We start from the raw sequence: 275,618 nt of genomic DNA on the forward strand, positions 1-275,618 counted from the left end.
GGAAGTGCCCCCCCCAGCACATCCCCGCGGCGCTGAGCTCTCCGCGCCCATCACCGCGGCGTCGGGCGCCCCCCGCTCCAGCTGCCCCGGGCGCAATTCGGCCCCACGCGCGTCCGACCTGCGCGGCAGCCCCCGCGGCCCGGCTCCCCGGCGCAGCCCCCGCTCCGCCGCAACGGGACCGCACCTGGGGGGGAGCCCGGTCCCGGGACGGGCTGGGGGCTGCAGGGGCGGCGGGGCCCCCTGCTCCCTCCTGCCGGAGGCGCGCCAGCCACGAGCCGGGCTCGGAGGCGCTGGGCAGCCCGGCGCGGGGAGCGGCCGGGCACCCTGGGAGCTGTAGTGTCCCTGCGGGTACCCGCGGGGCCCGCGGCAGGGAGGGGACTACATCTCCCAGCAGCCAGCGGGCGGGGACCGAGCGGCCAGCTGGCCGGGGCGCCGGAGAGAGGGGCCCGAGCCCGGCCTGCCACGCCTGGGGTCAGCCTCGGCCGCCGCGGGGCCGCCCTGCTCCCTTTCTCCCCGCCTGGGGGCAGCCCGGCCCTCTGCCTCGCTAGCCCCATGTGCCGGGGGTGTTGGAGCGGGGGTCCCGGGAGACAAGGGGGCAGAGGTCATGTCTTCTGCTGGGCCGGCTTCGGGGGTGGGACAGACCCGCTTTCCAGCCAGGCCGAGCTCTTTTTCGGCCGCGGGAAAGGGGCTCTGAGCGGAACCGAAACGCAGGGCTGTTTGGTGTAAGTCTTGCCAGGGCCCGTGCAAGGTGGAGATAAACCCTCTGCCGCCATAGGGCAAACAGCGGTCACTTCCCCCACGCTCTGCGAGACCCGTGTACGACGCTTAGCCCGCTGGGGGCCTAGCCAGGACCCCACAGTGGAGACACTCCCCCCCGGGGGAAGGGCGGCGAGCACAGGACTGGGGGCTCTGTCACCCTTGTGCAACGGGGAAAATGCCCCGATTCAATCATTGGCCTAACTAGCCAGAGCAGCACTGCCCACCGACGCCAGGGCAGAGCCACCCCGGGTCTGGGGATTGACCCTGTGTCCCTTTGTCATCTCTGTCCCTGAGCCAGTGGCAGGCGGCTCCGTAGTGCCATGCTGGCTGCCCGGATCAGGTCCCCTTTTGCGACAGGACTCCTGACTGTCTGAGGTATTTTCTCTGTGGTCTCCCTCCTAGCTCGGACACTGCAGCCTAGCGCCTCTGTCACGCTGGCTCTCCTCCCTGCGTCCGGGCCGTGCTTTGCGCCTCCCGATTTCTAGCTCTAGTCTGGTCAGTGACTCGGCGCTTGGCAAGAGGCTGCCTTAGTTCCTACTTCAGGGTGGTGAGGGGCGGCCGTGGCCCCGCCTTGCAGAGCGGCTGGGTGGATGTTGGTAAATGGCTGTAAGGCAGGCCCGGCTCTGGCAAGGCTGCCCTGGCGTCCTGTCCCCTCCAGGACCTAGCTACACTGCTCTGCCCTTCTGGGGGAGCCTCTTGGGGAATCGAGGTGTCTCCCCCTCCTGGGCTCTCATGCACTAGCCCAGTTCTGCTGTGGTTTGGTGGCAAATGCACCAGGGGAATGTTTTTGGCTAAACTCCCTTTTCCATGGCACTTCAGACCGTTCCTGGAACAGTTCTATTCGCCATGGGCTTTGGGGAAGGCTTCTTTTTCACACCCTAAACAGCGAGCTAAATTTTCCCAGGCAGGGTCCCTTCCATGTTAGCCCAGAGCTGGGCAGGGGCACAGCCTGGTGTTGGCAATGCCCACTGCAGAAGCTCAGCAGCGGAGGGAGTGATTCCGGCATGGCTGGAGGGAGGACAGAGATCATGCCTAATCCTTAGCGGTAGCTTACCGGCCCCTGGACATGCCATTGGCCACAGCTGTTCTCTGGCTGTAGCCAGCTCAGCCTGTGCTGTGACTCGGAGGCAGCCAGCTCCAGGGCAGGTTAGTACCTGGGGGAGCTCCCCAAGGAGCACCGAGGGGCCCTCAGAATTGGTGCTGGGGACTCAAGATGGGGGAAGCAATGTGCTGGGTGGTGCTGCCTTTTGGATGAGACCCAGACGGCACCAGGATCACGTTCAAAATCAGGAGTCAGATCCTCCCAGATCAGGAGATGGTAAAAAGAAAAAAAAAGCATGTTGTTTGGTCTGTCTTGTGTGTTTTGAACTCCTGCTGCCTCCCTGGGTGTGTATGACAGAGAGAGAGAAGGAGAACTGGTGTTGCCACTAGCTAGTGAGAAATATGGCAGGCCTGGAGGGAGTGGAGCTGCCCTGCGCTGCTGGGCTCTTTCTGCTCCCTACTTCCCCCACTCCCCATGAGAGCAGTGTCAGCTGTTCCCTCTCCCCCTCCCCTACCCCAAAACTCTTCCTGGCTGGCGAAGGGGGGGAGAGTGTGCTGTGTGTCTCTGCAGCAGTCCTGATTGGCTGCTCTTCGCAGGGAAGTGGGGAAGGCAGCCAATCACAGAGAGGTTCCCTACCCCAGGCCATCGGAAAGGCATGAATGGGGGAGTTTCTGGCCGCACTGGGGCATTGGATCCAGCGGGGGCTGACTTTGCGTCACCTGCCGTCAATGCACAAGAGTTAGCCACACAGAATGTGCGCTGCTCGGGACTGATGGGAACACTGAGCCTTGGGATGGCTCTGGGGGATTAGATTGTTGCTTTGGTGGGTTCTGCATGAAAACTCTGGGGCATGGGTGGGAGGGGGTGGGCATGTGGGTGTGTGAGATGGGAACAGGGAATGGGGGTAAGAAAATTGGAATCATGTTTTGCTAAAGGGGGAAATGGGAACAGGGAATGGGAGTAAGGAAGTTGGAATCATGTTTGGCTAAGGGTAGGAATGGGAACAGGGACACAGGCGTAAGGCTCTGTGGTGTCAGAGCTGGGAAGGAGGATACTAAGGAAGGAAACTGGAATCATGCTTGCTGGAAGTTCACCCCAATAAACATCGAATTGTTTGCACCTTTGGACTTCGGGTATTGTTGCTCTCTGTTCATGCGAGAAGGACCAGGGAAGTAAGTGGGTGAAGGAATAAGCCCCCTAACAGGGGCGGACTCTGCGTACCCTCTGCTCTCCCTGGAGGGGCGGGGTGGATTCCATCCCTTCCTGTCCCGTTCCCCGCACCCCCAACTAGACAGGACAGGCAGCATTCCCACTCCCACTGCGTGCCCCCTGCACTGGCTCCTATCCCCCGCCTACACCCGGCATTCACTTATCCCCCATACTCCCCTCCTTTCCCCTCACATCTGCCCTTTCTGCCACGCCACGTTCCCCCGCAATCGCACGCTGTCTTCTCCCATCCCCCTTTCCTGCTTCCCACCTCCCCCGGGCACCCCAGATATCCCTGTCCTACCAACTTCCGCACTGTGGGGGTGAGTCTCCAAATCCTTGGGTGTGTCTCTTAATGCCCCAGCCCCTGGACTCAGGTGAGTTTCGTGAGAATCTCAGCTTTCGTAGGGGGGGGGAAGGGAATGTACTGGCCCTCTTGGCTGTGGAGAAAAGCTGGGGAGCGTGACCCGAGTTCCCCCTGCAGACTCTCACAACAGAGGGCCCAGCACCACGTTCATCATTTTTGAAGAATCTCATGATTTCGGGGGCCTGACTCATGGTTTTAGAACACTGGGGTTGGTGAGACCATGAACCCATCATCCTCCCTGCTGCCCCCACAGTCTTGTTCCCAACACTTCCCTGTTCCCTGGCCAGCCCCTCCTATGGCCACATCTTCCCTGACAGCGATATGGCATCTGCTTGGGAACAACAGGACGCGGTGCCCAGTGGTGCTGCGGGCTGTCTCATTGTAATGCATGAAGCTCAAATGGATGTGGTGTGACGAAGTGGGACTGTTCTTAATGTTTCCTTTGAATAGTGTGGGGGTGCCTCAGTTTCCCCTATGCAGTTCGTAAGTATCTAGGGGGTGGGGTAAGGGTGTATGATAATTGCAGAGCCCTAGAGGGCAGGTGTGTGCAGGGGTCTGAACACAGAGAATGGCCGACACCCTGTTTCCTGGCAACTGATGGCCTGGGCCCTTCCCCCCTGCAAGGTGAGAGCTAAAGGGTTGGAGAACAAAGGAATCAGGTGACCTCCTGGCCTAGGAAAGGGACAAAGCCCAGAGGAGGAGGGGCTGGAGGGAGTTTCAGTTTGGGGCTGGCTGGAGACATGGAGTGAAGTACAGACGTGGTTGTCTGGCTCACTGCCCCCCAAAATGGACCCAGCTGAGGGGTCCGGTTCTCTGCCCTACAAGCTCTGTGTTAGACAATGTCATCGTCAGTTCCTGTCGTCTAATAAACCTTCTGTTTTACTGGCTGGCTGAGAGTCACGTCTGACTATGAAGTTGGGGGGCAGGACCCTCTGGCTTCCCCAGGACCCCGCCTGAGTGGACTCGCTGTGGGAAAAGCACGGAGGGTCAGAGGATACTGAATGCTCTGAGGTCAGACCCAAGAAGGTGGAAGCTGGGTGAGCTGTGTGTCTTGCAGACAGGCTGCTCACAGGAAGGCGACTGCCCCAGAGTCCTGACTGGCTTCATGGGGAGCAGTTCCAGAGCATCGCCCAGGGACTCTGTGACAACTGGTGGTAGAGGTGGGATCTACTGCACCCCATGGACGGCGCTTCCTGCAGTAAGTGACTGGGGAGCAGTAAAACGAAGGGGGATTGACGGGGACTAGGCGTGCTGAAGATTCAGAGAGAGACGGTTTCAGGGGGCGGTTAACCCCTAGGATTGTGTGACCACAGAAAAGGACTTTTGCAGTAACAGGGTCCCCCGGGGCACTGCAGCGAGTGGTCCCAGGGGCGGAGGAGTCTGCTGCTCAACTCTGGCAAAGAGGTGGTGACCTCGAGAAGGACTGGCACACTAGGGGTTCTCCCTGGAAACCGTGGGGAGCTGAGAGCACACAGGCCTGTGAGTCCACAACAACTTGGGAAGAGCGGAGTGATGGTCTGTCACCGTCTCCTTAAGAAGGACATTGTAACCCTGTGCAGAAAGAGAGGGTTGAGCATTGGAAAGTTCACCAAAGCACAGTTAATTGTAAAGCTGGAGGAGGATGACCGCTCTAAGGAACAGATTCCTGACCCCAGATGGAGCTATAGCAGGATCTGGGAGCAGCTGGAGTGGGAGCCAGGCATCCCCAAGACTCCTGTCCCCGACCAGATGGGGGTCTTCACGATTGGGTTCCCCATCCGGGGATCGGAGACGGACGGGATTGGAGCTGAGTCCGAGAGAGCAAGAGGACTGTGAGAGACAGCAAGAGCCCGAGAAAGAGCTGCAGAAGCAGCAGCAGCAGCATGAACTGGCGGTGGTGGGGCGGAGAGGCATGGGGGACCCCCCTGGGTGAGTGGGGATAGACCCCAGGGGGCCAGTTCCGCAGGGAACCTCAAGACTAAATTGCTGCCCCTGGTTAAGGGGGGGGATGTGGATGCCCACCTCACTGCCTTTGAGCAGGCTGGCGATTTGAACCAGGGGGACCCTACGGAAAAGCCTCGGTGTCTAGCTCCCTTGCTGGGTCCCAAGGCCATAGACTCCATCAGCCCAATGGGTGGGGAGGTGGACGGGCTCCCGCTCCTGACCCCAACCTATATGTCTGTGTGGAGTTTCCTGGGGCCAGGCCCCTCGGACCTCCAGTGGGAGCGGAAGGTGATGGTCAATGGGGAGACATTCCTGGGGTGGCGAGATCCTGGGACAGAGAGAACTGGTGTCAGGCCCCGGGTGGTGCAGCCTCAGATGCTGAGGGGTTGTATGAGCTGGGTGAGGGTCCCAGGGACGAAGCCCCTCGCCCTGCCTATGGCCCAGATCCCTGTGCAGACCCAGGAGGGGTCGGGCTGGCTGGCCATTGGGGTGCTCCAGGACACCAGCTGCGAGACCCTGTTGTGGGGTGACTGTGTCTCTTTGGGACAGGATCCAGGCCTTGCTCCGGTAACTGCCAAGGGTTTGCAAAAAGAAAAGGAGGACTTGTGGCACCTTAGAGACTAACCAATTTATTTGAGAATGAGCTTTCGTGAGCTACAGCTCACTTCATCGGATGCATACCGTGGAAACTGCAGCAGACTTTATATACACACAGCGAATATGAAACAATACCTCCTCCCACCCCACTGTCCTGCTGGTAATAGCTTATCTAAAGTGATCATCAAGTTGGGCCATTTCCAGCACAAATCCAGGTTTTCTCACCCTCCACCCCCCCACAAACAAACTCACTCTCCTGCTGGTAATAGCCCATCCAAAGTGACCACTCTCTACACAATAAGAAAAGGAGTACTTGTGGCACCTTAGAGACTACAGTTTCCACAGTATGCATCCGATGAAGTAAGCTGTCGCTCACGAAAGCTCATGCTCAAATAAATTGGTTAGTCTCTAAGGTGCCACAAGTCCTCCTTTTCTTTTTGCGAATACAGACTAACACGGCTGCTACTCTGAAATCTCTACACAATGTGTATGATAATCAAGGTGGGCCATTTCCTGCACAAATCCAGGTTCTCTCACCCCCTCACCCCCACTCCAAAAACCACACACATAAACTCACTATCCTGCTGGTAATAGCTCATCCAAAGTGACCACTCTCCCTACAATGTGCATGATAATCAAGGTGGGCCATTTCCAGCACAAATCCAGGTTCTCTCACCACCACCCCCCACCTCCATACACACACAAACTCACTCTCCTGCTTGAATTTGAATCCAGGGAACCAATCAGTGGAGAGGGAAATGGTCAGTGAAAATGCAGATGACCTGGCAAGCAGAAGGGAGGAGCGGCTAGGCTCAGGCTACCTGCCTGCCTGTAACCAGACCAATGGGGCTCCCCGCTCCCCTTGCACACCAGAGAGGGGGGCTCAGGGGGCTCACGCTGGCTCTGATGCTGTGAGGAAAGCAGCGAGCTCGCTGCCTACCCCCACTGGGACAGCAAGGGCAGCGCTGAGCACAGTGGGAGCTGAGACCCCAGCTGAGTGTGGGGAGACACAGGCAGGGCAAGGGATCTGTGGGGAGTGGCAAGGTGCTTGGTAAGGAAAGTCTGGATGAGCCTAGGCAGCCTTGTGAGCTGATGGCTTTGTCTAGTCAGCAGTGTGGGAAGGCGAGGAGGGTGGAAGATGAGTGTCCCTGGCCCTTACCTGTTAGCTGGGTGGAGAATTGTGACAGGGAAGGAAATGTGCTCCTTTCTGTCAGGGGTATTGACTTGCCTATGGAAGGAGCTACTCTGATCTCCAAGCAGTTGTCTGTGACCAGCCTTGTGTGCTGGGACCAGGGGAATGAGATCCCAAGCTGTGTGTCCGGGAAAGGAGAAAGTGTGTGTGACGAAGTGGGCCTGTTCTTAATGTTTCCTCTGAATAGTGTGGGGGTGCCTCAGTTTCCCCTATGCAGTTCTTAAGTATCTAGGTGGTGGGGTAAGGGTGTATGATCATTGCAGAGCCCTAGAGGGCAGGTGTGTGCAGGGATCTGGACACAGAGAATGGCCGACACCCTGTTTCCTGGCAACTGATGGCCTGGGCCCTTCCCCCCCTGCAAGGTGAGAGCTGAAGGGTTGGAGAACAAAGGAATCAGGTGACCACTGGCCCGGGAAAGGAACAAAGCCCAGAGGAGGAGGGGCTGGAGGGGTTTTCAGTTTGGGGCTGGCTGGGACATGGAGTGAAGTGCAGACGTGGTTGTCTGGCTCACTGCCCCCCAAAATGGACCCAGCTGAGGGGTCCCGTTCTCTGCACCTGCAAGCTCTGTTTTAGACCATGTTCCTGTCGTCTAATAAACCTTCTGTTTTACTGGCTGGCTGAGAGTCACGTCTGACTGCGAAGTTGGGGTGCAGGACCCTCTGGCTTCCCCAGGAGCCCCGCCTGAGCGGACTCGCTGTGGGAAGCGCACGGAGGGGCAGAGGATGCTGAATGCTCCGAGGTCAGACCCAGGAAGGTGGAAGCTGTGTGAGCTGCGTGTCCTGAAGACAGGCTGCTCACAGAAAGGCGACTGCCCCAGAGTCCTGACTGGCTTCATGGGGAGCAGTTCCAGAGCATCGCCCAGGGACTCCGTGACAGTGTGTCCGGCTCTTCTTTGTCTGTGGAGCAGACAGAAGGGGCCTTTCAGCCTGTGATGGTTGAGGGTCGTGCAGTTGTCTCAGAGCTGGTTCTGGATTCAGCTAAAGCACAGGAAGGGAAGGGTCCTAAGTTTGTGTCTGCTCGGGAGAATGGCCCTGTAACTAGGTCGCATCCAGTTAGTGTCTATGTAAAATCCCAGAGGCCAGACAATTCTGGTGCTTGTATTTTGCCTGTTGCTAGTGTGTTGTTGGGAAAGGGTGTCGCAACTCTGTCTAATCAGGGTGAGATCCTAGCCAGGGCACAAGGAGAGCAGAAAGGTGATTTGATCCTGTTACCTACTGAGGGTGTGGAAACCTGTAGCAAGAAGGAAAAGATTCCTGAACTTGTGTGTGGCAAAGGGAAGGAGAATGCTTTAGCCTTTTATCTAGGAAGTCTGTAAGTTTGCCTGAAAGGGGATTGTGTAGGAATCCGCCGGATGGGCCAGAGGTAATTGTGGATGTAAGGGAGACCCAGAAAGAGTCTGTTGTTGCTCAGGAAAGTGTTCCTCTAGAGCAAGCCCTCAGTGAAGAGGGTAAGAGCAGAATTTCTGTGAGGGGTGAATTGTTGCATAGAAAAGCCCCTAGGGAAAGGAATCCTCATGGAGTCTTTGCAAGCAGTTTACTGCAACTGAAGGGTGTGAAAGTGATTTAATCAAGAAAGTTTCAGTTCCTAACAGCCAGAAATGTTCTGTTGTGAATGGATCCACTGACTTTCCTATTGAAAGATCCAGTGTGGATAGCTTCGAGAAGATCTCAGATGGAGTGAAAGCAGTTAAGAAAGTTAAACAGTCCTATAACCAAGTGGCTGTGTTTGGCCAGCTTGTTGGGGAGAAGACCCACTCCCAGTTTGACCCCCTGGGGTTTTGGGGTGGCCAAAGGGCACGGGCCACATAAACCTTCCGACATGCGGCCTGCGAGTGCTATCGACCACCCCCAACCTAAGGGAGGGCGCGAAACTGGAAGGGCCTGGTGTAACTCCTACCAAGGAATGGGAGAGATGCTGGGGCATCCATGGGAACACTGGTGGCTTCGAACTTCCCTAGGTCACCGGCTAAAGTGACCCCGCTCAGTTCAATCTCGAAGGGGTGAGAGATGTGACGAAGTGGGACTGTTCTTAATGTTTCCTCTGAATCGTGTGGGGGTGCCTCAGTTTCCCCTGTGCAGTTCTTAAGTATCTAGGGGGTGGGGTAAGGGTGTATGATTATTGCAGAGCCCTAGAGGGCAGGTGTGTGCAGGGGTCTGAACACAGAGAATGGCCAACACCCTGTTTCCTGGCAACTGATGGCCTGGGCCCTTCTCCCCTGCAAGGTGAGAGCTAAAAGGTTGGAGAATAAAGGAATCAGGTGACCTCCTGGCCCGGGAAAGGGATAAAGCCCAGAGGAGGAGGGGCTGGAGGGAGTTTCAGTTTGGGGCTGGCTGGAGACATGAAGTACAGACAGGGTTGTCTGGCTCACTGCCCCCCAAAATGGACGCAGCTGAGGGGTCCTGTTCTCTGCACCTACAAGCTCTGTGTTAGACCATGTTCCTGTCGTCTAATAAACCTCTGTGTTACTGGCTGGCTGAGAGTCCCGTCTGACTGCGGAGTTGGGGGACAGGACTCTCTGGCTTCCCCAGGACCCCGCCTGGGCGGACTCGCTGTGGGACGCGCACGGAGGGGCAGAGGAGGCTGAATGCTCCGAGGTCAGACCCAGGAAGGTGGAAGCCGGGTGAGCTGTGTGTCCTGAAGACAGGCTGCTCACAGGAAGGCGACTGCCCCAGAGTTCTGACTGGCTTCATGGGGAGCAGTTCCAGAGCATCGCCCAGGGACTCCGTGACACGTGGTGCCCAGCGGTGCTGAGGGCCGTCTGTGGCTTCTGCTGCCATTTTGGGGAAGGGCCAGACTTGGGGAGGTGAAAGCAGAAATCAGAAATTCACGAGAACCCTTAAAAAAACTCCCAACGAGCCGAGAGTGAGCCCCCTGACAGAGAGTGAGCCCCCTGATAGCAGCGTGAGAGCTGGCAATGCTGGGCCGTAGGGGGGTGTGCAGCCCCCGCACCACGGGGCCCAATCTGCGAGTGGGACCTCTGGGTGCTGCTGCAACGCAGACAACAAATCACAGCAACCGTTTGCCCGCCTTTGCATTGTGAGGGGTGAGTGAAAGTTATCAGCCATGGCTGGGCCCTGGGAAGCAGAGAATAGCCAGAGTGTAGCGTGCTCCAGCCACTTGCCCTCTCTGCATCTCACCCACCTCCTTCTGCCCATCGCCTGCCCAAAGTTGCCACCTGGCTGGATTTAAGCAGCCTGGCTGGTTAGCAGATTTCCTGGGCTGGCTTGGTTCCCTCGGGTCACCGCCCCACAGCTTGGCCTGCCACGCCGTGCCGGGACAGAGTAAGGAAAGTGATGAAAGAATGTAAAAATGCACAGACTGCCATGTGTGTTTGGGTGGCCGGCGGCCGGGTTTTGCCGGGGGTGGGGGTGGCAGGCGGCTGGTTTTTGGTTGGGGTGGGGATGGCTGGTGTGACGAAGTGGGACTATTCTTAATGTTTCCTCTGAATAGTGTGGGGGTGCCTCAGTTTCCCCTAGGCAGTTCTTAAGTATCTAGGGGGTGGGGTAAGGGTGTATGATCATTGCAGAGCCCTAGAGGGCAGGTGTGTGCAGGGGTCTGGACACAGAGAATGGCCGACACCCTGTTTCCTGGCAACTAATGGCCTGGGCCCTTCCCCCCCCTGCAAGGTGAGAGCTAAAGGGTTGGAGAACAAAGGAATCAGGTGACCTCCTGGCCCAGGAAAGGAACAAAGCCCAGAGGAGGAGGGGCTGGAGGGGGTTTCAGTTTGGGGCTGGCTGGGACATGGAGTGAAGTGCAGACGTGGTTATCTGGCTCACTGCCCCCCAGAATGGACCCAGCTGAGGGGTCCCGTTCTCTGCACCTGCAAGCTCTGTTTTAGACCATGTTCCTGTCGTCTAATAAACCTTCTGTTTTACTGGCTGGCTGAGAGTCACGTCTGACTGCGAAGTTGGGGTGCAGGACCCTCTGGCTTCCCCAGGAGCACCGCCTGAGCGGACTCGCTGGGGGAAGCACACGGAGAGGCAGAGGATGCTGAATGCTCCGAGGTCAGACCCAGGAAGGTGGAAGCTGTGTGAGCTGTGTGTCCTGAAGACAGTCTGCTCACAGAAAGGCGACTACCCCAGAGTCCTGACTGGCTTCATGGGGAGCAGTTCCAGAGCATCGCCCAGGGACTCCGTGACAGCTGGCAGCCAGGTTTTGGCAGCGGGGGGAGGGGGGACAGCAGCCAGGTTTTGTTGGTGTGGGGTGGCAAGTAGCCCGTTTGCCTCCATCTGGGAGGAGGCCACCCTAGGGCTGGAAGCAGGACCAGCGCAGGGCCCTGAAGGCAGTTCTGCACCCCCTGGGAGGCTGGCGGGGATGCCAGGGGGTCTCAGCAAGCCACGTCAACCCACTGAACGCGCCCAGAGGGGCCTTACTGAGAATCAGGCCCTGGCGGGTCGCTAGGCAGTGGGAGAGAATACAACCATGCCCAGCCGCCCCGGGATGATGGGGAGGGACAGACTGCGGAGAGGCAGGAAGGGGGCTAGGCTGTGGGAAGACACGGGGAGGTGAGCAGGGTTGGGGGACCCATATGCTCCCCAGTTAATAGGGCTACACAGGGCTATACGGAGACTACTCAGGCAGGGCAAGGAGCAGACACATCTCTCTGCAGGGCCCTAGCAGCGCCTGGTGCTTTGCAGTCTCTCCCTGTCCTGAATTGCTTCCAGTCTCAGCTAATACGCCAGGCACTGAGGATGGGGCCTGGGTGGACACTAGGGAGACTGCCCCCAGGAGGGAATTACTTACTAGATGCTGCCGGACTGGAGCTGGCCTGGCCTCTGCCCAGCTCAATGTCCCATCTCCTGCTAGGGCCAGGACTAGCTGCTGAAGAGGAAGATGGGGGCAAATCTGGGCTAGCCAGCCCCTCGGGGAGCTCCTGGGGGAGCCCAGGATTGAGGGGCGGCAGCAGAGCTGTGGGTGGGAGCCCAACTCTGGACTAGTCCGCGGCTGGTGGCCGGCACTGAGGGATCTTACCAGAGCAGTACTTTTCTGGGGAGCCGTCCCTTCTGGGGTGAGCCCTGTGCGACCCAGACCCTGCCTGGGGGCGTGGTGAGCTTGGTCTGCCTGGAGGCACTCACTGTGCTTTGATTCTGTCCTTACCCTCTCCCCCTGCCCCAGAAGTCTGACCCTCTCCCTTCCCTTCACTGAGTGAGGGGGCTGCAGGGGGGCAAAGCCCTGCTCTGGCCTCGTACATTCTTTGTGGGGATGAGCCAGAGCCCAGGACGTGAGGATAAGGCAGATCCGGGTCTGGGACGGGCGGCTGAAGGGGAAGCCAGCGGGGGCCGAGATTCCAGCCCAGCAGCTGGGAAATCCCCAGGCCACATCCTAGTTACACACACGAGCCCCTGTTCTGGGCAGGCAACATCCTGGAGAGCCCGCACGCCAGCACCGGCCCTCCCAGCTGCTGCTCCCCCACCCTGCCCACGAGGGGGGAGGTGGCACAGAGCTCTGCTTTCAGGGGCCTGCCCGCCTCCCCAAAGCCCCCAGGGGTGTCCTTCCCTGGGAAGCAGCTCTGTCTGGTGGTTAGAATAGGGGGCTGGGTCCCAGGACCCCTGGGTGCTCTCTGTGGTGCCAGGAAGGGAGTGGGATCTGGTGGGTAGAATAGGGGCTGGGCGTCAGGACTCCTGGGTTCTCTCCATGCTCCCAGGAAGAGAGTGGGCTCTGGGGGTTGGAATAGGGGCTGGGCGTCAGGACACCTGGGTTCTCTCTGTGGTCCTGGGAAGGGAGTGGGCTCTGGTAGGTAGAATAGGGCACTGGGTGTCCTGTTGGCAGGTGGCTGATCACTGTGTGACCTTGGCGGAGTCTCTGCCCTCCTGTGCCTTGATTTCCCTAAGTGGGAGGTGGGACCCCTGTACTTCCCCGGGGGCTGGGGAGCTCCCTGTTTGCAAAGGGGGTTGTGCACGTGTCCCCTGCTCCACACACGCTAATTGCAACGGGCTCTTGTTATCCTGGCTGGGCCCCAGGCCCCTCGCTCAGAAGCTACCGAGGTGCAGCTTTGCATGCTGGGACTCGTAGTCTCTGTGGCCCACATAGCCCAGGACCTGTGGCCATGGCAGGTTACAGCTGAGGCCCAGGGAGGCTGCAGGCCACGAGCAGGGAGAACTGGAGCCGTTAGCGACGGGAGAACGGCCTAGGTCCAGCTGGCTCCTCTGCCAAGCCCAGGGCATGGCTGGTCCCTGCACCCTTCCCTGGGGCCGCGCCCGGTGACTGTCACGCACGGGGCCCCCATCCCACCCTGGAGACAGTTGGCTGGGATCACTCTGGGGGCTCAGGCCATCCCATTCCTCGTTTCTGTTCCCCCTGGAGCTCCCCTGGACCGTTCCCTCCCCCCTCGGGGGTCACACTCTTTAGGCAGCTCCCGGCCGGCCGTCACCAGTGAGTTCAGATGCCCCCTGCCCAGAGACACGCAGCGCACAGGGCTCCGTACCCGCCGGCCAGGCCTTGGCTCATCCCCCCAAGTGTGTCCTGTGAAGTGTGGGCTGGAAAGACCCCGGCCCCCTGTGGCCGAGGGGAAGGTGGGGGTGGGGGGTTTCCGTCTGAGTGGGCAGAGCGAATCCACGCCGCAGCAGCTGTGTTTCCCGGGGAATTCTCCAATCCAGGCTCCTGCGATGGCTCCGAGTCCGGTTAAACGGACAGGATATAAAGCCCTCCCTCCGGGCTGCTGCTGCCCCAGTCCAGAAGGGAAGAGCCACCCAGAGATGTGGCCCTAGGTGCAGGGAGCTGCTGCGGGGAAGGCAGACCCAGGCGAGAGCGCTGGGGCTTTGGGACTCCAGGAGACTCAGGTAAGGGGGTTTCAGGTGCGCGAGGGTCCTGCGGGCTCGGAGCAGTTAAGGGTGGAAAATCCCGGGGAGACTCCTGCCCAGCTCCCACCCCAAAGCCTCTGAAGCGAGGTGTGCAAGATCCCCACGCTGCAGCCCCCACTCTCATCCTGCCCAGCGTGGCTGTGGGCATCCAGTGTACTTCCTACCCCGGTATGAGCGTGGGGCAGAGCAGAGGGATCTGCCTGTCTCGGACCGCTGGTCAGAGGAAGCTGCAAAACACCGTGTGGCGGACAGTACTGAACTAGCCAGCCCCTAGATGAAGCTGCCTCCCCATAGCAGTTAGGGGTTGGCAGGAGGGTTTCTAGCCTTTCTAAATTCTTGTGCTATCTAACATAGCTGTGGATGTTATTCACATGAGTGTCTAGTCAAATCCTTCTTTGAACCCACCAAAGCTCTTGGCTTCAGAACAATCTTGTGGCAGTGGGTTCCAAAGGTTAACTATTGTCACGGAGTCCTGGGGCGATGCTCTGGAACTGCTCCTTACGAAGCCAGGCAGGACTCTGGGGAAGTCTCCTTTCTGGGAGCAGCCTGTCTGCAGGACACACAGCTCACCCGGCTTCTACCTTCCTGGGTCTGACCTCGGAGCATTCAGCCTCCTCTGCCCCTCCGTGCGCTTCCCACAGCGAGTCCGCCCAGGCGGGGTCCTGGGGAAGCCAGAGGGTCCTGCCCCCCAGCTCCGCAGTCAGACGGGACTCTCAGCCAGCCAGTAAAACAGAAGGTTTATTAGACGACAGGAACATGGTCTAACACAGAGCTTGCAGGTGCAGAGAATGGGACCCCTCAGCTGGGTCCATTTTGGGGGGCAGTGAGCCAGACAACCATGTCTGCCCTTCACTCCATGTCCCCAGCCAGCCCCAAACTGAAACTCCCTCCAGCCCCCCCTTCTCTAGGCTTTGTCCCTTTCCTGGGCCAGGAGGTCACCGGATCCCTTTGTTCTCCAACCCTTTAGCTCTCACCTTGCAGGCGGGGAGGGCCAGGCCATCAGTTGCCAGGAAACAGGGTGTCGGCCATTCTCTGTGTCCAGACCCCTGCCCACACCTGCCCTCTAGGGCTCTGCAATGATCATACACCCTTATCCCACCCCCTAGATACTTAAGAACTGGATAGGGGAAACTGAGGCACCCCCACAATATTCAGAGAAAACATTAAGACCAGTCCCGCTTCGTCACAACTATATCTGGTGTCTCTAGAAAAGCCAATGTTTCCATATCCCATGCTGTGCTGTCAGGGAAAGTCCCAGTCTGGAGCCCCTCTAGGGAGGGGAATATTCTCCACTGCTGGGTGGGAGCCAGCGGGGACTGTGCCAGTCTGGGCCTCCCGCAGTAAAGGGGGGCTGACCCCTGTCACACCTTGGGGCCCGGTGGAGGGGGCAGCTCTGCGATGGGCAGCGAGGTGCGGGATCAAGGTGCTAGCTGGCTGGCTGAGACATGCGTGTGAGCACGCTGCACACGCTGGTGTGGGCGTGTGATTCCCAGCTTGGGCGGGCTCCCATGCTAGCTCTGCTCGAGTACGTGCCCACGGGGTCAGGCGGGGCGGCTGGCCTGACCCCTTACCGTGCCGCCGCTCCACGCGGCTGTTCTTAGCTCTCTCGCTCCAGCCCAGCGAGCGCCTCTGACCCCCGGGGATTGGCACCTCCCAGCTGGTGCACAGACGTCCCCCATGGGACCCTCGCCAGCGCTGGGCAAAGCCAGCCCCAGGGGAACCGCTGGGGTCCGTAGGGCTCCCCCCGCCTGCTCCTACTGAGCGGGGCTGTCTGTGTCGTGAGAACGGCCACAGCAGGTGAACGCCCCCGGCGGCTGCGGGGCGAACGGTGGCCATGCGGGGCGAAGGTTTGCTGGCCATCTGGCCGCTCTTTGGTGCTTTCTTCCATTTGGAAAAGCCTCAGCTGCAGTCAAGGAGCAAAACACTCCTGTGACCAGCCTCACCCCACGGATAGCCGAGAATAGCTCTGACGGGCCGTGCTGAAATGCCTTGGTGTGAAGGGCTGGACCAACCCGGAGTAACAAACCCACCCGGGAGAGCCCTGGGCCGCTCCCAACCCTGGCTTGGGGGGTCTGAGCTCCGGGAGAGCCGTGGGCCGCTCCCAGCCCTGGCTCGGGGGGTCTGACACCCCCCGGGAGAGCCCTGGGCCTCTCCCAACCCTGGCTTGGGGGGTCTCAGCTCCGGGAGAGCCGTGGGCCACTCCCAACCCTGGCTTGGGGGGTCTCAGCTCCGGGAGAGCCGTGGGCCGCTCCCAGCCCTGGCTCGGGGGGTCTGAGCTCCGGGAGAGCCCTGGGCCGCTCCCAGCCCTGGCTCGGGGGGTCTGAGCTCCGGGAGAGCCCTGGGCCGCTCCCCGTGGAGCTCGGGGGGGTCTCGGCTGGACGGTTCGCTGTGAACAGTGGCCCAGCTGGCCCTAGCAGAGTGCGGAGGTCTGAGCTCCCCCCGCTCCCGGTGAGCCTTTCTGTCTCGGCAGGCGGCACTCGGCGACGGTGAGGTTGGCTGCGGGCCATGCCGGGCACAGCACGGGGCCGGGGCCTTTGCCCTCCCACCGGGGAGCTGATGGGGACCCTGGTCTGGCTCTCGCTCTGGGTGACGGTGGCGCTGTCTGAGGGGTAAGGACGTGTCTCCCGCTTTGGGTTCTTCCAGGAGCATCCAGCCCCGGGCTCCTACCGGAGCTGTTGCACCCCCTACCCCCCAGGCCCTGCACCAGGAGGGCCCCAGGACGGAGGGGAGCAGAGCTGCGCCCCAGGGCGTGGGGATGTGAACCCCCAGGTGGCCCTGCAGCCACAGGGCTCTGCTCTGCGCTCTGCCTGCCCGTGGTCCCCGGGCCGGTCCCCGCAGGTCCGCACTGCGCTGGGGTCAGTGGGGGGACGGGAAAAGCCTGAGTCCACTCGCATCCCTCAGGACAGAGGGGTGAGGCAGTGCCGGGGGCAGGGTAAGGGTTAGTTTAGGGGCCCCCACTCTCCCCCTAGGCTGGGCTCCTCACCCCCCAACTCCAGCCAGTCCCAATGCCTCACAGCCCCCGCATGGCTTCACCCTCCGCTGCTCGAGCAGGGGCCGGGCAGTCCGGTAACCCCATGGCAGCCCTCCCCCTTGTGACTCCAGTGAGAGTGCGGGGGGGTGGGAGAGGGCTGGGAAGCCAGATCCCCACACAGCTGGGACGGGGGAGCCAGGCTCAGCACAGGCCTGGGCTGCACAGGGGGGCTCCGGATCCGAGTGCTGAGGGTTTGGTGCTGGGACTCCTGGCTGGGATGATTTAACTGGGAATTGGTCCTGCTTCGAGCGGGGGGTTGGACTAGATGACCTTCTGGGGTCCCTTCCAACCCTGATATTCTATGATTCTCTGATTCTATGACTCCTGGCCAGGCTTGGCCGGTTCAGGGCCGGGATTGCAATCTGGGGGGAGGGGTGGGAAAGGCTGGGTCCAGCGTCCTGGTTTAGGGGTCTGGGTCCAGGGCTCTGGTTGGGGGGAGCTGGGTCCAGGGCTCCATTTTGGAGGTCCAGGGTTGTGGTTTGGGGGTCCAGGGCTCCGGTTGGGGGGAGCTGGGTCCAGGGCTCCGGTTGGGGGGGGCTGGGTCCAGGGCTCCGGTTTGGAGGTCCAGGGTTGTGGTTTGGGGGTCCAGGGCTCCGGTTGGGGGGGCTGGGTCCAGGGCTCGGTTGGGGGGGCTGGGCCCGTTCCTCGTGCGGATGCCGGTGCGGTTGCAGGCGCTGGTGCGAGAGGACGGAGCAGGTGACGGAGGAGGAGGTGGTGAGCCCCCGGCGCGAGCAGGCAGTGCCCTGCCCGGACGTGTACCAGTACAACCTGGCGGGCTGGCGCATCGACCAGCACAGGATGCGCCAGGCCTACGGTGGGGACCAGGCCATTGCCCACTTCCATGCCCAGGCCGGGCCCACCGCCCCCCTGTGCTACATCTACAAGTGAGTGGGCCGGGAGAGCGGGGGGGTGTCACGGAGTCCCTGGGCGATGCTCTGGAACTGCTCCCCATGAAGCCAGGCAGGACTCTGGGGCAGTCGCCTTCCTGTGAGCAGCCTGTCTGCAGGACACACAGCTCACCCGGCTTCCACCTTCCTGGGTCTGACCTCAGAGCCTTCAGCCTCCTCTGCCCCTCCGTGCACTTCCCCCAGCGAGTCCACCCAGGCGGGGTCCTGGGGAAGCCAGAGGGTCCTGCCCCCCAACTTCGCAGTCAGACGGGACTCTCAGCCAGCCGGGAACACAGAAGGTTTATTAGACGACAGGAACATGGTCTAACACAGAGCTTGTAGATGCAGAGAACAGGACCCCTCAGCTGCGTCCATTTTGGGGGGCAGTGAGCCAGACAACCCTGTCTGTACTTCATGTCTCCAGCCAACCCCAAACTGAAAACTCCCTCCAGCCCCTCCTCCTCTGGGCTTTCCCCTTTCCGGGGCCAGGAGGCCACCTGATTCCTTTGTTCTCCAACCCTTTAGCTCTCACCTTGCAGGGGGGAAGGGCCCAGGCCATCAGTTGCCAGGAAACAGGGTGTCGGCCATTCTCTGTGTCCAGACCCCTGCCCACACCTGCCCTCTAGGGCTCTGCAACGATCATACCCCCTTACCCCACCCCCTAGAGACTTAAGAACTGCCTTGGGGAAACTGAGGCACCCCACACGATTCAGAGGAAACGTTAAGAACAGTCCCACTTCATCACAGGGGGCATCCAGGCCAAGCCGGGGCCACCAGCAGGGGCAGAGCAGGGGATGCTGGGGGGAGGTGGGATCGGGGCGGCCAACAGGGAACCAAGGGAGATTCAGCCCAGGCGTGAATCCCTCAACTTGACCCCTCTCTGTGCCACCGCCCTCTCTGTGCCCCCATCCCATGTCTGTGCCCCACCCCGCCATGTCCCCATCCCCTCTCTGTGCCCCCACCCCATGTCTGTGCCCCATCCCCGCCGTGCCCCCGTCCCCTCTCTGTGCCCCCATCCCCGCTCTGTGTACCCCCACCCCTGTCCTTGCCCCCCATCTCCTTTCTGTACCCCCATTCCCGCTCTATGTACCCCCACCCCTGCCCTGTGCCCCCACCCCCTCCCTGTGCCCCACCCCGCCGTGCCCCCGTCCCCTCTCTGTGCCCCTTTCCTGTGCCCCCCATGTCTGTGCCTCCACCCCTCTCTGTCCCCTCATCCATCACTGTGCCTCTCCCCTGCCCGGCAGGCCCCCGGACACGAGGCCCGTGGTGTGGAACCGCACGGTGAGAGCCTGCTGCGAGGGCTGGAGCGGGCCCCACTGCACCCAGGGTGAGGAGCCTGCCGGAGCCAGGCCCAGGGCATCGGGCTGGGGCAGGCGGGGGCTGGGTTTGGGAGGGCGGGGGTGAGCCGGGCACCGGGCGTCGGGCTGGGGCAGGTGGGGGCCGGGTTTGGGAGGGCGGGGGTGAGCCAGGCACAGGGTGTCGGGCTGGGGCAGGCGGGGGCTGGGTTTGGGAGGGCGGGGGTGAGCCAGGCACAGGGTGTTGGGCTGGGGCAGGCGGGGGCTGGGTTTGGGGGGGCGGGGGTGAGCCGGGCACGGGACGTCGGGCTGGGGCAGGCGGGGGCCGGGTTTGTGGGGGGAGCCAAGCACGGGGCGTCAGGCTGGGGCAGGCGGGGGCCGGGTTTGTGGGGGGAGCCGAGCACGGGGCGTCGGGCTGGGGCAGGCGGGGGCCGGGTTTGCGGGGGGAGCCGAGCACGGGGCGTCGGGCTGGGGCAGGCGGGGGCCGGGTTTGCGGGGGGAGCCGGGCACGGGGCGTCGGGTTGGGGCAGGCGGGGGGCCAGGTTCAGGGTTAGGGAGCCATACATTGGGCTGCCCTGCACCCTCGGGAACGGGCCCAGGCCAACGCCATTGTGTTTAGCCCCCGTCCACACGGCCTCACCCCCAAAGGGAGTCCCGAGGCCACGCCGGGTGCCACGGGCAGGGGGAGCTTCCGCGGGCTCTGAGGTCTCTGTGGCCACCGGAGTTCTTTGGACACGTAGGAAGGCTCAGGGGTCGTTGGGGGCACAGCGGGGCCCCGATGGAGCATGACCCAGGGCCTGGCCTCGTTCTCCCCTGACCAGTGTCTGTCGCTCTCTCCCAGGCGAGGGCTTCCTGGGACTCTGCTTCTCTACATGGCAGTGCCAGGCCGGCCTGGGCACCTGGAACCTGTCCCTGCTGAGCATGGCCGAGTGCTGCGGGCGGCCCTGGGGCCGCAGCTGGAAGAACACCTCCTCCGAGGTCTGCCTCAGCTGCTCCGCCCTGCCCCTGCCAGGCGAGTGCTGGCTCCGGGGGCAAGGGGCACTGCCCTGCGTGCTGCTCCCAGTGCCAAGCCCTGCTGCATTCCCCCTGGGGCAGCGCCCCGGCCACCCAGCCAGTCCCACGCCGCAGCACCATGGAGCCGCGGCCCCGGGAGATGGCAGCTCCCAGCATGCCGTGCTCCCTGCATCGTGCTCTCCGGCACAGCCGCGGGGGTGCTGAGGAGCGAGACCCTCCCGCCCCCAGGCAGCCGCGACCCTCAGGAGAGACCCCAGGGTGGCCCTGGCATGGTCGATCGCCCAGCCCTGGGCAGCTGAGCTCTGACTAACCCTCCCAGGGGGGCGAGTCGGAGCCCCCCACGCCAGGTCTCCCAGAGGCCAGTTACTGGGTGCCTCCCAGCCCATGCTGCCTCTCCTCGCCCCCACGGCGGCTCACAGCAGGTCCCGGTTCTGGAGTTCTGTGGGTGTCACCGGACCGTGACGTGCCCGCTAGCTGATCAGTCCCCTTGTTCTTCCGCAGGGGACCTGCCGGCCCCCTTCCTCCTCCGGCCCTTGCCCTCCACGGCCCTGCTGGGCCTGCCCAGGCCTCGCCACCGCCTCTTTGCCACCTGCGTCACCTGGGCCGGCTTCCACTACCGCAGCTTTGATGGGAAACATTTCCACTTCCACGGGGACTGCACCTACAGCCTAGCTGCTGCCTCCGATGGCACCTGGGCCGTGGACATCTCGGGCAGCGGGACCTGTGCACCATCACACTGCCACCGGGTACGGGGTCTCACCGGGGTCTTCCGCGACCAGCCAGGGCCTTGGTTGTTGGGGGAGGGGGGAGACAGGAAGAAAGGGAGAGGGGGGTGAGAAAAGAGCAAGGGAGAGTGTGACGGGTTTGGTCACAGAGACCCCTTTGGGACTGTCACCTGATGTACTGAAGTTACCTCTGAGCCCGTTTTCCCTGCCAGCCTGGGACTCCAGAACCCTGCCTTGTTGAGCCAGACACGCCGCAACACAGACCCAGGTCTGGTCCATGCCCCAAAGCTACAGGCTTTAACTGAAAACCACTCAGCAGGTTCCCTGTCTCCAGCACCCAGACACCCAGCTCCCAATGCGATCCAAACCCCAAATAAATCCGTTTTACTCTGTATAAAGCTTATACAGGGTAAACTCATAAATTGTCCACCCTCTATATCACTGAGAGAGAGAGATATGCACAGCTGTTTGCTCCCCCAGGTATTAATCACTTACTCTGGGTTAATTAACAAACAACAGTGATTTTATTAAGTATAAGAAGTAGGATTTAAGTGGTGTCAAGTAATAACAGACAGAACAAAGTTACCAAGCAAAATAAAACCTAGCACGCAAGTCTAAGCCTAATACATTAAGAAACTGAATACAGGTAAATCTCACCCCCAGAGATGTTCCAATAAGCTTCTTTCACAGACTGAAAGAAAAGGAGGACTCGTGGCACCCTAGAGACTAACCAATTTATTTGAACATGAGCTTTCGTGAGCTACAGCTCACTTCATCGGATGCATACCGTGGAAACTGCAGAAGACATTATATAGCTCATGCTCAAATAAATTGGTTAGTCTCTAAGGTGCCACAAGTCCTCCTTTTCTTTTTGTGGATACAGACTAACACGGCTGCTACTCTGAAACCTTCCACAGACTAGACTCCTTCCTAGTCTGGGCCCAATCCTTTCCCCTGGTGCAGTCCTTGTTAGTTCCAGCTCAGGTGGTAACTAGGGGATTTCTCATGACTGGCAACCCCCTTTGTTCTGTTCCACCCCCTTCTATAACTTTGGCCCAAGGTGGGAATCTTTTCTCTCTCTGGGTCCCCACCCCTCCTTCTAAATGGAAAAATACCAGATTTAAGATGGATTCCAGCATCATGTGACATGGTCCATTCTTCCTGGGCTGGAACACAGGGAGGCTGCAAGTGAACAGAGCCACTGACAGCCAATTGTCCTAGTCAGTGGGGGCCATCAAGATTCCAAACCACCATCCATGGCCCACACTTTGCATAATTACAGTAGGACCCCAGAGTTATACTTTATATTTCTAGCTTCAGATACAAGAATGATACATGCATACAAATAGGAGGAATATATTCAGTAGGTTATAACCTTTGTTACGATACCTTACAAGAGACCTGTTGCAGAAAGCATATTCCAGTTGCATCATATTTACCCTAATAAGCATATTTCCATAAATCATATGGAGTGCAATGTCCTAGAGAGCGAGCCAGAGGATGGGGTAAAGACACACCAAGAGCAGGCTGGGTGTGAAGGGGGCTGCCAGGGAGAGCCCAGGGGGCAGACTGGCTGAGGAGGGGCCGGTGGAGGTCACCTACCCCGCTGCTCCGGAGAGCTTCGGGCCAGAAGGACCTCCCAGGGCACAGGCCGTGAACTTCAGCCAGTTCTGCCTGGCTTGAGCCCTGTGGTTTGTGTCTGGCTACAGTGTCTCTCGGGGAAGTAGCCAGTCTGCTAGGGGAGCCAGCAAGGGATGGAGACTCCACACTGGCCGGGGAAGCAGGTCCCAGTGGCTCACCCCCGTGCTGTTAAAGCCATGGGCCATGTTCTGCCGCCCCCCTCTAGCTCCGCGGGCCCCTGAGCTGCCATCTCGCTCACTCCCTGCCCTGCCTTCCCCGCAGGTGCTGCGCATGCTCTTCGGGCTGGACCTGGTCGTGGCTCGGGGCCGAAACGTCTCCGTGAACGGGGTCGTGGTGCCGGAGGGGGAGCCGCTCCTGCAGGACGGTGAGGAGGACAGAGAGCTCTGTGGGGCAAAGCCACAGGACCAGCACGCGGCACACAGGGGCTTCTGATCTGCCCATCTGCCTGGCAGAGCCGCGGGGTGTCCCCGTGTCCTGGGCTGCCTGGGGTCTCCCCAGGCCTGTTTGTCTCCAGGCACTTGGTGCTTAGGTCCCCTGACACCCACTGGGTCCACCCATGCCCATCGCCTGGGCAGAGCTGGTGGGAGGAGAGGTCTAGCCTGGGACCGGCCTGCACGGGCCCCGGGGAGGGACTGCTGGGGCCATAGGGGCGAGCTAGGAGGAATGGGGTGGAATTAAGGGACACACAGAGCACCTAGGCCGTGCCCAGGCGGGAGCAGGCCGACAATCCGTCACCCAGGGCTCTGCCCAGCCCAGCCTGGGGCTCCCAGCCCCTCCTGGAGACGATCCCACTGCTGGATCCATCTCCCTGGCAGGGAGGCCCCGACGTGCAGCCCATGCGCCCGTTGCTCAGTCCCGGCCCGTCTCTCTGGGCCCTGGTTGGCAGCCGGGCACGTGGCTCTGCTGAGCTGCCCACCGCTCTCCCTCCACAGGGATCAGCGTCCGGTGGCTCGGTGACTTCGTCTTCGTGGAGAGCGGCCTGGGCGTGCGGGTCAAGTCTGACGGGCGCCACACGGTGTATGTGACGGTCAGCGGGGAGCAGCGGGGCACCACGCGCGGGCTCTGCGGGCTCTACAATGACGACTCTGCCGGTGAGCACAGCCCTGCGGGGGCAACCCGCCTTGCTCACCGCGTGGGGCCGGGCCCCCTGCCGACACTGCTCTGCCCCCAACCCGCCCTGCTCACCGCGTGGGGCCGGGCCCCCTGCCGACACTGCTCTGCCCCCAACCCGCCCTGCTCACCGCGTGGGGCCGGGCCCCCTGCCGACACTGCTCTGCCCCCAACCCGCCCTGCTCACCGCGTGGGGCCGGGCCCCCTGCCGACACTGCTCTGCCCCCGACCCGCCCTGCTCACCGCGTGGGGCCGGGTCCCCTGCCGACACTGCTCTGCCCCCGACCCGCCCTGCTCACCGCGTGGTGCCGGGCCCCCTGCCGACACTGCTCTGCCCCCAACCCGCCCTGCTCACCGCGTGGGGCCGGGCCCCCTGCCGACACTGCTCTGCCCCCAACCCGCCCTGCTCACCGCGTGGGGCCGGGCCCCCTGCCGACACTGCTCTGCCCCCGACCCGCCCTGCTCACCGCGTGGGGCCGGGTCCCCTGCCGACAGGGCTCTGCCCCCAACCCGCCCTGCTCACCGCGTGGGGCCGGGCCCCCTGCCGACAGGGCTCTGCCCCCGACCCGCCCTGCTCACCGCGTGGGGCCGGGTCCCCTGCCGACAGGGCTCTGCCCTCAACCCGCCCTGCTCACCGCGTGGGGCCGGGTCCCCTGCCGACAGGGCTCTGCCCTCAACCCGCCCTGCTCACCGCGTGGGGCCGGGTCCCCTGCCGACACTGCTCTGCCCCCAACCCGCCCTGCTCACCGCGTGGGGCCGGGCCCCCTGCCGACACTGCTCTGCCCCCAACCCGTCCTGCTCACCGCGTGGGGCCGGGCCCCCTGCCGACACTGCTCTGCCCCCGACCCGCCCTGCTCACCGCGTGGGGCCGGGTCCCCTGCCGACAGGGCTCTGCCCCCGACCCGCCCTGCTCACCGCGTGGGGCCGGGTTCCCTGCCGACAGGGCTCTGCCCCCAACCCGCCCTGCTCACCGCGTGGGGCCGGGCCCCCTGCCGACACTGCTCTGCCCCCAACCCGCCCTGCTCACCGCGTGGTGCCGGGCCCCCTGCCGACAGTGCTCTGCCCCCAACCCGCCCTGCTCACCGCGTGGGGCCTGGCCCCCTGCCGACACTGCTCTGCCCCCAACCCGCCCTGCTCACCGCGTGGGGCCGGGCCCCCTGCCGACACTGCTCTGCCCCCGACCCGCCCTGCTCACCACGTGGGGCCGGGTCCCCTGCCGACAGGGCTCTGCCCCCAACCCGCCCTGCTCACCGCGTGGTGCCGGGCCCCCTGCCGACACTGCTCTGCCCCCAACCCGCCCTGCTCACCGCGTGGGGCCGGGCCCCCTGCCGACAGGGCTCTGCCCCCAACCCGCCCTGCTCACCGCGTGGGGCCGGGTCCCCTGCCGACAGGGCTCTGCCCCCAACCCGCCCTGCTCACCGCGTGGTGCCGGGCCCCCTGCCGACAGTGCTCTGCCCCCAACCCGCCCTGCTCACCACGTGGTGCCGGGCCCCCTGCCGACACGGCTCTGCCCCCAACCCGCCCTGCTCACCGCGTGGGGCCGGGTCCCCTGCCGACAGGGCTCTGCCCCCAACCCGCCCTGCTCACCGCGTGGGGCCGGGCCCCCTGCCGACAGGGCTCTGCCCTCAACCCGCCCTGCTCACCGCGTGGGGCCGGGTCCCCTGCCGACAGGGCTCTGCCCCCAACCCGCCCTGCTCACCGCGTGGTGCCGGGCCCCCTGCCGACACTGCTCTGCCCCCAACCCGCCCTGCTCACCGCGTGGGGCCGGGCCCCCTGCCGACAGGGCTCTGCCCCCAACCCGCCCTGCTCACCGCGTGGGGCCGGGTTCCCTGCCGACAGGGCTCTGCCCCCAACCCGCCCTGCTCACCGCGTGGGGCTGGGCCCCCTGCCGACAGGGCTCTGCCCCCAACCCGCCCTGCTCACCACGTGGTGCCGGGCCCCCTGCCGACACTGCTCTGCCCCCAACCCGCCCTGGTCACCGCGTGGGGCCGGGCCCCCTGCTGACACTGCTCTGCCCCCGACCCGCCCTGCTCACCGCGTGGGGCCGGGTCCCCTGCCGACAGGGCTCTGCCCCCAACCCGCCCTGCTCACCGCGTGGTGCCGGGCCCCCTGCCGACACTGCTCTGCCCCCAACCCGCCCTGCTCACCGCGTGGGGCTGGGCCCCCTGCTGACAGGGCTCTGCCCCCAACCCGCCCTGCTCACCGCGTGGGGCCGGGCCCCCTGCCGACACTGCTCTGCCCCCACCCGCCCTGCTCACCGCGTGGGGCCGGGCCCCCTGCCGACACTACTCTGCCCCCAACCCGCCCTGCTCACCGCGTGGGGCCGGGCCCCCTGCCGACACTGCTCTGCCCCCGACCCGCCCTGCTCACCGCGTGGGGCCGGGCCCCCTGCCGACACTGCTCTGCCCCCAACCCGCCCTGCTCACCGCGTGGGGCTGGGCCCCCTGCTGACAGGGCTCTGCCCCCAACCCGCCCTGCTCACCGCGTGGGGCCGGGCCCCCTGCCGACACTGCTCTGCCCCCACCCGCCCTGCTCACCGCGTGGGGCCGGGCCCCCTGCCGACACTGCTCTGCCCCCGACCCGCCCTGCTCACCGCGTGGGGCCGGGCCCCCTGCCGACAGCGCCCTGCCCTGGGGACCCGAGACAGCTTCATCTCCACCAGCCCTGCTGGGAACGTCTCTCCCTCGCAGCACTCCCACCTGCTAGGGAATGGGACAGTCCCACCTCCTGCATCCCCGTGCCGGGGGCACCTGCCCTGGTGCAGCAGGATCCAACCTGCCGTCCTCCGGTCCTGCTGGGTGAGGGCCCCCAGCTCGCTCCAGGGGCTCTTCTCTCCTGGGCCTGCCTGTGTCTTGGTGACAGTGCCCCCAGAACAAGCCCTCCCACTGTCCATGCCTTTCCCCTGGGGCGGAGCAGGGAACAGACACCAGGGCCTGTTCCTGGCGTGAGCTGGTGAGCGTGGAGTGAGAGCTGAGGCTGGAGATCTGGCAGCGGGGGGTGTCCCCCTTCCCAGCCCCCACCTGCCAGCAGGGGCGGTTTCCTCTCCCCACATCCCCAGCGCCTGTTTTGCTTGCAGATGACTTCCTGCGTGTAGGAGGGGATGTGGCCACGTTCGCCGCCAGCTTCGGGAATTCCTGGAGGGTCCCAGATGCCAGCCCAGAGGTAGTGGGGAGGGCCCCTGCTGCAGTCCTCTCCCATGGCTCAGAGGGAGGGGGAAGGCGTGACACCGCCCTGGGGCTGCGCTGGTGCCCAGAGCCCTTCGCCCCCGTGCAGCGTATTCCTGACCCTGCGGGGAGCAGCTGGAGCTGGGGTGTTGGTGGCAGCTGGTGGAGATGATTCTCCCGCACAGGAGCAGTGCGTGCTCAGAAGGGGGAGCGCCCGGGGGCTGCATGGGGTGAGGTGGGGGTGCTCCCCCGTGCGGCTCTGGGGGGCTCCGGGCTGACGGCTGGGGGTGCTCCCCCTGTGCGGCTCTGGGGGCGCAGGGCTGACGGCTGGAGGTGCCCCCCCGTGAGGCTCTGGGAGCGCCGGGCTGACGGCTGGGGGTGCTCCCCCGTGCGGCTCTGGGGGGTGCCGGGCTGACGACTGGGGGTGCTCCCCCTGTGCGGCTCTGGGAGCGCCGGGCTGACGGCTGGGGGTGCTCCCCCGTGCGGCTCTGGGAGCGCCGGGCTGACGGCTGGGGGTGCTCCCCCGTGCGGCTCTGGGGGGTGCCGGGCTGATGGCTGGAGGTGCCCCCCCGTGCGGCTCTGGGAGCGCCGGGCTGACGGCTGGGGGTGCTCCCCCGTGCGGCTCTGGGGGGCGCCGGGCTGACGGCTGGGGGTGCTCCCCCGTGCGGCTCTGGGGGGCTCCGGGCTGACGGCTGGGGGTGCTCCCCCGTGCGGCTCTGGGGGCACGGGGCTGACGGCTGGGGGTGCTCTGGCACTGACGTGGGTTCTGCTCTGCCCAGGTGCAGCTCCCGTGCCAAGACGTGGCGGAGGCGGGAGACAGCTGTGACGATGCGGAGGCCAGCGCCGTGAGGCAGGAGGCCGAGGCCGTGTGCCGGAAGTTGCTGGCCAGCCCCTTCAGCCGGTGCCACTCCAAGGTCGGGGAACGGCGGTACCCACCCCCTGGGAGCAGCCGGGGCAGCCCTCCCCCCCCCCCCCCACCCCGGCGCTTGCTGACGCGGCGTCTCTCCCTGCAGGTGGACCCGGGCGGATTCTACGACGCCTGCATGTCCGCGTCCTGCTGGCAGGGGGGCACGGGGGCCGGGCAGCGGGAGGCCGTGTGCGCCACCTTTGCCAGCTATGCCCGCGAATGCGCCCAGGAGCTCGTCTACCTCGACTGGAGGAGGCCCGGGTTCTGCGGTAGGGGCCAGTGCGCTCCCCCAGCGGGCAGCTCCACAGCCGGGCCCGCTCCGGCAGCACAGACCCCTTCCCCCTGGCGCTGCCCCCCGCCCCCACGCCCTCCCCTCGCACCTGTCTCCCATCCAGCCCTGGCCCCCACATACACCCACCCTCACGCCCCGGTTCACCCCCTGCACGCTCAGGAGATGCTCAGCCCGCTGGGCCGCCTGCCCGTGAATGCCCCTGGCTGGAAGGGCCTGGTGCATGTTGTCACGGAGTCCCTTGGCGATGCTCTGGAACTGCTCCCCATGAAGCCAGTCAGGACTCTGGGGTAGTCGCCTTTCTGTGAGCAGCCTGTCTTCAGGACACACAGCTCACACAGCTTCCACCTTCCTGGGTCTGACCTTGGAGCATTCAGCATCCTCTGCCTCTCCGTGCGCTTCCCACAGCGAGTCCGCTCAGGCGGTGCTCCTGGGGAAGCCAGAGGGTCCTGCACCCCAACTTCGCAGTCAGACGTGACTCTCAGCCAGCCAGTAAAACAGAAGGTTTATTAGACGACAGGAACATGGTCTAAAACAGAGCTTGCAGGTGCAGAGAATGGGACCCCTCAGCTGGGTCCATTCTGGGGGGCAGTGAGCCAGACAACCACGTCTGCACTTCACTCCATGTCCCAGCCAGCCCCAAACTGAAACTCCCTCCAGCCCCTCCTCCTCTGGGCTTTGTTCCTTTCCCGGGCCAGGTGGTCACCTGATTCCTTTGTTCTCCAACCCTTCAGCTCTCACCTTGCAGGGGGGGAAGGGCCCAGGCCATCAGTTGCCAGGAAACAGGGTGTCGGCCATTCTCTGTGTCCAGACTCCTGCACACACATGCCCTCTAGGGCTCTGCAATGATCATACACCCTTACTCCACCCCCTAGATACTTAAGAACTGCCTGGGGGAAACTGAGGCACCCCCACACTATTCAGAGGAAACATTAAGAACAGTCCCACTTCGTCACATCTCTCCCCCCTTCGAGATCGAACTGAGCGGGGTCACTTTAGCCGGTGACCTGGGGAAGTTCGAAGCCACCAACATTCCCATGGATGCCCCAGCATCTCTCCCATTCCTTGGTAGGAGTTACACCAGGCCCTTCCAGTTTCACGCCCTCCCTTAGGTCAGGGGTGGTCGATAGCACTCGCAGGCCGCATGTGGGAAGGTTTATGCAGCCCATGCCCTTTGGCCACCCCAAGAATGTCTCCCCATTGACCATCACCTTCTGCTCCCACTGGAGGTCCGGGGGGCCTGGCCCCAGGAAACTCCACACAGACATATAGGTTGGGGTCAGGAGTGGGAGCCTGTCCACATCCCCAACCATCTGGCTGACGGAGTCTAAGGCCTTGGGACCCAGCAAGGGAGCTAGACACCGGGGCTTTTCCGCAGGGTCCCCTTGGTTCAAATCGCCAGCCTGCTCAAAGGCAGTGAGGTGGGCATCCAAACCCCCCCCCTTAACCAGGGGCAGCAATTTAGTCTCGAGGTTCCCTGCGGAACTGGCCCCCCGGGGTCTATCCCCACTCACCCCTGAGGGGTCCCCTAGGCCTCTCCGCTCCCCCACCGCCAGTTCATGCTGCTGCTGCTTCTGCAGCTCTTTCTCGGGCTCTCGCTGTCTCTCACAGTCCTCTTGCTCTCTCAGACTCAGCTCCAATCCCGTCCGTCTCGATCCCCCGATGGGGAACCCGATCGTGAAGACCCTCGTCTGGTCGGGGACAGGAGTCTTGGCGATGCCTGGCTCCCGCTTCAGCTGCTCCCAGATCCTGCTATAGCCCCAGTTGGGGTCAGGAATCTGTTCCTTAGAGCGGTCATCCTCCTCCAGCTGCACGATTAACTCTGCTTTGGTGCACTTTCCAACGCTCAACCCTCTCTTTTTGCACAGGGTTACAATGTCCTTCTTAAGGAGACGGTGACAGGCCATCACTCCGCTCCTCCCAAGTTGTTGTGGACTCACAGGCCCGTGTGTTCTCAGCTCCCCACGGTTTCCAGGGAGAACCCCTAGTGTGCCAGCCCTTCTCGAGGTCACCACCTCTTTGCCAGGGTCGAGCTGCAGACTCCTCCGCCCCTTGGACTGCTTGCTGCAATCCCCAGGGGAACCCTGCTACTGCACAGTCCTTCTCGCTGGTCACACACTCCCAGGGGTTAACCGCCCCCCGAAACCGCTCCTCTCTGAGCCTTCAGCAGGCCTAGTCCTCGGCAATCCCCCTTCGTGTTACTGCTCCCCAGTCACTTACTGCAGGAAGCGCCATCCACGGGGTGCAGTACATCCCACCGCTGCCACCAGTTGTCACGGAGTCCCTTGGCGATGCTCTGGAACTGCTCCCCATGAAGCCAGTCAGGACTCTGGGGTAGTCGCCTTTCTGTGAGCAGCCTGTCTTCAGGACACACAGCTCACACAGCTTCCACCTTCCTGGGTCTGACCTTGGAGCATTCAGCATCCTCTGCCTCTCCGTGCGCTTCCCACAGCGAGTCCGCTCAGGCGGTGCTCCTGGGGAAGCCAGAGGGTCCTGCACCCCAACTTCGCAGTCAGACGTGACTCTCAGCCAGCCAGTAAAACAGAAGGTTTATTAGACGACAGGAACATGGTCTAAAACAGAGCTTGCAGGTGCAGAGAATGGGACCCCTCAGCTGGGTCCATTCTGGGGGGCAGTGAGCCAGACAACCACGTCTGCACTTCACTCCATGTCCCAGCCAGCCCCAAACTGAAACTCCCTCCAGCCCCTCCTCCTCTGGGCTTTGTTCCTTTCCCGGGCCAGGTGGTCACCTGATTCCTTTGTTCTCCAACCCTTCAGCTCTCACCTTGCAGGGGGGGAAGGGCCCAGGCCATCAGTTGCCAGGAAACAGGGTGTCGGCCATTCTCTGTGTCCAGACTCCTGCACACACATGCCCTCTAGGGCTCTGCAATGATCATACACCCTTACTCCACCCCCTAGATACTTAAGAACTGCCTGGGGGAAACTGAGGCACCCCCACACTATTCAGAGGAAACATTAAGAACAGTCCCACTTCGTCACACATGTGTCGGAGACAGGGAGTGGGGCTGCCCGCTCGTGGCGAGGGCCATGGGTAAGAGACCCGCTACCGCTGTCAGCGGGGAGGAGCTCCTCTCACTCCGGCACCGCAGGCTGCGTGTGGGGAGCAGCAGCCCCCGCGGCTCTCGTGGCGTCGCCCCGCATGTGCTCCTCGGACGTGGGCGGGGCGACCGGGCAGACGTGCTCCCTGGGAGCCCGCGCCCGGCTGCCTGGCAGAGGGGGCGCTGCCAGCCCGGGCCTGAGGCGCCGTGTGTCTGCCCCGCAGAGAAGCAGTGCGGCCAGGGGAAGCAGTACTCGGACTGCGTGTCCTCGTGCCCGGCCAGCTGTGCCGCCGTGGGCACCGGCGAGGAGGGGCACTGCCGGGACGAGTGTGTGAGTGGCTGCGAGTGCCCGCCGGGCCTCTACCTGGAGGGGGGGGCCTGCGTCCCTGAGGGCGACTGCCCCTGCTACCACCGTCGCCAGAAGTACGCCCCGGGGCAGAGCATCCAGCAGCGGTGCAACCAATGGTGAGGAAAGCCCCCATCGGCCCTGCCCGCCGGGCACTGGTGTGGGCAGCAGGGAGGGGCAGCCCCTAAGGTAACCCCTCCCCGGTGCCCACACCCGCACGGCCGAGCTGGACTCGTCTCTGCTGTCCCTCGGGCAGCTGGTGGCGCAGTGCCGTGCCAGGCTGGGGCGTGGCGATCCGCGGGGACGGTCTGGGCTCCGCGGGCCCCTCAGTGACGGAGCGGGGCAGAGTCCCCGTCTCACAGCTCTGCCACCCCACGGTCCCGCCCCACCTGAGGGGAGGACAGCATTGTGTGGGGAGCCCCCTGCCTCCTGGGGAATCCCTGGGGGCCCTTCTCCCTCGCTCAGGCTGCTGCACCCCACTTTCCCCGGGGTACATCCCCAGCTCCTGTGGGGTACCTCCCTTGAATTGCAGAGGAGACCCACGAAGGATCGGGCCCGGTGGGGCGGGGGCAGGGCAGCTGCTGAGCAAAGGTACTTGAGTGGAACCAGACAGACAGGTGGCAGCTGGGATGCGACGCCCCGGGAGCTGCTGGGGACCCCTGGGTGGGAGCCCCAGGCTGGGCCTCCCCAGGCTGGAGGGGTCCCTCCTGGAGATGCCCCCCACCGTGTCCTGGGGGCCCCGGCACCAGCAGCAGTGCCTGCCGCGGCCCGGCGTACGGCAGGGGGCTCAGCGAGCCCTGGCGACCCTGTGCCCCGCTCTCGCCCCTGTCCCTGCAGCACATGCCAGGGTGGGCGCTGGTACTGCTCGCAGGACAAGTGCTCGGCCGAGTGTGCCGTGATCGGGGACCCGCACTACGTGACCTTCGACCAGAAGCGCTACTCCTTCCACGGCGTCTGCGAGTACATCCTGGTGCAGGTGAGGGGGGTCTGGGGCCCTGGGAGCTGCCGTGGGGCTTGGGGGGCCAGGCTGCTGGCGAGAGAGGGGTCTGGAGCCCTGGGAGCTGCCATAGGGCTGGGGTGCCAGGGGAGGGGGGATCTGGTGCCCTGGGAGCTGCCATGGGGCCAGGGGAGGGGGGTCTGGGGCCCTGGGAGCTGCCGTGGGGCTTGGGGGGCCAGGCTGCTGGCGAGAGAGGGGTCTGGAGCCCTGGGAGCTGCCATAGGGCTGGGGTGCCAGGGGAGGGGGGTCTGGTGCCCTGGGAGCTGCCGTTGGGTCTGGGGGACCAGGAGAAGGGGCGAACTGGAGCCCTGGGAGCTGCCATGGGGCTGGGGAGCCAGGGGGAGGGGGGATCTGGTGCCCTGGGAGCTGCCATGGGGCCAGGGGAAGGGGGGATTGGGTGCCCTGGGAGCTGCCACGGGCCTGGGGGGCCAGGCTGCTGGGGAGAGGGGTGTCTGGTGCCCTGGGAGCTGCCACGGGGCCTGGGGGGCCAGGCTGCTGGGGGGAGGGGTGTCTGGTGCCCTGGGCAGGAAGGGAACCCCACGGCATGGGGGTTGGGGGGCATGCTGTGCCCAAGCAGCACCTCGAGGAGCCTGGCCACTCAGTGCTGGTGCAGCTCCGGAGAGCCCCTCCACGAACAAACCAGTGCAGAGCCCCGCGGGGCCCCCAGCCCAGCCCGCACAGTGCCCTCGAGAGCGGCCGGCAGGTCCCGTCCCCTGGGCCGGGGCGCGCGGCAGGGAACGGCTGGGGAGCCGTCCTGGGCCGCGTCTCCGGCCCTCACAGGCTGGGGCACCGTTGCCTGGCAGGACTTTGTGGACTGGAAGCTGCTGATCACGGTGGAGAAGGTGGCGTGTGGGAGCAAAGGGGCCGTGAGCTGCCTCCGGGCCCTGACGGTGACTGCGCACAGGACCTCCGCCCGGCTCCACATCACAGGTCAGCTGGGCTTCGCCGCGGGGGAGTGCCTGGCAGCCCCTTGCAGAGACGGGCAGCCTGGGGGCATCAAGGGATTGCAGGAAGCGGGGCTGGCTGGCTTGGGGCTGGCTCTGATCTGCCCAGGGCAGAGGCCCAGCTGGCAGGTGGTGGGTCAGGGAGTGGGGTCGGGGCCTCTCTCTCTGTGCGGTTCTCCCTTGCCCTCCTCCTCTCCCATCTCCTCTCTGGCCCTTCCCTGCTGCAGGGGACGTGGCCGTGAACGGGCAGGAGGTGGCCCTGCCCTTTGCCAGCGCTGACCTGAGCATCCGACGGGCCTCGTCCTCCTTCCTGCTGCTCCAGGCCTTCGGCGCCCACGTGCTGTGGGGGCTGGAGTTCCCTGCCGCCTACATCACCCTGCAGCCCGGCTTCGCGGGCAAGGTGAGGCCCAGCGTGCTCCTGGTGCCCCCCGGGAGGGCCCTCGCAGCGGGGCGTTGCCCGCAGGGCCCGAGGGGAGAGGAACCCAGCTGTGGGCGTGGGCCGAATGGCCGGCTCTGAGTACCGGGAGCGGGGCCCGGAGCCTCCCAGGCCCGTATGGCGGGTGCCAGGTCTCTCGCGACTTGCATCGCAGACCCCGGGGTGAGGGAGCTGGTGGGTCTTCGCCCCGTGCCTGGCAGAGCAAGAGTCCGCGTCCCCCGCAGCCCCCGCAGGCCTGGCACCCGCTGGCCTCCCTGCGGCGTGTGGGGAGGGGGAGCTCCCCGGCTGCCCCCTCACCCCCTCCCCTGGCAGGTGCGAGGTCTGTGCGGCACCTACACCTGGAACCAGCAGGACGAGTTCACCACCCCCGCCGGGGACGTGGAGCCCAGCGTCGCCGCCTTCGCCAACAAGTTCCGGGCGTCCAGCGAGTGCCCCGCGCTCGGCTCCTTCGCCTTCGACCCCTGCAGCACCTTCGCCCAGCGCCGGGAGTTCGCCGAGGCCGCCTGCGGCACCCTCCACGGCCCGGCCTTCCAGGTACCCGCCCCGGCGGAGCCCCCAGGGGGCTGGGACCAGAGGCCACAGCGAGGGGCACCGGATCTGTGTGTGCGCGTGCCGGGGAGGGGGGCAGATCCAGGAGCGTTTGCTGTGTGCCCCTGGCACGGGTGTGGGCCTGTCTGGACGTCCCCGGCGTGTGTCTGCCCTGAGGGGTCCCGGTCGCCCCATGTCTGTGTCACGCGTGTCGGATGGTCACGGGACTGGCCCCCTCCACGTGCGGCTGTTCGCACATGTGCTGTCCGTGTGCCCATGCGTCTGTGGGGCTGGTTTCTGACGTGCCCCCCGGTGCTGTGCTCCCAGCAGAGGCCCCCGCAAGGGAAGGGCCTGGAGCCCGGGCGGCTGCTCCGAGCCCCTGGGTGACGCGCCCCCTGCCCTGTCCCACAGCCCTGCCACGACCTGGTGGAGCGGGACCCCTACTATCAGCTCTGCCTCTACGACGTGTGCGGCTGCTCGGCCGGCGGGGACTGTCTGTGCCGCGCCCTGGCCGCCTACGCCAGGCAGTGTGCCCAGGAGGGGGCGCCCGTGCCCTGGAGGAACCAGACCTTCTGCGGTGGGTGGCTGCCTAGGCTGGGCCCCACTGGGCATGTCCGGGGAGGGGAGCCCTGCCTGGCTGGGTGGGGCAGCCAGAGGATGGCTCTGGAGAAGGGGTGGAGAGGGTGTGGGATGGGCTCTGGAGAAAGGGCAGAGAAGGCGATGGGTGCTGGAGAAGGGGTGGGGGAGGGGATGGGCACCAGAGAAGGGGCGGGGGGGATGGGCGGGGGTTGGGCTCTGGGGAAGGGGAGGGGGTGGGCACTGGAGAGGGGGGATGGGTGCTGGAGAAGGGGTGGGGGAGGGGATGGGTGCTGGAGAAGGGGCGGGGGGATGGGCGGGGGTTGGGCTCTGGGGAAGGGGAGGGGGTGGGCACTGGACCGGGGGGAAGGGCGCTGGAGAAGGGGTGGGGGAGGGGATGGGCAGGGGATGGGCTCTGGGGAAGGGGAGGGGGTGGGCGCTGGAGAGGGGGGATGGGTGCTGGAGAAGGGGCGGGGGAGGGGATGGGCTCTGGGGAAGGGGAGGGGGTGGGCGCTGGAGAGGGGGGATGGGCACTGGAGAAGGGGCGGGGGAGGGGATGGGCTCTGGGGAAGGGGATGGGGTGGGCGCTGGAGAGGGGGGATGGGTGCTGGAGAAGGGGTGGGGGAGGGGATGGGCGGGGGGTGGGCTATGGGGAGGGGGAGGGGGTGGGCACTGGAGAGGGGGGATGGGCGCTGGAGAAGGGGCGGGGGAGGGGATGGGCTCTGGGGAAGGGGAGGGGGTGGGCGCTGGAGAGGGGGGATGGGCGCTGGAGAAGGGGCGGGGGAGGGGATGGGCTCTGGGTAAGGGGAGGGGGTGGGCACTGGAGAGGGGGGATGGGTGCTGGAGAAGGGGTGGGGGAGGGGATGGGTGCTGGAGAAGGGGCGGGGGGAATGGGCGGGGGTTGGGCTCTGGGGAAGGGGAGGGGGTGGGCGCTGGAGAGGGGGGATGGGCGCTGGAGAAGGGGCGGGGGAGGGGATGGGCTCTGGGGAAGGGGAGGGGGTGGGCGCTGGAGAGGGGGGAAGGGCGCTGGAGAAGGGGCGGGGGAGGGGATGGGCTCTGGGGAAGGGGAGGGGGTGGGCGCTGGAGAGGGGGGATGGGTGCTGGAGAAGGGGTGGGGAGGGGATGGGTGCTGGAGAAGGGGCGGGGAGAAGATGGGCGGGGGGCGGGCTCTGGGGAGGGGGAGGGCTGGGCGCTGGAGAAGGCGGGGCATGGGCCCTGGAGCCGGGGGGTTGGGGCACGAGGCAGGTCTCTGCTCTCGGCGAGGAAGCTGGGGGTGCCTGTGCTAAGGCCCCCTGCCCCCCTCTCCCTCTCCCCACAGCGGTGCCGTGCAGCGGGGGGCAGGTCTACCAGGAGTGCAGCGCCCCCTGCGGGAAGAGCTGTGCCGATCTGCGCATGGGGGCGGCCAGCTCCTGCCAGGCCCTGGCCGTGTGCGTGGCCGGCTGTAACTGCCCCGAGGGACTGGTGCTGGACGACAGCGGGCAGTGCGTCCCGCCGGGCATGTGCCCCTGCGAGCACGGGGGTGAGACCTACCCGCCCAGCAGCAAGGTCCACAGGAGCTGCAACGCCTGGTGCGTAGCCCTGCCCCGCTCCCCGCTGCGCTGGGCATAGAGAGGGTCGCACTGCAGAGCCTCCTGCACCAGCACCTCCCGCCGAGCTGGTGGGGCAGGCTGTGGGCCCAGCTCCCCAGCACAGCCCTTGGCTCTGCGTCACGGAGTTAGTGCCAGGCCTGGCCTGGGCAGGGGAGAGAGGGCATTGCAGCTGCCAGCCGCCCAGTCCCACCAGCACCCAGCCCAGAAAGGGACGTGGAGACTGGCTGGCACAGGGGGGCAGGGAATGGGGCATGGGGCTTTTCCCCGCTAGGGGGTGCTGGTTCCCATCCAGCTGCAGAGCAGGGACTGGCTGGCACAGGGGGGCAGGGAAAGGGGCATGGGGCTTTTCCCCGCTAGGGGGTGCTGGTTCCCATCCAGCTGCAGAGCAGGGACTGGCTGGCACAGGGGGGCAGGGAATGGGGCATGGGGCTTTTCCCCGCTACGGGGCGCTGGTTCCCATCCAGCTGCAGAGCAGGGACTGGCTGGCACAGGGGGGCAGGGAATGGGGCACGGGACTTTTCCCCGCTAGGGAGTGCTAGTTCCCATCCAGCCGCAGAGCAGGGACTGGCTGGCACAGGGGGGCAGGGAATGGGGCACGGGGCCAGATCAGACTGTAACTTGCTGTCCGGTGGTCCCTGCGTGAAAACCCCCCAGCACAGCAGGCTCGAACTGCCCCAGCAGAGAGCACAGGCAGACTGGGCCAAGGGCCTGCCCTTCCCTCTGCTCCTAGAGGGGACCCCAGGGGCAGGGCTGCCGCTGGTGCTCAGGGATTGGGGGAGAGGAACCCAAGCTGCCTGCAGCTGCTATTGCAACGAGCCATGCTGGTACCTCTGGGGCCCAATCCTTCCCCCTCAGGATAGGAGTAACTCCTGCTGTTGTTCCCGGGGGCTGCTTGTATCCTGCCGTGGGAGAATCTGGCCCCTGCGGGCTATTCATAGTGTGTGCACATGCGGAACTCACTGCCACAGGATCCTGCGAAGGGCAAGGACTATTCAGAGCTGGGTTAGAGCCTGCGGAGAGAGAGGCCTGCAGGGCTGCGCTGGGGCAGTGTTCCCAGGGCGGCCAGCCCTCACGTGTCAGGGCAGGAGCTGATCCCCAGCTGGGGGGAGGAAGGAATGGCCCCCATGGACCGTGTGGGGAGAGGAGGGCAGGGAGAGCGGTGTTTGGGAGGGGCGCCCAGCTCTCTCCCCTCAGATGGGGTGAGGTGGTGGTAGGAGATGTCTGATGAAATCACCCTATGGCCTGTTTCTGATGGCACCACAGGATAGGTGGATTTCATTGAATGTCTCTGCCACATGACGCCGGCTCCCGCCCCGCGCGTGGCCTGAGCCGCGGACCGTCCACCACGCGCCGGGAGAGCCAGGAGGCTCTGGGGGGGTCCTGGCCCGGGGGAAGCACACGCAGCAAGGAACCCCAGCCCCTGGCAGGGGAATCCAGGCAGATGGCAACAGCCTGGCTGAGCCCCTCTGCCAGCACGTGCCCCGGGATCTCACGAGCTAAGCAGGGTAGAGCCAGGTCACGATGGGATGGGAGCTGCAGGGAGGGGCGCTGTCCCCTGAGTCGGTGCTGACCCCAATGTGGTGCTGGGGAGCAGGGCGGGGGCTGGGCAGGGGGCCCGGGCTGGGGCTGCGGGGAGTGTAGGGGGGGCTCAGCAGGAGGCAGGGGCTGCGGGGCGGGGGCTCAGCAGGGGGCGCTGGGCTGCGGGGAGCGGGGTGGGGGCTCGGCAGGAGGTGGGGGCTGCGGGGAGCGGGGTGGGGGCTCGGCAGGGGGCGGGGGCTGCGGGGAGCGGGGCGGGAGCTGTGGGGAGCGGGGCGGGGGCTCGGCAGGGGGCGGGGGCTGCGGGGAGCGGGCCGGGGGCTCAGCAGGGGGCGGGGGCTGCGGGGAGCGGGGCGGGGGCTCGGCAGGGGGCGGGGGCTGCGGGGAGCGGGGCGGGGGCTCGGCAGGGGGTGGGGAGCGGGGCGGGGGCTCGGCAGGGGGCGGGGAGCGGGGTGGGGGCTCGGCAGGGGGCGGGGGCTGCGGGGAGCGGGGCGGGGGCTCGGCAGGGGGTGGGGAGCGGGGCGGGGGCTCGGCAGGGGGCGGGGGCTGCGGGGAGCGGGGCGGGGGCTCGGCGGGGGCGGGGGCTGCGGGGAGCGGGCCGGGGGCTCAGCAGGGGGCGGGGGCTGCGGGGAGCGGGGCGGGGGCTCGGCAGGGGGCGGGGGCTGCGGGGAGCGGGGCGGGGGCTCGGCAGGGGGCGGGGGCTGCAGGGAGCGGGCCGGGGGCTCGGCAGGGGGCGGGGGCTGCGGGGAGCGGGCCGGGGGCTCAGTGCGGGGCGCTCTCCCCTCCGTCAGTGCTGCCCCGTGCTCTGCTGGGGCTCCGTGCTGCCGTGAGGGATCCCCAGCCCTTTCCGGGACAGGGCCAGGGCCAGGACCGGCTGGCTCCCAGGAGCGCTGGGCAGAGGGGGCCCCGTTGCCTGACCTGGGTCAGGGTATGAAGGGTGACCCCTGGTCCCGGGGCAGGGCCGGGCTGCCCTGGCTCCGGTGACACCGTGTAGAGGCTGCGAAGGGCGGGGGGACCCCAGCGGCTGCGAGGTGCCCATGGGCTGCTTTGCCGGGACTCCGGGGTCGTGGGCTGCACCGCTCCTGAACCAGGGCTTGGGCAAGTGCCCCGTTCCAGAGCGGCGCTGAATCATGGAATATCAGGGTTGGAAGGGACCTCAGGAGGTATCTAGTCCCACCCCCATGAGTCTCGGGGGACCTGGGCTGGATTTGTGCAGGGCGCCGCGTGCTCTGGCTGGGAACCTGGGGGGACGCCCAGGACCATGCGGGGGCACAAGCAGAGAGCTGGGTTTCGCGTAGGAGCCGCCGGAGCGCATCAGCCCGGGGTCCTGTACCGAGCGTGGCCAGTCCCAGCTGTGTCCGGGGAAGGCGCGAGGACCCTGCAGTGGGCCGGGATGGGCTGGGGGTGAGGAAAGCTTCCCCCTAAAGCCTCCATCTGACATGGAGGGTTTGATCCCTTCCCTTCGTCCGGGGCGGGCTGGTCGCTGCGGGCGTTCCCCTTACCCGTGGCCCTGCCTTGCAGCGTCTGTGTGAACGGGCTGTGGAACTGCACCGACGACAGCTGCCCCGAAGCCGCCTTCTGCCCCGGGGAGCTGGTCTACGCCTACGGGTCCTGCCTGCGCACCTGCGCCACTGCCGAGGGCAACCTGAGCTGCCCGGGCCTCTCCGACGGCTGCGTCTGCCCGCCAGGCACCGTCTTCCTCGTGAGTCTCCCGTTCCCTCCCCTGGCTCTGCCCCAGTCTGGGAGCGTCTGGGGAGCCTGGCCCGGCACGGAGACACTAGCCCTGGCAGCTTGTCTAGCGGTGGGCCGGGCATGGGGGGCGGTGTGAGCCTGTCACGGACCCATAGGGTCGGGGCTGCGCCCCCAGCTTTGGAACAGTCTCTGGGAGGCCCCTTCACTGTGCCAGCCCCCCTGGGGGTCCCACTCTTCCTCCAGGGTGAGCCACACGGCCTCACTGCCCCATAGATTGGCCTTGTGGGCCTGCAGCCCCCACTCCCCATGAGCTCCGGACCACGAGTCCCCCGGAGACAGCCCCTGAGGGAGACTCGGCTGCTCTGCAGGGATCAGGACTCTGGAGAGGCACTCCCAGCACGGGCACAGCCGGGTTCAGTCGTTAGCTGGTGCCCAGCCTAGGGGCCCTTAGGGCAGCCCGGGGCAATGAAAGGTGAAGCAGGGTCCATCCTGGCCAGCCCCAAGCCCAGCCCGGCTGTGGGGAACCCTCGGGTCCAGCTCTGTCTGGGTGGCCTCCTTGGTCAGACTCTAGGTGGGAGCCCCGACTCCTTCCAGCCCCCAACTCTTGTCTCCACCTCCCTGCTCCCAGCCCTGTGTTCTCCAGCCGGGGATCCTTGTCCAGCCCCCCCTGCAGAGACAGGGCGGCGGGGGAGCCCATCTCTCCCTGGGTCTTCGTTGCTAGGTGTCAATATCCTGGCATCTGGATTTGCCATTGTCTTCTCAGGAGCTCCACTGAGATGGGGACTAGGCCCAGCCACCTCGGGACACCCACACCCATGTCTCAGCCTGCCCTGAGAGCAAGTGCCCCCCCGCCACCCACTGGTAACAAAGCAGCACTCAGGGGAAACTGAGGCACACACAGGCTCTCAAAAACATGACAAAGCATTCCCATGTTGTGGCAGAGCCGGGAGCATTCCCAGCCCTTCCACGCAGAGGCTGAGCCCCTTGGGCAGGGGAGGGGAGATCTTTCACCTCCAGACACCTAGGTTGATCCCCGGCTTGGGCTGGATCCCTCTCCCGGGGGAGCCTTGCAGACCTGCCCAACGCAGAGCGGTCTGGGCCACCCCCGCCCTGCCCTGGTCTCTTGGGAGCTCTGGGGCCACGAGACCATTGTCACGCTCCCCTTCCTCCCCCCAGAACGAGCGCTGCGTCTCCCCGGACGAGTGTCCCTGCCACCATAACGGCAGGCTGTACCAGCCCAACGACACCATCGCCAAGGACTGCAACACCTGGTAAGGGCGCCCAGGGATCCGAAAGCCCTGAGCGAGGATTGCCACGTGGAGGGAGCAGGCCGTGGCGGTGGGCTGGTGTGGAGGGCAGGGCTGAGCTGGCATAGTGCTAAGGAGCCAAGTGGGATGTGCCGGTGCTGTGCCCGGGGCTGGGGGGGCTGGCAGTGCCCGGGGTTGGGGGGCTGGCAGTGCCTGGGGCTGGGGGGGCTGGCAGGCCCCAGAATGGTGTCAGGGCCCAGGGCCAGGGGTGCTGGCAGTGCCCAGGCCTGGGGCTGCTGGCAGAGCTGGGGGTGCTGGTGAGGCCTGGGGCAGGGGTGCTGGCAGTACCCAGGCCTGGGGGTGCCTCGGGCCGGGGGGCTGGCGGTGGCTGGGGTGCTGGTGGTGCCCAGGGCTGGGGATGCCCGGGTCTGCAGTGTGGCTGAGCCCCATGTCACGGAGTCCCTGGGCGATGCTCTGGAGCTGCTCCCCACGAAGCCAGGCAGGAGTGTGGGGCAGTCGCCTTTCTGTGAGCAGCCTGTCTGCAGGACACACAGCTCACCCGGCTTCCCCCTTCCTGGGTCTGACCTCGGAGCCTTCAGCCTCCTCTGCCCCTCCGTGCGCTTCCCACAGCGAGTCCGCCCAGGTGGGGTCCTGGGGAAGCCAGAGGGTCCTGCCCCCCAACTCCTCAGTCAGACGGGACTCTCAGCCAGCCAGTAAAACAGAAGGTTTATTAGACGAAAGGAACATGGTCTAAAACAGAGCTTGTAGGTGCAGAGAACAGGACCCCTCAGCTGGGTCCATTCTGGGGGGCAGTGAGCCAGCCAACCCCGTCTGCCCTTCACTCCATGTCCCAGCCAGCCCCAAACTGACTCCCCCTCCAGCCCCTCCCCCTCTGGGCTTTGTCCCTTTCCCGCGCCAGGAGGTCACCTGATTCCTTTGTTCTCCAACCCTTCGGCTCTCACCTTGCAGGGGGGAAGGGCCCAGGCCATCAGTCGGCAGGAGACAGAGTGTTGGACATTTATGTACCCTGGCCCTTTGCTCTGCAACAGTGACACCCCCTTATCCCGCCCCCTAGAGTCTTAAGAAGTGCGTAGGGGAAACAGGCACCCCCGCACTATTCGGAGGAAACATTAAGAACAGCCCCCCTTCGTCACACCCCGACACCCCTCTCCCTTCCTGTGCAGCGAGTGCCGGAGCCGTCGCTGGCAGTGCAGCACCCAGCACTGCGTGGGCACCTGCGTGGCCACGGGAGACCCGCACTACGTCTCCTTCGACGGGCGGGCCTTCTCCTTCCTGGGGGACTGCGAGTACGTCCTGGCACGCGAGGGCAGCGGCCTCTTCACCGTCACCTCCGAGAACGTGCCCTGCGGCACCAGCGGCGTGACCTGCACCAAGTCTGTGGTGGTGGTGATCGGGAACGCCGTCGTCCACCTCCTGAGAGGTGGGGGGCCGTGGGGGGAGAGGGGGCAGAGCACTAGGGGTTCCCGGCTGGCCCCTGGGCAGGCCAGGCCAGAGCCAGGCTCTCCAGGCCAGTCTGTCCCCCAAGAAGGGGCTTGCGGGTTCCCAGGCCAGGCTGAGTTCGTGTCTCTCATCGGGGCCCCTCTGCGCGGGCTCCCTGCCCAGCCGCTGCTGCTCCCGCACAAGCCCCGCGCGGACCTGCACCCGCTGGCTGGCAGCCCCAGCCCGCGCCCCACGCGGCTCTGCAGACGGCTCTGCTTCTCTGCCTCCAGCCGTGCGGGCGCTGCTTCCAACCGCCTCCTGGCCTGGCTCAAATCAGCACCCTGCCCCCCGGCCTGGCCAGGAGCAAGGGGGTGTGCGCTGAGGAGGGAGGGGAGGGGCGTTGTAAGTTCCCTGGTTAGCAGAGCCATCGCAGTTGAAGTGGGTGGGGTTGCATTTCATTGCATTGCAGGCTGGCAGCATTGCGGTGTGGTGCATTACAGTGAGTTGCATCTCCGCGCGGGGCGTGGGGTATGGATTGCAGTGCGGCGTGGTCCATCGCAGTCCGATGCGGTGCATTCCTTTGCATCACAGTGGGGTGTGCGGCATGAGGTGGAACCGCCGTGCGGTGCATTGCATTCTGTCGCGGTGTGGTGCGTTACGTGGTATTGCATCCCGGGGCGGGGCGTTGCGCTGCATCGCAGGGCAGTGCCATGTGGCGAGATGCAGCATAGAACGGTGCAGTATATTGAATCGCAGGGAGCTGCGTTGCATCCCGGGTTGGTGCCTTACGTTGCATTGCACTGCGTTGCATTGCAGGGCGTTGCGTTGCATTGCACTGCAGGGTGCTGTCTTGCGTTGCATTGCATTGCATGGCACGGCGTTGCGTTGCGTTGCATCACAGAGCGGTCCGGTGCATTGCATCGTGGGGTGGCGGGGTGCCGCGGTCGTTCTGCACTGTGCTGTGTTTCCCAGGCTGTGCGGGGCCCTGCGGCTGGGGAGGGGAGCTCCCCAGACACTGACTGTCCCTCTACGCTCTGATTTTTCTACCTGTGGCCAGGAAAGGACGTGACAGTGAACGGAGTCTCAGTGCGGCCCCCAAAGACCTACAGCGGGAATGGCCTGACCCTGGAGCGAGCTGGCGTCTTCCTCATCCTCATCTCCCAGCTGGGGCTGAGCGTGCTCTGGGACGGAGGTGAGGCCCTGCCAGGCCGAGGGGGCGGGGCCCTGCCAGGCCGCAAAGGGCGGGGCCCTGTCTGGCCCAGGGGGCGGGGCCTTGCCAGGTGGGACATGGGAAGCACATGGCTTGTTTCCCTGATGGCCTCATGGGCTGTCACCTGGGCCCTGCTGCCCTTCTGTGACTCCTGGAAATCAGTGAGAAGATCCATCTGATCTGCCCTGTGGCCCGGGGCAGGGTCGCTCCCTATAGTCTGTGCTCCAGGGCTTTGCCCAGCTGAGTCAGAAACCTCCCTAGCCATGGGGCTGCCCCCTGCCCTGTTGTGTCCAGTGCTTCTCTCTGCCAGGGACTGATCCTTATGCTTGCCGTACAGGCTGGGGCACCCAGCCGTTCCCCCGCTGCAGTAAGATTCTGGTGGTACACTACGGTTAGGCTGAATTTCCCCCAGAGCCTGGTGCGGGAGTGGGGGGGCCCTGGAGGGGGTGGGGCTCCCCCCATATGGAGCTCCTGGGAATGGAGAGCTCCCATCCCTCCCCCCAGCAGAACCCCGAGCCCACTGCCCTCTGCCCCCACAGGCACCCGGGTGTACGTGAAACTGGATCCCCGGTACCAGGGCCGCGTGGCAGGGCTGTGCGGGAATTTCGACGGGGACACGGAGAATGACTTCACCAGCCGGCAGGGTGTCGTGGAGCCCACATCCGACCTGTTCGGCAACTCCTGGCGCGTCAGCCTCCTGTGCCCCGAGGTCAACAACGAGGACTTTGAGCACCCCTGCACCGTACGTCCCCAGGCAGGGGAGAGGAAACCCACGCCCATAAGAGAGGGGAATGGGGCGGGTGCTGTGCCGAGTGGAGGCTGGGGCGCAGTCCCGGAGTCCCCGGGCGATGCTCTGGAACTGCTTCCCATGAAGCCAGTCAGGACTCTGGGGAAGTCTCCGCTCTGGGAGCAGCCTCTCTGCAGGACACACAGCTCACACAGCTTCCACCTTCCTGGGTCTGACCTCGGAGCATTCAGCCTCCTCTGCCCCTCCGTGCGCTACCCACAGCGAGTCCGCCCAGGCGGGGTTCTGGGGAAGCCAGAGGGTCCTGCCCCTCAACTCTGCAGTCAGACGGGACTGTCAGTCAGCCAGTAACACAGAGGTTTATTAGACGACAGGAACATGGTCTAACACAGAGCTTGTAGGTGCAGAGAACGGGACCCCTCAGCTGGGTCCATTTTGGGGGGCCGTGAGCCTGACAACCACGTCTGTACTTCATTCCATGTCCCAGCCAGCCCCAAACTGAAGCTCCCTCCAGCCCCTCCTCCTCTGGGCTTTGTCCCTTTCCCGGGCCAGGAGGCCACCTGATTCCTTTGTTCTCCAACCCTTCAGCTCTCACCTTGCAGGGGGGAAGGGCCCAGGCCATCAGTGGCCAGGAAACAGGGTGTTGGCCATTCTCTGTCTCAAGACCCCTGCACATACCTGCCCTCTAGGGCTCTGCAATGATCCTACACCCTTACCCCACCCCCTAGAGACTTAAGAACTGCATAGTGGAAACTGAGGCACCCCCACAATGTTCAGAGGAAACATTAAGAACAGTCCCACTTCGTCACATCTCTCCCCCCTTCGAGATCGAACTGAGCGGGGTCACTTTAGCCGGTGACCTGGGGAAGTTCGAAGCCACCAGCGTTCCCATGGATGCCCCAGCATCTCTCCCATTCCTTGGTAGGAGTTACACCAGGCCCTTCCAGTTTCACGCCTTCCCTTAGGTAGGGGGTGGTCAATAGCACTCGCAGGCCGCATGTGGGAAGGTTTATGCGGCCTGTGCCCTTTGGCCACCCCAAAACCCCAGGGGGTCAAACTGGGATTGGGTCTTCTCCCCAACAAGCTGGCCAAACACAGCCACTTGGTTATAGGACTGTTTAACTTTCTTAACTGCTTTCACTCCATCTGAGACCTTCTCAAAGCTCTCCACACTGGATCTTTCAACAGGAAAGTCAGCGGATCCATTCAAAGCAGAGATTTTCTGACTGTTAGGAACTGAAACTTTCTTGATTAAATCACTTTCACACCCTTCAGTTGCAGTAAACTGCTTGCAAAGACTCCATGAGGATTCCTTTCCCTAGGGGCTTTTCTATGCAACAATTCACCCCTCACAAAAATTCTGCTCTTACCCTCTTTACCAAGGGCTTGCTCTAGAGGAACACTTTCCTGAGCAACAACAGATTCTTTCTGGGTCTCCCTTACATCCAGAATTACCTCTGGCCCATCTGGCGGATTCCTACACAATCCCTTTTCAGGCAAACTTACAGACTTCCTAGATAAAAGGTCAGAAGCATTCTCCTTCCCTTTGCCACACACAAGTTCAGGAATCTTTTCCTTCTTGCTACAGGTTTCCACACCCTCAGTAGGTAACACAATCACATCACCTTCATGCTCTCCTTGTGCCCTGGCTAGGATCTCACCCTGATTAGACAGAGTTGCGACACCCTTTCCCAACAACACACTAGCAACAGGCAAAATACAAGCACCAGAATTGTCTGGGCTCTGGGATTTTACATAGACACTAACTGGATGCGACCTAGTTACCGGGCCATCCTCCCGAGCAGACACAAACTTAGGACCCTTCCCTTCCTGGGCTTTAGCTGAATCCAGAACCAACTCTGAGACAACTGCACGACCCTCAACCATCACAGGCTGAAAGGCCCCTTCTGTCTGCTCCACAGACAAAGTGCCGGACACACTTTCTCCTTTACCAGACACACAGCTTGGGATCTCTTTCCCCTTGTCCCAGCACACAGGGCTGGTCACAGACAGCTGGTTGGAGATCAGGGTAGCTCCCTCCATAGGCAAGTCAATGACAGACACAGGCACGTTTCCTTCCCTGTCACACTTCTCCACCCAGGTAACAGGTAAGGTCCAGACCACTCATCTTCCACTCTCCTCGCCTTCCCACCCTGCTGACTAGACAAAGCCATCAGCTCACAAGGCTGCCTACGCTCATCCAGACTTTCCTTACCAAGCACCTTGCCACTCCCAACAGATCCCCTGCCCTGCCTGTGTCTCCCCCCACTCAGCTGGGGTCTCAGCTCCCACTGTGCTCAGCGCTGCCCTTGCTGTCCCAGTGGGGGTAGGCAGCGAGCTCGCTGCTTTCCTCACTGCATCAGAGCCAGCGTGAGCCCCCTCTCCGGTGTGCAAGGGGGCGGGGAGCATCTCTCTGTCCCACCCAGCCCCAGAGGGCTGGTTACAGGAAGGAGGTAGCCTGAGCCTAGCCGCTCCTCCCCGCTGCCAGCCAGGTCATCTGCATTTTCACTGACCATTTCCCTCTCCACCGATTGGTTCCCTGGATTCAAATTCAAACCCTTGGCCATTACAGGAGCAGGGCCTGGATCCTGTCCCAAAGCGACACAGTCACCCCACAAGAGGGTCTCGCAGCCAATGTCCTGGAGCACCCCAACGACCAGCCAGCCCGACCCCTCCTGGGTCTGCACAGAGATCTGGGCCATAGGCAGGGCGAGGGGCTTCGTCCCTGGGACCCTCACCCAGCTCACACAGCCCCTCAGCATCTGAGGCTGCACCACCCAGGGCCTGACACCAGTTCTCTCTGTCCCAGGATCTCGCCACCCCAGGAATGTCTCCCCATTGACCATCACCTTCTGCTCCCACTGGAGGTCCGAGGGGCCCGACCCCAGGAGACTCCACACAGACATAGGTTGGGGTCAGGAGTGGGAGCCTGTCCACCTCCCCACCCATCTGGCTGACGGAGTCTATGGCCTTGGGACCCAGCAAGGGAGCTAGACACCGGGGCTTTTCCACAGGGTCCCCCTGGTTCAAATCGCCATCCTGCTCAAAGGCAGTGAGGTGGGCATTCACATCCCCACCCCACCCCCCGTTAACCAGGGGCAGCAATTTAGTCTTGAGGTTCCCTGCGGAACTGGCCCCCCGGGGTCTATCCCCATTCACCCCGGGGGATCCCCTAGGCCGCTCCGCTCCCCCACCGCCAGTTCATGCATCTCGGGCTCTCGCTGTCTCTCACAGCCCTCTTGCTCTCTCGCACTCAGCTCCAATCCCGTCCATCTCCGATCCCCCGATGGGGAACCCGATCGTGAAGACCCCTGTCTGGTTGGGGACAGGAGTTTTGGGGATGCCTGGCTCCCACTCCAGCTGCTCCCAGATCCTGCCATAGCCCCATTTGGGGTCAGGAATCTGTTCCTTAGAGCGGTCATCCTCCTCCAGCTGCACGATTAACTCTGCTTTGGTGAACTTTCCAATGCTCAACCCTCTCTTTTTGCACAGGGTTACAATGTCCTTCTTCAGGAGACGGTGACAGGCCATCACTCCGCTCCTCCCAAGTTGTTGTGGACTCACAGGCCTGTGTGCTCTTAGCTCCCCATGGTTTCCAGGGAGAACTCCTGGTGTGCCAGCCCTTCTCGAGGTCACCACCTCTTTGCCAGGGTCGAGCTGCAGACTTCTCCGCCCCTGGGACCGCTCGCTGCAATCCCCCGGGGGACCCTGTTACTGCAAAAGTCCTTCTCTCTGGTCACACACTCCCAGGGTTTAACCACCCCCTTAAACTGTCTCTCTCTGAATCTTCAGCACGCCTGGTCCCTGTCAATCCCTCTTTGTTTTACTGCTCCCCAGTCACTTACTGCAGGAAGCGCCATCCGCGGGGTGCAGTAGATCCCACCACTACCACCAGTTGTCACGGTGTCTGTCACGGAGTCCCTGGGCGATGCTCTGGAACTGCTCCCCATGAAGCCAGTCAGGACTCTGGGGCAGTCGCCTTTCTGTGAGCAGCCTGTCTTCAGGACACGCAGCTCACACAGCTTCCACCTTCCTGGGTCTGATCTCGGAGCATTCAGCATCCTCTGCCCCTCCGTGCGCTTCCCACAGCGAGTCCGCTCAGGCGGGGCTCCTGGGGAAGCCAGAGGGTCCTGCACCCCAACTTCGCAGTCAGACGTGACTCTCAGCCAGCCAGTAAAACAGAAGGTTTATTAGACGACAGGAACATGGTCTAACACAGAGCTTGCAGGTGCAGAGAATGGGACCCCTCAGCTGGGTCCATTTTGGGGGGCAGTGAGCCAGACAACCACGTCTGCACTTCACTCCATGTCCCAGCCAGCCCCAAACTGAAACCCCCACACTATTCAGAGGAAACATTAAGAACAGTCCCACTTCGTCACAGTGTCCCCGGGCGATGCTCTGGAACTGCTCCCCATGATGCCAGTCAGGACTCTGGGGAAGTCTCTTCTCTGGGAGCAGCCTGTCTTCAGGACACACAGCTCACACAGCTTCCACCTTCCTGGGTCTGACCTCGGAGCATTCAGCCTCCTCTGCCCCTCCCTGCGCTTCCCACAGCGAGTCTGCTCAGGCGAGGTCCTGGGGAAGCCAGAGGGTCCTGCCCCCCAACTTCGTAGTCAGATGTGACTCTCAGCCAGCCAGTAAAACAGAGGTTTATTAGACGACAGGAACATGGTCTAACACAGAGCTTGTAGGTGCAGAGAACAGGACCCCTCAGCTGGGTCCATTTTGGGGGGCACTGAGCCAGACAACCCCGTCTGCCCTTCACTCCATGTCCCAGCCAACCCCAAACTGAAAACTCCCTCCAGCCCCTCCTCCTCTGGGCTTTCCCCTTTCCGGGGCCAGGAGGCCACCTGATTCCTTTGTTCTCCAACCCTTCAGCTCTCACCTTGCAGGGGGGAAGGGCCCAGGCCATCAGTTGCCAGGAAACAGGGTGTCGGCCATTCTCTGTGTCCAGACCCCTGCACACACCTGCCCTCTAGGGCGCTGCAAGGATCGTTCACCCTTATCCCACCACCTAGATACTTAAAAAGAAAAGGAGGACTTGTGGCACCTTAGAGACTAACCAATTTATTTGAACATAAGCATGATGCATCCGATGAAGTGAGCTGTAGCTCACGAAACCTTATGCTCAAATAAATTGGTTAGACTCTAAGGTGCCACAAGTACTCCTTTTCTTTTTGCGAATACAGACTAACACGGCTGCTACTCTGAAACTAGATACTTAAGAGCTGCATAGGGGAAACTGAGGCACCCCCACACTATTTAGAGGAAACATTAAGAACAGTCCCACTTTGTCACAGGCGCTGATGGCTGGAGTGTGGTGGGGGTAGACGGGAGGCTGGGATGTTGCTGCAGCGGGGGTGCAGGGGTCTTGCAGTGGCTGGGAATTCGGGGTGCTGGGATGCAGGGGTGTTGCAGTGGCTGGGGATTCGGGGTGCAGAGGTGTTGCAGTGGCTGGGGATTCGGGGTGCTCACATTCCTGTCTCTGGTTCCCAGGTGAATGCTCACCGTGGGACCTGGGCCCGGAAGCGCTGCAGCATCATGATGCAGCATCTCTTTGCCCCGTGCCATGAGGAGGTGCCCTGCCAGCAGTTCTACGACTGGTGTGTCTTCGATGCCTGCGGGTAGGTGCCAGGGGCTGGGCTGGGCAGGGCGGCTGGCTCTGGGGCCTGGGCGCTGAGCGCTGGTGAGGGGTGGTGTCATGAACCCAGAGGCCCGGTACTATTGCACGGTGTGGAGCAGTCCCTGGGAGGACCCCTCTGTGTGTCAGCCCCCTCAGGGTCGCACTCTCACAGGGATCCGCCCCTCAGCTTCCCCACCTCCCGGGACCGAACCTCAGAGCCGTCAGCCCCCCTGCTTCACGCCCGGCGCTCCCCTCAGCGAGTCCACTGGGTTGGACCCAGGAGGGAGACTTGCACTCCCAAAAGGAGCAACGCACCCCGACATCCTGACTCCGCAGTGACTCTCGGCCAGCGTGTGACTGCAGGAGGGACGTCTGAGCACAGCACAGAAAATCCTTGGTTACCATAGAGAAGAGAAAGTTACGGCATGGTCCATCGGGGTCGGTCCCAGAGCTGTGACCCCTCTTTGGACCCAGTCCAGAAGCTTCTCCCCTGACTCAGCAGCCCACACTTAATAGCCGCACCTGGCTCCTCCCCAGCCCTTTGTCCTCCAGCTGGACACAGGGACACACACAAACAGGGCCTCTGTCTACGGTCATTTGTTGCTAGGTGCCAAATGTCCGGGCAATTGCAATGGTCATTGTCTTCTGGGACTGTCCAGGGGTGTGGGCCCCAGGCAGCTTGGCCCTCTGGGGCTCTGCAAAGAGTAAACAACCCTTTCCCCCACCCAGTTACCCAAGTACCACATAGGGGAAACCCACATAGGGGAAACTGAGGCACGCACACTATTCATACATTCTGAGCAATTCCCACTCCGTCACAGGCGGCAGGGCTGCAAGGCTGCCCCATGCCGTTCCCTGCAGCCAGTGGTCTGTGCAGGCTTTGGTGTGAGAGCCGGGCAGTGGGTGCTGGCCTCCCCTGGCTCTGCTCACCATTACAGCTGGCCCCGACAGCCCTGGGGATCGCCTCGCTGGGGAGAGGGTGTTTCGTGAGGGGCTCAGGGCTGGCGTGAGGGATGCTAGGGAGGGAGCAAGAGCCCCCCCAGGGCGAGTGGCGCCAGCCTGGCCTCTAGAGAAGGGGTAGGAGGCTGAATTTGTGTGTCCCTGGGGGGGTCGGTGCATCGGGGGGGGGGTCGGTGCACAGGGGGAGCTCGGGGCTGAAGGGGCCCAGGCTGGCTTCCCCCTGCCCTTGGGGAGCCCCGGTCTGAGCATGGAGCCCGGGTTCCCTCCCCTCCCACGGTCAGTAGGGAAGCACGCTGGACAGGGAGATGAATCCCCCACTGCAGGTCACATCTGGCTTGTGGGCGGTGCCCGCCCGGCCCTCGGCTGCCCCTCCCCGGCTGCCGGCGGCTGATGCGGCGCTGTGTGTGGGCAGGTGCGACGCCGGGGGGGACTGCGAGTGTCTGTGCACAGCCATCGCCGCCTACGCCGAGGAGTGTAACAAGCGCGGGGTGTACGTCCGCTGGAGGAGCCAGGAGCTGTGCCGTAAGTGCCCCCCCGCCCCCAGGGCCCCGCAGCAACAGCCCTGGGCTGAGCCTGGAGAGGGGCTGGGGCTGGCAGTCGTGGGCAGAGCTCCTGTGTGGGCCAGGAGGCCTCCTTGGGCCGGGGGCTCCCCCTAGGGCTGTCTGCTCCCCTGCCACAGCTGCGGGGTCCATCGCAGAGCGTGACCAGCCGCGGGAATCCGGCTAGCTGTCCGGGGCTGGAGGGGCGGGACGGAGTTGGAGGGGGGCAGGACACAGAGCCCAGGCCCTGTGGGTTTGCCCTCTCCCCCCCATCCCTGCCCCAGCTGGCGGCAGCTGCAGGTTTCCAGGCCAGGCTGGAGGCGGGAGGGCTCTGTTTCCCCGGGCTGGGGCCGTTAGCGGCGTGTAGCCCCCACACCTGGCTCCCAGGCCTCCTCAGCCCCCGGAGAGCCAGCGCCTGGCCGGTGGCAGTGACCCCCGCTTCCCTGCCTCCCTGCCAGCCATGCAGTGCGATAACGGGCTGGAGTACGAAGCCTGCGGCCCCGCCTGCCCCCAGACCTGCAAGAACTTCGGCCTGGAGCCCGCCGAGCACTGTGATGCTATCTCCTGCGTGGAGGGCTGCTTCTGCCCCGACGGCAGGGTCCTGCATGGTGAGCTGCTGGGGGCTGGGCGGTGACGGGGGCGCTGGGGTGACTGGAGGCTGGGGGCAGGGCGGTGACGCTGGGGTCAGGGACAGGGGGCGTTGGGGGGCGGGACGGGGGCGCTAGGGCCAGGACGGGGGCGCTGGGGGCAGGGCGGGGACTGGGCGCTGGGGGCAGGGCAGTGAAGGGGTTGCTGGGGGCAGGGACAGGGGGCGCTGGGGTGCGGGGCCGGGGCGCTGGGGGGCGGGACGGGAATGCTGCGGGCGGGACGGGGGCGCTGGGGGCGGGGACGGGGCGCTGGGGGCAGGGCGGGGACAGGGGCGCTGGGGGCAGGACGGGGGTGCTGGGGGCTGGGACGAGACACTGGGGCCGGGACGGGGGCGCTGGGGGCGGGAAGGGGGTGCCACGGCTGCCTCCGTTTCCAGCAGGTCTCCGGCCCCTGCGCCCCGTGCTGGAGTGTGGGGAGACGGAGCCTGTCCCAGGTGTGACTCGGGGCCTGGGATGGGCCACACTGAGCATGCCCCACTCAGGGCAGGCTGCCAGAAATGGGGAGACAACCCCCAAAAGTGGTGGTTTATTCCGGGGTTAGAGTCACCGGGCCAGTAACAAAAAGCAACTCGCTCTTGTGTCACCACGTTGGTTCACAAGCAGCCCAAACCACAGTCCCCCTTCAGCGTCCCAGCCCCTGGCTCCCTGCCAGGCTTTTGCAAGTGCCCAGAGCAGGAAGGGCCCAGCTGCGATGTCACAGCCCAATGCAGGGGAAGTCACTGGCCCGCGATGGAGTCCAGGGTCGCGTGAGCACGGACAGTTACTGGTAAAAGATGGAGTCTTAGGTCACATGTCCTTGTGTGGTTTGCTGGCTGACGGGCGCTCGCTGACCCCAGGCTGTCTGAGGCATCCACAGGAAAGGCCAGCGGGGCGGGATGAGTTTCTCCGATGGCCCGTTGTGAGGGTGGAGTGTCCTTAATGGGCCATCAACACCTCGCTGGCTAGCCCCATGTCAGTCTCTCTGGGGGTGTCGCCCAGGAACAAACAGGGGTTTGCAATATCCATGCACGGCCAATAGTCCTGCCTTCCCTGACACCCCCGATACATGCAGCGCTCAGCAAATCGTAACTTTTCATAGACTCAGAGAAGATCAGGGTGGAAGGGACCTCAGGAGGTTCTAGTCCAACCCCCTGCTCAAAGCAGGACCGATCCCCGACTGAATCCGGTGATGCCTTATGTGATACACTTTGTACAAGATCTGAGTGACAGAGTGTCACGGAGTCCCTGGAACTCTGGAACGGCTCCCCATGAAGCCAGGCAGGACTCTGGGGAAGTCTCCTCTCTGCGAGCAGCCTGTCTGCAGGACACACAGCTCCCCCGGCTCCACCTTCCTGGGTCTGACCTCGGAGCCTTCAGCCTCCTCTGCCATTCCACGCGCTTCCCACAGCGAGTCCCCCCAGGCGGGGTCCTGGGGAAGCCAGGGGGTCCTGCCCCCCAGCTCCGCAGTCAGACGGGACTCTCAGCCAGCCAGGAAAACAGAAGGTTTATTAGACGACAGGAACATGGTCTAACACAGAGCTTGTAGGTACAGAGAACAGGACCCCTCAGCCGGGTCCATTTTGGGGGGCAGTGAGCCAGACAACCATGTCTGCACTTCACTCTATGACCCAGCCAGCCCCAAACTGCCTCTGGCTCCAGCCCCTCCTCCTCTGGGCTTTGTCCCTTTCCGGGGCCAGGAGGTCACCTGATTCCTTTGTTCTCCAACCCTTCAGCTCTCACCTTGCAGGGGGGAAGGGCCCAGGCCATCAGTTGCCAGGAAACGGGGTGTCGGCCATTCTCTGTGTCCAGACCCCTGCACACACCTGCCCTCTAGGGCTCTGCAATGATCATACACCCTTACCCCACCACTTAGATACGTAAGAACTGCCTAGGGGAAACTGCTCCCCACAATATTCAGAGGAAACATTAAGAACAGTCCCGCTTCCTGCAGACAGTCTGCTCACAGAAAGGTGACTTCCCCAGAGTCCTGACTGGCTTCGTAGGCAGCAGTTCCAGACCATGGCCCGGGACTCCGTGACATAGAGGTGGTCACCTTTCTCATACACAGCATCCCGGCAGGTCTGAGGGATGCTGCCTCTCACCACCGGTGCCCCTCGGTGCCACACTGTGCCGGCCCTGGAGCCAGGATGCCCCTCACTCCACCCTAGTTCAGAAGCAGGCTGTGGGTGAGAGCGTGGAGACACCGCTGCTCGCTCGAAGTGCGCTGGGGATAGGCTCTCACCCGCCAGAACTGGCTGCTCGGGAACAGGGTGGGGGGAAGGCTGTCCCTCCCAGTGCTCCCCTGCAGCCCTCCCGGCTGGGTGTGGGGCCCTGAGTCCCCGAGGCCCTGGGGTAAAGTGGGGGATCTCCAGGGCCTGGACAGCATCGCTCTCCCGCTTGCCCCGGCAGATGGCAGCTGCATCGACCCCGCCGAGTGCCCCTGTTACTGGGAGGGCATCTCGTTCCCGGCGGGTGCCGTGGTGAAGCAGGAGTGCAAGAACTGGTGAGTTCAGGCTAGTGCCCTGCGAGCTGTCTCCCCTGTGCTAGCTCCCTCCCACCCATCTTCCGGCCCTGCCTCCGCCGAGCGCCCTCGGAGCTCCCCTCGAGGCGCGTGCTCTGCCCAGCCGGGGGGCTTTCCCACAGCCCAGGGGGCTCCCTGCCAGCCCCATGCCCTGAGGTGACAGCCAGGAGAGGCTAAGGGGAGCTTGCCCAGGGGTAGGTGAAGGGCGGCCATACCCTCCTGCCAGCTGGGAGCTGTGCCCTGTGTCGAGTCGCCCCCGCCGGTGGAGCTGCGGCGCGGGGATGGCCAGGTCCCAGCAGATCCCAAAGAGCCCTCCCCGGGCTAGAGTGGACTCTCTGGGCGCTGCCTTCCCCAACCCGCGGCATCCCCCCTCCCGGGGAGGCAGCTCCCCCAACAGACAGACGGGCAGACAGACATTTTCAGGAGCTTTGCTTTGCTTCCGCTCCGTGGCGTCCCTGCCCGGCGAGGCCCTGACGCCCGCTCTCCCGTGGCCCGCAGCACGTGCGAGGCGGGGCTGTGGCAGTGTGATGCCCCCGCAGAACCCTGCGTGGCCCCAGCCCGCTGCCCCGAGGCGCAGTTCGCCTGCCGCACGGGCGGGCGCTGCGTGCCCAGCGCCTGGGTCTGCGACAACGAGGACGACTGCGGGGACGGCTCGGACGAGTTCTGCGCGCCCAGCTGTGCCCCGCACCAGTTCCAGTGCACCAGCGGGCAGTGCGTGGCCTGGGGGTACCGCTGCGACGGCACCGACGACTGCCTGGACCACTCGGACGAGCGCGACTGCCCGGCGCCCGGCTGCGCCCAGCAGGAGTTCCGCTGCGCCAATGGGCGCTGCATCCCCCGGGCGCACGTCTGCGATGGGGAGCTGGACTGTGGCTTCGCCGACGAGTCCGATGAGGCTGGTGAGTGACGGGCCATGGGCGGCAGGGCTAGCGAGGGGCCGGGCAGGGCCACCCACCTGGCCAATGGGCTACCGAGCCAGCCCTAGAGCCTGTGTGATGGTGCCGGCCGTGTACTGGGGCCTACGAGGTGAGGTGACACCCCGGCTGAGCCCCTCTGGAGATCCCCAGGCAGAGATCCCAGCCCTGCCCCCTATGCACGCGTGGCTCAGAGTACGGGGCCCTGGCGGGCGATTCACTGTGGGGCTCCCGGAGCGGAAGGCGGAGCAGGCCCTGCATGCTGAGTGACGGGATGATCCCGCGGCAGAGCGTGGGGCCTGCACCCTCCTGTTGGTGCCACCGGCTCCTGGTAGCTGAGTGCCCGCTCCCTGTGGAGACCCCCCGGGGGAGCTTGGGCCCTTCTCCCGGTAGCCGAGTGCCAGGTTGCTGGACATGGGCCGTTCCCCGAGGAGCCTGGGGGGGATGTGGACCATGCCTCGCCCACGCTGCCGGGGCTGCCCGGTGGGAGGAGAGTCTGACCCCGGCTGGCCCCGGCAGGCTGCGGCCCCTCCTGCGGGGCCGGGGAGTTCAGCTGTGCAGCAGGGCGGTGCCTACCCTACCTGCATCGCTGCGATGGGCACGACGACTGCGGGGACTTCAGCGACGAGCGGGAGTGCGTGTGCCCCCCCGGCGACTTCCAGTGCCCGGACGCGCTGTGCCTCCCGCCGGCCCTGGTGTGCGATGGGAAGAGGGACTGCCCGGCTGGCACCGATGAGGCCTTCTGCCCAGGTGAGCTGCTGGTCCACCACCCCGCGTGGCTCCTCTCCCCCCACGCTGGCTTCCCCCTCTGCTGTGCTGGGGCCACCCACCACCCAGGGGCGACCACCCCCTTGCCAGGCCTGGCCTCGCCCCGCCACCCCGCCAGGACCGTCCTCCACGGCCAGCCACCCCTTCGCCACAGCCGGGATGGCCACCCGCCTCCTCCCCTCAGAGCCCCGCCATGCCGCCGGACAGGCCCTGGAACGAATGCCGTGCTCCTGAGGGGGCCAGGCTGACGGCCCAGGAGCCTGGTGTCACGGAGTCCCCGGGCGATGCTCTGGAACTGCTCCCCATGAAGCCAGTCAGGACTCTGGGGCAGTCGCCTTTCTGTGAGCAGCCTGTCTGCAGGACACGCAGCTCACACAGCTTCCACCTTCCTGGGTCTGACCTCGGAGCATTCAGCATCCTCTGCCCCTCCGTGCGCTTCCCACAGCGAGTCCGCTCAGGCGGGGCTCCTGGGGAAGCCAGAGGGTCCTGCACCCCAACTTCGCAGTCAGACGTGACTCTCAGCCAGCCAGTAAAACAGAAGGTTTATTAGACGACAGGAACATGGTCTAAAACAGAGCTTGCAGGTGCAGAGAACGGGACCCCTCAGCTGGGTCCATTTTGGGGGGCAGTGAGCCAGACAACCACGTCTGCACTTCACTCCATGTCCCAGCCAGCCCCAAACTGAAAACCCCCTCCAGCCCCTCCTCCTCTGGGCTTTGTTCCTTTCCCGGGCCAGGAGGTCACCTGATTCCTTTGTTCTCCAACCCTTCAGCTCTCACCTTGCAGGGGGGAAGGGCCCAGGCCATCAGTTGCCAGGAAACAGGGTGTCGGCCATTCTCTGTGTCCAGACTCCTGCACACACATGCCCTCTAGGGCACTGCAATGATCATACACCCTTACCCCACCACCTAGATACTTAAGAACTGCCTAGGGGAAACTGAGGCACCCCCACACTATTCAGAGGAAACATTAAGAACAGTCCCACTTCGTCACATCTCTCCCCCCTTCGAGATCGAACTGAGCGGGGTCACTTTAGCCGGTGACCTGGGGAAGTTCGAAGCCACCAACGTTCCCATGGATGCCCCAGCATCTCTCCCATTCCTTGGTAGGAGTTACACCAGGCCCTTCCAGTTTCACGCCCTCCCTTAGGTCAGGGGTGGTCGATAGCACTAGCAGGCTGCATGTGGGAAGGTTTCTGCAGCCCATGCCCTTTGGCCACCCCAAAACCCCAGGGGGTCAAACTGGGATTGGGTTTTCTCCCAGAGCTCCAGTCTGGAGGGCTGCAATTCGGGCTCTCTTGGTTAAGGGCCCCCATCTTGACCTGGGCCACATACTGTTCACTTACAGAACTAGCATGGAGACATCCCTTTCCCAACAACCTTGTCTCCCCAACAAGCTGGCCAAACACAGCCACTTGGTTATAGGACGGTATACCTTTCTTAATAGCTTTCACTCCATCTGAGACCTTCTCAAAGCTCTCCACACTGGATCTTTCAACAGGAAAGTCAGTGGATCCATTCACAACAGAAAATTTCTGGCTGTTAGGAACTGAAACTTTCTTGATTAAATCACTTTCACACCCTTCAGTGGCAGTAAACTGCTTGCAAAGACTCCATGAGGATTCCTTTCCCGAGGGCTTTTCTATGCAACAATTCACCCCCTCCCAGAAATTCTGCTCTTACCCTCTTTACCTAGGGCTTGCTCTAGGGGAACACTTTCCTGAGCAACTACAGACTCTTTCTGGGTCTCCCTTACATCCAGAATCACCTCTGGCCCATCAGGCGGATTCCTACACAATCCCCTTTCAGGCAAACTTACAGGCTTCCTAGATAACAGGTCAGAAGCATTCTCCTTCCCTTTGCCACACACAAGTTCAGGAATCTTTTCCTTCTTGCTACAGGTTTCCACACCCTCAGTAGGTTCCACAATCACATCACCTTCCTGCTCTCCTTGTGCCCTGGCTAGGATCTCACCCTGATTAGACAGAGTTGCTACACCCTTTCCAACAACACACTAGCAACAGGCAAAATACAAGCACCAGAATTGTCTGGTCTCGGGGATTTTACATAGACCCTAACTGGATGCGACCTAGTTACAGGGCCATTCTCCCGAGCAGACAGAAACTTAGGACCCTTCCCTTCCTGGGCTTTAGCTGAATCCAGAACCAGCTCTGAGACAACTGCATGACCCTCAACCATCACAGGCTGAAAGGCCCCTTCTGTCTGCTCCACAGACCAAGAAGAGCCGGACACACTTTCTCCTTTACCAGACACACAGGTTGGGATCTCATTCCCTTTGTCCCAGCACACAAGGCTGGTCACAGACAACTGCTTGGAGATCAGGGTAGCTCCCTCCATAGGCAAGTCAATACCCCTGACAGAGAGACCCATTTCCTTCACTGTCCCAATTCTCCACTCAGCTAACAGGTAAGGTCCAGGGACTCTCATCTTCCACTCTCCTCGCCTTCCCACCCTGCTGACTGGACACAGCCATCGGCTCACAAGGCTGCCTAGGCTCATCCAAACTTCCCTTACCAAGCACCTTGCCACTCCCCACAGATCCCCTGCCCTGCCTGTGTCTCCCCCCACTCAGCTGGGGTCTCAGCTCCCACTGTGCTCAGCACTGCCCTTGCTGTCCCAGTGGGGGCAGGCCACTGCTTTCCTCACTGCATCAGAGCCAGCGAGAGTCCCCAGTCTGGTGTGCAAGGGGGCAGGGAGCATCTCTCTGTCCCACCGAGTCCCAGGGGTCTGGTTACAGGCAGACAGGTAGCCTGAGCCTAGCGGCTCCTCCCTGCTGCCAGCCAGGTCATCTGCATTTTCACTGACCATTTCCCTCTCCACCGATTGGTTCCCTGGATTCAAATTCAAACCCTCGGCAGTTACAGGAGAAGGGGCCTGGATCCTGTCCCAAAGAGACACAGTCACCCCACAACAGGGTCTCGCAGCTGGTGTCCTGGGGCACCCCAACGGCCAGCCAGCCCCACCCCTCCTGGGTCTGCACAGGGATCTGGGCCATAGGCAGGGCGAGGGGCTTCGTCCCTGGGACCCTCACCCAGCTCACACAGGCCCTCAGCCTCTGAGGCTGCACCACCCAGGGTCTGACACCAGTTCTCTCTGTCCCAGGATCTCGCCACCCCAGGAATGTCTCCCCATTGACCATCCCCTTCCGCTCCCACTGGGGGTCCGAGGGGCCTGACCCCAGGGAACTCCACACAGACATATAGGTTGGGGTCAGGAGTGGGAGCCTGTCCACCTCCCCACCCATCTGGCTGATGGAGTCTGTGGCCTTGTGTCACGGAGTCCCTGGGCGATGATCTGGAACTGCTCCCCATGAAGCCAGTCAGGACTCTGGGGTAGTCGCCTTTCTGTGAGCAGCCTGTCTGCAGGACACACAGCTCACACAGCTTCCACCTTCCTGGGTCTGACCTCGGAGCATTCAGCATCCTCTGCCCCTCCGTGCGCTTCCCCCCAGCGAGTCCGCTCAGGCGGGGCTCCTAGGGAAGCCAGAGGGTCCTGCACCCCAACTTTGCAGTCAGACGTGACTCTCAGCCAGCCAGTAAAACAGAAGGTTTATTAGACGACAGGAACATGGTCTAAAACAGAGCTTGCAGGTGCAGAGAACGGGACCCCTCAGCTGGGTCCATTTTGGGGGGCAGTGAGCCAGACAACCCCGTCTGCACTTCACTCCATGTCCCAGCCAGCCCCAAACTGAAACTCCCTCCAGCCCCTCCTCCTCTGGGCTTTGTTCCTTTCCCGGGCCAGGTGGTCACCTGATTCCTTTGTTCTCCAGCCCTTCAGCTCTCACCTTGCAGGGGGGGAAGGGCCCAGGCCATCAGTTGCCAGGAAACAGGGTGTCGGCCATTCTCTGTGTCCAGACTCCTGCACACACCTGCCCTCTAGGGCTCTGCAATGATCATACACCCTTATCCCAACCCCTAGATACTTAAGAACTGCCTAGGGGAAACTGAGGCACCCCCACACTATTCAGAGGAAACATTAAGAACAGTCCCACTTCATCACACCTTGGGACCCAGCAAGGGAGCTAGACACCGGGGCTTTTCCGCAGGGTCCCCCTGGTTCAGATCTCCAGCCTGCTCAAAGGCAGTGAGGTGGGCATCCACACCCCCCCCCCCTTAACTAGGGGCAGCAATTTAGTCCCGAGGTTCCCTGCGGAACTGGCCCCCCGGGATCTATCCCCACTCACCCCGGGGAGGTCCCCTCGGCCTCTCCGCCCCACCACCGCCAGTTCATCCTGCTGCTGCTTCTGCAGCTCTTTCTCGGGCTCTCGCTGTCTCCCACGGTCCTCTTGCTCTCTCAGACTCCGCTCCAATCCCGTCTGTCTCGATCCCCCGATGGGGAACCCGATCGTGAAGACCCCCGTCTGGTCGGGGACAGGAGTCTTGGCGATGCCTGGCTCCCGCTCCAGCTGCTCCCAGATCCTGCTATAGCCCCAGTTGGGGTCAGGAATCTGTTCCTTAGAGCGATCATCCTCCTCCAGCTGCACGATTAACTCTGCTTTGGTGAACTTTCCAACGCTCAACCCTCTCTTTCTGCACAGGGTTACAATGTCCTTCTTAAGGAGACGGTGACAGGCCATCACTCCGCTCCTCCCAAGTTGTTGTGGACTCACAGGCCCGTGTGTTCTCAGCTCCCCACGGTTTCCAGGGAGAACCCCTAGTGTGCCAGCCCTTCTCGAGGTCACCACCTCTTTGCCAGGGTCGAGCTGCAGACTCCTCCGCCCCTTGGACTGCTCGCTGCAATCCCCAGGGGAACCCTGTTACTGCACAGTCCTTCTCGCTGGTCACACACTCCCAGGGGTTAACCGCCCCCCGAAACCGCTCCTCTCTGAGCCTTCAGCAGGCCTGGTCCTCGGCAATCCCCCTTCGTGTTACTGCTCCCCAGTCACTTACTGCAGGAAGCACCATCCACGGGGTGCAGTACATCCCACCGCTGCCACCAGTTGTCACGGAGTCCCCGGGCGATGCTCTGGAACTGCTCCCCATGAAGCCAGTCAGGACTCTGGGGCAGTCGCCTTTCTGTGAGCAGCCTGTCTGCAGGACACGCAGCTCACACAGCTTCCACCTTCCTGGGTCTGACCTCGGAGCATTCAGCATCCTCTGCCCCTCCGTGCGCTTCCCACAGCGAGTCCGCTCAGGCGGGGCTCCTGGGGAAGCCAGAGGGTCCTGCACCCCAACTTCGCAGTCAGACGTGACTCTCAGCCAGCCAGTAAAACAGAAGGTTTATTAGACGACAGGAACATGGTCTAAAACAGAGCTTGCAGGTGCAGAGAACGGGACCCCTCAGCTGGGTCCATTTTGGGGGGCAGTGAGCCAGACAACCACGTCTGCACTTCACTCCATGTCCCAGCCAGCCCCAAACTGAAAACCCCCTCCAGCCCCTCCTCCTCTGGGCTTTGTTCCTTTCCCCGGCCAGGTGGTCACCTGATTCCTTTGTTCTCCAACCCTTCTGCTCTCACCTTGCAGGGGGGAAGGGCCCAGGCCATCAGTTGCCAGGAAACAGGGTGTCGGCCATTCTCTGTGTCCAGACTCCTGCACACACATGCCCTCTAGGGCACTGCAATGATCATACACCCTTACCCCACCACCTAGATACTTAAGAACTGCCTAGGGGAAACTGAGGCACCCGATGTGACGAAGTGGGACTGTTCTTAATGTTTCCTCTGAATAGTGTGGGGGTGCCTCAGTTTCCCCTAGGCAGTTCTTAAGTATCTAGGGGGTGGAGTAAGGGTGTATGATCATTGCAGAGCCCTAGAGGGCATGTGTGTGCAGGGGTCTGGACACAGAGAATGGCCGACACCCTGTTTCCTGGCAACTGATGGCCTGGGCCCTTCCCCCCCTGCAAGGTGAGAGCTGAAGGGTTGGAGAACAAAGGAATCAGGTGACCACCTGGCCCGGGAAAGGAACAAAGTCCAGAGGAGGAGGGGCTGGAGGGGGGTTTTCAGTTTGGGGCTGGCTGGGACATGGAGTGAAGTGCAGACGTGGTTGTCTGGCTCACTGCCCCCCAAAATGGACCCAGCTGAGGGGTCCCGTTCTCTGCACCTGCAAGCTCTGTGTTAGACCATGTTCCTGTCGTCTAATAAACCTTCTGTTTTACTGGCTGGCTGAGAGTCACGTCTGACTGCGAAGTTGGGGTGCAGGACCCTCTGGCTTCCCCAGGAGCCCCGCCTGAGCGGACTCGCTGTGGGAAGCGCACGGAGGGGCAGAGGATGCTGAATGCTCCGAGGTCAGACCCAGGAAGGTGGAAGCTGTGTGAGCTGCGTGTCCTGAAGACAGGCTGCTCACAGAAAGGCGACTGCCCCAGAGTCCTGACTGGCTTCATGGGGAGCAGTTCCAGAGCATCGCCCAGGGACTCCGTGACAACTGGTGGCAGCGGTGGGATGTACTGCACCCCGTGGATGGTGCTTCCTGCAGTAAGTGACTGGGGAGCAGTAACACGAAGGGGGATTGCTGAGGACCAGGCCTGCTGAAGACTCAGAGAGGAGCGGTTTCGGGGGGCGGTTAACCCCTGGGAGTGTGTGACCAGCGAGAAGGACTGTGCAGTAACAGGGTTCCCCTGGGGATTGCAGCGAGCAGTCCAAGGGGCGGAGGAGTCTGCAGCTCGACCCTGGCAAAGAGGGGGTGACCTCGAGAAGGGCTGGCACACTAGGGGTTCTCCCTGGAAACCGTGGGGAGCTGAGAACACACGGGCCTGTGAGTCCACAACAACTTGGGAAGAGCGGAGTGACGGCCTGTCACTGTCTCCTTAAGAAGGACATTGTAACCCTGTGCAAAAAGAGAGGGTTGAGCGTTGGAAAGTTCACCAAAGCAGAGTTAATCGTGCAGCTGGAGGAGGATGACCGCTCTAAGGAACAGATTCCTGACCCCAACTGGGGCTATAGCAGGATCTGGGAGCAGCTGAAGCGGGAGCCAGGCATCGCCAAGACTCCTGTCCCCGACCAGACGGGGGTCTTCACGATCGGGCCCCATCGGGGGATCGAGACGGACGGGATTGGAGCTGAGTCTGAGAGAGCAAGAGGACCGTGGGAGACAGCGAGAGCCCGAGAAAGAGCTGCAGAAGCAGCAGCAGCATGAACTGGCGGTGGGGGAGCGGAGAGGCCTAGGGGACCTCCCCGGGGTGAGTGGGGATAGATCCCGGGGGGCCAGTTCCGCAGGGAACCTCGAGACTAAATTGCTGCCCCTGGTTAAGGAGGGGGGGGTGTGGATGCCCACCTCACTGCCTTTGAGCAGGCTGGCGATTTGAACCAAGGGGACCCTGCGGAAAAGCCCCGGTGTCTAGCTCCCTTGCTGGGTCCCAAGGCCATAGACTCCGTCAGCCAGATGGGTGGGGATGTGGACAGGCTCCCACTCCTGACCCCAACCTATATGTCTGTGTGGAGTTTCCTGGGGCCAGGCCCCCCAGACCTCCAGTGGGAGCAGAAGGTGATGGTCAATGGGGAGACATTCTTGGGGTGGCCAAAGGGCATGGGCTGCATAAACCTTCCCACATGCGGCCTGCGAGTGCTATCGACCACCCCTGACCTAAGGGAGGGCGTGAAACTGGAAGGGCCTGGTGTAACTCCTATCAAGGAATGGGAGAGATGCTGGGTCATCCATGGGAACGTTGGTGGCTTCGAACTTCCCCAGGTCACCAGCTAAAGTGACCCCGCTCAGTTCGATCTCGAAGGGGGGAGAGATGTGACGAAGTGGGACTGTTCTTAATGTTTCCTCTGAATAGTGTGGGGGTGCCTCAGTTTCCCCTAGGCAGTTCTTAAGTATCTAGGGGGTGGAGTAAGGGTGTATGATCATTGCAGAGCCCTAGAGGGCATGTGTGTGCAGGGGTCTGGACACAGAGAATGGCCGACACCCTGTTTCCTGGCAACTGATGGCCTGGGCCCTTCCCCCCCTGCAAGGTGAGAGCTGAAGGGTTGGAGAACAAAGGAATCAGGTGACCACCTGGCCCGGGAAAGGAACAAAGCCCAGAGGAGGAGGGGCTGGAGGGGGGTTTTCAGTTTGGGGCTGGCTGGGACATGGAGTGAAGTGCAGACGTGGTTGTCTGGCTCACTGCCCCCCAAAATGGACCCAGCTGAGGGGTCCCGTTCTCTGCACCTGCAAGCTCTGTGTTAGACCATGTTCCTGTCGTCTAATAAACCTTCTGTTTTACTGGCTGGCTGAGAGTCACGTCTGACTGCGAAGTTGGGGTGCAGGACCCTCTGGCTTCCCCAGGAGCCCCGCCTGAGCGGACTCGCTGTGGGAAGCGCACGGAGGGGCAGAGGATGCTGAATGCTCCGAGGTCAGACCCAGGAAGGTGGAAGCTGTGTGAGCTGCGTGTCCTGAAGACAGGCTGCTCACAGAAAGGCGACTGCCCCAGAGTCCTGACTGGCTTCATGGGGAGCAGTTCCAGAGCATCGCCCAGGGACTCCGTGACACCCCCACACTATTCAGAGGAAACATTAAGAACAGTCCCACTTCGTCACACCTGGATGCCCCTGGGGAGCCGAGCGCGGGCAGCAGCGAGAGCTGCCAACCCGCCCACCAATGCGCCTCCCCCTGCCCTGGGGCCTGAGCTGGGAGCTGCCCTCGGCTGGGTGGCAGCGTGTGGCCGGGCAGCCCATCTCTGAATTCTCCCCCTTCAGGCCGGGTGACCTGTGCCCCGGGGCAGCTGCCATGCCCGGACGGTTCCTGCGTCAGCCGGATGCGGGTGTGCGACGGAGCCTGGGACTGCAGGGACGGCTCTGACGAGAGCCCAGCTCGGTGCCCCCTGCCCGTCACCCTGCCCACGGCGCTGCCCGCGACTCGCCTGCCGCCGGCCAACCGCACCGCCGGTGAGTGGCCAGGGGCCGCTGCGGGGGGGCTGCGGCTTCCACACTCTGGCCAGACAGCAGCAGCGGGGCACAGCTCCTCCCCGCTCCCCACTGTGCCCCCTGCCGGGAGCCCCCCCACAGCCGGCACCCCACCCTGCTCCCCACAGCGCCCCCTGCCGGGAGCCCCCCCACAGCCGGCACCCCACCCTGCTCCCCACAGCGCCCCCTGCCGGGAGCTCCCCCCACAGCCGGCACCCCACCCTGCTCCCCACAGCGCCCCCTGCCGGGAGCCCCCCCACAGCCGGCACCCCACCCTGCTCCCCACAGCGCCCCCTGCCGGGAGCCCCCCCACAGCCGGCACCCCACCCTGCTCCCCACAGCGACCCCTGCCGGGAGCCCCCCTACAGCCGGCACCCCACCCTGCTCCCCACAGCGCCCCCTGCCGGGAGCCCCCCCACAGCCGGCACCCCACCCTGCTCCCCACAGCGCCCCCTGCCGGGAGTCCCCCCACAGCCGGCACCCCACCCTGCTCCCCACAGCGCCCCCTGCCGGGAGGGGCCAAGACTGGAATAACTGGGAGCCCCTCACCAACCAGCGCCCCCTGCTGGGAGCTCCCCCCACAGCCGGCACCCCGCCCCCTCCCCACAGCGCCCCCTGCTGGGATCGAGGCGTTGGAGCTGTCATGTGCAGCGAGCAGGGGACGAGGCTGCCGCTGGGTCCTCTCCCCCGGGGCTCCCGGTAGGAAGCCCCCCCCCCCCCCCGCAGGACCGAGCCCTGAGGGCTCCCTCGGTCTCCCCTCACAGCGCCCCTGTGTGGCCGCTATGAGTTCCGCTGCGGCAGCGGGGAGTGCACGCCACGCGGCTGGGTGTGCGACGACGAGGCCGACTGCCTGGACGGCAGCGACGAGCTGGTGTGCAACCGGACCTGCGGCCTGGACCAGCACACGTGCGCCGTCAGCGCCGAGTGCATCCCCTACGGGCAGCTGTGCGACGGCATCCCCCAGTGCCGGGACCGGTCCGACGAGAGCACCGACAACTGCGGTGAGCCCAGCGCCGGCTCCAGCCCCGCCCGACCCAGCCCGCGCCTCCCGGGGCCTTTCCTCCTCTGCTCCTTGTCCCTACTAGCCTCCCCGCCCCGGGGCCCCTGTGACCCCCTGCAGGATTGCTCCCCCTGTCCAGCCCCCGACCCCAGCTGCACAGCTCCCCCGTTCGGTCCCTCAGGTGAGTGGCCAGGGTGTGGCCGGGAGTGTGCTGTGGCTTTCGCACCCTGGCCAGTCAGCGCCAGTGGGGCAGGACGTTTCAGTCCCTCTGCTCTGAGCCCCTCCGTCAGGGGTGACAGGGCCCCACGGAGCCGGCGCAAAGTGCCCTGCTCTGTGCTGGCTGCTGACCCATGCCCAGCCCGGTGCCGGCTACTCAGAGCTGCACTCGGAGACGGTGGGGCTCTCCGGGGCAGACGAGGCCGCGGGGGGTCCCCTCTGCCAGAGCCCCGCTGACCACGGACCCCGCGCCTGGCGAACGTGCAGAGTGAGCTGAGGGCACGTGGTGAGTCCTCAGTGCGGGCCAGCCACACCTATGCCTTGGGGTCCCTGGTGTAACCCTCCAGAACCAGCCGGCTTTGGGCCCCTCCCGCCCCCCTCCCTGAGCCGGGCTCCGATTCGGGCACAGAGCCAAGCCCGCTGAGTGGGCAAAAGGCTCTGTTCGCTGCCCTGGGCCCTGCCCAGCCCACTCGCCTTTCCACTCTGGCCGCGGGGCCCCACACGGTGACATCGACAGGCCCTGGCTTCGGTTCCCACTGACGACCCAGCCAGGGGCTGGTCATGCAGGCAACCCCCCCCCCAGCCCCAGGCAGGAGCAGACACCGCACCCGCCTGCACCCTTGGTGCCGCCTTCCCCCCCGTGCCCCAGAGCAGGGTCACTGATCTCCCTTCCTTCCCTGGCAGGATCCACCGAGATCCCACCCTGCCCAGGGCTCTTCGTCTGCAACAACCGCATGTGCGTGAACGTCTCCCGGGTGTGCGACGGCTTGCAGGACTGCCCCCAGAGCGAGGACGAGCTGGCCTGCGGTGAGGGTGGCCGCGGGGGGCGGGGGGCATCGCACAGGCCTGGGGCGCTCCCAGCAGCACATCTGTTGGGATGGGGGGCTGCTCCAAGCCCTGCACAGGCTGAACACATGGGGGGGTGAATGGCAGGGTGACCGGACGATTGGTCTGAGCCAGCACAGGGGGGCCATGGGGCTACATAGGCACATTGATCAGAGCTTGTACTGCAGGGAGGCAACGATGCCAAACTACAGGGGCCCATGGTTGTGACGGGCACAGGGGGAGCGGGCGGAGGGCCGAGGCCGTGATGGGCACGGGGGGAGCGGGCGGAGGGCCGAGGCCGTGGTGGGCACGGAGGGAGCGGGCGGAGGGCTGTGGCCATCGTGGGCACGGGGGGAGCGGGCATGGGTCTGTGGCCATGACGGGCACAGGGGGGAGGGCCGAGGCCGTGATGGGCACGGGGGGAGCAGGCAGAGGGCTGTGGCCATCATGGGCACGGGGGGAGCGGGCATGGGGCTGTGGCCATGACGGGCACGGGGGGGAGCGGGCAGAGGGCCGTGGCTTTGATGGGCAGATCCCCTGGACCTCTCACTGCCCCCCATCGGCCCCCCTGCAGACCATCACGTCCCACCCGGCGAGAGGAACCAGACGGTGGGGCCCTGCACCGAGTACTCGTGTGCTGAAGGCAAATGCATCCCCTTTAAGCAGGTATGGCTGGGGCTGGGGGCTGAGGGGGGCAGTGCCCCTGTTGGGGGCTCCAAGACGTTGTTGTGTGTGGCTGCTGGCCCAGCCCTGCCCCGGCTCCACTCCCCTGCCTGCGGGGCTGAGAGGTGCTGGCCAATCGGGTCTGGACAGGTCTGCATGGCAGAGCTCCCCTCTGGCTAGCGTCCAGGGAGGAGGAAGGGGCAGTGCCCCTGGGTGAGCTGGGCCCAGTGTGCATAGACTCCCCGCTTCAGCCCTGTGCCCTAGCCCGAGACATGCGAGCTCCCTGGAAGCACTGCTTAGGCTGCCCCCTCCTGTCCCCTATGCCTGCCTCAGTGCTCCCCCCCGCCTCTGTCTCCACCGCCCTCCCCTGGCCAAGGGTCGTCTCTCTGCCCCCTCTCGCCATGCTCCCCTCGCCGATGCATCACACCCCTGGCACCCGGCAGCCTCATCCTCAACCACTGAGAGAGCCTGGGGGCTGCTGCGCCAACCTCCTCTGCCCCCCGCCAGCCTGCCAGGCATGCCTAGCCCTCATCTCCCTTCCCGGCTCTTCCTTCCCTGCCTGCCACTCCCCGGCAGGGCAGAGCCGGCTGGATCCTAACAGCATCGGACAGCTGCGCCACCCAGCCCTTGCCTCCTGGTGCCAGTCCAGAGTGCCCCCTCGCGCCCGCTGCTCTGTCCTGTCTGCACTCGGCTCATAGGGTCCTTCTTACACCGGCTGGTCTCTGCTTCCCTCACCTGCCCATACTGCCTGCCCTGCCCTCCCCCTGTCCCCTGTCCCCTTCCCTGGTCTCTACTTCCCTCACCTGCCCATACTACTTGCCCTTCCCTGCCTTCCCCTGCCCTGCCCTGTCCCCTTCCTTCCCCTGCCCTGTCCCCTGCTGTCACAGAGTGTGGGGGAGTCAGGGCCCTGCACCCCCCACTTCCTGCGATTCCCCGGGACTCTCAGCCAGCCAGTAACACAGAGGTTTATTAGATGACAGGAACACGGTCCAAACCAGAGCTTGTAGGTACAGAGAACACAACCCCTCAGTCAGGTCCATCTTGGGGGGTGGGGAGCCCAGACCTCGGTTCTGGGCCTCCCTCCATTTCCCCAGCCAGCTCCAAATAGAAACCCCCTCCAGCCGTCTCCCCCAGCCACAGCCCCCAGCTCCTCCTCTAGCCTTTGTCTAGTCTCGGGGCAGAAGGTGTCACCTGGCCCCAGCCCCCTCCTGGGCTCAGGTTACAGGCTCAGGTATCGTTCCTCAGTCAAGTCACCCCCTTATTTCCCAGCACTATCTAGTATCGATGCAGACAGTAAACTAGTAAAACTCCCATGCAACATTCCCAGGTAAATACTCCCTGCTCCTCCGCACCGCACCCTTTAATGCTCTCTGCTTCCCTCACCCACCCAGACTGCCTGCCTTCCCCTGCCCTGCCCTCTCCCTGTCCCCTGCTCCCTTCCCTCATCTCTGCTTCCCTCTCCCACCCATACTGCCTGCCTTCCCCTGCCCTGCCCTCTCCCTGTCCCCTGCTCCCTTCCCTCATCTCTGCTTCCCTCTCCCACCCATACTGCCTGCCTTCCCCTGCCCTGCCCTCTCCCTGTCCCCTGCTCCCTTCCCTCATCTCTGCTTCCCTCACCCACCCATACTGCCTGCCTTCCCCTGCCCTGCCCTGCCCTGCCCTCTCCCTGTCCCCTGCTCCCTTCCCTCATCTCTGCTTCCCTCACCCACCCAGACTGCCTGCCTTCCCCTGCCCTGCCCTCTCCCTGTCCCCTGCTCCCTTCCCTCATCTCTGCTTCCCTCTCCCACCCATACTGCCTGCCTTCCCCTGCCCTGCCCTGCCCTGCCCTCTCCCTGTCCCCTGCTCCCTTCCCTCATCTCTGCTTCCCTCTCCCACCCATACTGCCTGCCTTCCCCTGCCCTGCCCTGCCCTGCCCTCTCCCTGTCCCCTGCTCCCTTCCCTCATCTCTGCTTCCCTCTCCCACCCATACTGCCTGCCTTCCCCTGCCTTCCCCTGCCCTGCCCTCTCCCTGTCCCCTGCTCCCTTCCCTCATCTCTGCTTCCCTCACCCACCCATACTGCCTGCCTTCCCCTGCCCTGCCCTCTCCCTGTCCCCTGCTCCCTTCCCTCATCTCTGCTTCCCTCTCCCACCCATACTGCCTGCCTTCCCCTGCCCTGCCCTCTCCCTGTCCCCTGCTCCCTTCCCTCATCTCTGCTTCCCTCTCCCACCCATACTGCCTGCCTTCCCCTGCCCTGCCCTCTCCCTGTCCCCTGCTCCCTTCCCTCATCTCTGCTTCCCTCTCCCACCCATACTGCCTGCCTTCCCCTGCCCTGCCCTGCCCTGCCCTCTCCCTGTCCCCTGCTCCCTTCCCTCATCTCTGCTTCCCTCACCCACCCATACTGCCTGCCTTCCCCTGCCCTGCCCTGCCCTGCCCTCTCCCTGTCCCCTGCTCCCTTCCCTCATCTCTGCTTCCCTCTCCCACCCATACTGCCTGCCTTCCCCTGCCCTGCCCTGCCCTGCCCTCTCCCTGTCCCCTGCTCCCTTCCCTCATCTCTGCTTCCCTCACCCACCCATACTGCCTGCCTTCCCCTGCCCTGCCCTCTCCCTGTCCCCTGCTCCCTTCCCTCATCTCTGCTTCCCTCTCCCACCCATACTGCCTGCCTTCCCCTGCCCTGCCCTCTCCCTGTCCCCTGCTCCCTTCCCTCATCTCTGCTTCCCTCTCCCACCCATACTGCCTGCCTTCCCCTGCCCTGCCCTGCCCTGCCCTCTCCCTGTCCCCTGCTCCCTTCCCTCATCTCTGCTTCCCTCTCCCACCCATACTGCCTGCCTTCCCCTGCCCTGCCCTGCCCTGCCCTCTCCCTGTCCCCTGCTCCCTTCCCTCATCTCTGCTTCCCTCACCCACCCATACTGCCTGCCTTCCCCTGCCCTGCCCTCTCCCTGTCCCCTGCTCCCTTCCCTCATCTCTGCTTCCCTCACCCACCCAGACTGCCTGCCTTCCCCTGCCCTGCCCTCTCCCTGTCCCCTGCTCCCTTCCCTCATCTCTGCTTCCCTCATCCACCCATACTGCCTGCCTTCCCCTGCCCTGCCCTCTCCCTGTCCCCTGCTCCCTTCCCTCATCTCTGCTTCCCTCACCCACCCAGACTGCCTGCCTTCCCCTGCCCTGCCCTCTCCCTGTCCCCTGCTCCCTTCCCTCATCTCTGCTTCCCTCATCCACCCATACTGCCTGCCCTGCCCTGCCCTCTCCCTGTCCCCTGCTCCCTTCCCTCATCTCTGCTTCCCTCTCCCACCCATACTGCCTGCCTTCCCCTGCCCTGCCCTCTCCCTGTCCCCTGCTCCCTTCGCTGGTCTCTGCCTCCCCTCGGCCTTTCCTGGCCCCGTCACTGTCGCCCCCCATCTCTGTGCGTCTCTGCCTCTCCCAGGGCGGCTCAGTGTGTCTCCCTGCAGGTGTGTAACGGGCTGGCGGATTGCGCTGATGGCAGCGAGGCCTCGGGATGGCTGCCCTCCGACGAGCGGGACTGCGGGCTCTGGAGCCCCTGGGCCCCGTGGAGCACCTGCAGCCGGTCCTGTGGGACGGGCTTGCAGATCCGCAGGCGGGTCTGCACCAGGCGGGCCAACGACGTTCTACGCCAATGCCACGGCGAGGAGACGCAGGCCCAGCAGTGCTTCGCCGTGGCCTGCCCAGGTGAGACGGGCTGGGGGGGTGTACAGCCGGGCGCTGGGCAGACAGAGGGGTGTGTACAGCCGGGCGCTGGGCAGACAGAGGGGTGTGTACAGCCGGGCGCTGGGCAGACAGAGGGGTGTGTGTACAGCCGGGCGCGGAGCAGACAGAGGGGTGTGTACAGCCGGGCGCGGGGCAGACAGAGGGGTGTGCACAGCCGGGCGCGGGGCAGACAGAGGGGTGTGCACAGCCGGGCGCGGGGCAGACAGAGGGGGGTGTGTACAGCCGGCTGCGGGGCAGACAGAGGGGTGTGCACAGCCGGGCGCAGGCAGACAGAGGGGTTTGTGTACAGCCAGGCACGGGGCAGACAGAGGGGTGTGTGTACAGCCGGGCGCTGGGCAGACAGAGGGGTGTGTGTACAGCCGGGCGCGGGGCAGACAGAGGGGTGTGTGTACAGCCGGGCGCTGGGCAGACAGAGGGGTGTGTGTACAGCCGGGCACGGGGCAGACAGAGGGGTGTGTGTACAGCCGGGCACGGGGCAGACAGAGGGGTGTGTGCACAGCCGGACGCGGGACAGACAGAGGGGTGTGTACAGCCGGGCGCTGGGCAGACAGAGGGGTGTGTGCACAGCCGGGCGCAGGCAGACCGAGGGGTGTGTACAGCCGGGCACTGGGCAGACCGAGGGGTGTGTACAGCCGGGCGCGGGGCAGACAGAGGGGTGTGTGTACAGCTGGGCGCGGGGCAGACAGAGGGGTGTGTACAGCCGGGCACTGGGCAGACCGAGGGGTGTGTACAGCCGGGCGCGGGGCAGACAGAGGGGTGTGTGTACAGCCGGGCGCGGGGCAGACAGAGGGGTGTGTGTACAGCCGGGCGCGGGGCAGACAGAGGGGGGTGTGCACAGCCGGGCGCGGGGCAGACAGAGGGGGGTGTACAGCCGGGCGCTGGGCAGACAGAGGGGTGTGTACAGCCGGGCGCGGGGCAGACAGAGGGGTGTGTACAGCCGGGCACTGGGCAGACAGAGGGGTGTGTGCACAGCCGGGCGCGGGGCAGACAGAGGGGTGTGTGAACAGCCGGGCGCGGGGCAGACAGAGGGTTGTGTACAGCCGGGCGCGGGGCAGACAGAGGGTTGTGTACAGCCGGGCGCGGGGCAGACAGAGGGGTGTGTGTACAGCCGGGCGCGGGGCAGACAGAGGGGTGTGTACAGCCGGGCACTGGGCAGACCGAGGGGTGTGTACAGCCGGGCGCGGGGCAGACAGAGGGGTGTGTGTACAGCCGGGCGCGGGGCAGACAGAGGGGTGTGTGTACAGCCGGGCGCGGGGCAGACAGAGGGGGGTGTGCACAGCCGGGCGCGGGGCAGACAGAGGGGGGTGTACAGCCGGGCGCTGGGCAGACAGAGGGGTGTGTACAGCCGGGCGCGGGGCAGACAGAGGGGTGTGTACAGCCGGGCACTGGGCAGACAGAGGGGTGTGTGCACAGCCGGGCGCGGGGCAGACAGAGGGGTGTGTGCACAGCCGGGCGCGGGGCAGACAGAGGGTTGTGTACAGCCGGGCGCGGGGCAGACAGAGGGTTGTGTACAGCCGGGCGCGGGGCAGACAGAGGGGTGTGTGTACAGCCGGGCGCGGGGCAGACAGAGGGGTGTGTACAGCCGGGCGCTGGGCAGACAGAGGGGTGTGTACAGCCGGGCACGGGGCAGACAGAGGGGTGTGTACAGCCGGGCGCTGGGCAGACAGAGGGGTGTGTGCACAGCCGGGCGCGGGGCAGACAGAGGGGTGTGTACAGCCGGGCGCTGGGCAGACAGAGGGGTGTGTGCACAGCCGGGCGCGGGGCAGACAGAGGGGTGTGTACAGCCGGGCGCGGGGCAGACAGAGGGGTGTGTACAGCCGGGCACTGGGCAGACAGAGGGGTGTGTGCACAGCCGGGCGCGGGGCAGACAGAGGGGTGTGCACAGCCGGGCGCTGGGCAGACAGAGGGGTGTGTACAGCTGGGCGCTGGGCAGACAGAGGGGTGTGTGTACAGCCGGGCGCGGGGAAGACAGAGGGGTGTGCACAGCCGGGCGCGGGGCAGACAGAGGGGTGTGTGTACAGCCGGGCGCAGGGCAGACAGAGGGGTGTGTACAGCCGGGCGCGGGGCAGACAGAGGGGTGTGTGTACAGCCCCATGTGAGGCAGACAGAGGGGTGTCCGTACAGCTGGCTGTGGGGCAGAGGAGTGTCCATACATCAGGGCATGGGGTGGACAGAGGGGTGTCCGTGCGGCCCCGTGTGAGGCAGACAGAGGGGTGTCCGTATGGCTGGGCGTGGGGCAGACAGGGGTGTCCGTATGGCTGGGCGTGGGGCAGACAGGGGTGTCCATACAGCCGGGTGCTGTATGGACCGAAGGGGATGTGTCAGGAATCACTGCAGCCCCACATAGGCGATGGGGTCGCTGCAGCCCCACGCGGGCGATAGGGGGGGTACTCCAGCCTGGTGCAGTGCGTGGGTGGGGCCGGTCCCACCAGCCCTCTCCCCTCTCTGCCCTGCAGTGGACGGTGCCTGGAGCGAGTGGGCAACGTGGGCGAACTGCACCCAGGACTGCCGCGGGGTGGTGGTGCGGCATCGGGAGTGCATCGCGCCCCGGAACGGGGGCCGGCACTGCACCGAGCTGCCCGGAGCCTCGCCCAGCACGCTGGAGATCAGTGAGTCCGTGGGGCTGCGGCTGGGGTTCCCTGCTCTGGGCACGGCCGGCATCCACACTGGGGAGCAGCTCTATGGGGCAGAGCAGCTCCCCGTTCTTCCCCGCTGCCTGGCACTCGGCTGAGCCCACAGATGCCGTCTGTCTTAGATCCTGCTGGCCAGGCTACCCTGCCCATGAGTGGGGATCAGGGGCCCTCGGCCCCCCAGAGCCGCTGTGCGTTGCTGTTGGCCCCGGAGCTCCCTCTGCTGGGGGGGTTGCTACGATGCTGCCACCATGGCCCAGAACAGCTGCTCCTGGCGGCCGGCTCCCGAGAGGGTCGAGCCCAGCCTGGCACCTCTGCCTCATCCCTGGAGCTCCCAGGGCTGGGCCGCGGGTGGTGGGGGCTGGTGGGCCTGGGCTTGGTGCTGGGGCAGCCCTGAGTGAACTAACCGCACTCCCTGGTCTCTCTCTGCAGAGGCCTGCCAGCTGGAAGGCTGCCTCAACGCCACCGCCTGCCCCGCAGGCCTGGTGCGCAGGCCATGCGCCCCGTGCCCCATGGCCTGCGCCGATCTGGCCAGCAAGGGCAAGTGCAAGAGGGACAGGCCCTGCAGCCCAGGTAGGGCCATGTGGGGGACTAGGTGGGAGGGCCAAGAGGGGCGGGAGCCAGGTTGGAGGTGTCACGGAGTCCCCAGGCAATGCTCTGGAACTGCTCCCTACGAAGCCAGTCAGGACTCTGGGGAAGTCTCCGCTTTGGGAGCAGCCTGTCTGCAGGACACACAGCTCACACAGCTTCCACCTTCCTGGGTCTGACCTCGGAGCATTCAGCATCCTCTGCCCCTCCGTGCGCTTCCCACAGCGAGTCCGCCCAGGCGGGGTCCTGGGGAAGCCAGAGGGTCCTGCCCCCCAGCTCCGCAGTCAGACGTGACTCTCAGCCAGCCAGTAACACAGAAGGTTTATTAGACAGGAACATGGTCTAACACAGAGCTTGTAGGTGCAGAGAACAGGACCCCTCAGCTAGGCCCATTTTGGGGGACAGTGAGCCAGACAACCCCGTCTGCCCTTCACTCCATGTCCCAGCCAGCCCCAAACTGAAACTCCCTCCAGCCCCTCATCCTCCTCTGGGCTTTGTCCCTTTCCCGGGCCAGGAGGTCACCTGATTCCTTTGTTCTCCAACCCTTTAGCTCTCACCTTGCAGAGGGGAAGGGCCCAGGCCATCAGTGGCCAGGAAACAGGGTGTCGGCCATTCTCTGTGTCCAGACCCCTGCACACACCTGCCCTCTAGGGCTCTGCAATGATCATACACCCTTACCCCACCACCCAGACACTGAAGAACTGTATAGGGGAAACTGAGGCACCCCCGCACTATTCAGAGGAAACATTAAGAACAGTCCCGCTTCGTCACAGGCTGAGGGAGCGTGTGCCCTCACCCGCCCTCTGTGCTGCCCCCCGCAGGCTGCTGGTGCCCGGAGGGGCTGGTGCTGGACAGTGAGCAGCAGTGCGTGCGCCCCCGGGAGTGCCCGTGCCTGGTGGAGGGCGTGCGCCACTGGCCCGGCCAGCTGGTGAAGGTGAACTGCCGCATCTGCGCCTGCCAGGACGGGCAGATGAAGCGGTGCCGGCAGAACCCCGAGTGCACTGGTAGGTGGGGCTGGGCCCCGGGCTCCCCGCCCCCCCCATTCCTGAGCCTGCGGGTGCTGGTTCCTGGCTGCCTGCTTCCCGCTGCCTCTGGCTGCCGGGGCTGGGCGGGGTCAGCAGCGCGGGAGGCTGTGGGGGCTCATCTCACGCCCCCTCCTTGTGTCTGTCTCTAGTTAACTGCGGCTGGTCGGCCTGGTCTCCCTGGGGCGAGTGCCTGGGCCCCTGCGGCGTGCAGAGCATCCAGTGGTCCTTCCGCAGCCCCAACAACCCCAGCAAACATGGCAACGGGCACCAGTGCCGGGGCATCTACCGCAAGGCCCGCCGGTGAGCGGAGGGCGGCTCCTGCCCCCTGCACGGGGGCTTCGGCGGGGGCGGGGAGGAGTTTTGCCATTTTGAGGGGCTCCACCAGGGCAGCTGCCATGTCAGGTCCAGCCCCTCTCTGGAGGGTCTCGGCCTGGGCTGGGTTAGTTCAAAGGAGCCTCTGAGCATCAACCCTGGGCGGTGGGCATGGGACAGGGGCCCGGCAGTGGGTAAGTGTTACCCGCACACTCCAGGGCACCCCCTTGGGTTCCTAGGGCTCAGGGCGCAACCCGGCTGATTTAGGCACCCCCACCCTGACCCAGTTCCTGGGGCTCCGGGCGAACTCCTCTGCGGGTTTGCAGGGCCTTTTACCAGAGAAAGAGCCTTACACAGTAATATCCTTCTCCCGTTTATTAACGCTCACCAGCCAGAATGCACACACTGCACACACAGTGCCATGCTTGCCCGGCCCCATCAGGCAGGGGGACTTTCCCAGCTGGCCAGGCAAGGTCAGTCTCGTCTGGGTCGTGCCGAGGATTCTTAGGCTGTGTCTGGGGGGTGAATTTCTTCTTCCAGGTCTTTCCTTCTTCTTCTCCTTCTCTTCCCTTTGCCTTTCTTTTTCCTTCCCAGCTCGTCTCCTTCTTGGACCCCAGTTTATATAGTGAGACTTGAGTCCTGCTTCGCTGCACCTTCACCAATCATTTCACTAAAGTACTGCAAAATCATTCTCTGACCAATCCTAACATACAGCAAAATCATTCGTTACCCCATCAGACCCCACCCCCTTGATTGATTTAAATCTTGTAAAATTAATTATGCAACAGACAGAAACAATCAAAGAACCAGATACAGACCAGACAGATAAACCATAGAGAAGTGGGGACCATAAAGGCAAAACAATAAAGAAGCAGGGATTTCGCACTGCAACTGTTGATAAGTGATTCCTTGCCAGACAGACTGCTGCCACAGGAAGTTTTCTTGAACCATCATAAGAGGCTCCTTGCTTATCTGGTGGTGGTGGGTGCTGTTAGGAGGCACCTTCTTCACAGCCCGCCATGACATGGGTTTGGTACAATTCAGATGGAATGTGGGGCTGTGACTTTCTGCTTCTTGGCTCATGGCAGCTTCTCTCCTAATATGGCTGCAGACAAAGGCCTCAGACCTTACATATGGGGACTGAGGGCTGGGTACTGTGCAGTGGGCTCTGGGTATGGGGCTGAGTTTGGGCACTGGGCTCTGGGCATGGGGGCTGGAGTGGGCACAGGGTGCTGAGTATGGAGTTGGGGGTGGGCAGTGGGCTCTGGGTAGGGGGCTGGAATGGGCACTAGGCAAGGGCTTCTGGGTAGGGGGCTGGGGTAGGAGCTGTGCAGTGGGCTCTGGGTAGGGGGCTGGGCACTGGGCAGTGCACTCTGGGTCAGGGGCTGTGGTGGGCAGTGGGATCTGGGTAGGGGGCTGGGGTGGGCACTGGGCAGTGGAATTTCGGGGTGGGAACTGGGCTGTGGGTAGGGGCTGGGGTGGGCACCGGGCAGTGGGCTCTGGTAGGGGGTTGGGGTGAGCTCTGGGGGTGGCCACCGGGCAGTGGACTCTGGTAGAGGGCTGAGGTGGGCTCTGGGGGTGGGCACCGGGCAGTGGGCTCTGGTAGAGGGCTGAGGTGGGCTCTGGGGGTGGGCACCGGGCAGTGGGCTCTGGTAGAGGGCTGAGGTGGGCTCTGGGGGTGGGCACCGGGCAGTGGGCTCTGGGTAGGGGGCTGGGGGAGGGCTTTGGGCTCTGGGTAGGGGTTGGGGTGGGCACCGGGCAGTGGGCTCTGGTAGAGGGCTGAGGTGGGCTCTGGGGGTGGGCACCAGGCAGTGGGCATTAGGTGCCAGGCGCTCTAATCAGGGGACTGGACTTTAAGCCTCAGTCCTTCCCCGCTGGTGCTGAGCCACAGCCAGCTCTAACCGTGCCCCTCTGCCTGCCCCTCCCCGCGCAGGTGCCAGACGGATCCGTGCGAGGAGTGTGAGCACCACGGCCGGTCGCACGCCATTGGCGACCGCTGGCGATCGGGGCAGTGCCAGGTGTGCCAATGCCTGCCCAGCCTGACGGTGCAGTGCTCCCAGTACTGCCCGTACAGCACCGTGGGGTGCCCAGAGGTGAGCCCGGCACCCAGCCCTGCCCTCTGAGCTGGGGGAGGGAGGCCCGGTCAGCCCCGGGGGTGCAGCCCCAGCCGGTGGGAGCTGGCGTTGCTGGAGAAGGGCCTCTGGCCCCGGCTAGGAACCCTTTGGCAGGGGATAGCACGGTGGGTTGGGGGGGCAGGGCGAGGCTGGGGGGTTCATGGGGATTTAATGGGTTGTCACGGAGTCCCCGGGCGATGCTCTGGAGCTGCTCCCCACGAAGCCAGGCAGGACTCTGGGGAAGTCTCCTCTCTGAGCAGCCTGTCTGCAGGACACACAGCTCCCCCGGCTCCACCTTCCTGGGTCTGACCTCGGAGCATTCAGCCTCCTCTGCCCCTCTGTGCACTTCCCACAGCGAGTCCCCCCAGGCGGGGTCCTGGGGAAGCCAGAGGGTCCTGCCCCCCAGCTCCGCAGTCAGACGGGGCTCTCAGCCAGCCAGTAAAACAGAAGGTTTAATAGACAAAAGGAACATGGTCTAACACAGAGCTTGTAGGTGCAGGGAACAGGACCCCTCAGCCAGGTACATTTTGGGGGGCAGGGATCCAGACAACCATGTCTGCCCTTCACTCCATGTCCCAGCCAGCCCCAAACTGAAACTCCCTCCAGCCCCTCCTCCTCTAGGCTTTGTCCCTTTCCCGGGCCAGGAGGTCACCGGATTCCTTTGTTCTCCAACCCTTTAGCTCTCACCTTGCAGGGGGGAAGGGCCCAGGCCATCAGGTGCCAGGAAACAGGGTGTTGGCCATTCTCTGTGTCCAGACCCCTGCCCACACCTGCCCTCTAGGGCTCTGCAATGATCATACACCCTTATCCCACCACCTAGATACTTAAGAACTGCCTAGGGGAAACTGAGGCACCCCCACACTATTCAGAGGTAACATTAAGAACAGTCCCACTTCATCACACGTGTCTGGGCGTGAACCTCCCATGACGTCTCCAGCTCAGTGCAGAGCTGGTTGGAGCCCACAAGTCTTTGTGCCCCACTGGGGGCTGGGAGACTCAGCAAGGGGCTGCCCAAACCCGCCCCCTCCCCTGCAGCTCCCCCCGCAGGGGCTGTCATGGAGCCCGGCTGGCCCTGCAGCATGGGCACTGGTCTGGCACCCCGGAGAGCTGCGGTTAGTCCCTGGCTCCGGGGCTCAGGCTGGTTCCAACCGTCTCTCTCCACAGGGGCGGGCGCTGGTGGAGGGCAGGGGTGCGTCCTGCTGCTACTGCACTGAAGCGGGTGAGTCCTGCGCTGGGGGGATCCGGGGGGTGCTTAGGCCATGGCGCGGGTCACAGGAGGGGAGGGACTCTCACAACACATGCCCCAGCCAGTCCTGGCAATGCCCCTCCATCCCAACCTGGAGCCCCCCCATGCCGATGCCCCTCAGACCTGACCCGCAGCCCCCCAGTAGCCTGTGCTGGTCCGGGCAGAGTGTGGGCTGTCCCCAGAGTGGGGCCGGCCATGGGGCGGGTTCTCCAGCCCCCCCGGGGCTCTCCTGGGATGTGCCGCCCCTTTCCCCTGGGATTGAAGGCAGCAGGGAGCCCAGCCCCTGGAGGGCAAAGGGAGGTACATGGGGGACTCCTGCCCCCAGGGCTGTGTGGGGACGGCCGGTGTGGGGGAGCTGGGAGGGGATCTCCTGAGCACGCACGGCTCCAGGGCAGGGCCCGCGGTGTGTCTGGCACAGAATCGAAGGGACCGAGGCAGAAATCCTGTCGCCCTGCTCAGGTGAGAACCGGACCAGCGCGCCTGCTGTCCAGACGGCCAGGCCCCCGGGCCCCACCCTGGCCAGCCCGGCTGCCTCCACCAGCCCTCCTCTCGTCACCTTCCCGCTGCCCCCTCTCGGAGGTAAGTCCTGACTCCATGGGCCCCCAGGAGCGCCCCCCGGGCAGTGTGGGGGGGTCACTTGGACAGAGGCCGGAAAGGCCCCTGGGATGGACTCGGTGTGGCCGGGTCAGTCTCTGATTCCCAGCACAGGGCAGGGGCATCTCCTGAGTCGGGCTCTGCTGCCAAGCCCCCTCTGCCCGGCCCGCCTGCCTCTGGCCCAGCGTGCACAGCGGCGCCCGTGACCCCCGTCTCTGTCCGCCAGACCGGTGCTACGGCCCCCTGGGTTTGGCCTCCTTACCGGACAGCTGCTTCACAGCCTCCTCCCAGCAGCCGGAGAACCCTGCCCACGCCGGGCGCCTCAACTACGTGCTGCCAGGCTCGGACCTGCAGGGCTGGGGGCCCCAGGCAGAGGTGTACCAGGAGCTGGTCTCCAAGCCGCCCTACCTGCAGGTGGATCTGCTGGAGCCCAGGAACCTCACAGGTAGGTGCCTGGCCTGGGCCGCTCGTGCAGTGAACATGCTCCAGCCCCCGGCCTTCCTTGGCTTCCGGGGGGTGCAGGAGACGCCAGAGCCCCAGGGCAGTGCTGGGGGGCGGGTGCCATGCTGCCCATCCTCCGCTGCTCGGTGCCCTGCGCTGGCTCTCCACACTCTGGGCTGGGCAAAGTGCGGTGCCTCTTCAGAGCCCTCAGCAGCCCAGGACCCGGTTACCTCCTGGGCCACCTGTATCCCTAAGAAGACATGGGTCACCCGGACCTTCCCGAGCCGGGGCATCATCCTCAGCCCTGGGCTGTTGGCTGTGGGACTCCCTGCCACTGGACAAGAGGCTGAGCCATATGGCAGGCCAGTCCAGGCCTGGCAACGCTGGCTCATGCTCTTCAAGTGAGCGGGCTGGGGACGATCCTTGGAGCCGTCTCCACACGATCCTTAGCGATCCCGACAGACCGACCATGTGGCGCTCTGCAGCCGGGGTGCCAGGCCCTGCCGGGCTGGCGTCAAACCCGCCCCGCCACAGCCCTGCTGCCGAGGGGCAGCTCTCAGCTCACAGGCTGGTGCTGATTCCTGGGGCTCCCCGGCCCATACCCCGGAGAGCCCCGTGTCCCTGCAGGGGCCCTGAGCTGTGCTGTGTTCTCCTCCCCCAGGGGTGGTGGTGCAGGGGGCAGGCTCCTCGGACGCCTACGTTACCAGCTTCCTCCTGCAGTTCAGCATGGACGGGCTGAGGTGGCACAAGTACCGGGAGGTCTCTGCGGACGCCCAGCCGGAGCCCAAGGTACCTCCCCGAACCAGCCCCCCAGCAGCCGTGTGGTGGTGTGCGGTGGGAGGTTGGTTTGGACGCTGTCACAGATCCACCGGCCCAGTGCTCCCGCGCGGCTCTGGAGCGGTGCCTGGGAGGACCCTGTTAGAGTGTTAGCCCCCTTAGGGTCATGCTCCCTCGCTGGCGTAAGCCCCTGGACACCCCCCTTCCCCCGCCTCCTGGAACCGCACTTCTGAGCCTTCAGCCCCCTGCTTCCCACCATGAGTGCACTCGAATCGCACCCCTGGGAGGCTTGCACCCCCACAGGGAGCAATGACCCTGACCTCTTCAGACTCTTGGCCAGCGGGGTAAGAGCAGGAAGCTTATTCGACGTCTGGACGCCACCTGTCCTAGACCTTTCGTGGTTAGCACAGAGAAGGGGAACGGTCCAGCAGGGTCCAGCGGGGTATGTCCAGAACCCAGGTGGGCTCAGACCCCTCTGTAGAGTCCCCAACCCCCAGTCCAGAAGTGTGTGTCTCCAGCTGTCCATAACCCAAGGTCACCCCCCCCTATGTCCTCAGTCTTTGTTCCTCTTCTTCCCCGACAAGCAGGGCTACCCGGTCTCCTCCTGACTCACTCTTGTTCCCTGGCTTCCTGCAGAGGACCAGGGTCGTCAGTAGCTAGGTAACAAATTGATGGGCCATTGTCTGGATCCAGGCCCCACCTGGATCTCTGGATTCTTCTGCAAAGCAAACACCTATCACCCCTCTCCTCCCCACCTAGTTACTCATGCCGCGCATAGGGGAAACTGAGGCACGCACAATATGCATACAAAATATTCTGGAAAAATTCCCCTTCATCTCAGAGGTCTGCACCCCTGGGGGCGTATGTGAGGTGGTGGCTGTGTGAGCCCGTGGATACGCCGGAAGTTCTGTGCGTGCGTGCATTTGTGTGTGTGTGTGCTTGGGGTGTGCGCGTGTGTGTGTGTTTGGGGGGGGTGCATCTCATAGAATCATAGGACTGGAAGGGACCTCGAGAGAGCATCTCGTCCAGTCCCCTGCACTCATGGCAGGACTAAGTGTTATCTAGACCATCCCTGACAGGGGTTTGTCCAACCTGCTCTTAAAAATCTCCAGTGAGAGGGACTCCACCACCTCCCTGGGCAATTTATTCCCGTGCCTAACCACCCTGACAGGTCGGAGGTTTTTCCTAATGTCCAACCTAAACCACCCTGGCTGCAATTTAAGCCCATTGCATCTTGTCCTGTCCTCAGAGGTTAAGAAGAACAATTTTTCTCCCTCCTTTTTGTAACAACCTTTTATGTACTTGAAAACTGTTCTCATGTTCCCTCTCAGTCTTCTCTGCTGCAGACTAAACAAACCCAATTCTTTCAATCTTTCCTCATAGCTCATGTTTTCTAGACCTTTACTCAATTTTGTTGCTCTTTTCTGGACTTTCTCCACATGCATGTGCATATATTTGGCATGTGTGTGTGTTTGGGGCGTATGCATGTATGTTTGGGGCATGTGCATGTGTTTGGGGCATGTGCATGTGGTCGGAGGTGTGTAAGTGTGTGTTTGGGGCATGTGAATGTGTTGGGAGGTGTTTGGGGTGTGCGTGTGTGTTTGGTGTGTGTGTGTGTTTGGGGCATGTGCTTGTGTTCAGGGCGTGTGTGTGTGTGTGATCGGGGTGTGTGCGTGTGTGTTTGTGGCATATGCGTGTCTTGGGAGGTGTTTGGGGCATGTGCATGTGTGTGTTTCGGGTGTGTGCATGTGTTGGGAGGTGTTTGGGGTGTGCATGAGTGTGTTTTGGATGTGTGTGTCTACGTGTGTTTGGGGCGTGTGCATTTGGGTGTTCGGGGTGTGTGCATGTGTGTTTGGGGCATGTGCGTGTGTTTGGGATGTGTGTGTATGTGTGTGTTTGGGGCGTGTGTGTGTGTGTTTGGGGCGTGTGCGTGTGTTGGGAGGTGTTTGGGGTGTGTGTGTGTTTGGGGCATATGTATGTGTTGGGAAGTGTTTGGGACTTGGGCATGTGTGGGAGGTGTGGGAGGTGTTTGGGGCATGAGCGTGTGTGGGAGGTGTTTGGGGTGTGTGCGTGTGTGGGAGGTATTCTGAGGTGTTTATGCGTGTGTTTCGGGTATGTGCATGTGTTGGGAGGTGTTTGGGACGTGTGTGTGTGTGTTTGGGGTGTGTGGGAGGTGTTTGCGGCATGAGCGTGGGCGTGTTTGGGGTGTGTGCGTGTGTGGGAGATGTTTGGGGCGTGGGCGTGGGCGTGTTTGGGGAGTGTGCGTGTGCGGGGCGTGAGCGTGTGTGGGAGGTGTTTGGGGCGTGGGCGTGTGTGGGGCGTGGGCGTGTGTGGGGTGTGGGTGTGTTTGGGAGGTCTTTGGGGCGTGGGCGTGGGCGTGTGTGGGGCATGGGCGTGTTTGGGGTGTGGGCGTGTGTGGGAGGTCTTGGGGCGTGGGTGTGGGCGTGTTTGGGGCGTGGGCGTGTGTGGGGCATGCGCGTGGGCGTGTGTGGGGCGTGGGCATGTTTGGGGCATGCGCGTGGGCGTGTGTGGGGCGTGGGCGTGTGTGGGGCGTGGGCATGTTTGGGGCATGGGTGTGGGCGTGTTTGGGGCGTCGGCATGTTTGGGGCGTGCGCGTGGGCGTGTTTGGGGTGTGGGCGTGTGTGGGAGGTCTTTGGGGCGTGGGCGTGTGTGGGGCGTGGGCGTGGGCGTGTGTGGGGCGTGGGCGTGTTTGGGGAATGGGCGTGGGCGTGTTTGGGGCGTTGGCGTGTTTGGGGCGTGCGTGTGGGCGTGTTTGGGGTGTGGGCGTGTGTGGGAGGTCCTTGGGGCGTGGGCGTGGGCGTGTGTGGGGCGTGGGCGTGGGCGTGTGTGGGGCGTGGGCGTGTGTGGGGCGTGGGCGTGGGCGTGGGTGGGAGGTGTGTGGGGCGTGGGCGTGGGCGGGGCGTGGGCGTGGCGTGTGGGGCTGAGCCGGCCGTTCGCTGCCCCTGCAGCTGTTCCTGGGGAACGCCGACGACTCCACGCCGGTGGTGAGGACGTTCCAGCGCATGGTCCGTGCCCGGCACGTCCGCATCCTCCCCCACGACTTCCACCACGGGATCTTCCTGCGGGCCGAGCTGCTGGGCTGCGAGAGAGGTACCGCGCCCTGGCCCCTCGCGGGCGGCGGGGGCGGGGAGGTGGGGGGGGGGCAGGTGCGGTGAGGGCGCCCCCTGGGGTTGGGGGCTTGGTTTCTCAGGGCGGGCGCGTCTCCTGGGACTGACCTGGAATTGCCTCACCCCCCCGACCTGCTCTTCCGCCTTCCCTGCCCCCCAGTGCCCCCTGTGCCACCTGGGGCACCGACGGCACCAGCGGGCCGGAGGCCCTGCCGGGCCGGTGAGTTCCAATGCCGCAACGGACGCTGTGTCCCCGCCGGGCCCCGCGGCGCCGTGTGCAACGGAGTCGACGATTGTGGAGACTTCTCGGACGAGCTGCGCTGCGGTGAGCGGGGGGGCCCAGCCCGGGGGGCAGGGCGGGGCCGGGGCCAACCCTGCAGGGCTCAGGGAGTGTCCTGCCTGGGGACTCAGCCTCGGCAGTTGCACCGTCCCACGCTGGCTGGGCAGTGGCTGTGGCTGTTGAACAGCTGCTGCGGGCCTCCCCGGAGGGGGCAGCATCTTCGTGCTGGGGCAGCGAGCTTTGCAAACCACCCCCGAGGCAGCTCAGGTCTGGGCCTTCGAGTCCCATCCGATCAGCCGCTGCCTCCCTGCCCAGAGGGGGCTGCCTTTCTGTGGTGGCAGAGCAGTGCCCACAGGCAGTTCGCACGGTCGGTTCAGACCAGGCGCTCGGAGCTGCAGCCACATGCTAGAGCGGGAGGGCCGGGGCTAGGGCTGCCAGGCACAGGAAATGTCTCCCCAGGCCTTGGTCTGGAGCCTGGGAAAGGCTGAGCCCGGCTGGGCTGTGCAGCCTCTGCTCCCGTGCCTCGGAGAGCTGCCCCGGCCTGCTTACCAGCCCTGCCTCCGTGCCCCCTCACAGGGACAGCCCCATCCGTGGGGCCCTCCGCCCCCTGGCGCTGCCCCCTCTCCCACTTCCACTGCGCGCTGTCTGACGGCTGCATCGACGCCTCCCGGCGGTGCGATGGCATCGCCGACTGTCCGGACGGCACCGACGAGGCCGGCTGCGGCGCCCTGCCCGGGAGCACAGTGCCCCCTGCCAGCACAGCCAGGTACCGCATGGGGCAGAGGTGGGGGGGTTGCCTGGACCCCTATGACGAGGCCTGTCGGAGACAGGGATGTGTCACGGAGACAGCTGGCGGGCGTACAGCGAGGGGAGCAGGGCAAGTCCTGTCGGCCCATCCTGGGGTCAGCGTGGGAGCGAACCCTGCTGCCTGCCCCCAGGCCTGGGCTGTGGGGCACCAGCCCTGCCGCTGGGAGGAGATTCTCCAACTGGATCCATCCCAATACCCCATCCAGGGACCCAGCCCCCCAGTTCCAGCCCCCGTGACCCCTGGTATACCCTACCACTCCCCAGGCCCTGCTGGCCAGCATGGGTGTGTTGCCCTGTGCATCCCTGGCTCTGCAGGGCTCTCCCTGCGGGGCTGGTCTGATGCCCCCTCCTGGGAGCCATGCCCTGGAGCTGAGCGGGCAGGCCTGGGGCGGGGGTTCCCCCAGTGCAGTGGAGAGGGGCTGCCCCATGACCTGGGATGGGAGGCCCCCGGCGGCAGCTTTCCAGCGGGGGCAACACTAATTCATCCCTTTGCTCTGGTTCTTTCAGCAGCTGGGCCCCCGGGCAGCCCTCGCCACCCACCCAGGAGGTGAGAGAGCCTGCAGCGGGGCAGGGAGGGGAGGGGGAATCTTGCAGCTGCCCTGTTAGTGTGTTAATGACCTGTCCCCATGTCCCCCCAAGCCCTGCCTGGCTGGGCTGCCACCGAGCTGGGGACCTGTGCAGAAGGGCAGGACCCTGTGTAACGATGCTGGTTCTGGCGGGACCCAACGGAGAGTGCCCATACAGGACAAATTGCTTCAAGCCGGGCAGTTGCAGCCCAAGGCTGGGGTTTCTGTGGACACCAAGGCAAACCAGCCAGCCAGAGAAGACTTCGGTCTCACCCCACTGGCTAACCACAAGTCACACAAGCGATTCCCTCAGACACTCCAGTTTCCCAGTTGTCACGGAGTGTGGGGGAGTCCAGGCCCTGCACCCCTCTTCCTGGGATTCACTGAAACTCTCAGCCAGCCAGTAGAACAGAAGGTTTATTGGACAACAGGAACACAGTGCAAAACAGAGCTTGTGGGTACAACCAGGACCCCTCAGTCAAGTTCTTCTGGGGGAGCAGGGAGCTTAGACCCCAGCCTTGGGGTTCCCTGTGTTCCTCCACCCAGCCCCAAACTGAAAACTAACACACACACACACACACACACCCCCGCCCCAGCAGCCTCACACCCCCGCCCCAGCAGCCTCTCTCCTGCAGCCTGTCTTCACATTCCTGGGCAGAGGTGTCACCTCCCCCTCCCCCTCCTGGCTCAGGTGACAGGCTCTCAGGTCTCCCATCCCCAGGGCACATTCCCAGGTCAACACTCCCCCCTCCCTGCTGAGTCACAGGCTCTCAGGTCTCCCATCCGCAGGGCACATTCCCAGGTCAACACTCCCCCCTCCCTGCTGAGTCACATCGTCACACCAGTATCACCACCAGGGCCACTCGTTATGGGGACGAATGGTTATGAAAACCAACACCCTAGTAAAAAAAAAAGGTTCCCTCCATCCCAAAGGACCAAGCCCCAGACCCAGGTCAATGTACAAATCAGATCTTACCCACAAATCACACTGTTGCTAATCCTTTGGAATCTAAAATCTAAAGGTTTATTCATAAAAGGGAAAAGATAGAGATGAGAGCTAGAATGGGTTCAATGGAATCAATGACACACAGCAATGGCAAAGTTCTTGGTTCAGGCTTGTAGCAGTCATGGAATAAACTGCGGGTTCAAATCAGGTCTCTGGAGAACATCCCCAGCTGGGATGGGTCTTTCAGTCCTTGGTTCAAAGCTTCAGCATAGCAAAGTCCCTCCAGAGGCAGGAAGCAGGACTGAAGACAAGATGGAGATGAGGCATCAGCCTTTTATAGACTTTTCCAGGAGTAAGAACCCCTCTGTGTTCTTACTGTGGAAAATTACAGCAGAATGGAGCTTGGAGTCACATGGGCAAGTCCCTGCACACTTTGCTGAATCGCAAGGCGTGTCTGCCTTCTCGCAATGGGTCAATGGTATCGCTGATGATTCTTAATGGGCCGTCCAGCAGGCTGGGCAGAGCTGACACCAACTTGTCTGGGGTGTCACCCAGAAGCACAGCACACATTTGAACTACAGACAGTATAGAGCCAATATTCATAACTTTAACTACAAACGATACACAAATATAGACAGCATCATCCTAACCAGCCCACCATCACCTTGTCTGAGACACCCCTTTATACAAGATTTGGTGCCACTACAGGACCTTGGTTGCAACAATGATCTATACGGTCCCAGATTACGTCAATTACGTCACAGCCCCAACACAAAAGTGATGCAGGAAGGGATGGCACAAACATCTCTGACTGCATCCCAAGAGCTCCCCATCCTGGGTTCTGTCTTACTACAGCTAGTATTGGGTTCGAAGCCGTACCAGTGTAGAACAGAAATGGTTTGCCAAAGTCATGGTCAATAACATGATTGAATCTCTTTACAAACCCAAGGTAAAACTTGGTTAGAACAATAGTGGATTGGATCTGCTCTTGCATCGTGGTTCCTGTAGGTCTCGTGATCTTGCCAAGAGCTAAAGAACGTAGCTACTTTATCCATACAAGCTCTGGCAAATGTGTGGAACCCAATTAACATCAAGTCAATGTAGATATTAATGTTGTCCATAGTACAGGAACCTTGGCAGTTAGCCGTGAAAGCAATATGGTAATGTGCCTCAGTTTCCCCTTTTCATACAGCACATCAGGTCTGGAATGTCTTTTTCCCTGTGAAAAGTTCCAATACTGTTTACAGGCATTAACTGTGAAACGTCAGTATAACAAGGCCTTTTATCACAAAGTGTGTTCTCATGTATTCCTTTTAATATGTTCAAGGGTTTTTTCAAAAGATTAGGCACATTGGACATTTTTACAGTTCTTGGTAATAGCAACACATTAGTTACAAGAATTACCATGAGCAACAACAACAGATTTGTTGCACGTGTCCATTTACAATCAGTTTTGTCATGCCACACCTTTGGCTCAACACTATTGGGGTTTGGGCCTTTTAGAGTCAGCCTGTGGCTTCCCTTTGCAGAATTAAGGTCTCTCTCTTTCCTTCCCTTCCTGAAGGATCAAACCCAGATTTCTCTGGCGTAACCGAATTCACTGGCTGATTGAGCGTGCTCTCTGTGCTAACAGCTATTAGCGAGTCCTCCTTCTCCCTGCCAGCCAAGTAATTTGCATTACCACAGGCAGGAGCCAGTTCCCCAGTTCTCAGATCCTTAACTGCTACCAATTCCAAGGCTAGACTCTGTCTTAAAGAGAAACCATCCATTTTCACTGACAAGCCAGACTCAAAGCTCTGTTGTCCTTCCCTCACCAACCTCTGCTTCCACCTGGAATCAGATGTTAAGTTCACTGAGAGACTACCAGTCATATCCAAAGTGTCCGGAGAGGAGAGTAAACCTGCCCTCCCCTGCATTCTCCAGAGATCAGCTGCCCAGCTGTTCTGCTCTGCAGACTCCGCTCCCCATCCTTCCCTCTGAACCTGGGACAGCTCATTTGACCCCCTTTGTACAAGATTTGGTGCCACTACAGGACCTTGGTTGCAACAATGATCTATACGGTCCCAGATTATGTCGATAACGTCACACCCTGTGCGGGGAGGGGGAGTGGATGGCTGCAGGGTTGGGGGAGGGGGAAATGAATGGCTGGAAGGGGAGGGGAGGGAAGTGGATGGCAGCAGGGCTGGGGGAGTGGCTGTCGGTGGGGAGGGTCCCAATCTCTTGGTGCCCAAGGCTGCAGGTGGGTCACAGGCTGGTACCTGACTGGCCAGACAGGGGGAGGAGCGGCCGGACAGAGGGGCTGGTGGCAGGAGGGGTAACGGCTCTTTCCCTGTGTTGCAGGTGTCCCAGGGCACAGAGGGCTGGCTATTCCCTGGAGACGTCCTCCCCACCCCCACAGGTACTGCCTTCCCCCACTCATGGGGGGCTGTCACGGAGTCCCGGGGCGATGCTCTGGAACTGCTCCCCATGAAGCCAGGCAGGACTCTGGGGCAGTCTCCTTTCTGGGAGCAGCCTGTCTGCAGGACACACAGCTCACCCGGCTTCCACCTTCCTGGGTCTGACCTCGGAGCATTCAGCCTCCTCTGCCCCTCCGTGCGTGTCCCACAGCGAGTCCCCCCAGGCGGGGTCCTGGGGAAGCCAGAGGGTCCTGCCCCCCAACTCCACAGTCAGACGGGACTCTCAGCCAGCCAGTAAAACAGAAGGTTTATTAGATGACAGGAACATGGTCTAACACAGAGCTTGTAGGTGCAGAGAACAGGACCCCTCAGCCGGGCCCATTTTGGGGGGCAGTGAGCCAGACAACCACTTCTGCCCTTCACTCCATGTCCCCAGCCAGCCCCAAACTGAAACTCCCTCCAGTCCCCCCTCCTCTGGGCTTTGTCCCTTTCCCGGGCCACGAGGGCACCTGATCCCTTTGTTCTCCAGTCCTTCAGCTCTCACCTGGCAGGGGGGAAGGGCCAGGCCATCAGTGGCCAGGAAACAGGGTGTCGGCCATTCTCTGTGTCCAGACCCCTGCCCACACCTGCTCTCTAGGGCTCTGCAATGATCATACACCCTTATCCCACCACCTAGAGACTTAAGAACTGTGTAGGGGAAACTGAGGCACCCCCACACTATTCAGAGGAAACATTAAGAACAGTCCCACTTTGTCACAGGGGCCCTCCTGGGGTTACCCGCTGTGGGGGAGGGGACACAGGGGCGCATGGGGGGCACGGCTGCTCTGAGCTGCCCCATCTCCCTGCAGGTCCCTGCAGCGAGCCGCTGGGCCTGGACGACGGCAGGATCCGCTACCAGCAGCTGAGCGCCTCCTCCCACCGGGACAGCAACCCCCCGGATGCCGGGCGCCTCAACATGGTGCCCAACATGTGAGCAGCCCCCTGCCGCGTGACCAGCCCCTCCTGCCAGGGCCTGGGGGTGGGAATGGGGGGGAGGGCCCCTCCTGCCAGCGGACACAGGTCCCCCCCAGTGGCTGGAAGGAGATGGGCACGGTCAGGCTGGCAGGAGGGGAACTGACCCTGGGACGTGGTGGATTCTCCGTCCCCGAAAGGCTCTGCCCAGCCAGCGCCTGGACCAGCGGCAGGGGTTAGCTCAGGGTGGTCCGAGCCGATCGCAGGGGTCCATCTCAGGTGACGTCTGTGGCACGAGCGAGGGCTGGGGTCCCCGCTCGTCCAGCCGGGCTCACACCAGCCCGTGTCGAGCTCACGCCAGCCGGAACAGCTGTGCAGCCGCGGCAGCAGGGCGAGTGCATCCCACGGCTCCAGCTCGGCCCGGCTCTGCCAGGGCCCCCAGTCACACCCTGACCGGCGAGCAGGGACTCACCGCTGGGCGGGAACGGATGGGAGGGTCTCAGCCCCTGGGAGGAGGTTTCCAGGCTGCCTCGGGGCCAGTTTCCCTGCCTGTGGAGTGGGGCTCGGATCTGTGGGTTGGGGTCTGTCCCCGCAGCATCTAAGGTGAGGGGCCGGCGGGCGACCAAGGTCCCTGTGCTCTGGGTCACGTATGGGTTCCAGGAGCTGCGACCAGCCCCCTTTCCTGCTGGCGGGAGGGGAGCGGGTGCCCTGGGGGGGTCATGCCCCGTGGGAGCTGCTGAGCCCCCTGAGGGAGGGAGCTGTCAGGTGGCAGGGCCCTGGCACCGATGGATCTCGGTGGGCGACTCCCCACCCCAGGGTGCCTGGGCCCTCTCGGTCAGGGCTGGTGCTGGGCCTGCCCCATCGCTTCCCCTCTGCCCCTCCCAGACTGAACATCGAGCCAGGCTGGAGCCCCCTGGAGACCGACGGCAGCCCGTACTTCCAGGTGGACTTCCTGCAGCCCACCTTTGTGAGCGCACTGGTCACGCAGGGCGGGCCGACGGCCGGGGGCTACATCACCAGGTATCGTCTGCAGTACAGCCACGACGGGGTGCACTACCGTGACTACACGGGGGCAGCACGCGGCGCCGTGCCCCCCCAGCCGGCTCAGGTACCTGGCCGTGCCCCCCGGGACTCGGCCCGCTCCCCCCACCCCAGGCCACTGGGCCGTATGCGCGGCACGGGTGGCCTGAGGCAGCCCACGAGCTCTGCAGCGTGCCCTCATCTCCAGTGCCCGGCATGCCACCGTGCGTGCCCTGCCCAGTCGGTGCCCAGGGCCAGGGCCCTGCGGGTCGGCATTCAGGGTCTCTCCGGCCAGGCTGCTCCGGTCACGATGGAGCACTGCGTGCTGGGAGCCGTGGTCTCCAGGGGCTGCTGTATGATGCCACAGAGGTGCCACCCTCAGGGGCCTGGCAAGTCACCAGCGTGGCCCTCGGCTGAAGCCTGAGATCTGGGTGCAGCTCAGACCCAGACCCCCGCCTCGGTCAGCCCCCGAGCCTGCCCCTCCCGTCCCACGCCAGCCGGCAGTGGGGACAGAGCCTCTCCCCTGCCCGCTCTCCAGCCCTGGGCTGACCGCTCCCTCCGGGTCCCTCGGCCAGGTACTGGAGGGAAACTTCGACAGTCACACGCCGGTGCAGAGGGAGCTGCGCCCCCTGATCCTTGCCCGCTACCTGCGGCTGGTGCCTGTGGAGTATCACCGGAGCATCCACCTGCGCATGGAGGCGCTGGGCTGCCCCTGGAGTGAGTGCTGCTCCCCCCGAGATTGGGGGTGGGGGGCTCTGTGACCCTGCGGGGCTGGGACAGGGGGGCCTGTGACCCTGCGGGGCTGGGACAGGGAGCAGGGGGGCCTGTGACCCTGTGGGGCCGGGCTGGGGAGCATGAGGGGGGCCTGTGACCCAGCAGGGTGGGGACAGGGAGCAGGGGGGCCTGTGACCTGGCAGGGCTGGAGAGCATGAGGGGGCCTGTGACCCTGCGGGGCGGGGACCTGGAGCGGGGTGTCTGTGACCCTGCAGGGCTGAGCTGGGTCCCTGGTACCCCCGGCCGTTGCTCTAGCCTCTCACCCTGGGCTGCTCTCCCCGTCCTCCGGAGCACCTTTCTCTGGATCCTGCACAGGCTGGTGCCCCCCACTCTGGGCTCTGGCCCCTGGGGGCACCTTGCAGGCCCTGCCAGGGGAGGGGTGGGTAGTGCCAGGCCTCGGCCTTGCCCTCCCCCATGGGGCAACAGAGCAGGCAGCCCAGCTCCACCTGGGCCCAGCCTTGCGCTGAGTTTATTTGGGGCTGAGCTGAGCTGCACCTGCTCCGTCCCCTGCTCGGGGGTCCCTCCCTGCATCTGCCCAGCCCCAACCGGTGCCAGGCTGCAGGGCAGAGTCCCGGGCTCTGGGGAGAAAAAGGCCCCGTGATTGCCTAGCCCGTCACTGCCAATGGCCTGAGCTGCTGGTGCTGGGCGAACCACGTGCAGGGAGGTGCCGGGCCTGGGGCAGGGGGCAAGTGCCCGGGGGTCAGTCAGGGCACCGCAGGAAGGGACAGTTGGGCCGAGTCCCCAGGGAAACATCCCATTAGTCAGGGAATCCTTGCCGGGGGGGCGGGGGGCCGGAGAGAGTCTGGAGCAGAGAGAACCAGAACTGCCCTGGCGGCTGGGCATGGGCAGGCGAGGGGCCACCGGCGGCCTGCCCCGGGCTCTGCCCACGCAGGTGTGAGTGACTCAGACCCTGAGGAGAGGATCCCCCGCGGGAGGTTCCCCCATGGCCCAGCTCCGTCGCCCGTTCCCAGGCACGCCCTGATAGCCATTCCCTCGCCCCCGGGGGATGCGCCCTAGAGACCAGCAGGCACTTGTTCCCCCCACCCCCACCCTATGGAGGCTTCTCTGAGCCCTTTCCATCTCCCCAGCCCCCGCCATGTCTCCTGCTCTCCCCTGAGCCCCATTTCCCAGCACTGCCAGCTGCGGGCACCTCTCCCATAGGGCCAGGCACCCTGGGCACGACAGGTGGGGCCTGGAGCCTTCCCCGCTGAGCTGTCTCGTCTCTGCCCCCGAGTCCAGCCTCTGCCCTGGGGAGACCGGAGTGCACGACTCTGCCTGGGGTCGGGGTCCCCGGGACTGGGGCGTGCTGCTGGTGGGGGATGGTGGGGGCCTCGGGGCGCTGTGTGAAGCCCCTGCGGCCCCCTGTGATGGCAGGGCCGGCTGCAGGGCCTTCCTGGGCGAGCAGGGATGTGCTAGGTGGGGGGGGGCAGGATGGGGAGGCTTAGGGGGCAGGACGTGGGAATCTAGGGGGCAGGAGGGGGGACCCAGAGCAGCTCAGCCAGCACCATGGCCCTCCCACTGATCAGTTCCTTCTCCCTCTCCCCAAGGTGCTGCTCCACTGGGGCCCAGGCCCACCTCTGAGCAGCCCCTGCTCCCCACGGCGACTCTGGTCCCAGGATCCAGGATTCCCAGCACAGTCAATGAGAGCCGTGAGGCCAAACCCACGGGCCAGCCAGTGAAGCCACCGGGCACCATGGCAGCAGGTGAGACTGGGCCGGGAGCAGGGCAAAGAGACGTGGCACCGGGTGCTGGGTCCCCATTAGAGAGCAGGAGTGTGCGAGTCACTGGGAATGGACAGGCCCGTCCCTTCCTGCCAGCAGCCCCACAGTCCCCAAACCAGCCCTGCGCCTGCTGCCCCAGGGGGTGGTGTCACGGATCCCCAGCGTCGGGGCTACAGCTGTGTCCAGGAGGAGCCCCCTCGCAATGTCAGACCCCAAGGGGTCCTGGGGGAGCCTCTTCTGCTCCACAGGGACCGATAGGCCTGGCCCGGACCTGCAGCAACCCTCCGGCAGCCTGGGAAGCCCGGAGCTGAGCCCTGGATGGTCAGAGCACCCTCTCTCCTGGCCAGCCCAGAGCCCAGCCCTGCTGTCAGGACCCCCACTGATGATGCTGCCTGTCTCTGTCTGACCCCCTGGGTCAGACCCCAAGGTAGGGAGCCTCAACTCCTTCCCGCAGCCAGCTTCTCTCATCCCCCTGCACTTCCCAGCCCTTAGCTCTCCAGTCGGGTCTGTGCCCAGCTTCCCTGTGCCCAGGTCCAGGGGCTGGGGCTGCCATTGTCTGTTTGGGTTTTCCATTGATCTGGGGCAGCCTCAGCCAGTCCTTCCTGACGGCCTGTCCAGTTGGCTCAGCCAGCTTGGCGACCCCCACATACCTCCGTGTCTCAGGCGGGGAGGGGGGAGGCAGGTGGTGCTGAGGCAGGAGGAAGGTGGGGCTGCGGGGAGGAAGGTGGGGCCCGGTGGGAGGCTGGCGGGGCTGGGGGAGGAAGGTGGGGCTGGGTGGGAGGCTGGCGGGGCAAAGGCAGGGGGGGCTGGGGGAGGCAGGCGGGGCTGCAGGAGGCAGCCAGGGCTGAGGTGAAGACAGGTGGGTCTGGGGGTAGGCAGGCAGGGATGCGGGGAGGAAGGTGGAGCTGGGTGGGAGGCTGGCAGGGCTGGGGCGAAGGCAGGTGGGGCTGGGGGAGGCAGGCGGGGCTGAGGTGAAGACAGGTGGGTCTGGGGGGAGGCAGGCGGGGCTGCGGGGAGGAAGGTGGGGCTGGGTGGGAGGCTGGCAGGGCTGGGGCGAAGGCAGGCGGGGCTGGGGGAGGCAGGCGGGGCTGAGGTGAAGACAGGTGGGTCTGGGGGGAGGCAGGCGGGGCTGCAGGGAGGAAGGTGGGGCTGGGTGAGAGGCTGGCAGGGCTGGGGCGAAGGCAGGCGGGGCTGGGTGGGAGGCTGGCAGGGCTGGGGCGAAGGCAGGCGGGGCTGGGGGAGGCAGGCGGGGTTGGGCGAAGATAGGTGGGTCTGGGGGGAGGCAGGCGGGGCTGCAGGGAGGAAGATGGGGCTGGGTGGGAGGCTGGTGGGGTTGGGCGAAGACAGGTGGGTCTGGGCGGAGGCAGGTGGGGCTGGGGGAGGCAGGCGGGGCTGAGGTGAAGACAGGTGGGTCTGGGGGGAAGCAGGCGGGGCTGCAGGGAGGAAGGTGGGGCTGGGTGGGAGGCTGGCAGGGCTGGGGCGAAGGCAGGCGGGGCTGGATGGGAGGCAGGCGGGGCTGGGTGGGAGGCTGGCAGGGCTGGGGCGAAGGCAGGCGGGGTTGGGCGAAGACAGGTGGGTCTGGGGGGAGGCAGGCGGGCCTGTGGGGAGGAAGGAGGGGCTGGGTGGGAGGCTGGTGGGGTTGGGCGAAGACAGGTGGGTCTGGGCGGAGGCAGGTGGGGCTGAGGTGAAGACAGGTGGGTCTGGGGGGAGGCAGGCGGGGCTGCAGGGAGGAAGGTGGAGCTGGGTGGGAGGCTGGCAGGGCTGGGGCGAAGGCAGGCGGGGCTGGGTGGGAGGCAGGCGGGGCTGGGTGGGAGGCTGGCAGGGCTGGGGCGAAGGCAGGCGGGGTTGGGCGAAGACAGGTGGGTCTGGGGGGAGGAAGGGGGGGCTGGGTGGGAGGCTGGTGGGGTTGGGCGAAGACAGGTGGGTCTGGGCGGAGGCAGGCGGGGCTGTGGGGGAGGCAGGTGGGTCTGGCCGAAGTCAGGGTGACTGGCCCAGCCCGTCACTGACACGTTTTCTCTTTCTGGCTCACCCAGGGAAGGAGCCGGGCACCATGCCAACGCTGGGGACGACAGGGCCTGCAGGGGACATGCGCAGCCCTGGAGCAGCTGGCCCCGAGGTGCCCCACCTGAGCACAGCTCGGCCTTGGTGGGGCACTGGGACGCCTGGCCTTGTGGAGGAATCCAGGCGCTCCAGAGCTCCCGGCGTGGCAAGCCCAGAGCCCGGGCGCCCGGGGGAGATGCCCACTGCCTGGTCCCCAGGGACTCCTGGGCTCTTCTGGGCAGGGACAACCTCTCCGGGGAGCCCACGCCTGCTGGGCCCCACCCTGCCGGGCATGGCGGCTGTGACTGTGTCGGCAGCCGGTCCTGGGCCTGGCACCACGGGGCTGCCTGGGCTGCACACTGGCCCCTCCCAGCCTGGCAGGCCTGGGCTGGCCACCACTCTGGCTGGTAAGCAGGGGGCCGGTGCTGGGGGGAGGGCAGGGCCGTGGATGGGCCGTGGCAGAGCCGTGGCCGGGAGCTTGCCAGCTGAGTAGGGATGGGCGCGGGGTGACCCCCAAGGAGAACCCAGCCATTGCAGGGAGCGGAACTGCTGACCCCTGTGGGGGAGCTGCCCTGCGAAACCCTGCCCATTAAACAGCTGCTGGCCTCTCTAAGGTGGGCCTTACCCATGTGCCCCGGCCTGGGCACCTTCTCCCACCGTTCCGAGTTCCCCTGGACCCTGCCTGGCTCCGCGACTCTGCAGATAGTCTGTGCCCTCCAGGGGAGCAGCCCTGGGCCTGCCAAGATCCAGCCCCGTGCAGTGGGGCAGAGCTGCGACCCTGTCCCCTAAGGATGCCACGCGTGAGGGGCTACTGGGGACAGGATAGCTCTGCGCTGGGCACCCGGCAGGGGGTTCAGTGCCAGCCCCCCAGCCCGTGTGTTCTTCCAGCAGGGCTGCCCTTCCCCCGGCTCCTCTGCACCCAGGGCCAGTTTGCCTGCGAGGTGCTGGGCTGCGTGGAGGCCGCCTTCGTGTGCGACGGGCAGGAGGACTGCCTGGACGGGTCGGACGAGTGGCACTGCGGTGAGTGGGGAGAGGGATGGGGCCAGACCCTCATAGCCACCCCACAATGGAGCTGGACACCCTGGATTTGACCTGGGGGCTCGCCTGGCGCCAGATCCTCCCAGCACCCTGGCCCCCGTCACAGACCCACAGGAGCGGGGCTATGGCCCCAGCTTTGGAACGGTCTTTGGGAGGCCCCTCAGTGTGCCAGACCTGGCTCCTGCTCCGTCCCCCACCCCTTTTTGTTTGTGTTCCCAGGCCTGGCCCTCAAGGCTCCTCCTCGCTATTTGTTCCCCAGCTGGTGGGCGGGGGTTAGTTGCTAGGTACCAAATGTCCCGGTGGTTGGCTTTGCCATTGTCTTCAGGGACCCTCCATTGACCTGGCCCCCAACCCCAGACAGCCAGGTGTGAGCCACATCTGCCTCCCTGGGCCTCTGGGAAGAGCCACCAGCCCTTTCCCTTTCCAACCGCCTGGGGGAAACTGAGGCACCCACCATGTTCATACAAAACGTTACAGAAAATTACCACCCCCTAAGGCCCTGCTTGGGGGCCTCTGTGGAGTAAGTGGGACTGTCAGCCCCGCTCCTGGGGCCTGTGGGGTTCAGCATTGAGCCCCCTTCGCGGACTGCCAGTGTGGGGCTAGGGCCCACTCCTGATGTGGGCAGGAATTAGACCAGGACCAGCCCAGCGGGTCACACATGGGCAAAGGCTGGCGAGGCTGGCCTAGGAGCTGCCAGGCTGGGCTCCCAGGGGCTGGAGGCGGGCGGCTCCTCGCTGAGCGAATGGGGCTTGGTGCCTGCGGGCTGGGGGCGCTGGGCCAGGCCCACGGGTCGGTGTTAGCCCTGGCAGGTGGTAGCTGAGGGCCGGGCCAGACGCTCCCCTCACTTCTCTCCTGTGGGCGGCTGCCTGTCTCTGCAGGAGGCCCCACCGCCTCGGCCGTCCCCATCGCCACCCTGGCCTCCCCGACCGGGCGGCCCAGCGTCTGCTCTGCCAAGCAGCTGTCCTGTGGTAGCGGGGAGTGCCTGGCCCTGGAGAAGCGCTGCGACCTGCACCCGGACTGCCAGGACGGCTCTGACGAGAGCAGCTGTGGTACGTGCCGGGCTCCTGCTCCGGGCGCTCGGCCCTGGGCCTGTCCCCCTGGAACCTCCCAGCGACGCTTGGGGAGCTGCCTGAACCTCGGAGCAGGGAGCCAGGCCTGCCCAACCTCCAACAGCCGCCCCCTGCCCTCCCACTGGCTCCATCTCCAGCAGGCACAGCCATGGCCACTGCGGTCCAGGGGCCAGGCTCTGGAGCTGTCCGGTTCCGGCAGATCCTGGCCATGGGAGCCCTGGCGGCCCTGGGGCCAGCACCACGAGCCCCAGCCTGCATGGCCCCCGGCTGGGGCCCGGACTAGACAAGGCTAGGCTGGATCCCAGGGTGCTGGGTCCGGCTGGGGAACTGTCCCAGGGTGCGGCGGGGCTGGCCGGAGCCCTTGGCACCCCCATCTCTAAGGCCTGTCTCCTGCCCCGCCAGTGGACTGCATCCTGTCTCCCTGGAGCGGCTGGAGCGAGTGCAGCCGGTCGTGCGGGCTGGGCGTCACCTTCCGCCAGCGGGACCTGCTCCGGAACGCCCTGCCCGGGGGCCAGTGCGAACGCAACGAGTTCGACAGCCGCTCCTGCTTCCTCCGGGCCTGCCCAGGTGAGCCCCCAACCTGCCCCCTGGGGAGCAGAGACCCCTGCCCCGCCCGCCAAGACCCCCGCCCGCTGCGCCCCCTGGGGAGCAGAGACCCCTGCCCCGCCTGCCACGCCCCCCTGGGGAGCAGAGACCCCTGCCCACCCGCTTTGCCCCTTGGGGAGCAGAGATCCCCACCCGCCATGCCCCCCTGGGAAGCAGAAACCCCTGCTGTGCCCACTGCGCCCCCTGGGGAGCAGGGACCCCGCCCCACCTGCCTGCTGTCACGGAGTCCCTGGGCGATGCTCTGGAACTGCTCCCCATGAAGTCAGTCAGGACTCTGGGGCAGTCGCCTTTCTGTGAGCACCCTGTCTGCAGGACACACAGCTCACACAGCTTCCACCTTCCTGGGTCTGACCTCGGAGCATTCAGCATCCTCTGCCCCTCCGTGCGCTTCCCACAGCGAGTCCGCTCAGGCGGGGCTCCTGGGGAAGCCAGAGGGTCCTGCACCCCAACTTCGCAGTCAGACGTGACTCTCAGCCAGCCAGTAAAACAGAAGGTTTATTAGACGACAGGAACATGGTCTAAAACAGAGCTTGCAGGTGCAGAGAACGGGACCCCTCAGCTGGGTCCATTTTGGGGGGCAGTGAGCCAGACAACCACGTCTGCACTTCACTCCATGTCCCAGCCAGCCCCAAACTGAAACTCCCTCCAGCCCCTCCTCCTCTGGGCTTTGTTCCTTTCCCCGGCCAGGTGGTCACCTGATTCCTTTGTTCTCCAACCCTTCAGCTCTCACCTTGCAGGGGGGGAAGGGCCCAGGCCATCAGTTGCCAGGAAACAGGGTGTCGGCCATTCTCTGTGTCCAGACCCCTGCACACACCTGCCCTCTAGGGCTCTGCAATGATCATACACCCTTACCCCACCACCTAGAGACTCAAGAACTGCATAGGGGAAACCGAGGCACCCCCGCAATGCTCGGAGGAAACATCAAGAACAGGCCCACTTCGTCACATCTCTCCCCCCTTCGAGATTGAACTGAGCGGGGTCACTTTACCCGGTGACCTGGGGAAGTTCGAAGCCACCAATGTTCCCATGGATGCCCCAGCATCTCTCCCATTCCTTGGTAGGAGTTACACCAGGCCCTTCCAGTTTCACGCCCTCCCTTAGGTCGGGGGTGGTCAATAGCACTAGCAGGCTGCATGTGGGAAGGTTTCTGCAGCCCATGCCCTTTGGCCACCCCAAAAACCCCAGGGGGTCAAACTGGGATTGGGTTTTCTCCCAGAGCTCCAGTCTGGAGGGCTGCAATTCGGGCTCTCTTGGTTAAGGGCCCCCATCTTGACCTGGGCCACATACTGTTCACTTACAGAACTAGCATGGAGACATCCCTTTCTCCACAACCTTGTCTCCCCAACAAGCTGGCCAAACACAGCCACTTGGTTATAGGACGGTATACCTTTCTTAATAGCTTTCACTCCATCTGAGACCTTCTCAAAGCTCTCCACACTGGATCTTTCAACAGGAAAGTCAGTGGACCCATTCACAACAGAACATTTCTGGCTGTTAGGAACTGAAACTTTCTTGATTAAATCATTTTCACACCCTTCAGTGGCAGTAAACTGCTTGCAAAGACTCCATGAGGATTCCTTTCCCAAGGGCTTTTCTATGCAACAATTCACCCCTCCCAGAAATTCTGCTCTTACCCTCTTTACCTAGGGCTTGCTCTAGGGGAACACTTTCCTGAGCAACTACAGACTCTTTCTGGGTCTCCCTTACATCCAGAATCACCTCTGGCCCATCAGGCGGATTCCTACACAATCCCCTTTCAGGCAAACTTACAGGCTTCCTAGATAACAGGTCAGAAGCATTCTCCTTCCCTTTGCCACACACAAGTTCAGGAATCTTTTCCTTCTTGCTACAGGTTTCCACACCCTCAGTAGGTAACACAATCACATCACCTTCATGCTCTCCTTGTGCCCTGGCTAGGATCTCACCCTGATTAGACAGAGTTGCTACACCCTTTCCCAACAACACACTAGCAACAGGCAAAATACAAGCACCAGAATTGTCTGGTCTCGGGGATTTTACATAGACCCTAACTGGATGCGACCTAGTTACAGGGCCATTCTCCCGAGCAGGAGACCCTTCCCTTCCTGGGCTTTAGCTGAATCCAGAACCAGCTCTGAGACAACTGCACGACCCTCAACCATCACAGGCTGAAAGGCCCCTTCTGTCTGCTCCACAGACCAAGAAGAGCCGGACACACTTTCTCCTTTACCAGACACACAGGTTGGGATCTCATTCCCTTTGTCCCAGCACACAAGGCTGGTCACAGACAACTGCTTGGAGATCAGGGTAGCTCCCTCCAAGTCAATACCCCTGACAGACAGAGACCCATTTCCTTCACTGTCCCAATTCTCCACCCAGCTAACAGGTAAGGTCCAGGGACTCTCATCTTCCACTCTCCTCGCCTTCCCACCCTGCTGACTGGACACAGCCATCAGCTCACAAGGCTGCCTAGGCTCATCCAAACTTCCCTTACCAAGCACCTTGCCACTCCCCACAGATCCCCTGCCCTGCCTGTGTCTCCCCCCACTCAGCTGGGGTCTCAGCTCCCACTGTGCTCAGCGCTGCCCTTGCTGTCCCAGTGGGGGCAGGCCACTGCTTTCCTCAATGCATCAGAGCCAGCGAGAGTCCCCAGTCTGGTGTGCAAGGGGGCAGGGAGCATCTCTCTGTCCCACCCAGCCCCAGGGGTCTGGTTACAGGCAGGCAGGTAGCCTGAGCCTAGCGGCTCCTCCCTGCTGCCAGCCAGGTCATCTGCATTTTCACTGACCATTTCCCTCTCCACCGATTGGTTCCCTGGATTCAAATTCAAACCCTTGGCAGTTACAGGAACAGGGCCTGGATCCTGTCCCAAAGAGACACAGTCACCCCACAACAGGGTCTCGCAGCTGGTGTCCTGGAGCACCCCAACGACCAGCCAGCCCCACCCCTCCTGGGTCTGCACGGGGATCTGGGCCATAGGCAGGGCGAGGGGCTTCGTCCCTGGGACCCTCACCCAGCTCACACAGCCCCTCAGCATCTGAGGCTGCACCACCCGGGGCCTGACACCAGTTCTCTCTGTCCCAGGATCTCGCCACCCCAGGAATGTCTCCCCATTGACCATCCCCTTCCGCTCCCACTGGGGGTCCGAGGGGCCTGGCCCCAGGAAACTCCACACAGACATATAGGTCAGGAGTGGGAGCGTGTCCACCTCCCCACCCATCTGGCTGATGGAGTCTGTGGCCTTGGGACCCAGCAAGGGAGCTAGACACCGGGGCTTTTCCGCAGGGTCCCCCTGGTTCAAATCGCCAGCCTGCTCAAAGGCAGTGAGGTGGGCATCCACACACCCCCCCTCCTTAACTAGGGGCAGCAATTTAGTCTCGAGGTTCCCTGCGGAACTGGCCCCCCGGGGTCTATCCCCACTCACCCTGGGGAGGTCCCCTAGGCCTCTCCGCTCCCCCACCGCCAGTTCATGCTGCTGCTGCTTCTGCAGCTCTTTCTCGGGCTCTCGCTGTCTCCCACGGTCCTCTTGCTCTCTCGGACTCAGCTCCAATCCCGTCCCTCTCGATCCCCCGATGGGGAACCCGATCGTGAAGACCCTCGTCTGGTCAGGGACAGGAGTCTTGGGGATGCCTGGCTCCCACTCCAGCTGCTCCCAGATCCTGCTATAGCCCCAGTTGGGGTCAGGAATCTGTTCCTTAGAGCGGTCATCCTCCTCCAGCTGCACGATTAACTCTGCTTTGGTGAACTTTCCAAAGTCAACCCTCTCTTTCTGCACAGGGTTACAATGTCCTTCTTAAGGAGACAGTGACAGGCCGTCACTCCGCTCTTCCCAAGTTGTTGTGGACTCACAGGCCCGTGTGTTCTCAGCTCCCCACGGTTTCCAGGGAGAACCCCTAGTGTGCCAGCCCTTCTCAAGGTCACCACCTCTTTGCCAGGGTCGAGCTGCAGACTCCTCCGCCCCTTGGACTGCTCGCTGCAATCCCCAGGGGAACCCTGTTACTGCAAAAGTCCTTCTCTCTCCCCGGGCCAAGCTGCAGGCTCCTCCGCCCCTGAGACTGCTCACTGCAGTCCCCAGGGGGACCCCATTACTGCACAGTCCTTCTCGCTGGTCACACACTCCCAGGGGTTAACCGCCCCCCGAAACCGCTCCTCTCTGAGCCTTCAGCACGTCTGGTCCTCGTCAATCCCCCTGCGTGTTACTGCTCCCCAGTCACTTACTGCAGGAAGCGCCGTCCACGGGGTACAGTACATCCCACCGCTGCCACCAGTTGTCACGGAGTCCCTGGGCGATGCTCTGGAACTGCTCCCCATGAAGTCAGTCAGGACTCTGGGGCAGTCGCCTTTCTGTGAGCACCCTGTCTGCAGGACACACAGCTCACACAGCCACCTTCCTGGGTCTGACCTCGGAGCATTCAGCATCCTCTGCCCCTCCGTGCGCTTCCCACAGCGAGTCCGCTCAGGCGGGGCTCCTGGGGAAGCCAGAGGGTCCTGCACCCCAACTTCGCAGTCAGACGTGACTCTCAGCCAGCCAGTAAAACAGAAGGTTTATTAGACGACAGGAACATGGTCTAAAACAGAGCTTGCAGGTGCAGAGAACGGGACCCCTCAGCTGGGTCCATTTTGGGGGGCAGTGAGCCAGACAACCACGTCTGCACTTCACTCCATGTCCCAGCCAGCCCCAAACTGAAACTCCCTCCAGCCCCTCCTCCTCTGGGCTTTGTTCCTTTCCCGGGCCAGGTGGTCACCTGATTCCTTTGTTCTCCAACCCTTCAGCTCTCACCTTGCAGGGGGGGAAGGGCCCAGGCCATCAGTTGCCAGGAAACAGGGTGTCGGCCATTCTCTGTGTCCAGACCCCTGCACACACCTGCCCTCTAGGGCTCTGCAATGATCATACACCCTTACCCCACCACCTAGAGACTCAAGAACTGCATAGGGGAAACCGAGGCACCCCCGCAATGCTCGGAGGAAACATCAAGAACAGGCCCACTTCGTCACACCTGCTCCCTCTGCACAGCCCCTCATAGCTGGGGATGGAGGCTCAGCCCCCTCCTCAGCACATGGCCCCCATCTACTGAGCCCCATGGCCCAGCCCTGCCGCTCAGGCAAGGGCTGGGCTGCCAGGGTCTGGGCCCCACTCCTGCCCTGCTGGACCCAGCCAGCCGCCCTTCCCGGCCTCTGCACTTTGCCTAGCTGCTGTTGGAGGCATCCGGGGAACGTGGACCACCCCCCCCGGCAGTGGACCTCACTGTGTGGGACTGTCCCACGGGGAGCTGCCCCCAGCCTTGCGAGCATCGCTGGCGGCCGGTGGCAGGGTGCTGGGCCCTCGCCTGTCGCAAGGTCGGGCGGGGGGAGGGGAATCCGGCGTGGCATGGGGCCAGGCCAGCGGGGCTGAGAGCAGGCCAGGGCTCTCCAGCTCTGTGCTCAGCCCGTCCCTGCCCCTTCTCTGGGTCAGTGAATGGCACCTGGGCCCCCTGGGGCGAGTGGTCGGACTGCGACGCCGAGTGCCGGGGCGGAGTGCGGAGCCGCACGAGGAGCTGCGCTGACCCCCCGCCCAAGAACGGGGGCCAGCCCTGCCCCGGCGACGCCGTGCAGACAGAGCCCTGTAACCTGCAGCCCTGCGGGGATGCCCGCGGTAAGCAAAGAGCGGCAAAGGCGGGGAAGGGCTATGGGGGGGGGTGAGGGCCCATGGGTCTGCGTGGGGAATGCTGGGGGAGGACGTGGAGTGACCGGGGGGAGGGATTGAGTGGGAATGGGGGGCACTGGGAGGGGTGGGGGGGGCAGCTGGAGGGTCTGGGCCTGAGTGCCGTGCGCCCCTCCAGACTGTGGCCCCGAGATGGTGCACGTGCAGGCAGGGGACTGCGAGAGGGGCCTGGTGGCGCCATGCCCCCAGTCTTGCCGGGAGCTGAACGCCGAGAGGAGCTGCCACAGCCGCTGTGTGGAGGGTGAGCGGCGCAGGGGGGCGCTGGGGGGCAGGGGAGGGGCGGCAGGGCATCAGCGAGAGCGCAGGGGCCCTGGCCAATGGCGCCGTCCTTCACATCCCCGGCTGTCGCCCGGCCTGGCCCCGGCGGCCCCCTCCCCATCCACCCCGGCCTCTCAGCCGGCCGGGACTGAGTCTCCCCCAGGCCTGGGAGGCGATGGCCTCGGGTGCCCTCCGTGTACCGGCGCCCAGCCCACGGCCCCGCTGCCTGGAGTCCTGGGGCTTCTCTCTGGCGGGTGACTCTGGGTCCCTGCTGGGTGACCCGATCCCTGGGCGCCGAGCGTCCACCAGGCCCGCGCCCCCCGGCCTCACTGCGTCCGGCTGGCGTTGGCAGGCTGCCGGTGCCCGCCGGGGCTCTACCTGCAGGAGGGCGGCTGCGTGAACGTCAGCCAGTGCCACTGTGACTTCAGCCAGGAGCGGCGCCTCCCCGGGGAGATGTTCCTGCATGACAACTGCAGCCAGTGGTGAGTGCCGGGGGGCTGGGCTCTGGGGCCCCCGGACGGCCCCTCGCGGGCGTCGGCCCTGCCTGCGCTGCCCCCCGCCTGCCCGTGCGCCCTGCTGCCCCCAGGCTCTGCCCGCCCTGACGGGGCCTGGGCTCCTCCCCCTCGGCTTGCTCCGCACGCCCTGCCCCTGGCCTGCCCTGGGCACTGTGCCCACAGCAGCCCTCCGGCCCCCAGCATGTTGCACCCACCAGACACACCCCTGGGTGCTCCCCGACAGCCCTGTGTGGCGCTCCCTGGCACTGTCCCCTGGTCTCTGGCTCAGCGCGGGGCCGGCCCTGCCGAGTGCCGGGCAGCAGCATCTGTGCCCAGGGCTGCTGGAGTGCGGGTCAGTGCTAGGCCTCATGGCAGCCCCGGCCGGCCGATGGCCCTGCGGCCCCCACTGAGTGCGCCACACGTGCGGCAGGGAGCCCTGGGCCCAGGCCCCCTGACCCTGCGTCTCCTCTCCCCAGCGTGTGCCTGGACGGGGTGGTGACATGCGACGACCTGGCCTGCCCCGTTAACTGCGGCTGGTCGGCCTGGTCCCCGTGGACACCCTGCGACCGCAGCTGCGGAGTCGGCATGCGGGAGAGATTCAGGTGCAGAGGGGGAAGTGCCTGGACCCCGCCGCGTGGGCACCGCCCTGGGACCCTCCCACAGCAGGAGACCCCCAAGAAAACCAGACACTGCGGGGCTGGGAGTAGGGACTCAGTAGGGCCCACGCTGGGAGCGCTGGCCTGAGTGCCATGCTAGGGGTGCCGTCCTGCAGGGGCTCGGCAGGGGCTGTCTCCTGTCACAAGCAGTGCTGGGATGGGGGGCGCGAGGGAGCAGGGCGGGGGCTTGGTGGGGGCGCTGGGCAGCAGGGAGCGGGGCGGGGCTCAGTAGGGGGTGCTGTGTGTAGGGGGGGCTCAGTAGGGGGCGCTCTCCCCTCAGTCAGTGCTGACCCCAGTGCAGCACTAGGGGGCGCTGTGCTCTGGGGTGTGCCGGCTTTCAGGGGGGATTTCAAACTCAGCGGTGACCCCTCGGTCCCCTCCGGTCTGCCCCGTCCGTGTCGCCCGAATTCTCTCGTTGGCCCCGTGTCCTGGCACGGGGGCAGCGATTCCTGCGGGCAGCACGGGGTCCTCGACATGCCCGCTCAGCCTCCCCGCTGCCAGGAAGCAGGATCCTGCAGGAGGAGAATCAGGGTCCCCCCTCGCTGTGGCGTTGCCGGGGGGCCGTGGGCTGCAGCGCCCTGGCACCCGTGGCAGGTGTTGCCGTGGTGCAGCACCCAGCTGTGCTGCCCCCTGGCGATCGCTCTCCCTAACTACCTGCCCCCGCCTCCCCAGATCCCCCACCAACCCGGCACCTGCCAACGGCGGAGCCCCGTGCGAGGGGGACGCACAGCAAGTCCGCGAGTGCCACACGGCCTGTGTCTCCGGTACGTACACCGCGCCTGGCCCCGGGGCAGCCTGCGGGGAGGGGACAGGGTCCCTCTGTCCTGGCACGTGTTGCCCTGGGTCGTAGGGCAGCACTCCTTCTGGGGTAGTGCAGAGCAACCTGGGCGTGGAACCCAGGCGTCCGGGCAGCTCTGCCAGCTGGCGTTGGAGATGACAACTGGCCCAATCCTCCCATTGTGCCACCAGCTGAGAACAGAACATGCCCCGCCTGGCCCCCCGCCCTGGCCTGGGGCACCGCTGCCCTCCCTGTCCTCGGGCGCCAGAGCCTGAGCCCGGGGGCCTGTCCCTGGGGTTTGTCCATAGCCCCCCTGATGTCACAGCCGGGCAGTGCTGATCAGCCCTGTCCCCCACCCCATCCCCCCGTGGTCCCCAGAGCCCACCGGCCCCTGGAGCGACTGGACGCCCTGGTCCCCCTGCTCCAAGACCTGCTTCTACGATGTGGACCATGTCGGCGTGAGGAAGCGGTTCCGTCACTGCAACGACACCGGGGAGGGTGCTGGGCGATGCCAGGGGGCACCCGTGCAGGAGGAGCAGTGTGACACGCCGCCCTGCCCCGGTGAGAGCCCAGCTGGAGGGAGGGACGGACGGGAGACAAAGGGCCATAGCAGTGTCTAAGGGGGCTTGTGGGGGCAGCCCTCGAGGAGGGTGGGGGATCCATGGTCGGGGTTCTAGGCTCTGAGGAAGGAGGGGGATCCATGGGCGGGGTTCTAGACCACAAGGATGGAGGGGCTGCTTTGGTGGGGGCAGCCCGTGAGGAGGGACGGGGATCCATGGGTGGGGTTCTAGTGTGTGTGATGAGGAGGGAGGGTTATGTCGGTGGGGGGGCACCCCCCAAGGATGGCCGGGGTTCCCCAGTTGGGGGTGGCATCCAGGCTGACTCCCACGAGGCCCCTGGCAGGGCTGGGGCAACAGGTGCCAGGACAGGGCTAGGAGCGGCAGCTGGGAGGTTCCCAGTGGGTTTGGCAGAGCCCCTCTTCTGGGGGAGCGGCATGGTGCTGAGGGGACCCCCCAGACCCGGCTCCTGGCCTGCTGAGCTCGTCAGGCCATGCCCTCTGATGTCCCCTGGCAGTGGGAGGCGTCTGGACCCCCTGGACGGCCTGGTCCCGATGCTCCGCTACCTGCGACTCCGGCGTCCAGACCCGCAGCCGCACCTGCTCCAACCCGGCCTACGGAGGGCCCGAGTGCACGGGGCCCCTTGTCCAGACCCGGGACTGCGACAGCCAGCCCTGCCGAGGTACGGGGGGGGCCTCCCCCAAGGGGCTGGGCACAGGGCCCTGCCGAGGTACGGGGGGGGCCTCACCCCAGGGGCTGGGCACGGGGCCCTGCCGAGGTACGGGGGGGGCCTCACCCCAGGGGCTGGGCACGGGGCCCTGCCGAGGTACGGGGGGGGCCTCACCCCAGGGGCTGGGCACGGGGCCCTGCCGAGGTACCGGGCATGGGGCTTATGCCAGTGGGCCAGGACACTAGGCTCTGAAAAGGGGCAGAGCGGGGGGCTCACTCTGATTGGTCCAGGGCATGGCGTGCTGCCGAGCGATGGGGTGCGAGAGCCCTGCCACGGGACAGGATGGTGATGGGGGGGGCTGATGTGACGAAGTGGGACTGTTCTTAATGTTTCCTCTGAATAGTGTGGGGGTGCCTCAGTTTCCCCTCTGCAGTTCTTAAGTATCTAGGGGGTGGGGTAAGGGTGTATGATCATTGTAGAGCCCTAGAGGGCAGGTGTGTGCAGGGGGTCTGGAAACAGAGAATGGCCAACACCCCGTTTCCTGGCAAATGATGTCTTGGGCCCTTCCCCCCTGCAAGGTGAGAGCTAAAGGGCTGGAGAACAAAGGAATCAGGTGCCTTCCTGGCCCGGGAAAGGGACAAAGCCCAGAGGAGGAGGGGCTGGAGAGAGTTTCAGTTTGGGGCTGGCTGGGGACATGGAGTGAAGGGCAGACGTTATTGTCTGGCTCACTGCCCCCCAAAATGGACCCGGCTGAGGGGTCCGGTTCTCTACACCTACAAGCTCTGTGTTAGACCATGTTCCTGTCGTCTAATAAAACTTCTGTGTTACTGGCTGGCTGAGAGTCACGTCTGTCTGTGAAGTTGGGGGGCAGGACCCTCTGGCTTCCCCAGGACCCTGCCTGAGCGGACTCGCTGTGGGAAGCGCACGGAGGGGCAGAGGATGCTGAATGCTCCGAGGTCAGACCCAGGAAGGTGGGAGCCGGGTGAGCTGCGTGTCCTGCAGACAGGCTGCTCGCAGAAAGGAGACTTCCCCAGAGTCCTGCCTGGCTTCGTAGGGAGCAGTTCCAGAGCATCGCCCGGGGACTCCGTGACAGCTGACCCCAATGGGGCTGTTACCTGGGGGTCTCTCTCCTGCCCGCCACCCCGGCTGCCTGCCAGGGCCCACCACCTGCCACCCCGTGGCGAGAGCCCCTGGGGCCCCGCCACGGCTCTGTCTCACCCCCTCTCTCCTCGCAGCACTGTGCCCCGCGCCCATGATCTACCAGACGGCTGAGGAGTGCCGACGAGCAGGGGGCGCCTGCCCGCGGCTCTGCATGGACCAGGGTGCCGGTGTGGAGTGTGCCTCCCGCTGCTACCAGGGCTGTTACTGCCCCGACGGCCTCTTCCTGCAGAACGACAGCTGTGTGCCGCAGAGCCGGTGCCCGTGCTACCACCGGGGGGCGCTCTACCAGCCGGGCGACACCGCCCCCCGCGACGCCTGCAACAACTGGTACGGCGCCGGCGTCCGGGAGGCCAGGCCCTGCTGCTCAGGGCAGCCGCTCCCCACACTGGGCACAAGCCCTGCGCCTGCTCCGGGGTCCCTCCCGCAGCCAGCCTGCCAGGGGCGCCCCGGGGCCTGCTGCGGCTGGGTCTGGGGCGGGCTCTGCGGGTCGCCACCCTGAGCCTCTCCCTGTCTCCCTTGCAGCACCTGCGTGGCCGGGGAGATGGTGTGCGACACGGAGCCCTGCCCAGGTAACGCGGCCCCGCCAGGCCCTGCCCACGCTGGCTCTGCGAGCACCAGAGCCCGGCGGGACAGGGGCTGGGTGGGGCACAGGCTATGGCCAGGCCTGCCCGCAGCCCCGGGGAAAGGAGGGCGGGTCTCAGGCCCGTCCCCAGCAGGCAGGGCCCCTCACAGACCTGCTCCCAGAGTGGGCAGCGACTGAGACTGAGGGACGCTAGGGGCTCTGCGGGGTGGGCCGGGGCGGGAGGGTCCCCACCAGCCCGGGATAAGGGTAGGGATGGGGTCCCCAGGGCTTTGCGTGGGCAGGGCTGCGGTGCCCACGGGGGCCTAACCCTGCCGTCTCCCCAGTGCACTGCGGCTGGAGCGGCTGGACCGAGTGGAGCTCCTGCAGCCGCAGCTGCAACGTGGGCACCCGGCGGCGTTACCGCTCTGGTTCCGATCCGCCTGCCGCCTTCGGGGGCCGCGACTGCCAGGGCCCCGGCGTGGAGATCGAGTTCTGCAGCCTGCAGCCCTGCAGGGGTGAGTCGGCCAGTGGCTCCCCGCCCCCGGCCCGGGGCCGGAAGGGACTTCCCCAGGGCAGGGGGCTGGGGTGCTCCGCTGCAGCTGTCTGGGCACAGCCCTGCTCTGGGGGCCTGTGCCTGGGGGGGCCCCGGGGCTGGAGCCACAGCGAGGGCCGTGGCACAGGGTGGTGCCCACCCCGGAGCCTGGCAGCCCGCGAAGCCTCCCCACTTCGCCTGCCCTAGGAGGGCTCAGGGTCACTGGGGCCTGGGGGCTCCTGGGGTCGGTGACACTGTGGAGCCTGGGGGCACTCCTGGGTCATTGGGCCTGTGAGGTGGGGTCTCTCAGGCAGTCGGGAGTCTCCAGGGGTCTCTGGCCCTGTGGGGCTGGGTCTCTGGGACAGGGGATGTCTCCTAGGGTCTCTGGCCCTGGGAGATTGGGTCTCTGGGGCAGGGGATGGCTCCTGGGGTCTCTGGCCCTGGGAAATCGGGTCTCTGGGGCAGGGGATGGCTCCTGGGATCTCTGGCCCTGTGGGGCAGGGGGGTATCCCCTGGGGTCTCAGACCCTGTGGGATGGGGTCTCTGGGGCAGGGGATGGCTCCTGCAGTCTCTGTCCCTGTTGGTGGGGTCTCTGGGGCAGGGAATGGCTCCTGGGGTCTCTGTCCCTGTGGGATGGGGTCTCTGGAGCAGGGGATGGCTCCTGGGGTCTCAGGCCCTGTGGGGTGAGGTCTCTGCCGCTCCTGGGTCACTGGCCCTGGGGGGTGGGGTCTCTGGGGCAGGGGTTAGCTCCTGGGTCACTGGCCCTGTGGGGCGGGGTCTCTGAGGCAGGGGGTGGCTCCTGGGAGTCTCTAGCCCTGTGGGATGGGGTCTCTGGGGCAGGGGATGGCTCCTGGGGTCTCCGGCCCTCTGGGGCAGGGGATGGCTCCTGGGGTCTCTGGCCCTGTGGGGCGGGGTCTCTGGGGTCGGGAGGTCTCGGGTGTGTGTGCCTGAGCTGCCCCCTCTCTCCAGCAGGCTCCGGGGCAGAGTGGGGTCCCTGGTCGGAGTGCTCCGTGCCCTGCGGGGGCGGCTATCAGAACCGCACACGGGGCAGCACCGTCCTGCACCGGATCGAGTTCACCACCTGCAACCTCCACCCCTGCGCCGGTGAGACACTGTCCGTCCGGCCAGCCGGCCCGCAGGCTCCCTGGGCATGGGGCTGCAGCCTGAGCTAAGGAGGGCTGTCCAGCCCCGGGCCCACGTCCTCTGGGGCCGGGCTCCCCGCTCCCGCCCTGATGGCCGTACACAGAGCTGCAGCCAGAGCGCCCTGGGACCATACGGCTGGACAGACTGAGTCAGCCCGGGGGCCCCGCAGCCCCGCCCCGGCCCTGCCAGGGGCCAGAGGGAGGTGTAAGAACCCCCTGATAGCGGATGGGGATAATCGCACCCCTGTCTGTGATAGCTAGAGATTGGCTGCAGCGTGAAGCAGCAGGTTTCATTTCCCTTCCCCAAAGCGTGTTATCATTGCAATAACCCTGACTGTTTTTGTTATCCATCACAATGGCCAGCCCCTCCCGAATCTGGCTAAGCTCTCGGCCTCGGGGATTTCATGTGGCAATGAGTTCCACAGGCTAATCATGTGTTGCGGAAAAAAGCATTTCCTCTGATCAGTTCTGAATTTCATGTAATGGGATGTCCCCTGTTCCTGTGCTAGGAGTCAGGGGGAACAGACGCCCCCAGGCAGCCCTCCCTAGCTGAGCTGCTGTTTTATATGCAGTGTTGGGGTAGCCGGGTGAGTCCCAGGCTCTGAGAGAGACAAGGTGGGGCAGGTAACAGCTTTTACTGGCCCAGCTTCTGCTGGTGAGAGACAAGCTTTGGAGCCCCACCCAGAGCTGTGTGTGGCTGGAAGACTCTCCCCGACCGAAGCTGGTGCAGTAAGAGATCCTACCTCCCCGACCTTTTTGCTCTTCATTGTACAGATTTGTCTCATGGCCCCTCTGCTCCATCCCCTCCGCCGTCGCTCCAGTCTCCCCTCGCGGAGTTTTCCAGGCCCGTGAGCGTTCTCGTCGCCTTTCGCTGGTTCCTGCCAGCTGGGCCCTGGTCTCTGGGACGGGGTGCCCGGGGCGGCCCAGGGGACAGACAAGGCAGTGCACCTCCCAGCCCTTGGCTCTGCCACGGGGCGGGGAATCCTCCTCGCTCTGGCCGCTGGGTGCCCACGTCCGGGGGCTGGGGCTGCCGTTGTCTGCTCGGGTTTTCCATTGGTCTGGGTCGGCCTCGGCCAGTCCTTTGTCAGGGCTCGTCCAGTCGGCTCTGCCTGCTCGGCGACCGCCCCCCATCTCTTAGCCTGCCCTGTGTCACGGACTCCCAGGACTTGTGTTGTCTCTCGGCTCCGTACGGTCCTGGGGGGAGCCCCCTTCAGTGCGACAGCCCTTCTCAAAAGGCCACCCTCTCTCGCGGGTTAAGCTGCAGACCCCTCTGCCTCCTGGAACTGCACCTCTGAGCCTCCAGCCCACCCGTCTCTTGCCGTGGGCCCCCTCAGGGAGTCCACTCGCCCTGGACCCCCGGGGCCTCCCTCCCAGAGGGAGCAATCCCCCCGATCTCTAGACTGGAGAGACTCTCAGCCAGCGTAACACAGGAGGGTTTATTGAGCATCTGAACCCAGCCCAGGAAACTCTCTGGGCCTCAGGCCTGGCCTCCCTCAGCACAGCACATCTAGGTCTGTCCCTCATCCAGGGGGGCCCTAGCTGCTCTCCCCTCCCAGCCCAGAGCCCCCACTTCCAGATGGGCATCTGATATCACCTGCCCCCAAGCCCCACCTCGGTCCTTTGCCTTCTGTCCCAGGCCAACAGGCTGCCTGGGTCTCCTCTCTGCCTCTCCTCCCTCCGGCTGAAACCGGCTGGGCAGGTCACCAGGGGGCAGGTCACCAGGGTCCTCTCTCTGCAGCCCTTTGTCCCTGCACTGGCCAGACCCAGCTGTGACTCCTGAGCTGGGCCTCCCGGTCACCAGGTCACCAGTCGCTGGGCTACCCATTCTCCAGGCCATTCGCTGGCCCTCTGTAACCACAAACTCCCTCTCCCACCACCTCGTTAAACCAGTAACACCCAGGGAAACTGAGTCCCACCCCCTCTGCATGCAAACCACTGAAAACAAGAAAACCCCCTGCTTCGTCATACCCTGGCAGCAAACGTCGTCCTTTTCCCCCCGCTGGGCAGCCGGGCACAGTATAGGGGAAACCGAGGCACACATGGGATTAATATAAAATATTACAAAAAAATCCCGCTTCATCCCAGTGCTCTCTCTGGGTCAGACGAGATGCTCATAACAGTCCCTTCCGGCCACAGAGTTTATGATCCAGTGCAGCACAGGATGACAGGCTGGAAACGGGCAGGGGCGGCTCTGGTTAGTTCTGGGGTGGGAGACCTCCCACGGGCACCAGCTGCTACAGGGATGGGGGGCTGGTGGAGGGCACCAAGGAAACCAGCTGATGGGGGGGACCAAGGGACCTGGCTGATAGAAGGAGTCGGTAGGCGGCACCAAGGAACCAGCTGCTGCGGGGGGGTTCAGTGGGGGGTGCTCTCCCCTCAGGCAGTGCTGACCCCGGGGCCAGGGGCCGGTGGGCTCCCCGCTCTCCCTGCTGTGCCTCTCTGCCTCTACCTCCCGCTGTCGCCCTGTGCCCAGGTGAGGTGCCCGGCGTCTGCCCAGAGGGGAAGCTGTGGCAGGAATGCGCTGACGCGCCGGCCTCCTGCGCGGAGCTGGGCACGGAGCCCCCTGCTGACAGGCCCTGCCACGCTGGCTGTTACTGCCCCCCCAGCACCGTCCTGCTGGTGAGTGAGAGCCCCCCGCACCCCAGCTCCGCCTCCCCAGGCCTGCCCAGCTGCGGGCACCTGGCCCTGCACAGAGCTGGGGGGGCCCGGACAGGCCGTGGACTCCTGCCCCAAGAGCGGCTCCCACGGGGCAAGGCAGGGTGAGGGGAAGCTGGCGCTCCCTGCTCCGTGGATAGGCCAGACACTGCCAGCGTGACACCTTCCCCTGCCAGGAAAGGCCCCTGGAGGGACCGGAGTGGAATGGAGCCGGGGAGGGGGGAGTGTTGGGACCAGGGTTACCTGTCAGGGCTGGGAGCTGTGGGGCCCCCGGCCCTGGCTGGCACTGGGGCTCTTCGAAGGAGCCTAGAAATGTCGGGCTGAAAGTAGGGGTGTGTGCCGAAATTTAACTGTGACGCCTTGTGGGGTTCGGGGGGCCATGTTCTGTGCCCTGTCCTGGCTCCGGCAGGAGCTCGCTCTCCTCCCCGCGGCCCTGGGGCTGCAGGAGTTCCATGCCTGACAATTATTGGGGGGCCCATGCCCAAGCTTGCCCACCCCTGCCTGGAAGGGACCTCAAGAGGTCACCACGTCCAGCCCCTTGCACTGGGGCAGGACCAAGTAAGCCCAGCCCAGCCCTGACGGGAGCGTCCAGCCTGTTCTTGAACACCTCCAGTGACGGGGATCCCACATCCTCCCTTGGGTGCCTGGTCCAGAGCCGAGCTCCCCTGAGAGCTAGAACGATTCGCCAGCGTGGAGCCCAACTCCCCCTTGCTGCAGATGGACCCATTGCTGCTTGTCCTGCCTCCAGCAGGCAGGGGAACCATCCTCTTTGTAACCAACCCCCCTTCCTGCCTCCCCCCGCCACCCCAGGCTCTGATCAGCTTCCCCCTCAGGCTTCTGTTCCCAGGACTTGACCCCTCACAGCTCAGGTTTGCTAAACCTTCAATCAGTGTTGTCCTCTCCTCTCAACTCTGCAATTTGGCCACATCTTTCCTGACCTGCGGTGTCTAGAATGGGACCCATGACCTCCCGTGTCACATACCACACTCCTGTGCATACACCCGGAGTGAGATTAGCCCGGTTCACACCTGGGTCGCACTGGTGAGCCACTCTAGCCCCCAGCTCCTCTCCAGCAGCATGGACACCCATGGGATAGCTGTGGATTTTAACTTTTCTTTCCTAGGTGCAGTAATTTGCACTTGTCTTTATTGAATTTCAGTTTGTTGATCTCAGACCAATTCTCTATTTGGTCAAGATCACTTTGAATTCTAACCCTGTCCTCTGGAGCGGCTGCGGCCCCTCCCAGCCGGGCGTCATCCGGACATGGTATAGCATCCTCTCCTCTCCCTTATCCAAGTCACTAATGAGAGTATTGTCTGGTCCTGGTCCCAGGACTGACCCCTGCGCCCTCCCTGTGTGACCCTGAACCTTTGCTAGCTGCTCTCAGGCCGGTCTCTCAACTAGCTGTGCGCCCGTCGTCCCAGCCGCGTGTCCCGTTTCGGTCTGAGCATGCCTGTGGGAGCTCTCACAAGCCGTACTGAAAGCAAGCTCTGTGCTGTGCCGTCTGCTTCCAGAATAACCTGTGCGTGGCGGAGTCGGAGTGCCCCTGTGCCGAGGGCGGAGTGCTCTACGCCCCGGGAGACGTGGTGCCCAAGGGCTGTGAGAACTGGTCAGTGCCCTTCTGCAACGCTGCCCCTTTCCCGGGCCGCTTCCTCGGTGCTTCGGCTCTAACCGCTTCCTCTCTCCCCTGCCCAGCTCCTGTGAGGCCGGCCGGATCTCCAACTGCTCCCGGGTGGCCTGTGGGGACGGTGAGAGCTGGCGCGAGGGCTGGGGAGCGCAGCGCTGGCCGCTGACCCGGCCCCTGGCCAGGGAAACCAGTCAAAGAGGCGGGAACCGGACCTGCCCCGTGAGGCCCCACCCCAGCGTCCAGCTGACAGCCTGAGCCATCTCCTGAGTGACACCAGAACGCCCCTTGCCCCGATCCTCCCGCGAGCCCTGCTGAGCCCCTGGCCTGCCGGTCCCTGCCGCGCTGAGGCCCACTGGGCTCCCGCATGGAGACCCTGACAGTCCCGGTGACAGTGGGGATGGGTGGCACGTTGCCTGTTGGCGTCTCACCCAGAGCCCCCAGCCCCTCCACGTCATGGAGCGGTGGGTGGCTGGAGCCCATAATGGCATGAGACCACCGAGGGGCTGGCCCCATTCCCAGCGCTGCTCCCCATGGCCGGCAGCTCAAGGCCAACCCCGCTGCGGGCTGCGTGTCCCAGGCTTCAGGCCAGGGCTTGGCCTCACGGAGGGGGGGGGAGCAGTGGGGGGCTGGCAGTGTCCGGGGGCCTGTTGGCTTGGCACGCTCTGGGGCATGGGGCAGCCTCTGACAGCCCCTGTTTCCTCCCGGGCAGTGAGCGGCAGCTGGTCAGACTGGACGCCCTGGAGCGAGTGTTCAGCCTCCTGCGGGCTGGGGCTCCAGAACCGGTACCGGTTCTGCACGGCCCCCCCTCCGTCTGGGTCCGGACTGCCCTGCCGGGGGCCAGAGCGAGAGGAGCAGCCCTGCCACATCCAGCCCTGCTCCAGTGAGTGTGCCCCCGCCCACCCCGGGAGAGCCCCCCCGCTCCAGTGAGTGTGCCCCCACCCACCCCAGGAGAGCCCCCCCTGCTCCAGTGAGTGTGTCCCTGCCCGCCCCGGGAGAGCCTCCCCCTGCTCCAGTGAGTGTGCCCCGCCCGTCCCGGGAGAGCCCACCCGCTCCAGTGAGTGTGCCCCGCCCACCCCAGGAGAGCCCCCCCACTCGAGTGAGTGTACCCCCGCCGACCCTGGGAGAGCCCCCGCCCTGCTCTAGTGAGTGTGCCCCCGCCCTGCTCCAGTGAGTGTGCCCCGCCCACCCCGGGAGAGCCCCCCGCCCTGCTCCAGTGAGTGTGCCCCGCCCACCCCGGGAGAGCCCCCCGCCCTGCTCCAGTGAGTGTGCCCCCGCCCACCCCAGGAGAGCCCCCCCCGCCCAGCTCCAGTGAGTGTGCCCCGCCCGCCCCGGGAGAGCCCCCCGCCCTGCTCCAGTGAGTGTGCCCCGCCTGCCCCGGGAGAGCCCCCCACCCCGCTCCAGTGAGTGTGCCCCGCCCGCCCCGGGAGAGCCCCTCCGCTCCAGTGAGTGTGCCCCGCCCGCCCTGGGAGAGCCCCCCGCCCCGCTCCAGTGAGTGTGCCCCGCCCGCCCCGGGAGAGCCCCCCCCTCCAGTGAGTGTGCCCCGCCCACCCCAGGAGAGCCCCCCGCCCTGCTCCAGTGAGTGTGCCCCCGCACGCCCCGGGAGAGCCCCCCCCACCCTGCAGCCAGGCCTGGCAGCACAAGACCCTGCTCCATCTGACCCCGCGGGCGTGTCCCGGTGCCAGGAGCGACCCCAGGGTCTCTGCGCTGCTCGCTCTGCCTTACCTGCTGCTGCCAGCCTGGAGGAGGGGCTGGGAATGGCCCTGGGGGGCTGCAAGCGGCCTGCACATCCCCAGCAGCCCCCTGGGGTGGGGCTGGGGGCTGGTGACACGTGCCCAGTGCTGGGGGGACCCTGGCCGGGGGGACGGAGGCTGGGTGAGGAGTGAGGCTTTCCCCAGACACACAGGGGGGCCCCAGGCCAGGGGAGGGCAGGGGGCCTGACACCCCCGGCTCTGCCCCAGGGGACGGCGGCTGGAGCAAGTGGAGCCCCTGGACCGAGTGCACCAAGAGCTGCGGGGAAGGGCTGCGGAGCCGGGCCCGAGCCTGCGACAGCCCCGCCCCGCTGGGCCACGGCGACTACTGCGAGGGGCCCCCCGCCCAGGTGGAGGCCTGCCGCCCGGGGCAGTGCCCAGGTACGTGGGGGGCGGATCCGAGAGCAGGCAGCCCCACCGGAGCGTGCCATGGGGGAGGGCAGCTATCCCTGTGGGGGAACCCCCGGACCCCTCCCATGGCTAAGGGGTGAGACAACAGGGGAAGCTCTATACAAGCACCACAGCCCCCTGGGGCTTCAGCAAATGGGGGTGCCTCACTAGGGGGCCCCAATGCCCTAGCATGGTGCTGTGGGGTGCTGGGCCGCGGGGAGCGGGGCGGGAGCTGCGGGGAGTGGGGTGGGGTATCAGCAGGGGATGGGGGCCGCAGGGAGCTGGACGGGGGCTCGGCAGGGGGTGGGGGCTGTGGAGAGCGGGGCGGGGGCTCGGCAGGGGGTGGGGGGCCGCGGGGAGCTGGACGGGGACTCAGCAGGGGGCGCTGGGCTGTGGGGAGCAGGGCGGGGGCTCGGCAGGGGGTGGGGGCTGCAGGGAGCTGGATGGGGGCTCGGCAGGGGGTGGGGGCTGCGGGGAGCGGGGCGGGGGCTCAGCAGGGGGCGGGGGCCGTGGGGAGCGGGATGTGGCTGGTGCCCCACAGCACGTCCCTGCTGACCTAGGTCTGTGCTGTGGGAGGTGCCCGGGCCGAGGTGCTGCCCGCTGGAGCGTGCCAGGCTCTTCGTGCCACATCCTCACCCCCGGCCTCTCCCCGTCTCCCCAGCTCTGGACTGCGCGACCGTGCAGGGCTCCATGGCCAGCCGCTGCGGCCCCTCCTGCCCCCGTTCCTGCGACGACATCGCGGTAAGGGAACGAACGCCCCTGGGCCCCGGAGCGAGGGGACCGCCCCACCCCGGCCCTGGTTTCCTGGGTGCCAGGTGCTGGGCTGGGCTGCTGTCCCGTAGGGCGGGGAGAGCTCCTGCTCCAGACCTGGCTCCTCTCCCCTGCCAAGCCGGGCTGCTCCGCTTTGCCAGGGCACTGTGCTCCCTCCATTCCCCCCGCACTCCCCACAGGGCCCTGCCCCCCAGTGGGTGAGGCTGAGGGGCGGACTGGGCAGCGATAGGGGTGTTGCCACCTGCTCCGGCCAAGGGGGCTGGGAATCCAGCCTGTGTGTATCCTCGTCCCCCTCCCTGTCACGGAGTCCCCGGGCGATGCTCTGGAACTGCTCCCCACGAAGCCAGGCAGGACTCTGGGGAAGTCTCCTCTCTGAGCAGCCTGTCTGCAGGTGTCACGGAGTCCCTGGGCGATGCTCTGGAACTGCTCCCCATGAAGTCAGTCAGGACTCTGGGGTAGTCGCCTTTCTGTGAGCAGCCTGTCTTCAGGACACACAGCTCACACAGCTTCCACCTTCCTGGGTCTGACCTCAGAGCATTCAGCATCCTCTGCCCCTCCGTGCGCTTCCCCCCAGCGAGTCCGCTCAGGCGGGGCTCCTGGGGAAGCCAGAGGGTCCTGCACCCCAACTTCGCAGTCAGACGTGACTCTCAGCCAGCCAGTAAAACAGAAGGTTTATTAGACGACAGGAACATGGTCTAAAACAGAGCTTGCAGGTGCAGAGAACGGGGCCCCTCAGCTGGGTCCATTCTGGGGGGCAGTGAGCCAGACAACCACGTCTACACTTCACTCCATGTCCCAGCCAGCCCCAAACTGAAAACCCCCTCCAGCCCCTCCTCCTCTGGGCTTTGTCCCTTTCCCGGGCCAGGTGGTCACCTGATTCCTTTGTTCTCCAACCCTTTAGCTCTCACCTTGCAGGGGGGGAAGGGCCCAGGCCATCAGTGGCCAGGAAACAGGGTGTCGGCCATTCTCTGTGTCCAGACTCCTGCATACACCTGCCCTCTAGGGCTCTGCAATGATCATACACCCTTACCCCACCACCTAGATACTTAAGAACTGCATAGGGGAAACTGAGGCACCCCCACAATATTCAGAGGAAACATTAAGAACAGGCCCACTTCGTCACAGCAGGACACACAGCTCACCCAGCTTCCCCCTTCCTGGGTCTGACCTCGGAGCATTCAGCCTCCTCTGCCCCTCCGTGCGCTTCCCACAGCGAGTCCGCCCAGGTGGGGTCCTGGGGAAGCCAGAGGGTCCTGCCCCCCAACTCCGCAGTCAGACGTGACTCTCAGCCAGCCAGTAAAACAGAAGGTTTATTAGATGACAGGAACATGGTCTAAAACAGAGCTTGTAGGTGCAGAGAACAGAACCCCTCAGCCGGGTCCATTTTGGGTGGCAGGGAGCCAGACAACCACGTCTGCCCTTCACTCCATGTCCCAGCCAGCCCCAAACTGACTCCTCCTCCCCCCCTCCTCCTCTGGGCTTTGTCCCTTTCCCGGGCCAGGAGGTCACCTGATCCCTTTGTTCTCCAACCCTTCCGCTCTCACCTTCCATCAGTGGCCAGGAGACAGAGTGTCGGCCATTTACGTACACTGACCCTTTGCTCTGCAACAGTTACACCCCCTTATCCCACCCCCTAGAGACTTAAGAAATGCCTAGGGGAAACTGAGGCACCCCTACAGTATTCAGAGGAAACATTAAGAACAGTCCTGCTTCGTCACACTCCCTGCCCAGCAATGACAGGGGACTCCATAGCCCCCCCGCCCCTGCACCCCAGGGTCTCCCCCACCCCGTGACGCTCCCTCTGCCCCCAGCACTGCATGTGGAGCTGCGAGGCCGGCTGCTACTGCACCAGCGGCAGGGTGCTGAACGCCAACGGCTCGGCCTGCGTGGAGAGGCAGGACTGCACCTGCCTGGACCTGCTCACCCAGGAGAGGTATCTGCCGGGGGAGACCGTGGCCCACCAGGACGGCTGCAACAACTGGTGAGCGAGACTGGCAGGTGGGGCGCGTTATGGGGGGCAGCGGTTGTCAAGAGCCGCCCGTTGGTCCGTGACACAAAGCCCTGCTATGCCCAGTGCATTGGGTCGGGGCAGGAGGTCCTAGTGGGGCAGTGAAACCAGGAACAGGGGGTGGCTGTGGGGCAGGAGATGTGGAGGGGAGGTGTGCCCAGTGGGGCAGAGCTGCCACGCCCCAGAGATGACTGCATTGCGGCGGTGGGTGAGCGCTGCTGCTCAGCGCTGCTCCTGGGGCGAGGGTACCGAGGCGCGGTCTCTGTACTGTGGGGGGCGGGGGGGGGCTGTCTCCCGGTGGAGGTGGGCATGCTGGAGGCACTGGCGGTCCGTTGTGGGTCCCCCCTGACTCCGTCCCAACCCTTGGCGCCCCCTCCCCCCCCACCATGCCGCGGTCTCACTGCCCCTCCACTCCCTCCCCAGCACCTGCACCAGGGGGATGCTGCTCTGCACCAGCCTGCCCTGCCCTGGTGAGTACCCGGCCGGCCGCTGGGGGGTCGCCGGGGGTGGAGAGGGGCCCACGGGGTAATGGGGCCCCCAGGGGTGTGATGGGGGATGCAGAGGGGCCTAGGGTGGGATGGAGAATGGGTGCCCTGGGGGATGCCATGGGAGCGGGGTGGGGTCTAGGTGGGGGGCCCTGGGGTGGGAAAGGGGGAGGAGAGGGTCCCAGGCCACACACTGATTGGGTAGCAGGGTTGGAGGGGACGTGGCCCCTCCTGTGACCCCCTTCCCCCTGCTCACCTCCCTGCTAAAGGGGGGGGCAGGGGAGAAGGTGGAGGGTGGCAAGAGGAGAAGGGGGCAAGGAGTTGGCGGATGGTGAGAGGAGAAGGCAGGGGGCAGCCAGGGGAGAAGGGGGGCAGGGAGGTGGGGGTGGTGAGAGGAGAAGGTGGGGGGTAGGTAGGAGGGGGCCTAGGCTGCTGGGAGAGACCCCCTGAGCACCCCCTGCTCTGTGCCCCTCTCTCCAGTGGCCGGAGGCTGGTGTGACTGGTCCCCATGGACCCCCTGCTCCCGGACCTGCGGAAGTGAGGTGGTGACGCGGTACCGCGGCTGCGCCTGCCCCACACCTCAGCATGGGGGGGCCGATTGTGCCGGGGCGCAGGAGCGTCACGGGGACACCGGCACCCAGCTCCAGCACAAGGAGTGCCCCTCGGCTGCCTTCTGCCCCGGTACGGCCCCGAGCCCGGCCCCTCCCCCCGCCGGGTACGGCCCCGAGTCCGGCCGGCGGCCCCTCCCCCCACCGGGTACAGTCAGCGGCCCCTCCCCCCGCCGGGTACGGCCCCGAGTCCGGCCGGCGGCCCCTCCCCCCGCCGGGTACGGCCCCAAGCCCGGCCGGCAGCCCCTCCCCCCACCGGGTACACCCCGAGCCAGGCCGGCAGCCCCTCCCCACACCCGGTATGGCCTCAGAGCCCACTTCTCCTGCCTGGGTACATCCCCAGTCTCCTCCCCTCCCAGGTATGGCCCCAGCGTCTGCTCCCCCCTGCCTGGGTACTGCCCCAGAGCCCACTCTGCCCCCACAGGTACCGCCCCAGTGCCAGCTGCCATTGCCCTGGTATGGACCCTATCTGGAGCCGACACTGGGTCCCCCACCCAGATATAGCCCCAACCTCGAGACATTCTCCATCCCTCCGGTATCCCAACCCCAGGCAGGGTCCCTGTGTTACTCTGGCCCGCAGCCCTGCCCACCCTGGGGGTTTACGGCAGGCCTAGGGGCTCCAGGCCCAGCCAGCCGAGGCTCGGGGAGCCGGGCTCACCTCTCTGGGGGTGGTTTGCAGTGGACGGTGGCTGGAGTTCCTGGGGGCCATGGTCGGCCTGCACCGCCTGCGCCGGGGAGTCGGCACGGAGCCGGGAGTGCAGCAGCCCCCCCGCCCGCTTCGGGGGCTTGCCCTGCCCCGGAGAAGCCCGGCAGAGCCGCGCCTGCCACGATGGAGACACCGTGTGTGAAGGTGAGAGACTGGCCCAGGCGCCGACCCCCCGAGGGGGCACTGCGCTGGGGCACGACGCCCAGCGGGGCCTTGCCGTGCAGAGCTGCGCCCAGCCCCAGTGTTCTGCCGTGGGAAATGGGGCCAAGTCCCCCTGGGAGCCATCGCTGGGCCTGGCATGGCCGCCCGGCCTCTGTGTGATCTTGCTCCCATCCCACCACACCCCCTCAGAGCCCCCCAGCCTCTGCCCCTTCCCGGGGTCACCCGGCCTGGCCCCGCACCTTGGCCCCCTTCACCCGGCCCGGCCCCCTCGCTGTCAGGCCCGTGGCCCACATGGTGGCAGCCCGGCTGCGGTGGAGTGGAAGCAGTGGCCAGGGCAGGGGCCGGGCCCAGGGGCTGACCGGGCCGCAGGACCTGCGGGGCAGGGCGCAGGGTAGCAGGGGCAGGCTGGGTGGAGCCGGACGGGTCGCTGCGCTTGTGGCTGAAGATCCAGCAGCGCTCACGGTGCCGCGATGCCACCCACGCCAGGGGCAGGGAGCGGCTGGGGACGAGGTGGGAATGCTACCCTGGCAGCCCAGCTGCTCCTTGGAGACCCGGCTGGTGGCCACCCCCACAGTCCTGCCAGCCTCATCCTCACCCCTGCCCATCTGCTGCCCTGGGCAGGGCTGATGGTGTCATGGAGTCACAGGTTGTACCCACTCATGGCCCCATGTGGTCCCTGGGGGGAACCCCCTTCAGGCCCCTCAGGGAGTCCCATCACTGTGGACCCCTGGGGCCTCCACTCCCAGAGGGAGCAATGCCCCCCCCCAAGCTCCCCATCCCCAGAGGGAGCAGTGCCCCCCGATCTCCCCACTCCAGAGGGAATAATGCCACCCTGTTCTCTAGACTGGAGCTACTCTCAGCCAGCGTAAATCAGGAGGGTTTAGTGAGCGTCTGAACCCATCCCAGGAAACTCTCCAGGCCGCAGGCTTGGCCTCCCTCAGCACAGCACATCTAGGTCTGTCCTGCATCCAGGGGGCTCTGCCTGCTCCCTCTCTCCAGTCCCGAGCCCGCCCCCTTCCCAGCTGGGCATCTGATATCACCTCCCCCAAGTCCCACCTCTGTCAATTGTCTTCTATCCAGTTAACCTGGTCTCCTGGGCCCCCTCTCCCCTCCTCTGTCCTCTGGCCCCTCTGGCTGGAACCGGCTGGTCGGGTCACCGGGGTCCCCTCTCCGCAGCCCACTGTCCTGCCACCGTCCAGAACCGGCTGTGACTCCCAAACTGGGCTTCCCGGTCACCCGTCGCTGGGTCTCCATTCTCCAGGCCGTTCGCTGGCCCCCTGTAACAACAAACTCCCTCTCCCACCACCTTGTTAAACCAATAACACCCAGGGAAACTGAGTCCCGCCCCCCTCTGCATGCAAACCATTGGAAAAACCAAGAGAACCCCCCACGTCGTCACAGATGGCTAGAGCGGCCTGTGTGGCTGCCTGATTTCCTTGCCGCTCCCTGTACAACCCGGGCATTGGCCGTGCTTCCCCCAGCACCGTGCCCGGCAGTGGCAGCCCTGGAGGGCAGTGTGGCCCGTGCCGGGCGCTGCTGGGTTTGCGGGTGGGGGTGACCCCAGCTCTCTCCCCACAGGCTGCGGCGGGGGGCAGGTGGCTTTCGCCTGTGGCAAACCTTGCCCACGCTCCTGTGAGGACCTGCAGGCGGACGCGGCCTGCCTGGACAGCCCCCAGTGCCAGCCCTCGTGCGGCTGCCCCGCTGGCCAGCTCCTCCAGGACGGGGCGTGTGTGAGCCTGGCACAGTGCTCCTGCAAGTACCGCAATGGCTCCCTGGGTGAGTGCGGGCCTGGGGCTGGCGGGGACGGTGCACCCAGGAAACCTCCACGGCCCGGGGGAGGGAGGGGCTGCAAGGAGGGTACAGGGGGCTAGGCGAGGGAGGGCACGGGGGAGCAGTGCAGGGGTAGTGGGGGGGTGCATCTGTGGCTCTACGGGAGGGTGACGCCCCCGCCCGTCTCCCCGCAGAGGCTCCGGAGCAGCAGCCCCTCTCGTCCTGGGCTGGCCCCGTGCCCTGGGAGTACGCGCAGCCTGGGCAGACGGTGTACGGGCCCTGCCAGAACTGGTGAGTGCTGGGCTCCGCGGGCACTCGGGGCCCCCTCCCCTAGGCAGCCTGGGGGCCGGAACGGGGATGGCGCTGCCCACATCCGTCCTGGGTAGCGGAGTCCAAACCCCCATCCCCGGGGGGCTGCGGGTGGCTCTGGGAGCTGGGAGCTGCTGGGCCTCGGGGTGGTCTAAGGGGCAGGTGCCACTGGCAAACCCCCTCACCGCAACCCACCCCCTCTCCAGGGCCCTGCCTGGCATCTGGCCAGAGATGGCTGAGTGAGCCAAGGAGACGGACCCTCCCCCAGGCCTTGCGGAGCTGCAGCCTCTGTCCGGGGCAGCCCAGGGCGGCTGGGCAGGGCCTTGGGCTCTGGGGCAGTGCCCGGGGCGGAAGGGAGGCCTGGGTGGCTCATTGGAGCTGGGCTCTGGGGCAGTGCCCAGGGGGAGGGGAGGCCTGGGTGGCTCATTGGAGCTGGGCTCTGGGGCAGTGCCCAGGGGGAGGGGAGGCCTGGGTGGCTCATTGGAGCTGGGCTCTGGGGCAGTGCCCAGGGGGAGGGGAGGCCTGGGTGGCTCATCGGGGCTGGGCTCTGGGGAAGTGCCTGGGGGCTGGGGGGAGGCCTGGGTGGCTCATCGGGGCTGGGCTCTGGGGAAGTGCCTGGGGGCTGGGGGGAGGCCTGGGTGGCTCATCGGGGCTGGGCTCTGGGACAGTGCCCAGGGGGAGGGGAGGCCTGGGTGGCTCATCGGGGCTGGGCTCTGGGACAGTGCCCAGGGGAAGGGGAGGCCTGGGTGGCTCATCGGAGCTGGGCTCTGGGGCAGTGCCAGGCTTTTCTCTCCCAGCCTGTGCACCGGGCATGCAGGGCTCTAGTCTGTGGCTGCCCAGGGCTGGGACAGGGGTGTTGGATGAAGGTGCGGTTGTGGGCTGCGTGGCCAGTGGGCAGCCCCCCTGGGCGGTAACGCGCTCTCCCCTCCCCGCAGCACCTGTGAGGACGGGCACCTGCAGTGCCGCGCTGACCCTGCGTGCCGGCTGGACGGCGGCTGGGGGGCCTGGGGGCCGTGGTCGCCCTGTCCCCAGCGCTGCCAGGAGGGCACCCAGTTCCGCTTCCGAGAGTGCGATAACCCGGCCCCCCAACACAGGGGCAGGGGCTGCACCGGGGACAGCCAGCAGCAGCGAGCCTGCCACCAGGGCGAGCCGCCCTGCCAAGGTGAGAGCCGGGGCATGGGGCACTGCAGGGGGGCATATTGGGGGTGCTGACCCCCATGCCTCAGTGCAGTGGGGGACGGTGTTACAGGGCACATCCCGGCTGCGCCCAGGCCCTTTCCCTGCACAGCAGGGTCACGGTGGCACCTACAGACCCTGACCAAGCCGGGGCCTGTCTCCGTCTGGGACGTCAGAGCTCTGCCCCGGGAGCAGAGGCCTGGCGCGGGGGCAGCGGGAGGGCCGTGGGCGGACAAGTACCGGCGGGGGACAGACGGTGCTGGTGGTGGGGGCCCATGGTACCCAGTGTCTGTGCCCTGCCCCCCGCAGAGGAGGCGCCGTGGAGCGACTGGTCCCCGTGGGCCCCGTGCAGCGTGTCCTGTGGCGGGGGAGAGCAGATCCGCAAGCGCCGATGTCGCCAGCCGGCCTGCCAGGGGCTGGCCGTGCAGAGCAAGACCTGCCACACCCAGGTCTGCCTCGGTGAGTGACCCCTGGGGAGTAACCGGCCCCCCCCGGGGAATAACTGCCCCCCCCCGGGAGTAGCTGCCCCCATCTCCTGCCCCCCCCTCGGGGAGTAACTGCCCCCGTCTCCTCCCCCGCCCAGGGAGTAACTGCCCCGTCCCCTCTTCCACCCAGGGAGTAACGGCCCCAATCCCCGCCTTGGGGATTAACTGCCCCCTATTGTGAGAACTCCCCCACTGCCCTCCTTCCCTGACTGGCTCCCGCTCCTCGGGGAGTAACCCCCCACTGCCCTGTCTCAGTGAGTAGCCCCCAAAGATAGGCGCCCCCCGCATCTGCTGAAGAGCAGGGTGAGGCGGCTGGTGGGAGGAGGGCTGGGGCTGGCTCTGCAGCAGCGGGAGCGGGACAGGACACCCCCCTCCCAGGCCCCAAGCACAGGGAGCTCAGGCCTGTCTGTCGCCCTCCCCGCAGAGGTGGGCTGCCCGGCAGGGCGCCTGTACCGGGAGTGCCTGCAGGAGGAGGGCTGCCCGTACAGCTGTGCCCACCTCACCCGCCAGATGGACTGCTTCTCCGACGGCTGTGAGGAGGGCTGCCACTGCCCAGCGGGCACCTACCAGCACGACGGAGCTTGCGTCCAGGTCAGGCGCCCGCCGGCCGTTTCCTCGCTCTGCAGTGGGGCAGAGAGCAGCATGGCATGGGCAGCCCCGCTCAGCTTCCTGCCCATGGCACTTGAGCTAAGCCATGCCCCAGTGCATGGTGGGTGGGGGGATACGTGAGCTAAGCCCCAGTGCATTGTGGGTGGGGGGATACGTGAGCGAAGCCACGCCCCAGTGCATTAGGGGGGATATGTGAGCTCAACCATGCCCCTGTGAATTGTGGGTGAGGGGATACGTGAGCTAAGCCACACCCCAGTGCATTGTGGGTGCAGGGATACATGGGCTTAGCCATACCCCAGTGCATTGTGGGGGGGATACGTGAGCTCAACCATGCCCCAGTGAGTTGTGGGTGGGGGGATACGTGAGCTAAGCCACACCCCAGTGCATTGTGGGTGCAGGGATACATGGGCTAAGCCATGCCCCAGTGCATTGTGGGGGGGATACGTGCGCTCAACTATGCCCCAGTGCATTGTGGGTGGGGGGATACGTGAGCTAAGCCACACCCCAGTGCATTGTGCAGGGGGATACGTGAGCTAAGCCACACCCCAGTGCATTGTGGGTGCAGGGATACATGGGCTAAGCCATACCCCAGTGCATTGTGGGGGGGATACGTGAGCTCAACCATGCCCCAGTGAGTTGTGGGTGGGGGATACGTGAGCTAAGCCACGCCCCAGTGCATTGTGCGGGGGGATACGTGAGCTAAGCCACACCCCAGTGCATTGTGGGTGCAGGGATACATGGGCTAAGCCATGCCCCAGTGCATTGTGGGGGGGATACGTGAGCTCAACTATGCCCCAGTGCATTGTGGGTGGGGGATACGTGAGCTAAGCCACACCCCAGTGCATTGTGCAGGGGGATACGTGAGCTAAGCCACACCCCAGTGCATTGTGGGTGGGGGATACGTGAGCTAAGCCACGCCCCAGTGCATTGTGGGTGCGGGGATACATGGCGTCATGGAGTCCCTGGGCGATGCTCTGGAACTGCTCCCCATGAAGCCAGGCAGGACTCTGGGGAAGTCTCCTTCCTGTGAGCAGCCTGTCTGCAGGACACACAGCTCACCCGGCTTCCACCTTCTGGGTCTGACCTCGGAGCCTTCAGCCTCCTCTGCCTCTCCGTGCGCGTCCCACAGCGAGTCCGCCCAGGCGGGGTCCTGGAGAAGCCAGAGGGTCCTGCCCCCCAACTCCGCAGTCAGACGGGACTCTCAGCCAGCCAGTAAAACAGAAGGTTTATTAGACGACAGGAACATGGTCTAACACAGAGCTTGTAGGTGCAGAGAACAGGACCCCTCAGCTGGGTCCATTTTGGGGGGCAGGGAGCCAGACAACCCTGTCTGCACTTCACTCTATGTCCCAGCCAGCCCCAAACTGAAACTCTCCCCAGCCCCCCCTCCTCTGGGCTTTGTCCCTTTCCGGGGCCAGGAGGTCACCGGATTCCTTTGTTCTCCAACCCTTCAGCTCTCACCTTGCAGGGGGGAAGGGCCCAGGCTATCAGTTGCCAGGAAACAGGGTGTCGGCCATTCTCTGTGTCCAGGCCCCTGCACACCCCTGCCCTCTAGGGCTCTGCAACAATCATACACCCTTACCCCACCCCCTAGAGACTTAAGAACTGCCTAGGGGAAACTGAGGCACCCCCACACTATTCAGAGGAAACATTAAGAACAGTCCCACTTCGTCACAGCTGGCGAGGCCATCCCCAGCTGTGGGCACACAGGGTGGGATGCACCAGGCCAATGGCCCTTCGAGCCCAGAGCCCTGCAGCATGGGGATGGCTCTCTGGGGTGGCTGCGGCTGCTCTCAGGTGCCCGTCCACCAGCATTAGCCCGTGGCAGGGCAGAGGCCCAGTCCCTGTGTTCTCCATGCCGGAGGGGCGCCTACCCCCGAAGCGACCACCGCCGTTTTTGCCTCCCATGCAGGAGTGCCCCTGCCTGGTCACCGAGGAGACCCTGCAGAAGCTCCAGAACCATTCGGCAAACGCCAGCGCCCTCGCGGCCGTGCTCACCTCCCAGGGCCGCTGGGTCTCTCTGGGCCAGGAGGTGCAGCCCCACAACACCATCCGCTCCGCCTGCAGCACCTGGTGAGTCTGCCTGCGCGACGGCCCCACCCCGGCTGCGGGGCTGTGTCTGCCATTGCGGCTCTGGCTCTGCAGGGGGGCTGGACCGGGCCTAGCCGGCGCTCCTGGGCACCCAGTGTCTGGGTGTGGCCCTCTTCCCTCCTCTCGCCCCCAGCGCTGGTTTGAGAGCTGCTCCTCCCAGATCAGTCAGAGCAAGGAAACCCCGCTCCACGGGGGGCTGAGCCGAACCCCACGCGCCTCCCCCAGGACTGGGATGGGGAACAGGGTGGCCCGTGGCTGGGAGCGTGGCCCGTGGCTGGCAGCACAGCCAGCCTGATCCCACAGAGCCACCTACACCCGGGGCCTGTGACAATGTGCTGAGCAGCCAGCGAGAGCTGGGAACAGGCCCCAGGAGGGCAACCAGCTGAGCTCTCTGGGTGCATCCCTCTCCCCAGGGACCGGCTGAGTCCCGGCCTGGCGGCTGCGTGGGACCTACAAACCCCATTGCAGAATGTGGGGCCGCGCAGGGCTTGTGCTTCTGGAACCTGGCTGGCTTAGAAGGGAATTTACAGGGTCTCAATGCTGGGAGCTACCAGCCTAACCCCATCCACCCAGCGCTTGTTCTGGGGCCATGTACAGTTCTGGGATGTGAGCGCTGTGTGTGGGGCGGCCCTAGAGAGTGGGCTGGGCCAGAGCTCGGCAAGGCCCCACTACCGCCTTTCTGGACTTGAGCCATCCCGGGAACATCTGCTGCTCTGCCCGGGCTGTGTCCTGAACTGCCCCTTCCTTGGCTGCAGGGCCTTACTGCTCTGCCTCCCCGGCTCTGCAGTGGGCCCATCCACCTATGGGCTGCGTTCGGGACCTGCGTCTCTGCTACACCCTCCCCTGCCAGGAGCTGCCCCTCCTGATTGTTCGGACCCTGCCCGTGCCGGGCCGTTCTGACCTCTCCTGGCCGTTCCCTTCTAGCACCTGCCACAATGGCCAGCTGAATTGCTCCTTCACCCGGTGCCCCCTGGATGGCGGCTTCACGCCCTGGAGCCCCTGGACACCCTGCTCCGTGAGCTGCGGGGGGTTGGGGCACATGACCAGGGCACGGGGCTGCACCAGCCCCGCTCCTGCCAACGGAGGGAAGGACTGCGTGGGCCCTCGGACTGACATCAAGTACTGCCAGACACCAGACTGCCCCGGTGAGTGGGCATTGGGGGCTCTGCAGACCCGCTCTCCCCTGTGCCCCCGGATTCCTCGTGGGGGCGGGCGAGACGGGCAGGGCTGGCTGTGTCCAGCTGCCCCTCCATGCCACTGGCAGTTAGCTCGCTCCACGAGTTCCCTGGGGGTTAGCACTGGCCCGGCAGATCCCTCGCTGCTGCTGGCTCTGGATGGACCAGCTCCAGCTGGCACTGGCTTACCCTCCTGGAGGCTCTGGCCTGTGAATGTTGGGCACTGCCCAGAGGGGTCCCGACGTGGGCGCATTAGAGCCCCCACCTGGCGAGCAAGCAGCTCTGAGGCCGGGGAGGCACTGTCCGCTCTGCTGCCATGCCGAGGCGCTCAGCAGGCCTGCCCGTAGAGCACAGCTCCCTTCTTTCTTCTGCCCTCCCCAGTGGCGCCTGGTCCCACGAAGGAGCCTGCCCCTGCCCGTAGAGCACAGCAAGGGCCACACGGGCCCCTTGGCTTTTCAGGCACGGCTCGCAGGCGCCCAGTGCTGGAGAACCCGCCGCGTCCGCGGGCCGGCTGGGCCCAGGGTCACTCCCTCCCCCAGGCAGAACTCACGCTGTTTCCAGGAGGCAGCGTCGGACTCAGCTCCAGCTGATGGCTGTCGTTAGCCATGAACATCCCCCCACCGACTTCACCTGTGCCTCCCACTGGGCCCCGGGCCCTCGGCTCGCAGACATCGCCTCCCCTGGGGTTCTCATGGCCGTGAGCCGGGCCCTCGCCACCCTTCTCTGGCTGCGCCGGTGAGCAGAGGGGCTGGTGCTGCTGGCAGAGCTCCTGCGGGCCGGCCCAGCCTGGCAGTGGGCATGCGAGGAAGCTGGCAGCCCCGTAACTCTCCCTTCTTTCTTCTGCCCTCCCCAGTGGCGCCTGGTCCCACGAAGGAGCCTGTCTCCAGTGTGCCAGGTGAGGGGAGAGGCAGGGGCTCCCAGGGGCCTGCTCGGGGCAGGCGGGCAGGGCTGTTACAAACACGGGGGTCAGAGCTGGAGCCTTGCCTGAGGGCCCTGCTTCCCCAGGAAGGGGAGAGTGCACCAGGCTCCACCGCCTGGCGAGGCTGCAGCCCGTCCGCTGACCCTGCAGGCGGAAGGGGCACAAGTCACCTGGCACCCCTCACCCGCAGCCTGCGTCGAGTGGACGGACCCCGTGCTGGGCTCCAGGTCTGGGAGGGCAGTGGGGTCTAGTGGTTCAAGTGGGGGGGTGGGGGAATCAAGGACTCCTGGGTTCTACCCCAGCTGAGGGGGCAGTGGGTTCTAGCGGTTAGAGCAGTGAAGTGGGAATCAGGACTCCTGGGTTCTACCCCAGACCTGCCATTGGCTCTCTGTGACCTTGGGTAAGTCCCTTCCCCTCTGGGCCTCAGTTTCCCCCTGTAGCAGGGCTGCGTTCCTGCTCCCCCAAGGGGTGGGGTCTGGAAGCGGTTTGAGGCCACGAGCAGTGAGTTAACCCCTGCTGCCCCCTTCCCCTACGCTCCAGGCTATGAGGAGGGCTTCAGCCTCTGGTCCCCCTGGAGCCCCTGCTCCAAAACCTGCACCGATCCCGAGTTCCCAGCCAGGAAAACCCGGACCCGGGTCTGTGGGGGAGGAGCCAACTGCACCGGGGAGTCGTTCCAGGAGCGGGCGTGTAACCTGCCCCAGTGCACAGGTGAGGCATCCAGACCGGGCGTGTAACCTGCCCCGGTGCACAGTGAGACACCGGGCGGGGGGCCAAGGGATCCGAGCCGCCCCCTGACCCCAGGGGCAGGACAGGGCTGCAGTGCACCGGCCTGGCTGGGTGTGGGGTGCGGGTGCACCTCAGCCCCGGTCCATGCTCTGCCCAGCTAGGAGAGTCCCTCGAAGGGCCACGAGTGACGGGCGAGGAGCTGGGGCACCGACCAGCAGCCCCGGGTTGCAGGCCAGCACCAGAGCAGCGTGGGATCCCTGGGGCTGGGCAGCTGGGCAGAGAACAGGGGCTGCCTCCAGGGTGACAAGTGCACCATCGTCCCAAGTGCCCTGAACTCCCCTGCAGGGACCCCCCCAGCTCGCCCTGTCCAGCCCCCACAGGATCACGCACAGATCGCCCTGAGCTCCCCCTCCCTGCCCCCCAGCTTACCCTGCCTTCTGGCTCAGCCCATCCAAACCCCCCAGCTCACCCCACCCCAGGCCCCCGCTCACCCAGCCCAAGCTCCCTCCTTCCCTGCTGCGGAGCGACCCCCGGGTGGACTCACCGCATCTCTGCTCCGTGCCCCGCAGATGCGCCCCCGTGCCTGGGTGAGGAGTGCGCCGGCAGGAACTGCAGCTGGACCCCGTGGGCGCCATGGAGCGAGTGTTCCCGCAGCTGCGGCGTGGGCCAGCAGGGACGTCTGCGCACCTACCACCCCCCCGGCGAGTGGGGGCTCTGGTGCCAGGGCATCCTGACCGCAAACACCGAGCAGCGCTTCTGCAACCTGCAGGCCTGCAAAGGTAGGGCCGTGGGCACGGGGGACGCTGGCGTCGCTGCCCCAGGCCGGCTGCCTCGCCCAGGGGCGCACTGGCCCTCCGAGCCCCTCAGTGCCCCATGTCGCGCCCCTCGGCTGTACCTCACATGGAATGGTGGAGCCAGGAGATTAACCCCTCCCTGCCCGCTGGCTGTGACACGCTGTCACGGAGTGTGGGGGAGTCCGGGCCCTGCACCCCTCTTCCTGGGATTCACCGTGACTCTCAGCCAGCCGGTAAAACGGAAGGTTTATTGGACAACAGGAACACAGTCCAAAACAGAGCCTGTGGGTACCCCCAGGACCCCTCAGTCAAGTCCTTCTGGGGGGCAGGGAGCTTAGGCCCCAGCCTTGGGGTTCCCTGCGTTTGACCACCCAGCCCCAAACTGAAACTCCCTCCAGCCCCCCCTCCTCTGGGCTTTGTCCCCTTCCCAGGCCAGGAGGTCACCTGATTCCTTTGTTCTCCAACCCTTCAGCTCTCACCTTGCAGGGGGGAAGGGCCCAGGCCATCAGTGGCCAGGAAACAGGGTGTCGGCCATTCTCTGTGTCCAGACCCCTGCACACACCTGCCCTCTAGGGCTCTGCATTGATCATACACCCTTACCCCACCCCCTAGATACTTAAGAACTGCCTAGGGGAAACTGAGGCACCCCCACACTATTCAGAGGAAACATTAAGAACAGTCCCACTTCGTCACACACGTCCACAGCCCCAGGCAGAGTGGGCACCCAGAGCACCCCCGCCTTGCTGATGGTGCCACACGTGGACACTGCCGCCGGCTCTTCCCGTCTGGGATGCACCCGCAGCCAGTGCCCAGCCCCAGGGGAGGGTTTGGCCCAGGGCAGCCTGGCGTGAGCTGGGAGGGTCGGCCGGGCCTCGTGGTGAGGCCTGGGCAGAGCCCTGTGCCCGCGGCTGGGGGCCGGGCTGCGTCTGGCATTAACGGCTGTTCTCCCCTCCCCCGTCTCTCCCCCCACCATGCCTGTCGGCGTCTCCGCGAGCCAGTGGCCGGAGCCTGGTCCAAGTGGAGCCCGTGGTCGTGGTGCGACCGCACCTGCGGGGGGGGCCGCTCCGTGCGCACTCGTACCTGCACCAGCCCCCCGCCCAAGAACGGAGGGTCCCACTGCCCAGGGGAGAAGTACCAGGGGCGCGTCTGCAACCCCCGGCCCTGCGGTAGGGAGTGCGGGGGGCTGGGGAAGGGGCGCTCCAGGCCTTCTGCACTGGGAGGCTGGCGCCTGGCTGGACAGGGGCCATGGAGGGAGGGGCCCTGGGAGCTGGGAAGGAGGCTCCCCGTCCCTCCAGTGCCCGTCATAGGCAGAGTGAGCAGGGTGCATGGCCTGCCACCCGGCGCTCCCGGCGCTGAGCCGCCAGGCCCAGGAGACACTTGGCGCTGGCCGAGTACAGCTGGGGGCACGGCCTGGGGGCATGCAGGGCCAGTGCAGGGTAGTGGGATCTCAGGTGGGAAGCCCCACACACCTGGCTGGTGCACTTAGGGGGCTCGCCCTGCCCTGCCCCCTGCTGCCCAGCACTGCCAGCTGGCACATGGCACCTGGCCTGGCACACCCCATGGTAGCCCCAGAGCTGGGCTGTGCAGCCAGGCTCCACTCCCGGAGCAGGGAAGGGGCAGGTGCTGTGCTTCACACTGCGCTTCACACTGCAGCCCCCAAAGGTGGGGGCACCAGAGGGCACTCGGGGTGGGGGGTGGGGAGCAACACCAGGGGAGGGACCCCCGAGCTCGAAGAGGACTATGGAGCGTTCGGCATTGTTAGGGGCAGAGACACTACGTGACTGGTCTCCGCCCAATCCCGCCCTGCCACCCGGATCAGACCGGGGGCCCCTCCCACTTCCTGCCACCCAGATCAGACCCGGGGCCCCTCCCCTGCCCTACCACCCAGATCAAACCTGGGGCCCCTCTAGCCCTGCCCCTCCCCTTCCTGCCACCCGGGTCAGACCCGGGGCCCCTCTAGCCCTGCCCCTCCCCCCCGGCTCTCATTGCCCAGCCCTGCCCAGGTGAGGGGCTGTATCTGTGGGGCTGCAGGGAGGGGTCACAGCCCTGGGATAACCAGTCCCCATTGCACCCCAGAGGAGGGATGCCCGCCTGCCATGGCCATGGTGGACTGCGCCAACAGATGCCCACGCCATTGCTGGGACCTGCAGGAGGGCATCACGTGCCAGGACGGGGAGGCCTGCGAGCCCGGCTGCCGCTGCCCAGACGGTGGGTGCCCTGTGCAGGAGGCTGGGGCGAGAGGGCACTCTGGGGGGCTGGGGGACCGCTGCCTTGGTGTTATTCACCCCCTGGGACTCCTCCTCTGCAGGGCTGGGCAAAGCCCATCCTCTCAAGAACCCCGGGGTCCCCAAGGGCCTGCAGAGCCGGGGGCCCTTTGCCAGGGTGCCAAGTCTCCAGATGGGACCTAGGACTCGGCTCCTGCGTGCCGAAAGCAGGGGTCACGGCGACTCTGGGGGGTCTATGGCACCCCAGAGAAGTCCTGGTGGTGCCCAGCAGAGCCCTCCCGCCGTGCCCGGGGCAGGGTCTCCGGCGTGACCGTGTCCCCCGTCCCCGCGCAGGGACCCTGGAGCAGGACGGCGCCTGCGTCTCCCCGCAGCACTGCGAGTGCACCGATGCCCAGGGGCACAGCTGGGTGCCAGGCAGCCTGCGGCACGACGGCTGCAACAACTGCACCTGCTCCGAGGGGCGGCTGCTCTGCACCCACCGCACCTGCCCCCCCAGCCAGTGCGACTGGAGCCACTGGTCCAGCTGGTCCCAGTGCAGCGTCACCTGTGGGGACGGGCTGCAAACCCGGTTCAGGTGAGGGGCCCCGCCCAGGGCTTCCCTGCTCGCGGGACAGGAGACCCCAGGCTGCGGGAGCTCCAGCCCCAGCCTACCCCAGCAGGGGGCGCTGTGGGGAGCGGGGCAGAGCGCTGGCTGGGGGGAGATCTCAGCAGGGGGCGCTGTGGGAAGGGGTGAGAGCGCTGGCCGGGGGGGGCTCCCGGCAGGGAGTGCTGGGGGGAGGGGGCGGGAGTGCTGTCTTGGGGGGGGGCTCCCAGGAGGGGGTGCTGTGGGGTTGGGGGGGCTGCTGGCTGGGGGCACCGTGGGGTTGGGGCAGGGTGCTGGCTGGGGGGGAGCTCCCAGCAGGGGGTGCTGTGGGGTGGGGGTGGGGTGCTGGGGGTAGGGGAAATACCAGCAGGGGGCACCGTGGGGGTGGGGCAGGGTGCTCCCAGCAGGGGGTACTGGGGGGTAGCAGGGGGTGCTGGGGGGCGGGGCTGGGGCTGCTGGCTGGGGGCGCTCCAGTGCTGAGTGCCATTCCCCTGGGCGCCCAGGGCACGGCCAGCCCCTGCCCCCATGGGCTTGCTGGGCCCGTCTCACGCTCTCCCCTCTCCCTTCCTTTCCAGGACGGCCACGTCGGGCTCCTGGGCCAGGGAGTGCCAGAAGGAGCAGCTGCAGACCCGGCCCTGCCCCCAGGGGCCCTGCCCCCCGCTGTGCCCGCACCAGGGCTGGGAGAGACGCCTGGGGGACACCTGGCTGCTGGGCGAGTGCCAGCAATGGTCAGTGCCCCGGGGGGGCAGCCGTACCAGCCGTGCGCCCTCCTGGCAAGGGGCCCGAGTGTTCGCTGGGACTCAGTGGGAGCCGGGGCACCGGGGCTCCGAGCTGGGTGGCCGTGCGCCAGTCCCTGCCCACGGGTACAGTGGGGCTGACCCTGCCCTGCCTCCCCAAGGGGCGATTCCTGAGGGTGTGGGCGTTTGGGCTGGGCATGAGAACTCAGCGCCACCCGGGGGACCCCACCCCATCCGCCCTGACCATCTGTCTGCCCCTTCCCTCTAGTATCTGCACCCCGGAGGGCATCTACTGCCAGGACATCGCATGTGCGGGTGAGTGCCCCTCCCGGAGCTCCTGGCACCCTGCCCCCTACTCCCTCCCGCCGAGGGGAACCCCCCTCCCCCGTGCTAACCCTGCCCGTCTCCCCCAGTGCACGGCTCCTGGACGCCCTGGTCTCCCTGGTCCGACTGCCCCGTGACCTGTGGCAACGGCACCCACGTCCGCACCAGGGCCTGCATCAACCCGCCTCCACGCAACAATGGCTCGGACTGCGCCGGCCCCGAGGCCGAGGCCCAGGGCTGCGCTGCCCGGCCCTGCCCAGGTAAGTGGCGCCCGCCTGGGCTGGGGAGGGGACCCGGAGCCCGCGCCCCTGCTGACCCTGTCCCCTCCCGCAGCGGCCGAGCGATGCGACTGGTCGGCCTGGAGCCCCTGCTCACGCACCTGTGGTACCGGTCTGGCCATGCGGACGGGGACATGCGCCTGCCCCAGCCCCGAGGGTCCCGGCACCCCCTGCAATGCCAGCGCCCGCCAGGAGGTGGAGCCCTGCTACCTGCGGCCCTGTGAAGGTAGGGGCATCCCCTGGGGACGGCGGGGGTGGTGTCCAGCCCCGAAGGAGCGTGCGCTCAGCCTGCCGTGGTACCCCCGTCTGGCCTGCTCGGGGCGGGGTGCCCTGCATGAACAGGAGCTCGTGGGAGTGTCGGATCCACGGGGTCGGGGCTGGCCTTGGAGGAGCCCCCGCAGTGCGCCCGACCCCCCAGGGTCCCCTCCAGGGCCAGCCGTGCGGCCTCCCTGCCTCTGAGACGCAGCTCCAGCCCTCCTGCTTCCCCCCATGCCTCAGCCTGCTCAGCGACGCCCCCCCCCCCCCCCCCCCCCCCCGTCTCTTAACCTGCTCTCAGAGCAAATTTCGTCCCTTCCCCCCCGGGCAGCTAGGCACAGTATAGGGGAAACTGAGGCACACATCGGGCTCTTCTTCCCTGCCCCCAGAGCACTTCCTGGCTGAGGGGGCAACTGAGGCAGGGGCTGAGGGAAGGGGGCCTGGCCAGAGTCAGTTAGGAGCCAGGACCAGACCCAGCTGTCCTGGCTCTCCTGGACTCACGGCCCCTTCTCTGGCTCCCCACCGGGAGGGTCCGGCAGCAGCTGCCGTGCTCCGGTCCCAGGCCAGTGCCCAGCCCCCCATGGCCACTGGGGGCTGGGCGGGGCTCGAGGGCACGTGCCAGGCTGCCATGCTGTGCCCCTCTCCTCTGCCCCAGGCGACTGCTCCTGGAGCCCCTGGACGCCATGGACCCAGTGCTCCTGCAGCTTCCTGGTGCAACAGCGCTACCGGAACCAGCTGGGCCCGGGCCCCCAGGGGGCGCTGTGCGTGGGGCTGGATGGCCAGTTCCGCACCTGCAACGCCTCCCAGTGCTCGGGTGAGGGCGGGGCCGGGGCACGACTGGCTGGGCAGGGACCCTGGGGGGCAGCCGCGGGGGGCGGGGGGGAGCTGGGGCAGGGGCCCTGGGAGGGAGCCTGGTGTGGGGAGCTGGGGCAAGGACAATGCAAGGGAGCCCGGTGGGGCGGGGCAGGGTGGGCTGGGGCAGGGACCCTGGGAGGGAGCCCGGTGTGAGGAGCCGGGGCAGGGACAATGGAAGGGAGCCCGGTGGGGCGGGGCAGGGTGGGCTGGGGCAGGGACCCTGGGAGGGAGCCTGGTGTGGGGAGCTGGGGCAAGGACAATGGAAGGGAGCCCGGTGGGGCGGGGCGGGGTGGGGTGGGCTGGGCTGGGGCAGGGACCCTGGCGGTGGAGCCCAGCAGGAATTCTGCTCTCACGCCCGTGGTTGGTGCTCCTCCCCTGCCCCGGTCAGAGAGCGCCTCCTGCAGGATGGACCCTGCCCTCCCCACTCCCGAGCCCAGGGGACTCCCCTCTCCAGCACTGTCCTCATCCCCACCCCCCCGGGACTGCCCTTTCTGAGGCTGCAGTGTCTCCCATAGAGGGGAGAGCACCCCCTGGGGGCACCCAGAGCCATTTGTTCACCCCTCCTCATGGTGGGTCCCCTCTGGCCCCTCGCCCTGCCCTGAGCCCCCCCCGCCGGGTACCTGGCCGTGGGGCCATCGGACACCCGGGTAGCTGTGATGCTGCAGGCCAGGCGGGAAGCCTCGTCCCCTCCCGGCTGGCAAGCCCTGTGCTGGGGGTGACCCTGTGCCCCTGCCCCGCAGAGGCCAGCTGTGAGCCTCCCTTCGAGTTCCGGGAGTGCGGGTTCCCCTGCGCCAGCCTGTGCTCCACGCTGCAGCGCCAGGAGCTGTGCACAGACATCCTGCTGTGCCTGCCCGGCTGCTACTGCCCGCAGGTGAGGGGCGCGGGGGCCAGGGGCGTGTTGGAGGGTGCGGGGGGCTCTCAGCAGGAGAGGGGCGTGGAGGGGCAGGGGTGTCTTGGGAGGTGCGGGGGGCACTCAGCAGGAGAGGGGAGTGGAGGGGCAGGGGCATGTTGCGGGGTGTGGGGGGCTCTCAGCAGGAGAGGGGAGTGGAGGGGCAGGGGCATGTTGCGGGGTGTGGGGGGCTCTCAGCAGGAGAGGGACGTGGGGGGCAGGGGCATGTTGGAGGGTGCGGGGGGCTCTCAGCAGGAGAGGGGAGTGGAGGGGCAGGGGCATGTTGCGGGGTGTGGGGGGCTCTCAGCAGGAGAGGGACGTGGGGGGCAGGGGCATGTTGGAGGGTGCGGGGGGCTCTCAGCAGGAGAGGGGCGTGGAGGGGCAGGGGCGTCTTGGGAGGTGCGGGGGGCTCTCAGCAGGAGAGGGACGTGGGGGGCAGGGGCGTGTTGGAGGGTGCGGGGGACTCTCAGCAGGAGAGGGGCACGGAAGGGCAGGGACACATTGGGGGGCTCTCAGCAGGTGAGGGGCGCAGAGGGGCAGGGACACATTGGGGGCTCTCAATAGGTGGGGGGCAGGGGCGTGTTGGGGGGTGCGGGGGACTCTCAGCAGGAGAGGGGCGCGGAGGGACAGGGGTACATTGGGGGGCTCTCAGCAGGAGAGGGCAGGGGGAGCGATCCCAGCCAGCCCTGCCTGGCAGGCGCTGGTAACTGGAGGGACTCACTGCTGCAGGACAATGTCGCAGTCTTCAGAGGAGGCATAGCTGGTCCTGAGCAAGGGGGTGGCCCGTACTGGGGCTCTCGGCCCTCCAGCTGCAGGGTGCGCCTAGCCCAGCTGGCCAGCAGGCACGTCCCCGTGGCAGGCTCCTGCCTCTCAAAGGCACAAGCGTGGGGAAGGGCCCTGGGCAGCTTTCTGGGCCAGCAGGGCCAGTGCTTGGCCCCCATGCAGCAGATCCCCGATTGCCATGGCGGAGCTGCAGGGAGGCAGTGAGGCCTCGGCAGGGGCAGCTCCCTGCTCCTCACAGCCCTGCCAGTGCCCAGATACCTAGGGGCGAGGAACAGACCCCAAGGGGGGTAGGGCACTGGGTACGGATCGTGGGGAGGGGCACTGAGGGAACGACAGGGGGCGAGGAACAGACCCCGGGGGGGCAGGGCACTGGGTACGGATTGTGGGGAGGGGCACTGAGGGAACGATGGGGAGCAGGGCACAGACCCCGAGGGGGGCAGGGTACTGGGTACGGATCGTGGGGAGGGGCACTGAGGGAACGACGGGGGGCAGGGCACAGACCCCGGGGGGGGCAGGGCACTGGGTACGGATCGTGGGGAGGGGCACTGAGGGAACGACGGGGGGCAGGGCACAGACCCCGGGGGGGCAGGGTACTGGGTACGGATCGTGGGGAGGGGCACTGAGGGAACGACGGGGGGCAGGGCACAGACCCCGGGGGGGGCAGGGCACTGGGTACGGATCGTGGGGAGGGGCACTGAGGGAACGACGGGGGGCAGGGCACAGACCCCGGGGGGGGCAGGGCACTGGGTACGGATCGTGGGGAGGGGCACTGAGGGAACGACGGGGGGCAGGGCACAGACCCCGGGGGGGGCAGGGCACTGGGTACGGATCGTGGGGAGGGGCACTGAGGGAACGACGGGGGGCAGGGCACAGACCCCGGGGGGGCAGGGTACTGGGTACGGATCGTGGGGAGGGGCACTGAGGGAACGATGGGGAGCAGGGCACAGACCCCAGGGGGGCAGGGCACTGGGTACGGATCGTGGGGAGGGGCACTGAGGGAACGACGGGGGGCAGGGCACAGACCCCGAGGGGGGCAGGGCACTGGGTACGAATCGTGGGGAGGGGCACTGAGGGAACGACGGGGGGCAGGGCACAGACCCCGGGGGGGCAGGGTACTGGGTTCGGTTTGGAGGGAGGGGGGATGGGCACTGGGGGAGCGACGAGGGGCAGGGCAGAGATCCCGAGGGGGGCAGGGTTCGTGGGAAGGCACGGGGGCATCTAGTGAGACAGTCGGGGCCGGGTGCCCCCCGGCAGTGGGCTGGACCCAGCTGGGTGTGGGCACTGGGGGCAGCCCCTCCCTGGGGTATCTACCGCTGCGCTGGGCAGAGCCTGGGGCAATGGGCTGGGGCACCTGCTCCTCAGGGCAGCCCGGCTGGACCCGGGGCTTTGCCCCCTCTCACCCTTGCTCCTGTGCCCCGGCAGGGCCTGGTGGAGCAGAGGGGAGCCTGCATGCCCCCCGCACAGTGTGGCTGCCTCCACCTGCGCCCGGGCGAGGGGCCCGTGTACCTGGCGGCAGGGGACACCGTGCTCGTCGGCTGCAAAGAGTGGTGAGTGCCTGGGGCAGCGGGGCCGGACCGCGGGGGGCCTGGGGGCATGGCATGTTCCCCGGCCTGGCAGGGGGGACCAGGCCAGCCCAGGGCGGGTGGCTGCTCTGTGCAGCAGGGGGTCGCCAGGCGGGGCCGGTGGGGCCAGCAGCAGGACGTGGGCGCGATGGGCACTAACCAGCCGGTTTGTCTCTGCAGCGTGTGCCAGGAGGGGGCGCTGCAGTGCAGCAGCCAGAGCTGCCAGGGTAAGTACCCTCCCCCGCCCACCCACGGGCATCAGGGGGGCGCCAGGAGCAACCTCCCCAGGGGTAGATCTGTGGGGGTGGCACTGTCGGCCCGAGACAGGACTGAGCCGCATGGACCCTGGACGGCTCCGGGCCCCGCTCGCTCCGTCCCCTGGCACCAGGGCAGGGCCCTTCTGAGATCTCTGGAGTGGGGGAGCCAGCCTGCCCCCCTGTCGAATCCACCCCCTGCCCCCCAGCCAGCCTGCCCCCCATACCCACCCCCTGCACCTGCCAGCCTGCCACCCCCAGTCAGCCCTACCCCCGATACCCACCCCCTGCTCCCCCAGGCAGCCTGCCCCTGCACCCCGATACCCACCCCCTGTACCTGCCAGCCAGCCTGCCCCTCAGCCAGCCCTATCCCCGATACCCACCCCCTGCAACCCCAGCCAGCCTGCCCCTGCACCCCGATACCCACCCCCTGTACCTGCCAGCCTGCCCCTTCCCCCCTATACCCACCCCCGTACCTGCCAGCCTGCCACCCCCAGCTAGCCTGGACCCCCGGTATCCTCCCCCTGCCCCCCAGCCAGCCTGCTACCCCCAGCTAGCCCCTATCCCCGATACCCACCCCCTGCCCCCCAGACAACCTGCCCCTGCACTGCAATACCCACCCCCTGCACCTCCCAGCCAGCCTGCCCCCCAGCCAGCCTCTACCCCGATACCCACCCCCTGCCCCTGCCAGCCTGCCCCTGCACCCCGATACCCACCCCCTGTACCTGCCAGCCAGCCTGCCCCTCAGCCAGCCCTATCCCCGATACCCACCCCCTGCAACCCCAGCCAGCCTGCCCCTGCACCCCGATACCCACCCCCTGTACCTGCCAGCCTGCCCCTTCCCCCCTATACCCACCCCCGTACCTGCCAGCCTGCCACCCCCAGCTAGCCTGGACCCCCGGTATCCTCCCCCTGCCCCCCAGCCAGCCTGCTACCCCCAGCTAGCCCCTATCCCCGATACCCACCCCCTGCCCCCCAGACAACCTGCCCCTGCACTGCAATACCCACCCCCTGCACCTCCCAGCCAGCCTGCCCCCCAGCCAGCCTCTACCCCGATACCCACCCCCTGCCCCTGCCAGCCTGCCCCTGCACCCCGATACCCACCCCCTGCACCTCCCAGCCAGCCTGCCAGCCCCAGCCAGCCCCTATCCCCAATACCATCCCCTGCCCCCCCAGCCAGCCTGCCTCTGCACCCCTATACCCAACCCCTGTACCAGCCAGCCCCTATCCCCGATACCCAACCCCTGCCCCCCAGACAGCCTGCCACCCCCAGCCACCCGTATCCCCACCCTCTGCACCTCCCAGCCAGCCTGCCACCCCCAGCCACCCCTATCCCCAATACCCACCCCGTGCACCTCCCAGCCAGCCTGCCACCCCTAGCCACCCCATCCCCGATACCCGCTCCCTTCCCCCCGCACGCCAGCCTGCCCCCATGTCGATACCCACCCCCTGCACCTCCCAGCCAGCCTGCCCCCCAGCCAGCCACTATCCCCCGCCTGCCACCCCAGCCAGCCTGCCCCAGCACCCCTATACCCAACCCCTGTACCTGCCAGCCTGCACCTCCCAGCCAGCCTGTCCCTGCACCCCCATCCCTTGGCTCTCCAGCCAACCTTCCCCTGCACCCCTATACCCAACCCCTGTACCAGCCAGCCCCTATCCCCGATACCCACCCCCTGCCCCTCCAGCCAGCCTGCCCCTGCACCCCTATACCCAACCCCGTACCAGCCAGCCCCTATCCCCGATACCCACCCTCTGCCCCCCCAGCCAGCCTGTCCTACCCTTCCAGGGGCACATGGCCTCTGCCCGTGGCCTAGCTGCCCCCTCTGCTGATGGAGGCCTGGGCCAGTCTGGGTCTGTGTCCCTGCCAGCTCCTCTGCCCAGCCCCGCCCCCCAGGGTGTCGGTGCCCCTCCTCCCAGCCCTGCTCCCCCGGGTGTCGGTGCCCCTCTACTTAGCCCCCTCCCCTGGGTGTCGGTGCCCTGGGCAGGGCAGCGGGAGCTGGGCAGACGGAGGGAAACTCCGCACCGTGGCCCTCTCTGCAGACGCTGACCCTGTTGCCCGTCCCGTGGTGGCGTCAGTGGGGCTCACGGGCCCCGCCTGTGGCTTTTGCCCCGCCAGGCCTGCTGCCCCTCAGCGAGTGGTCGGCCTGGACGCCCTGCACCTCCTGCCTGCCCCTCTCAGCTCTCCGCCCTGGCACCCTCTCCGTGCTCCTGGCGCAGCACGGCGGCTGGCAGGACAGTGGGCACCCCCAGCCAGACGTCGGCCCCCTGGCCTCGGTGCAGCATCGCTACAGGCTGTGCCTGGACCCCCAGACCGGCCTGCCCTGGGCCGGCGAGGCAGCGCTGTGCTCAGCCGAGTTGCAGCAGGAGCAGCTCTGCCCCAACCCCCACCTCTGCGAAGGTAACTGGGGCAGGGGGCTGCAGCCGGGGCGCACGGGGCACGGCTGGACGGGGTCACTGCTCGGATGGGAGACGCCCACCTGCTGCGGGGAATGGAGGGGGCTAGCCCCTCCGTCAGCACTGGCCCCGGTGCCCCAGGGTGCTGGGCTGCAGGGAGCGGGGTGGGGACTTGGCAGGGGATGCTGGGCCACGGGGAGTGGGGCAGGGGCTTGGCAGGGGGCGCCAGGCTGCAGGGAGCAGGGCAGGGACTTGGAAGGGGGTGCTGGGCCACGGGGAGTGGGGCAGGGGCTTGGCAGGGGGCGCCAGGCTGCAGGGAGCGGGGCAGGGACTTGGAAGGGGGTGCTGGGCTGTAGGGACGGGGGGGACTCAGGTGGGGGCGCTCTACCCTCTGTCAGTGCTGGCCCCACATGCCCATCTCAGGGTGTTTAGCTGGGGCTCTGGGAGCCTCCCTCCTCCCCCCCACCTGGCTCCCTCGATCCCCTGCCCCCCAACTGGGTCCCCTCCTGCACTGCTGAGCCTGCTGCTGCCAAACAGCTGTCCTACCCCAGCAGTGGCTGCATTTCAGTGGCGGGTGGATGCGCCCAGGGGCGGAGGGTGTCCGGGACATGGAGCGAGCAGGGGCTGGCATCCCTGCTGCCCCACGGGCAGGGTGAGGAGCGTGGGGCCGGGAAGGGCCTGTGGGAGGGGGGTGCTGTATGCCCAGTGCTGCAGCTCTGGCTCTGGCTCTCAGATCTCTGCCTGTGGAGCGAGTGGGGCCCCTGGGGCCCGTGCCGGGAGCCCTGCAGCGGTGGCTTCCGGCTGCGCCGGCGCTACGTCCAGGACCCGGCCGAGGACAGGCAGTGCTGGGGAGCCCGGGTCCAGTCGGAGAGCTGCAACACGGCCGCCTGCCCAGGTAACCCGGCCGGGGCCCCGCCGCCCACCCGCTCCCGGCGCGGGGCCCCGCCGCCCACCCGCTCCCGGCGCGGGACCCGCCACCCACCCGCTCCCGGCGCGGGACCCGCCACCCACCCGCTCCCGGCGCGGGGCCCGCCGCCCACCCGCTCCCGGCTGGGGCCCCGCCGGGGACCCGCCACCCACCCGCTCCCGGCCGGGGCCCCGCCGCCCACCCGCTCCCGGCGCGGGACCCGCCGCCCACCCGCTCCCGGCGCGGGACCCGCCACCACCCGCTCCCGGCGCGGGGCCCCGCCGCCCACCCGCTCCCGGCGCGGGGCCCGCCGCCCACCCGCTCCCGGCTGGGGCCCCGCCGGGGACCCGCCACCCACCCGCTCCCGGCCGGGGCCCCGCCGCCCACCCGCTCCCGGCTCGGGGCCCCGCCGCCCACCCCGCTCCCGGCGCGGGGCCCCGCCGCCCACCCGCTCCCAGCGCGGGGCCCCGCCGCCCACCCGCTCCTGGCTGGGGCCCCGCCGGGGACCCGCCACCCACCCGCTCCCGGCGCGGGGCCCCGCCGCCCACCCGCTCCCGGCGCGGGGGCCCCGCCGCCCACCCGCTCCCGGCGCGGGGCCCCCGCCGCCCACCCGCTCCCGGCCGGGGCCCCGCCGCCCACCCGCGCCCAGCGCAGGGCCCCGCCGCCCACCCATGCCCGGAGCAGGGCCCCGCCACCCACCCGCTCCCAGCGCAGGGCCCCGCCGCCCACCCGTGCCCGGAGCAGGGCCCCACCACCCACCCGCTCCCAGCGCAGGGCCCCGCCGCCCACCCGTGCCCGGCGTAGGGCCCCACCCACCCGCACCCGGCACAGGGCCCCGCCATCCATCCACGCCCAGCACAGGGCCCTGCCACCCACCCGTCCTTGGCACAGAGCCCTACCATCCATCCGCACCCGGCACAGGGCCCAGCCATCCATCCACACCTGGCACAGGGCCTTGCTGCCCACCCATGCCCGGAGCAGGGCCCTGCCATCCATCCGTGCCCGGCACAGGGCCTTGCCTCCCCCTCAGGACCATCCCCGGCACAGGCCCTGCCAGGCGTTGTGAGGGTTCCCAGTCCCCCGTTCATGGTCGCCCCGTGGCAAGCAGGGCCCTTGGACTGGGCTGTTGGGAGCTGGGGGGATGGGAGCTCCCCGCTCGAGAGCTGCGCCCGGTCTAGCTTTCCTGCTGCGCCCTGGGGGAGGGGATGCCCAGCGGGGCGGGGAGCTCCAGACCCGGCCGGGTGTGGCTGGGAACCTGCCCGCCGGGCATCTGACGGACTCCAGCTCTGCCCCTCCTGGCCATGCCCCCAAGTGGGGCTGGCTCCAGGGCAGGAATGGGGGCTCCCTGACTGCCCGTCTGTGCCCCCAGGGGAGGAGTGCGAAGATCGGGGCAAGGAGCATGCCCCGGCCTGCGCCAACCGCTGCCCCCGCACCTGTGCTGACCTGTGGGACCACGTGGAGTGTCTGCAGGGGGAGTGCAAGCCAGGTACCCGCCCCCGCTTACCCCCAGCTGTACCCACCCCCCAGCACTCACCCAGCCCCTCGTCCTCCTGCCCCACATTACCCAGCCCCACGGCACTCACTCAGCCCCCTCGTCCCCCCATCCACCCAGCCCCCCAGCACTCACCCAGCCCCCTTGTCCTCCTGCCCCAAGTTACCCAGCTCCACGGCGATCACTCAGCCCCCTCGTCCCCCCCATCCACCCAGCCCCACGGCACTCACTTAGCCCCCTTGACCCCCCATCCACCCAGCCCCACGGCACTCAGCCCCCTTGACCCCCCATCCACCCAGCCCCACAGCACTCACCCAGCTCCCTTGTCCTCCTGCCCCAAGTTACCCAGCCCCACGGCACTCACTCAGCCCCCTTGTCCCCCCCATCCACCCAGCCCCCCAGCACTCACCCAGCCCCCTTGTCCTCCTGCCCCAAGTTACCCAGCCCCATGGCGATCACTCAGCCCCCTTGTCCCCCCCTATCCACCCAGCCCCACGGCACTCAGCCCCCTTGACCCCCCATCCACCCAGCCCCGCAGCACTCACCCAGCTCCCTTGTCCTCCTGCCCCAAGTTACCCAGCCCCACGGCAATCACTCAGCCCCCTTGTCCTCCCCCATCCACCCAGTCCCACAGCACTCACCCAGCCCCTCGTCCTCCTGCCCCACATTATCCAGCCCCATGGCACTCACTCAGCCCCCTCTTCTCCCCCATCCACCCAGCCCCACAGCACTCACCCAGCCCCCTTGTACTCCTGCCCCACATTATCCAGGCCCATGGCACTCAATCAGCCCCTTTGTCCCCCCCATCCACCCAGTCCCACAGCACTCACCCAGCCCACTTGTCCTCCTGCCCACATTACCCAGCCCCATGGCACTCACTCAGCCCCCTCATCCCCACCATCCACCCAGCCCCCTCATCCTCCTGCCCCACATTATCCAGCCCCACGGCACTCACTCAGCCCCCTCGTCCTTCTGCCCCTCATTACCCAGCCCCACGGCGCTCACTCAGCCCCCTCATTCCTCCGCCCCATCTGTACCTAGCCCCACGGTGATCAGCCAGTATCCCTTGTTCCCCCATCCTTACCCAATCCCACAGCACTTGCTCAGCTCTTCTCCCCCCATCCATAACCAGCCCCACAGCTCCCACTCAGGCCCCCCAGCCCATCCTGCCATCCAACTGAACCCCACATCCTGTTCAGCCCCCACCTCTCCCTTTCTGCAGTCTCAGTCCCAAACTCGGGGTGCCTGGTCCCAACCCCTGACCTCCCGCTCCTCCGCTAGGCTGCCGGTGCCCCGAGGGGCAGCTGCTGCAGGATGGCGTGTGCGTGCCAATCCTGGCCTGCCGCTGCGGGCTGCCCACAGCCAACGGCACGCGGGAGCTCTGGCCGGGGCAGGCGGCCGAGCTAGACTGTCACAACTGGTAAGGAGCGGGCAGCCGAATGGGGGCCCGGATCCTCCCCCCGAGCTCCGGAGGGGCTGGCCGGGCGCCTCGCTCTGGGAGGGGACCCTGGCCCGGGGAAGGGCTAGCGTGGCCCAAAGGGAGCCGTGCAGGAGACACCGCCAAGGGACGTCTAATCCCAGCAGGCCACAAAGGGGTCTCCAGAGCCAGGCCGGGCTGGACACCCAGGTGCGTCGACCCACTGCCATGGGTTTGTCGATGGGGTTGGCAGTGACCGTGGCACCCAGCGGGAGTGGGCTGCCAACAGGGGAGGGCGCAGAGCCGGGAGCGGTGGCCCTGCGGAGAGTGGGAACATTCTCCAGGAAGCCCGAGGGCCGGCACGTAGGAGCAATGTGAGGAATGTCTGCCCCGAGCTGGGGGCCTGGCAGCCGGCAGTGCCAGGAGAGAGCTGGGCGGGTGCCCATCACCAGCGGGATGTGGGCTGGGCGCTGCTGGGCAGTTGCTGAGGGGCTGAGCCCGGCCATTGGGCAGGAGCAGATCGTGTGTGCGGGTGTGTGTCTGTGACCCCCCCCGAGCCGTCTCTCTGCCTGCAGCACGTGTGCGAACGGCATCTTCGCCTGCCCCGATCCGGAGTGCCCCTCCTACGGGCCCTGGGCGGAGTGGAGCCCCTGCTCCGTCACCTGCGGGGGAGGCAGCGCCCTCCGGCACCGCCCCTGCCAGGAGAGCCCCGCCGGGGCCCCCTGTACCCCCGACGGCATGGAGGAGATCACGGAGTGCAATCTGCAGCCCTGCCCGGGTGAGTGCCGGCCCCACGGCCCTGCCCCGGTGAATGCCAAACCTACTGACCTGCCCCAGTGAGTGCCGGCCCCCCGTCCCTGCCCGGGTGAGTGCCGGCCCCACGGCCCTGCCCGGGTGAGTGCCGGCCCCCCGTCCCTGCCCGGGTGAGTGCCAAACCCACGGCCCTGCCCGGGTGATTGCCGGCCCCCACGGCCCTGCCCCGGTGAGTGCTGGCCCCACGGCCCTGACCCGGTGAATGCCGGCCCCACGGCCCTGCCCCGGTGAATGCCAAACCTACTGACCTGCCCCAGTGAGTGCCGGCCCCACGGCCCTGCCCAGGTGAGTGCCGGCCCCCACGGCCCTGCCCGGGTGAGTGCCGGCCCCCACGGCCCTGCCCCGGTGAGTGCTGGCCCCACGGCCCTGCCCCGTTGAATGCCAAACCTACTGCCCTGCCCCGGTGAGTGCCGGCCCCACGGCCCTGCCCGGGTGAGTGCCGGCCCCACGGCCCTGCCCGGGTGAGCGCCGGCCCCACGGCCATCTGGGGCCCTTCAGCAGCTGCTGCCCTTGTTGCCTGTTGTATCCCCCAGGAGTGAGCACCTCCCCGGTGCCCCGGGATCCCACCCCGGTCGCTGCCTTCCCTGAGCTTGCTCCCCCTGCCGGGCCCTGGCGGGGGTGAGCCCTGTGCCCGGCCTGACCCTGCCCTGCCCCCACAGCCGGCTGCCAGCTGAGCCCGTGGTCGGCGTGGAGCCCCTGCAGCGCCAGCTGTGGGGGGGGCGTGTCGGAGCGGAGCCGGAGCCTGCTGTCCCCAGGGGAGGGCCGGGGGGAGCACTGCCCTGCCCCCCTGCTGCTGCACCGCGCCTGCCAGACCCACAACTGCACGCCAGGTACAGGCTGGGGGCGGGGGGGAGGGGCATCCAGCATGGAGCGCGGGAATGGGGGGAGAGCGGCGCTCCCTAGAGCCTGCAGCCTGCCCCCAACATGTGAGCCTGCAGGGGCTGAGGGCATAGACCCCCTAGGGGGGCCTGGAGGAGAGCCCCTGTCAGCATAGGGTCTGGCAGAGGGGAGCCCCCGTCTGTACGTGGGCGCAGCGCGTCTGGGGCAGGGGAGCCCCCGTCTGTACGTGGACACGGCGTGTCTGGCAGAGGGGAGCCCCCATCTGTACGTGGACACGGCGTGTCTGGCAGAGGGGAGCCCCCGTCTGTAATGGATGCAGCGCGTCTGGGGCAGGGGAGCCCCCGTTTGTTCGTGGATGCGGCGTGTCTGGGGCAGGGGAGCCCCACGTCTGTACGTGGACACGGCGTGTCTGGCTGAGGGGAGCCCCCGTCTGTACGTGGGTGCGGTAGGGGAGACCCTCAGGCTGTGGACTCCCCTGCCTGTGGTCTATGGGTCCCCCTCGGGCTGGGGGGCTCGTGGCTCCCCAGCGTGACCTGCCCCCCCTTGCTGTGTGCAGAGTGCCCGGGCACCCAGGTGTACAGCAGCTGCGCCAATGCCTGTCCCCGCACCTGCTCCGACCTGCGCCCCGGGACCGAGTGCCTGCGGGAGGAGTGCCAGCCCGGCTGTGCCTGCCCTCCTGGCCAGGTGGGTCTCTGCCCCCAATGTCAGCCCCACTGCTGCTTCCTGGGTCTGAGACGTCAGCACTGCCTGCTCCGCGGGGCCCCGGGCTGGGCTCTGGCCTCTTCCTGCTGCTCCCCTCCCCTGGCCCCCTGGCCCGGGCATACCCTGCCTGGCACTGAGCCGGGGCAGGGCAGAGAGTCTCCTACCACTGGCGCCAGGGCTGGGCTGGCAGGGAGGAAGGAGCTGGTCCTGTCTGGCACCGAACAGACGGAGGCCATGAGTTGCCATTCGAGGGCACACACCGCCTGTGACAGCAGCTGCGCCCCGGGCCCCTGGCTGCGGGGCCTGGACAGAGTCTGCTGGGGATGGACAAGGGCCAGCTCCCTGGGACCCCGGGTTCCTCCTCCCCAGGTTGTGGGGCAGAGTCCCTGGCCTGGTCTCTGGGGGCACAGGGGGTTCCATGGCCTGGTCTCTGAGGTGGGGGACAGGGGGTTCCCCGGCCCGGTCTCTGAGGTGGGGGACAGGGGGTTTCCCGGGCCCGGTCTCTGGGGGGGGACAGGGGGTTCCCCAGCCCAGTCTCTGGGGGGGGGGGGACAGGGGGTTCCCCAGCCTGGGTGTCGGGTGGGGCAGGGGGTTTCCCGGCCCCGGTCTCTGGGGGACAGGAGGTTCCCGGGCCCGGTCTCTGAGGGGGGACAGGGGTTTCCCGGCCCCGGTCTCTGAGGGGGGGTGCAGAGGGTTCCCTGACCCGGTCTCTGAGGGGGGGACAGGGGGTTCCTGGGCCCAGTCTCTGAGGGGGGACAGGGGGTTCCCCAGCCTGGGTGTTGGGTGGGGCAGGGGGTTTCCCGGCCCCGGTCTCTGAGGGGGGACAGGGGTTTCCCGGCCGCGGTCTCTGAGGGGGGGTGCAGAGGGTTCCCTGACCCGGTCTCTGAGTGGGGGACAGGGGGTTCCCGGGCCCGGTCTCTGAGGGGGGAACAGGGGGTTCCCCGGCCGGTCTCGGGGGGCAAGTGGCAGCTGCTTCGTTGCTGCAGGTGCTGCAGGGCGGGGGGTGCGTGCCCCCGGAGGAATGCCGCTGTTCGCTGGTCCCTGCACCTGCTGTGCCCTGGGCCTCCAACCTGTCGCAGGAGGAGCGGGCGAGAGAGTACCCGGCCGGCAGCACCATCTTCCACCAGTGCAACAGCTGGTCAGTGCCGAGCCGGGGCATGGGGGCTGGAGAGCCCTGAGCTCTACCCGGGGCAGCCGCCTTCCCCTCCCGCTCTGCAGGCTGGTGTGGGCGGGGGCGGGGGGGGGGGCTGCAGGTAGTGCTGGGGGTCAGGCTGCCCCACATGGACAGTGTCGGGGGAGCACTGCCTCCTGTAGACAATGCCGGGGGGGGTTGCAGCGAGGGTGGGGGGTCTGCCCCACACAGATGGTGCTGGGCCTGGTCCCGTGCGACCCAGGGCTCCCGGGTGGCTCTGCTCCAGGGCTGTGGGGCAGGCACTGTACTCTGCCCTGGGATGGCAGCACGGAGCCGGGGGGCTGGCTGTGGGCACAGAACGGCCACTGTGGGACAGGGGGCTGGGGGGCCGTGAGCCATGGCGGCTTGGCCCTGGCAGGACCAGAACTCCCCCTCACCAGGGAGGGGGCTGGCCGGTGGGACTGACCTTGCTCCAGGTGCATAGCGCTTAGCCCCCATGGCACGAAACCCCCAAGCAGGGAAGGAGCCGTGTGTACAGCTTAGAGTGGGGCTCGGAGCCAGGACTCCTGGGTTCTATCCCGGCTTTGGGAGGGGAGTAGGGTCTAGTGGGATAAAGCATGAGGTTGAGAGCCAGGACTCCTGGGTTCCGTTGCCATCTCTGCCACTGACCTGCTGGGTGGGGGCTGGTAGGCCCCTTCCTCTCCTCAGTTTCCTCCCCAGCTGTGTGGGGATGATGGCTGGGGCTGAGCCGAGTGCTGGGGGTGCAGGGCTCGGTGCCTGGGGTGGGCAAGTCTGGCGCGGCAGCCAGGAGCCGGCTCCCATCTCACGCCCTCGCCCTGTTTGCAGTGTCTGTCGCAGAGGCGCCTTCAGCTGCTCCCAGCGGGACTGCAACGGTAAGAGACCCCCGGCCAAGCCCCACCCACCCCACTCCCGGCCTGCAGGCAGATCAGCAGGGAGCATGGTGTGCCGCCCGCTGCCCCCCGGGCCCTGCCCCCCGGCAGCGAGACGGCCCAGCTGAGTCTGGCGGGCGCGGGTCGCTGGGAGGCAGCGTTGGTGGGGCAGGTGCTGTGGGGCGGAAGGTCTCTGCTCCTCCAGCACCCATGGAGCCCACGCAGTGAGGGCAGCCCACCCCTCCGAGCACGGGGGAAGTGGCAGCTGTTAGTGCAACAGACAAGTACCCACATCTCAGCCCCCAAATGCCCTGGGGTTGGTGCTGGTCCCCCCACAGAATGCCCCGTGGGCTCGGCCCTGACTCCCCCCCCCCCCCACATTCTCCCCACAGTGGACTGCCTCTGGTCCGCGTGGTCAGCCTGGTCGGCGTGCTCAGTGACGTGTGGGCCGGGCGTGCGGGTCTCCCAGAGACACCAGCTCCAACAGCGCCTGTACGACGGGGCCGAGTGCCTGGGCCCCCCGACGCGCCGGACGCCCTGCTCCCTGCCCGACTGCGGTGAGCCCCCCGGCCTGGCCCGGCCTGGCCGGCTGGGACGGCTGGGGTGGGGGTGGGTGACGGGTTGAGCCGGGGCCCCGGGGAGCAGGGTCCCCGTGTGCTGCTGGGCCTTATGCTGTGGGGGGTACAGGGGAGCCGCCCCCCTGGGCCCCACAGTGGCTACTGACCAGGGCTTCCCCCCCACTAGCTTCAGGGTGGCAGGGATGGGGGTGGCGGGCACACGGGGCTGCAGGGGCCCATGGCTCTGCCCTTGTGCAGCAGGCAGGGAAGGGGGCATGCCCGACGAGGCGGGCCCATCGCTCTGCGCCAGGGAGGGCGGGTTAGGGGGCCTTTGGCCTGACGTGTCTACGCTGCTGCTGCAGCCTGCCCCACAGGGGAGAGTTGGCACGGCCCTGGCCCCACGGCGCCCTGCGAGCGAACCTGCCAGCAGATCTACGAGGAGCCCCGCCACAACTGCAGTGCGGGGGCCGTGCCAGGCTGCGTCTGCGAGGCCGGGCGGTACCGGGACAGCAGTGGGCACTGTGTCACCGCCGCCCACTGCGAGTGTGAGCACGGGGGCCAGCTGCGCCCGGTGAGTGTGCAGGGGCTGCCGCTCCACCCCCACCCCCACGGCACGGGATGGACCAGGGAGACCTGCCCAGCCAGGGGACCTGCCGTGCTGCCAGGCCCAGGGCAGCTTCACCCGGGACGGAACGGATCCTGGGGTCTGCCCTTCATGATCCCACTGGGTCAGGGCAGCCAGAGCCTGGGGTCTGCCCCACACGGTCCCATGGCTTGGGGCAGGCGGAGCCTGGGGACTGTCCTGCTGGGTTGGGGGAGCCGGAGCCCCATGCGGCCCCCGCTGGGTGAGGGCAGCCAGAGCCTGGGGTCCGTCCCCCACGGCCCTGCTGGTTCCAACGTTTCTTCTCTCTCCCCCAGCCCGGAGCCGAGTGGCAGGAGGGCTGTGAGAGCTGCCGCTGCCTGAACGGGAGGGCCGTGTGCACGGCTGGCTGCCCCCCTCTCGTCTGCCTCGAGGTACGGCTCAGCTCGGCTCGGCCTGGCTCGGCCCGTCGATCCCGCTGCTGCTGCGGAGCCACCTCGGGCTGGCCGCACGTCTGCTCCCGTCCCCCAGGAAGGGCCACAATGCCCCTTGGGGCGCACACGGGCAGCCTGCCCACCCACAGCCTCACACTCCCCCTTCCAACCAGACCAGCCTGTGCACCCGCTGCCTGGGACTGGCCACGGAGACAAGCCCTGGTCCTCCTCCCTCCCCCCGGCCTCTCCCAGCAGCCCCTGGAGCACAGCAGGAGGAGCTGGTGGAGGGCAGGTTGGGGGGCTCAGAGGGCCCAGTGCTGGGAGATCCCTCCCAAGCCGGACTCAGCTCAGTGAAGAGCGACTCTGAGCCCAGGCCAGATGGCCCCAGGCCGGCTCCTACACAGGGGACACTGAAGGCCGGACCAGGGACAGAGCCAGAGCCACCCACGGCCATGGAGACGGGTGACGGGCTGTGGGCCGGGAGAGGCCCGGGCTCAGCCGTCCTGCGCCAGCGAGCCACCAGCCCTGGCCTGGCGCCTGGCACCCTGGCTGCCCATCACTCACGTTCACTCTCTGTCCCCAGGGGGAAGTGAAGGTGCAGGAGCCCGGCAGCTGCTGCCCCGTGTGCCGGAGAGAATCATTCGGTATGGAGTCACCCATGGCAGGGAGCCGCCGGGGCCCTCTTGGCACTGGGAGTCTCTGGGGTGGCCCTGGGGGCGGGGGGGTGCTGCCGGGGGAGCACTAGGGGGCACTCTCCTCTCTGTTGGTGCTGACTCCGGTGCCCCCGCACGGCCCTCAGGGTACCGTGTGCGCCATTTTTCGGAAGAGGCATTACATTGTAGCCCTGACCCTCACCCTGATTCTTCAGGCCCACAGGTGCCATCCCGTTAGCCCGGCATCCTGGCCCAGTCGGCCCCCACGTCCCCTCAGGACTGTGCTGGGGCTACTGCCCTGGGCTGGTGGTTGTTGCGCTGAGCTGTTAGCCAGCTGCCGGGGGCCACCCCAGAGGAAGCTGCATGCTGGGGCTGGGCGGGATCCTTTGGCGTGGGAGGGCTTGCAAGACGGGAGCTGTGGTGACTCCCCTCGCTCCTTTGCAGAGGAGCCGTCGTCCGCGTGCCAACGCTACACCGAGGTGCGGAACATCACCAAGGGGCGCTGCACCCTGCACGGCGTGGAGGTGAGCTACTGCAGCGGCCGCTGCGCCTCCCGCACCAACGTCACCTCCGAGGTGAGTGAGAGCCAGAGAGCCTGGCGCCTGGCCGGGATTGTGGGCAGAGTGCTGCCCCCAGGCCGAGCACTTCGCCAGCGTCCCAGGCCTGGCCGAGCTGAGCCCGCCACCTGGCAAGCTGAGCCGCAGGTTCCTGACCCTGGAGACCGCACAGGGCTGTGTGATCTGGCCTCGCTGCAGATCTGGCCTCTCCCACGCAGGGCGGTGGAGGTGGGCCGGGAGCTCCTTTCAGACGGAGCGGTGAGGCTGTCGTTTGCTATAATGAGCCAGTGGCCTCTGAATCCCGTTGCCCCAAGTCCTGTGCACCGGCACCTCTGTCCATTGCAAAAAGGGACTGGAACCGGGGATCGGCCAAGACGGGGCAGCCACAAGGGCCCTTTTCCACGCTGAAAATGGCAGATCGTGCTCTGCTGGCCCCTGGGCTGGTTTCCCTTTCTCAGCCTGCCTGGGCAATGGTTTAGTGCTGGCGAACCCCAGAGCCCCGCAAAGGCTGTGTGTGGCCGGCAGTCGCCTGTTCTGACAACCTTCCGTTCCTTCCCGGCGCTTTGCGTGCCTCTGTCAGAAGCGCTCCAGTTCTGGGGCTGGGACACAACGTCAGCCGGGGCTCCCTTCTCTCCAGTGCTCACGAGATCCACCGCATCAGATTGCAACCCACGAGCCCGTTTGTCACTCCGCCGAAACCAAACATCCACTGCCGTGCCCACCCCACAGGAGCTTTCACAGCGGAAATTCCCTGGAGCCCTGGGGTCTCCAAGCAGGGCTCCCCCATGCCCCTTTTCCTAGCTGTAAAGCCAGCACGGCATGGCGCGATTAGCGTGGAGACAGGACAATGTGGTCCCTGCCGACCAACTGCCTGCAGGTCGTTTGTTTCGCCTGGACTGCGTCTCGCCAGGAGTCCTGGCAGGCTGAAGTGGCACAGACGGCTCCTGCTGTTAGCCAGAATTAAAGCCACCCGGATATCAGCTCGCCCGCCCTCGCGGCTAGCCAGACTGCTCACAGGCCAGCGCCCCAGCTTCCAACCCGCTCCCCAGTCACTGTCTCCAGCTCCAGCCTGGTGGGGCACGTTTAGATCGCACTTTCCCCAGCATTACTGGCATGTCTGGTCTAATAGCTGTTATTGTTCCCATGCGTTTCACAGCACCTCCCATCATTGTGTGTCTGCCCCACTCTGAGCAAACTGGGGGCTGATCCTCGTACGGCCAAGCTTTGCCCCTTCAGCCTGGCCACCCCTAGATTCCCGAATGAGCTAAATCCACCAGGCTAAATCCAGCTGAGCATTGATAAATAGATCCATCGCCAGTATCCTGGAAGGCCTGCTTGGTCTCTGGGTGTGCTGAGAACACGGCTTCCCTGATTCTCTCCAGCTCAGGTGAGGTCTCTTCTCACCCTCATCTTCTAGGCCTGAGCTGGGCCCTGGCTGGCTCTGAGCTACATAGCCAGGGCCTGTCCCAGGTCTGGTACCAGTCTCTGCTCAGGTGGTCAGTTCTTCAGCACCATCACAGCTGGGCCACCCAAGCTGACTGCTCGTAACCCCCCATCTGTTCATCTCTGCAGCCGTTCACTTGGGCCAAGACGCTGCCCTGAGCCCAGGGAGCCTCCCACGGCTAGTGTGTCATTGAGCTGGGATGAGCTGAGCTCTCTCTCCCCCTCCCCGCGGGTTACCAGGGGCTCAGGAAAGGCTTACCCAGGTTCTCTGGCTGGCCCAGTTCCACGCCCAGGTAGCTGGGTCCACCGTGGCCTTGCGACTCCTGGAATCCCCTCAGCTCCTGACGTCCCGGCTGCACCTCATCTCTGTTGGCGAGTTCCCATGGCCGAAGCTTTCCTGGCCTCCCCTGTTGCCGGGGAAACCTCTGGGCTCTGGCAGCGGGGTGCTGGGCACTCACTGGGAATTAGCAGGTGGGCTCCCCGCTGCGCCCCGGCCTTGTGCAGCTGTCACCCTACCAGAGACTTTATCTCCGACCACAGTTCCGCTCCGTGGGAAAGCTCCAGCTGCGGGTTTGCTTCCCCCTGGAAAAGCTCCAGTTCTCCCTTTAGAGTCTGTATGTGCTGGGAGCGCCCTGGGTCAACAGGAAAACCAGCTCACGCTGTCTCCTCTGTCCCACAGCTCACCCCAGGGTGTGCCCTCTGGCCCCAGCGGGGAGCCCGTGCTCAGGGCCATGCCAGGTTGTGTGCATTAGGAGAAATGCGTGGTACGAATGAGGTCTAGTCACTGGTGCAGCCGGTTTATTTACAGTGGATGTACAAAAGCCTGTTTCCTTGAACACAGTAGGAACAAGCAACAGGCAGGTTCCTGGCCGCAAAGTCCCCAAACCCGCCCCTCTAGCGAGCTCTGTGCCCAAAGAGCTCTGTCCCTCCAGTCCCTCTGCAGGCCGCATGAACCACTGGTCCTCCCGCTGTCTGCTGTCTGCCTCTCTCCCCCACACCCAGAGCTCCTCAGACGTTCCCCTGCCCTTGTGTTTGCAGGCAGGGAACTCTTCAGCCCGCGTGGTTTAACTTCTCATCAGGCTTTGCCATAAGGTCTGTTGCCCTGCATGGTGGCTTCTGGTGTTTCCACCTGGCACACATAAAAGGGGTTTAATTGCTCCTTCCATTACGCCAGGAAGAAGCAGGGTTAGCCTGCCCATTGGCTTTAACCTGGTAGATCATAGACCTGGTGGTAGCCAACATAACAGGAGCTAGCATGCAGCTGGGTCTCCATGACCCCCGTTCTGGGCCCTTCTCGCCTACCAGCAGCCCCGCCATTAGCCCGGTCCGGGATCCTTTCCCTGTCTGCCCCCCGCTGGCCCAGGCCTGCCAGGGCCGCCAAGCTCCCCTTGATCCCCTGCTGTGGCCTGTGCCCTGCCGCCCAGCCGTGCTTTTCTCCCACAGGAGCCGTACCTGCAGACGCTGTGTACCTGCTGCAGCTACCACCTGGACCCAGTGAGCCCCGTGCGCATCCTCAGCCTGCCGTGCGAGGACGGGGAGGTGGAGCCGGTGGTGCTGCCCATCATCCACAGCTGTGAATGCAGCCCCTGCCAGGGTGAGCGAAGCGAGCGTACGCAGGCCCTGCTCAGGACGTGCTGCTCTGGGGGCCCCGCGCCTGGCCTGGCTGGGCGTGGGGCACTCACTCTGCACTCTCAGCTGAACTGGGCAGGGGGCTGCACCTGGGAGTGGTGATCAGCTGACCTGGCCCCGGGACGTGGGCTGGAGCGGGCGCCAGGGGCCGGGCCTTGGAGCACATGGGGGGCCGGGGAGACTCCAAGAGCACAAATGGAGGTGTCAGCATAGCTTGGGACTAGGGCAGGGACTGGGCTCAGGGGCCAGCTGGATATGGAGCAAGTGTCTGGGCCAGCGGCACGGCTGGTCTGGTAGCATAGGGGCAGCAGGGCTCCTGTTCCGAGGTCTCACACTACCTCCTGGGCCAGTGGTCCCAGAACACACTGCCAGGGGAATGACCCTGTGTGTCCCAGCCTCACCCCACTGCACGGCACGGCCATGGGTATCGCACGCACAGCAGTGCCCTGGGTCCCAGCATCACCCCACTGCACGGCACGGCCATGGGTATCGCACGCACAGCAGTGCCCCTGGGTCCCAGCATCACCCCACTGCACGGCACGGCCATGGGTATCACACACACAGCAGTGCCCCTGGGTCCCAGCATCACCCCACTGCACGGCACGGCCATGGGTATCACACACACAGCAGTGCCCTGGGTCCCAGCATCACCCCACTGCACGGCACGGCCATGGGTATCACACACACAGCAGTGCCCCTGGGTCCCAGCATCACCCCACTGCACGGCACGGCCATGGGTATCACACACACAGCAGTGCCCTGGGTCCCAGCATCACCCCACTGCACGGCACGGCCATGGGTATCGCACGCACAGCCTCACTCTCCGTGCCTGGTGCAGGAGCCTATGACTACAGCACGTGCGTGGCATTAGCAGCCTTTGCCCTGCCCTGGGCAGGGACTTGCGTTCTCTGAACAGCCCCTTCCGTAATCTGGGGTTTCTCTTCTTTTTGCCAGGTGGGGACTTTTCCGAGCGCTGATGGCCCGTGGCCGGGCGGGATGGTGTCTGACTGGGGCCCCCGCGCTGTGCCGGCGGCCGAGGACGGCGAGATGGCAGCGTGTGTCCTAGCTGCAGGCTCCCCAGACTCCCCGCACTGCCCGCCGGGCTTGTCCTGCTGTAGCTCAGTAATAAAGTGAACAGAGCTGGTTCCAAAGGCGACTCCTCCAGCTGTTGCAGTGGGGGGGTCACTGCTCCCCCCGCCCAAAGGGGGCTGCTGGGCATGGTCCGGAGCACTAAGGCTCACCCGTAGCATGGCCCACGACATGGCCCCGCACTCGTGGGGTCTGAGCTTGGCCTGGTTTTGTTCTCTTTTCGCCAGCGGTGGGGCTGATGCTCCCCCAGCTCCATGGGGTGGCTAATAGGGTCATAGGCACTGACTCCATGGGTGCTTCAGGGCTGGAGTACCCACGGAGAAAAATTGGTGGGTGCTGAGCACCCACCAGCAGCCAAGCTCCCCTCCCACCTTACCTCACCTCCGCCTCCTCCCGTGAGCGCGCCGTGTCCCCGCTTCTCCTCCCAGCGCTTGCTGCCGCAAAACAGCTGTTTCGTGGCGTAACAAGCTCTGGGAGGGAGCAGGGAGGAGCTGGAAAACGCTGCGCTCAGGGGAGGAGGCGGGGCCAGGGCAAGGATTTGGGGAAGGAGTCTAATAGGGGTAGGGAGGGGGTGGAGTTGCGGCATGGACTTTGGGGAGGGGTTGGAATGGGGGTGGGGCAGGGGCGGAACAGGGGTGGAGTCAGGGGGCCGAGCACCCGTCGGCGCCAGCAGAATTCGGCGCCTATGAATGGGCTTAGAGGAACCTTCCTCCCTGGCGCTGCAGCCCTGCTGCCGGGGCTGGCTCGGCCCGTGGGAGAACCGGGTCCCTGCTGGAGAGATGTGCACAAGAACAGGGCCGTAACCCCAGGCCACAGGAGCTGGCCGGGATGCGCTGCCAGACCCAGTATTACCGATGTGCCCACAGGACGGACCCCGCGAGGCTGATTTCCCTGTCACGGAGCCACCGCGGCTGGTCTGGGCCCAGCCTGGAACCAGTCCCTTGGGCGTGGGCCACGCCCTGGGACCTCAGCAGCCTCCATGACGCCAAGTCTGGGCCTTAGCAATCCCCGTCTCTTGTCTCTCTCCGCGGCCCCCCACGATCCCTCTTTCTCTCTCTGTGACCCCAGCGATTCCTGTCTCTCACCACAGCCCCCAGCGATCCCTGTCTCTCTCCGCAGCCCCCGCGATCCCTGTCTCTCTCTCTCCGTGGCTCCCCGCGATCCCCGTCTCTCCATGAGGCCCTGCAGCGCGTCCCGCCCAGCCCGAGTCCTGCGGGAAGCCCTGTTGGGCCCTGCCGGGCACAGGGCTCCTGGGTTGGGTTTGTTCGGCGCCTGGCCCTGGCCTCAGGACATTGTTCCTGCTGCACTGGGGTGGGAGGGCTCAGACCTGGGCCATCCTGGCGCAGCCACCCAGCCCCACTGGTCTGCAACGTCGGCTCTGGCTCCATCAGGCCCAGCAGAGAGCTACCGAGTCTCTCCAAACGCCACCGCTCCTGGCATGCCAGGCTGGGCTCGCATGTTCCACCGGCTGCAGCAGCCTGTGGTGCCGTGGCACTGGGGCAGCCGTGGGGGCCCCGTTATTTTTTCTGGCTCCTCCATTGCTATGGGTTGGTTTCAGCCCCTCCTTCAATGCCCCATCCACGCCACTGCCACTAGGTACCACACACAGCTTGTGTCTCCCGCGCTGCCCAAGAGCAGCGTGGCACCCTGCTGCACCCAGTGGGCAGCCGTGTGAAGCACAGAGGGAAACCGAGGCAGGCGTCAGCATCATGAAGCTATTGCAGAAAATTCCCCCTTCGTCACAGCCCCTCCCCACGGCAGTGACTGGGGCGGCTGGGTATTGCCACTGCACGTGGGTTCCTGGAGAGTGGGGCTGGGGCTGGGGCTGGGTGCAGCCTCCCAGGCCAATAACCCAGCGTGACCGGTCCGCGCGCTGCAGCGCCGGCCTCCAAACAGGCCTGCTGGAGCTGGCCCAGCCTGGTCCCCGCGGCTCCGGGGCTGGCTGCGCTCCCCCCCAACACGGGCCCAGCGCTGCCCCACACGGCCCCCTGGGCTCGGCCTCTCCGGGGGGGTCCCACACGGTGCCCCGGGGCCTCCCGGAGCACGGAGCGGGGCCACCCCTGGCCGCCTGCAGTGACACGAGCCAGGTGGGGACCGGGCGGGGGTAGGGGTCCCTGGAGTCTCGCACCATCCTCGGGAGAGGGTCACTTGGGGGGGTCCCGGGTGTCTCGCACCATCCTCGGGAGGGGGTCACTGGGGGGGTGTCACAGAGTCCCTGGGCGAAGCTCTGGAACTGCTCCCAGTGAAGCCAGTCAGGACTCTGGGGAAGTCGCCTTCCTGTGAGCAGCCTGTCAGGACACACAGCTCACCCGGCTCCCACCTTCCTGGGTCTGACCTCGGAGCATTCAGCCTCCTCTGCCCCTCCGTGAGCTTCCCACAGCGAGTCCGCCCAGGCGGGGTCCTGGGGAAGCCAGAGGGTCCTGCCCCCCAACTCCGCAGTCAGACGGGACTCTCAGCCGGCCAGTAAAACAGAAGGTTTATTAGACGACAGGAACATGGTCTAAAACAGAGCTTGCAGGTGCAGAGAACAGGACCCCTCAGCTGGGTCCATTTTGGGGGGCAGTGAGCCAGAGAACCACGTCTGCCCTTCACTCCATGTCTCAGCCAGCCCCAAACTGAAACTCCCTCCAGCCCCTCCTCCTCTGGGCTTTCCCCTTTCCCAGGCCGGGAGGTCACCTGATTCCTTTGTTCTCCAACCCTTCAGCTCTCACCTTGCAGGGGGGGAAGGGCCCAGGCCATCAGTTGCCAGGAAACAGGGTGTCGGCCATTCTCTGTGTCCAGACCCCTGCACACACCTGCCCTCTAGGGCTCTGCAATGATCATACACCCTTACCCCACCACCTAGACACTCAAGAACTGCCCAGGGGAAACCGAGGCACCCCCACACCACTCGGAGGAAACATCAAGAACAGTCCCACTTCGTCACATCTCTCCCCCCTTCGAGATCGAACTGAGCGGGGTCACTCTACCCGGTGACCTGGGGAAGTTCGAAGCTACCAACGTTCCCATGGATGCCCCAGCATCTCTCCCATTCCTTGGTGGGAGTTACACCAGGCCCTTCCAGTTTCACGCCCTCCCTTAGGACGGGGGTGGTCAATAGCACTCACAGGCCGCATGTGGGAAGGTTTATGCGGCCCGTGCCCTTTGGCCAGCCCAAAACCCCAGGGGGTCAAACTGGGATTGGGTCTTCTCCCCAATAAGCTGGCCAAACACAGCCACTTGGTTATAGGACTGTTTAACTTTCTTAACAGCTTTCACTTCATCTGAGACCTTCTCAAAGCTCTCCACACTGGGTCTTTCAACAGGACAGTCAGTGGATCCATTCACAACAGAAAATTTCTGGCTGTTAGGAACTGAAACTTTCTTGATTAAATCACTTTCACACCCTTCAGTTGCAGTAAACTGCTTGCAAAGACTCCATGAGGATTCCTTTCCCCGAGGGCTTTTCTATGCAACAATTCACCCCTCCCAGAAATTCTGCTCTTACCCTCTTCACCGAGGGCTTGCTCTAGAGGAACACTTTCCTGAGCAACAACAGACTCTTTCTGGGTCTCCCTTACATCCACAATTACCTCTGGCCCATCAGGCTGATTCCTACACAATCCCCTTTCAGGCAAACTTACAGACTTCCTAGATAAAAGGTCAGAAGCATTCTCCTTCCCTTTGCCACACACAAGTTCAGGAATCTTTTCCTTCTTGCTACAGGTTTCCACACCCTCAGTAGGTAACACAATCACATCTCCTTCATGCTCTCCTTGTGCCCTGGCTAGGATCTCACCCTGATTAGACAGAGTTGCTCCACCCTTTCCCAACAACACACTAGCAACAGGCAAAATACAGGTTTCAGAGAAATACAAGCACCAGAATTGTCTGGTCTCTGGGATTTTGCATAGACACTAACTGGATGCGACCTAGTTACAGGGCCATTCTCCTGAGCAGACACAAACTTAGGACCATTCCCTTCCTGGGCTTTAGCTGAATCGAGAACAAACTCTGAGACAATTGCACGACCCTCAACCATCACAGGCTGAAAGGCCCCTTCTGTCTGCTCCACAGATGAAGAAGAGCTGGACACACTTTCTCCTTGACCAGACACACAGCTTGGGATCTCATTCCCTTTGTCCCAGCACACAAGGCTGGTCACAGACAACTGCTTGGAGATCAGGGTAGCTCCCTCCATAGGCAAGTCAATACCCCTGACAGACACAGACACATTTCCTTCACTGTCTCAATTCTCCACCCAGCTAACAGGTAAGGTCCAGGGACTCTCATCTTCCACTCTCCTCGCCTTCCCACCCTGCTGACTGGACAAAGCCATCAGCTCACAAGGCTGCCTAGGCTCATCCAAACTTTCCTTACCAAGCACCTTGCCACTCCCCACAGATCCCCTGCCCTGCCTGTGTCTCCCCCCACTCAGCTGGGGTCTTATCTCCCTCCTTGCTCAGCACTGCCCTTGCTGTCCCAGTGGGGGCAGGCAGGGAGCTCGCTGCTTTCCTCACAGCATCAGAGCCAGCGTGAGCCCCTTCTCCAGTGTGCAAGGGGGCAGGGAGCATCTCTCTGTCCCACCCAGCCCCAGGGGGCTGGTTACAGGCAGGCAGGTAGCCTGAGCCTTGCCGCTCCTCCCCCATGCCAGCCTGGTCATCTGCATTTTCACTGACCATTTCCCTCTCCACCGATTGGTTCCCTGGATTCAAATTCAAACCCTTGGCCATTACAGGAGCAGGGCCTGGATCCTGTCCCAAGGAGACACAGTCACCCCACAACAGGGTCTCGCAGCTGGTGTCCCGGAGAACCCCAACGACCAGCCAGCCTCACCCCTCCTGGGTCTGCACAGGGATCTGGGCCATAGGCAGGGCGAGGGGCTTCGTCCCTGGGACCCTCACCCAGCTCACACAGCCCCTCAGCATCTGAGGCTGCACCACCCAGGGCCTGACACCAGTTCTCTCTGTCGCAGGATCTCGCCACCCCAGGAATGTCTCCCCATTGACCATCACCTTCCGCTCCCACTGGATGTCCGAGGGGCCTGGCCCCAGGAAACTCCACACAGACATATAGGCTGGGACCAGGAGTGGGAGCCTGTCCACCTCCCCACCCATCTGGCTGACGGAGTCTGTGGTCTTGGGACCCAGCAAGGGAGCTAGACACCGGGGCTTTTCCGCAGGGTCCCCTTGGTTCAAATCGCCATCCTGCTCAAAGGCAGTGAGGTGGGCATCCACACCCCCACCCCTTAACCAGGGGCAGCAATTTAGTCTTGAGGTCCCCTGCGGAACTGGCACCCTGGGGTCTATCCCCACTCACCCCAGGGAGGTTCCCTAGGCCTCTCCGCTCCCCCACCGCCAGTTCATGCTGCTGCTGCTTCTGCAGCTTTTTCTCAGGCTCTTGCTGTCTCTCACAGTCCTCTTGCTCTCTCAGACTCAGCTCCAACCCATCCATCTCCGATCCCCCAATGGGGAACCCGATCGTAAAGACCCTCGTCTGGTCGGGGACAGGAGTCTTGGCGATGCCTGGCTCCCGCTCCAGCTGCTCCCAGATCCTGCTATAGCCCCATTTGGGGTCAGGAATCTGTCCCTTAGAGCGGTCATCCTCCTCCAGCTGCACGATTAACTCTGCTTTGGTGAACTTTCCAACGCTCAACCCTTTCTTCCTGCACAGGGTTACAATGTCCTTCTTAAGGAGACGGTGACAGGCCATCACTCCACTCTTCCCAAGTTGTTGTGAACTCACAGGCCTGTGTGCTCTCAGCTCCCCACGGTTTCCAGGGAGAACCCCTAGTGTGCCAGCCCTTCTCGAGGTCACCTCCTCTTTGCCAGGGTCGAGCTGCAGACTCCTCTGTCCCTGGGACCACTCGCTGCAATCCCCCAGGGGACCCTGTTACTGCAAAAGTCCTCCTCTCTGGTCACACACTCCCAGGGGCCCCCTGAAACCGTCTCTCTCTGAATCTTCAGCACGCCTGGTCCCCATCAATCCCCCTTCGTTTTACTGCTCCCCAGTCACTTACTGCAGGAAGCGCCATCCGCGGGGTGCAGTACATCCCACCTCTGCCACCAGTTGTCACGGAGTCCCTGGGCGATGCTCTGGAACTGCTCCCCATGAAGCCAGTCAGGACCCTGGGGCAGTCGCCTTTCTGTGAGCAGCCTGTCTTCAGGACACACAGCTCACCCAGCTTCCACCTTCCTGGGTCTGACCTCGGAGCATTCAGCATCCTCTGCCCCTCCGTGCGCAATGATCATACACCCTTACCCCACCACCTAGACACCCAAGAACTGCCCAGGGGAAACCGAGGCACCCCCACACCACTCGGAGGAAACATCAAGAACAGTCGTCACATTGGGTCCCTGGTGTCTCGCACCATCCTCGGGGGGGTCACTGGGGGGGGGTCACTGGGGTCTTGCACCATCCTCGGGGGGGTCACTTGGGGGTCCCTGGTGTCTCGCACCATCCTCGGGGGGGTCACTGGGGGGGTCACTGGGGTCTTGCACCATCCTCAGAGGGGTCACTGGGGTCTCACACCCACCTCTGCGGGGGGGGGGAAGCGAAACGCGGCGTCTTCCCCCCCACCTCCCCCCGGCAGAGGCGGGGCCCCGATCCCGGCTGTGCCCGGGTCTCTCCGGGAGCCTGGACCCGGGGCCGGGCCGGCTACGGCTCTCGGGCCGCCGGGCTCTGGCGCGTTACTGAGGCCGGGGGCGGCTCGGCCCCCCCGCCGCGGGGAGCGGGCCCGGCCGGACCGGGCGGCCCTTGGGCCAGGGCGCCTGGCGGGGGAGGGGCGGCCGCGGGGCTCGGAGCGCGGGGGAGGCGGGGCGGGCCTGGGGAGAGCGCCCGGCCCGGGCAGGCAGGGGGCGGGGCCCGAGAGGGGGCGGAGCCGCGTGAGCCCGTATGCAGATCTGTGTGCGAGCAGAGCACTGTGGGAGCGGGAGCCGGCTGCCAGCGGGGCCCGAGTTCGGCAGCGGGGCTCGGCGGGGAGAAGGGTGGGCCCCGGGGACACGCGGGGCAGGTGGCGGCAGCGGGGGCCGGCGCGGGCGGGGCCGGCGGGCGTGTCTTGGCGGGCCCCACCGTGGGTTGAGAGTGCGGGGCGAGCGAGGGCGGGCGGCGGCCGGGGCGGCCCAAGTCATACTTACCTGGCAGGGGAGACACCATGATCAGGAAAGTGGTTTTCCCAGGGCGAGGCTCATCCATTGCACTGCGGGTGTGCTGACCCCTGCGATTTCCCCAAATGCGGGAAACTCGACTGCATAATTTGTGGTAGTGGGGGACTGCGTTCGCGCTCTCCCCTGGCGTGCGGTGAAAGACAGAGAAACCCGCTCAGCGGCCGCTGTTCGTACCCCCCTGGGCGCTGCCTTGGGTCGGTCCACGGGGGGAGCTGTGTTTTTTCGCTCTAAGGGGCGCAGTCTGGCTGCTTTGCCTCTTTCCCTTCTTGTAGCTTGTTGCCTTTTCTTCCTTCTCGGGTTCTTTCTCTGAGGGGAGAACGGCCTCCCAAACACTCTTATCTCACCTGGTTCTTTCCCACCATCGCCTGGGGATCACTGGTGTGTGTCGCACCATTCTGGGGGGGGGCGGGGGGTGTTGGCCTGCCAATGTGGCAGGGGAGTTTCGTTTGGAGACCTGAGAGCCTGTCACCTGAGCCCGGAGGGGGAGGTGACGCCTCTGCCCCTGAATGTGAACAGAGGCTGCAGGAGGGGGCCAGCTGGGTGGGGTTAGTTTCAGTTTGGTGCTGGGTGGAGGAACGCAGGGAACTCCAGGGCTGGGGTCTAAGCTCCCTGCTCCCCCAGAAGGACTTGACTGAGGGGTCCTGGTTGTACCCACATCCTCTGTTGTGGACTGTGTTCCTGTCGTCCAATAAACCTTCTGTTCTACTGGCTGGCTGAGAGTCTCAGTGAATCCCAGGAAGAGGGGTGCAGGGCCTGGACTCCCCCACACCCTATGACAACTGGTGGCAGCGGTAGGATCTACAGCACCCCGTGGACGGCGCTTCCTGCAGTAAGTGACTGGGGAGCAGTAAAACGAAGGGGGATTGACGGGGACCAGGCGTGCTGAAGATTCAGAGAGAGACGGTTCGGGGGGCGGTTAACCCCTGGGAGTGTGTGACCAGACAGAAGGATTTTGCAGTAACAGGATCCCCCGCGGGATTGCAGCGAGCGGTCCCAGGGGCGGAGGAGTGTTCAGCTTGACTCTGGCAAAGAGGTGGTGACCTCAAGAAGGACTGGCACACGAGGGGCTTTTCCTGGAAACCGTGGAAAGCTGCCCGGCCTGCGAGTGGCCAGCAGGGAGATGTACGCTAAAGGCCTTAAGAGCGACCTGGTGGAGCTGTGCAGGCAGAGGGGGCTGCGCATCGGGCGGTCCACCAAGGAACAGCTGATTGCCCAGTTGGAGGAGAGGGATCGCTTGGATGACCCGATCCCTGTCCCGGAGGGAAGCCGCCCGGCGGACGCAGCATGGGCCCTGTGGCCTGACTGGGCTGGGAGGGGTCAGACTGCTGCCCAGGACATCCCGAGACCCTTCCTACCTGGGCCTGGGGAAGGGGTTGGGGGAAGCCCAGCGAATACCGAGGGCACCCTGAGTCCGGCAGCCAGCAGGGGATACTCCCGGCGGAGCTCTCCATCCCTGGAGCGGATGCAGCTGGAATGGGAGAGGGAGATGAAAATGAGGGAGCTGGAGGATCATGAAAAACAATTTAAGCATGAGGAGAAACAATGTCAACATGAGCAGGAGGAGAAGGAAAGGGAACGTCAGGAGATGGAGAAACAAAGACAGCATGAACCGGAGCTGGCCAGGCTGAGGAGCAGTGGGGCCCCGGCTGTGGTGAGTGAGGGGGGACCCAAGACTGCAAGGAGCTTTGATAAGTGCTTCCTGGCCCAGCGGAAGGAGGGGAGGACATAGATAGCTTCCTGAAGGCCTTTGAGAATGCCTGCGAGATGCACAGGGTTGACCCTGCAGACAGGCTCCAGTTTCTCATCCCCTTACTGGACCCGTGGAGGTGTACAGCCGAATGACAGGGCCGGAGGCAGGGGACTATGAACTATTCAAACAGGCCCTGCTCCGTGAGTTTGGGCTGATCCCCGAGATGTACCGGAGAAGGTTCCGGAGTCAGCGTAAAACGCCTGAGGTCACCTACCTACAACTGGTCAACCGGATGCAGGGTATGCCCGCAAGTGGACAGCTGGGGCCCAAGCTAAAGAGGACCTGCTTGACCTAATCGTACTGGAGCAGCTGTATGAACAGTGCCCTTCCGACCTGAGGCTGTGGTTGGTGGACAAAAAGCTAGAGAACCCCCATCACGCAGGGCAGCTGGCCGACGAGTTTGTGAACAGTCGGTCAGGGGGTAGCTGGGAGGAGTCCCAAAGGAACAGGGCCCCCCCCCGATGCAGAGAGAGAGTCACCATGGGACCTCCCAGCGGGGAAATAGGGAGAACCCCCTCCAAAGAGGAACGTCTGGCGTCGGGACCCTCCGACCCGCTCGAGGGGACCAACGTGACCTGAGCTGCTATCACTGTGGCCAGAGAGGCCACGTACGGACCCAGTGCCCCAGGCTCAGGGAGAGACTGAACAGACCCAACCTACCCAGGGTTAACTGGGTAGGGACCCAGCTGGACGAGTGGCAGACGACCCAAGCAAGGAGGGCTGCCAGTCTACCACCTGCTCAGGAGGGAAGAGTACCCCAGGCCAGCCCTGCCAGAGGGCTGGAGACTCTGGACTCAGGGTGCTCGGTTTACAGGGTGGGCGCGGGGTTGTCCCTCCGGAGAGAGTGCCTTGTTCCCCCGGAGGTGGATGGGAGGAAGATCAATGGATACTGGGATACGGGCGCGGAGGTGATGCTGGCCCGGCCCGAGGTGGTGGCCCCAGATCGGGTGGTGCCCAACACCTACCTGACCCTGACAGCGCTGGGCGGGACCCCATTCAAGGTGCCTGTAGCAAGGGTACACCTGAAATGGGGGGCCAAGGAGGGCCCCAAGGATGTGGGGGTGCACCACCATTTGCCCACTGAGGTTTTGATGGGGGGAGATCTAGAGGACTGGCCAAGCAACCCCCAGACCGCCCTGGTTGTGACCTGTAGCCAGAGCCAGTGAGGGGCACTGCACCCTGACCTTGGGGAGGGTACCACACCGGAGGCGCAGGACCCTACCCTGGTGGGGAGGGAGCGCCGAGGGGCACGGCTCAGAGAGGCTGTGGCCTCAGACCCGGCCAATGAGAGGGAACCGGTCCCCATCCCTTCCCCAGCCGCTGAGTTCCAGGCCGAGTTGCAGAAAGATCCCTCCTTGCGGAAGCTCAGGGACCTGGCCGACCTCGGTGTGGTACGGACCATGAGGAGAGGCTGCCAGGAGAGGTTCCTGTGGGAGAAGGGGTTCCTGTACCGAGAATGGGCTCCCTCAGGGCAAGTGGAGTCCTGTGGGATCAGGAGGCAGCTGGTGGTCCCCCAGAAGTATCGCCGCAAGCTCCTGTCCCTGGCCCATGACATCCCCCTCGCAGGGCACCAGGGAATCCGGCGCACCCGGCAGAGGTTGCTACAGAACTTTTACTGGCCCGGGGTCTTTACCACGGTCCGGCAGTATTGCCGATCCTGTGACCCCTGTCAGAGGGTGGGGAAGGCCCGGGACAAGGGGAAAGCGGCTTTGAGACCTTTGCCCATCATAGAGGAGCCTTTCCAGAAGGTGGCCATGGACATCGTGGGGCCTCTCAGCAGGACGACCCGGTCGGGGAAGAAATACATTCTGGTGGTGGTAGATTTTGCCACCCGCTACCCCGAGGCAGTGCCCTTAGCTTCCATTGAACCAGACACCGTGGCCGATGCGCTCCTGACCATTTTCAGCCGAGTGGGGTTCCCCAAGGAAGTCTTGACAGACCAAGGCTCCAACTTCATGTCGGCCCTGCTCCGGTGCTTGTGGGAGAAATGTGGGGTCCGGCACGACTGGGCCTCAGCTTATCACCCCCAGTCCAATGGGCTGGTGGAGAGGTTCAATGGGACGCTAAAGATGATGCTGAAAACCTTTATGAACCAGCACCCGCAGGACTGGTCAAGTACTTACCTCACCTGCTGTTCGCGTACAGGGAGGTGCCCTACCGGATTTTTGCCTTTTGAACTGTTATATGGAAGGAGGGTGAGGGGCCCCCTGGACCTGATGAGAGACGAGTGGGAGGGGAAGGCCACTCCCGATGGAGAGTCAGTGGTGGAGTATGTCCTGATCTTCCGAGAGAGACTGGCTGAACTCATGGGGCTGGCCAGGGAGAATCTGGACAGAGCCCAGAGGAAGCAGAAGGTCTGGTATGACCGCACAGCCCGGGCCCGTGTCTACGCCACCAGGGATCCGGTGATAGTTCTCATCCCCGTGAGAAAGAATAAACTACAGGCCACCTGGGAGGGCCCTTTCAAGGTTGTCAAGCAGCTCAATGAGGTAAACTATGTGGTGGAGCTGTCGAACCGGGCGCACCACCGCCGGGTGTACCATTTATATATGATGAAGCCATATTATGCCAGGGGGAATGTGGTGTTGGCCGAGTGTGGACAGTGGGAGGAGCAGGGAGATGACCCTTTAGTAGATCTATTCCCTGGGACCAGAGCTGGTTCCCCCCAGGAAACAATTCCCCTCTCGGATCAGCTAACCCCTGCCCAGCAAGCTGAGGTCAGGGGGTTGCTGCATCCGTACCGACAGCTGTTTTCCACCCAGCCTGGACGCACTAATCTGACTGTCCACCGGGTGCAGACAGGGTCGCACCCACCGATAAGATGCTCCCCGTTCCGAGTCACAGGGAAAACTGCTCAGGACCTGGAAAGAGAGGTCCGGGACATGCTGGCTTTGGGGGTGATCCAGCCATCTGCCAGCCCTTGGGCCTCGCCGGTGGTGCTGGTCCCCAAAAAGGACGGGTCGGTCCGGTTCTGTGTGGACTATCGGAAGCTCAATGCCATCACTGTATCGGATGCCTACCCCATGCCCAGGCCGGACGAGCTCCTAGACAAACTGGGAGGAGCTCGGTACCTCACCACCATGGACCTTACAAAGGGCTACTGGCAAGTGCCGCTGGATGCAGATGCCCGACTGAAATCGGCCTTTATCACCCCTCTGGGGCTCTATGAATTCCTGACCCTGCCTTTCGGCCTCAAGCGAGCGCCGGCCACCTTCCAGCCCCTGGTGGACCAGCTCCTGAGGGGGATGGAGAGTTTTGCCGTGGCGTATATTGATGACATCTGTGTCTTTAGCCAGACCTGGGAGGACCACGTGTCCCAGGTTAGACAAGTGCTGGACCGACTCCAGGGGGCTGGGCTGACTGTAAAAGCGGAGAAGTGCAAGGTGGGGATGGCTGAAGTATCTTACCTGGGCCATCGGGTGGGGAGCAGCCACCTAAAGCCGGAACCAGCCAAGGTGGAGGTGATCAGAGACTGGCCCGCTCACCACACCAAAAAGCAGGTCCAAGCCTTTACTGGGTTGGCAGGATACTACCAAAGGTTTGTGCCCCGATTTAGTGCCATAGCTACCCCCATCACGGAGCTATGCAAGAAGGGGAAGCCAGACAAGGTGGTCTGGACCGAGCAGTGCCAGGAGGCTTTCTGGGCACTGAAGGAGGCTCTGGTCAGTGGCCCAGTTCTGGCAAACCCAGACTTTGACAAGCCCTTTGTGGTGTTCACCGACGCCTCAGACACGGGACTGGGGTCGGTGTTAATGCAGGAGGATGAAAACGGGGAGAGACACCCCATCGTGTACCTGAGCAAGAAGTTGCTACCCCGGGAGCAACACTATGTGGCCATCGAGAAGGAGTGCCTGGCCATGGTGTGGGCCCTCAAGAAACTAGAGCCCTATCTCTTTGGGTGACACTTCACCGTCTACACCGACCACTCTCCCTTGACCTGGCTGCACCAGATGAAAGGAGCCAACGCCAAACTCCTGAGGTGGAGCCTGCTCCTGCAGGATGACGGCATGGACATGGTCCTTGTGAAGGGAAGGGCCAACCTGATAGCGGATGCGCTGTTCCGGAGAGGGGTCCCTGAACTTCCCCAGGTCACTGGTCAGCGTGACCCTGCTCAGTTCAGTCTCGAAGGGGGGAGAGATGTGACGATGTGACGCAGCAGTGACGGGGGAGTGTTGACCTGTGAATGTGGCAGGGGACTTTCCCTGGGGATGGGAGACCTGAGAGCCTGTCACCTGAGCCAGGAGGTGGAGGGGGAGGTGACACCTCTGCCCGGTAATGTGAACAGAGGGTGCAGGAGGGGGCCAGCTGGGAGGGTTTAGTTTCATTTTGGGGCTGGGTGGTGGAACACAGGGAACCCCAGGGCTGGGGTCTAAGCTCCCTGCTCCCCCTGAAGGACTTGACTGAGGGGTCCTAGTTGTACCCACAAGCTCTGTTTTGGACTGTGTTCCTGTTGTCCAATAAACCTTCTGTTTTACTGGCTGGCTGAGAGCCTCAGTGAATCCCAGGAAGAGGGGTGCAGGGCCTGGACTCCCCCACACCCCATGACAGGGGGTCACTCGTGTATCGCACCAGCCTCTTGGGGGGGTCACTGGTGGATTACACCCACCTCAGAGGGGTGGGGGTCACTGGTGTTGTTATACCAATAAAATAAAAACCAGCAGGATCTTATTAAAGGGGAAAAGGCAAAATGCCACATTATTGTGAATACAGAAAGAATCCTAGTAAGCAGTTAGTTATAGCTATACCATTCCATCCAATCTCATATTTATTCACACCCACACACGGACAGGTTCTGCAAGGTTGTTATCATAGTTACCAGCCTTAGCATCCATCACATCCATCCTCTATCTCTATTTTAATCACAATTGTTAGTACAACAAAAGGGCGGGGAGTCTCTGGTGCTGTTTCTGTTGTGACAGAGTATTGCTCTGAGTCTCTCTCTGGGTGAGTACTTGTTGTTCTTACAAAGAATTGCTTTGAGAACAGACTCTGCCTTGGAACAAGTTTCACACAGAGAGGGAGAGAAACAGAACTAAAAACCAAGAGACCTCTTAATTAGTAACACCCTGGAATTTAAACTATGGGGAACCAAACTCATTTGTGACTTTAATACAGAACTTCTTTAATATGATCCAACAGTGTATCGCACCCCCCTCGGGAGGGGGGAAGCAAAACGCGGCGTCTCCTCCCCCCCCCCCGCCCCCTGCAGAGGCGGGGTCCTGATCCCGGCTGTGCCCGGGTCTCTCCGGGAGCCTGGACCCGGGGCCGGGCCGGCTACGGCTCTCGGGCCGCCGGGCTCTGGCGCGTTACTGAGGCCGGGGGCGGCTCGGCCCCCCCGCCGCGGGGAGCGGGCCCGGCCGGACCGGGCGGCCCTTGGGCCAGGGCGCCTGGCGGGGGAGGGGCGGCCGCGGGGCTCGGAGCGCGGGGGAGGCGGGGCGGGCCTGGGGAGAGCGCCCGGCCCGGGCAGGCAGGGGGCGGGGCCCGAGAGGGGGCGGAGCCGCGTGAGCCCGTATGCAGATCTGTGTGCGAGCAGAGCACTGTGGGAGCGGGAGCCGGCTGCCGAGCGGGGCCCGAGTTCGGCAGCGGGGCTCGGCGGGGAGAAGGGTGGGGCCCGGGGACACCCCGGGGCAGGTGGCGGCAGCGGGGGCCGGCGCGGGCGGGGCCGGCGGGCGTGTCTTGGCGGGCCCCACCGTGGGTTGAGAGTGCGGGGCGAGCGAGGGCGGGCGGCGGCCGGGGCGGCCTGAGTCATACTTACCTGGCAGGGGAGACACCATGATCACGAAGGTGGTTTTCCCAGGGCGAGGCTCATCCATTGCACTGCGGGTGTGCTGACCCCTGCGATTTCCCCAAATGCGGGAAACTCGACTGCATAATTTGTGGTAGTGGGGGACTGCGTTCGCGCTCTCCCCTGGCGTGCGGTGAAAGACAGAGAAACCCGCTCAGCGGCCGCTGTTCGAAACCCCCCGTGCGCTGCCTTGGGTCGGTCCGCGGGGGGAGCTGCTTGGTTTGCGAGTAACCTTTGGCATCTTTCCGCTTTCTGTACGTTGGTTTATAGTCTCCTGGATTAGTCAGGGGTCTGGTTGACTTTAATTCTTTCCTGAGCTGTTAGCTCTGACCTAGTCTCTTTTTGGGGGTTTGGGCTACTGTTTTCTTTTGCCCTGAGGGGTGCAGCCTGCTCCCTGCTTGCAGCTTATTGCCCTTTCCTCCTTCTTGGGCTCTTCTTCCTCTGACGGGAGAACGGCCTGTCAAACACACTTATCTCACCTGGATCTTTCACACCATTGTCTGGGGTATCATTGGTGTATCGCACCTACCTCTGAGAGGGAACTTGTGTATTGCACCATGCTTGGGGGGGGGGTTGACCTGGGAATGTGGCAGGGGAGTTTCACTTGGAGACCTGAGAGCCTGTCACCTGAGCCAGGGGGAGGTGACGCCTCTGCCCGGGAATGTGAACAGAGGGTGCAGGAGGGGGTCAGCTGGGAGGGGTTAGTTTCAGTTTGGAGGCTGGGTGGTGGAACGCAGGGAACCCCAGGGCTGGGGTCTAAGCTCCCTGCTCCCCCAGAAGGACTTGACTGAGGGGTCCTGGTTGTACCCACAAGCTCTGTTTTGGACTGTGTTCCTGTTGTCCAATAAACCTTCTGTTTTACTGGCTGGCTGAGAGTCTCAGTGGATTCCAGGAAGAGGGGTGCAGGGCCTGGACTCCCCCACACTCCGTGACAACTGGTGGTAGCGGTAGGATCTACAGCACCCCGTGGACGGCGCTTCCTGCAGTAAGTGACTGGGGAGCAGTAAAACGAAGGGGGATTGACGGGGACCAGGCGTGCTGAAGATTCAGAGCGAGACAGTTTCAGGGGGCGGTTAACCCCTGGAGTGTGTGACCAGAGAGAAGGATTTGGCAGTTACAGGATCCCCCGCGGGATTGCAGCGAGCGGTCCCAGGGGCGGAGGAGTCTGCAACTCGACCCTGGCAAAGAGGTGGTGACCTCAAGAAGGACTGGCAGACAAGGGGTTTTTCCTGGAAACCGTGGAAAGCTGCCCAGGCCTGCAAGTGGCCAGCAGGGAGATGTACGCTAAAGGCCTTAAGAGCAACCTGGTGGAGCTGTGCAGGCAGAGGGGGCTGCGCATCGGGCGGTCCACCAAGGAACAGCTGATTGCCCAGTTGGAGGAAAGCGATCGCTTGGATGACCCGATCCCTCTCCCTGAGGGAAGCCACCCGGGGGACGCAGCGTGGGCCCTGGGGCCTGACTGGGCTGGGAGGGGTCAGACTGCTGCCAAGGACATCCCGAGACCCTTCTTACCTAGGCCTGGGGAAGGGGTTGGGGGAAGCCCAGCGAATACGGAGGGCACCCTGACCCCGGCAGCCAGCAGGGGATCCTCCCGGCAGAGCTCCCCATCCCTAGAGCGGATGCAGCTGGAATAGGAGAGGGAGATGAAAATGAGGGAGCTGGAGGATCATGAAAAACAATTTAAGCATGAGGAGAAACAATGTCAACATGAGCAGGAGGAGAAGGAGAGGGAACGTCAGGAGAAGGAGAAACAAAGACAGCATGAACTGGAGCTGGCCAGGCTGAGGAGCAGTGGGGCCCCGGCTGCGGTGAGTGAGGGGGGACCCAAGACTGCAAGGAGCTTTGATAAGTGCTTCCTGGCCCAGCGGAAGGAGGGGGAGGACATAGATAGCTTCCTGACGGCCTTTGAGAATGCCTGCGAGATGCACAGGGTTGACCCTGCAGACAGGCTCCAGTTTCTCACCCCCTTACTGGACCCCAAAGCCGTGGAGGTGTACAGCCGGATGACAGGGGCGGAGGCAGGGGACTATGAACTGTTCAAACAGGCCCTGCTCCGTGAGTTTGGGCTGATCCCCGAGATGTACCGGAGAAGGTTCCGGAGTCAGCGTAAAACGCCTGAGGTCACCTACCTACAACTGGCCAACCGGATGCAGGGGTATGCCCGCAAGTGGACAGCTGGGACCCAAGCTAAAGAGGCCCTGCTTGACCTAATCATACTGGAGCAACTGTATGAACAGTGCCCTTCCGACCCGAGGCTGTGGTTGGTGGACAAAAAGCTAGAGAACCCCCATCACGCAGGGCAGCTGGCCGACGAGTTTGTGAACAGTCGGTCAGGGGGTAGCTGGGAGCAGTCCCAAAAGAACAGGCCCCCCCCGATGCAGAGAGAGAGTCACCATGGGGCCTCCCAGCGGGGAAATAGGGAGAACCCCCTCCCAAGGGGAACGCCTGGCGTTGGGCCCCTCCGACCCGCTCGAGGGGACCAACGTGACCTGAGCTGCTATCACTGTGGCCAGAGAGGCCACGTACGGACCCAGTGCCCCAGGCTCAGGGGCAGACTGAACAGACCCAACCTACCCAAGGTTAACTGGATAGGGACCCAGCTGGATGAGGGGCAGACGACCCAAGCAAGGGGGGCTACCAGTTTACCACCTGCTCAGGAGGGAAGAGTAACCCCGGCCAGCTCCGCCAGAGGGCTGGAGGCTCTGGACTCAGGGTGCTCGGTTTACAGGGTGGGCGCGGGGCTGTCCCTCCAGAGAGAGTGCCTTGTTCCCTCGGAGGTGGATGGGAGGAAGGTCAATGGATACTGGGATACGGGCGCGGAGGTGACGCTGGCCCGGCCCGAGGTGGTAGCCCCAGATCGGGTGGTGCCCAACACCTACCTGACCCTGATAGGGGTGGGCAGGACCCCATTCAAGGTGCCTGTGGCAAGGGTACACCTGAAATGGGGGGCCAAGGAGGGCCCCAAGGACGTGGGGGTGCACCACCCTTTGCCCACTGAGGTTTTGATGCGGGGAGACCTAGAGGACTGGCCAAGCAACCCCCAGACCACCCTGGTTGTGACCCATAGCCAGAGCCGGTGAGGGGCACTGCGCCCTGACCTTGGGGAGGGTACCACACCGGAGGCGCAGGACCCTACCCTGGTGGGGAGGGAGCGCCGAGGGGCACGGCTCAGAGAGGCTGTGGCCTCAGACCCGGCCAATGAGACCCTCAGACCCTTCCCCAGCCACTGCATTCCAGGCCGAGTTCCAGAAAGATCCCTCCTTGAGGAAGCTCAGGGAACTGGCCGACCTCAGTGTGGTACGGACCATGAGGAGAGGTTGCCAGGAGAGGTTCCTGTGGGTGAAGGGGTTCCTATACCGAGAATGGGCTCCCTCAGGGGAAGTGGAGTCCTGTGGGATCAGGAGGCAGCTGGTGGTCCCCCAGAAGTATCGCCGCAAGCGCCTGTACCTGGCCCATGACATCCCCCTCGCAGGGCACCAGGGAATTCGGCGCACCCGGCAGAGGTTGCTACAGAACTTTTACTGGCCCGGGGTCTTTACCACGGTCTGGCAGTATTGCCGATCCTGTGACCCCTGTCAGAGGCTGGGGAAGGCCCGGGACAAGGGGACAGGGCCTTTGCCCATCATAGAGGAGCCTTTCCAGAAGGTGGCCATGGACATCGTGGGGCCTCTCAGCAAGACGACCCGGTCGGGGAAGAAATACATTCTGGTGGTGGTAGATTTTGCCACCCGCTACCCCGAGGCAGTGCCCTTAGCTTCCATTGAACCAGACACCGTGGCCGATGCGCTGCTGACCATTTTCAGCCGAGTGGGGTTCCCCAAGGAAGTCTTGACAGACCAAGGATCCAACTTCATGTTGGCCCTGCTCTGGTGCTTGTGGGAGAAATGTGGGGTCCGGCACAACTGGGCCTCAGCTTATCACCCCCAGTCCAAAAGGCTGGTGGAGAGGTTCAATGGGACGCTAAAGATGATGCTGAAAATCTTTATGAACCAGCACCCACAGGACTGGGACAAGTACTTAACTCACCTGCTGTTCGCGTACAGGGAGGTGCCCCAGGAGTCTACCGGATTTTCGCCTTTCGAACTGTTATATGGAAGGAGGGTGAGGGGCCCCCTGGACCTGATGAGAGACGAGTGGGAGGGGAAGGCCACTCCCGATGGAGAGTCAGTGGTGGAGTATGTCCTCTTCTTCCGAGAGAGACTGGCTGAACTCATGGGCCTGGCCAGGGAGAATCTGGCCAGAGCCCAGAAGAAGCAGAAAGTCTCATATGACCGCACGGCGCGGGCCCGTGCCTACGCCACTGGGGATCCGGTGATGGTTCTCATCCCCGTGAGAAAGAACAAACTACAGGCCGCCTGGGAGGGCCCTTTCAAGGTTGTCAAGCAGCTCAGTGAGGTAAACTATGTGGTGGAGCTGTCGAACCGGGCGCACCACCGCCGGGTGTACCATGTGAATATGATGAAGGCATATTATGCCAGGGGGAATGTGGTGTTGGCTGTGTGTGGACAGTGGGAGGAGCAGGGAGATGACCCTTTAGTAGATCTATTCCCTGGGACCACAGCTGGTTCCCCCCAGGAAACAATTCCCCTCTCGGATCAGCTAACCCCTGCCCAGCAAGCTGAGGTCAGGGGTTGCTGCATCCGTACCAACAGCTGTTTTCCCACCAGCCTGGACGCACTAATCTGACTCTCCACCGGGTGCAGACAGGGTCACAGGGAAAACTGCTCAGGACCTGGAAAGAGAGGTCCGGGACATGCTGGCTTTGGGGGTGATCCAGCCATCTGCCGGCCCTTGGGCCTCGCCGGTGGTGCTGGTCCCCAAAAAGGACGGGTCGGTCCGGTTCTGCGTGGACTATCGGAAGCTCAATGCCATCACTGTATCTGATGCCTACCCCATGCCCAGGCCGGACAAGCTCCTAGACAAGCTGGGAGGAGCTCGGTACCTCACCACCATGGACCTTACAAAGGGCTACTGGCAAGTGCCGCTGGATGCAGATGCCCGACTGAAATCGGCCTTTATCACCCCTCTGGGGCTCTACGAGTTCCTGACCCTGCCTTTCGGCCTCAAGGGAGCGCCGGCCACCTTCCAGCGCCTGGTGGACCAGCTCCTGAGGGGGATGGAGAGTTTTGCCGTGGCGTATATTGATGACATCTGTGTCTTTAGCCAGACCTGGGAGGACCACGTGTCCCAGGTTAGACAAGTGCTGGACAGACTCCAGGGGGCTGGGCTGACTGTAAAAGCGGAGAAGTACAAGGTGGGGATGGCGGAAGTGTCTTAGCTGGGCCATCGGGTGGGGAGCGGCCGCCTAAAGCCGGAACCAGCCAAGGTGGAGGTGATCAGAGACTGGCCCGCTCACCACACCAAAAAGCAGGTCCAAGCCTTTATTGGGATGGCAGGATACTACCGAAGATTTGTGCCCCACTTTAGCGCCATCGCCACCCCCATCATGGAGCTATGCAAGAAGGGGAAGCCAGACAAGGTGGTCTGGACCGAGCAGTGCCAGGAGGCTTTCCGGGCGCTGAAGGAGGCTCTGGTCAGTGGCCCAGTTCTGGCGAACCCAGACTTTGACAAGGCCTTTGTGGTGTTCACCGACGCCTCCGACACGGGACTGGGGGTGGTGTTAATGCAGGAGGATGAAAAGGGGGAGAGACACCCCATCGTGTACCTGAGCAAGAAGTTGCTACCCCGGGAGCAACACTACGCGGCCATCGAGAAGGAGTGCCTGGCCATGGTGTGGGCCCTCAAGAAACTAGAGCCCTATCTCTTCGGGCGGCACTTCACCGTCTACACCGACCACTCTCCCCTGACCTGGCTGCACCAGATGAAAGGAGCCAACGCCAAGCTCCTGAGATGGAGCCTGCTCCTGCAGGATTACGACATGGACGTGGTCCACGAGAAGGGAAGTACCAATGTGATAGCGGATGTGCTGTCCCGGAGAGGGGGCCCTGACCTTCCCCAGGTCACTGGTCAGCATGACCCTGCTCAGTTCAGTCTCGAAGGGGGGAGAGATCAAACATAAGATACTTACAGTTTCACACAATACCAGTCCAGTTCCTTGCTGCTTCCTGTCTAACCTCTGCACACATACGGTATACCCTCCCTACCCTGAGCCTTGCATGAGAGGAAAGTGATCAGGAACAGCCAGCATGGATTCACCAAGGGAAGGTCATGCCTGACTAATCTAATCGCCTTCTATGATGAGATTACTGGTTCTGTGGATGAAGGGAAAGCAGTGGATGTATTGTTTCTTGACTTTAGCAAAGCTTTTGACACGGTCTCCCACAGTATTCTTGTCAGCAAGTTAAGGAAGTATGGGCTGGATGAATGCACTACAAGGTGGGTAGAAAGCTGGCTAGATTGTCGGGCTCAACGGGTAGTGATCAATGGCTCCATGTCTAGTTGGCAGCCGGTATCAAGTGGTGTGCCCCAAGGGTCGGTCCTGGGGCCGGTTTTGTTCAATATCTTCATAAATGATCTGGAGGATGGTGTGGATTGCACTCTCAGCAAATTTGCGGATGATACTAAACTGGGAGGAGTGGTAGATACGCTGGAGGGGAGGGATAGGATACAGAGGGACCTAGACAAATTGGAGGATTGGGCCAAAAGAAATCTGATGAGGTTCAACAAGGATAAGTGCAGGGTCCTGCACTTAGGACGGAAGAACCCAATGCACAGCTACAGACTAGGGACCGAATGGCTAGGCAGCAGTTCTGCGGAAAAGGACCTAGGGGTGACAGTGGACGAGAAGCTGGATATGAGTCAGCAGTGTGCCCTTGTTGCCAAGAAGGCCAATGGCATTTTGGGATGTATAAGTAGGGGCATAGCGAGCAGATCGAGGGATGTGATCGTTCCCCTCTATTCGACATTGGTGAGGCCTCATCTGGAGTACTGTGTCCAGTTTTGGGCCCCACACTTCAAGAAGGATGTGGATAAATTGGAGAGAGTCCAGCGAAGGGCAACAAAAATGATTAGGGGTCTGGAACACATGAGTTATGAGGAGAGGCTGAGGGAGCTGGGATTGTTTAGCCTCCAGAAGAGAAGAATGAGGGGGGATTTGATAGCTGCTTTCAACTACCTGAAAGGGGGTTCCAAAGAGGATGGCTCTAGACTGTTCTCAATGGTATCAGATGACAGAACGAGGAGTAATGGTCTCAAGCTGCAGTGGGGGAGGTTTAGATTGGATATTAGGAAAAACTTTTTCACTAAGAGGGTGGTGATACACTGGAATGCGTTACCTAGGGAGGTGGTAGAATCTCCTTCCTTAGAGGTTTTTAAGGTCAGGCTTGACAAAGCCCTGGCTGGGATGATTTAACTGGGAATTGGTCCTGCTTCGAGCAGGGGGTTGGACTAGATGACCTTCTGGGGTCCCTTCCAACCCTTATATTCTATGATTCTATGATTCTATGATGCTCGACTTTTGCGCTCAGTACAGGAAAACGAGAACTGAGAGGTAAGCTGTGCAGGGAACTCTTCCTCAACCTGCACTCCACTCCCCAAGGGCCTTTCGGGGTCTTCTATGGACTTCAAGTTTCATTTGATTTCCAAGGTTTATGGTCTCATTAATTAGCCATCTCTCCTAAGGCAGGGATCCTACCTGTCAGACCAAAGATCGATTGCCCAAAAGAGCTAAGAAACAGAACTAAAGCTGAGCACTAGGTGTCATGAGCATCGAGAATCTGACTGTGCTCTGGCAAGTTCAACGCTGCTGAAAGAAATCAGAAAAGAAGGAGCTCGTCAGGTCCCCCTGCTAGCACCCAAATCTGGAGTCTAGTCAATCTGCTGGGAAATAAGGAAAAGGAAATGAATAAAGAAGTCAGGAAATAACAAGGAAATGAAGAGGTTTGTCGAACGGGTTTCTGTCCGAATTACCGTCTTCCCAGCTAGCAATCAAAGTTAAAGACCTAAAGTCAACCTATCGGCATCAGTACAGATTGTTAGATGGAAATTAACCCCATCTAACAAGTGTTAAGTGCCTGCAAGCAGCGTGCAGACCGTTTAAAAGCACCGTAATGAGAGGCTGGGATGTAATGTATGCCCTAAATCAGAAAGGACAAGAGGAGGACCAGAAGAACACCACCCTAGGTAAACGGCAGAGTAATGGAAGTCGTTAGAGGCAAAACGTCATCCTTCAAAAATTGGAAATCATAATCCTAGTGAGGATAATAGGAAGGTGCACGAACTCTGGCCGGTTAAGTGTCAAAGTCTAACAAGTTAGGCCAAGAAAGAATCTGAGAAGCAACGTGCTAACGACGCAAAAGCGAACCAGAAGAATGTTTTTAAGTACATCAGAAGCAGGCAGCCTGCCCAAGGGGCGGTGGGGCCACTAGCTGCCGAAGGAGGAGTCTAGGAAGACGAGGCCACTGCAGAGGAGCCCCACGAATTCTTTGCAGCGCCCGTCACTGCAGAGGACAGGAGGGACAGTCCCACATGGGAGCGGTCCTTCTTGGGTGACAAATGTGACGTGCCCCTACCCCCCACCTCGGGGGGTCACTCGGGTATCGCACCATCCTTCGGGGGGTCACGGGGGGTCACTGGGGTCTCACACCCACCTCTGCGGGGGGGGGGGAAGCGAAACGCAGCGTCCCCCCGGCAGAGGCGGGGCCCCGATCCCGGCTGTGCCCGGGTCTCTCCGGGAGCCTGGACTCGGGGCCGGGGCGGCTACGGCTCTAGGGCCGCCGGGCTCTGGCGCGTTCCCAGAACTGACGGCATGGTTTGGATCCTTCTTTCCCTCCTCTCCCCGGTGAAGAGACATTTACCTCCGGGGGGTCACTCGTGTATCGCACCCAGCTCCGGGGGGGGTCACTGGTGTATCACACCCCCCTGGGGGGGAGGTCACTGAGAGGTCACTGGGGTCTCGCACCCCCCTCGGTGGGGTCAGTGGGGGGTGTGACGAAGTGGGACTGTTCTTAATGTTTCCTCTGAATAGTGTGGGGGTGCCTCAGTTTCCCCTAGGCAGTTCTTAAGTATCTAGGTGGTGGGGTAAGGGTGTATGATCATTGCAGTGCCCTAGAGGGCATGTGTGTGCAGGAGTCTGGACACAGAGAATGGCCGACACCCTGTTTCCTGGCCACTGATGGCCTGGGCCCTTCCCCCCCTGCAAGGTGAGAGCTGAAGGGTTGGAGAACAAAGGAATCAGGTGACCACCTGGCCCGGGAAAGGAACAAAGCCCAGAGGAGGAGGGGCTGGAGGGAGGTTCAGTTTGGGGCTGGCTGGGACATGGAGTGAAGTGCAGACGTGGTTGTCTGGCTCACTGCCCCCCAGAATGGACCCAGCTGAGGGGTCCCGTTCTCTGCACCTGCAAGCTCTGTTTTAGACCATGTTCCTGTCGTCTAATAAACCTTCTGTTTTACTGGCTGGCTGAGAGTCACGTCTGACTGCGAAGTTGGGGGGCAGGATCATCTGGCTTCCCCAGGACCCCGCCTGAGCGGACTCGCTGTGGGAAGCGCACGGAGGGGCAGAGGATGCTGAATGCTCCGAGGTCAGACCCAGGAAGGTGGAAGCCGGGTGAGCTGTGTGTCCTGCAGACAGGCTGCTCACAGAAAGGCGACTGCCCCAGAGTCCTGACTGGCTTCATGGGGAGCAGTTCCAGAGCATCGCCCAGGAACTCCGTGACAGGGGGTCACTGGGGTCTCGTACCATCCTCTGGGGGGGGAAGCGAAACGCAGCGTCCCCCCCCCCGGCAGAGGCGGGGCCCCGATCCCGGCTGTGCCCGGGTCTCTCCGGGAGCCTGGACCCGGGGCCGGGCCGGCTACGGCTCTCGGGCCGCCGGGCTCTGGCGCGTTACTGAGGCCGGGGGCGGCTCGGCCCCCCCGCCGCGGGGAGCGGGCCCGGCCGGACCGGGCGGCCCTTGGGCCAGGGCGCCTGGCGGGGGAGGGGCGGCCGCGGGGTCGGAGCGCGGGGGAGGCGGGGCGGGCCTGGGGAGAGCGCCCGGCCCGGGCAGGCAGGGGGCGGGGCCCGAGAGGGGGCGGAGCCGCGTGAGCCCGTATGCAGATCTGTGTGCGAGCAGAGCACTGTGGGAGCGGGAGCCGGCTGCCGAGCGGGGCCCGAGTTCGGCAGCGGGGCTCGGCGGGGAGAAGGGTGGGGCCCGGGGACACCCCGGGGCAGGTGGCGGCAGCGGGGGCCGGCGGGGGCGGGGCCGGCGGGCGTGTCTTGGCGGGCCCCACCGTGGGTTGAGAGTGCGGGGCGAGCGAGGGCGGGCGGCGGCCGGGGCGGCCCGAGTCATACTTACCTGGCAGGGGAGACACCATGATCAGGAAGGTGGTTTTCCCAGGGCGAGGCTCATCCATTGCACTGCGGGTGTGCTGACCCCTGCGATTTCCCCAAATGCGGGAAACTCGACTGCATAATTTGTGGTAGTGGGGGACTGCGTTCGCGCTCTCCCCTGGCGTGCGGTGAAAGACAGAGAAACCCCCCTGGGCGCTGCCTTGGGTTGGGGGGGAGCGCGCGGGCTGCTTAGCTTTTTGAATAGCCTTTGCCGTGTTTGCATTTTCTGTACTTGGGTTTATAACCCGCAAAGTTCGGTGTTAGTCGGCGGTCTGGTTGCTTTCTTGTTCTTTTCTGGGCTGTTCTATCTGATCTGCTCTCTAGTCTATCTGTCCCTGCTTCCAGCTTTTTGCCCATTCCTCCTTCTTGGGCTTTTCTTCCTCTGACGGGAGAACAGACTGTCAAACACACTTGTCTCACCGGGTTTCTTTGCACTATCGTCTGGGGGATCATGGGTTTCTTTGCACTATCGTCTGGGGGATCATTGGTGTATCGCACCCACCTCTGTGAGGTCACTCGTGTATCGCACCATCCTTTTCGGGAGGGGTCACTGGTGGATCGCACCCACCTTGGGGGAGGGGGGTCACTGGTGTTGTTATACCAATAAAATAAAAACTGGGAAGAACTTATTAAAGGGGAAAAGGCAAAATGCCACATTTATTGTGAATACAGAAAGAATCCTAGTAAGCAGGTTTCAGCAGTTAGTTTAAGCAGTTACTTATAGCTATAACATTCCATCCAATCTCATATTTATTCACAGATTCATTCATATACACACACACACAGGTTCTGCAAGGTTGTTATCATAGTTACCAGCCTTAGAGTTGCTCATTCCAAGCCACTGGCCAGGTGGCCTGTGTTATACCAATAAAATAAAAACTAGCAGGATCATAGAATATCAGGGTTAGAAGGTGTTAGAGAGCTTATTCCTTCACTCTCCCACTTCCCTGGTCCTTCTCGCATGAACAGAGAGCAACAATACCCGAAGTCCGAAGGTGCAAACAATTAGATGTTTATTGGGGTGAACTTCCAGCAAGCTTAAATACAAGTTCCTTTTTCCTTATTTTCGAATCCAAACTTACTTCCTGTTTGGCCCTAATTTATATAGTAATATTCTTAGCTATACCTTAACCAATCATTCTACTGAAATTTAACTAACCAATCCTAACATATTGTAACATGATTAGCTAACCAATTATATCCCACCACCTTAATTAGATTACACCCAGCAAAATTAATTATACCTCAGACAGAAACAATCACAGAACCAGACAGAGATTATACAGACAAACAATAGCAAAGTGGGAACTATAATGACAAAACAATACAGAAGTGAGGATTTCACATCCCAGCTATTGATAAGTGAGTTCTTGCCAGACAGGATGCTATCAAACTAAGTTTCCTTTTACATTTTCTAGGCACTTCCCTTTCTCTGGAGGTGATAGGAATACAATCCTGTCCTGATAGTGCCTGACAGCCCAATAGCACCTTATTTCAATGTGACTAGTTTAGAATGTGAGGGTGTGACTGTTCGTTTCCTAGCTTATGACTGCCTCTGCTGCTTAGCCAAAGGCCTTAGCCTAAGAACAGGGCCTCCGACTGTCACAGTAAGAGAAGGCCCTCACACCGGCAGTCAGTGATTTTGATTCTTTCTTTTATACCTCTAGAACTAGCCAAGTGATAAGAATACCCCTAAATTCTTAAAGTACAGGCCTTTGCAGACAGGCCTGAATATCTATATCCTAACAGAAGGGACCTCAGGAGGTCATCTAGTCCAATCCCCTGCTCAAAGCAGAACCAATCCCCAACTAAATCATCCCAGCCAGGGCTTTGTCAAGCCTGACCTTAAAAATATCTAAGGAAGGAGATTCCACCACCTCTCTAGGTAACACATTCCAGTGTTTCACCACCCTCCTAGTGAAAACGTTTTTCCTAATATCCAACCTAAACCTCCCCCACTGCAACTTGAGACCATTAGCCCTTGTCCTGTCATCCGCTACCACTGAGAATAGTCTAGATCCATCCACCTTGGAACCCCCTTTCAGGTAGTTGAAAACAGCTATCAAATCCCCCCTCATTCTTCTCTTCCGCAGACTAAACAATCCCAGTTCCCTCAGCCTCTCCTCATAAGCCATGTGTTCCAGTCCCCTCATCATTTTTGTTGCCCTCCGCTGGACTCTTTCCAATTTTTCCACATCCTTCTTGTAGTGTGGGGCCCAAAACTGGACACAGTACTCCAGATGAGGCCTCACCAATGAGGAATAGAGGGGAATGATCACGTCCCTCAATCGGCTGGCAATGCCCCTACCTATACATCCCAAAATGCCATTGGCCTTCTTGGCAACAAGGGCACACTGCTGACTCATATCCAGCTTCTTGTCCACTGTAACCCCAGGTCCTTTTCTGCAGAACTGCTGCCGAGCCATTCGGTCCCTAGTCTGTAGCAGTGCATTGGGTTCTTCCATCCTAAGTGCAGGACTCTGCACTTGTCCTTGTTGAACCTCATCAGATTTCTTTTGGCCCAATCCTCCAATTTGTCTAGGGCCCTCTGTATCCTATCCCTACCCTCCAGCGTATCTACCACTCCTCCCAGTTTAGTGTCATCTGCAAACTTGCTGAGGGTGCAATCCACACCATCCTCCAGATCATTTATGAAGATACTGAACAAAACCGGCCCCAGGACTGACCCCTGGGGCACTCCACTTGATACCGGCTGCCAACTAGACATGGAGCCATTGATACCCTTTGAGCCCAACAAGACGTCTTATTAAAGGGACAAGGCAAAATGCCACATTTATTGTAAATATAATAATAAAAAGAAATATATAAAAAAACCCTCAAACTGTTGTATTGCTGCTTATTCCTTACTTAACTATATATATATATATTCATTCATTCATTCATACCAGTTCTGCATAGGGGTTATAGTTACCAGCCTTAGAGTTGCTCATGCCAAGCCACTGGCCAGGTGGCCTGGACATGAGGAGGGAGCAGGGACTTGTCAGATGCTCATCTGATGCTCCTGGAAGTTGGTTTGCAGAATCAGACCCCAAAGTTCTCACTTTCTAGAGTCCATTTTTATAGGAATTTCTTCCTAGGCCAGTCTATGGGAATTGCTTCATCATGCTGTTGCTGAATCAATCAGCAGATGGCAAATTCCTGACGGCTCCGTGCTGGCAGACGTTATCTTGGTCTTTGGTTCTCCCATCCTTGAGGCTGTTGGGTGGATTCCAGTCTACGCTCCAGAGGTCCTCTGGTTATTTCCACTTGACGCCTTCTTCAGCCGATGAACGCTGGCACCTCCCTGATCATTCAGTTATTATCCACACCAAGCATCCATCCACATACGTCCTCTGTCTCTATTTTAATCACAATTGTTAACAAAGCGAGAGGAATACAACACAAGGGCGGGAGTCTCTGGGTGCTGTTTCCGTTGTTACAGAGTATTGCTTTGAGTCTCTCTCTGTGTGTGAGTAGTTGTTGTTACAAAGAATTGCTTTGAGAACAGATTCTGCCTTAGAACATGGTTTTCCCAGGGCAAGGCTCATCCATTGCACTGCGGGTGTGCTGACCCCTGCGATTTCCCCAAATGCAGGAAACTCGACTGCATAATTTGTGGTAGTGGGGGACTGCGTTCGCGCTCTCCCCTGGCGTGCGGTGAAAGACAGAAAAACTTCAGTGCCCGGTGTTTCTAACACCCTGTGCGGTGCTTGGTTGGGCCCCAGTGGGGGCTGCTTAGCTTGTGAATAATCCTTGGCACGTTTGTATTTTCTGTACTTGGGTTTATAACCCGCTAAGTTCTGAGCTAGTCGAAGGTCTGGTTGCTTTCTTGTTCTTCCCTGGGCAGTTGGATCTGATCTGCTCGCTAGTTTATCTGTGTGGGGTTTGGGCGACTGTTTTCTTTTGCCCTGAGGGGTGCAGCCTGGCTCTTTTCCTGCTTGCAGCTTTTTGCCCATTCCTCCTTCTTGGGCTTTTCCTCCTCTGAGGGGAGAACGGCCTGTCAAACACACTTGTCTCACCTGGTTCCTTCGCACCATCGTCTGGGGGGGAAGCGTGTGTCCCCCCCCCGGCAGAGGCGGGGCCCCGATCCCGGCTGTGCCCGGGTCTCTCCGGGAGCCTGGACCCGGGGCCGGGCCGGCTACGGCTCTCGGGCCGCCGGGCTCTGGCGCGTTACTGAGGCCGGGGGCGGCTCGGCCCCCCCGCCGCGGGGAGCGGGCCCGGCCGGACCGGGCGGCCCGTGGGCCAGGGCGCCTGGCGGGGGAGGGGCGGCCGCGGGCTCGGAGCGCGGGGGAGGCGGGGCGGGCCTGGGGAGAGCGCCCGGCCCGGGCAGGCAGGGGGCGGGGCCCGAGAGGGGGCGGAGCCGCGTGAGCCCGTATGCAGATCTGTGTGCGAGCAGAGCACTGTGGGAGCGGGAGCCGGCTGCCAGCGGGGCCCGAGTTCGGCAGCGGGGCTCGGCGGGGAGAAGGGTGGGGCCCGGTGACACCCCGGGGCAGGTGGCGGCAGCGGGGGCCGGCGCGGGCGGGGCCGGCGGGCGTGTCTTGGCGGGCCCCACCGTGGGTTGAGAGTGCGGGGCGAGCGAGGGCGGGCGGCGGCCGGGGCGGCCCAAGTCATACTTACCTGGCAGGGGAGACACCATGATCACGAAGGTGGTTTTCCCAGGGCGAGGCTCATCCATTGCACTGCGGGTGTGCTGACCCCTGCGATTTCCCCAAATGCGGGAAACTCGACTGCATAATTTGTGGTAGTGGGGGACTGCGTTCGCGCTCTCCCCTGGCGTGCGGTGAAAGACAGAGACACCCGCTCAGCGGCCGCTGTTCGTACCCCCCGTGCGCTGCCTTGGGTCGGTCCGCGGGGGGAGCTGCTTGTTTTGGGAACGGTCCTTAGCACGTTCATGATTCCCCCTGGCGCTCAGTCCACAGCTCGCGGGCTTCCCTTACAACACAGCACAAATTGGCTGGAAATGGCCCAACTTGATGATCACTTTAGATAAGCTATTACCAGCAGGACAGTGGGGTGGGAGGAGGTATTGTTTCATATTCTCTGTGTGTATATAAAGTCTGCTGCAGTTTCCACGGTATGCATCCGATGAAGTGAGCTGTAGCTCACGAAAGCTCATGCTCAAATAAATTGGTTAGTCTCTAAGGTGCCACAAGTCCTCCTTTTCTTTTTACAATTCCAATATATCTTTTTTGAGATGGGGCGACCACATCAGCACACAGTATTCAAGGTGTGGGCGTACCATGGATTTATACAGAGGCAACATGATATTTTCTGTCTTATTATCTATTCCATTCCTAACGATTCTCAACATTCCGCTGCACATTGAGTGGATGTGTTCAGAGAACTATCCACAATGACTCCAAGATTTCTTTTTTGCTAATTTAGACCCCATCGTTTATAGTTAGAGTTAGGATTATGTTTTCCAATGTGCATTACTTTGCATTTATCAGCATTGACTTTCATCTGCCATTTTGTTGCCCGGTCACCCAGTTTTGTGAGATCTCTTTGTAGCTCTTCACAGTCTGCCTGGGACTTAACTATCTTGAGTAGTTTTGTATCATCTGCAAATTTTGCCACCTCACTGTTTACCCCTTTCCCCAGATCACTGACGAATAAGTTGAACAGTACTGGTCCCAGTACGGACCCCTGGGGGACACCTGAGGATAAGAGGGAAGATACTCTTCTGACACTGGCCGACCAGGTGCCAGCTTATGCCAAGGCCCCTAGGCCTTACTGAAAAGTGGCAAATGCACGGCTGGAAACTAGTCTTGCTCACCTGTTTGTTAGTGTTATTAAAACAGTCATTAGATCTATAAAAATGTTTCGTGTTTAGACTTTATGAAAAGCTTGTGAGTTGCTGCATGCCTTATTCTCACCTCTAATATCTGTATCCCATGTTACAAGGTGATATATAAGCGTTGGCACTAAAAATGTCAACCCCCTTGCCGCCACCAGTCAGGAGAGAAGCATTACCAAGGGTTAAATGCTAGTTTACCAGAAGAGGAGTCAACTCCCTTCCAACAAGAGAAGGCCCTGAGACATCAGACAAGCCACTGTGGATCAGCCGTGGACAAAGGACTTGGTTGATTGCTCCCCCTCACTTCCCCCCACCCCCACGAGGAGGTGGAGACCTGCACAAACACTTGCCCCATCAGCTTGAGCTCTGGGGGAATGGAATAAGAATCCCTGTCAAGAGGAAACTGTTGTCCCTATGCTGCTTGGACTTCAGGGAGAGGGCGCGCCTTCGAAGCATGAGCAAGGTGTCCTGTTACACTGACAAAACTGCACAGGATCGTCTCAGGGGACAAGACAAGACGTCACATTTATTAGAATAACACAATTTGATTTAAGACCAATAACTAATATCTAAGTGTACACACACACACACACAAAATACAAATGTTCTGCAGCTGCTGTATAGTTACCAGTCCTGAATGTAGCTTGAGTTCGTGGCTTGGGTTCGTAGCTCGTGGCGGCTAACTGGCCAGGAAAGCCGGGCACAAGGAAGAACTGGGTCTCTGCTGGGTATGCACCAGTGCCCTTCCATGTTGGCAGCAGAACGTTACCCTCCAAAGTCTTCCATCTCATCCATCCTTTTTTGTAGGCTTGAGTTTGAATCCAGACTCTATAGGTCTTGCTGTGTCACTCTGGCTCTGGGTCTGGTGTGATTGATCCCCCGTCAATTGCAGATGTGACTTTCAGCCTGGGACCTGGCTTTGATGTTTCTTCAATTGTACGTTTGATCTTTTCTTTTTAGGGTGGACTCTTCTTGCTTTGTCAGGGCTGTTGTCTGCATCTTCAGCTGTTGGTGTTTACACTTTATTTCATCAGGACAGTCTGGGGCTGGAGGTTGATTCCATCATCCATCCATCCCTCATTCCCACATCTGAACTACACGAATCAGATTACAGCAGGGTTTTGCAAAAATGAAGTGGGCATTTTAAAATGGAGTTTGGGACAAGTTAAAATGGAGTTTGGGTTACACCGTGGACACGTGTAAGGAACGGCAAACCGGGAGCAGAAGTTCCAATGTTGAAGCCGTGCAAGTTTCAGCGATTTAAGCAGCAACTGGATTGCAAGTAAAACTCGATTAGCCAGTTATTGGGGTACCTGGTTTTATGAATGAATGTTGTTTCATTCATAAAACTTTACTTATGAAGTTATATTAATAAAGTGAACAATTAAAAACAATTTCATTGATCAGTTCTACAATCCAGGCAGTCTGGCTCGGGTTAGCCCTCAGGGACACACAGGGCTTGCGTGTTACAGCAGCTTCTACTGCTTTTTGAAACCTCCGACTGTAACTCCTCTGTGTGTATGTTTCCCCGCTTTAACCTGGTGTCACGGAGTGTGGGGGAGTCCAGGCCCTGCACCCCTCTTCCTGGGATCCACTGAGACTCTCAGCCAGCCAGTAAAACAGAAGGTTTATTGGACAACAGGAACACAGTCCACAACAGAGCTTGTGGGTACAACCAGGACCCCTCAATCACGTCCTTCTGGGGGAGCAGGGAGCTTAGACCCCAGCCCTGGGGTTCCCTGTGTTCCTCCCCCCAGCCTCCAAACTGCCAACCCAACTCACCCCGCAGGTTCCCTGCTGCAGCCTCTGTTCACATTCCTGGGCAGAGGTGTTACCTCCCCCTCCCCCTCCTGGCTCAGGTGACAGGCTCTCAGGTCTCCCATCCCCAGGGCACATTCCCAGGTCAACACTCCCCCCTCCCTGCTGAGTCACATCGTCACATCTCTCCCCCCTTCGAACTGAACTGAGCGGGGTCACTGTGACCAGTGACCTGGGGAAGTTCGGGGCCCCCTCTCCGGGACAGCGCATCCGCTATCAGGTTGGCACTTCCCTTCACGTGGACCACGTCCATGTCGTAATCCTGCAGGAGCAGGCTCCATCTCAGGAGCTTGGCGTTGGCTCCTTTCATCTGGTGCAGCCAGGTCAGGGGCGAGTGGTCGGTGTACACGGTGAAGTGCCGCCCGAAGAGATAGGGCTCTAGTTTCTTGAGGGCCCACACCATGGCCAGGCACTCCTTCTCGATGGCCGCGTAGTGTTGCTCCCGGGGTAGCAACTTCTTGCTCAGGTACACGATGGGGTGTCTCTCCCCCTTTTCATCCTCCTGCATTAACACCGCCCCCAGTCCCGTGTCGGAGGCGTCGGTGAACACCACAAAGGGCTTGTCAAAGTCTGGGTTTGCCAGAACTGGGCCACTGACCAGAGCCTCCTTCAGCGCCCGGAAAGCCTCCTGGCACTGCTCGGTCCAGACCACCTTGTCTGGCTTCCCCTTCTTGCATAGCTCAGTGATGGGGGTGGCTATGGCGCTAAAGTGAGGCACAAATCTTCGGTAGTATCCTGCCATCCCAATAAAGGCTTGGACCTGCTTTTTGGTGTGGGGAGCGGGCCAGTCTCTGATCACCTCCACCTTGGCTGGTTCCGGCTTTAGGCGGCCGCTCCCCACCCGATGGCCCAGGTAAGATACTTCAGCCATCCCCACCTTGCACTTCTCCGCTTTTACAGTCAGCCCAGCCCCCTGGAGTCGGTCCAGCACTTGTCTAACCTGGGACACGTGGTCCTCCCAGGTCTGGCTAAAGACACAGATGTCATCAATATATGCCACGGCAAAACTCTCCATCCCCCTCAGGAGCTGGTCCACTAGGCGCTGGAAGGTGGCCGGCGCTCCCTTGAGGCCGAAAGGCAGGGTCAGGAACTCATAGAGCCCCAGAGGGGTGATAAAGGCCGATTTCAGCCGGGCCTCTGCATCCAGCGCCACTTGCCAGTAGCCCTTTGTAAGGTCCATGGTGGTGAGGTACCGAGCTCCTCCCAGCTTGTCTAGGAGCTCGTCCGGCCTGGGCATGGGGTAGGCATCAGATACAGTGATGGCATTGAGCTTCCGATAGTCCACACAGAACCGGACCGACCCATCCTTTTTGGGGACCAGCACCACCGGCGAGGCCCAAGGGCTGGCAGATGGCTGGATCACCCCCAAAGCCAGCATGTCCCGGACCTCTCTTTCCAGGTCCTGAGCAGTTTTCCCTGTGACTCGGAAGGGGGAGCATCTTATCGGCGGGTGCGACCCTGTCTGCACCCGGTGGACAGTCAGATTAGTGCGTCCAGGCTGGTTGGAAAACAGCTGTCGGTACGGATGCAGCACCTCCCTGACCTCATCTTGCTGGGCAGGGGTTAGCTGATCCGAGAGGGGAATTGTTTCCAGGGGGGAACCAGCTCTAGTCCCAGGGAATAGATCCACTAAAGGGTCATCTCCCTGCTCTTCCCACTGTCCACACACGGCCAACACCACATTCCCCCTGGCATAATATGGCTTCATCATATTCACATGGTACACCCGGCGGTGGTGCGCCCGGTTCGACAGCTCCACCACATAGTTTACCTCATTGAGCTGCTTGACGACCTTGAAAGGGCCCTCCCAGGCGGCCTGTAGTTTGTTCTTTCTCACTGGGATGAGAACCATCACCGGATCCCCGGTGGCGTAGGCACGGGCCCTTGCCGTGCGGTCATACCAGACCTTCTGCTTCTTCTGGGCTCTGGCCAGATTCTCCCTGGCCAGGCCCATGAGTTCAGCAAGTCTCTCTCGGAAGATCAGGACATACTCCACCACTGACTCTCCATTGGGAGTGGCCTTCCCCTCCCACTCGTCTCTCATCAGGTCCAGGGGGCCCCTCACCCTCCTTCCATATAACAGTTCGAAAGGCGAAAATCCGGTAGACTCCTGGGGCACCTCCCTGTACGCGAACAGCAGGTGAGGTAAGTACTTGTCCCAATCCTGCGGGTGCTGGTTCATAAAGGTTTTCAGCATCATCTTTAGCGTCCCGTTAAACCTCTCCACCAGCCCGTTGGACTGGGGGTGATAAGCTGAGGCCCAGTCGTGCCGGACCCCACATTTCTCCCACAAGCACCGGAGCAGGGCCGACATGAAGTTGGAGCCTTGGTCTGTCAAGACTTCCTTGGGAAACCCCACTCGGCTGAAAATGGTCAGGAGCGCATCGGCCACGGGGTCTGCTTCAATGGAAGCTAAGGGCACTGCCTCGGGGTAGCGGGTGGCAAAATCTATCACCACCAGAATGTATTTCTTCCCCGACCGGGTCGTCCTGCTGAGAGGCCCCACGATGTCCATGGCCACCTTCTGGAAAGGCTCCTCTATGATGGGCAAAGGTCTCAAAGCCGCTTTCCCCTTGTCCCGGGCCTTCCCCACCCTCTGACAGGGGTCACAGGATCGGCAATACTGCCGGACCGTGGTAAAGACCCCGGGCCAGTAAAAGTTCTGTAGCAACCTCTGCCGGGTGCGCCGGATTCCCTGGTGCCCTGAGAGGGGGATGTCATGGGCCAGGTACAGGAGCTTGCGGCGATACTTCTGGGGGACCACCAGCTGCCTCCTGATCCCACAGGACTCTACTTCCCTTGTGGGAGCCCATTCTCGGTATAGGAACCCCTTCTCCCACAGGAACCTCTCCTGGCAGCCTCTGCTCATGGTCCGTACCACCCTGAGGTCGGCCAGGTCCCTGAGCTTCCGCAAGGAGGGATCTTTCCTCAACTCGGCCTGGAACTCAGCAGCTGGGGAAGGGATGGGGACCGGTTCCCCCTCAGTGGCCAGGTCTGAGGCCTCAGCCTCTCTGAGCTGTGCCCCTCGGCCCTCCCTTCCCACCAGGGTAGGGTCCTGCGCCTCCGGTGCGGTACCCTCCCCGAGGTCAGGGAGCAGTGGCCCTCGCCGGCTCTGGCTACGGGTCACAACCAGGGCGGTCTGGGGCTTGCTTGGCCAGTCCTCTAGGTCTCCCCCCATCAAAACTTCAGTGGGCAAATGGTGGTGTACCCCCACATCCTTGTGGCCCTCCTTGGCCCCCCATTTCAGGTGTACCCTTGCCACAGGCACCTTAAATGGGGTCCCACCCACCCCTGTCAGGGTCAGGTAGGTGTTGGGCACCACCCGATCTGGGGCCACCACCTCGGGCCGGGCCAGCGTCACCTCCGCACCCGTATCCCAGTATCCATTGACCTTCCTCCCATCCACCTCCAGGGGAACAAGGCACTCTCTCCGGAGGGACAGCCCCGCGCCCACCCTGTAAACTGAGCGCCCTGAGTCCAGAGCCTCCAGCCCTCTGGTGGAGCTGGCCTGGGGTACTCTTCCCTCCGGGGCAGGTGGTAAACTGGCAGCCCCCCTTTCCTGAGTCGTCTGCCCCTCGTCCAGCTGGGTCCCTACCCAGTTAACCCTGGGTAGGTTGGGTCTGCTCAGTTTGTCCCTGAGCCCAGGGCACTGGGACCGTACGTGGCCTCTCTGGCCACAGTGATAGCAGCTCAGGTCACGTTGGTCCCCTCGAGCGGGTCGGAGGGGCCCGACGCCAGGCGTTCCCCTCGGGAGGGGGTTCTCCCTATTTCCCCGCTGGGAGGCCCCCTGGTGACTCTCTCTCTGCATCGGGGGGGGCCTGTTCTTTTGGGACTCCTCCCGGCTACCCCCTGACCGACTGTTCACAAACTCGTCGGCCAGCTGCCCTGCGTGCTGGGGGTTCTCGAGCTTTTTGTCCACCAACCACAGCCTCAGGTCGGAAGGGCACTGTTCATACAGCTGCTCCAGTACAATTAGGTCAAGCAGGTCCTCTTTAGCTCGGGCCCCCGCTGTCCACTTGCGGGCATACCCCTGCATCCGGTTGGCCAGTTGTAGGTAGGTGACCTCAGGCGTTTTACGCTGACTCCGGAACCTTCTCCGGTACATCTCGGGGGTCAGCCCAAACTCACGGAGCAGGGCCTGTTTGAACAGTTCATAGTCCCCTGCCTCCGGCCCTGTCATCCGGCTGTACACCTCCACGGCTTTGGGGTCCAGTAAGGGGGTGAGAAACTGGAGCCTGTCTGCAGGGTCAACCCTGTGCATCTCGCAGGCATTCTCAAAGGCCGTCAGGAAGCTATCTATGTCCTCCCCCTCCTTACGCTGGGCCAGGAAGCACTTATCAAAGTTCCTTGCAGTCTTGGGTCCCCCCTCACTCACCACAGCCGGGGCCCCACTGCTCTTCAGCCTGGCCAGCTCCAGTTCGTGCTGTCTTTGTCTCTCCTTCTCCTGACGCTCATGTTGACGTTGTTTTTCCTTCTCCTCCTGCTCATGTTGACGTTGTTTTTCATGATCCTCCAGCTCCCTCATTTTCATCTCCCTCTCCCATTCCAGCCGCCTCCGCTCCAGGGATGGGGAGCTCCGCCGGGAGGATCCCCTGCTGGGTGCTGGGGTCAGGGTGCCCTCGGTATCCGCTGGGCTTCCCCCAACCCCTCCCCCAGACATAGGTAGGAAGGGTCTCGGGATGTCCTCGGCAGCAGTCTGACCCCTCCCAGCCCGGTCAGGCCCCAGGGCCCACGCTGCGTCTGCCGGGCGGCTCCCCTCCGGGATAGGGATCGGGTCATCCAAGCGATCCCTCTCCTCCAACTGGGCAATCAGTTGTTCCTTGGTGGACCTCCCGATGCGCAGCCCCCTCTGCCTGCACAGCTCCACCAGGTCACTCTTAAGGCGTTTAGCGTACATCTCCCTGCTGGCCACTCGCAGGCCGGGCAGCTTCCCACGGTTTCCAGGAAAAGCCCTTAGTGTGCCAGTCCTTCTTGAGGTCACCACCTCTTTGCCAGGGTCGAGCTGCAGACTCCTCCGCCCCTGGGACTGCTCGCTGCAATCCCCCGGGGGACCCTGTTACTGCAAAAGTCTTTCTCTCTGGTCACACATTCCCAGGGGTTAACCGCCCCCCGAAACCGTCTCTGAATCTTCAGCACGCCTGGTCCCCGTCAATTCCCCTTCGTTTTACTGTTCCCCAGTCACTTACTGCAGGAAGCGCCGTTCACGGGGTGCAGTAGATCCCACCGCTGCCACCAGTTGTCACGGAGTGTGGGGGAGTCCAGGCCCTGCACCCCTCTTCCTGGGATCCACTGAGACTCTCAGCCAGCCAGTAAAACAGAAGGTTTATTGGACAACAGGAACACAGTCCACAACAGAGCTTGTGGGTACAACCAGGACCCCTCAATCACGTCCTTCTGGGGGAGCAGGGAGCTTAGACCCCAGCCCTGGGGTTCCCTGTGTTCCTCCCCCCAGCCTCCAAACTGCCAACCCAACTCACCCCGCAGGTTCCCTGCTGCAGCCTCTGTTCACATTCCTGGGCAGAGGTGTTACCTCCCCCTCCCCCTCCTGGCTCAGGTGACAGGCTCTCAGGTCTCCCATCCCCAGGGCACATTCCCAGGTCAACACTCCCCCCTCCCTGCTGAGTCACATCGTCACACCTGGTAAATCCGTTTCTTCTTTCTTTTCCTAGTTAGTAAACATTTAGCTGGTTTATTATCGGATTGGCCACGAACGTTGTCTTCGGTTTGAGATCTGAGGTGCAACTGACCTGGCTGAGTGACCGGTCCGAGGGACCGGAATATTGTTATGGTTTTTGGTGCAAGGGACCATCTCTCACAAAGGCAGGCTCACCTGGGTGGCAAGATAGATGCATGGTGCCCAAGGGGGCTGTCTGTGGCTCCATGTTAAGGCTGTTCAAGCCTGAGGAGTTCACACTTGTTACTTGGTTGGTGAAATCCAAGTCTGGAACACACAACCGTGAGGAGCCCCCTGCTGTCTGCCAGCCCCGGGGGCCCAGGGTTCCTGCTCTCTGGCCTCTGGCTGCTCTAGAAAGGAAAGTTTCTAGCATCCCTGGTTCAGAAACCGGAAGGGAAATAAAGAGACCCCACAGGACCCTTTTTAAAAAACAATCCTCATCATTTTTAAGCCAATCTCGTGATTCTGGGGTGTCCGACTCATGATTTCCCAGTGGCGAGGGTGGCAGCCCTGAGACGTTGAGGGTTATTATTTAGCCTTTACGTTACAGTAGGTTGGGGGGGGATCAGGATTGAACCCCTGTGTGCCGGGTGCAGCACGATACCTGGTGCCTTGTCTTGATCTTACAAACCAAGGCTCATGGGACGTAGGCTGGGTGAGGAGAAGTCTGTGTAATTCATCCAGTTGTTGATATACGTGTGACCTCAAATCTTACCAACCTCCCGCCCACAAAAAAACCAACCAAACAAAAAACCAACCAACCATCTCCCCAACAGACCCACAGTCTGGAAAGCCTACGTCCCTCGTGCGGTTGAAAAGACTCACAGCAGAAAGAAGGATCCCAGCTTCTTAAATAATCCTCTAGCAAGACAAAGAACTGTATGTCTATAGACTCACGAAACACTCCCAAGAAATTGTAATGATATTTTATCATAAAGAAACCAAAGCGCTAGAGATTTCAGATCTTTCAACTACTCCAAAAAATCTACTTTACACTGTTGTTGCACTGTTGGCTCATAGTTAGCTTTCAGAGCAGCAGCCGTGTTCGTCTGTATCCGCAAAAAGAACAGGAGGACTTGGGGCACCTTAGAGACTAACCAATTTATTTGAGCATGAGCTTTCGTGAGCTACAGCTCACGTCATCGGATGCATTCAGTGGAAAATACAGTGGGGAGATTTATATACACAGAGAACACGAAACAATGGGTGTTACCATATGACTGGTTTTTGAATGTTATAATTCTTGACGTCTGATTTGTGTCCATTTATTCTTTTACGTAGAGACTGTCCGGTTTGGCCAATGTACATGGCAGAGGGGCATTGCTGGCCCATGATGGAATGTATCACATTGGTAGATGTGCAGGTGAACGAGCCTCTGATAGTGTGGCTGATGTGATTAGGCCCTATGATGGTGTCCCCTGAATAGATATGTGGACGTCAAGAATTATAACATTCAAAAACCAGTCAGAGAACACGTCAATCTCTTTGGTCACTTGATTACAGACCTAAAAGTGGCAATTCTTCAACAAAAAAACTTCAAAAACAGACTTCAACGAGAGACTGCTGAATTGGAATTAATTTGCAAACTGGATACAATTAACTTAGGCTTGAATAGAGACTGGGAGTGGATGGGTCATTACACAAAGTAAAACTATTTCCCCATGTTTATTCTCCCCCCCCCCCCACTGTTCCTCGGACGTTCTTGTCAACTGCTGGAAATGGCTCACCTTGATTATCGCTACAAAAGGTTTTTCCCCCCCTGTTCTCCTGCTGGTAATAGCTTACCTTACCTGATCACTCTCGTTACAGTCTGTATGGTAACACCCATTGTTTCATGTTCTCTATGTATATAAAATCTCCCCACTGTATTTTCCACTGAATGCATCCGATGAAGTGAGCTATAGCTCATGAAAGCTTATGCTCAAATAAATGTGTTAGTCTCTAAGGTGCCACAAGTCCTCCTTTTCTTTTTTCATAGTTAGCTTGTGATCCACTGGGACCCCCAGATCCCTTTCCGCAGGACTCCTTCCTAGGCCGTCATTTCCCATTGTGTATGTGTGCACCTGATTGTTCCTTTCTAAGTAGAGTACTTTGCATTTGTCCTTATTGAATTACTTACTTCAGACCATTTCTCCAGTTTGTCCAGATCATTTTGAATTTTAACCCTATCCTCCAAAGCACTTGCAGCCCCTCCCAGCCCAATTGGTATCATCCGCAAACTGTATAAGTGTACTCCCTATGCCATGATCTAAATCACTGATGACGTTATTGAATGGAAACGTAACCAGAACTGATCCCTGCGGGACCCCACTCATTATGCCCTTCCAGCATGACTGTGAACCACTGATAACTACTTTCTGGGAACGGTTTTCCAACCAGTTTTGCACTCATCTAATTGTAGCTCCATCTAGGTTGCATTTTCCTAGTTTGTCTATGAGAAGGTCATGCAAGACAGTATCAGAAACTTTACTAAAGTCAAGCTATACCACGTCTAGTGCTTCCCCCCATCCACAAGGCTTGTTACCCTGTCAAAGAAAGCTATCAGGTTGGTTTGGCACAATTTGTTCTTGACAAATCCATGCTGACTGTTACTTATCACCTTATTCTCTTCTAGGTGTTTGCAAATTGATTGCTTAATTATTTGCTCCATTATCTTTCTGGGTACAGAAGTTAAGCTGACTGTCTGTAATTCCCCAGGTTGTCCTTATTTCCCTTTTTATAGATGGGCACTATATTTGCCCTTTTCCAGTCCTCTGGAATCTCTCCTGTCTTCCATGACTTTTCCAAGATAATTGCTAATGGCTCAGATATCTCCTCAGTCAGCTCCTCGAGTATTCTAGGATGCATTTCGTCAGGCCCTGGTGACTTGAAGACATCTAACTTGTCTAAAAAGAAAAGGAGTACTTGTGGCACCTTAGAGACTAACCAATTTATTTGAGCATGAGCTTTCGTGAGCTACAGCTCACTTCATCAGATGTGTACCGTGGAAACTGCAGCAGACTTTATATACACACAGAGAATATGAAACAATACCTCCTCCCACCCCACTGTCCTGCTGGTAATAGCTTATCTAAAGTGATCAACAGGTGGGCCATTTCCAGCACAAATCCAGGTTTTCTCACCCTCCACCCCCCACACAAATTCACTCTCCTGCTGGTGCTAGCCCATCCAAAGTGACAACTCTTTACATAATCAAGTCGGGCTATTTCCTGCATAGATCCAGGTTTTCTCACATCCCCCCCACCCCCATACACACACAAACTCACTCTCCTGCTGGTAATAGCTCATCTAAACTGACCACTCTCCAAGTTTAAATCCAAGTTAAACCAGAACATCGGGGGGGGGGGGGGTAGGAAAAAACAAGAGGAAACAGGCTACCTTGCATAATGACTTAGCCACTCCCAGTCTCTATTTAAGCCTAAATTAATAGTATCCAATTTGCAAATGAATTCCAATTCAGCAGTTTCTCGCTGGAGTCTGGATTTGAAGTTTTTTTGTTTTAAGATAGCGACCTTCATGTCTGTGATTGCGTGACCAGAGAGATTGAAGTGTTCTCCAACTGGTTTATGCCACAAGTACTCCTTTTCTTTTTGCAAATACAGACTAACACGGCTGTTCCTCTGAAACCTAACTTGTCTAAGTAATTTTTAACTTGTTCTTTTCCTATTTTTGCCTGTAATCCTACCTCATTTTCACTGGCATTCACTATGTTAGATGTCCAATTGCCACCAACCTTCTTGGTGAAAACTGAAACAAAGAAGTCATTAAGCACCTCATCCATTTCCACATTTTCTGTGATTGTTTCCCCCACCTTGTTGAGTAATGGGCCTACTCTATCCTTGGTCTTCCTCTTGCTTCTAATGTATTTTGTTTTCTTCTTACCCTTTATGTCCCTAGCTAATTTGATCTTGTTTTGTGCCTTGGCCTTTCTAATTTTATCCCTACATACCTGTGTTATTTGTTTATATTCATCCTTTGTAATTTGACCAAGTTTCCACTTTTTGTAGGACTCTTTCTTGACTTTTAGATCATTGAAGATCTCCTGGTCTCTTGCCAGACTTCCTATCTTTCCTACGCAGTGGGGTGGTTTGCTCTTGCGCCCTTAATAATGTCTCTTTGAAAACTGCCAACGGTCTTCAATTGCTTTTCCCCTTAGACTTGCTTCCCATGGGATTCTACCTACCAACTCCCTGAGTTTGCTAAAGTCTGCCTTCTTGAAATTCATTGTCTTTATTGTGCTGTTCTCCCTCCTACCATTCCTTAGAATCAGGAACTCTACCATTTCATGTAAAAGCGGCAGAGAGTCCTGTGGCACCTGACAGACTAACAGACGTACTGGAGCATGAGCTCTCGTGGGTGAATCCCCACTTCGTCGGCGGCATGGCATGTATTCACCCACGGAAGCTCCTGCTCCAAGACGTCTGTTAGTCTATCAGGTGCCCCAGGACTCTCTGCCGCTCTTACAGATCCAGACTAACACGGCCGCCCCTCTGATACTCTCTACCATTTCATGATCACTTCCACCCAAGCTGCCTCCCACTTTCAAATTCTCAACCAGTTCTTCCCTATTTGTCAAAATCAAATCGAGAACAGCCTCCCTCCGCCCCCCCCGGTTGCTTTCTCCACCTTCCGAAATAAAAAATTGTCTCCAATAAATTCCAAGAACTTGTTGGATAATCTGTGCCCTGCTGTGTTATTTTCCACAACAGATGTCTGAGTAGTTGAAGTCTCCCATCACCACCAAGAACATAAGGTTGTTATTTGCTGACTTGTCCTAATTTGCTAAACACTGCCCCATGACGTAGTACTTCATGGAACTAGGTGACCACTGGGGGGGGGGGTGCACAGCCCCCTGGGGACGCGGGGGGGGGGTTTGGGGAAATGTGGGGGGGGGTGCACAGCCCCCTGGGAGCACGGGGGGGGGTTGGGGAAATACGGGGGGGTGCACAGCCCCCTGGGGGTACGGGGGGGGTTGGGGAAATGCGGGGGGGTGCACGGCCCCCTGGGGAGCGGGGGGGGTTGGGGAAATGCGGGAGGGTGCGCAGCCCCCTGGGGAGTGGGGGGGGTTAGGGAAATGTGGGGGGGTGCACAGCCCCCTGGGGGCATGGGGGGGTTGGGAAAATGTGTGGGGGGGTACACAGCCCCCTGGGGGCACGGGGGGGGTTGGGAAAATGTGTGGGGGGGTGCACAGCCCCCTGGGGAGGGTTGGGGAAATGCGGGGGTGTGCACAGCCCCCTGGGGGGTGGGTGGGGGGGTTAGGGAAATGCGGGGGGGTGCACAGCCCCCTGGGAACACGGGGGGGTTGGGGAAATGTGTGGGGGGGTGCACAGCCCCCTGGGGGCACGGGGGGGTTGGGAAAATGTGGGGGGGGGTGCACAGCCCCCTGGGGGCACGGGGGGGTTGGGAAAATGTGTGGGGGGGTGCACAGCCCCCTGGGGAGGGTTGGGGAAATGCGGGGGTGTGCACAGCCCCCTGGGGGGCGGGTGGGGGGGGTTAGAGAAATGCGGGGGTGTGCACAGCCCCCTGGGGGGCGGGTGGGGGGGTTAGAGAAATGCGGGGGGGTGCACAGCCCCCTGGGGGCATGGGGGGGTTGGGAAAATGTGTGGGGGGGTACACAGCCCCCTGGGGGGCGGGTGGGGGGGTGGGGAAATGCGGGGGTGTGCACAGCCCCCTGGGAGCACGGGGGGGTTAGGAAAATGTAGGGGGGGTGCACAGCCCCCTGGGGGGGTTGGGGAAATGCAGGGGGGGTACACAGCCCCCTGGGGGGCGGGTGGGGGGGGTTATGGAAATGCAGGGGGTGTGCACAGCCCCCTGGGGACACAGGGGGGGTTGGGGAAATGCAGGGGGGGTACACAGCCCCCTGGGGGGCGGGAGGGGAGGTTAGGGAAATGCGGGGGGGTGCACAGCCCCCTGGGGGGCAGCGGGGGGGTTGGGGAAATGCAAGGGGGGAGCACAGCCCCCTGGGGAGGGTTGGGGAAATGCGGGGGGGGGGTGCACAGCCCCCTGGGGGGCAGCGGGGGGGTTGGGGAAATGCGGGGGGGGTGCACGGCCCCCTGGGGGCGGGGGGGTTGGGGAGGCCCCGGTTTCACCCCGTTCTCCCCCCGGGGGCAGCCCCTCGGCCGCGCACACCGAGGAGGCGCTGCCGGGACGGGGCGCTGGGGAGCCGGGGCGGCCCATGCCGGGCGCTGCCGCCTGGGGGAGGGGAAATAAACGAGCCCCTTTGCCCCCCCCCCTTGCTGCAAACACGGGGGCGCAGCCCCCCCCGGGTCACTGCCCCCCCCCCGTGCCCCTGCCTCGCCCCTGGGTTAACCCCGCTCCCCCCCATCCCTCAGCCCCCCCCAACCCTGCCGCCCCTTCCGGGACCCCCGCCCCCCCCGTCAACTTCCGGCCCCCCCCCGGTACCCCCCCCGTGCGAAGCGGAGGAACCCCCGGGCACGGACGGGCAGAGGGAAGGGCAGCGGCCTCAGCAGGTGTTACTGCGCATGCGCCGTTCGCCTGCGCATGCCCAGTGCGCCCCGCGCCCCCCGGTGCCGCAGGGAGCCGCGTCCAACCCCGGCCGGAGCCTCCCGCGGAGCCGCGAGCGGCCGGGCCGGGCCGGCGGGAACATGCCCAGCGCGGGCTCGGCGCAGGTGGGCGGCCCGGGCCCGGGCTCGGGGGAGCGCGGCGGGGGCGGCCGGGGCCGGGCTGGGGCGAGCGGCACAAAGAGCGGCGGGACCCCCCCCCCGGGACCCCCCCCGCCCCACGGGGTCTCCCCCTCCCGGGCCCCCTCCCTGCCCGGCCCCCCCCCGGGACCCCCCCCGCCCCATGGGGTCTCCCCTCCCGGGCCCCCTCCCTGCCCGTCCCCCCCGGCCCCGCCCCACGGGGTCTCCCCCTCCCGGGCCCCCTCCCTGCCCGGCCCCCCCCCGGGATCCCCCGCCCCATGGGGTCTCCCCTCCCGGGCCCCCTCCCTGCCCGTCCCCCCCCTCCCCGCCCCACGGGGTCTCCCCTCCCGGGCCCCCTCCCTGCCCGTCCCCCCCGGGACGCCCCTCCCCGCCCCACGGGGTCTCCCCTCCCGGGCCCCCTCCCTGCCCGTCCCCCCCGGGACCCCCCCTCCCCGTCCCACGGGGTCTCCCCTCCCGGGCCCCCTCCCTGCCTGGCCCCCCCCGGGATCCCCCTCCCCGCCCCACGGGGTCTCCCCCTCCCGGGCCCCCTCCCTGCCCGTCCCCCCCGGGACCCCCCTCCCCGCCCCACGGGGTCTCCCCTCCCGGGCCCCCTCCCTGCCCGTCCCCCCCCGGGACCCCCCCTCCCCGCCCCACGGGGTCTCCCCTCCCGGGCCCCCTCCCTGCCCGGCCCCTCCCTGCCCCGCCCCACGGGGTCTCCCCCTCCCGGGCCCCCTCCCTGCCCGGCCCCCCCCGGGATCCCCCTCCCCGCCCCACGGGGTCTCCCCTCCCGGGCCCCCTCCCTGCCCGGCCCCCCCCCACGGGACCCCCCCCGCCCCACGGGGTCTCCCCCTCCCGGGCCCCCTCCCTGCCCGTCCCCCCAGGGCCCACCCCTCCCCACGGAGTCTCCCTGCCCGGCCCCTCCCTGCCCCATGGAATCTCCCCCCAGGCCCCCTCCCTGCCAGGCCCCCCCTGCCCCCCCGGGGTCTCCCCCTCTGGCCCCATCCCTGCCTGGCCCCCCGCCCTGCAGCCGGAGCACTCAGCAGCGCTGCCCGGGGGGGAGCAGAGGCCCAGGGCCCCCTGGTTCCGGCCTGGGCACTGCGGGGGCGATTGCTGCTTGAGCTGCTCGCTCCCCTTTGGTCGGCCTGAGCTTCAGCTCCCCGTAAACCAGTGTAAATGGCGTCCAGCGGAGCTGGTCCTGATTCGCTCCAGATTCCGGCCGGGCTGCCCGGCTGGGTGGTGACAGGCTCCTACCAAGCTAGGGTTGTGCAGCTTTTGGGAAGGGCCCGGGGCTGAACCTCCTAGGCCAGCCCAGCCCCTCCAGGGACAGAGCCTAGCGCCGAAAGGCTCCTCTCTCCGCACTGGGGGAGTGGCAGGGAGATGGCACCGGACTCACCCCAGGGGCGGCCCCTTAAAGCCCCTGGCACCAGGGCAGGAATGAATTCTGGTCACTGCCTTTCAGCTCCCTGAAACGCCGGCAGCTCCTCCCTGCCCTACGTCTGCTCCAGAGGGGTTATGCATAGCCACGCCGGAGACCTTGGGGCTCACCCGGCACTGATAATGGCGATTCGGGGATGGGCATCGGTGTGTCAGAAGCTGGGTTCCCAAGGAAACCGGCACTGCCAAACCCCACTCAGAATCCGCCAGAGTCCTTCAAGTCCCAGGCTCAGAAACTGGGGGCCGGCCAGTGACCTGTCCTGTCATGGGCACGCTGTAAAGGAAGGGGCAGCTGTTTCCCCAGACAAGCTGCTCCCTCCTGCCTGGCACGCCCCTCTGCAGGGTAGCAGTGCCCTCTCACTGGGCACAGCTTGCCTGTTCTTGGGCACCCCTGGAAGTGCCCATTTATCTGAAACAAGGAACCAGCATGCACAAGCTTTGGGGCCTGGTCCTGCTGGGACCCGGAGAGCCTTCCACAAGCGCGGAAGCGGCTGGCGCTGGTCCCCTCGCAGGACAGACTCCGCAGCCAGCCCTTTGGGTGTTACTAAAGCGCAGGAACCTGGGTGGGGTTTCACCTTCCTCTGCAGCATGGGGCACAGGTCAGTTGCTGGTTTAAACTAGTGTAAATGGTGGACTCTGTCATTTGAAGTCTTTAAATCATGATTTGAGGACGTCAGTAACTCGGCCAGAGGTGAGGGATCTGTTACAGGAGTGGGTGGGTGAAGTTCTGTGGCCTGCGATGTGCAGGAGGTCAGACTAGATGATCATGATGGTCCCTTCTGGCCTTAGAGTCTAGGGGGTGTTTTTCCATGGGAGAGGGATCATGGGAAATCCACCTAGTTGATCCTAGTGGATGATTCCTGCTCAGTGCTCCAGGAGAAAATGACTCCATCTCCGAGACCCCTGCCCATGCGCCCTGGGTCTGCCTAGACCCCGAACTGGCAGCCAGTTTAAGCCAGGTCCATGGGTGGAGGAAAGCCTGTGGCTAAGGGCCTAAGCCCCCTTTGATATCCCTACTTACTGGCATCCAACTAACTGTCACTTGTTCTCTTGAACCGTGGTCTGGGGAGAGATTTTCATAAGCAAGTCGTGATTCAGGGCACCTCAGCGTTTGGGTGCCCAACGGGAGACTCTGTAAAGGGGCCTGGTTTTCATGGGGAGTTGAGCACCCGCTCTCTCTTGAGAAAAACATCAACCCTCTTTAACGTGTCACAAGTGTGACCCCCCCGAGTCACTCGGCACTTCTGAAAATCTGCACTGTGGTGAATTGGGCATGTTCCTCCAGCATTGGAGACTACCAGCGGTTTGCCCTGTGAGCAGGAAGCCATGCTCTGTATTGACCCTAAGCTGCCCTGGTTAGAGGAATGCCCACTTGGTTCCCTAGTGCTGGTTTGGACACTCTGACCGGCAGCTGATTACATACGATATACTGATCTCCATCTAAAAACACAGGCTTCATAAAAGCAACCACAGGTGTTGTGACAGCTGGAAGAGGATTGGTTACTCAATGCACGGGTCTTAGAGCCATCCAACGATAAGATTCCTCTGGTAAAGATGTGACGTGGGGCTGAAAATGCACCAGTGTGTGGAGGGCCGGCACTTGTGGCTGAAGTGGGGCATCAGTGGTGCACAGCCCCAGCAGTGAACTTTGCCTCTGGTGAATTCATTTGATGTTATGCACGGATCTGCCTAGACATGAAAGCTAAATTAAGGTTAAAGACCAAAATAGTCAGGAAACTAATTATATTGGTATTGCTAGGAGCCTATTACCAGATCCCCCAGGCACCAGTGGGTACACTTGAAAGAATATTACTTCCTAGGAAAGTCGCAAGCTGCCCTCCTCTTCCTTCTGAGGTGGTTATTTCCAAGAACAGCAGTGCTGGGAGCAGCTAATTAGTGTGTTAGGAGAAGGCTGGCAGATGGACCCAAGGCTTGCAACACTCCCTGAGGCTTGGAAGACTCGCTGAGCCCAATTTCTGTTGGCTGTGCAAGAGTTATGCAAGGCAAAGTAAGAATTCAGGTTCTCATAGCAACCTCCGCTCACCCACTTGGCATGGATATGTGCAGATTTGGATCGCTGGTTAGGCTGCTGAGTGCTTCCTTCATCTATGCTGCACGTGCACCCTGGGTGAGTGCGCCCCGCTGTGCGGAACTGACATGTTCCTTCTGCAACATGCCGACCAGCTCCTCGGCTGGTGGGGATGGGTATAAACATCACTGATGTCCAAGGGGCTAGTGCTGGCTTGTGCCAGCTGAGGAGCTGGACCTCACTGGGTTTTGGGGGAGCTCCAAACCATAGGTCTTGTCCACACCGGGCCTTTCTGCCCAAGCCGTCCCTCTCTGCCTCTGGTGCTGCTCTGCCAGCAGGAGTGCCAGTGTAGATCAGCCATTGGTGTTTTCACTGCCTTGCTCTCTAGACCTCCAGCTCTGCTCAGATCAGGACACGATGGTTAAAATGCCAGGGCCAGCTGTCGTCCTGTCTACACCAGCACCCCCATTGCTGCTATGGGTGGAGCTGAATCTGGGAGGCGAAGTTGGGAAACTTTTGGAAATAAACTTCAGTTAGACACTGCCCTGGATGGTAGCGATGGGAGTTCGATCCTCCGGCCCAGTGCAGGTTTATCCAGCTTCCAGCCTTGGGTGACTCTAAAGCCACGTTTTAACATTATTTTGACCCAACAGTATTATAATGTGGTTTCTTCTTGGCTGTGTGGACAGAAAAAACAGCCCCCCCCCCGAAACACCTCCCCCCACTTTAACCATATAAGGGGGCCGTAGTTTAACCCTCCTCCGTATCAAAGATAAAACATGTTTCCTCACATGGTTGTAACGTGTTTTCTTTTTCCTCTCATGACAATCCAGCTGCTATTTCTGTAGCTTAGACAGAGCCCAAGGTTTGTGCCTGATTTCAACACTCCCACTCTTGTCCCATCTTCCTAGTTTAAAGACACTCCTGTAACCTCTGGGTAACCCGCCCAAGCCCGTTTGCCCAGAAACAAGTGCCCAGGCTTCTTAGGGGTAACCAGCCCTCAGTGCCTGGGGGAGCCCGCCTGGCTCAGCTGAAGGCAATAGGAGCTTGGTCACCTCAAGCTTATTCTGTGTCCAGAGGTGTCCCGGTCCCTGGGGGGTGTAGGCCCCCGGGGCTCTTTGAGCTCCCTCGTGCTGGAGTGTTGAGCTTTCCGGTGGCTTTGTGCCTCAGGAGCGTTTCAGTGAAGGACATTTATTTCTCTGCCCTGCCCACACAGCTGGCTTTAAAAACAAACACAGTCCTACTCGTTTTCATTCGCCAGCATGATGACTGAGTTAAACCAAACTCTCAGTGCTTGTTCCGGAGCAGCAGAACCTCAGCGTTACGAACACCAGAGTTACGGACTGGCCGGTCAGCCACACACCGCATTTGGCACTGGAAGTACCTAATCAGGCAGCAGCAGAGACAAAAAAAAAAAAAGAAAAAAAAAAGAAAAGCAAATACAGTACTGTATTAAACGTAAACTACAAAAATAAAGGGAAAAGAAAACAGCATTTTTTCTCCATAGTGAAATATCAAAGCTGCATTAAGTCAGTGTTCAGTTGTAAACGTTTGAAAGAGCAACCCTAATGTTTTGTTCAGCGTTACGAACAGCCTGCATTCCCGAGGGGTTCGTAACTCTGAGATTCTACTGTGCTGAATGGCTCCTAGCATGAGCACCCAGCTGGGGAAACGAAGGTGAATTCTCTCGTGTGTCAGCAAAATAATTGGTAAAGACCAATTGGTTTGTGTCGTTTGTAGGGACTGTTTCAAAGCCTCTGTCAGAAGTCCCTCACTAGAAACTGCCAAGGGCACCGAAGGGAGTCATGGAGCAAGAGAGAAGGTTCTGTTGTGGATCGGTGACTGGCTACGAGATGGGACTAGACAGTCGATGTTCAGCGTGGCCAAAGGGGCACAGAGCATGCCGCAGTCTTCTAACCTAGGGCTGGTTTTTAGTATATTCATTAATTACCTGGAAAATGGGGTGAGTAGCCAGGTGGCAAAAACCACAGCAGACAATCAGGGTTAGTCAAGATTAGAGGAGACTGTGAGGAACTAGCAGGGGTGCCATTTAGGGGGGCAAGGAGATGGCTCTAGCCCCCCGCCCCTTCCGTAGGGGAGGTCTACTCGCCCTAGCCCCAGACGGAGCTCTTAACTGCAACAGCTTCAGTGTGATATGTGATGAATTTGGAAGCTGGGAGCAGCAGTCTTTGGGGCAGGGAGTTTGTTTACAAATAGGCAGGGTGATTAAGATAACAAAAGGCTTGTCATTAAAGTAAATTAAGGATCCTTAGATGATCCTGAAACCACTGCCAGACCATTCTGTTAAAAGGTAGGAAACAAAGGGTAGAATAAATGGTCAATTTCCAGAATGGAGAGAGGTAAATAGTGGTGTCCCCAAGGGGTCTGTACTGGGCCCAATGCTATTTAACATATTCATAAATGATCTGGGAAAAGGGGTAAACAGTGAGGTGGCAAAATTTGCAGATGATACAAAATTACTAAAGGCAGTTAAGACCCAGGCAGACTGCGAAGAGCTGCAGAAGGATCTCTCAAAACTGGGTGACTGGGCAACAAAATGGCAGATGAAATTCACTGTTGATAAATGCAAAGTAATGCATATTGGAAAACATAATCCCAACTCTACATGCAAAATGATGGGGTCTAAATTAGCTGAACCCGTCAATAAAGCGATCTTGGAGTCATTATGGATAGTTCTCTGCAAACATCTGTTCAATGTGCAGTGGCAATTAAAAAAGCTTCCAAAATATTGGGAATCGTTAGGAAAGGGCTAGATAAGACAGAAAATATCATATTGCCTCTATATAAATCCATGGTACGCCAACATCTTGAATGCTGCATGCAGATTTGGTCACCCCATCTCAAAAAAGATACATTGGAATTGGAAAAGGTACAGAGAAGGGCAGCAGAAATGATTAAGGGTATGAGGAGAGATTAATAAGACTGGGACTTTTCAGCATGGAAAAGAGACAAAGGGGGAATATGATACAGGTGTGGAGAAAGTAAAGAAGGAAGAAAAGGAGTACTTGTGGCACCTTAGAGACTAACCAATTTATTTGAGCATGAGCTTTCGTGAGCTACAGCTCACTCACGAAAGCTCATGCTCAAATAAATTGGTTAGTCTCTAAGGTGCCACAAGTACTCCTTTTCTTTTTGCGAATACAGACTGACACGGCTGTTACTCTGAAAGCTGTCATTAAAGAGGGAAGAGTTATTTACTCCTTCACAGAACACAGGAACTAGGGGTCACCCAATGACAGTAACAGGCAGCAGATTTAAAACAAACAAACAAACAAACAAAGTGTTTCTTCACAGTCAACCTGTGGAACTCTTTGTTAGGGGATGTTGTGAAGGCCAAGACTATAACAGGGTTCCAGTAAGAACTAGATACGTTCCTGGAGGATAGGTCCAGCAATGGCTATTAGCCAGGGTGGGCAGACATCCATGCATGTCCTTTGCCTCTGTTTGCCAGAAGCTGGGAGTGGGCAACAGGCCAACTTGATGATTCCCTGTTCTGTTCATTCCCTCTGGGGCACCTGGCATTGGCCACTGTTGGAAGACAGGATACTGGGCTAGATGGACCTTTGATCTTACCCAGTATGGCCATTCTGATGTTCTTCTGTAGAACCCAGATGTATCTGCTCCCTACTGTAACCCATTAGACCCCACTCCCCTCCCAGAGCTGGGATAGAACCCAGGAGTCCTGATAAGCGCGCGTGCTCTCTCTCTCTCTCTCTCTCTCTCTCTCTCTCTCCAGAGTTAGTAAGAATATACATTAAAATTTTAAACCAGTGTCCCTTAAGTGATTTGCCACAAGATGTTGTTAGAGTTGAGTGGGTCTAATATTTATTTATTTATTTTTTATAAAGGAATTAGATACAGGGCTCCTGTCAGCTAATTGCTAAATTACCTGCCAAAAAACTAGAGTTTTCAAGTGCCTACATAGCCCCAGGAATCACGGGTTATTCCCCCTTCCCCCACCACCAAAATCTGAAATGGTGCCCCTGGGAACAAGAGAGACCTAGCCAAGATAGGTGAATGGGCAACACCACAGCAGATGAAATTCACTGTTAACAAATGCAGAGCAAGGCAGTTTGGAAAGATCCATTTGAGCTATTTATTCACGTGTCTGGATTCTAGATCAATTGTCACCACTCAGACAAAGAGCTGGGTGTTATTGCAGCAGAGCAATGGAAACCTCCGCTCCACGTACAGCACTGGCCCAGAAAAGTATGTGACGTGTTAGTGTGCCTGAAGATACAGTAAATATCACACCGACATCATGTGTCAGGGGTGTGCCCTGCCCTGAATATTGTGTTCAGTTCTGGTCAGCCTGTCCCATCAGTTCAATAGCACATACAGAGGGAGTTCAGGGACTGGTGGCAAATTAGAGGCCAGGAGGGACTTGTGAGTGAGGTGAGATTGAGACTGTTTAGTTTAGAGAGGAGATGAATGAGAGAGGACAGGATAGAGGTATAAGAACTGACTGGCATAGGGAGGGTAAATTTGCTGCTTCTGTTTATCCTCTTGCCCAGTGCAAGAGCAAGGGAACATTTAGTGACATTGAAAGGCAGCAGAAACTGAAAAACGCAAAATTAGAATGCGGAACTCATTGCCACATGGCAATATTGAGTCCAGGAGCTTTGCAGAATTCAGAAAAACATTAAGCACTCAGGGTTAATGCAAGCATCCAACATTACATTAGACAGGATAATTAAATATAATTGTGGAAACTATAAATTCTGCTTCAGGGCCTGAGCTGATAGCAATCACAAAGACTTTTCCCCTAGAAGCAGGTTATTCGCGTTCTGTGACATGGTTTCTTGTACTTCCATTGAAGTAACTGGTACTGCTGCTGTTGGAGAGAGGGTACCCCTGCTCAGACCTAGTTTGGCAACTCCTAAATTCCTGTGTCAGCAGTGAGTGGATTATCGCTGTGACTCGAAAATGCCCCATCCCTGGACAAGGGTCAGGGCTGTAAGGGGCAGGATGCTGCTGATGCAGAAGATGCTAACCAGGTGACAATTTGTGATTTCAGGCTCCGGTGACATTTGAGGATGTTGCAGTCTATTTCTCGCCGGAGGAGTGGAAGGAGTTAGCGGAATGGCAGAAAGAACTGTACTGGGACGTGATGAAGGAGAATTACGAGCTCGTCACCTCGCTAGGTAAAGAGACACGTTTGTGCTACTGGGGGGCCGTGCAACACATGAAAAGCCACGTCACCAGACAGTTGCGTGGGATTCTCCCTGCGTGGAGCGTGTGAGAATTGTATCTCTGACAATTCTCAGCTCTTGGGGGAATGAACAGACAGGGAAGCGCCTGCTAGCGAGGTCCTGCAGTCTCATTTTTAAGTGGTGTTCATTTCCTAGACAAAATACTGCGGGCTGCAGTTAAGCTGGTGTGTGCATGGATAACTTTAGGGGGATAAAACGCTGCAGGGTGTTGTAAACCAAACCAAGAGTTCTGAATCCAGGAAACTCAAAGTTACATCTAAAGCAGCTAAGGTAAGAAACACACAGTGAAGACTCAGAACACCGCAACTCTGCCCTCCAGTGAGGTCACACAATGGCTGCAGTGTTATGAGTAAAAGCACTTCAGTATTTGTTGTTCCAGAAGAGAAACTGGTTTTAAAAGACACATGAGATGTCGTTTCCCCCTCATGGTGTCACGCCAGTGACATGGTGACGGTCAGAACCAGAATCGCTCCATTTCCCTTCGGAAGAAAAGGTTATCGATATCTGAAAGCGGGTGGCAGAACTGGACGCTGAGGCCAGCTGATAGCAACAGTAATGATCAGGCTGTAACTGAGGGTGGGCGAGACCAGCCAGCCGGCACACTGACCAGAATGCTTCACTTCCCTGTGAGGATTTGCATCAGAGGGGCGTGGGAGTTTGGAGGGAGGGGTTCTGTGGGGCGGGGGGTGTTCGGGTGCTAAGGGCGAGGGAGTTCCCTGCCTAGGACACTGCATAAAGGGAAGAGAATGGGAAATGGGAAGAGAGGGAGCTGGCAGACAGGTAATTACAGAGGAGCTGGAGTTAGGGTGCTGAGGGATAGAGACAAACTTGGGTATGTAGGTGCTGCTTCTCTGAGTCAGTTGCTCCTGCTCACATGAAGACCGAGCTGGGCCATAGGCAGTGGCTGAGTTGGGCAGGACGTTGAATGCAAGGGAAGGAGGTTGGGAATTCCTGCCGGAAGGCAGTGTGGACAGCTGGAGAAGGGTACCAGGGTTCGAGACGGAGAGAGTTGTTGGAGAAGATGATTTCAGCAACGCTTGGGACCGCAGCCAGTTTGATATGGGTCACCACATTCCCTGAACCGCGTTGGCAGGACCCATTTTTCCCCACAGCCCGTGTGAACCTCACGCCCGCTACCCAGATGCCACGAGAGCGGCGCGGAGGGAGAGAGCTGCACGGGCAGCTCCGTGTGTGTAGGAGCCATAACTTCTCCTGGTACAAGGACAAGGGCATTCCATGAAATTGAAAGGTACCTGTGAAGGGCTGCACTCAGTCCAGGTGTGCCTCCTTGAGGCTGTGGCTGGGAGTTAGCTTTTGCCCCATATGGCCCCCCCCTTGTCTGCTCCCGTTCTCTCTTTGCGACTCAAAGTGCTCCCTCTTCATGACTTGCCCCTGCAGCCTGGTTGCTGCACAATCCCCCAGCCTCCAGGGCGTTAGGAACAATCTTTTCCGATAGGCAGCGTATTCTGATGGTCCTCGCCCCTGCCTCTGAAGCCAGTGTGATTAGTCATGGTCCGACAGGAGAGGGGACTGGATAGATGACGGTCTGATCCAGTCTGGTGACTCCTGTGTGCTTTAACGTTTCCACGAGCCGGTTTCAGAGCTGGCGGAATTCAGCGGAAGCTGATAGAGCTTTATCCCTCAGCTTGTAACCTGCCTGCTGGGTGCAGGCATGCACAAGGGGAAGTGGAAGTAGCTGGGCAGTGAGGCAGTGTCAGGGAATGGGAGCTGATGTACAGTACAGGATGAGTGACTAGCTGGCAGGAGGATCGGTGATAAAGTTGCACCCACTTAAAGACTTTGATCTCAGTAGAGGGTAGGTGAATTTTCTCCAGGACAGTACCAGCAGCATGGAAGCCTGGGATTCATTTTAAGGCCATGGGGCTTCCAATAAGTACATAAAGTGATTTCCTAGATAGTGAGCAGCTTTCAAACTGGACCCCAACTTGTTTCCCATCCTCCTCCAGCTGCTTCTACTTGCCCCTCTGTGTGGTCTCCTGGGCTGCCCTTCCAGAGTGTGAGAAACTCTGGGGTGAGGGGAATCAGCAGCTAGCTTTCCTTCTCGGGTCCCCTGCTGAGGGAGCCCGGCTGCAGTGAGGCCGATCCAGCCATGCTGCTGACAGTGGCTAGGCAGATGCTGAGTTAAGACTGTTGCTCATTGTATACCCATGTGCTCGCTTTATTGGTATCCCATCACCTCCCTCCCCATAGCCCCATTTGTTTGTCTCCCCCAGCTGTTGTGTCTTGATACAACCTAGAGCGGGAGCTGTCTGGGGCAGGGATGGTCTGACGTCTCTTCACTGCATGTCTCACTCAGTGCCTGGCAAAATGGGACCCTGGTCCTTGACTGCATCCCTAGGTGCTGCTGCTATACAGACTGTAATGCTCCCAACGGTGATGCAAGAGCGTGAGTGTCAACCTCAGTGCAGCCTGTTCAAAACCAGGGCACAAACCCCAGCCAGACTCCAGCTGTGTGTCTCTTAGTCCCCAGCTGAGACATGGGAGACGTGGGCCCGAGCAGGGATCCGGCCTGTCCGCATCACACAAATAATACATAACAATAAGTCTGAGATTCCAACTGTGTTTCTCCCAGGGAGGTTTGACAGCCCCTGGGGGTTTGCAATTAATAGAAACTTTTGTTTAAACGAGAAACGTTTCTTTTGCTACCATCACATGGAATAACATCTGGTCTGTTGTTTTCTCTCTAGTAGATGATGAGATTGTGAATGAAAGTATGGAGGAGAAGAATCAGGAGGAAGATGCTGAAAACCTGCTTCCCGTGAAGACCTTTTCAGTGAAGCTTAAAGAGAAAGTTTCCCAAAGTTCAGTGAAGGTGAAAAACTGCCTGAGTCAGAGCAAACTCCAGACAACGCAAAGAAACTCAGTAGGAAACACGCAAGGGCTATCCACAAACAGCACGGCTCAGCAGAAAGCCCAGGTGACGGAGAGACCAGACGCCCTTCAGGAATGCAAACGAAGCTGTGTGGAGAAGACAGATCTCCTAATACGACAGAGGAACCACAAGAGGGAGAGGCCGTTTCCCTGCAGTGAGTGTGGGAAATGCTTCTCTCAGAAAGGGGACCTGAAGATCCACCTGAGAATCCACACAGGGGAGCGGCCATACGCATGCACCGAGTGTGGGAAAAGCTTCACCCAGAGGGGATACCTGAAGATCCACCTGAGACTCCACACAGGGGAGAAGCCCTTTCCATGCACTGAATGCGGAAAAAGGTTCCCGTCAAAGGGGGATCTCAAAATGCACCAGAGGAAGCACACGGGGGAGAGGCCCTTTCTGTGCAGTGAATGTGGGAAGAGCTTCACTCGCAAGGTGGACCTCAAAGTCCACCAGAGGAAACACACGGGAGAGAGGCCCTTTACTTGCACCGAGTGCGGGAAGAGTTTTACTTCCAAGGGCTATCTCAAGATACACCTGGGACAGCACAAGGGGAAGAGGCCGTTCACATGTCTGGAGTGCGGGAAAAGCTTCATTTCCAAGGGCTCCCTCAAGGCGCACCAGAGAATCCACACGGGTGAGACGCCCTTCACATGCACTGAGTGTGCGAAGAGCTTCACCACCAAGGGCTATCTCAAGATACACCAGAGGCTGCACACGGGGGAGACCCCGTATCCCTGTCCCGAGTGTGGGAAACGCTTCACCACCAAGGGCTATCTGAAGATACACCAGAAAATCCACACGGACGGGACCCCCTTCATCTGCAGTGATTGCGGGAAGAGCTTTGCCACCATGCGATATCTCAAGATGCACCAGAGAAGCCACACGGGGGAGACCACATTCACCTGCGCGGAGTGTGGGGAGAGCTTTGCCCAGAAGGGCTATCTCCGCATCCACCAGCGGATGCACACAGGGGAGGGCCTGTTCACCTGCTCTGACTGTGGGAAAAGCTTCACTGCCAAGTACCTGCGGATCCACCAGCGAATGCACACAGGGGAGAGGCCCTTCACTTGCACGGAATGTGGGAAAAGCTTCACTGCGGAGGGGTCTCTGAAAATCCACCTGAAGATCCACAGCAGGGTGCTGCTGAGTATATGCACCGACTGCGGGAAAAGCTTCTCCTCCATGCGCTATCTCAAGGTGCACCAGAAAACCCATTCCCAAGAGCCAGTGATACTACCCAGCGAAAGTGGGGACGGTTTCCCGCAGAAGATGCTTGCCACTGTCCCTCAGAAAGCCCACCGAGAAATGATCTCATTTACCTGCAAGGACTGTGGGAAAAGCTTCTGCCAGAAGTCTAATTTAATAACGCACCAGAAAGCCCACACGCAGGAGAGACAGGTTCTAACACACAGGCCCAGCGCCGGCCCTGCTGCCGCATCACTGACATCAGTGAAGTTGCACCCAGTGAATTTGGCTCAGGAAGTTTTAAGAGCAGGGAAAGATCATCTCGACCCAAATCCCTATCCCCTGGTCATGGATTTAAAGCCCAGCTTCCAGTTTGCTCTGCAGACCTGTCCACTTTCCCCAGGAGTAAATCTAGGTGTCTCTTGAGCTCATGTGGCATCCCGCTCCTGCTGATGACGTATTCCATGTGGTTATTGTTACCTTTTGCATGATGTAGCTCTGCCCAGGTTCCTCCATTTACTCCCAATTCCTAACCCTCCCCTGATGCACCCTTCCAAGGAAGCTGGATGGTACCCGGTCCTGTAGTGCCCCAGGTGGGGACTCACAAGAGCCTTACATGCTACCACATCCTTTGGTTTTCCTTCTCTTCTATCCATGCAGCATAGCATCTGGTCTGGCTTTTTTGCTGCAGCTTTGCATTGAGCAGGTGGTTTCAATGATTTTATCACAATCAATCCCACTTGCGTGCTGGGTGACTAGGGATACTGAGCATAGATTCCCCTCCATTGCTTGCTCACTCACACACTAATTTAATTGAACTGCATTTCTGATCAGTCAGTGCAGTCACCTACACAATACAGATCCTTTACCACCCAGTGCCCAGATCCGTATGATCTCTTCTGACTCCGTTTAGCATCATGTACAAACCCTGAGCTCTGGGGCTGCATTCATCCCACGTATAACTTCACTGGAGATACACCGGGGTGAATTGGGACTTTGCAGAAGCCTCCTTAGGATGGCAGAGGCCATAGAATCGACCCTGAGCCATTCCACTCATCATCCAGTCTGTTGCTCCCTGTTGACTCCTGTTCTGGGAGTGCCGCGTGTTAGAGAAAGTTCACTGAAAACCCAAGTTAACGTAACAGATGAGCAAACCGCAAAAGAGGCCAGGAATCATCGACGTGCTCAGTGCACGAAAAGTTCCCTCCGGAGGAGAAGGGGCAGAACTAGACAGCAAGCCCAGGCTAGAAAGAACAAATGTTGGTTCTGGTGGTGGTGGAAGAGCAGCGTGTGAGAAGATCCACCTTTGAGGCCAAGGGAGACATTGCACATGCAGCCGTCAGATGTATGGGGAGGGAGAAAAGCCAAAGTCACTGAAATGGCAGCATGGAGCCCATGACATTCATGCAATAAGTCCCTCTATATTCTACAGCAGAGAACTTGCAAGGGATCAAAGGCAGGTGGCAAACAGCAGAAGAGCTGCTGGCAAGGGGTCCAGGCTAACTCCCTGGAGAAGGTGGACGAAACTACAAGGATCATAATAATTATAGATGGAAAAGAGCTGCGAGATCATCTAAGTGATTATGTGACTGAGACCTGCCCCAGCCAGCTTCCTTCATTCCTGCATCTGTGTTTTAGGGGGCTCTGCTTCCCCCGGACATTGGGCTGGACGAGTTCCTGGGGGACACTGGGCAACAGCGGCTGAGGAGAAGGCATTCTGCCCCTTTCTCAGGTTTATTCCCACAGCAACCGATATTGTGCCAGGCTCCCCTGGAGTTTTGCAGTTACTAACTCTGGGCCTTATCCTTGTGGGACAGGTCAAACGATAGCATCTTGTAGGGCCCTGTACTGATACAGCCTCTGGGGATGGGGCTGGCTTTCACTCATCCCCACAGCCAGGCCTCTCCTGTGTCAGCTCCGCATGGCGTGTCCTGGGGCCAGAAGCAGCTTCCTTTTCTGTGAGGTGGTGTTCAGAGGGTCGGGTGTTCTGGCTGGTGCTCAGTGTCTCTGACTTGTCACACTTCCCGGTGAATAACTCCCAGAAGTTTTTAACACCAATGGTTGGCGCCTGTCCCGCAGGTTCCAGGGCTTGGAGATCTGGTTCTCCCAGCTCCTTCACTGCTGCACAGGAATCGTTCAGGATGTCCTTGATGTCTCCCAGTTGTCCTGCACGCACCTCGGGAGCTGCCTTTGTTCAGAGCGCCTGTGGATGTTTATGGCTCAAGGCAGTGCAGGTGCTCATGTGATGCTGATGGTGCTGCGGAGCGGGTAGGGCTGGGAGCTGGGGACTCCAGGGTTCTAACGGGCTCGGCTCCGGATTCCCTGTGTGGCCTTGAGTCACTGCCCCTCTCTGTGCTCCGGTTTCCCTTCTGTAAAAGGCAAGTAGGGCTCTCCAGCCACAAAGTGGAGCTAGTTCCTCTTGATCACAGCCCTAAATGCTGAGCGTCGCTCTGAGAGGACGCAGAGATGATCTCGCTGGGGAAAATGAGTCACTCACGGTCCCCTGACCTTCTTGAGGATTCAAGGCATGACATGTACAAGCTCCAGGGACTGGAAGCCAGGACTTTCACCTCTGACACTGGCTCAGTATGTAACCATGGAGATGTCACATTACCCGCTCTATGCCTCAGTTTCCCTGTCTGGAACGTGTAGGGTTGTGAGGATTAATGTTGATATTTGGCTTTGAGATGCACTGCTGAACGGCACTAGAGACAGGGCGAGTATTATCCTCACTAAGCAATTTCTGCGGGAGAGGTTTGCTTCACTGCTCTCAGTTCTTATGGGCACTTTCTACATGTGTTTTCCTAATATGCCAGTTACCAAAGGATCTGGGCACTAAAGCCACAAATTAATAAAAAATTAGGACCATCCTGCCTTCCCCTCAATGGAACTAGTCACAGAGCACAAGTGGTAATGCAGCAGATGGCAGAATCAGTTCTTTGGAGTGGCTGGGTCTTGCTCTAAAGGAAATACTATGGCCAGTCTATCTTCCTCCTCGGTAGCTTGGGGAGTCGGACGCCCCAGGGGTGCATATGGGAACTGTGAACAGATTCACCTGACACGCTGCCTGGTTCCATACATTTGCACTGAGCTGTGTTGCAATAAGAGATAAAGAGGTAGGAATAGCAGGCAGGGGGAGAAAGACACCATGGGTCATATTCTCAGCTGCAGTAAATCAGCATAGTGCTCCTGACTTCAGTGGCTGAATCCAGCCCCATGCTTCTGAACCCAGGAGTCTGCTGGTGCTGCCTAACATGGACATCCTGCTTCCCCTACCATCCCTGGCTTGGGTGTACAATCAAATTATTAAAGACACTGCCACTAATGTATGGTGGAAAGGCCAAGGCCAAATAAAACTATGCTACCCCATGGACTGCCATTAGGTTGTACAGATGTCACTGGCCAAAATTTGGTTGCACATAAATACCATTTATAAGGTAGAAAGGGCAATCCTGGACTCAAAACAAGTCTGGGAACCTGCTGTGTATTTCCATGCACGTTGGATGAGACTGGGAGCAGGGAGGACGGCATAGGACAAAAAGTGGGGGTTAATGGATTACAGATTGTTGTAATAAGCCCTAACTGAGTCCTCCTCCTCCTCAAAGGAAACCTGCATAACGCTTTCAAAAGACAAGCCTGGGAGCTTAAATCCCTAACTCTGCTAGACACTGAAGCTCATGGGCTGAACAGAGACACGGGAGTCCTGGCTTATTACAGCAATCTGTAACCTACTAACCCCCTGCTTTTTGTCCTCTGACCACAGAGGTGCTAACGGGACACTCTACCTTGCATGGTCCCTTGCAATACGCGCTAACTACTCATGCCAAACAATCCGTCCCACCTGGCCTTTAGCTGTGATGCTCCCAGTACGGTTCCCAGAGCTCTGGGCAGCTCTACACTTAAAACCCTGTCAGCGCAGCTGCGCCACTGTAGTGTGTAAGTGAAGCTGCTCCTGTGCCGATGGGAAAGAGCTCTCCCAGCGGCATAGTTAACCCACCTCCCCGAGAGGCGGTAGCTGTGTCGGCAGGAGAAACTCTGCTGACATAGTGCTGTCTACATCGGGGGTGTGTGTGTGTGTGTTAGGTGTGGATTTTTCACACCCCAAGCGACGTGATTATACCGATTCAGGTCTGCAGTGTAGACCAGACCTCTGTGCGGCTTGAAAGCTTGTCTCTCACCAGGAGAAGCTGATCCAATACAAGGTGTTACATCCCCACCTACGCTAGAGGGCGAAATTCATAGAGCACAAGGCCTATGTCCCGTGTCAGCCTCTCTGCTGCCCTCTGCCTAGTAGGAGAATTTCACCTCGGGTGAGTGTTAGACCCAAAGGACGGATGATGCCAGGGGCTAGATAAATGAGGTTGAAAGGACCAGACGTAGGCATCAAAGAACAGCCTATGAGTGCTGTGAGGAGCCTCAGACATGCTACACCAATTAACCACCTGGCTATCGGGCAGTTAAGGCACCAGCGGAGAACAGCCAGATGCTATGGGGGCAGGGCAGGGCAGACAAGACAATTCCATCAGTGCAGAGCTGAGAAAGGAAGCTCAAGAGGACTGACATAGAATCATAGTGCTGGGTTTGAGAAATCCTTTGGTTAGGGAAGGAAATTAGTTGAATATTTGCTCCATTTACAAAGAGCCGTTACAGCAAATATAGAAAGTGGACATTAATATACTAATATGGAGAAAAGGCCATAAATTCAGGCAACTGAATGATGGGTTTTGAAGGACACGTTTTCAAGCCTCTTCAGCATAAATCTTAAAAAGAAGACAAGCCCCGGGAAAGCCCCAGGATGTAAGAACTTAAGATCCTACCTGGTTTCTCCATTTAAGTTGTTCTGTGAATCTGAAAGGTAAAGATTTGGTATCTAAATCTTTCCAGAGAGGTTCTGGAGATGCCTCAAGAAATGAGAAGTGGCTCAGAGAAAATGGCAGGACCAGAATCCAGAAGCCCATCTGGGTTACAGTAAATGGAACATGGGTTAAACAAGATGGTAAGAAGCAGCAGAAGAGGGTGAACTGCCAGAAGTCGGAGCAGACTCTGAGCATATGTGTGAGGAAAACGGGAACACTGAGCTCTATAGCTGCGATTCCTGATGCGTCACCTTTCTTTCTAGTCCTGGAGGAAACACAACATAAAGCCATTTGTTGCCTTAACGTAATGGGCTCAACCAGTCCTTGAAACTGAAACTAAAGTGACCTCTTTGTGAGTTTGCTTGAGGGTGACTTCTGAGGTTCAGAAAGGGGTCATGATGCTTTCCAGTGTCTTCAGTGTTTGATGAGTGATTTCTGGTTTTTCTATTTTACCATTGCAGGGACTCCATGATAAGGGGCCAAACCCAGTCTCATTTACAACCATGTAAATTCCACAGGGAGGGTCAGGCCAATGTCCATTAGAGGCCAATCTAAGGGCTCCCACTGACTTTCACAGCATTGAATCAGGCCTGAACTCCACTGCAGTCAGGGAAGCTGCTCCATAATTCAGTTGCTGTGTGGAAGAGTGGAATCGGGCCCCAGGGTGGAACCTTGCCAAAGGGGATAGGAGAAATGTGTTTCTTTAACCTACTGAGAAGATGAGGCAGGGGCTGTAAACAGAAATGTTTGAATGTAAATACAACGAGGACACATTGCATGGGTTTCTGATTTTAATTATGGTTTTTTTTCATGCGTTGTATTGTTGGTCTCTCTACAAGGAAACAGGGAGAGAGGCTGGATAAAGCCAGGGCCAAGGCGTGCCTCTGTTGGAATCAGTGGGACAGGGTTTCACTTTTCATTCTGATCCTTGGGATTTGTTTTCCAGGCGTGATCACAGGTTTTCCAAGTATGGGTCTAGTTATTTCGTCTGACCAAGTACGAGTTTGGGCTCCACGGTAGCACTGTGAGAATCAGAGAGAAAGGGGAAAGTCAGATATAGGGTCCTATTATCTTCATTGCTCAGCCCGGAAGGGGATTAGAGGAAGAAACCCCGCAAACAAGCTGATGTGATGCTGTCCACTTTCCATCTGAGCCAGAGGAACCCTTTCCCATGTGGTAGCTTGCTGCAGGGTTTAGAGCTGAACTGGGGAAAAAAGTCCTTTATTTCCACTATGGTTTTCTATAGTGCTAGAACTTTTTGCAAAGCGCATAAAAACTAGTTCTGTGCGGGCTATTAGAGTAGGAGAGCACAAACATGTATGCGTCTGCTGTGCTGTTGATTCTACAAAGCTACTATTCCCAGCGTTACGCAGAGCGTGAAATGGAATTTAACAAAGTTTCAGGTTTCTGGGGTAAAGTAGGCCTGAAATATTGGCACTTAATTGTCTTCCTAAACAAAATAATTCAGCTAGTTTTATAAGGAATGAACATATTCCTTACAAGAGAATTTGTATATTTAATACATTCTTTTTGCTGATAGCTTTGAAGAATGATCTCAGAAGAAAAGGTCTGCAAATCTTAGACTGCTACAATCTGTATGATTTAGATGAACATTTTAAATTTTTTCCTTTTGTCAATCAACGTCACCAATAAAGGCTTGTTTCTTTTAGAGACTATGTAGGTACAGGCTGGTAACTTTGTATAGCGTGCAAAACACTCAAACATTAAGAGAGATTATCCTAACAAAATCTAAAAGGGACACAGTATTATGGGATGTAAAATGGCATGATCTCCAACTGGATAACGCAGCACTGGGTGGCCATGGGAGTATGATGACTACAGCCTTAGACTGTACTACAGTCATATGGCACATTCAAAGACAGACAGACCTCAAGAAGATACAGCCATACTTGATGCTTGGAAGTTCTAGCAAGATATGGGACTGGGGCTGGAGCGGCTGTTGGCTCTGTCTTATATACCGAGTAATATTTCTGAGCCCGCTCTGGTGCAGGTACTTTTCGTGTTTTAGGCTTCGTTACTCAGTGTGTACTAATAATGAAACACATGGTAAACATGCAAAAGAAATTAAGGGTTGTCTATATATATAAGGTAATCATGGCATCCATGTCTCACATGTATTTGGCTATTCTGTATGCATAATTTATGCCTGTTGATTACTTTATTTAATCTTTGGCTCTTTTTTGCTTCTTTGCTCGTTTGTTCTTCTCTATATTTCTCTAAATAAAGAGGAAAGAAAAAGTTAAGGAGGAAAAGTCAAAATCTCTGTCAGGTGCGAGTGTAACAGATAAAATAGCCGTTCGTGCGGCATTTCACATAGTACCACACATGCCGATTAAAAACGAGCACTGTACAGTATGAGGGAAGCACACGTTAGATGGATTAAGAGCTGGCCAGTTAACAGATCTCAAAAAGTACTTGCCAATGAGGAATCTTTGAATGGGGATGTTTCTAATGCCGTTCTGGAGGAACTGGTACTAGGGTTGCTGCTATTCAATATTTTCAGCAGTGATCGGGCAGTCAATATAAAATCACCACTCATAACATTTGCAGGTGACACCATGTGGTGGCACGGCAACTGATGATGAGAGGACAGCAATAGAGAATCACTGGGCAAGCTGGGCCCAGTCAAACAAAATGCGTTTTAAGATGGCCAAATATAAAGTGATAGATGTAGGAAAAAGAAATGCTGGCTTGCCCTCCAGACTGGGGGACTGGCTTCTGGGAAGCAGTGACTCTGGAAAGGGTCTAGGGCTGAGAGTGGACAGGTGATTGGCTATGAGCTCCCAGTGTGAAGGAGGCAAAAGGGGCTAATGTGATCCTTGGATGTATAAACAGGAGGTGTGAGGAGGTGATTTGGCCTCTGTACACAGCCCTGGTGAGACTGAAACTGGAATCCTGTGGACAGTTCTGGTGTCTGTATTTTTTAAAAGATGTAGAACAATTGGAGAGGGTGCAGGAGACAGCCACAAACCTGATCTGAGTGCTGGAGAAAATGCCTTGCAGGGAGAGACTCCATGAGCTCCATCTGTTTAGCTTACCAAAAAGATTGAGAGGTGACTTGATCTCCGTGTCTAAGGACCTTCACAAGGAGAAAATACCAAGTACTGACAGGCTCTTTAATCCAGCAGAGAAGGGCAGGGCAAGAACCAATGCCTGGAAGCTGAAGCCAGACAAATTCAAATTGGAAATAAGGCACAATGTTTTAAATAAGGGTGATTAACCGTTGGAACCAACTCCCAAGGCCAGTGGTAGATTCTCCAGCTCTTCATGTTTTCTAATCAAGACTGGAGGCATTTCTGGAAGTTTGCTTTAGTCAAACACAAGTTACTGGGCTCAATGTAGGGGTAACTGGGTGAAATTTAAGGGCCTGGGATATACAGGTGGTCGGTCTCGATGATTTTATAGTCCTGCCTGTCCTTAATTTGATTAATCTGTAAGTACAGCATCAGTTAATAAAGATTCTAGAGTTTAAACCAAAAGCCGAGATCTAGGATGAGGCAACGCTACACCTGAATGAAGCTTCCCTGAGTCCTTCAAACATTGCATAGGCTGAGCCTCCCAAAGCTGGTACCTGATGTTTGAAAAGCACAAAGCAAGTGGAGGCAATTCAGGGTGGAAATGGGAAAAAATCCTTTCTCCTGCACTTTGTCTTGGCTATTTAGATTATGAAATCTTTGGGGACGAAACTGGGTTTTACTGGGCCATGTCTGCACTACAAACTGGTTTGTCCAAGTTACATCGGCCTACAGCCACCATTGTCTGCCTACGTGGCTGCTTGCATTGGCTCTGTGTGGACTCCCCAGGGGTCCTTGAGTTAGTGTCAAGTGCAGTGCACCACAGGTAGGTATCCCAGCATGCCACACGCCACCTTCCAGGATAATGGCTTTGGGGGAATGTTCACAGTGTTGTGGGGTAGTAATGACTTGCCCAGAGAGCTCTGGGTGCTACAGATCAGGTTTCCAGCATGCAACTTCTCCATCCCATAATGACATCCATAGTCCATAATTTTTGCACCATTTAAAAAAAATCCCACAAGCCTGTACAGCACTTTTCAGTGCCTGCCACCTCTTAGCGAAGCACAGAGCATGCAAAACTCTGCACTATTCTTATGAACATTGCAGCTCCAGGATGCACAATGCTCCTGTATTTGCAGACTCACAGGAAGGTCTGCAACAGGGGACGTGATGCCATCTTTAAGGACAGTTTCCTGAGGTACTTCGCAAAAAACAATTCAGGGTTGCTGGTGGCATGCACAGAGCAGCTGCCCTTGGTGGAGCGATGCTTCTGAGCCCTAACTGGAGGGATCACATCGTAATGCAGTTTTGGGATGAGCAGGGGCTGCAGAACTTTCGGATTCAAAAGGCCACGTTCCTGGCCGTGTGTGCCAAGTTCACCCCAGCCCTCCAGCGCAATGACACCAGCATGAGAACTGTACTGACAATGAAAAAGTGAATGGTGATCACACACGGGCAGCTTCCAATGCCGGAATGCTGGTCAGTGGGAAATCATTTTGGAGTTGGCAAATCCACAGTGGGAGCTGTTGTCATGCAAGTGTGCAGGGCCATCAATCATCTTCTGCTATGCAGGACGGTGACCCTCAGCAATGTGCAGGAAATAGTGGATGGATTTGCAGTAATTGGGTTCCTGAAACACGTTGGGGTGATAGATGACACACGTCCCTATGTTGGCACCATCCCACCTTGCCACAGAGTACAGCAACAGAAAGGGCTAGTTTTCTATGGTTTATGCAAATATTGGTGGATCATCAGGAGACTTCACCAACATCACTGTAGCTGGCCAGGGGAAGTGTATGATGCTTGCATCTTTAAGAACACAGGGCTGTTCCGAAAGCTGCACACAGGGACATTCTCTCCTAGCCAGCAGATCACCATTAGCGATCGTGAAATGCCAGTAATGATTTCTGGAGACCCAGCCTGCCCTGCCTTATGGAGCTGTACACCAGCCACCTTGACAGCGCCAAGCGAAGATTCAGCAACTGGCTCAGGAGATGCGTTGAATGTTGAATGTCTCCTTGGTAGAGTGAAGGGACGCTTGCTGGAGTTTACTAACTTGATTAGATCTTAGTGAGAAAAACATCCCAATGGTTATAGCTGCCTGTTTTGTCCTGCATAAGATCATAGAATCCTAGAATATCAGGGTTGGAAGGGACCTCAGGAGGTCGACTAGTCCAACCCCCTGCTCAAAGCAGGACCAACCCACAACTAAATCATCCCAGCCAGGGCTTTGTCAAGCCTGACCTTAAAAACTTCTAAGATAGGAGATTCCACCACCACCCTAGGTAACGCATTCCAGTGCTTCACCACCCTCCGAGTGAAAAAGTTTTTCCTAATATCCAACCTAAACCTCCCCCACTACAACTTGAGACCATTACTCCTTGTTCTGTCATCTGCTACCACTGAGAACAGTCTAGAGCCATCCTCTTTGGAACCCCCTTTCAGGTAGTTGAAAGCAGCTATCAAATCCCCCCTCACTCTTCTCTTCTGCAGACTAAACAATCCCAGTTCCCTCAGCCTCTCCTCATAAGTCATATGTTCCAGACCCCTAATCATTTTTGTTGCCCTCCGCTGGACGCTTTCCAATTTTTTCACATCCTTCTTGTAGTGTGGGGCCCTGGACACAGCACTCCAGATGAGGCCTCACCAATGTCGAATAGAGGGGAACGATCACATCCCTCGATCTGCTGGCAATGCCCCTACTTATACATCCCAAAATGCCATTGGCCTTCTCGGCAAGATCTGTGAGGTAAAGGGAGAAAAGCTTCTGCCAGGGTTGGGGTGGAGTGGCTGGCCGCTGACTTTGAACAGCCAGAGACAAGGGCCATTACATGAGCCCAAGGTGGAGTTAGGCGGTGGAGGGAGGTTTTGAAAGAGCACTTGAATGGTCAGCCCTGGGAGTGTGTGTTTGTTGGGCCTAGAGCTTTGTGCAGGGCTTGTGGTACATTTATAAATCTGTCTGGGTGTTTTCCTGAAGTATGAATGTTGTGGTGCTTGGTGTGTGTTTACAAGTACAGCTTGCTTTGGCTACCAGTCTGCAATATTTGCTGGGAACTAGAAGATCATTTGATTTGCCAAAAATAGAACTTTTAACAAGTGGGGGGAAAACAGTGCACTGTGCAGAAAGTCAATGGTCACAAAAACCCCACAGGTGACATTATACAAATGTAACATAGCTTAACGGGGTGAAAATTTGAAAGTGGAAAGGAATGAACTTTTACATCTATTTGAGTACACAAAGGCAGCCCATTGTGGCTACTCATACACTAGCCGTGGTTCTCTCAGGTCAGTGTATGTCAAACTGGTATTCCTTGCTGTCCCCCAGTGTGGCGTGATGTGGAGTGGTTGCCACGTGGTATGTTGGCAGGTGTAGGGAGCAGCGACCATGGAGTCCTCCAAGGACTGCAAAAGTGGGATTTTTGGACCTGTAGGTCAGCCAGGGTCTGCAGCATTTGAGTTAGCTGCCTGAGATGATCCATTGGCCTGGTGCATTTCCCACTCTGTGTCCTGCAGGGCCTTTCTCTTGGCCACTCCGTCCTTCTCCAGGCTGTTGGTCATATCAGCCCGCCTGTGCAGCTCTAGCTTGCAGGATCTCACAGAACATGTTCTCCCTGGTTCTCTTCTTTCTCCTCACGAGGGTCAGATGTTCTGTGGGTGTGGCGAGGGCATCCTTTAAAGCTGCTCCACCAGAAGCTGCTGATAGAAACAGCCAGATGGACCTTAGATTTACAGTCGAAAGGGGAAGAAAAGCTTCAGAACTCCCTTCCCTTTTTCCCAGAAACACTCTTAATTAGAAATGCTCCACTTCAGCGCTAGAGCCCCTCGGCCCAGCGTGGCTCTTCGGCCCCAGCCCTTGTGAGTACGGCCCATCAGGGCGAGGGGGGAAAGAGTTTCTGTTGCGTGAAGCTATAAGATGTTGGTCCCTATTCGATGGGTACGAGCTCAGGGCAACGTCACTGAGTACTGGCGCGATTTCCCAAAGGCAATGGTGATTTTAGCTGATAACTCACCCGTGAGGGTCACAGAGCATAGCTGCTACTGGCCCCCCAAGCCGCCTGGGACCGTATGCTGCTCGTCTGGGTACTGCCGTCATCTCCCCGCCAGCTGGACTCATCGCAGAGTGGCACAGGAAAGTGTTCTACGCGGAGGAAGAAATACAGCAGCCAACCCTGGAAACCTCCGGGACAGGACTGCAGAGCATCTCCACGCACGTGTCATCAGTCTCCCTGAGGAGGATAAACGGGGCAGCCCTGGGCACATACCCAAAGTGTTCCACATGGGCCCCCCCACCTGACTCAACAGGGGAATGAACGGCAGATGCCAACTCTCCCTCTGTGTGTGGTCGCTCTGCCTCTGTCCCTTCGAGGAAAACAACGAAACATTGAACGCTTTGTCTTGTGAACTTGGAGCTGGGCCGGGCGCCATCTTTAAATGTAACAGTGTAAAGAAAAGTGCATGCACACACTTACCCAAGTTCCCTTCCCCTCCATCGGGCTCGTCCGCGCTTGCATGGGGGGACAGGCTAAACCAGAGGTCCCCAAAGTGTGGGCCCCCCCCCCTCAGGTGGCACAGAGGAACGCGGTGGGGCCCAGACTAGCCCCCACGGGGGCAGGGAAGAAGCATCACCCAGCCCCTCCTCGCCCCCAGCTCTGCTCCAGTCTGGCCCCCAACTGTGTCCTTGGCTCCTGGCCCTGGGCCTGGCCCCATCCCCAGCCTTGGTACAGCTCTGCTCTCGGCCCCGTGCCAGCTCCAAGCCTCAACCACTGGCCGCAGCTCCATTCCTGGCCTGGGGCCGAGGCTGGGGGCAAGGCCAGGAGCTGAGCCGCACCTGGCTGCCAGCCTGCCTGCCAGCCCCCACCGCAGCCCGGCTGTGGCCCCACTCCCTGCCCCACTCTCACCCCCAGCTGTGTGGCCCTAGCCTCAGCCCCCTTACCCCTGTCCACACCCCTCACCCCTGGAGTCATAGAATCATAGAATATCAGGGTTGGAAGGGACCTCAGGAGGTCATCTAGTCCAACCCCCTGCTCAAAGCAGGACCAATCCCCAATTAAATCATCACCCTAGGTAACTCATTCCAGTGTTTCACCACCCTCCTAGTGAAAAAGTTTTTCCTAATATCCAATCTAACCCTCCCCCACTGCAACTTGAGACCATTACTCCTCCTTCTGTCATCTGCTACCACTGAGAACAGTCTAGAGCCATCCTCTTTGGAACCCCCTTTCAGGTAGTTGAAAGCAGCTATCAAATCCCCCCTCATTCTTCTCTTCCGCAGACTAAACATCCCCAGTTCCCTCAGCCTCTCCTCATAAGTCATGTGTTCCAGTCCCCTCATCATTTTTGTTGTCCTCCGCTGGACTCTTTCCAATTTTTCCGGCTCGGGGGGGCAAGGGGCACAGACAGGGGTAAGGGGGGGGCGTGACCCTCAAAAGTTTGGGGACTGCTGGGCTAAACTGTGGTGGAGTCTCCAACAGATCCAGGCTCATGGCATGGCTGCAGTCGCCTGCCACGTCTCCCTGTCCTCTTCGCTGGTGTTGATGGCATGGGGCCTCTGTCACAGGCTCCTCCAAGCTTCCCACAATGAGCTGGGGGGTGCCGATCAAAGGACGCCCTGCAGTTCACGGCAGAGGTGGCATGTCTGTGGCACAGCACCGGAACTATTGGTGTGCTCCCTGGCCGCGTGGTGTCCCTGGGCGTGCACGCAGCGCTGCAGCTGATCCTGGCTGTACCCCTTTGCTGCAGCCCTGGTGCAACCTGCTCGCAGGTGGCCACGTTTCTACGGCCGGTGCATCGCTGCATTTGCACAAGCTCCTCTCCCCACAGGCCCAGGAGTTCCAATGCTTCCTGTCTCCGGCAGGCAGGCGCACGGCTGGTGCCCCTCGGCCTGCAGGGGCCCGGCAGGGTCAGCTGGGCAGAGGCACACGGCGAAGGAGAGCTGCTAGGTGTGTCGCCACGGTGGGCAATCAGGAAAAAGCATTTCAAAAACCCGCAGAGGGTTTTTCAGGGGAGAGGCCTCACGCCTGGTCTCTGTGACCCCTGGGCCGTGGCATTTAAAACGGTGACCAGAGCAGTCACTGGTGCAGGGAATGGGGCATTCGGGGACAGCTGCTGGAGGAGCATTGGGGCCAACACAAGTCGTGCAGTGTCTGCGTTCACGCTGTGTGAACCTCAGGCGGTTGCCCATGGCTCTACGCCATGGGGGGGGTTACTGTGTCTGGAACAGGGCACTTACCTCGGCTGGAGCCACATGCACAGAGAGGTTGCCACAGGTGACGTGCGTCGCCCTAACTTTGTCGTGTCGACCAGAGGGCCTAGGGCTCTGGGGCGCAGCTGCTTCCCCTGTGCACCACAGAGAAGACAGGAGCAGATCAGCGAGGGGCGGGGGAGAAATAGACACACAACTTGTCTGACGGGGGAGCAGAGAAAGGCATCGCAGGACTTGGGTATTTTTATCGGCTCCCTTACAGCGAGGCAGTGAAATCGAAAGGAAAGCCGTGCCTTTGTCTAGCAGACCCATAGCAGGTTCTAAGGGCGCGGTCTCCTCTCAGGGCCGTCTGACGCCCAGCACTGTGGCCCTGAGGGCTGCATTAGGACTGTATTTGCACTACTGTCCTGCGCCGGAGCCCTTGTCACGGACCAGGTGCCCCCACCCTGCACAGGTCTGGGCACTACCTTTGACAACCCATCCAGCTAGTGCGTAGGGAGGCGCTGGGGGGCAGCCAGCTGGGCTCGTTGCCCTGGGAGCCGCATGGACAGGTCAGCCTGGGCCCAGCTTGTCTGAGAGCTGCCCCTTCCTGCGATGTCACTGCACGTCTCAAGATTTTCGGTGTTCTTTATTTTTAAAGGCGCGTCTCGGGGGCTCGTGATGGATGGCAGAAATGTATTTTCCCCTCACCCAAAGCATCCGTCTCCCAGTGATGTCAGTGGGGCCGAAGCCAGCCACGTAATTAGTTGTACTCAGGGTGCCACAGGCAGGCAGTGAGGAGATGGGACAGAGAAAGCCAGTGGGGGTATATGCGAGTATGGGGCACAGAAGGGGCAGGAGACAGATGAGAAAGTAGCAGGTGACGGTAGGAGGCAGGATACAGGAGACTGTTCGGGAGCAGGAAGAGGGGCTGCAAGAGGTGCAGGAGACCGGGTGGGGTCATGGGCACACAGGACGAGGAGGGAGGCAGGTGAGTGACAGGGTAGGGGATGGCAGCTCCTGCACCCCAGCGGGTAGGCAAGAGTAAGTGACCCACCCCCCCCCCCACCCCCCCGGAGGCAGGTGGGCGGCTTGACTCTTTTGTGCGTATGTAGGCTGAGTTTTGATCGTGCAGGAGCCCGCAGGCTCTGCGGGCGGGGGGCCTCCAGCAGGACGCGCCACCAATCGCGTTTTTCAGTCTGGTCCCTGCGGGCCAAGTCTGCGGTAGGAAAGGTTTGCCCGGCTGCAGCTGGACCATGCCACGGAAGGAAGTGTGCACAAGGAAGTGTCATTGTCAGGTGTCATTCTGTGCGGTAACCTACTGTCACGGACTGCTCGGGCCCTGTGTCAGCCTGATCCCACGCGAGCCGGGCCCCACAGCCCGCAGTCAGCACTGGTAGCTATGCGACTCACGCCCCCCGCAGGCCCACACAGGTGGTGCGCCAACCACTGGAGCCACGTGGGCAGTGTCGCGGGGCGGGTGCCCTCCAGAAGGGCTCCCGGAAACAAGGGCAGCTTTGCTCCCAGTCCCCGTGGGGTGGCGTGAGAGCCGGGGGCTGGTCAGAGCACGGGTAAGGAGGTCACTCGTTCACAGTCACAGCGTTCAATAAGTCAGCAGTACCCATCCGTACCGGAGCTGGCGATTTCCCACTGTCAGCAATGGGCTCGTTGCCCCATCCCTCCAAATCCCCAGGCCCCCCTCTCCTGGCCCCCCAGCTCACCCCGAGAATGAAACCTTTCTCATGCAGTGGGTCTTCCAGCCAGTCTAGGCCTGGGCTGGGCTGCAGCCCCTGTGAGCAGAGGGGTCCATCAGGCCTCGCCCTACATCAACCGCCCCAGCCCCTGACCCCGCGCATCCCACACAGGCCTGGATCAGCCCCTTCCTTACTCCTGCTGGATTTCAGAGGCTTCGCCTCCCCCTCCCCTCAACCTCAGAGCACCCCCCCCTTCCCTGGCCCCTCAGCCCCAGTGCACCCCCGCTTTCCTCAGCCCCAGAGCAACACCCCAGCCCCTCCCCCTCAGCCCCAGAGCGACACCTGCCACCCTCTTCCCTCAGCCTCAGAGCACCCCCCCTTCCCTGGCCCCTCAGCCCCAGTGCACCCCCCCTTTCCTCAGCCCCAGAGCGACACCCCCCACCCTCTTCCCTCAGTCTCAGAGCACCCCCCCCTTCCCTGGCCCCTCAGCCCCAGTGCACCCCCCCCTTTCCTCAGCCCCAGAGCGACACCCCCCACCCTCTTCCCTCAGTCTCAGAGCACCCCCCCTTCCCTGGCCCCTCAGCCCCAGTGCATCCCCCCTTTCCTCAGCCCCAGAGCAACACCCCAGCCCCTCCCCCTCAGCCCCAGAGCGACACCCGCCACCCACTTCCCTCAGCCTCAGAGCACCCCCCCTTCCCTGGCCCCTCAGCCCCAGTGCACCCCCGCTTTCCTCAGCCCCAGAGCAACACCCCAGCCCCTGCCCCCTCAGCCCCAGAGCGCTGCCTCCTGCAGGTCGCTCCCCTCTAGTTCCACCCACAAAGAGATCTGATTGGCTAAGAGTGCAGGGACCCAGCTGTCCATCAAGCCAGCCTCTACCCAGGTTCCAAGCTGCACCCCCAGGCATCAGGGCCCATTGCACCCCCCCATCCACTCCCCACCAATGCACCGCTAGGGGGGGCAGAGACACGTGAACTGGGGGGGGGGCTGGGGGAATTAGCTTGCTGCTGACAAAGAGCCCCAATCTCCCTGCAGGCATGTGTGTGAGACCCCCGCCCTTGCGTCCCCCACCAGCAATGCTCACTGCATGACCCTCCCAACCGTGCGACCCCCCCAACCAGTGCTGATCACCTCACAATCCCCCCCACCGCCCCCTCATTGCACCCCCCACTGGCGCTGCTCACGGCATGACCCCTCTCTGCCCCCCATTGTTCCCCCAACCAGCGATGCTCCCCGCACGACTCCCTCACCCGCCCCTCGTCCCCCCAGCCGCCCCACTCACTGCACTGCCTGTGTGGCCCCCCTGCCCAGCCCACAATAGCGCTCACGGTGCACCCGACGTTCACCACGTTGCTCTTTTAAACCCAACATGATTCCCACTCCCCAGAGCACGGCCTCCTCCCTGAGCCGGATGGTCCCTGGGCCACGCAGCTGAACGGGCTCCAGGCCCATCAATGCCTGCCTCTGAGTTGCTCCTGCGAGCGCACTGGGAGGGCGTGAAGGTGGGGTCCCCCACCCTTCTTCCGGCCGAGCTCTCCGGCTAGCTCTGCGTCTCTGCCAGGGCTTGCTGCAGGAGTGAGGTGCACGGCGAGCTGTAATTAATGTTGTTTCTCTTCCCCTTCCAGCCCATTAACGGCCATTTTTTCTTGTTTAACTGGCGCTGACCTGGGCAATTTGAGAGTCGAATAAGGGGCTGATGCTAGTCAGTAAATACAGAGATCCCCCAATTCTGCCTTCACCATGCTAGGTGGGGGACCAAAGCAGCAGCGGCTTCCTCCTCTTCCCGGGAGCATGACCAGGACCGGCCTCAGTTTCCGTCTCCCAGTAAATTAATCAGGCCCTCCAGCTAAACTGAACCCTTTGGTGGGAAACACAGCCCACCCCCCGCACTCTGGCTCACCCCCTGCCATCACGGTCATGCCCCATCCCCCCGACTCATCGCGTACTTCCCCTCTCAGGGTCTTCTAGGTCAAACACCCCAGCCTCTAGCCCCCTTTCCAGGCTCTCCCCAGATGCCCCTAGGCCTTTCCACGCTACAAACCAACCCCCAAGGAGAGTTCTCCCCTACTAGTTCACCGAACTGAGCACCAGGGCGCTCCTATATAAACTGCTCCCCTTCCCAGCATCCCTTGCTGCAAGGCCTACAGCTCCCATCAGCCCCGGGAACTGCAAGTCCCAGAATGGCTTGCTTTGGCATTGGCCCCGGAAGCAGGCCAGGCTGGGCCCCGAGGCTGCCATAAAGGGCCAGCATGCCCTGTTGTGCCTCCCGCCAGGCGTCCCCAGCGCTGGGCCAGCAGGGCCACCGCAGGGCCACGGGACCGGCGAGAACACGCACAGCCCCAGAGCTCTCTGTACACAGGCCGCCTTTATTGAACGTTTGCAGCTGCAGCAGGGCGGGACGTCGGCTCTGCGGGGGGATTTCGTCGCAGGAAAGGGACACGGGCCCTCTGCACTAGCCCGCTGTCGCCCAGCCGTTACCCGTCATCCACTGGGAGCACGCAGCAGGCCGGAGCGGCCACATTTGCGACTGGCAAACAGGGATTCCCCTGTTCTGAGCCCGGAGCTGCCGCCGGCCCCTGGGCCTGGCACTGGTACCCCCCTCACCCCGCGAAGGAGACACGCGGTGATGTCCGCGCAGCAGCGTGAAGTCACCACGTGCGAGCTCCACGTGCCACGCACCGCTGGGGCGCCTCCCTGCCAGACGCATTTGGCAGCAAGACTCCCGCTCACAGAGCCACTGGTTCCATCACCGCCTTGTCTGCCAGCGAGCTGCCCGGGTTACACGCCGCAGGCCACGGCCGCGACCGGGGGGTGATCTGCAGCCTCCAGCACCGGCGAACCACCGGCCAACACGGCACCCAGCAAGGCCCGGGGGAACTTTTTGCGAGCTCGGCGCCAAACATATTTTTGGGGCCCCAGGGATGAGGGGCCGGCCAGGGACAATGGGGCAGGGCATGGCGGGGGGGGGGGGGCGGTTCCCAGAGCAAGGGGCCGGCAGGGGAAGTTGTGTGGGGGGGTGGTCTCTCTCTCTCTCTCTCTCTGTGGGGCTGGGCTGGGGGGTCCCAGGAGCTGTGTGTGGGGAGGTGTCATTGGGAGCTCTGTGTATGGTGGGACAGGCTAGGGGTCCCGGGGGGCCAGTCCCTCTCTCTCTGTGGGGCTGGGGGCAGTGGGTCTCTGTGGGGCTGGGTTGTGGGGGTCCCATAGGGGGCTGGGCCGGTGGAGGCGGGTGGGGAGGTCTCTCTCTCTCTCTCTCTCTCTCTGTGTCTGCAATGGAAGCAGCTGGGCCTGGTCCTGTATCCCATCCAGCCTGGGGGTGGGACCCGCCATCGAGATGCCAGGGCTGTGGTTATGGGCCCTTCTGAGTGTGTGTGTGTGGGGGGGCCCAGCGCCGTGGCGCCATGGTAAACCTGGTACTGCCTGACCCGTCTCACGATTCACACGCTGGGGAGTGCTCGGGTGTCTCTCAGGGCCGAGCCGAACGTCTGTCAGGAGGCTGCGCCGTTCTGCTCTGGCGCAGACCTCACCCCGGTGACGGGTAATTAATCGCTTCCAGGCAGGGCGAGCATGGAGGATCATCCGACATTGCAGCTAGCGCAGAATGCAGCCCCCCAGCTTGCAACTGGGGCCCAACGCATCAGTGTTCTGGGCCACTCACTGGCTACCAGCTGGCTTCTGGGGGTAATTCAATTCCTGCTCTCTCTTGCCTGGTATTACGTGGGGCTCGTCCCTCTGGTGTCTGAGCACCATTAACCAGACCGGAATGGCCTGGGATCCTGCTCTCCCATAGGTCCCTCCTGCCCACCGGCCTTGCTGCCGCACTTGCAGTTGGCTGGCATGCGTTCTTCCTCCGTCCCCAGGGCTGACCCCTCCACTGGAGACGGGTGGCGAGACAGGTGGCTGGTCTCTCTGCCCCGGGCACGGTTCCACCCCAGCGTCCAAGGGGAAGCGGAGCCTCCCAGAGCTGGTGCAACCCAACTGCAAAGGGCAGGACAGCAAGAGCAGGAAGATGGGCCTCCAGGGGCAGGGTCCAGACACCTGTCAAAGTTCCAAAGTGCCCCACGGTGCCCGAGGGAGCAGGCTGGGGGGGCAGCTTAGCCTCCAGTGAACCTCTCCCCCACAGGGATTTCTCCGGCACGCTGACTTCTAAGCCATAGCTTTACTACAGGGCTGTCAAACTATTAAAAAAAATTAATCATGATTGTCAGATTAAAAAAATAATTGCAATTAATCGCAATTTTAATTGCACTATTGAACAATACTAGAATACCATTTATTTAAATATTTTTAGAGGTTTTCTACATTTTCAAATATATTGATTTCAATTATAATACAGACTACAAAGTGTACAGAACTCACTTTATATTATTATTTTTGATTTAAAATAATTGCACTGAAAAAAACAAAAGAAATAGAATTTTTCAGTTCACCGCACACAAGCACTGTAGTGCAGTCTCTTAATTGTGAAATGCAACCTACAAATGTAGAATTGTTTTTTTTACATAACTGCACTCAAAAATAAAACAATGTAAAACTTTAGAGCCTACATGTCCACTCAGTCCTACTTCTTATTCTGCCAATCGCTCAGACAAACAAGTGTGTTTACATTTGCAGGAGATAATGCTGCCTGCTTCTTATTTACAGCGTCACCTGAAAGTGGGAACAGGCGTTTGCATGGCACTTTTGTAGCCGGCATTGCAAGGTATTTACATGCCAGAATGCTAAAAATTCGTATGCCCCTTCATGCTTTGACCACCATTTCAGAGGACATGCTTCCACAATAGAGTCTGCATGACAGTACTTGTATGAGGTGAATTGAAAAATACCATTTCTTTTGTTTCTTTTTCACAGTGAGCGCTGTACACTTTGTATTCTGTGTTGTAACTGAAACCAATATATTTGAAAATACAGAAAAACATCCAAAATAGTTATAATAACTTTAAACTGGCATTCTATTATTAACAGTGCGATTAAAACGGCAGTTCATCGCGATTAATTTTTTTAATCAAATTAATTTGTTTTGAGTTAATCGCATGAGTTAACTGTGATTGAGCGACAGCCCTGCTTTAACAGTATCTTTTGACAGTCTATGGATACGTGGAGCGTACAAACCAAAGAGGGATGATTATTTACGACTGGCACCTGGGCATGACTAGGAAGAATGGGATGTAACAGAGAAAGACAAGCCGTGGACTGAATATCAGGAGTAATTTCCTGGCAGCGAGATGCATTGGCATGGGGGTGTCAGCCAAGGGACGGGGTGGGAGCCCCACCGCTTGGAACTGGACTGGACAAGGGGCTGGAGATGTGCTGAAGGGAAACAATCCAATGCTAGCCCCTGGGAGAGGGACCGAATGACCTAACAGGGCTTGTCCATCTCTAGTTCTACCACGCTGTGACACCTCTGTCCGCGCATGTCCTACAACAGAGACTCCCACTTTCCGCAGCCCTCCATGTGTCTCTCACTGGGCAGCTGGCTGCTAATCTGCTGCATAAGTGCTAAATATTTTCCTTCTCGCTCTGCTGGGTCTCAGGCAGGGCAGGCGGAACGCCGGCCACCAGGACGCTCCTTGGCTGCCTGATGCAGGTAGACGCAGCCCTAAGCAAGTCTCCGCAGCCCCCTTTGAGGGCGAAGCGTCTCTCCCGCTGACGAGCGCTGACCGTTTACAGGAAAACTCAGGGACAGCCTGGCTGTCTTTGGTTTCTGTCTCACGCCGGTGCCGGGCTGCAGAGGGCGAGCGCTGGATTAACGACACCCATCACACAGGACCGGGGAGGGGGGCGGGGGGTGTTCAGACTGCGCTCGTGAGGGACGCTTTCCCTGCTCCCAGCAGTCAGATGGTTTCTTCTGGGCGATCCCGCGGGGCCGGCTCCGTGTATAATTGTGCAGAAGGTGGTTTGTCAGGCCCAGGACTTTCTCTGCCTGTTCGGCAGGGGGAACCCCCAGGTGCGTGCGGCTGGAAGGTCGCTGTGTGTGCCGAGCAGCCAGCGGGCTGGCCTTGCGGGTGCACGAGGAGCTGTGGTTTCCCCGAGCAGCTCTCCCTGCGCTGAGCTCTCCGGAACGGCCCCGGCTGGGTGTGGTGGCTCGTCTGGTGCATGGCCATGCGCTGCATGTGATTGAAGCTCTTCCCGCACTCGGTGCATATCAGCGGGGCCTGCCCCGTGTGCACCCGCTGGTGGGTGAGCAGCACCTTCCTGAGGCGGAAGCGCTCCCCGCACTCGGCGCAGGCGAAGGGCCGTTCCCCGGTGTGCAGCCTGACGTGCAGCTTCAGGGTGATCTTGTCCTTGAAGCTCCTCCCGCAGTGGGAGCAGGCGAAGGGGCGCTCCCCGGTGTGGATGCGCTGGTGGCTGACGAGATGGTGCTTCTGCGTGAAGCGCTTGCCGCACTCGGCGCAGGTGAAGGGCTTCTCCCCGGTGTGGGTTCTCCGGTGGATCACCAGGTGGTGCTTGTGGCTGAAAATCTTCCCGCAAGCCTCACAGGAGAACGGCTTCTCCCCGGTGTGCACGATCTGGTGGATGCTCAGCGGCGTCTTGTCCTTGAAGCTCTTCCCGCACTGGGCGCAGGAGAAGGGCCGGTTGCCCGTGTGGCTACGCTGGTGGCTCAGCAGATGGTGCTTCTGGGTGAAGCGCTTGCCGCACTGGGTGCAGGGGAAGGGGCGCTCGCCCGTGTGGGTGCGGCGGTGCGTGATCAGGTGGTGCTTGTGGTTGAAGATCTTCCCACACTCGCCGCAGGTGAAGGGCAGCTCCCCGGCGTGGACCCGCTGGTGGGTCAGGAAGACCTTCCTCAGCCGGAAGCTGCTGCCGCACTGGGCGCAGGAGAAGGGGCGCTCCCCGGTGTGGGTGCGCTGGTGGGTGGTGAGGTGCTGCTTCTGTGTGAAGCGCTTCCCGCACTCAGCACAGGGAAAGGGCTTCTCGCCCGTATGGATCCGCTGGTGGATTATCAGAGCCGTCTTGTCCTTGAAGCTCTTCTCACAGTCCAGGCATGCATGAGGCCTCTCTAGCACCCTCCCGGTTCGTCTTCCCGGAGGGTCTCCGGCCTGGGTTCTTTGCTTCCGGCGGGACAAGCTTTCGCTCTTGCAGCTCTTTAGTCCCAAGAGCTGGAGACCTTTCTCCCCCATTATTCCGGACACGGTCCCTGGTGGTGCCGGTGCTTCGGGATCTTCCTGACCAAGACATCCCTCTTCCTGCTCCTCCTTTTTAACGGTGCTGCCAACACCTGCTGGAGAGAGGAGAGAGTCCAGACATCACTTCGTCCGCTGGAACAAAGGCAAACTCCTAACACTAAACAAGAGTCATGGGATGGGCTGTGTTCTTAGGGTGTTTCCTTCCTGACTCACCTGAGCAGGGGCTCTGGGGTCTCCTCTCTCTCCAGCCCTGGGGCTCCCCCACACATGGCTCCTCCCCACGCTCCATCTGACAGATGATCTCTGGTTTGGCACCCCGACACCCTGTGCAGGAGGCAAAAACCACAGGTCAATGAGACGGGCTCAGAAGAACATAAGAACGGTCAGACCAAAGGTCCATCTCACCCAGTCTCCTGTCTTCCCATAGTGGCCAGTGCCAGGTGCCCCAGAGGGAACGAACAGAACAGGGCAGTTATTAAGTGATCCATCCCCTGTCGCCCATTCCCAGCTTCTGGCAGTCAGAGGCTTAGGGACACCCAGAGCAGTGGTCTCCAAACACTTTTGATCGTGCACCCCATCAGTAAAAATTTTTAGCAAGCACCCCCAATATATGTATATTTATTTATGTATAAATTATAGACATGTACTACTGTACTGATATAGTGTATAAATGATAAAACATACACAAAACATAGAAATTAAAAAATGATGAGATAAAGATGAAATAAACAATATTTTTTAAATAATTTTTTATTTTATTTATTAACGGTATAAAAAAACTTTTTGCTGTCACTAAAACAAGTTTATTATTAATAATAATATTTTTAGTGAGAGCAATGTGATTGAATACGCTTTATTATTTTTGAAAATCTTGGTTTAACACTTTGTGATACAGCGGGCGCTCAGGGTTGGGGCGCGGGGTCTGGGAGGGAGTTAGGGTGCGGGACGGCACTCAGGGTTGGGGCGTGGGGTCTGAGAGGGAGTTGGGGTGCGGGAGGGCGCTCAGGGTGGAGTGCGGGGTCTGGGAGGGAGTTAGAGTGTGGGAGTGTGATGAAGCGGGACTGTTCTTAATGTTTCCTCCGAATATTGTGGGGGTGCCTCAGTTTCCCCTATGCAGTTCTTAAGTATCTAGGTGGTGGGGTAAGGGTGTATGATCATTGCAGAGCCCTAGAGAGCAGGTGTGTGCAGGGGTCTGGACACAGAGAATGGCCGACACCCTGTTTCCTGGCAACTGATGGCCTGGGCCCTTCCCCCCTGCAAGGTGAGAGCTAAAGGGTTGGAGAACAAAGAAATCAGGTGACCACCTGGCCTGGGAAAAGGGACAAAGCCCAGAGGATGAGGAGCTGGAGGGAGTTTTCAGTTTGGGGCTGGCTGGGACATGGAGTGAAGTGCAGACGGGGTTGTCTGGCTCACTGCCCCCCCCAAATGGACCCAGCTGAGGGGTCCTGTTCTCTGCACCTACAAGCTCTGTTTTAGACCATGTTCCTGTCATCTGATAAACCTTCTGTTTTACTGGCTGGCTGAGAGTCCCGTCTGACTGCGGAGTTGGGGGGCAGGACCCTCTGGCTTCCCCAGGACCCCACCTGAGCGGACTCGCTGTGGGAAGCGCACGGAGGGGCAGAGGAGGCTGAATGCTCCGAGGTCAGACCCAGGAAGGGGGAAGCCGGGTGAGCTGTGTGTCCTCCAGACAGGCTGCTCACAGGAAGGCGACTGCCCCAGAGTCCTGCCTGACTTCATGGGGAGCAGTTCCAGAGCATCGCCCGGGGACTCCGTGACAGGGAGGGCACTCAGGGTGGGGCGCGGGGTCTGGGAGGGAGTTAGGGTGCGGGAGGGCGCTCAGGGTGGGGCGCGGGGTCTGGGAGGGAGTTAGGGTGGGGGAGGGCGCTCGGGGTGGGGCGTGGGGTCTGGGAGGGAGTTAGGGTGCGGGAGGGCGCTCGGGGTGGGGCGCGGGGTCTGAGAGGGAGTTAGGGTGCGGGAGGGCGCTCGGGGTGGCGCGCGGGGTCTGGGAGGGAGTTAGGGTGCGGGAGGGCGCTCAGGGTGGGGCGCGGGGTCTGGGAGGGAGTTAGGGTGCGGGAGGGCACTCGGGGGGGGCGTGGGGTCTGGGAGGGAGTTAGGGTGCGGGAGGGCGCTTGGGGTGGGGCGCGGGGTCTGGGAGGGCGCTCGGGGGGGTGCGGGAGGAGGCTCAGGGCTGGGGCAGGCAGGGGGTGCAGATCACTTACCTGGGGCAGCTCCTGTTGGTGCAGGGGGGGTGCAGGTGGCTCTGCGCAGTGCAGCACCCCCCCCCCATGGCCACGATTCTGGGAGCCGTGATTCTGGGAGCTCTCCCCCCCCCCCCCCGGCAGGCAGGGCCACCTGGAACACAGGGGCTTTAGGGGCTTCAGGGCCCTGGGCTAAGGGGGCCCCGGGGCCCTGGCCTGCAGCTCTCAAGCCCCTTTCGAATGCGGCCCTGCGAGCACGGGCCCGAGGACTCGGGAGGAGCAGGGGCAGCCCCGCAGCCAGTGGCCGGAGAGAAGCGGCGCTTTCCCCTTCAGAGTCCCGCTTCTCTCCGGCCGCTGGCTGCGCGGCTGCCCCTGCTGCTCCACGGGCCGGAGGACTCAGGGCCGCCCCCTTTTTCTCTCCTGCTCCGGCGGTGCTCCTCCTGCTGCGCCCCCCAATCTATCGTCTTGTGCACCCCCTGGGGTGCGCGCACCCCACTTTGGAGACCACTGACCTAGAGCATGGGGTTGCGTCGCTCACTGTCTTGGCTAATAGCCACTGATGAACCTACCCTCCAGGAACTGATCTAGTTCTTTTTTTAACCCAGTTATACTTTTGGCCTTCACAACATCCCCTGGCAATGAGTTCCACAGGTTGACTGTGTGTTGTGTGAAGAAATACTGCCTTTTGTTTGTATTAAACCTGCTGCCTGTTTATTTCATTTGGTGGCCCCTAGTTCTTGTGTTATGAAAAGGAGTAAATAACACTTCCTTGTTCACTGTCTTCACACCATTCCTGATTTTACAGACCTCTATCATATCCCCCCTCAGTTGTCTCTTTTCCAAGCTGAAAAGTCCCAGTCTTATTAATCTCTCCTCATACGGAAGCCGTTCCATCCCCCTGATCATATAGGGTGAGTGGCTTTCCCCAGCTGCTTCTTAATTCCTGAAACCCTCTCTGGGTCCTGAAAGGCAGCGAGTCCGACAGTGACCTGGATTGTAAATGACACGGGAGGGCCATGCAGTGTTGTGGTAGCCGTGTCGGTCCCAGGATAGTAGAGAGACAAGGTAGGTGAGAATATCTTTTATTGGATCAACTTCTGCTGGTGACAGAGACCAGCGTTTGAGCTACACAGAGCCCTTCCTCGGGACTGGCAAACTTAGTATGAGTAAGTTTGTCCAATAAAATATTACCTCACCCACCGTGTCTCCCTGGAGGGTGACACACTCCAGCAAAGCTCAGCATGCCAGCAACAGACAGGAGGGTTTTCATGGACTCTGGCTAAGCTGTCTGGGTTTGTTTTGGTGACTCCCCAATGACTGGCCCAGGTGACTACACAGACGGCACACCTGCCAGCGACAGCCACACACTGATTTTAACCTAAGCTGGTTATTTGTAGTCACGAGGGGGATGTTTCAGAGTGGGGAGAGGCAGGGAACTGGCCAGCATTCGAAGTAGCTTTGAACTTACATTACTGAGGCCTGGTCTACACTAGAGAGCTGGGTTGACACAAGGCAGCTTACGCCCCCTAATTATGGAAGGGTCCACACCAAGGCTTCAATTCTCAGAGATTATCTCCCGGCTCCCCCCACCCTCATTAGGGGCTTCAGCTGCGTAGCAGGGGGTCTCAGGACTTTAGCCCTGCGGGGGAGCCGCGGGGGTTTGGGGCTTTAGCCCCATGAGAGGAGGTGCCGGGGCTCGGGGCTTCAGCCCCACGGGGTGTGCTGTGACTTGGGGCTTTAGCCCTGTGGGGGGCAGGGGGGGCAGGGACTTTAGCCCAGCGGGAGGAGATGCTGGGGCTTGGGGCTTTAGCCTCGTGGGAGGAGGTGCAGGAGCTTGGGGCTTTAGCCCTGCAGGGGAGGTGCAGGGGGCTTGGGGCTTTAGCCCCGCGGCAGGCGCCAGGCTCAGGGCTTCAGCCCCATGGGAGGTGCTGGGGCTTCTGTGGGTCTGAAAATGTTTACTGGAGCTCTGCTTTGGTGGGCTCTGGCTGAGTTTAAGCCCCTGGTCTATACTAAAATTTTGCTCCGCAATGTAACTGTCCCACTACGCCGACTTAATAACTCCACCTCCACGAGTGGCGTAGCGTCAAGGTCGATGTAGTCAGGTCAAGTGCAGACACCGTGTTGTCACTGGTTTCAGGAGCCTTCCCATAATGCCCCACGCTGACAGCACAACTGACCCAAGCGCTCCTGGTGCGGACACGCCCCGCTGGCGCAAGGAGCCAAGTGTTGACACAAGCGCGGAGATTACTGCAGCGGCTGTACATCGGTGTGCGTTAGATTGACTTAATTTTATCGTGTAGACGTGGCCTGAGAAATATAAGAACCTCTCTTTATAATCAGTGTCAGAAACATCCCTCGAACGCTGCCCATTTGGGATGCCAAGAGGCACTTGGAGCATGACAATACCGTATCCCTCTCGCCAACGAAACCTGCCCTATCTCTGGGCCTGGCCCCACTCCCGTGCAGGCCTCCTCTCCACGAGGGTGGGGCAGCACTACTGGATTGCTGGCTGATGGAGATCGCACTGAACCCCGCCTCCTTCTTTCCTGCTGCACAATCACAATGTAAAGGGGCTAATGATGCAATGGGGATTTCTCCTAATTACTTTCTTGTACTTTACCCAGGTCTCTCAGGGGAAAAATATTCCCCACCCCTAAAACAACAAGGTGCTGGTCCCCCTCACAGGGCAGAGTTAAGGCTGTGTGGGAAGTGTCCCCTGAACTCTGCATTTCCTGGTTTTGTGACGTTTGTGTTTCAATTGTGACACTGATGCGCTTGTAAGGGATACGTAGAGGGACCTCAGCTCCACAGGTCTGAGTTTGGGGGGATTGAATATATGAGTTTTGGGGCCTGAAACTCTCCTCTTTGGGGAGGGTGGGAGGAGCTCCCGATTCTCCTGGGCACCTGCAAATTAATTCCATAAGAACAATGCTCTTTGCATTTCTATTTGCCAAGGGTCTGCGAACTTTCAGGATAACAATCCTTTACCACTCTTGGGAGAGAGGGCATCCTTGAAAGTGCCAGGAACCAGCCTTACACAGACCACGCAGCTCTCGGTAACATGAGGAGAAGTGTCTCTTTACCCAAAGAGGCGATGAGCTTGTAATTCTCCTTCATCACATCTCGGTACAATTCCCGCTGCCATTCTGCTAACTCCGCCCACTCCTCCAGGGAGAAATAGACGGCGACGTCCTCAAATGCCACCGGTACCTGCAAAACAAGTGGCCCCATTCAGTACCTCCCACCACCGGCAGCCCTGACTGCCATCCAGACGGGGGATATTCCATGTGTCTGAGTCACAGCGCTAACCGAGGCCGTTTTACACGTGTGTCTGATCAGAAACAACGTCGGCTACGCACGGATCGACCGGGTTAGAAAACACAGCAGGTCAGAAGCAGGCTCACAAGTGCTGGAACTCCATGAGTTACAGGGGAGAACATTACATCAACCATGCCACAAAGGGGGCTGATAAGGGTTCACAGCATGCCTTTTAGACATGGCCCATCTCCTCCTCTCTGTGTGCACGGTGCCCGGCGCATTGTGAGCACTGCCCTCTCGGAAATATTAACAATAGCAGCGGCTGCCTCCAAAATGCCCTTCATATATTAATGAATGGCCAGGTTCACCCCACTTGTGTCCTGTTTAACCTGGCTGGTCCAGGCCCCAGCCCAGCAAATAAACTGCCGGAGACCTTCCGGGCTGCTGAGGGCCCCAGACATGGGCTTTAGAGTGGTTCAATCAAGCGAGGGGAAAAGCCCACAAGGAAAGACGACTTCCAGCTCCCAGCAGTGTGGCCGTGGTTTGCATCCACTTTCCACAAGCGTCCATGACAAGGCAAGGCCCAGGGAATTCCACCCAAGGGCCTGCGCACCTCCCTTTCTTGTAACAGGAGGGCCCATTCCAGGTACCCCTGGGGCTGGGCGCTCTATGGAAACACTGCTCCATTAGCATTTCTGCTTAGTGTCAGGGCTTCGTCCACACAGTCCCCACCTCAGAACCGTTTGGTTAAGCTCACTGCCTCCTTGATCCATATCTGCAGTTGAGCACAGCAAAGGGACCTGGCAGCTTTCAAATAATTCTTTTGATTCTGTGCAAAGGGAATTTGGTTCCATAAATGTTTCTGCATCAAGATCTCTGGCCCTTCCTGATCAGCTGCAGTATTTATTTTTTTAATACTTTGGACTTTTCCCGAAGATCGTCCCTCCAGCCTGAGTGTTTCGGAGCAAACATCCCTCTTTATTCATGATCAGCAGGATGCATTTGATGAAGTGAACTGTAGCTCACGAAAGCTTATCAGCCCGCAGAATCTCTGCCAGGCCCAGGGTCCGACTCTGCATTGCCTTGCCCCAGTGTAACCGTTTGCAAAGGGAGTGCACAATGGGCATAAGATGGAACTGCTCCGACCGCGTGGCTTTACACGCCCACTTGGCCCAGGTGTAAATGACCACACAAGAGACAGCGGGACACAGACTCAGAGCCACAGTATCAACCTCATTCTAATTTATATGTGTACAAATCATCCTGCACGGCCACACAAATGAACAGAAATGAGGTTGTGTAGCACCTGGCCTCCTCTGCCAGTCCAGTCTTGGCCACCACGCTGGGCAGATTCTGCAGCCTGGGTTCAGACAAAACTACCGCTGAAATCCAGGGGAGTTCTCACCAGTAAGGGCTGCAGGAGTGACCCGGCGATGCTGGTTAGGGCTTTGCCTAAGTTAGTTTGAAATGTGCCGAGCCCCAGGGCTTCCAGCACTTCCCTCATGGAGACGATTCTCCTGTTGGTGCATCTCATGGAGGCACACCGCTCCCAGTGGGGACTCTGGGTCTAAATCCCATAGGCAGTTTTGAAAATCTCAGCCTAAAGGTCTAATTTCAGAAGTCCCTACCAATGCACTAGGGCTTATCACTGCCCTATGTTTGCGGGGTTCAAGGCAGTTTTCTGTCCACACGATGTGTGCTTCTAGATGAGTCATTGCAAATTAATTTTTCACCTAAGATTTCACACTCTCAACTAAAATGCAACTGGATTTATAACTACTTCATCCCCTATGGCTAGTCATTGGTTTTTAAAAAGCCATTGAGTTTCTTGGGCAGGATTTTTTCATAGATTCATCATTTGGAAGGCCAGAAGGGACCAGTCTCATCATCTAGCCTGATCTCTTGCACAACATAGGCCAGAGAACTTCTCCCAGTGATTTCTGCATCAAGCCCATATCTTGTGGTTGAGCTAGGGCATATTTACTAGAAAGCCATCCAGTCTTGATTTAAAGACTTCAAGTGATGGAGAATTCATCACGTCCCTTGGTAAATTATTCCATTGGTTAATTGCCACATTGCTCAGAAATTGCATCTTATTTCTAGCCTGAATGTATCGACCGACCTTCAGCGTCCAGCCACTGGCTTTCCTTCTGCCTTTAGATCAAAGAGCCCTTTCTCGTCCGTAGAGAAGCCCCTGGGGCCTGTGAATCCAGATTGTCTTGGTGCCGTCTGAACACTTCTTCCTGCCTCAGGCCCACACTCTGCACCACGTTTCCCTCCTCCGTCGTCCTTTCCACACACCCGACTTCGTGCATTAAAATCTTTCCTTCAGCCTCTGAATAATTTGCTGTTGCTTCTGTGGGACTCTCGGAGGGGGTCTCCCTGGCGCGGCGCCCAGCACGACCCCACCCGATCCACGAAGGGGTGCACGGCCCCTTCCTCGGCTCCCAGACCGGAGGCCTCTGCAGATGCAGCTCCAAACAGCACTGGCCTTTCCTGCCAGGGCCCCCCTAGCCATGGCACGTCCCTGTCCAATTTGCTGCCCAGGGCACCCCTCGGCCTCTGCTGGCGCGGAGGGGTCCCAAGCCGCCCCCTGCCCATGAAAGTTTGGGGTCTCAGGGGGGATCCCCTGCCGTTTCCCAGGCGCAGCCTTGTTAGCTGTATGTCCCCAGGGCCTGGCCTGTCTCTGTCCTCCCCGCAGCCGGCCCGGCGGGTCCGGGAACAGCAGGCTGCGGCTTCCCTGCCCTCTACCCCCTTCCCCGGGGCCGTAATACGAGGCTAAACCAAGGGAGCCCAACGCGGATCCCCCAGCGCCCCCCTGCCCCTCGGTCTCGGCTTCCCCTGGGCTTGCGGGGACACTGCCCCCCCGCCCCCGGGGCCCCCACCCACAGCGGGCCGGCCCCGAGAGCCGAGCCCCAGCCGGGTTCAGCCACCCAGCGCCCGCCGGGCCGGGCCGGGCGGGGCACACACGGGCTGCGGTCCCTAAGGTGGCTACAGACCGCGGGCAGGGCTGTTGGCCCGGCTCGGCCCGGCTCGGCCCCGGGCTCCCATTGTCACCGCGCTACCGCTGCGCAGCTGGCCCCGGGAGCGCAGCGCCCCGCTCCCTGCGCCCCGAGCCGGGCCAAGCCGGCGCCTACCTGCGCCCGGCCCCCGCGCGGCATCGTCCCCCGGGCTCGGCCGGGCAGGCGCGTCGGGACCAAGCTCGGCGAGCGCCGGGCTCCACGGGCGCGCCGCCCCCGGCTGGGAGCGGTCCGGGCGCAGGATGCGCTGCGCGGGGCGCGCGGGGCAGCGGGGCCCGGGGCGCAGCCGGAGCTCGGGCGCGCAGGTCTCCGGCTCTCCCGGGGAGCCGCGCGGGGGGGACCGGGCATCCCCCTGCTGCGGGAGGGAGAAAAAACTACAGCTCCCGGCAGCCCGTAGCGCGGCGCCGCCTCCCCCCGCCTGGCCCCGGAGCTCGCCGGGCTCGGCCCGAGCAGGGCCCCGCACCCAGAGCGAGGGTCGCACCCCGGGGCCCTCCGCAGCGCAAGCGCCCGCCTGGGGACGGGGCTGCTGCAGCGGGGAAAGGCGCCTCCGGCCCACCTCGTACCCGCCCGCGGCTTCCACACAGCCCCGAGGGGGACCTGCCCCGGGGGAGCGGGGCTTGTGCACGTGTCTCGCTTCTCTGGGAGGGAGCAGGAGGCCCGAGGCGTGTTTCTGCTGGCGGGACACTGTGCAGTCGGGCTGGCCGGCCCTGTGGTCCTGGGCGCGCCGCCGGGCGATGGCATCAAAACACCAAGGAAGCGAAAGTGGGGAATGGAAAGAGGAAGGAGTTTTATTCAAACCGGTTAACAGGCTATGATCTGGTTTTGGTAACAGCTGTTTAACTGAGCCCCTGAAACCCACTGTGGAGAAAAGCTCTTTGGCCCTTTCAATGAAGAGCTGAGCAAGCTCTCAGTTAAGGGCTAAGGTCCAGTCACGTCTAACTCCACTAAGGAAGACCTCTAGTAAAGCCCAGACAGGAAAGAGTAGGTCATGCGGGTGGGGGAGTGGCACTGTATGTGAAAGAAATCATAGAGTCAAATATAGTAAACATCTTTAAATGAATCAGACTGAATCTGGATGGATAGAAATTCCAAGCTCTAGTAATAAGAATATAGCGGTAGGAATATACTTCCAATCACCTGACCAGGATGGTGTTAGTGACTGTGAAATGCTCAGGGAGATTAGAGAGGCTACAAAAACAGAAAACCCAACAATAATGGGGGATTTCAGCTGTCCCCATATGGACTGGACACATGTCACCTCAGGACGGGATGCAGAGACAAAATTTCTAGACACCATTAACGACAGCTTCTTAGAGCAGCTAGTCTTGGAATCCCCAAGGGGAGAGAGGCAATTCTTGATTTGGTCTTAAGTGGCAAACAGGATCTGTCCCAGAGATGAATAGAGCTGAACTGCTCAGTAATAGTGACCATAATGTAGTTAAATTTAACATCCTAGTAGGAGGAAAATACCAAAGAAACTCACCACAGTATCATTCAACTTAAAAAAAGGGGAATTACATAAAAACGAGGAGGCTAGTTAAACGGTAATTAAAAGGAACTGTCACAAGAGTGAAATGCCTGCAAGCTGCATGGAAACTTTTTAAAAAAACACCATAATAGAGGCTCAAACTATATCTACACACCCCAAATAAAAAAAAGCAGTAAGAGGACCAAAATAAAAATAAAAAATGACACCATGGTGAAACACCAGAGTAAAAGAGGTGGTTAGAGACAAAAAGGCATTTTTTAAAAACTGGAAGTCAAATCCTAGTGAGGTAAATAAAAAGGAGCATAAACTCTGGCCAGGCAAGTATAATTAGTCAGGCCAAAAAAGAATTTAAAGAACAACTAGCAAGACACAAAAATTAACAGCAATTTTTAAAAAGTGTATCAGAAGCTAGAGGCCTGCAGTGGGGCTACTGGATAATCGAGGTGCTAAAGGAGCACTCAGGGAAGACAAGGCCATTGAGGAGAAGCTAAATGAATTCTTTCCATCTGTCTGCACAGCTGAGGATGTGAGGAGATTCCCACACCTGAGCCATTCTTTGCAGGTGATAAATCTGAGGAACTGTTGCAGATTAAGGTGTCAATAGAAGAGGTTTTGGAACAAATTGATAAATTTAAGCGTAATAAGTCACCAGGACCAGATGATATTCACCCAAGAGTTTCGAAGGAATTCACACTTGAAATTGTAGAACTGCTAACTATGGTATGTAACCTATCACTGAGATGACTGGAGGACAGCTAATGTGACACCAATTTTTAAAAAAGACTCCAGAAGCGATCCTGGCAATTACAGGCCAGTAAGCCTAACTTCAGTACCAGGCACATTGGTTGAAACAACAGTAAGGAACAGAATGATCAGACACATAGAAGAACATGATTTGTTGGGAAGAACCAACACCACTTTTGTAAAGGGAAATCATGCCTCACCAATCTATTGGAATTCTTTGAGGGGGTCAACGAACATGGGAACAAGGGTGATCCAGTGGATATAGTGTACGTGGACTTTCAGAAAGCCTTTGACAAGGTCCCTCACAAGAGGTTGTTAGGCAAAGTAAGCTATCATGGGATAAGAGGGAAGGTCCTTTCGTGGATCAGTAACTGAAAAAAAGACAGGAAACAAAGAGTAGGAATAATGGTCAATTTTCACAGTGGAGAGAGGTAAATAGCAGGGCCTCCCAAGGATTTGTACTTGGGTCTGTGCTGTTCAACATATTCATAAATGATCTGGAAAAAAGGGGCAAACAGTGAGGTGTCAAAGTTTGCAGACAATACAAAACTACTCAAGATAGTTAAGTCCCAGGCAGACTGCGAAGAGCTACAAAGGGATCTCATGAAACTGGGTGACTGGGCAACAAAATGGCAGATGAAATTCAATGCTGATAAATGCAAAGTAATGCACATTGGAAAACATAATCCCAACTCTACATATAAAATGATGGGGTCTAAATTAGCTGTTACCACCCAAGAAAGAGACCTTGGAGTCATTGTGGATCGTTCTCTGAAAACAGCCATTCAATGTGCAGTGGCAGTCAAAAAAGTGAACAGAACGTTGGGAACCATTAGGACAGGGATAGCTAATAAGACAGAAAATAGCATATTGCCTCTATATAAATCCATGGTATGGCCACATCTTGAATACTGCATGTAGTTCTCATCGCCCCATCTCAAAAAAGAGATATTAGAATTGGAAAAAGTGCAGAGAAGGGCAACAAAAATGATTAAGGGAATGGAACAGCTTCTGTATGAGGAGAGGTTAATAAGACTGGGGCTTTTCAGCTTGGAAAAGAGACGGCTAAGGGGGGATATGATAGAGGACCAAATGACCTCCTGAGGTCCCTTCCAACCCTGATATTCTATGACTATAAAATCATGAATGGAGTGGAGAAAGTGAATAAGGAAGTGTTATTTACTCCTTCTCATAACACAAGAACGAGGGGCCACCCAATGAAATTAATGGGGCAGCAGGTTTAAAACAAACAAAAGGAAATATTTTTTCACACAACACACAGTCAACCTGTGGAACTCGTTGCTAGAGGATGTTGTGAAGGCCAAAACCATAATGGGGTTAAAAAAAGAACTAGATAAGTTCCTGGAGGGTAGGTCCATCAGTGGCTATTAGCCAGGATGGGCAGGGATGCAACCCCATGCTCTGGGTGTCCCTAAACCTCTGACTGCCAGAAGCTGGGACTGGACGACTCAATGATTGCCCTGTTCTGTTCATTCCCTTTTAAGCATTAGGCACTGGCCACTGTCAGAAGTCAGGTTTCAGAGTAGCAGCCATGTTAGTCTGTATTTGCAAAAAGAAAAGGAGTACTTGTGGCACCTTAGAGACTAACCAATTTATTTGAGCATAAGCTTTCATGAGCTACAGGGATGCATCTGATGAAGTGAGCTGTAGCTCACGAAAGCTTATGCTCAAATAAATTGGTTAGTCTCTAAGGTGCCACAAGTCCTCCTTTTCTTTTTGTCAGAAGACAGGACACTGGACTAGATGGACCATTCCCAGTGTGGCCATTCTCATGGTGTGTAGCCATCTGGTGTCTCTTGTCTTACACCTAGATTGTCAGCTCTGTGGGGCAGGGACTGTCTTTATGGTCTGTGTTTGTACAGTGCCTAGCACACTGAGCTCCTGGCCCATGACTAGGGCTGCTAGGTGCTATTCTAACATAAATCGTATTATTCACAGAACAACAACTTTTAGACTGTTCCAGCTTCACCCAGCCCCATTCCACACAGGTGCCTCTTCCACCACTCTCAAATGCAAACACACATCAAAACAACCTTAACGCTGCTCCTCTCGTGACACAAGTTGAAAATCTCAGACAATCTTCTTCATCCATGACAAAGAATTTCAAATCACCAGTGACCATAAACCACCCGAATACTTTACTCTTGGCTGTCCAGGTATCTTGCCACCTGTAAATCCACACAGAAATACCTACTTCAATCCATGCTACCCACAGATAGAATAGTGAAAGCAACCATGCACCACGGTTTGTTAACACACCACGGGCCCCCAACACACACCGCGGTTGCACGTACAAACCTCTCCCGCACACAATGAACATATAGACATTTCATGAAAGTATGAAAAATTAGTGTGGTTGCCTGAGATTTAATTGGTGCATAGTACTGCCTCAGTTGCATGCATAATAGTAAGATGATGGTATTATTATATGGTTAGGCATCGTGAGGGCATCAGGGGCGGCCGGATCTCCTCTTCCCTTAGCCAGCCTTGCAGGACTGCACCCACCACACATGCTGCACTGTTGGGCGCTGCAGCACTATAAATGCAGCAGGGTCCTTCTTTGTAGAAGGCTCTGGAGACAGGATGCTGAGATCGTAATGGTCTCATGGTTAAAGATACAAGACCAGGCTCAGGACATCTGGGTTCTCTTTCTGGCTCTGCCACGCTCTTGCTGGATGACCATGGGAAACTCACATCACCTCTCTGTGTCTCAGTTTCCCGCTTGTAAAACGGAGATAATACTGACCTTTCTCATAGCACTCAGAGGAGAGTGGTGACTTGTGAAGCTCTCGTTGTATTCACTTCTGTCAAGTGCCCCGAGATCCTGGGCTGGAGAAGCAGAGTTATTTCACTTCGAGCTGGAGCTGTGGAGATTGGATCCAGATTCACCTCTGAACTTCCCCAACTGTTGGGAGTCTGTGGCACAACGTGCATTGGGGGGCCCCTGTAGAACTAGGGCTGAGCGACGTGACTGAATCGTGGAGCCATGTCAGAGTGGACTGAGGGCTAGATCGGGAGAGTGTTAGAACGGTTCTGTCTCCCCCACCAGTCGGGCCAGCGCTGTGTAGCTGGGGCTAGCAGGAGCAGTGGTAAAGGTTGGTTACTGTTAAAGCCAGAAGGGACCATTCAAGCAGCTAGTCCAGTGGTTTTCAACCTTTTTTCATTTGTGGCCCCCTAAAAAATTCCGAATGGAGGTGCGGGCCTCTTTGGAAATCTTAGACACTCTGTAGCCCCCTCAGGCGTCCACGAACCACAGGTTGAAAACCACCAGTCTTAGTCTGACCTCATGCATCTCACAGGCCATTAAACACCATCCAGTTACCTCTGTATTGACCCGGTAACTTGTATTTTACTAAATGCAATGCAATAACTTGTATGTTATTCATCAGAGGGTGGCCATGTTAGTCTGGATCTGTAAAAGCGGCAGAGTCCTGTGGCACCTGATAGACTAACAGACGTCACATGCATCTGACGAAGTGGGTATTCACCCACGAAAGCTCATGCTCCAATACGTCTGTTAGTCTATCAGGTGCCACAGGACTCTTTGCCACTTGTATGTTATTGTCTATCTCCCACAAGGCAGGCCGTCTGGATCTGGAGACATCAGGAACTAGAGAATCCACCACTGCCTTGACCCTTTGTTTCCAGGGTTAAGCCTCTCACTGTTGTAAATTCATGTCTCATTTCTCATTTGAATTTGTCTGGCTTCAGCTTCCAGCCATTAGTTCTTGTGATGATTCTCTCTGCAGGATTAAAGAGCCTGCTAGGTACCTGGTGTTTTCTCCCCAGAAAGGTACTTCCAGGCTGTAACCAAGTCCCTGCTCAGGCTTCCTTTCCATAAAGAGATGGAACTCTTTCAGTCTCTCACATTTTCTTCAGCTGAGTCGTTTTTGTGGCTCTTTTCTGCCCAACACCCTTTTTGAAATGTGGACACCAGCACTGGACACAGTATTCCAGCATCAGTCTCACCAGTGCTGTGTACCAGGGTGAAATCCCCCCCCGCCCCACTCACCACTCCTCCGTTTATACATCCAAGGGTCGCATTAGCCCTGTTTGCCACAGCAACACTCTGGGAGCTCGGGTTCAGTCTCTTGTCCACTCTCACCCCTAGACCCTTTTCAGAGTCAGGATCCAGTTCCCCCATCTGTAGGTACGGTCCGCGTTCCTTGTTCCTAAATGTATAAGACCTTGCCTTTGGCTGTAGTAAAATGTGTTTGGTTTGAATGGGCGCACTTAAGCAAGTGATCCAGATTGCACTGTATGACTGCCCTGTTGTCCTCCTGCCAACCTCTGTTATCCACAAATTTTATCAACTGGGATTTTATATTTACTTGCAGATCACTGATGAAAGTGTTGAATAGTGTGGGGCCTCATACTGATCCCTGTGGAACCTCACTAGAAACACCCCCATTTGCTGCTGATTCCCCATTGATGGCTACTTTTTGAGATCTATCAGTTAGCTAGTTCTTAAACCAGTTAACATGTGCTCTGTTGACATTGTATAGTGCTATTTTTTAATAAGAATGCCATGTGGTACTAAGTCAAATCTCCTACAAAAGTCTAACATTTACATAGTAATTTGTAATCTCATCAAAGAATTCAATATCTTAGGTGCAAAGAAGAGAAACAAAATGATTAGGGGGATGGAATAGTCTCCATATGAGGACAGATTAATAAGACAGGGACTTTTTAGCTTGGAAAGGAGATGACGGGGGTTGCGGGGGTATGATAGAAGTCTATAAAATCATGACTGGTGTGGAGAAAGTAGATAAGGAAGTGCTATTTACTCCTTCTCATAGCACAAGAACTAGGGGCCACCCAATGAAATGAACAGGCAGCAGGTTTAACACAAACAAAAGGAAGTATTTCTTCACACAACGCACAGTCAACCTGTGGAACTCCTTGCCAGAGGATGTTGTGAAGGCCAAAAGTATAGCTGTGTTCAAAAAAGAATTAGACAAGTTCATGGAGGATAGGTCCATCAATGGCTATTAGTCAAGATGGGCAGGAATGCCACCCCATGCTCTGGGTGTCACCAAACCTCTGACTGCCAGAAGCACCTGGCACTGGCCACGGTCGGAAGACAGGAGACTGGGCTAGATGGACCTTTGGTGCGACCCAGTGTGGCTGTCCTTATGTATTCCGGTTGTTGGACAAGACCCATGTTCCATAAAACCGTGCTGTCTGGCATTAATTATATTCACATCCGTTAATTCTTTAATCAACTCAATCCCTCCTCAGCTTGTCCATTATTTTTCCCAGGCTCAGCAGTGCAAGTAGGGCGGTCCGGTCCGCCGTACCAGCAAGGTATTTACAGCAGGTATGGCGTTCCGGAACGAGGAGCAGCAGGACGTGGCAGGGCACTGGGCGGGCAGCTGTGCCACCCCCAGCCCTTCCCCGCAGAGCTCCTCCGTCTGACAGCGGCCGGCTGGAGGACAGGGCAGGGGCATTACAGCCGCCGGCATTGCTGTCAGGAGTCTGCTGCTTTCCCCGCTGCAGTTCCTGGGCGGGCCCTGACCGCAGCGGGGCAGGGAGAACGTCAGGGCACTGGGTGGCCCCACGCTGCCGGCTCCTCCGGCACGGCTGCTGGGCCACCCCCCAGCCCTGTCCTCTGGCAGGGCCGGCTGCTGTTCAGACGGAGGAGGCCCTGCGGGGAAGGGCTGGGGGCGGTACAGCCGCGCCGGAGGAGCTGCGGGCGTGGCCCTGCCCCGTGGCCCCGCCCCGTGGCCCTGCCCCGTGGCCCCGCCCCGTGGCCCCACGTTCTGCTCCGTTCACCGCTGTGGTTCCGAAGGCGCAGCGGGAGGAGGACAGAGCCCCGCCCCCAGGTAAGGGGGGTGGATCATGGGGAGGGGACGGGGAGAGCGTGGGGTCCCCAGGCTGGGGGCAGGGCAGAGTCACGTGGGGGGTCACGTGCCCCCCATGGCTCCCTCCGTACCAGTAAGAAACGGATTCCACTTGCACCGCTGCCCAGGCTTGATCCCAGGCTAAACTGCAGTTACGACAAGAGCAATTTGCTTTATGGAAAAGTAACACTAGGGAAATATTTGATGTCGCTGTAGCTGCAATCTAGAAGCTAGAAACAGAACAAATCAGCATCATGCAGCCAGCCAGCTCTTCACCGATTCCCACTGCTCCGCTGGCCCCTGGGACCCATGCAGCCGGCATAGGAGGGGTGCAATAGAAAGCTGCCTGATCGAACAGTGGTGCTCAGCATGTCTGGTTAATCACCTGGCTTTCCTTGCAGTGGTCTGTCTGATGGGGGTCAGAGACCTTTTTCTGTCTGAGGCCCCTGCAATATACTATAAAATCTCCACGGCCCACCTGGGCCACAACTGGTTTTCTCATATAAAAGCTAGGGCCGGCGTTACGGGGTAGCAAGCCGGGCCTTTGCCTGGGGCCCCACGCCACAGGTGCCCCCAGGAAGCTACATTGCTCAGGCTTCAGCTTCCGCCCCGGGTGCTCAGGGGCCTGGGCTTCGGCCCCATGCAAAGGGGCTTCGGCGTTCTGCCCTGGGCCCCAGCGAGTCTAATGCTGGCCCTGCTTGGAGGCCCCCTGAAATCTGCTCGAGGCCCCATAGGGGGCCCCAGACCCCTGGTTGAGGACCACTGATCTCGTTTATCTGTTCTGCAGAGCTCGGCCTGGGCACCACCTGCACTTTTCAGGACTGGCCTCCATGCCCATTGTACATTGACCTGGACTCCTGCAAAGCAGCCCTTCTCCCCTTTATTACCTCTCACCGGCTCCTGGTGCGGGACAGAGAACGGGATCTGCACTACCGCCAGCCACCTCCTGGCCCTTATCGCGTGCCCTCGGAGAGCATGGCTGGTGAGGTCCCAGCTGACACACTCACTTTAAGTTTATATTATTTTAATTGTTCTTTTGAAGGAAAAAGAAAGCGAAAGCAAAAGCAAGACCACCTACAGCCGTTACCGTGCTACACCGTTACGAACGGCCCACACAACACAGAGCATGCAGAACTGCGGCTAAGGTACATTCACTGAATCCCCACGGCAGCACTCACTGCCTGGCTCCTCACTCAGGCATCCGCTTTCAGAGAACAGAACTGCGTTCCCTGACTCGGCCCCCCGCCAACCTGGCTAAGCCCCTCCCGCCGGCACCCCACTCTGCACCGAGACTTTTTTGTTGACGTCTGTGTTTTTGACGGCTGGCCTTTTGATGGCCAAGCTAGTCTCCAGTGAGAATATGCCACATGACCTATTCAAGGGAAACCGTCAACATAATACATACATAAAACTCTGCTCTTAGTATTAACGCAGAAAAAATGAAACCATCTCCTTTGGCTCCTCATGAATGAGGCTGGTTTTTGTTCATGTTTTGCACTTCAGTCTTCTTGGGAAGTGGAGCTAGACAGCTAGCTTTGCTAGAAGCGTTCCCGTTTGTCGTCCATTTCACTTCCTGCCCTCACAGTGCCGCTGCGGTTTGGATTTCAGCCCTGCAGGGGAGGGATTGAACCCCGAAACCTGTTGTTTCATTTAAACTAAAAAGCAACACGGAAGTGGGTTTATTTGTTGGGTTTTACAAAACCTTCACCGAGGCTACATTTTGTACCTACATCTCCCTGAAGCAACCAGATGATTATCAAACCCACAAGGGCCCAGGCAAGAAGCCACCACAAATACTGAACATCAGAAATACCTGCAGCAGATGGACTGACGTTTCTAGGCCCGTGATACTCAGAACTTAGTGGTTCAGGAGCCAAATTAGCAATCAACTTGACCCAAAAGAGCCCCCGCAGCGTGACCGACAGGGGGAACGCTTGGTTTTATATATAATTATTCTCACAGCAAATAAGTTACTAACTTAGAGCAAGCTGACAACCGAATTGGTTAATAACGTAGTAAAAGTATTCTGATGGATTAATAATTCAATCACACCACGTGTTAATACCGTGGCCTGCAAAGAGCCGCAGGAGACACAGTAAAGAGCCGCTTGTGGCTCGCGAGCTGCAGTCTGAGGATCGCTGGTCGAAGTGATGGGTTCTGTGGGGAAAACCTGCCAATTAACTCTCTTGTAGAGAACACTGGGGAGGCAGCGACGTCAGCTGTCAGTCCAGCCTCGGGTGGCACCTCCACAAGTCACAGGGAGATGGTTGTCACCCTAAGATCTCACTCCCACACCCAACGGGCCCACTCTGACTCCTACTGAAGTCAAATCAGTGGGACTGGATTATCCCTAAAGGGATCCAACTCTTGAAGAGCATAGAGAATCCACTGCTGTATGGTGATAGGAACCTGGCAGGAGAAATAGCTTTAAAGGACAGGAAATGGACACACCAGACACTTGGGTTCAGGGCACAAGAGAGATACGGATGGGTAGGAGCAGTGTGCCAGGTGGAAGGAGAAATGCAGGACTGCCAAGGAATGGCATGCACCTCACAGGGCATCTGCCATTTTTAGAAGCTTTTAATTTATTAATTAGAGAGAAAAACCTCCCCAGCTTTTGTGTGTGTATTAACATGGATTTTATTCAGCATGCTGCAACATTCCATAGGGACTTTAATGTGACTAGGAATAGCATCTTAGTGCTAATACCTGCTAGTTTACAATGGTCTGTGATTTATATGGGAAGGATAAAATCAAAGCAGACACAGCAGACCATTGCTAATTACGTCACTAAACAAATGAAAAAAAGACAGCTTTGCCACAATTTTCTGCCAAGATCTGATCGAGTGGTGCAGTGAATTCTCATACGACTCAGACTTCCTCACTTTCACAAAGTACACCGCAGAGCACTTCCTAATAGACTATAGCATAAATAAACCTAAATGTCATGCCCGAATAAATGAACCATGTTCATTACAGGGCGGCGTCCTTGCTCTTTGATGATACGCTGAGCGTCTCATTTACAAGATTCATCAATTTTCACAGACACTTGTGCAAAGTAGCACGGTTCTACTGTAATTAGAAAGCTAACGTAGGTAATGGGGCACTTATTTATATTTTGGTTAAGATATTTTAGTGTATTTACTAGGCAGCCAAACAACCAATACATTTAGGAGGCCAATCCAGTTGCTTGTAGAAAATTCGTACTCTGGAGAGGAGACTGACACGTCAGTTGTTTTTAAGCAAGGTCCCACGGCAAGAATGGGCCTGGGGAGTTGAGTTTGTGTGTCATAAATGTCACTTTTGCACACCCAGGTTGGAAGGTAGCTTCTGGTGGCCTCTGAAGACATGCTGTCTCACAGGAGCAGTTCTGCCTAATTTAGTGCTCATGACACTTCACTCCTGCATCTTGTCAGATCCCAACTCCCAGACAGAGCGTTTGCCATGTTCCACCCACACAAATGGTTCTCTCTCACGTGTGGCTCCTCTGATGTCGCACAAGGTGTCTGCTCTGCACGAACCTCTTCCCACACTCATTGCACACAAAAGGTCTCTTTCCAGCCGGGGTTCCCTGGTGGGCTCTAAGAGGCGGCGTCTGGCTAACGTTTGCCCTGCACTGTGGGGTGCTGGCGAAGGGCTTTTGCTGGACCACGGGCTGTGGGCTCCGACTGGCGCCTGTCCTGGTGCTCTTCAGCAGTGCCTGCTCAGTGTGGGTTCTCTGGTGCGCCAGCATTATCCGCTCGTCCCGGAACCGTTTCTCGCACTCCGCACACTGATACGGCTTCTCCTCTGCCTGGACCTTCTGGCGGCAGAAACCCACCTCATCCTCCAGGCCTTCCCCCACTTCGCCACGTGGCCTCTTGCCCCTGTGGACCCTCTGGTGGCTTTTCAGGTGCTGCTTCTGGCTGCAGGTCTTCCCGCACTCGTTGCACTTGTAGGGCCGCTCGCCTGTGTGGATCCGCTCATGGATGATGAGGGTTTTCTTGTCCTTGAAGCTCTTCCCGCACTCGGTGCAGGCAAAAGGCCGCTCCCCCGTGTGGATGCGCTGGTGGCTGATCAGATGGTGCTTCTGGCTGAACCTGTGCCCGCACTGAGTGCAGGAGAAGGGCTTCTCCCCGGTGTGGGTGCGCTGGTGGCTCAAGAGATGGTGCTTCTGGCTGAAGTTCTTCCCGCAGTCCGAGCACTGGAACGGCTTCACTCCCCTGTGCACTTTCTGGTGGGACACGAGGATCTGCTTGAGCCGGAAGCTGCTCCCGCACTGCAGGCAGAGGAACGGCCTCTCCGCCGTGTGGGTGCGCTGGTGCTTTCGGAGGTCTCGGCTCTTGTTGAAGCTCTTCCCGCACTGAGCACACGTGTGCGGCCTCTTGGGTGCCTGAGGGCTTCTCTGGTGCCTGAGGAGCTGCAGCTTCTCAGGAAGGCTCCTCCCTCTCTCGGGGGCAGCATCCTTCTTCCCCACGTGGGTTTTCTGATGTCTCTTCAGGTCCCCCTTGGATGGGAAGCCCTTCCCGCACTCAGGGCATTTAAAGGGCCGCTCCCCTGTGTGACTCCTTTCGTGGATGGTCAGGGCCGTGTTACTCTTGAAGCTTTTGTCGCACTCTGGACACGTCGGGGGAATCTTCTTTAGAGAGGCTTTTGGGGGAGGAGCCCTCGGGGGTTTGTCCTGAGCATTGGCCACATGGCTTCGCAGCTTCTGGTGGGATTTGCTTTGAGCCAGGCTGCTCTTCTTCTTCACACACCGCGGCGGGCTGCTCTCTTCCTCCAACTTTCCCGAGAATGCACTGGGAGGTTCTGGGGTCTCGGTGTCTTCCTCCTGCTCCTCCTTTTTAATCCTGATTCCATCATCTACTGGAAAGAAGACAGGGGGAAGAGTCCAGATGTTATTTCAGGTGCTGAGGATGGAAAAAAACTGCCCATTTAACAAGACCCCCCCCATTCCAGAGGGAATCCCAATGGGTTCCCAGAGAGACTCTGGAAATCCCCTCTCTTCCCACAAATTATAGTGACATTCCCATCATGTCCAAGTTTCTACCGCCCAAGAAATAGCCAGTGGAAGCCGGCTGCATTCACCTAAACGGGTCTGGCTCCCACGACCTGAAAGAGAACCCCCGCGGAGACACAGATTCTGCTGTCAGTCGTACCGGTGCAGCCCAGTAATTTCAACAGAGCTCTTCTGGCCTAAGAAAGCACATTTCGGCCATTCCGGCCAGCCTGCAGTCAAGATCATAAACTGGGGATTCCTGCCAGTCATGTTTCTATTTTATTCAGCCTAGGTTCTGACCCCAGCTTCCCCAGCGCAGAACGTGAGCTCCCAGGAACGGGAACTCTGGAGTGGCAGTATAAGCCAGTAACTTTCTCGCACCTGGAGCGGTGGGGGATGGGGAGGGACTCAGGCTATGAGTTAATTAGTCCTGTTGGGAAGTCACAGCTGGCTCCAGCCATGGAGGAATTCTGGCGACACACTAACAGAGTTAGGATGCTCTTCCAACACACACAGGCTTCATCACAGCCCCTCATTGCCTTTAATGAATGTTACTCTCAGTCCAATGCCCTGTTCATTAGGCCACCCTTCGAATGTCCAACTCTTCTCTGTCTAGCTCCCCCATCCTTTGGGATTCTCCTGCTACTACTCACCTGCCCAGAAGCTTTGGGGGGTCCCCCACTCTCTGGGATGTGGAGGGTCTCCAACACATGGCTCTTCTTCTTGCTCAATTTTACATATGATCTCTGGTTTGACAGCAGGCCACCCTGTTCCAGGGACGGAGAACAACAAAGTCTCACATTTACATTAATGTCATTAGAATCTGGAAGAAGGCTCCTCCATCCTCATTGTCAAAGGTACTACCCATCCATCCACTCCAAATTCATGGCGCACAAACATTTCACACTCCTCTGTCCTTCGTGCTACCTCCAGCTATCTGGCCCACTTCCGACTCGTGTCTTCTGTCCTGCTGCCCCTACATACCTCTTCTGCTCCAGCTGTCAGTCTCTGGAGACACTTCTCAATCTTCTTTCTGCAGGAATCTGTCCTATACTGGCCTCCTTACCCGATCCACTGTCCCATGTTTTACCTGGTCCATGTTAGATTGTAACGTCAGGGACTGTGTCTCACTGAATGTCTGTAGAATGCACCATACGCTCATGGAAAGGAGGACTTGGGGCACCTTAGAGACTAACCCGGATGCATTCCTGTAGCTCATGAAAGCTTATGCTCAAATAAATGGGTTAGTCTCTAAGGTGCCCCAAGTCCTCCTTTTCTTTTGGGAGTACAGACTAACACGGCTGTTCCTCTGAAACCTGTCATACACTCATGGTGTGCTAGGAATGTTTAATGATAGGGTAGTACATGGGCCAAATTTTCAAGCTTAGAAACCGGAAGTTAGATGCCTAACTCCATATTCAGGCACCTAAATAAGAATGGCCCAGCTCCTGAGAGAATGGCGAAAGGGATCCTCACCCAGCGAGGTGACCAGCTCGTAGTTCTCCCTCATCACATCCCGGTACAGCTCCCTCTGCCATTCCGCTAATGCTGCCCACTCCTCTGGGGAGAAATAGACCGCGACGTCCTCGAACGCCACCTGCAACAACAAGCCGCCCAGCTCAACATCTTGGGCTGCACGGATAGCCAGAGCCCACACTGGGGACTGCAGTAGGATCCAGATATGGGCAAACCCCCTTGGTCCTAGGCCACACAGTGTGCTCCCCGCTCCCCACCAGGCCCGTCTGCCAGTAATGGCATTACCTGAAAACTGACAGCAAGGAGGTGAGCTCCAAAGGGCTGCTGGGGAAAGGATAAAGCAAAACTGCTTGCTGGTTATTTCAATAAATCTCTCTGCTTTGAATCTGCAGTAAGTCCAGCAAGACACAGGGGCAGTAACTAGTTCCTGATGCATGATGGGCCCTTCAGTCTTGGGGGTGGCTGGGGTGGGTTGAGAGACTTAAACACATCCAGTAATCCTGCAAATCAAGGGTTAAGACAAGAACGGTGAGGCCTCATCTGGAGTACTGTGTCCAGTTTTGGGTCCCACACTACAAGAAGGATGTGGAAAAAATGGAAAACGTCCAATGGAGGGCAACAAAAATGATGAGGGGACTGGAACACATGATTTATGAGGAGAGGCTGAGGGAACTGGGATTGTTTAGTCTGCGGAAGAGAAGAATGAGGGGGAATTTGATAGCTGCTTTCAACTACCTGAAAGGGGGTTCCAAAGAGGATGGCTCTAGACTGTTCTCAGTGGTAGTGGATGACAGAACGAGGAGTAATGGTCTCAAGTTGCAGTGGGGGAGATTTAGGTTGGATATTAGGAAAAACTTTTTCACTAGGAGGGTGGTGAAACACTGGAATGCGTTACCTAGGGAGGTGGTAGAATCTCCTTCCTTAGAGGTTTTTAAGGTCAGGCTTGACAAAGCCCTGGCTGGGATGATTTAGTTGGGGATTGGTCCTGCTTTGAGCAGGGGGTTGGACTAGATGACCTCCTGAGGTCCCTTCCAACTCTGATATTCTAAGATTCTATGAACGGGGAAAGTGAGAGAAAGGGTCAGACTGCACAGTAATGCCGCTCTAGATTGCTCCTCTGCATTGCGTACATCACCCGGCCAGGGTTCAACCCTCCTGTGTTGGAGGCTATGGGATGATCCAGGTTAAAGGGACAAGGGTGGGGGAAGGGGAATGATCCTGAATCACTGGAGACATGGGCTAACTGAGTGAAAGAGGAGAAACGCAAGGAGAGCTAGAAGCGGGGCGAAGGGATCATGCTGTGGCAAGGAGAGCTACGCACAGCGCTGCAAAACTCGCAGCCCCAGAGAGAGCGATAAGGGGGAGAGGTGCAGGAGCAAGCCCTGGTCACTGTATGGGACAGTATGTTTTAAACATGCCTTTTGTATTAAAAGTCTTGGTTCTTTTCAGGCCAGCATCTCAGTGGTTTTCTGACAGCACAGAGAACAATTCAAGAAGCGGCATGCAAAACCCAACATCAACTAGAACCGGATCGGACTCTCGATCTGGAACCTGAGCTGTCAGACACGCTCTGTGCTGGCCCTGCACTGTCTGGCCCAGGAATCAGCCACACTGCACAAGCAACCCTCGCTGGTAGTACTCATGGGTCCCAGGCCCTCGGTGCCTGAATTTACTGTGTCCTTCAAGGAGAGTGAGTCACATTTTAAAATGACTTCCCAAAAGCAGCCTGTCCTCACCAGGCTGCCGAACTGCCCCCGCCTTTCTCAGCTGTTATTTTTAGAGGCAATTTTAACTTTCGTGACCATAAGGGATTAGCAAGCAGCGCCAGGAATAATGGGGACGGGAGCGATGCAATTTATTCTATGTGGCGTGGCCCGACTGGTATGGCCTCTCCTGGCCAGAAACGTCTGACCATGTCTCCTGGAGGTGGTTTTATAATGAGGGCAAGCATCCGCCAGGTGCCAGCCTGGGACACCTCACTCAGTTCGCTTGTGACCAGGTCAGAGACCAGGTTTCAGGAGCGGAAAATCCTGCACCTAAACCATCTTCCCTGTCTCCCAAGCAGCATCGCCGTGAATGCAGGCACCAGGGGAGAGCGGAGACAAGGGATAGGAATAAAGAGCCGCACACTCCTAGGTGCTGGAACTAGGGGTGCTGGGGATGCTGCCGCACGCCCTGGCTGGAAGTGGCTTCCATCATATCCCGGGTTCACAGTTTCGTTCCGTGGCTCTCAGCACCCCCAATATACACATTGTTCCAGCCCCCCGGCGCACGCTCTGCTGAGCCAGGCTGGCAAGGGCAAAGCAGGAATTACCGTGCCATCCTACAATGCCCTGCTCCCTGCGGGCGGAGCCGCTTTCAGTAGCCCTGTTACCCGGGGGCCTCTGCTAGGGAGCAAAGCGTATTGTTCAAGCCATCCTAAAACACCCAGACTGGAGGAAAGAGCCGCCACACACTGGGGCAGAGGAGAGACCCTCCCACCCCGAGCCTATCTGCTACGTAGAGAGCCCCCTTCCCTTGTCAATACACAGGGAGGTGAGAGAGAAAGGACCCCCCCCCCATCCTGGGGCTATATATGGGGAGAGCCCCCAGTGACCCCCACGTCCCGCCGGGCCCCACTGCAGTCATTCTCCTGGCCTGTGTCTAGGCCCTGGCAAAGCAGACACCCCCACCCCGCCCCAGGGCTGTTTGCCCACTGCCCCCCTGGGTCCCGCAGAGCAGAGACCCCTGGCCAACCTGGTGTCTCTGGGGCCAGCCTTGCTCCGTGGGGCTACAGGTCCTGTCTCTGCCCCGGCGGCGGCAGGGGGCGCTCCCTGTTTACCCCCCACCCCAGCATCCAGCCCAGGGTCCTGCTGTGGGGCTAGCCGTGGGGCCGGTTCCTCCAGCGAGCCGCGCCCCCCGGGGGGGCCAGCGTCCTACCTGAGCAGAGCCCGCTGCGGCCATCCCCCTGGCCTCCGGCCCCTTGGCCCCGGGGCTGGCCGGGGGGCGGGACGCAGGGATCGGGGCCAGGCTGGAGCAGGGCGCCCGGCGGCCCGTGGGGCTGCGCTCCCCGCCCGGCGGACTGTAGCGCCCGGCCGGCCGGGCCGAGATGCTCCGCAGCCAGCCCGTCCCCCCGCCTCCCGGGGCATTGTGGGAGATGTAGTCCCGCCTGATTGACAGCTCCGGGCACGGCCGGGCCCTGCGCGGGGGCGCAGCGCAAAAGCCAGGGTGTCCGCGCCGCGCGGAAGGCCGGCTGGGACCCTTGCGGCCGGCCCGCAGGATCTGGGACCCACCCGCCGGGAGCGGGGGGGAGCCCGAGTCCCGCTGAGCCGGGGGCCAAGCCTTGCCCTGCTGCCGTGCGGACGCAGCTCAAGCCGCAGACACGAGCCGGGAGCTCTGCGTCCTGCAACCCAGGCCGGGCCCGCCAGACCCACCTGGGTCCGTTTGGACGCTCAAGCACAGGCTTCGAAACACCGAGTCCCAAGCCCGGGTTACGATGCCGTGCAGACGTGCCCCCCGGGGGGTATGAGGGTGCGCCGTCTGTGCTGCAAAACACCCCCCGCGGCCGTGAATCTCAGAGCCCAGGTCATAGAATCATAGAATATCCGGGTTGGAAGGGACCTCAGGAGGTCATCTAGTCCAACCCCCTGCTCGAAGCAGGGCCAATCCCCAATCAAATCATCCCAGCCAGGGCTTTGTCAAGCTTGACCTTAAAAATATCTAAAGAAGGAGATTCCACCACCTCCCTAAGTAATGCATTCTAGTGTTTCACCACCCTCCTAGTGAAAAAGTTTTTCCTAATATCCAACCTAAATCTCCCCCACTGCAACTTGAGGCCATTACTCCTTGTCCTGTTATCTGCTACCATTGAGAACAGTCTAGGTCCATCCTCCTTAGAACCCTCTTTCAGGTAGTTGAAAGCAGCTATCAAATCCCCCCTCATTCTTCTCTTCTGCAGACTAAACAATCCCAGCTCCCTCAGCCTCTCCTCATAACTCATGTGTTCCAGACCCCTAATCATTTTTGTTGACCTCCGCTGGACTCTTTCCAATTTATCCACATCCTTCTTGAAGTGTGGGGCCCAAAACTGGACACAGTACTCCAGATGAGGCCTCACCAGTGTCGAATAGAGGGGAACGATCACGTCCCTCGATCTGCTCGCTATGCCCCTACCTATACATCCCAAAATGCCATTGGCCTTCTTGGCAACAAGGGCACACTGCTGACTCATATCCAGCTTCTCGTCCACTGTCACCCCTAGGTCCTTTTCCGCAGAACTGCTGCCTAGCCATTCGGTTCCTAGTCTGTAGCTGTGCATTGGGTTCTTCCGTCCTAAGTGCAGGACCCTGCACTTATCCTTATTGAACCTCATCAGATTTCTTTAGGCCCAATCCTCTAATTTGTCTAGGTCCCTCTGTATCCTATCCCTGCCCTCCAGAGTATCTACCTCTCCTCCCAGTTTAGTGTCATCTGCAAACTTGCTGAGGGTGCAATCCACACCATCCTCCAGATCATTTATGAAGATATTGAACAAAACCGGCCCCAGGACCGACCCTTGGGGCACTCCACTTGATACCGGCTGCCAACTAGACATGGAGCCATTGATCACTACCCGTTGAGCCCGACAATCTAGCCAGCTTTCTATCCACCTTATAGTCCATTCATCCAGCCCATACTTCTTTAACTTGCTGAAAAGAATACTGTGGGAGACCGTGTCAAAAGCTTTGCTAAAGTCAAGGAACAACACGTCCACTGCTTTCCCCTCATCCACAAAGCCAGTTATCTCGTCATAGAAGGCAATTAGATTAGTCAGGCATGACTTGCCCTTGGTGAATCCATGCTGACTGTTCCTGATCACTTTCCTCCCCTCTAAGTGCTTCGGAATTGATTCCTTGAGGACTTGCTCCGTGATTTTTCCGGGGACTGAGGTGAGGCTGACTGGCCTGTAGTTCCCAGGATCCTCCTCCTTCCCTTTTTTAAAGATGGGCACTACATTAGCCTTTTTCCAGTCATCCGGGACCTCCCCCCGATCGCCATGACACAGGGTGCACATGCAGGCTTGTGCTGGTGCAGTGAGCTAGCTGTGTAGACATCCCAGCTCAGGCTGGAGTCCCCCCGCTCCTGCAGGCTTCAGAGCCCCAGCAGGAATGTCTACATGGCTCTTGGTAGCGCTGTAGGGCCAGGCCTGCCATGCTGACTCTGAAGAGCCAGGCTCTGAGACTTGCTTTTGCGGGTGTGTTTTGCCATGTAGACGCGCCTAGCCATTCCTGTGGCAGGGCATGGGCCTATGTGAGTAGGTGCTGGCTTTCAGACATTCACAGCTTGATGTGCTGGGGCCCTGTGAGATCACTGAGAATGGCCCCAGGGACCTGGGCAAGGTGTCACCTCCCAGCTCCACCCCTCGCTGACTGCTGTGGTACATTTGCATGGATCCACTCTGCCAATTCTTGTGATTTTACCACCAGTCTAGCAATATTTGGTGCTTGTTCTGAAAGTCCCAGCTCCTGGAGTCCAGTGATTACATGAAAGCCTCAGCTTTCATTGTTTAACAAGTAAGTTTCTAGCCCCCCTGGCTGCAGAGAAAAGTCTGGAAGCGTGCCCCCTAAAGACAAATAAAAAGAACCAGATTTATTAGCTTGAATATCTCATGATTTTCAAGCCAATCTTGTGATTTTGGGTGCCCTGACTCACGATTTTTGAACATTTGGGTTTGGCAATACTATAGCTGAGCATTTATTCGCTGTATTCTCTCCACTCAGCACCCATCCATCTCACACACTCTCCTCCCGTGGACGTCTCCTGCTGAGGGCCAGTGACTCTCCAGCTATAGGTCTCTACAGTCTTCTCATGCCCAGGTCCTATGGGGAAGGTGACCTGCCCCCTCGGAAGCAGCCTTCTCCCTAGTTCGTTATCTGCCTTTGGTTCCTGTTTTGTCAAGTCTGTGGGGCAGAATGAAGTGGGATCCACTGTATTAATTCCTCAGGCCCCACCTCACATTTCCCATGTGTCCCAGCTTGGAGTTGGAGTGGGTGTGATCTCCTCTCATTAAGCTGAAGTGTGAATCCTAAATAAACCATTGACTAAATAAAACACCCCCACCACCACCACACACACTGCTGATCAGTGTTTAGGCACCTAAAGATGCAGCTTGTCACTGAGTGAGGTTTTCAGAAGAACCTAAGTGCCTAACTCCCATGTGCGGAGTCTGTGCCAAAGGAGGCTGTCAGCCAGGCCCTCCCGGTCCAGCTGATGACTAGACGGGGCTGGCAGAAATCAACCAACCCGTGAGGTTTGAGGGGAATTAATAATCTGATTATGAAACCAAACGAAGACTGTGTCTAAGAGTAGAGGCTGCGCAGAGTAAAGGAAAGGGGGATTTCTGCCTGCTGCGTGTTCAGGACGCCTGCGTCTCAGCAGGCCTTTGAAATTAGGCGCCACAGACCCCAGGATCCTGTGTAGCCAAGAGCACCCAGCTAAAGGAATGCTGCCCCCTTCCAGCCAAGCTTCTCAGCTCCTTCCCAATCTCATTCCCAACAGGGCATGGCGCGTTGGTTTGGGGAGTATGAAACGGACACGAAGTGATGCTGACCCAAATAAAATGGCCACCATCTCCTACTCTTTCCTACGGACCAGAAGCCAGCCCAGCTTCTGGGAATATGGCCACCCCTGGGCTCTGTGGGTAAGCAAGTCCTCAGCAAAGTGTGGAGATAAAGACATGGGGAGAAGGGAGGCTGCAGAGGGTTGTGAGGTGCAGGAGAAAACTGAAAGGGGTTACAGTGGATTTTGGGGGAGGGGGTGAACACTGAGGGGGATGCAGGGGAACACCAGGGCAGAAGGAGCCTGTGAAAATGAGCCAGATGGGAAGGGGAGCTGGTAACCATGCGAGGGGGGCAGGAGACTGGGTTTCTCTTGTTCACAGAATATCAGGGTTGGAAGGGACCTCAGGAGGTCATCTGGTCCAACCCCCTGCTCAAAGCAGGACCAATCCTGAATTTTTGCCCCAGATCCCAAATGGTCCCCTCAAGGATTGAACTTACAACCCTGGGTTTAGCAGGCGAATGCTCAAACCACTGAGCTATCCCTCCTCTTTAAACAAAGAATTTCTCCCCTCCTTCCCAACGGCCACGGTCTCCCATGACTTTGTGGGACTGAAGACATTTCTTGCCCTTAGCCAAGATGGCTGTCATGTCCCTACATCTGTCTGCAGGTGGCAGAGGCTGCCCCTAGCAAAGATCAGCCAGTGCCCAGTGACTTGGAGCGAAACTGCCCCTAAGGAAGGCTGGCTCTGGGTGTGGACTGGGGTGCTACACCCTATGGAGCTGTTCAGTCACTAGGTGGCGCTGTGCGTCAGAGACTATTGAAACGAACCTCAGCGGCCACAACATGAGAGGAGAAATCCGCGTGAATGGGCCAGCCAGGTGGCGTGGTGGCCGGGCATCAGCAAGGACATGCAGAATTTTCAGGTGACCATTGCAGAGCTGTGGGCTTATACACACGGCCACTTATGTATGTCGGTGTAACTTATGTCGCTCAGGGGGGTTGTAGCCAGTGGTGAGTTGGAGCCGGTTCACACCGGTTCTCTAGAACCGGTTGTTAAATTTAGAAGCCCTTTTAGAACCGGTTGTTCCGTGGGGGAGAACCGGTTCTAACAGGGCTTCTAAATTTAACCGGCCAAAGTGGCACCTTACGCGCCGACTCCACAGGTGCTCCAGCCCTGGAGCACCCACGGGGAAAATTTTGTGGGTGCAGAGCACCCACTGGCAGCTCCCTGCCCCACCCCTGGCCCCAGATCACCTCCGCCTCCGCCCCTGAATGCGCCGCACCGCTCTGCTTCTCCACCCCCCCAGGCTTCCTGCAAATCAGCTGTTCACGCGGGAAGCCGGCGGGCTGAGAAGCAGGCGGAAGCTTCCTGCTCAGGCCCAGGGAGGCAGAGGAGAGCTCGGGCGGGGGTGGGGAGTGCGCGAGGAGGGCCGCCCGTGCTGCAGCAGGTAACCCGGGGGAGGGGGGGGCACAGGGGAACCGCTCCCCGCCCCAGCTCACCTCCGCCACCCTCGGCCTGAGCGGGAAGCCACCGCCTGCTTTTCAGTCCTCCCCGGCTTCCCGCCGAAGAGCTGATTCGCGGGAAGACGGGGCTGGGGCACGGAGAAGCAGAGCGGGGCAGTGCGTTCAGGGGAGGAGGCGGAGCGGAGGTGAGCTGGGGCCGGGCGCGGGGTGGGGAGCTCCTGGTGGGTGCTCTGCACCCACCAATTTTCCCCATGGGTGCTCCAGCCCTGGAGCACCCAGGGAGTCAGCACCTAAGGTGCCACTTTTGATGTGATCAGTGTGATGTGCTCCCTCCCAGCTATGCTCCCCCACCCCTAGGAGCCAGAGGGACCTGCTGGATGCTTCCTGGGAGCTGCCCCAGGTAAGCACCGCTGGGACTCCCCACCTCGCCCCCCGGCAGGTGCCTCTGGCTCTTAGGGGTGGCGTGGGCACCCACTACGGTGGCCCACAAGACCCTCCTGCCCGGTTCTGGGGGCAGACAGGGGAGGGGAGTGGATGGGGCAGGGGTTTTGGGGGGGGCGTCAAGGAACGCGGGGGGGTTGGATGGGGCAGGAGTCCCGGGGGCGGAGGTGGACAACGACCCCCTCGTGGGATGAGAAGGGAACCTGTTGTTAAGATTTTGGCAGCTCATCACTGGTTGTAGCCCAGTGGGCTAGTTTGCCTTTGTTATATTCACGGCTACTGTAGCCCAGTGGGCTAGCTTGCCTTTATTATATTTACTGTTTTGCATTATATTCTGCTTTGCATTATATTCAGCAGTAATGCAAGAAACCTACAGGCCTGTATCCTGTAAATCATTACCTTCCACAAGTTAGCATAAGGCTTGAGACCTATGAACTTTGAATAGACAAACTTTGCACAGATAAACTGAAGCTGAAAATAAAGTTTATGGGGAAGTTCTGACCACAAATAAATAATTCAGTCACAGAAAGTGTCCTGGCAATGAACTGACATACATAAAAGGATATGAGATACATTTAAGGCTCGCCTGCTTGTTTGCCTATATATCTTTACTTATAAGTTTCTTATTTCCTTATGGGTTTGATTATTTGTTTTATTATAATAGGTTGATAGGTCTATATTAGAGTACATTTTGGCTGTAACACAAGGGACCTGCAGGCCACATCCTGTATGTTGAGCTAAGGCAAAGTTTGCAGACATGTGTTTGGGACCTTTCACCTAGACAGTGGTGATGAGCTAAAGCATAAGGTCCATGTATGGCTGCAACCTTTAACATAGACGATGTGCTAAAGCAGGTTGGCATAGGGGCTTTCCTAAGTTCATACTCTTTTAAACTTAACAGGTACCCCACAACTTGGAACTTGGAAAGAACCGAAATAACCAGTTAGGACAGAAATAACAAATGTGATACCTAACCATAAAAGGGCTGTGGTAACAAGTGGACATATGTAATAATAAGTTGAGATTATTGATATACTAACCTATACGAAAAAGACACTCCAACATTAGTAAGGTGAGGATCAATGATGTAATCAACAGTCCCAGTCTATGCTGTATTCTGATAGTTCAGAGATCAAAAGAACATCCTATCATTAAAATGAATTGTAAACACGGGATATCTCGGCATTCATCTCTCTTTGAAATGTACTTTGAATGGTGGAGGAACAAGCAAATGGCCTTATGTTAATTCGTACAGCTGAGTACTGGTGATGGACCTCCTTCAGTCATCCTAATGACCTTTTGTTCCCTGAGGAAATCCCAACTTGTCAAAAGAGGACATGAAATTGTATAAAAGATCCTTCGGTCCTGATTCTGTCTTCTCAGATCTGCTTAGGCTTCATCAAGGGAAGTTTGAGTGTCAAGACTGAGGTCCCAGTTATGCTGGTACCCCCTGAATATGAGATTTGGACATTGGACTATGACGTATGAACTGAATTCTAAAGGAACTCTTTGCAACTACACCATCTCTGCTATGAATCTGCACTTCAATGAATTGAACTCCTGTCTGTCTGTTTATTGATCTTTTAACTATACTCTCTCTCTTTTGTTTTTACACAAATTTTAGTTTAGTTAATAAGAATTGGCTGTGGCATGTATTTGGGTAAGATCTGGATCATTCGTTAACCTGGGAGGTGATGTGTCCGATCCTTTGGGATTGGTAGAACCTGTTCTTTTCTATGATGAAATAAGATTTACAGAAATTTTCATCCTATTTGACGTGGGTACCTGGATGGGGGCCTGAGGCTGGATCACTTTAAGGGAACGGTGTTGTTTGGACTTCTGAGTAACCAGTGAGGTAATAAATTTCAACTGTTGGGAATGGGCCACATCCACCCTATTTGAATTGGCCTCGTTAGCATTGACTCCCCCACTTGTTAAGGCAACTCCCATCTTTTCATGTGCTGTGGAGAGACAGAATCAGAGCATTATCGGCACACATGGGTCAATGACAGAGCGAAAGGATCGGCTGGGCCAGACCTGAGCCTCAGAATCTTCCCCCCCTGCACTCACCTACTTAGGAACAATACTGTGTAACATATATGTATGCCAGTTGGTGCTGCTCTTTATACAGCTAACTATCTACACAGATTTCAGAGTAGCAGCCGTGTTAGTCTGTATTCGCAAAAAGAAAAGGAGGACTTGTGGCACCTTAGAGACTAACCAATTTATTTGAGCATAAGCTTTCATCATCCGATGAAGTGAGCTGTAGCTCATGAAAGCTTATGCCCAAATAAATCGGTTAGTCTCTAAGGTGCCACAAGGATTCCTCATTGTTTAAGGTAATAAAGAAGCTGTTTTGTGCTGGTTTTGTGAATCTAAGTTTTGGAATATCCACCAGCTTTTGGGGGATTGTCTGCCCCATTCTTTGCAGTTCACCCTAATTGAGTGACCACAGCTGCCTCCCCACTAGGACTCCGGTCACAAGTGGAGCAGGGCCTGAGCTCCCAGCTGACACCTGAAGCCAGCAAACAGTCAATTGTTCAGTGCAGACCAGGGCTGGAAGCTGCCCCAATGGCTGTGGGACCAGATCTGGGATCCCTCAGTGTGTGTCTCTCACTCTTACCCATCCTTCCCTGGACCACTTCCAAAGGGGAGATTTTCCTCTCTCAACTGGATTATTCCTAGGTGGGTGCATCTATGACCTCCACGTATACACATCCCTGCCCAGCAGTGGTTTCAGTTCCTCTCTGTGTTGTTATTTCTGTATTGTTGTTCACACACTCGTACACATGGGTGGAGGCTCTGGGGTAGGGGAAGCTCCCCTTTTCTCTGGGTTCACTCCCAGGTGGATTCTCTGGTGTGGCAGGCCCAGTCTCCCCCACATGTTCTCCCAGGCAGTGCAGGGACAGGGCCTCTCCCCCATGCATGTTCTCTGAGATCTGGGATTGCAGTTTCCCTGTACTCACCCCATGGCTTGGGCCCCTCCTGCTGTGGATTCCCTGAGAAGCTACAAGATTCTGCTTCCACGAGGCAGAAGTTGATTCAGAATAGATTAGAAAAGGGGGAAGTGAAACAGGGAGTAGGGAACTGGGAGATGTAGCTAAAGGATTCAATCCAGTACGATTAAGTAGCATCTGCAAAGCAGCCTGGACTCTGCACTGACTCTAGGGAGTCCCAGGCTGCCGGATGCTGCGTCCAATTCCCCCCAGTCCGGGGACAGAAAAGTCCCCCACTAAAGAGGGATAATGGGCAGTGGGAGAGAAAGCAAAAGGAGCTAATCCCCCTTGACCTGAATAGGCTGTGAGGAGGGGATGTTACTTCCTGCTGCTGCTCTGTAGTAGTTAGGATGATGATCGATTTGTAGTGCAGTTACTGACTGATCTATGCTGGCTAGATATACCTATCATATTAACAATGTGTTATCCACACTACGTATACATTAGTATGCACAAAGCACGAATATTATAGCAGCTATGTAGCCTAGGTTGGCCTGTGAGATGGGTTACATAAAAAACACTTATGCTAAGTATCCCATAACCTCTTGCATTCACTGAAGTAAGCTCTGGCTGGAGCAAATAGGGAAGCTCGCAAGCTCAGGACAGGTGAGTGCTCTGCCATAGCAACAGAAAGGGAGTTACCCTCCCAGGCCTGTACTGGAATGGCCCAGAGGAAGAGGACACAACATAGGATTGCTCTACTCTGGCACAAACCTCAGAGGTGCCTTCACACCCTTTGGTACCTGAAATGCATCTGGGCAGAACAAAGAGATAAGGGGGACACCACGGTACCAGAAAAACGAGGCAGAAAGCTGATGGGTTAAATTGAGTTTCAGATGACGCCAACAGGACCTTTTACTAGTAAGCAGGGAGGGTATAAAAAGATGGCTTTAGGGGTGGAACTTAGGGAGCACACCTTCTGTGTAAGGGGAGTGTGACAACGCTGCATAGGGCAGCTTCCCAGTGACTGGTATCGTACAGAACCTTTCCCCTGTGCCATATTGTTGTTGGCTTAGAGCAATAAACCTGACAGACATTGGTTATTTGGTCTCTTGAGAATATTCCATAACAAACCAAGGTGTGGTCAAGCAATTTCCTATACCATTTATCATCACCATTGAGCCAGGAGACCCCAGTCAGGTTTGGAGTCCTACCATGCTGGGCACTGTACGCAGACTGCCCTGAAGGTTTACGATTTTTGTTTTTAGTACTCCTCTCCAAAGTACCAGTCCCACTGCCCTGGAGGAAATAAAATACACCAGTTCATCAAAAAGGAAACTGAAAAACAAATCCCATCCCATGCAACCCTGTGGACTTCCAACATGGGCTGTAAACTGGTTTTGAGCCCTCACCCGCCAGACCCCAGCACACACATCTGCCACTCCAGGGTCACTTATCTTTTATGCAGAGCACCCGCGAGAGAGGGACGTGACACTCCCTTTGCAGTAGGTTACCCCACTGCTGGAAAGGTAACCAGGCTTTGTGGGTTCTGTTCCTGGCTGTGGATGGGACGTGTGGGCTAGCAGTTAGAGCTGGGCTAGCCGAGCAGTTCGAACTGAGACGTTACCTGGGGAAGGCAGTGTACCTGAGCGGATAAGATTAAAGTCTGTCTCATAAGGAAGGTGGGTTCTCTTTCCAGGTCTCCCACACTTGACCTTGTGCAACCTCTGGGTGACAGAGGGACAGCCACCAAGGGAAAGGCAAGTCTTTGCAAGTCTTGGGCAGCATCCTGAGATTGACAGTCCCTGGGACAATGGGCAGGGGCCCGCGCTCCGGCCGGATTGACAGGACAGGCAGGCCAAGGCGGGAGTCAGGAGCCTGAGGGCCCGTCCTCCGGGTGAGCTGGGGCTGCGTGCCGGCGGGTGAGGGGCGCGGGCCGTGGCCCGGCCCGGGGACTGGCCCCCTCCCCGCAGAGCTGGCCCAGGCGACCCCGCGCCCCTCCGTCCCCTGCGGCTGCCCAGCCCCCCTCCCCTGGCTGGGGGGGGAGTCCTGGTTGTGGGGGGGGACAGTCATTAGCTGCCAGCAGAGCGGAGGGTGGGGGGCAGTGGGAAGTCCAGGACTGGCCTAGCAGGGGGAAGGGGCTGCAGGCTGGGGCTGAGGGGTG

At 61.1% G+C, this 275,618-nt stretch overlaps 4 protein-coding genes, 1 long non-coding RNA gene and 5 other non-coding genes across 23 annotated transcripts in view; 7 read left to right on the forward strand and 3 right to left on the reverse strand.

The window, feature by feature from the left end:
* Window positions 1–323, reverse strand: part of ZNF467 (zinc finger protein 467) — a 7,238-nt gene extending 6,915 nt beyond the window's left edge. For 3 of the 4 annotated variants that reach the window (XM_048842030.2, XM_048842027.2, XM_075124691.1), the window contains exon 1: window positions 185–323. The gene's annotated coding sequence lies outside the window, so the exon portion shown is untranslated. The other variant, XM_048842029.2, reaches the window with a different exon arrangement.
* A 4,157-nt stretch (window positions 324–4,480) lies between these two features.
* Window positions 4,481–158,594, forward strand: LOC125633067 (SCO-spondin-like). Its single transcript, XM_075124759.1, has 114 exons — window positions 4,481–5,282; window positions 16,357–16,495; window positions 17,589–17,801; window positions 19,049–19,131; window positions 19,941–20,111; window positions 20,615–20,859; window positions 22,741–22,843; window positions 23,412–23,570; window positions 26,666–26,751; window positions 27,533–27,667; window positions 27,767–27,929; window positions 31,233–31,473; window positions 32,192–32,330; window positions 33,155–33,281; window positions 33,523–33,695; window positions 34,044–34,265; window positions 34,671–34,836; window positions 36,154–36,403; window positions 39,482–39,662; window positions 40,829–40,923; window positions 42,084–42,340; window positions 43,397–43,531; window positions 44,089–44,291; window positions 49,791–49,918; window positions 51,290–51,399; window positions 51,875–52,024; window positions 54,452–54,545; window positions 55,062–55,462; window positions 55,997–56,227; window positions 64,877–65,065; window positions 65,848–66,084; window positions 66,984–67,106; window positions 67,699–67,790; window positions 71,211–71,448; window positions 73,944–74,096; window positions 74,550–74,690; window positions 75,527–75,709; window positions 75,880–76,030; window positions 77,976–78,135; window positions 79,321–79,375; window positions 79,862–79,981; window positions 80,223–80,441; window positions 81,099–81,226; window positions 84,184–84,325; window positions 84,503–84,667; window positions 85,199–85,388; window positions 85,937–85,976; window positions 89,282–89,339; window positions 90,186–90,306; window positions 91,174–91,396; window positions 91,884–92,025; window positions 93,630–93,785; window positions 95,837–96,250; window positions 96,732–96,863; window positions 97,760–97,930; window positions 98,354–98,518; window positions 103,986–104,165; window positions 104,353–104,475; window positions 104,845–104,974; window positions 105,463–105,588; window positions 106,315–106,406; window positions 106,799–106,981; window positions 107,495–107,659; window positions 108,883–109,135; window positions 109,331–109,377; window positions 109,715–109,885; window positions 110,875–111,006; window positions 113,518–113,663; window positions 115,214–115,308; window positions 115,395–115,447; window positions 116,036–116,206; window positions 117,285–117,455; window positions 118,126–118,205; window positions 120,047–120,216; window positions 120,667–120,713; window positions 121,209–121,409; window positions 122,016–122,186; window positions 123,783–123,980; window positions 124,169–124,265; window positions 125,219–125,445; window positions 125,769–125,918; window positions 126,369–126,535; window positions 128,466–128,626; window positions 129,569–129,789; window positions 130,673–130,714; window positions 131,279–131,446; window positions 132,034–132,243; window positions 133,257–133,424; window positions 134,335–134,466; window positions 134,817–135,057; window positions 135,642–135,794; window positions 136,072–136,118; window positions 136,217–136,387; window positions 136,461–136,631; window positions 137,316–137,474; window positions 138,256–138,386; window positions 140,610–140,734; window positions 140,930–140,976; window positions 143,120–143,401; window positions 144,131–144,292; window positions 145,674–145,790; window positions 147,078–147,216; window positions 147,789–147,991; window positions 148,686–148,856; window positions 149,423–149,550; window positions 150,555–150,706; window positions 151,547–151,593; window positions 151,983–152,147; window positions 152,510–152,718; window positions 153,066–153,161; window positions 153,745–153,805; window positions 154,259–154,389; window positions 157,258–157,408; window positions 158,398–158,594. The coding sequence occupies exons 2-114, from the start codon at window positions 16,392–16,394 to the stop codon at window positions 158,418–158,420; spliced, it is 17,403 nt and encodes a 5,800-aa protein (XP_074980860.1). The 5' UTR covers window positions 4,481–5,282; window positions 16,357–16,391; the 3' UTR covers window positions 158,421–158,594.
* Window positions 158,595–165,639: 7,045 nt separating this feature from the next.
* On the forward strand, window positions 165,640–165,803 carry LOC125633143 (U1 spliceosomal RNA). Its single transcript, XR_007355527.2, has one exon. It is a non-coding gene; the product is annotated as a U1 spliceosomal RNA (small nuclear RNA).
* A 7,371-nt stretch (window positions 165,804–173,174) lies between these two features.
* On the forward strand, window positions 173,175–173,338 carry LOC125633142 (U1 spliceosomal RNA). Its single transcript, XR_007355526.2, has one exon. It is a non-coding gene; the product is annotated as a U1 spliceosomal RNA (small nuclear RNA).
* A 10,094-nt stretch (window positions 173,339–183,432) lies between these two features.
* LOC142071286 (U1 spliceosomal RNA) lies at window positions 183,433–183,596 on the forward strand. The gene has a single exon (XR_012667361.1). It is a non-coding gene; the product is annotated as a U1 spliceosomal RNA (small nuclear RNA).
* Window positions 183,597–186,964: 3,368 nt separating this feature from the next.
* On the forward strand, window positions 186,965–187,125 carry LOC125633146 (U1 spliceosomal RNA). The gene has a single exon (XR_007355528.2). It is a non-coding gene; the product is annotated as a U1 spliceosomal RNA (small nuclear RNA).
* Window positions 187,126–188,084: 959 nt separating this feature from the next.
* On the forward strand, window positions 188,085–188,248 carry LOC125633140 (U1 spliceosomal RNA). Its single transcript, XR_007355524.2, has one exon. It is a non-coding gene; the product is annotated as a U1 spliceosomal RNA (small nuclear RNA).
* Window positions 188,249–203,286: 15,038 nt separating this feature from the next.
* On the forward strand, window positions 203,287–223,303 carry LOC125632979 (uncharacterized). Of its 5 annotated transcripts, none has more exons than XM_048842002.2 (4): window positions 203,297–203,393; window positions 208,609–208,831; window positions 211,907–212,033; window positions 214,811–223,303. In XM_048842002.2, exons 2-4 carry the CDS (start codon window positions 208,739–208,741, stop codon window positions 216,607–216,609), a joined length of 2,019 nt encoding a protein of 672 aa, XP_048697959.1. In that variant the 5' UTR covers window positions 203,297–203,393; window positions 208,609–208,738; the 3' UTR covers window positions 216,610–223,303. The 5 variants fall into 5 exon arrangements, with proteins under 5 accessions (XP_048697961.1, XP_048697959.1, XP_048697960.1 ...); XM_048842003.2 differs by having other exon boundaries at window positions 214,814–223,303; XM_048842004.2 differs by lacking the exon at window positions 208,609–208,831 and having other exon boundaries at window positions 203,287–203,393.
* Window positions 223,304–227,179: 3,876 nt separating this feature from the next.
* Window positions 227,180–231,312, reverse strand: LOC125633042 (uncharacterized). Its single transcript, XR_007355471.2, has 3 exons — window positions 230,304–231,312; window positions 228,085–228,300; window positions 227,180–227,770 (listed from the first exon to the last, which is right to left on the reverse strand). It is a non-coding gene; the product is annotated as an uncharacterized LOC125633042 (long non-coding RNA).
* A 2,980-nt stretch (window positions 231,313–234,292) lies between these two features.
* Window positions 234,293–265,194, reverse strand: LOC125633066 (uncharacterized). Of its 7 annotated transcripts, XM_075124688.1 has the most exons (6): window positions 265,014–265,194; window positions 262,095–262,215; window positions 261,272–261,385; window positions 259,505–260,485; window positions 259,341–259,429; window positions 234,293–238,938 (listed from the first exon to the last, which is right to left on the reverse strand). In XM_075124688.1, exons 1-6 carry the CDS (start codon window positions 265,035–265,037, stop codon window positions 237,778–237,780), a joined length of 2,490 nt encoding a protein of 829 aa, XP_074980789.1. In that variant the 5' UTR covers window positions 265,038–265,194; the 3' UTR covers window positions 234,293–237,777. The 7 variants fall into 7 exon arrangements, with proteins under 7 accessions (XP_074980789.1, XP_074980784.1, XP_048698132.2 ...); XM_075124683.1 differs by lacking the exons at window positions 259,341–259,429; window positions 259,505–260,485; window positions 261,272–261,385; window positions 262,095–262,215; window positions 265,014–265,194 and adding exons at window positions 239,281–239,391; window positions 244,349–244,475; window positions 247,661–248,047 and having other exon boundaries at window positions 234,293–239,159; XM_048842175.2 differs by lacking the exons at window positions 259,341–259,429; window positions 259,505–260,485; window positions 261,272–261,385; window positions 262,095–262,215; window positions 265,014–265,194 and adding exons at window positions 239,281–239,391; window positions 244,349–244,475; window positions 247,661–248,046 and having other exon boundaries at window positions 234,293–239,162.
* Between the last annotated feature and the right edge of the window lie 10,424 nt (window positions 265,195–275,618).

Source organism: Caretta caretta, chromosome 2 (genome assembly GCF_965140235.1).
Source record: "Caretta caretta isolate rCarCar2 chromosome 2, rCarCar1.hap1, whole genome shotgun sequence".
In the NCBI taxonomy this organism is placed as follows: Eukaryota; Metazoa; Chordata; order Testudines; family Cheloniidae; genus Caretta; species Caretta caretta.

What these genes read in the sequence shown, in the direction of transcription:
- LOC125632979 (XM_048842002.2), top strand. Translation starts at nt 208,739, where the DNA reads ATGTTCAGCGTGGCCAAAGGGGCACAGAGCATGCCGCAGTCTTCTAAC. An exon ending in TTAATTACCTGGAAAATGGG is followed by an intron (nt 208,832 to 211,906) that starts GTGAGTAGCCAG and finishes TTGTGATTTCAG; the next exon opens with GCTCCGGTGACATTTGAGGA. An exon ending in CGAGCTCGTCACCTCGCTAG is followed by an intron (nt 212,034 to 214,810) that starts GTAAAGAGACAC and finishes TTTTCTCTCTAG; the next exon opens with TAGATGATGAGATTGTGAAT.
- LOC125633066 (XM_075124688.1), bottom strand. Translation starts at nt 265,037, where the DNA reads ATGGCCGCAGCGGGCTCTGCTCAG. An exon ending in CCGCAGCGGGCTCTGCTCAG is followed by an intron (nt 262,216 to 265,013) that starts GTAGGACGCTGG and finishes TTGTTGTTGCAG; the next exon opens with GTGGCGTTCGAGGACGTCGC. An exon ending in CCCCCAAAGCTTCTGGGCAG is followed by an intron (nt 260,486 to 261,271) that starts GTGAGTAGTAGC and finishes TCTTCTTTCCAG; the next exon opens with TAGATGATGGAATCAGGATT.
- LOC125633067 (XM_075124759.1), top strand. Translation starts at nt 16,392, where the DNA reads ATGCCGGGCACAGCACGGGGCCGGGGCCTTTGCCCTCCCACCGGGGAG. An exon ending in CCACACCCAGGTCTGCCTCG is followed by an intron (nt 125,919 to 126,368) that starts GTGAGTGACCCC and finishes CCCTCCCCGCAG; the next exon opens with AGGTGGGCTGCCCGGCAGGG. An exon ending in CTACCTGCGGCCCTGTGAAG is followed by an intron (nt 136,632 to 137,315) that starts GTAGGGGCATCC and finishes CCTCTGCCCCAG; the next exon opens with GCGACTGCTCCTGGAGCCCC.